The following is a 288,358-nucleotide window of genomic DNA, read 5'->3' as shown; positions in this document are numbered from 1 at the left end:
TTTACAGGGTCTTTGCATATCAGATACCAGAAGACCTTTTCTTACAGGATTTGCCTTCTTTTCAGGATTTGCCTTTTTTGCTTTACAGGAATTATATATCAGCAAACAGAGAACTATTCTTTTTCAGGACTTGCATCTAACAAATAGAGGATTACGTATTTTCATATCTAAGATACTGATATTGTTATATTGTGATACAGATTATATACCATAATCTGAATTGGTCATATAGCACATGTAGTGGGCAATTGTGAGTTTAATATAAGTTAGAACAAATAACGCAGTATATCTGATCCTATAAAGTGCACTGAATATAGACAGCTATTTGCATATACAGGGTGGGCCATTAATATGGATACACCTTAATAAAATGGGAATGGTGGGGGCGTGGCCTGGACGCGCATGGCGGAGGACGCTTGATCAGTGAGCTCCGTCTGTCTCCGGCTCTATAGCGGCACACACCGGCTAAATCCTGCTCCGGTTCATATCTCCTGCTTGGCTAACTGTTCCTGAGTGTGGTGAGCTATGGCCAGGGTGAAGAAAGGGAAGAAAAGTCCACTAAAACTCACCCAATTTTACCCGCAGCGGACTCCCAAAATGGCGCCAGCGGCCTGCCAGCTGCTGGAGCGCTCGGAGTTTGTGACCACACCCACTCTCCTGCTTCTAGAGTAACTGTCTCACCAGGAGGTCAGTCTTCCCTGAACTCGGCCAGCTCAATGCACGCGACCTCCTCTCTTCCACTCACTCCGGCTCCCCCAGCAACTGTTCCTGCCTCCCAGCACCCTGCAGTGCACTGCGGCTCCCCTCCTATGAGCGCTTCCCCTGCCCTGACGGAAGTGGCCCTGCTGGCTGTAGCGGCCGAACTCACCTCCACCATATGGAGTGAAATACGTTCAGCGGTGAACAGTATCCAACAGGAACTGCACACGCTCGGAGCCCGCACTTCACATCACATGTGGAAAACAAGATTGGAGAGCTCACCTCTGCGATACTGATATTGTTATATTGTGATACTGAATATAGACAGCTATTTGCATATCTATCTATCTATCTATATATATATATATATATATATATATATATATATATATATACTGTATATATATGGCAGTATTAGCATCATACAGACATAGGGCCCTGCTGTTTGTGTGCTTTTATTACAGTATTGTATTGATTGTCCATTTTTTAATAAATATTATTGTTCAACTATATAATTTCCAGACATTCATTATACATCTGTACTTGGGTCGGATGGTATATTGAGGACTGAGGAACTTTGTTGTTTTATTCTTTTTCTATCTCATATCTATCGATCTCATATCTATCTATCTCATATCTATCGATCTCATATCTATCTATCTCATATCTATCTATCTCATATCTATCTCATATCTATCTATCTATCTCATATCTATCTATCTCATATCTATCTCATATCTATCTATCTCATATCTATCTCATATCTATCTATCTATCTATCTATCTCATATCTATCTATCTCATATCTATCTATCTCATATCTATCGATCTCATATCTATCTATCTCCTATCTATCTATCTATCTATCTATCTATCTCATATCTATCTATCTCATATCTATCTCATATCTATCTATCTCATATCTATCTATATCATATCTATCTATCTCATATTTATCTATCTCATATCTATCTCATATCTATCTATCTCATATCTATCTATATCATATCTATCTATCTCATATCTATCTATCTCATATCTATCTCATATCTATCTATCTCATATCTATCTATATCATATCTATCTATCTCATATCTATCTATCTATCTCATATCTATCTCATATCTATCTATCTATCTCATATCTATCTATCTCCTATCTATCTATCTATCTATCTATCTCATATCTATCTATCTCATATCTTTCTATCTTCTATCTATCTATCTATCTCATATCTATCTATCTATCTATCTATCTATCTATCCATCTATCTCATATCTATCTATCTATCTCCTATCTATCTATCTATCTATCTCATATCTATCTATCTATCTATCCATCTATCTCCTATCTATCTATCTATCTCCTATCTATCTATCTATCTATCTATTTCATACCAATCTATAAAAATGTACACAGGTTATGTTATGTACACAGAGCTAAAACGTATAAAGCTTCTAAACTGGTGGGCATTGTGGAAGCTTTGGGTTAGGTGCTGTAGGTTGTTGTTGTCCTTGAAGGTAAATGGTGTCAGAGTTGCTTGGCAGCCACTGATCTTCTTCCCATTCAGCTGTCCGCTATCTAATATCTGATCACTCTGACATATGGTCAATTCTTTTCTTGTTCATTAAATTTTCTCCCTTTGTGTTAAATCCAATTTATCCTCTTCTCAGGTCTGTTCAGCAAACTTGGCTTCACTCTTTTAACACAGCACAGCTGCTGCAAACTGGGCATTTGTAACTCAGACTCAGGACTTATGGTTTATACAGGGAAAATGTGGTGGAAATAATACAGGATTACATCACCTATAAAAATTATATCCAATTGTTGAAGGTCACTTTCAATCACCTTCTGCTCAATTGAAAAAGCTCTTCAGTTATGGTGCTCTTACATGCAGCTCTACCCGCTTCCACAAGCACTTGCAGTCCTAATAAATGCAGGAGGGACCTGGACTTGCCCTTTAAACAGTGACAAGTCACAGTGAGCTACGGGCATTGCATCTGGTGCTTGCGATTCACCGATAATTGGGGGCTGCACCATGACTTGCCCCAGTTTAAAGTGGGCAGGTCCTTACTTTTATCAAGATTGCAAGTGCTAGTCACAGCCAGTAGTGATGTATGTCAGAGAGCCCTTAAAGGGGTATTCCGGTGAAAAACTTTTTTTTTTTTAATCAACTGGTGCCAGAAAGTTAAACAGATTTGTAAATTACCTCTATTAAAAAAATCTTAATCCTTCCTGTACTTATTAGCTGCTGAATACTGCAGCAGAAATTCTTTTCTTTTTGAAACACAGAGCTGCTGGCTGACATCATGAGCACAGTGCTCTCTGCTGACATCTCTGTCCATTTTAGGAACTGCTGGTCTGTCCCTTTTTAATGCGAATCGAGGTGGGCTTGTAACTATCATAAACATAACATGCTCATGGTGGCCACCACAATACTTTAGTGAAAATAAGTTAAATCTTTTATTCCAGTTTACTAGATTTTTACTATTTTATGTATCTGTCCTTCTTTGATAGATCTTAATGGATGGCCCAGTATCACACAATGCCACTCGCAACAGCTGGAGACATTCACGTGTCACTGGACTTATGGAAACTTTGAGAACTTATCTGGCTCGCTAAAACTGCAGTATATGATACCGTATGGCTCTTTTTTTTTTTTTTTTATATAATATACGTAACAGTGATTTTGAGATATTTTAATACTGTAAATTGTAAAGTGCAGGTTTATCTTTAGTGAACATACAGGTGTACTGTAAAAATGTTATTATCAGGGTAGGAAATGTACATGTAGTAAATGTACATAAAGATTATTACATTACAGTAATATTCGTACATTTACACACAATACCACATAACTTTGCTTTGTTCACCTTTCCTCCAATCCAGACTCATTTCTACCGTATATACTCGAGTATAAGCCAAGTTTTCAGCACGATTTTTCGTATACTCGAGTGAACTCTCCGCCTGTCAATCCCTTCTCAGTGGTCTTAAACCTGCGGACCTCCAGATGTTGCAAAACTACAACTCCCAGCATGCCCGGACAGCCGTCGGCTGTCCGGGCATGCTGGGAGTTGTAGTTTTGCAACATCTGGAGGTCCGCAGGTTGAAGACCACTGATGAAGGGATTGACAGGCGGTGATGATGACGGGGGGTGTTAAAGGGGTTATCCAGGAAAAAACTTTTTTTTATATATCAACTGGCTCCAGAAAGTTAAACAGATTTGTAAAATACTTCTATTAAAAAATCTTAATCCTTTCAGTACTTGTGAGCTTCTGAAGTTGAGTCGTTCTTTTCTGTCTAAGTGCTCTCTGATGACACGTGTCTTGGGAACCGCCCAGTTTAGAAGAAAATCCCCATGGCAATCCTCTTCTAAACTGGGCGGTTCCCAAGACACGTGTCATCAGAGAGCACTTAGACAGAAAAGAACAACTCAACTTCCGAAGCTCATAAGTAATGAAAGGATTAAGATTTTTTAATAGAAGTAATATACAAATCTGTTTAACTTTCTGGAGCCAGTTGATATATATAAAAAAGTTTTTTCCTGGATAACCCCTTTAATGACGGGGGTCTGGATGATGACGGGGGGGGGGGGATGATGACATGGGGGGATGATGTATTTCCCACCCTAGACTTATAGTCGAGTCAATAACTTTTCCTGGGTTTTTGGGGTGAAATTAGGGGCCTCGACTTATATTCAGGTCGGCCTATACTCGAGTATATACGGTAAGTTCTTGCAGCTGAAACATATACCAATAGCATGATGCTTTTACCACCATAGGAATGGTAATAGGCATGTGCCCAGTGGTGCCTGTTACCTTCACACATGACATTTGGCATTTAGGCCAAAGAGCTTTATCTTGGTTTTATCAGTATTTTGTTTCTCATCGTCTGAAAGCCTGCACCTTTTGGCAAACAGTAAAGAAGTTAGAATACTTTCTGTAAGCATTAAAATAACAGTATCCCTGGTAAAAACTTTTTTTGTTCATGCTTAGGCCTTATACATTTTATTTTTATTTCTTGCATTTAGTGGTATGAATTGGACTGATTGTCCTGACACTGTGTCTGATGGTGAAAATAGCTGCTACTTCAGTGAAGAGCACACTTCTATCTGGGTGGGGTATCTAGTCCGTCTTGTTATTGGAAACATCACCTTCGATGAATATTCCTTCACTGTCAGTGATATTGGTAAGTAGTAATCTGCAAATAGTGCAACTTTTTTGTATATATATATATATATATATATATATATATATAGATATATATATATTTTTTTTTTTTTACAGTTCCTCTCTATATACCTTTATAATTATGGATATTGATAAGACTATCTTAAAGGGGTACTCCATCACTAGATTTCTTTTGCCCTATCCCAAGGATAAGGGATAAGAAGTCGGATCGCGGCACTCCAGCATTCTGAACATTTATGTTCAGAACGTCGGCATGGGGCTTCCATGATCATGACATCACGGCACACCCCCTCCATTCATGTCTATGGGAGGGGGCGTGATGGCTGTGGAGCAGAAGTACACAGCCGTCACGCCCCCTCCCATAGATATGAATGGAGGGGGCATGACAGCTGTGGTCACTCATCATATGACAAGGAGTCGAATTTGCTCAGTGCAGTGGATTACTGGGGTGCCGTGATAGAGATCGTGTGGGGTCCCAGCAGCCAGATCCCCTGCGATCAGAAATCTTATCCTCTATCCTTTGGATAGGGAATAAGATATCTAGGAGTGTTGTACCCCTTTAAAATGTGCGTTGATGTCCTGTGTAAGACTGGGTTCACACACATAGTATTTTGGTTATTATCTTCAGCCAAAACCAGGAGTTGAAGATTTGCACCTTTGTCTGTGTTTTGGACCCACTCCCATGTTCGCTGAAAAGACAACCAAAAAACTATGTGTGAACCCAGAGTTTCCAAGTTTTATGCGAATAAAGCCTAATATTGTTTCAATAAATCAACTTTCTTATATACTTTTGTATCAACTTAAAACCTTTTCTTTCTGTCATTAATAGAACTATTCTTGTTTAAAGGGGTATTCCTGGAAAAAACTTTTTTTTTAAATATATATATATATATATATATATATATCAACTGGTTCCAGAAAGTTAAACAGATTTGTAAATTACTTCTATTAAAAAATCTTAATCCTTCCAGTACGTATGAGCTTCTGAAGTTAAGGTTGTTCTTTTCTGTCTAAGTCCTCTCTGATGACACATGTCTCGGGAACCACCCAGTTTAGAAGCAAATCCCCATAGCAAACCTCTTCAAAACTGGGCGTTTCCTGAGACACGTGTCATCAGAGAGCACTTAGACAGAAAAGAAGAAGCTTAACTTCAGAAGCTCATAAGTACTGAAAGGATTAAGATTTTTTAATAGAAGTAATTTACAAATCTGTTTAACTTTCTGGAGCCAGTTGATATATATAAAAAAAAAAGTTTTTTCCTGGATAACTACCCTAGTAGTCTGCCCCTGGATATTAAATGTCTGGGTGGTCTGCAATTAACTCTAAGGGTAAGGTCTCATGTGCCTTATTTTGATGCATTGACTTCAACGGGTAGGAAATAAATGCAGCACCAAATACACATCAAATTACGGTACGTGTGACCTTACCCTGAAAGGATATTCCTGAACGTCCTGACAGAGTGTGCAGTGGCACAGAGATTGGAATGGATGCTGCCCTTCTGATGGCTGTATACACAAATCACATGATCCCCTGCTTCCCGTCCTGATGATCGTGATTTGATTCTGCAGATTTTATGCTGTGAATGTGATGCTTTGTAAATCAATATAAATAAATAGCTAAACACATCATGAAATCAACAGCATATATAGTATGTGAACATACCCCAAACAAGAATAGTTATTATGTAAAGGACTTGGTGAAGTTCGAATCATGGTATTGTCCACTGCAGCAGAAGATGATGTGTTAAAGGGGTATTCCAGGCAAAAAAATTTTTAGATATATCAACTGGCTCCAGAAAGTTAAACAGATTTGTAAATTGATCCTTTCAGTACTTATTTATATCCAGTTGATATATATATAAAAAAATGTTTTTGCCTGGAATACCCCTTTAATCTTGTAGAAAATGTTGACTACCTGTGATGGTGTTAGTGAGGATGAGGGTTACATAAGACATCATCTGAGTACTGGAAAGATCATAGGAAAGAAAGTTGCAATGGGGGTCAGACCTTTTTGGAAGAGTATGTTTATCCTGTTAGAGGCGCCAACCTTTCCATTGTTATTATGCTGGTGAGGATAGAACTTTCTCTGACATGGACAGTAAGATAGAATTATGTAACTGCGTTGATAATTATAGATTGTCTACTTTTATGAATAAACTGTCTGATATCTGCTTGATATGGACGTTGACATCTACCTTTACGTAAACTGTACATGTGTGGGGCGTTTCCCCTTTTGACTTCTATTGTTTGTATGTTTTATGGTGAAAACCCAATAAACATTTACTTAAAAAAAAAAAAAAAAAATTATGTAACTATTTAGGAATTGTTTAGAATTATTAAATATAAGAATAATAAGAAACGGACATCAAAGCTTGATAGAATTAATGTTGTTTCCCGTTTCTTTTATTTTTCTTTTATTTATTTTTTTCTTCAGTGGACACCACTGCCATCCCCAGAAGCTCATCTGCTGTCCAAAACAGAGGGCCATTACTGAAGGACCTGAAAAAAACATGTAATACTTCTCAGATATTGTAAAATTTAAAATGTGATTAAAAAAAAAAAAAAAAGCATGTGCAAAATTATAAATGATTTAAAAGTAGGGCCTATCCCACACACTAAATCTTAGTGCTATATAGATGCAGAAACCTATTTAGCAAAAAAATAAATAAATATATATATATATATATATATATATATATATATATATATATAAATATAGAATTAATAGAAGTATGTGCATAATTATCGTTGAATAAAAAGTAGGGCCTGTCTATACCACCCACTGATGACCCAAATCTTCGAGGTATATAAGTGCAGGTACCTATGTCACTAACTGTAGTGAATTGGTCCTATGGATAACAAAAAATGTCACAAATCCTTCCTGTAGAAGCAAAAATCTTTGTTTACCCAGTCCAACAAATGTGTTTTACCCAGATGGTGCTGGACTCATTATGGGACAAATTGGGAGCTAGTACACACTACAGTTCAACCATAAAATAGGATGATGGCCCAGATATTTTACCGTATAGCGAGATTGGCCATTGTTAAAAAAAAAAAAAGCTAACCAGCCTCATGATAGAGCCACTTACTGCCGACAGCCCGCGCCTGAGATCTTAGTGTGCACTAGTCCCCAGTTGTTCCCCTGATGAGCCCTTTACAATCCAAGGACATGGTTTTGGCTTATTTTGGGGTACCCTGGGTACTCTTGCTATTTATGTTGTTGTTTGAGATTTTACTTTGCGCTGGGTGAATTTAGTTGTTTTTTTTTTTTGTTTGTTTTTTGTTGCTTCTATAGCGCAAGTTTTGTGATTGTTTTTTGTTATCTATAATTCTAGTTCACAACTGTCCTGTAGTAGTATTAGGCCAGGTTCACACTACGGAATTACTGACCTACACTTAAACACCTATTTGGCCACTAAGATTTAGGCCATCAGAGAGTGGTATAGGCAGGCCCCACTTTCCATTCAATTATAATTGTGCACATACATATTTTTGTGAAATCACATTGTTTTATCAAGTGAGATATTAAAATCTATATTTTAATACTGAACAGCTGTAATTCTTCTTATACATTTGGCACTCTGTGTGACTATGTAAGTACAACATTGGTGTCACCTTTATGAGCATGTTCTAAAGACTACAATTTGTTAACAAAAATTTTTTTTTATATAAAATAAAAAATTGTAATAAAAATGATCACTACAGGCACACAATTTTAATGTATAAATAATGCAGATAAAGTAAAAGAGTACCCACACAGTCATAATCCAGTCACCATGCCAGTGGCTATATTGTTCTACTAAATTAAGATTGCTCAAAATGGCCCAAATCTTAAAGGGGTATGCCAGGATTTTTTTTTATTTGACTATGCTACAGGGGCTGTAAAGTTAGTGTAGTTCGTAATAAAGTGTCTGTACCTGTGTGTGTCACTCCAATATTTATTTTTACCAGCATACAAAATGACTCAGATTTTTTCCAGCTTGCAATGTGGCCGAGACCTGACTCACTAGTCATCTGATGACAGGGAGCCTGTCTGCTTCAATGGGTGGAGGGATTAATCTGCAACAGCTGTAGGCACCATGATTGAAAACAACACTGATTTGAATGGATGCAGCTCATTTATGTTTCAATGGGTGGGGTGGCTGATGTGTGGGAGGTAGGATGATGGAATTATGGGATTTGTAGTCAAAAAATGAAAAGTCAAACAGGAAATACTAGTTCACAAAAAGCTAGCCACAGTGTTATGGTAATCTCACAACATAGCCATTTAGCCCAAAGACAAGCGCAGATCCTTCCTAAGCATGTCCATTACTGTCTGTAAGGTACGTACTAAAATCACCTCATGCTGGATAACCCCTTTAAAGGGGTACGAATGGGTTCCTCTGGGGATCTGTCTGAATGCCAGTAGGTGATCAGAAAAAATAAGTTTTTTCCATTGTATACTATTTGTCCTTATATCTTTATTACATAATTTTTCTAATAGATCCTTCTGGAAGGCCAAGTATCACACTTTGTCGCTCACCACAGCAAGAGACATTCGCATGTTACTGGACTCATGGAAATTTCCGCAACTTATCTGGATCACTAAAACTGCAGTATATGAAACCGTACGGCTCCTTTTAATCTTTTATTGTTGCTATTTATTTTTTTTAAATCACCTATTTACATATTCTCATAATTTTTTACTGTAAGTTCACTTTTAGTGAGTGTACACTGCCAGTATATGAGGCAAATGCATACATAGGCCGAAATATATCATTCTGTCAGAGACAAAGCAGAAGCAGAACCAACACAGGGAAAACATTAATGGAAAGAATTTGTATTTCGAACCCACTCCTGGTTTTGAGAAACAAAACATTTTTCATATTCACCTAAGTGCAACGCTGAGTGTCCGTACTGTGCAGGCTTACAACTTTAGTTTTATTTAACTCTGTCAGGAGCTTTTTTCTTTGCAGCCAATTCACAGACGCTTCACATCGGAGATCAAAGAGCTCACACAAATGTGAGAGCTGACGACGTTTCATGTCCCCTTTGTCAAGTCCATTAGTGTTAACCCTCCACCACAATAAATACATCTCAAATCTTACAATAACTTAGTTCTCAAAATAGAATGAGATTCATTTAAAATCAATTCATACAAAATGTATCATTAAGTAGTAACGGGAATAGCAAAATTACAAAAAGACATTAAAACTACAAACGTAATTAATACTATGTGGTATTAGTGCGTTTAATTTCTGAATCCAAAAAACCTGGCGCTGTAGGAGTTTCTTATGTATCTTTTCGCTATTAACCCCTTCTACTTCTTCCAGGACCATCCACCTCACCTCACTAACCTGATGTCCCTTATCACAAAACTCGTTTCACCAAACTTTTCCTCCTTCCCTTCTGTTCTCCCTTCTTGTTTCTTCTTTTTAGAAAATTACTCATTGTACCTTTATGTTCAGTAAGCCTAATTTTTATTGGACGTGATGTTTATCCAATGTACACTTGTCCACATGGACATTTAATAAGATAAACCACTTGTTTAGTATCACATGAATACCATCCCTTAACAGGATACATAGTACCTTTCATGACGTCAGCCTTAATAATTCCTGTACAGTGCTGACATGATAAACACGGGAAAGTACAATTCCATTTTGTTTTTAAGAATTTTGGTTTACTCATTTTATTTTTCTTAATCTCTGCACAAATTAAATGGTTAAATTAAATACACTTCCCTTTCTTATAAATAAATCTAGGACATTCTGAGAAAAGCTTCCCGTATCTTTCGTCAGCTTTGAGTTGTTCCCCAGTATTTATTAATGGTCTAAGTACATTTCCATTTAGTTTTTAAGAATTTTTGATTACTCATTTTATTTTTCTTACCATCTGCACGAAATAAATGGTAAGCAACAGACTGCCCTTTCTTATAAATAAATCTAGGATGTTCTGAGAAAAGCTTCCCGTATTGTTCGTCAGCTTTGAGCATTCCCCAGTATTTATTAATGGTCTTTTTAAAGGGGTACTCCACTGGCCAGCGTTCGGAATCCCCGCAGCGCAAAATCAGTGTTCAGGACATTTAGTTCCGAACGCTGGCCAGTGGAGTACCCCTTTTAATCAGCCTAGCATGACCATCATATGTCGGTAAAAAGGAAAAAACTTACCGTATTTCAAACCGTTTTTCCCCTTCTCTCTTCTTTTCTTCTTCCTAAGATCTTCTCTAGGTATTTTGTCAACCCCGCACCCCAATTTTTCTACTTCTGCATCTTTTTTATATCCTTTTTTCACAAATTTCTGAATCATTACTTTTTATTCTTGACCTATTCTTCTTCAGTGCTACAAATCCTTTTATTCCTTAATAACTGACCTTTCGGTATGCCACTAAATACCTAAGGGGATTGATTACTTACAGTATGGTGCAACATGATGTTACGAGCTGTTTTTTTTGTAAAGAGTGTAGTATCTAATATCCCGTGTACGTTCTTCTTGACAAGTACATCCAGGTAATGTACTTCTTGTATACTGCTTTCTGTAGTAAACTCGATTAGTGGATGACATTGGTTCAGGTGTTTGACGTATTCGTCCAAAAATTCTTGAAAACAAAATGGAAAGGCACTTTCCCGTGTTTATCATTTCAGCACTGTACAGGAATTATTAAAGGTGATGTCATTGTGCATCCTATGAAAGGTACTATGTATCCGGTTAAGGGATGGTATTCATGTGATACTAAACAAGTGATTTATCTTATTAAATGTCCATGGGGACAAGTGTATATTCCACGCCCCCTGAGGAAGCACATTGTGAGCGAAACGATCGTTGGGGCTTGGTGGGTATGGTCTGGCATCCATTTGTATATTAATATACTTTTTATGTGCTGTTTAGCAGTGTGGTGTTCTATTGTTTACTGGTAGTCCCTCTTGTTATTTGCTGTTCATCCACACTGCCATAGACATACATATTTCTCTTTGCTTTGTCAGACTCTATATCCACCTAGTTCTCTGCTATATTCTGTTGCCTGACTGTTTTTCTTTCTTACTATTGTTTAAGAAATATGTTTTTATGTTGCTCTCTTAAGTTTAATTCAATAAAATGTATATCTTTTGTACTTTACCATGGTCCTGTGCATTAATCTCCTTTGATTGGGTGGTGCAAGTGTACATTGGACAAACATCACGTCTGATAAAAATTAGGCTTACTGAACATAAAGGTACAATCAGGAATAGTCTAAAAAAGAAACAAGAAGGAAGAACAGAGGGGAAGTAGGGAAAGTTTGGTGAAACGAGTTTGGCTAAACATTTTTGTGAAGGGACATAAGGTTAGTGAGGTGAGGTGGATGGTCCTGGAAGAAGCAGAAGGGGTTAATAGTGAACAGAAATGAAACGCACTAAATCCGCAAAGTATTGATGAAGTTTGTAATTTTAATGTAATTTTGCTATTCCTACTACTTTATGATACGTTTTGTATGAATTGATTTTAAATGAATCTCATTCTATTTTGAGAACTAAGTTATCACGAGATTTGAGATGTATTTACTGTGGTGGAGGGTTGACAATAATGGACTTGACAAGGGGGGCAGTGGCCCTTGAAAGGTCGTCAGCACTATAATCTCTGATGTGAAGCGTCTGTGAATTGGCTGCAAAGAAAAAAGCTCCTGCTCTTGGGTGAATATGAAAAATGTTTTGTTGTATCTGGAAAATTATTTCTATATAAAGCATATGAATTATAGGGGTATTCCGGCTTTATACATCTTATGCCCCATAGAAAGGATAGGGGATAAGATGTATGATCACAGGGTCCCACCGCCACTCGGTCCCACCAACCATGATATCACGCCATGCCCCCTCCATTCATGTCTATGGGAGGGGGCGTGACGGCTGTCACTCCCACTCCCATAGACATGAATGGAGGGAACGTGGTGTGACATCACTAGGGGGCGTGGCCGTAACATCACATCCCCATCTCTGAGGCAGCGCCTGGCACAGAATGCCGGGGGCTGCACTGAGATCGCGGGGGTCCCCAGCAGCGGGACCCCTGCGATCATACATCTTATTCCCTATCCTTTGGCTAGGGGATAAGATGTATAAAGCCGGAATACCCCTTTAAGACAACGTTTTTGTGGATTCCGTGTTACTTTGAATTATGCAAAATCAGGGCCACATATCTACTAAACTGAATTTAAATTATTAAAGAGACCTATAAAGAAGTGATTTGTATCATTGGCAATAATATCCACTTTTTTCTTGTTTTTAGTGGTATGAATTGGACTGATTGTCCTGACACTGTATCTAATGGCGAAAATAGCTGCTACTTCAGTAAAGAGCACACTTCTATCTGGGTGGGGTATCTAGTCCGCCTTGTTAGTGGAAACATCACCTTTGATGAATATCCCTTCACCGTTGATGAAATTGGTACTTTATTTTTTTAACAATATATTTGTTTCGTTTTTCTTGATCTCTGCTTACTGTCCATACATGCAACTGTTTCATTTTTATGTTTTTACATATCAAGATGAAAATCTGATTGTGTTTATATGGGACAGATTCTGGGCTTGATTTGAGCCCCCCCCCCCCCCTAAATTATAGAATTAATTTATGGTTTTACCCCTAATAAAACTGAGCATTCTGGATCTTAGCCTGTGGGTTTTTTATTGCCTAGGTACGTTTTATGGATACGTTTGGGGAAATGGTCTAATAGGTCTCATTTCCAGGTATATCCACTTTAAAGCCCTTCATAAACAAATCTTGATGACATTGACAGATACCAGTTAAAGGGGTACTTCAGTGGACAATTTCTTTTTTTAATCAACTGGTTTTTACATAACTTCTGTTTAAAAATCTTAATCCTTCCAATACTTAACAGCTGCTGTATGCTCCAGAGGAAGTTGAGTAGTCCATTCCAGTCTGACCACAGTGCTCTCTGCTGATACCTCTGTCCGTGTCAGGAACTGCCCAGAGTTGAAGCAAATCCCCATAGCAAACCTTTCCTGCTCTGTTCAGTTCCTGACACAAACAGAGGTGGCAGCAGATGGCACTATGGTCAGACTGGAAAGAACTATACAACTTCCTCTGGAGCAAAAAACAGCTGATAAGTATTGGAAGGGTTAAGATTTTTCTATACAAGTAATTTATAAATCTGCTTAACTTTCTGGCACCAGTTGATTTGAAAAAATGTGTTTTCAACTGGAGTGTTTTTATTTTGTAAAAAATATTTGTCTGTTTTGTTAGGGTAAAACCACACTATCAAGATGTGTTGCAGTTGCATTGTGTTTTGTAGTGAAACAATGTCATTGCTGTACTAATTGTGCCTTTCTGAATCCATGCTGTTCATTCTGCGGCTGGTCACATGTTTTTTGTGCACATCTACATGCAGATCTGACCGCATTGTCATTGTTACTGTTGAACCGTGTGCAGTCGAGGGGCTATTAAAGCAGAAACTGAAACAGCAATATTAAACTAATGAACAAATTCCATATGTGTATATATATATATATATATATATATATATATATATATATATATACATGCTAAACGGGATGAGTATTTAACTCAGGGCGAGTTCACCACTCCTGGTGTGACGGAGCTTTCAAGGGCCACTAAGCACTCCTGCGGAGTGCTTAGTGGCCCTTGAAAGCTCCGTCACACCAGGAGTGGTGAACTCGCCCTGAGTTAAATACTCATCCCGTTTAGTTGGTCTAAGGCCCCTCATCTCAGCCAAGCCAGATCACCCTGCTCTGTACTGACGAGGGGCAAGAACCCTGAAACAGCTGTCTGCAGATGGGTCCCTCTTTCCTTCTGGAGAGAGAGTTCTGGCTTGGCATTAATCCCGATTAGCTTTTTATAATCTGTAACTGGAGCTAAGCTGATACCAGGGCACATTGCCTGAAAAGGTGATGTAATGAGCTGATTTGCATATCCATATATATATATATATATATATATATATATATATATATATTTATATTTATATATATATATATATATATATATATATATGTATTTATATATATATACATTCTAATCCCAACAAATGACAAGTATGAAGAACCTCAGGTTAACAGCAGCATTTCATAAGCGTTACTGCATATGGTCAAACGCAACACAACCCGATCTTGTGGTTTCACCCTTTTACTTAGGACTATTGCTGAAAGTTACGAGAATAAGATATTCCTGCATTTGTGGGGATCTGTCTACTGTGCTCTATACTTATCCAAGCTTTCATTGTGTATTTTCAGTGGTGCCAGACCCCCCAATTTCTCTAAACTGGACACTTCTCAATGTTAGCACAACCCGTTTACGTATGGACATTGAGTTAACGTGGAAGCCTCCATCTTCAGCTGATGTTAAAAGTGGATGGATGACATTGGAATATGAAATACAACTAAAAGTGGTCAATGAAACAGAGTGGAAGGTGGTAAGAATTGGTTCCTGACTGTGGTTTGAATGTCAATAACTATAAGACCTCATGTATATGAGTGCATCCCGGACCATACATCTTTCAAGGTGTAAGGAGCAGTAATAGGGGGCCCAAAGGAATCTATGGGCCACTGCTGTACCTTGTTATGTATCATGTTATGTTCCATTAGCAGTTAGCAGTGCATTTGTATTTCTGCCAGAAAAATGGAGTATGGCATGTTGCCATCAGACTTCAGTGAGTGACCATGTAAATACTTGGTAACCCACACCCACAGAGAGACAACAATGGGGCAGATTTACAAAAAAATTTTTTTCACACAGGTTTTTTTTTGCCTTTTTTTGGAGCTGTAAACCAGTTTTTCCCCCAGCTTTAAAAATATGACCAAAAAACTGATTGGAAACATGGCTTAATAGTTACATAGTGAAAACGTAGACTAGATTAAAAATATAGCAGGTTTATCATGGGTCTTGGTGTTCATACCCCTAAGGAGATACCAGTGGGGAAAAGCTTAGATATAATATAATGTAATATACCCCCCATGATGTTTATTCCATTGTTTGTGTGTTTTAGTATGAGATGGTGACAACCACGTACTCACCTATCTACGGGATGAAAATAGGCAAGGAGTATATGCTGAGGGTCCGATGCCGGCAAAAAGGGAATGAAAACTTTGGAGAGTTCAGTGAAGTATTAGTGGTTCCAACAGTAGTAAATGTAGGTAAGTATCAGCCAGTTCTTTATTATGTTAAAACTGCAAGAACCAAACAGTCACAGTAAATAATAACATCCATAGAGCTGACATACACTGCTCAAAAAAATAAAGGGAACACTTACAAAACACAATGTAACTCCAAGTCAATGACACTTCTGTGAAATCACACTGTCCACTCAGGAAGCAACACTGATTGACAATCAATTTCACATGCTGTTGTGCAAATGGAACAGACAACAGGTGGAAATTATAGCAAGACACCCCCCAATAAATGAGCGGTTCTTCAGGTGGTGACCACAGACCCCTTCTCAGTTCCTATGCTTCCTGGATGATGTTTTGGTTACTTTTGAATGCTTGCGGTACTTTCACTCTAGTGGTAGCATGAGATGGAGTCTACAACCCCCACAAGTGGCTCAGGTAGTGCAGCTCATCCAGGATGGCACATCAATGTGAGCTGTGGCAAGAAGGTTTGCTGTGTCTGTCAGCGTAGTGTCCAGAGCATGGAAGCGCTGCCAGGAGACAGGCCAGTACATCAGGAGACGTTGAGGAGGCCGTAGTAGGGCAACAACCCAGCAGCAGGACCGCTACCTCTGCCTTTGTGTGCAAGGAGGAGCAGGAGGAACACTGCCAGAGCCATGCAAAATGACCTCCAGCAGGCCACAAACGTGCATGTATCCATTCAAACGGTCAGAAACAGACTCCATGAGGGTGGTATGAGGGCTCGATGTCCACAGATGGGGGTTGTGCTTACAGCCAACACCGGGCATTTGCCAGAGAACACCAAGATTGGTAAATTCGCCACTGGTGCCCTTTGCTCTTCACAGATGAGAGCAGGTCGTGGAAAACGTTCTGCTGCCTACAACATCCTCCAGCATGACCGGTTTGGTGGTGGGTCAGTAATGGTGTGGGGTGGCATTTCTTTGGGGGGGCCTCACAGTCCTCCATGTGCTTGCCAGAGGAAACCTGACTGCCATTAGGTACTGAGATAAGATCCTCAGACCCCTTGTGAGACCATATGCTGGTGCAGGTGGCCCTGGGTTCCTCCTAATGCAAGACAATGCTAGACCTCATGTGGCTGGAGTGTGTCAGCAGTTCCTGCAAGAGGTAGGCATTGATGCTATGGATTGGCCCGCCCGTTCCCCAGACCTGAATCCGATTGAGCACATCTGGGACATCATGTCCCGCTCCATGCACCAATTTCACGTTGCACCACAGACTGTCCAGGAGTTGGCAGATGCTTTAGTTCAGGTCTTGGCGGACATCCCTCACGAGTCCATCCACCACCTCATCAGGAGCATGCCAAGGCATTGTAGGGAGGTCATACGGGCACGTGGAGGCCACACACACTACTGAGCCTCATTTTGACCTGTTTTAAGGACATTACATGAAAGTTGGATCAGCCTGTAGTGTGGTTTTCTACTTTGGTTTTGAGTGTGACTCCATATCCAGACCTCCATGGGTTTACAAATTTGATTTCCATTGATCATTTTTGTGTGATTTTGTTGTCAGCGCATTCAACTATGTAAAGGCAAAAGTATTTCATATGATTAGTTCATTCATTCAGATCTAGGAGGTGTTATCTTAGTGTTCCCTTTAGTTTTTTGAGCAGTGTATTTTGCAGTGCATTTCATATTCGGAAACAGATAGCATACAAAAATTGGACACTGCCTGTATTGCTTTAGCAAATTAGGAAAAACTTAAACATGTTATAAAGCAATGAAATAATTTCACATTGGAGTTATACTCCACTTGTTATACTCATACTTCATTTTGCGGATTGTGGTGTTGTGGTAGAGTGCTGCCTTGACCACTAAAACATTTAAAATGTGTAAGAAATTATCATTATTATAAATTTTACCAAATCTGCATTCCAGGTCTCTCTATTAGTAGTGCTTATTATTAAATGTTACTCTATGGCATCAGTACATAAAGCTAAGGAGGGCCCTGTTTTATCCTTTTCTATAAATGGTGGGTGTGCAACTTTCAGTAAGTGCATCAGAGATCACTCCGATGTAGGTCGACCGCAACAGCAATGCAGTCGTAGGGTAATGTTTAGTTGCCAGGACAGCAAGGAGCCTTTCTGAAGCCCTTTGTAAGATTTACTATTACCCCTATACTAAAAATTCAAATTTTCCAATAAAAAAAAAAAAATGGTTTTGCTGCATGTAGAAATGTCTAAACTTTTAAAACATAATGTTATATAATTGGATTTTTTTTGTCACCTCACATTTCACATGTGGAATGAAAAGTGATCAATATGTCCTATTTACCCTAAGGGTAGGTTCACACATACAGGATCCTGCACGGATTTGATGCGCAGGATTTGTAACTGCAGATTAGAAGCTGTGCTCAGTCATTTAGTTTACATTGAAATCTGCAGCAGAAAATCCTGCGCATCAAATCTGCGTACGTGTGAATGGACCCTAAAAGAGTATTAATAAAAACTTCAGCTTATGCATTAAAAACAAGCCCTCATACAGCTCCTTAAACAGATTGTAAAAAGTGGGGCCAGAGATCAGAATATAGCAATGCAAAACAATATTATTATTATTATTAGAGATGAGCGAACTTACAGTAAATTCGATTCGTCACGAACTTCTCGGCTCGGCTGTTGATGACTTTTCCTGCATAAATTAGTTCAGCTTTCCGGTGCTCCAGTGGGCTGAAAAAGGTGGATACAGTCCTAGGAGACTCTTTCCTAGGACTGTATCCACCTTTTCCAGCCCACCGGAGCACCGGAAAGCTGAACTAATTTATGCAGGAAAAGTCAGCAACCGCCGAGCCGAGAAGTTCGTGACGAATCGAATTTACTGTAAGTTCGCTCATCTCTAATTATTATTTATTTATTTTTATTTGATTTTTTTTAAAGAAGCAAAACATAACAAAACTAAATAAATTAGATATCACTGTAATTCAACTGACAAGCATAACAATAGTAATAACAATAAGAATTATAAATAATGAGCATAATGACAAAGATTAAAATGGGGCATTGATCTGGTGATGGTTAACACTACCACCACCCTTCTAGCCAGTTGGGTCAAGAGGGCTCATTTGCTCCTGTTTTTCCTGTCAATGACCCTTGGGTCATTTTCTTACAACCCAATTTGTAGGTCCTGTGGTAGAGAAATCCAGCACAGGTTCTCACCACTCATTGCATAAATTTTCTTTTTAGAAATTGCATTATTTTCTTTTTAGAACACAGAGCTCTCTGCTGACATCACAAGCACAGTGCTCTCTGCTGACATCTCTGTCCATTTTAAGAACTGTCCAGATTAGGAGAAAATCCCCATAGCAAATATATGCTTCTCTGGTCAGTTCCTAAAATGGACAGAGATGCCAGCAGAGAGCACTGTGCTCGTGATGTCAGCAGAGAGCTCTGTGTTCTAAAAAGAAAAGAATTTCCTCTGTACTATTCAGCAGCTAATAAAAGTCATTTAATAGAAGTAATTTACAAATCTTTTTAACTTTCTAGCACCAGTTCATTTAAAAAAAAAAAAAAAAAGAGTACCCCTTTAAAGATCCCTGATTAACTCAAAAACAGGAATATGACAAAATTGAATTTAGAAAAATGTATCAGGGCATTTCCTATCCATATATATTGCTTGGGAATCTTTCCATTAGTCAGAGGAGTTTCCACTTTTCGGAACCATTGATGTTTTGCCGAATTTTACTACCGTATATACTCGAGTATAAGCCGAGTTTTTCAGCACGATTTTTCGTGCTGAAAACACCCCCCTCGGCTTATACTCGAGTGAACTTCCCCACCCGCAGTGGTCTTCAACCTGCGGACCTCCAGAGGTTTCAAAACTACAACTCCCAGCAAGCCCGGACAGCCATCGGCTGTCCGGGCTTGCTGGGAGTTGTAGTTTTGAAACCTCCGGAGGTCCGCAGGTTGAAGACCACTGCGGCCTTCAACATCATCCAGCCCCCTCTCACCCCCTTTAGTTCTGAGTACTCACCTCCGCTCGGCGCTGGTCCGGTCCTGCAGGACTGTCCGGTGAGGAGGTGGTCCGGTGGGATAGTGTTCCGGGCTGCTATCTTCACCGGGGAGGCCTCTTCTAAGCGCTTCGGGCCCGGCCTCAGAATAGTCACGTTGCCGTGACAACGACGCAGAGGTGCGTTCATTGCCAACGTAATTCTGCGTCATTGTCAAGGCAACGCCTCTATTCCGGGCCGGAAGCGCGGAGAAGAGGCGCCCCCGGTGAAGATAGCAGCCCGGACCACCTCCTCACCGGACCACCTCCTCACCGGACAGCCCTGCAGGACCGGACCAGCGCCGAGCGGAGGTGAGTACTCAGAACTAAAGGGGGTGAGAGGGGGCTGGATGATGTTGAAGGCCGCAGTGGTCTTCAACCTGCGGACCTCCGGAGGTTTCAAAACTACAACTCCCAGCAAGCCCGGACAGCCGATGGCTGCCCGGGCTTGCTGGGAGTTGTAGTTTTGAAACCTCTGGAGGTCCGCAGGTTGAAGACCACTGAGGGCGAATGATGAGAAGAGGATGATGAAGGGGGGGGGTGTGGGGATGATGAAGGGGGGGGGTGTGGGATGATTACAAGGGGATGATGAAGGGGGGATGTGTGGGATGATAAGGGGATGATGAAGGGGGGATGTGTGGGATGATAAGGGGATGATGAAGGGGGGATGTGCGGGATGATAAGGGGATGATGAAGGGGGGATGTGTGGGATGATGACAAGGGGATGATGAAGGGGGGATGTGTGGGATGATAAGGGGATGATGAAGGGGGGATGTGTGGGATGATGACAAGGGGATGATGATGATGAGGATGTTAATGACGGGTCTGGATGATGACAGGGGGGGATGAGATATTTCCCATCCTAGGCTTATACTCGAGTCAATAACTTTTCCTGGGATTTTGGGTTGAAATTATATACGGTAATATCTATAATAAAGACATTAAAGTAATCTTTTTCTTCCAGAACCCGATGTTCCATGGCCCCTTTTTATTGTTATTGGGATATTTGCAGTCCTGATGATCCTCGCCTTTATATTGTTCTGTAAAAAGAAAAGGTAAGTTGTTGTTTTTTTGCTGGGAAGATTTAGTCACTGATTTATAGAATAATATCCATCAGTACGAGGAGCAGCCATCATGTAGAGGCAAGCACAGTGGGGCAGCTTAACTATTCCAAATGTACCACAATTCTGGCTCAATTTGTTTCAAAATATTGACGTACATTGTTTGGACCATGTTTAAATACTTTGTGCACCTTGTCCAACAAGATGATTTGAAATGCGGAAATTTTTGTGCAAAATGTTGGCACAAAGTAAGGGAACCATCTACGTTTGTTTGCCAATATTTTTCAACGGTGTTCAAAGATGTTTATGTCGGTGGTGCAAGGACTGCAGTATTGTCTAGGTCACTGGATCTGGACAATGCTACATTGTGTACAAGGACCAGAGCTGCTAAAAGACCACTCCGCTGCCCCAGCGTTCGGAACATTTTCGCTTGGAGTGGGCAGCGGGGTTGTGACATTACGGGCAAGCCCCTTGTGACATCACGCCATGCCCCCTCAATGCAAGTCTATGGGAGGGAGTGTGACATCACAACCCCGCCGCCCGCACCCCACGTTCCAAACAAACGCTGGCTGCTGCACAGAGATTGTAGGGGGATCCCAGCAGCGGGACCCCCGCAATCAGACATCTTATCCCTATCCTTTGGAGCGCTCCATGGTGTAATATCGTCAAATCGAAGTAAGACACTAGATGATAGTAGCGCTTACCAGAACAAGTTGTGCATGGGCCAGCACAACTTGGGTGAAGGTATGTAACAATGGTCCACTGCTGCCGTGCCACCGGTGTAGCAATTGCAAGACAAAAACCTCCAAGGAAAGTGGACTTCAGGCACTGAAGGACCAGACAATGTGGAGACAGTAAAACATTTATTCCCAGTATGCACACTGGGAATAAATGGGAATACTGGGAATAAATGTTTTACTGTCTCCACGTTGTCTGTTCCTTCAGCGCCTGATGTCCACTTTCCTTGGAGGTTTTTGTCTTGCCTTTAAGTTGATTGGCAGGGATGCCATGTATTGCCCTCTCTGCCAATCTGATTTTAAATAGTCAGATAACCCCTTAAAGGACAAGTCTCACAGTAAAAAATTGTTCATCTTTTAGTGCAGAAGGTAAAGTTATATAGGTTTGTAAATCACTTCCATTACCAATGCTGCTTAGAAACAAGCTTTATCTGCATTCTTCTGTCTGACAGGAAATTCAGCTGTTTCAGGTTTTCATGACTTTCGACCCCCTATTCAGGCTGTTATCAGCAGCATCCCGGGGCCGTGACGTGACAATTACCCAGAAAACCCCTGTGCTGCAGAGAGCTCCCTGTGCTCGGCCTTAGCCCCTCCCATCTGATGAATATTCACACTGTCCTCCCTCTGTTCTGCAGTGATTGGCTGAGCAGCACTGCCTATATGCCTGCTGATTCAGATCATAGCAGCCCCAGCAAACAGGCTGATTCTCTCCCCTCTCCTTGCTAATGTTTTTACACTGAGAACGGAGGAGAGGGGAGGGAGCTGTCACACTGAGCACTGGGGAGAGAGGAGTGCAGGGCAGAGATGATTGTGCCACTGTAAAGCTATTTCATTGAGAGGAGGAGGGGGAGGGAGTGATTTTACAGTGTAAAACTGCAGCTTCAACTCCAGGGTCCCTCTCTCTGAGCACTGAGATTACATTTTGTTTCCTCGTGGCCACCCTGCTGTATAGGGCAATGATTGGAGCTCAGTGTTATGTGGGAGTGAGCTAGCAGAGCTGTGGGAGTGACTAACATAAGTTAGGGGGTGGTAACAAGCTCTCTGCTCAGACAGCTGAGAGCAGGAAATGTGAGCAGTGCATGCAGGGAAATGTAGTCTTTGAGATCACAGGCATAGTCACCATAACCAGGAAGTAACTGGAATTTATGAGCTGAATAGCCAGTGAATGGGGGGCGGAAAAAAAATCACAAACATGTCAGAGAGGTGGTAGGTGAATATACTATGGAATGGCTAGGTATTTTTTTTTTCTTTGCTGCATGGGATATCTTCTTTAAATGTTATGGCTGATCAGTGTAAATGGCTTATAGGGCTTCACTATGATTCTACTTTAAATAATGTACTAGCAAATGTAATAATCACTTAAAATTCACATTTTTAGATAATCACTTTCCATAACTATGGATGAGTTAGAAAAATAATAGGCGATTCTGTGTGCAGGTTCCCTATCGTTGCCCTAGAGATCATTTAGCAGGATAATAAAGGCCGCTGTATATGGCAGTGGTGGACTCTCTCCAGAATACTGTCAAAAAATCCCAGACTGTTTATGCCTTTTTAAACCTTAAGTGGTCTCACTTTGTATTTAGATCAAAATGTAATTCAACAATAAGGTACAGTAGATGCTGCATACAAGTCCTGTAATCCTACATTAATGGGATCCTACGGATGCTGGGTTATCCTATTTTCTGGATTACTGGCTGGACTAAAGAAATCTCACAGCATAAATCTCTCATATGTTTAAGGCGACTTAGTTGTTCAATACAATTCATAGAATATGATTTCTTGTAAAGTACTAAATATAGACTCTGATTCTTTCTATACAATATAGGCTGAAACTGCTGATTCTCCCTCCAGTGCCTGTTCCAAAGATTAAAGGGATTGACCCTATTCTACTACAAGTAAGGCTGGCATTATTCCAATTTTTTTTTTAACTATAGATAGATAGAATTTTCTGTATATGATTTTCATTTACTATATATAAATAGAATTTTCTCTTTGTGATTTTCATTAACTTTTTGTGAATTATGACCTAAGAAAAACATTGGGGGTATAATTGTCCAAATTGTTTTTGGGGTTGGTAGCTTTACCATTGGCTACATAACTTTACAAATGTATTAAAGCCTACCTCCATTGAACAAAGTCACTTTAATGTAGGTCACTTAATCCCAATGGCGACCATGGCATCTAGGCAGTTATTTGGCAGGGACCATGCATTTTAAAATCTGTGCCCAAATGCACCTGCTCCCCTCTGTGTCTCCACAGTACCCCTCTACAACACAAGACAGTGCCATAGGATTACATTGCATTGGGTCTCGTATTAGAGACAGGTGCTGTGGAGACAGAAAGGGATGCTTTGTTTCCTATTGCATAGTTATCTACAGCAGGGAGTGGGGGCACTTAGTGACTTTATTTTAAAATGCCCGACTCCTGACATATAACTGCCTAAATGTCATGGTCGCTATTAACTGTGGCACCTAAGGGGTTATATGTCCTACATTGAAGTGACTTTGGTCATTGGAGGTACGCTTCATTACATTTGTTAAGTTCTGTAGCCAATGGTAAAGCTGCACACCCCAAATCAGTCAAGTATATTGCATAGTTATTCCAACACTCCATCGACCCTTCCATCGGCCCATTATCCTTATCTCCATTGCTTCTGTCTTAAGGCTATCTATTCTGGCTATGGCTAGGCTCTGTATTCTGGCTATGGCTAGGCTCTGTATTCTGGCTATGGCTAAGCTCTGTATTCTGGCTATGGCTAGGCTCTGTATTCTGGCTATGGCTAGGCTATGTATTCTGGTGTGACCATGTCCTCTGGAAACATGCTCCCTGATTGTGAAGATATGACCTTTATTTCTCCTTGTATGTTATTGATCCACTTGTTGGGGTGTCAACAAGATCTGGGCACATTAATCAAGTGATGTATCCAGTTTTCACTGGAGTATTGGAGTAGTGTAATAAAAAAGAACTGGAGTAAATGGGAGAGTATAGCATGTAAAATTAGAGACTAGCCTTTGTACAAAATAGTTCAAAAATATATGCTTAAAGGGGTACTCCACTGCTCAGTGCTCAGAACAAAATGTTCAGAACGCTTAGAACCGGCGTTGGGGCTCGTTACATCACGGCCCCGCGTTTATGGGAGGGGGCGTGATGTCTGCCACACCCCTCCCATAGACTTGCATTGAGGGAGTGAGGCGTGACGTCACGGCCCCACCCCCTCGTGACGTCACGAGCCCCCGCCACATTTTGTTCCGAACACTGAGCAGAGGAGTACTCCTTTAAGAGTCCCCGTTTGTCCACAAACCCTCTAGCACTTAAAGGACACTGTTGGAAAAATTCTGTAAGAGTAGAGTCTATACCAGCGGGCCATTAAGTTTGGAATCCTTTATAGAAGAAGGTATATTACTGCTTGTTTTGAAACACACGTATAGCTTTCATAAAGAAGGTCAGCAGCAGTGAGGTGCGTATTATTATGTTCCACAGTAGGATGGGAAACAGAATTGTATAAGACACACTGCAGTCAGTAAGAAAATACAAGTTAGATTGCTTTAAAGGACAACTGCAGCTTAATATACACTTATCCCCTATGTACAAGATAGGGGATAAGTGTTTGATCGCGGGGGGTCCGACCGCTGGGACCCCGCACGATCTCCTGTTCGGGGCCGCGGCTGTGCCGCGGCTCTCCCGTGCAGGGGGCGTGCCTGCCGCAGCATGACGTTGCGGCCGGCACGCCTCCTCTATGCATCTCTATGGGAGAGGCGGGGAGGCAGCATTCGTGCCTCCCCGGCTCCCCCATAGAACTGTATGGGGACGGGGAGGAGACGGGGCATCACCGTCGACCTCTAGGTCGACCCTACGCGTCTTAGCGCTCACTATGAGCGCTAATGGCGGCGCCCCGTTAGGGAGATCTCGGGGGGTCCCAGTGGTCGGACCCCCGTGATCAAACACTTATGCCCTCTTGTAGATAGGGGATAAGTGTATATTGCACTGCAGTTGTCCTTTAACAGTTTTACACAGATTTTGTGGTGTCTTATACTACTGTATTTGCCATGGGTCTCAACACTTGTCTTCTCAATGAGTTCTTCTTCTCTTTTCCTTGTGGTTGTGATGAATCCGCTCCCTCCAGGCTCTGCACACAACCTGTAACATTGCTGTAATACTGTGCTGCTGCTGCTTTCCTTCTTTATATTGCTTTTAATTGGATTTTTAAATTCAGAGGATGTTCATTGTGCACTAAAGATGTTTTATAAGAATTTATTCATATTACCAAGTGCCTTAGCATTTGGGTCCCAGATGTCTATACAAAATTTACAAGCAAATTTCTGCTCTATTATTTTGTATAGATTAATAAATAAAAAAAAATGATTCAGTACAAGAATATTTTTAATGTAATCTCAGCAGTAGATAGGGTACAATGGTTATTCTCTTTTGTTTGAGCAAATGCAGGTGGATATGTCAGTTAAATAAAATAATGTATAAATGAAAAGAATACTACAAATAGCAGCAGCCCTTACAAAATATTACTTGTAGGGCTGAGCATAGATGTGCACGCATAGACATAAAAGGGGGCTTTGAGCTCTTGCCCTTTTTCTACACCTGCCTTATTGACAAGCATGTTATTACATTTTGCCATGATTTTTGGCATATTATGATTTTTTTGCCCAAATATGGCAGATTGCAATAATATGAATGTTGTCCTATAGCTATTTGTGCTGTACAAAGTCCAAACAGCAGCACAAACACTGTTACAGGACCTTTAAGGACCTTTTAGAACCTGCAGTGACATTACCAGGTCTTGAAAGGTATAATTTCACAGAGGAGGAGGAGGAAATAGGGAAAGTATGGTGGGGGTAAGGTATAAAAACCAATGTACGGTATGTGGGGGTGGGGAGGTCATAGGGAGCAGTATATACACACAGTGATGTTACAGTACAGGGATAATACACACAGTGATGTCATAGTACAGGGATAATACACACAGTAATGTCACAGTACAGGGATAATACACACAGTGATGTTACAGTACAGGGATACTACACACAGTAATGTCACAGAATATGGATAATATACACAGTGATGTTACAGTACAGGGATAATACACACAATGATGTCATAGTACAGGGATAATACACACAGTGATGTCACAGTACAGGGATAATACACAGTGATGTTACAGTACAGGGATACTACACACAGTAATGTCACAGAATATGGATAATATACACAGTGATGTTACAGTACAGGGATAATACACACAATGATGTCATAATACAGGGATAATACACACAGTGATGTCACAGTACAAGGATAATACACACAGTGATGTCATAGTACAGGGATAATACACACAGTGATGTCACAGTACAGGTATAATATACACAGTAATGTCACAGAATATGGATAATATATACAGTGATGTTACAGTACATGGATAATAAACACAGTGATGTTACAGTACAGGGATAATACACACAGTGATGTCCCAGTACAGGGATAATACACACAGTGATGTTACAGTACAGTGATAATACACACAGTAATATTACAGTACAGGGATAATACACACAGTGATATCACAGTACAGGGATAATACACACAGTGATTTCACAGTACAGGGATAATACACACAGTGATGTCACAGTACAGGGATAGTATACACAGTGATGTCACAGTACAGGCATAATACACACAGTGATGTCACAGTACAGGGATAATACACACAGTGATATCACAGTACAGGGATAGTATACACAGTGATGTTACAGTACAGAGATAATAAACACAGTGATGCCACAGTACAGGGATAATACACAGTGATGTTACAGTACAGGGATAATACACACAGTGATGCCACAGTACAGGGATAATACACACAGTGATGTTACAGTACAGGGATAATACACACAGTGATGTTACAGTACAGGGATAATACACACAGTGATGTCCCAGTACAGGGATAATACACACAGTAATGTCACAGAATATGGATAATACACACAGTCATCTCACAGTACAGGGATAATACACACAGTAATGTCACAGAATATGGATAATACACACAGTGATGTCACAGTACAGGGATAATACACACAGTGATGTCACAGTACAGGGATAATACACACAGTGAAGTTCCCTTTTTTGTACTTGAGCCTTCCCAATGGTTGTGCATGTCCCTGAGGTTGAGTTTAAACTACTTTTGTTGCATTTTACTCTAGTTATACACTGCACCAGCAAGATCTGTGGATGTATACTTAAGAGGGAATCCTGGAATATATATGTTGGATGTTTGATTCTATGTTATAAAATGGATATCAAATGGTATATGGTTCTTAATTGGGTCAAGCTTAACGGAATAGCACAGCGGTCTGTGCCAGAGGCGTAACTTGAGAGGGTGCAGAAGTAACAGTCTAACTTGGGCACAGAGGCCTGAGGGGCTCAAAAAATCCACATTAAAAAACTATTTTTTTAAATAAATGACACATGGTTGGGGGGCCTGGAATTTTTTTTGGAATAGGGCCCAGGAGCTGCCTGAAGCTAGACCACTGGTTTGCGCAATTTCACTTAGCAAAGGGATTACCCTGTGTAATAGGGCCAGCGATCACCTGATGAATAAGCAATCACTTGTTTCTGAGGTGATTGGGTAGTTTTGACCAATCAAAAAAATTAATGGTCGGTGGCTGCACATTTCCAGTGTAATAGATGGCTGACAGGGAAAGGACAGCACAAATGATCCAGCAATCCAACGATCCAGCCCTCCCTGTCCTATGCTCAAGCCATGTAAAGGCTCTGTAAGCAAGCACTGATCTACATTTTTAAAGCCAGTGAATGGATGGTTATTGAACACAACACCATAAACCACCATAGACAGTAATAGCCTACATTTCCCATTCACTAATTGTGTATTGAAAGTGATTTCCAATATCTTTATTAATAAATTACTTCACAAATATTAAGATCCCTGTAGTGATTCAGCTATAACAGTGATATGTCCATACTAGGTCTAACTTGCTTAGGAAAATTGGTCCTATACCTTATCAGCTATATAGTGTGTATGCAGTGTGTGCAATAAACCACAGGTTTAATCTGCTAGCTGTATATAAAACAGTTATATCAGGCTCCCCCCCCCCCACACACACCATGTTTCACCACACTTAGTGTTAGTCTATTCCCCATCTGAGCACTATTAATAGTTTTTTTTAGAACTGCAGTAATGATCTCTATGCCTATAGAGTTTACATATACTGTGTACTGAAAGATCCCAAGGTGTGAAGCCAAAAATGTCTTGTTTTATATGGCATCCATTCAGCTATTATGGTTTTAATTAGCATCAATTGTCAATAAGTATTAGTCATAATCTTCAGAATGTCATACTCCCATCTGTTGTCACGTCCTATGAATAGTAATTATATGTTTCTGTCTTTTGAACAGAAAGGAAAGTTGGATGAAGTCAGCTCAATACTTGCCAGCCATGACAGTTACAAGCAACAGCTGTGCAGTGAGGACCCTTGGGTTGAATTCATTGAGCTTGACCTTGATGACCAGGAAGAGAAGAATGAGGGCACTGACACTGACCGGCTATTGGGAGAAGAATACCCCAAGGCCAGTAGTTGTCTGGCTGTCAAGGATGATGACTCTGGCCGGGCCAGCTGTTGCGAACCAGATATTCCTGAAACAGATTTTGGTAACAGCGACATGAGTGATGAAACCTCAGATACTGGACAATGTCAGAATACAAAAAATAACCAAGCAGATCTCTTGTGCCTTAGTGAAAAATCAAATAGTGGAGGCGTGCCTACAAAAACCCAAATGCCAAATACAGAAATGATGAGCACAAAGCCGGAGAATTGTAAAGTTTGCCCATTACTTGGTAATGAGTCGAGTGTGCCTGCCACGACCCATCTAAAGAGCATCGGTTCAAAGCCAAGCATGGATTTCTATGCCCTTGTAAGTGATATTACACCAGCCGGAAGACTTCTTCTTTCACCAGGGCAAAGAGTAAAGATGGAGAACGAAGAATGCAATGAACCAGCCATCCAACAGTCACCAAACCTCAATGTGGACAATTCTTATGTATGTGATACCGCAGTGATGCCATTCTGTGCTGTGAATTTCCCAGTGGAGGCCTCACAAAGTGTTCAACAGAATCCTACCCTGGACAGCTACTTCACCCCCGAAAGCCTTACAGCTGCCACCATGAGCTCTCATGCCATGGAAAAAGCTTTGAGTTATGAGACGCCTGTGGCTGACTATACCTCTGTTCACATAATAAACTCACCACAAAACCTTGTGCTTAACACTACTGCTCCGCCAGGCAAGGAGTTTCCACAACCATGTGGCTATATGTCCACAGATCAAGTGAACAAAGTAATGCCATAATACCTTTTTATTTTAGAATTTTAGCGCATGGGCTTGTACGGTTGAACCAAAAAAAAGAAAAAAAAACATTGTCTACAAGCTTTTATTGTGTTTATCTTGTAAAGCTTAAGCTAATATATTCAATGTAAGAATGCCAAAATGTTTATCAAATTATTTCATTTATGTAATGAATTGTAGCAATCATAGGGTAGTCTGTCTAGAGCTACTTCTCATCTGTCACCCTGGGACACTATCCACACATCCATCAATCCAAACTGAATGTGTTATCTTTATTCGGTGTCGTATGTCTGCTTGTCTATACTCATTATATCACACGTTACGTTTTACAGTTAACGAAAGATTCGACTTTAGAGCACACCTACTAATTTTTAGAAGGCTTCTTGGTGGATTGATATCCATTAGGAACTGGTGTAGTTATTCCGACTGTCAATATAGTTGAGAACAGGCCTAAAGGTTTCATCTGTAGGATAGTTTGTCCAAAGGTTTGAGTAGGGGAGAGGTTGGAGCATAAAACTCTCGTAACTTCCACCAATCCAAGGTTGTCCTTGGTAGAGATGCTATCCAATGACATTTTTGCAGAATCAGATGATAACTCAATACATGTTAATTGTCTATATAGTGGTTCAGAATGTCTTCATCTTTGGTCCAACTCCACCATAAAATTGTAATGTAGATATATTGGCAATGCAAACCCCCTTTCATGTGGATCATTTTGAACATCCAATGGGATAATGAATCTGGTTGATGGCCATATACAATGCAGACCCAACAATTAACCAGTTGTTCTTGTCTAAACTTTGACAGTCATGATGATAATATTTAACAACATTTTTAAATGCAATTGCTTATTGAGGAAAACCACGTGCTATGCGAATGGGTTAATAATAGGGCTATATGAGAGCAGGTCTGGTTAGTATTGAAACACAGAAAAATAGTTTTGAGCTGATATTTTGTAATAGTAAGATTTGACACATGAATTAAATACTGCTGCATGCTCTGTACACTCGACTATTCTGCCAGCATTACCGCTACTACTTTATACAATGTGACTCAGTGAATGCAGATCCCAAATGTTTTTTACAGAGTATATTTTTACATCCAAAACCTGAAACGTGAAATCAATATGTGGTGTATATATACAGAGCCTATGGATTATTTAGAAATTCATTGTATACAGTATTTTCCTAAAATATAGGATTTAATGCACAAAGACACAGACACTCAATATACCTCTAAATATGTGCGTAGAGATTTTGTGGCCCATTCTCTTGGGGCAACTTTTTTTTTTTTTTTTGGCCTGCCAGAAAAAAGGGATGGTGTCATCAGAAAATTACCTATTGTTGTTTAAATCAGGTTTTTATGTTAACCATATTTTTTAAGAATATATGCTGATGCTTTTATTAATCTTCCAAGGGGAGTTCAATGAACATAAATTATGAAAGGGTTTACACTGGGGAGTCCTTAAAGTTCTGCTTATATTGTACTCATTATCATGAGCTAGTAGATAAAAGGGGAACTCCTGTGGAAACAAGTGGGAAACAAATGTTTTCAAATCAACTGGTGCCAGAAAGTTAAACAGAATTCTAGAATCTTCTATTTTAAAATCAGCTGCTGTATACTACAGAGGAAATTGTGCAGTTCTTTTCATTCTGACAACAGTGCTCTCTGCTGACACCTCTGTCCATGTCAGGAACTGTCCCGCTTAGAAGCATATCCCCATAGAAAACCTCTCCTGCTCTGGACTGTTCCTGACATGGACAGAGATGTCAGCAGAGAGCACTGTGGTGAGACTGGAAGGAACTTCACAAATTTCTCTGTAGTATATCTGTAGCATACAGCAGCTGATAAGTACTGGAGGGGTTAAGATTTTTAAATAGAAGTAATTTAAAAATCTGTTTAACTTTCTGGCACCAGTTCATTTGAAAAAAAAAAATGTTTCCACCAGATTACTACTTTTAAATCAGGATGATCAGTGGCCCTTTAAAATAGCCAGGAAACCTGTCACCATGAAAGTGCTATCTAATCTATCTTCATTATGTTATAGAGCAGGAACAGCTGAGCAGATTAATGTATATCTTTGTGGGAAAAGACTCATTATAACTTATGTTGATTGAAATCCCTGCTCTTCCTATTCTCAGGAGTCCAGTGGGCAATTTCTCTCAACTATTGGACTACCCCCTGGACTCCTATGCCTGGAAATGTCAGATTTTAATCAATACCCACAAAGATAGATAGATAGAGATATAGATATATATGTATATGTGTGTATATATATATATATATATATATATGTATATATATATATATATATATATATATATATCACTCTGCTCAGCTTCTCCTGCTCTATAACATGATATTGATTGATTATATAGCATTTTCACTTTGAAGAAGTTTTAACACCATGTCATTTCTAGGTCCAATATACTTTACCGCTGAATTTTGTATTACCGTATATACTCAAGTATAAGCCGACCCGAGTATAAGCCGAGACCCCTAATTTCAACCCAAAATCCCAGGAAAAGTTATTGACTCGAGTATAAGCCTAGGGTGGGAAATACCTCATCCCCCCCTGTCATCATCCAGACCCGTCATTAACATCCTCATCATCATCCCCTTGTCATCATCCCACACATCCCCCCTTCATCATCCCCTTGTCATCATCCCACACATCCCCCCTTCATCATCCCCTTATCATCCCGCACATCCCCCCTTCATCATCCCCTTATCATCCCACACATCCCCCCTTCATCATCCCCTTATAATCATCCCCACCCCCCTTCATCATCCCCACACCCCCCCTTCATCATCCTCTTCTCATCATTCGCCCTCAGTGGTCTTCAACCTGCGGACCTCCAGAGGTTTCAAAACTACAACTCCCAGCAAGCCCGGGCAGCCACTGCGGCCTTCAACATCATCCAGCCCCCTCTCGCCCCCCTTTAGTTCTGTACAGTACTCACCTCCGCTCGGCGCTGGTCCGGTCCTGCAGGGCTGTCCGGTGAGGAGGTGGTCCGGTGAGGAGGTGGTCCGGGCTGCTATCTTCACCGGGGGGCGCCTCTTCTCCGCGCTTCCGGCCCGGAATAGAGGCGTTGCCTTGACAATGACGCAGAAGTACGTTGGCAATGAACGCACCTCTGCGTCGTTGTCACGGCAACGTGACTATTCTGAGGCCGGGCCCGAAGCGCTTAGAAGAGGCCTCCCCGGTGAAGATAGCAGCCCGGAATGACTATCCCACCGGACCACCTCCTCTCCGGACAGTCCTGCAGGACCGGACCAGCGCCGAGCGGAGGTGAGTACTCAGAACTAAAGGGGGTGAGAGGGGGCTGGATGATGTTGAAGGCCGCAGTGGTCTTCAACCTGCGGACCTCCGGAGGTTTCAAAACTACAACTCCCAGCAAGCCCGGACAGCCGATGGCTGCCCGGGCTTGCTGGGAGTTGTAGTTTTGAAACCTCTGGAGGTCCGCAGGTTGAAGACCACTGCGGGTGGGGGAGTTCACTCGAGTATAAGCCGAGGGGGGTGTTTTCAGCACAAAAAATCGTGCTGAAAAACTCGGCTTATACTCGAGTATATACGGTATATCTTAATAGTGGTCAAAACACAGTTTCTCTAATAAAAAACTCCAGAATCTTTATAGACTTAAAGGGTTTATCCAATTTAAATAATAAGCTAAATCCAGCCTGCTAAACGTAAAATGAATAACATTTATTATACTTATCTTGTTGAATCTAAGTGTCAGTTTGCTGGTGTGCCCTGGTGCCTCTGTTTGCTTTGGCAGATGATGTTCTCTCCTGAAGACATTCCAAACACATTACGGTCAATCACTGAGACTGTAGGTGGTTTGGAACATCATCAATAGAGTCTGGATTGTGTGACATCAGCCGAAGTAAACAGAGGCACCAGGGTGGAGCGGAGCATCGCCGATGGACTCGGCAAGGTAGATATAATAGCAGGCTGTAGTTTGTTTTTTAAAATCTGAGAACCCCTTTAAAAGATAAAATTCTAGGTGCCTGCATCAACAACTAGGGAAAGCTTAGGAGCCTACTGCAAGGTGTTTTATACAGTATGTAGTATAGCTTCTCTAAGTGGAGGCTGCAGGTAGCCAGAAAATAATTTAACGCAAAAAATGTAAGGCCTAAATAAAAAGCTCCAACTGCTATACTGTAAGGATATATTAAGAATTTCCAAAGAATAGTTTTTTAGATCTATAATATATATATATATATATATATATATATATATATATATATATATAATTATATATAAAAAAAATATTTATATTTAAGGGTGGACATTTTCTTTGGATTTATGAAACTGGAAAAAATTTCCTGTATTTTTCATTACCCCATTTAAACTTTCTTGACATCTTGTGTTGTCAGTACCATTTTTCTGTAATGTGCAGAAAACTGGATATGTGTTGGATCCACCTCATGACAGACCCCAACAGGGCCCAACATACCCTATTGGCTTACAGTAGGGTCCTCTGTTGGATGTTGTCATGTCTGTTGAGTTACCAGAAAACAAAATAGTTCTGAATGCAGCTCTATTTTTTCTATCAAATATGATGGAATCTGAAAAGGAGGGTTCAAACTGGGGTCTCCAATGCAGATGGGGACAGATCCACAGCTATTCATTATATAATTGGGCATATAAAACACTTTTTATAAGCAGTTAAATGGTTGGCAAGAATTTTATATAGTAGAACAGTGTTTTCCATCCTGGGAGTTGCAGTGTTGGAGGCACCCTGGTTAGAAAACTCTGTAGTAAGAGTCCTGTGGTGCCACATAAGAAGAAAAAAAAAAAACAATTCTGAGATATAAAGTATGTTTTATGTCAGATTTCAAATATTTGTGTCCACATGATCACATGACCTATACAAGGAATTATATTACCATAACTTATAGGTTAAGCTTAAATGGGCACTGTCATTTAGTGTTGATAAAAACATTATAAAAGTTGTTGCATATGACAGTGGCCATTTAAGGCTGGGTTCATACAGTGTTTTTGTGTATTATTTTCCGCTGGAATTAGTTTTTATTTTATAGCTTATTTGTGCCCTTACAGCTGATGTTCCATTGACAACAATGGAGCACAATATTATAAGAGAAATTGGATGATAAATACTGATGATAAATAAATCATGGAAGATGCTCTTTTATAGCTTAAAAGAAAAAAAAAAAAAAACAGCCAATTTTACTGTGTGCGTGTGAACAGGACCTAAGTGTAAGTTCTCTTGCATCCAATATGGATCTCATACAATATATCAAAACATGGCCATTAGTGAAAGAGGAACAGGTAAAGTAGGGATTACAGGATATATCTATTACTGTTCATTTGTTTTAAGTTTTATTATAATTTTTTTCTATAAACTTGGCCAAATAGTTTTGCAGTATCAGTGACTCACACTACAGTGAATATGCAGGTTATGTCTACTTTGTAATTTACACAAATACACAGGGAATTTGGTTACATGTTTAATGTTGTAAAGTGATATAGATTGATGGAAAATAGAATCATGAAAGTGTTTCTTTTTTTCCTCTCCTTTCAGATTTGGAAGGGTTAAAGAGATGTGACATATAAGTAGTATAGAATGGTTTCGTTAATGTACAATGTTAAATTAGGTTACTAGACAGCACAAACTAGATTAAGTGTTAAAGTGTGTTGTAGTGGTTAACAGGAAAGGCAATGCAATGAAAAGACAGCATATCTAATGTGGATAAGTAAAATATACCCGATGCTATGATTGTACTACAATTCCCATCGGTATCCAGCTGTTTGGGTTGAAAGCATGGCTGACTCAGTGATCGTCTGGAGCTACCCATTATATCACTGCTTCAGGATCCCAAAGATCATGGCTGCCACATGTCTGCTGTCCAGGAAAATAAGGATTGGGCAAGTAAAGCTATCGCATCTCAACTCCTATTATTTTCCTAAAAAGTGGGGTTTGACAGCCTGTCTATTGACATAAATCATGTCTACCTAAGGTCAAAGCACATGTTATTGGGGGCATTGGGCCTAATTTTTTGTTAAACTAACAATGTTGAAGCCAATAGCTGTCTAATATCTATGGTCAGACTCAGCCGTAATCTGATGTCAATGCCAATGCCTCAAAATTAGCCAGTCCTTCAGAGTTCTAGCTATGAAGTGCCTCAGAGATATCTGATAGGACACAAGTAAACTCTTTAAATGGGTTATCCAGGAATAGAAAAACAGAGCTAATTTCTTTCAAAAACAGCTCCACCTCTGTACCCAGGTTGTGTGTGCTATTACAACATGGCTCCATTCACTGCAATGGAATTGAGATACAGAACCACACCCAACCTGGAGGCAGACAGGGAGAGTTTTTCGAATGAAATTAGCTCAGTTTTTTGATTCCGGGATTAACCCCTTTATATAGGTTGTTTTGCATAGCTCATATGCTTTTTGGGGCATATAGACTTGTTGACACATGGTCCCCCATGCAAGACCCCATTGCGGTGCCCACTGCAGGGAAAATGCAAGGTTGGCCACAAATTTCCCAGGTGAGGTTTCAGAAATCTTTACACCCATGCTGAACTTGACAGATACACTTTAATTTGCTTTAACGTGCATTATTGAGAATAATAGAGGTTAAACAGTAGGCCGGGACTGAGCATAGTAGTATTCAGCCCTACACTTTCTGATAACAGAGTTGAGCCTTCTGTCTTGGTCCATGTATGTTCAGTCCCGGCACACACTACCCTGTATGCTACAAGAAAGAGCAATGTACTGAACAGAAACTGCTCTTCACTAGGGTAGTAGGGTTAGGACGGACTGTGCCGTTCTTTTTCTGTAGGGCATAATGCACTTTATAGTACTGCAAAAATAATGATAATCAGAGCCTGATGGCAGAAACCCTATAAACTGTCAGCAGGTGCCCTTTAACTGACAGTGGGATAAGATGGGAATTGTATTTTGTAAAGAATGTCTGGTAATGTTTTGTGAACATTGAGAATGATGCTTCGATTGTACTGGATGGACTGGCGTTGTGTACCACCTTAAAATGGTACAGTAGCGTGCACTATGTCTGATTATAAGGACTAAGAACTCAATACAATTCAGCCAGCATTACAAATTAATTCTAAAATACTACATATGGTAAATGTTTTTTTTTTTTTTTTTTTGCCTTTAAGGTAGTAATGGTAAATAGCTACTAACTTGCTGCTAAATTTGTCTTACAACTATAATATTTAGTTTTATGTTGAATATTATTCATGCTGGACTCTAATGGATCTGTTTAATTGAAATCTCTCGGTGGCTGTCTCTTTGCTTAAAATGAGTTGCAACTTTTCTTTGATTGATAAAAAAAAAAAATAATTATACTGAGATTATTGACTACAGTGCCAATAAAATCTACTGCATTGTGTGGGAAGGGGGAATTTGAACCTGATGATGTAGGAGGAGATTTATCAAAATCTGTGTAGAGGAAGAGTGGTGCAGTTTCCCATAGCAACCAATCAAATTGCTTCTTTCGTATTTCACATGCCTTTTTAAAAATGAAAGCAGCAATCCGATTGGTTGTTATGAGAAACTGCACCACTCTTCCTCTACACAGTTTTGGATTTATCCCCCTGCACCCCCATAGTGTGAGAAACATTAAAGGATGTGATGTTCAGGATCAATCTTAACGAGTACTTAAAAGGGTTATCGGATTAAAAACAATTTTAAGAACACTTTTAGGTACATGGGTAATGAATGAGGCCCCCCAGCATATCCATGTTTTACATATATAGCCCTTTGAGTACTGCAGTCTTAGATACTTATCCCTTATCTGTATGGGGACCCGGCATTGCTGCAAAACACCCATCCCTACACTGTTCACATGTAGATAATGGACTGTGTTACTGGTCTACAATTGTGCTTTATTTTATATTTCTTACTTTATGTTAATAGGGTTTTCTGGCGCTAAGATATATACTGTATAAATATTCTGGAGAAACCTTAAACTCCCATCTGATTGGATCGGCAGGGCATATACTCGACTGCCACTCTATTGTCTGTGGAAGTGCTGAAGCTGCAGATTAAACAGTAAAGGATAGGCCATCTTTATTTTAACCCCCTACACCCCCATATAGAATACAGTAACTATGTAATTACATAGAAATACCATGAGAAACCGTTTTAAATCTTAATAACTCTGGCCAAAAATGCATATATATCAGATTATCACTGGAGATTTCTAAGGAAAGTCGTCAACGTTAACAAAAAGTAAGCACAGATTAGCCCCAGGAGTATTTCAATTGAACAGATCCTCATAGAAAATATATTTTTTATTATGAGAAAGTCTATTGTGCTATGTAAGGCTTTCTAGCCAAAAATAGTTAAATACCTCAATTAATTTCCGAATGTCAGTTTGGTACTTTTCTGGTTACACAAGCCATTATAAGTCATTACAAGATGTATTTCAATTTATATTTGATGTTTCTCATTGTTATATCTGTGTTCTCTTTTTTTTTTCTTTCAGACCTAAATAAATTTATTTTCTTGGAGGTTTATCTCAAGTGTTGTTTCTAATAAAACAATAGATGTTAAAATGCACAGACTTTGGTTTTTAATAATGGATGTATCATTTCACCTAGGTATGTAGGGAGCATTCTATCAAATTGATAAGAAAACACATAGTTACATATAAAGTAGCTAAATGTAACCTGTTTATCTGGAGTGTTGATCCAGAAAAAAGCAATGCTATAACCTAATGTAGAAGCCAGGGAACCTTACTTACTAATGTCATGCTGTGTAGAGGGAAAATAGAAAATTGCATTTTGGCGACCTGGAATGTGATGTAACCCTAGTTGATGAATTTAGCTAAATTTAAAATGTGCTCAGAATGTCCACAGGATACGTGCCACTGGTAACTTACCATGCTGGCCAGTGCGCGTCCTCCTCTTCAATGCTCAGCTCTTCCGCTCCTATGGGCGCATGCACGGGACGTCAGTGACGTTCCTGCATGCGCTACCTCCCAGCGGCCCCTGCATTTTTAAAGTAAACATGGGGCCGCAGAGAGTTAACCGAGGCATCCTTGTGTCCCGAAAGGATCTTTCGGGACATAGGGATGTCCTTAACTCCTTAAGAACCAAGGTCATTTTGGCCTTAACGACAGAGCCATTTTTTGCAAATGTGACCTGTGTCACTTTATGCATTAATAACTTAGGGATGCTCTTACATATCATACTGATTCTGAGATTGTTTTTTTTTTGTGACATACTCTACTTTATGTTGGTGGGAGATTTTTGTCAATACTTGACAAAAAATGTTTGCATTTTTCTAACTTTGAAACTCCCTGCTTGTAAGGAAAATATACATCCCAAATAAATTATATAATGATTCACATATGCAATATGTCTACTTTATGTTGGCATCATAAAGTTGACATGTTTTTACTTCTTGAAACATTAGAGGGTTCCGAAGTTTAGCAGCAATTTTCAAGATTTTCAAGAAAATTTCAAAATCTGAAATTTTCAGGGACCAGCTCAGTTTTGAAGTGAATTTGAGGACCCTTAAATTATAAATCCCCATCAATTAACTCATTATGAAAACTTTACACCACAAAGTAATCAAAATGACATTCAGTAAATTTTTTAACCCTTAAGGTGTTTCACAGGAATATCTGCAAAGTGGAGGTGAAAACTCAAAATCTCCATTTTTAACACTAACATGTTATTGTAGCCCCATTTTTTTTTTCATTTTTACAAGGCGTAACAAAAGAAAAAGCCCAACAAACGTTGTAACCCTATTTCTTGTAAGTATTGAAATACCTCATATGAGGGTGTAAAATGTTCTGCTGGTGAACTACAGGTCTCAGAAGGGAAGGAGCAAAATCTGGCTTTTAGAGAGAGAATTTTGCTGAAATGGTTTTTGGGGGGCATGTCAAATTTAGGAAGCCCCCATGGTGCCAGAACAGTGGAAACCCCCAACATGGACCTCCATTTTGAAAACTACACCCCTCAAGGAATGCAACAAGTGGTCCAGTGGGTCTTAACTCCCCACAGGTGTTTCACAACATTTCCTTAAAGTTTGAGGCTTAAATGAAAAATATGGTTTTTTTTTACACTCAATTGCTGGTGTTACCCCAAATTTTGCATTTTTACAAGGGGTAATAGGAGAAAAATCACTCCACAATTTGTAGCCCCATTTCTCTAGAGTAAGGAAATACCCCATATGAGGATATAAAATTCTCTGCTGGCAAATTACAGGTCTCAGAAGGGAAGGAGCAAAATTTGGCACTTAAAGAGAGAATTTTGCTGGAACGTAACAAGGGGTACAGTGGACCTTCACTCCCCCACAGGTGTTTCACAACATTTCGTTAAAATTTGAGGTTTAAATGAAACTTTTTTTTTTTTTTTTTTTACACTAAATTGCTGGTGTTACACCAAATTTTGCATATTTGCAAGGGTAATAGGAAAAAAATCACTCCAAAATTTTTTGCCTCATTTCTCTCGAGTAAGGAAATACTCCTTATGAGGATGTAAATGGTCTGCTGGCAAACTACAGGTCTCAGAAGGGAAGGAGCAAAATTTGGCTTTTGGAGACCGCATTTTGCTGAAATGGTTTTTGGGGGGCATGTCGCATTTAGGAAGCCCCCATAGTGCCAGAACAGTGGGACCCACCAACATGGCACTCCATTTTGGAACCTACACCCCTCAAGGAATATAACAAGTGGTACAGTGGGCCTTAACTCCCCACAAGTGCTTCACAACATTTCGTTAAAGTTTGAGGTTGAAATAAAAAATGTGTTTTTTTACACTAAATTGCTGGTGTTACCCCAAATTTAGCATTTTTACAAGGGGTAATAGTAGAAAAATCACTCCAAAATGTATAGCCCCATTTCTCTTGTGTAAGGAAATACCCCATATAAGGATGTAAAATTCTCTGCTGGCGAACTACAGGTCTCAGAAGGGAAGGGGCAAATTTTGGAGAGAGAATTTTGCTGAAATGGTTTTTGGAGGACATGTCGCATTTAGGAACCTCCATGATACCAGAACAGTAGGAACCCCCAACATGGCACTCCATTTTGGAAACTACACCCCACATAGACTCCATTCAGGGGTGTAGCAAGATTTTTGACCCTTTAGGTGTTTGAAGAAAGTTTGTAGAACTAAGCAGTGAAAATGAAATTTCAAATTTTGATGCATATTTTGCACTTTTAGCACCATTTTTTTTTCACTTTTACAAAAAATATGAATCTACACCTGCCAAAGTATTCATCTAGGGGTATAATGAGAATTATTTTTAGTGTTGTTAGTGATTTAGCAAGATGGTGAAAATAAAAAATTACACCTGCCAAAATATTCATCTAGGGGTATAATAAGAATTTTTAGGCCTTGAGCTGTGTATGGGGCCCCAAAATTTCTGATGGCAGTCGTGATGGTACTAGGACCTTTGTCATTACTGGTACTAGAACCTAGCGCAGTACTATGCCTAGGACGGTGGCGAGGAGGTTCCTCATCAGAATCAGTAGAGGACGAGGAAGAAGAGGGTAAATATAGAAACTCTTCACCGCTGTCTGAACTTGAGGAAGATGCCAAGAAGGCATAAGCCTCCTCAGTGCTGTACGTGCGACACCTTGACATTTTCAGAAGACACTTTTAGTTTAGCTAAAACAGTGATGAAGTGTCTCTGATGTACCAACACTAGTACTATATATATTTTTTTTGTATTTTTTTTTAATACGGAACAAAACAACAAGATGTAATTGCAGTACAAACAACAAAACAGTGGTGAACTGTCACCGCTGTCCGGAACAGATCCCTAGAACTAAGCTGGGGGTGAGACCAGTATGGAAAAAAAAATTGCAAACTGTCATTCGCTACAGCACTAGGGATGGATGGAGGACAGCAGGGGTAAGGGGCACCACAGCTCTTTTTTTTTTATAACTTTTTCTTTAGCTTTTATAAAAGCTTATATAAACTGTATCTTCTTTATTCTGCTACACTAACTCCAGCTAAACAGGCTACAGCAGCTGGTGAATGAATGGAACGAATGAATGGGAAGAAGTGCTTCACTGCAGCCTCACTACTGATGGAGGGACTACAGAACTAGGGATGGAGGGATGGATGGAGGGATGAATGGATGGATGGAGGGATGGATTGGGGACAGCAGCAGAGGTTAGGGGCCCCACAACTCTTTTTTAGAACTTTTTCTTTAGCTTTTTTAAAAGCTAACAGTCACAATACAGCTCTTCACTGTAGCCTGTCAGATCCACAGGCTACAGCACTAGGGACGGGTGGATGGAGCAGCAGCAGGGGTAAGGGGCACAGCTCTTTTTCTTTAACGTTTTCTGAAGCTTTTTAAAAAAAGCTTTTAATACTGTATCTTCTTTCTTCTATTACACTAACTTCGGCATTACTGTAACAAAGAAGCTGAGACACTGTGATTGGTCCTCAGGGACCAATCACAGAGCTCTCTGACCAGGACCAATCACAGATAGTCCTGGGATGTCAGGCAGAACTTGTCTCCCGCCGGTGACAGCGGGAGTTCTGCCTTTTAACCGTGGTGGTCGGAGCACCGAAGCTGACATGCCACTGGTAACTTACCATGCTGGCCAGCGCGCGTCCTCCTCCTCGAAGCTCCGCTCCTCCACTCCTATGGGTGCATGTACGGGACGTCAGTGATGTTCCTGCGTGCACTACCTCCTGACGGCCCCTGTGTTTTTAAAGTAAACACGGTGCCGCAGAGAGTTAATCAGGGCATAGGGATGTCCTTAATACTGATGGGGAAATTAATCTGGGGGGGGGGGGAGTTTCTCAAAAAGAGGGAAACAGTAGATCTTAAGATGCATCTGTGGTTATAGCTGTCTCCTGAAAAGGGTTTCCTCATCTGTGGATGGATATGCCATCCCTTTATGATCGGTGTCTGACTTCTGGAACCACCCCAAATTGAGAAGGGGACTTAACACTGGTGTAGCATTCTAGCAATACGCCATCACTTTATGGAATGGGAAAACTGCATTAAGTCAGCTGTCTTTTGTAGACTTTAGCTCTCTGATGCCTTTTTTAACTATACACAGACAAAAAGATTTCCTGAAACTCCATGTTCTTGATTTAGTTTCTCAGATAGCACGTATGTCAGCTTCCAGGTAATAAAACTAGACCAGACAGGAAGTCCAATGGATGGAAATGTGCTCAAGGCATATGCCATGCCAAGTTGAACAGAACTGCACTAGTTTTAGACATTATTTCATGTAAATAATTTAAAGATCTTAGAAGATCTGCCCCAAGGTGTACATCTAAGACATCACTCATGCTGCTTTTATTGGAAAGGAGCACTGAGCACTCAATCTAGGATTTTCTGTCTCAGATTAGCCATTAAGGATCTCCTTAAGTTATTTGATAATATGAATGTCTCTTATGGGGTTTCCAGGGTCTTCCTATCATTCAAATTTTACAACAACTCCAAGTCTGCTACCTCGTCCAAGTGATGGCATCTATAGTCACTTGCATGAGACACAGGACCATCATGGTTTAATGAATAGTCAGCAGGAAGTGCAGGGAATAGGACCTTCTACTCTGCTTTTCTAGTGGGTCCCTTCTGTATACCAGCCTTTGTACCAGCATTTCTACAACTCTTGATAATATACCTTGATAATACTATGCCATCAGAAATGTTGGGGCCCCTTACACAGCTCAAAGTGTGGCAACACCTGAACCTTGTGGCCTGCACCAGAGCCCTTCCGCTATCTTTCCAAACGTCTATGAATAAATATTTTAAAACACAGGAAAAATAAGAGCCTTTTAAGTTAATAAGGAAGGAGGAAATATCACCCTACATATAACCATCATACTGTTACTGACCAAATCCTGTAAACTGAGACTAATACAACCAATAATACCAGTATACAAGGAGAAATATTATCACCATACATATTACCATCATACTGTTACCGACCAAATCCTGTATACTGAGACCAATATTACCAATAACAACGGTATACAAGGAGGAATATTATCACTCTTGATATTGCCATCATACTGAGCAAAGACGTAATACTGAGACCATTATTATCAATAATACCAGTATACAAGTAAGAATAATACTGCCACACCATGACCACTACCATTACCACCACATAGTGACTGTATAAAAACTGGTGAACACGGACCAATATCCCTCAATATCAACCCCATATAGTGGTGAACCCAGCTCTACACAGGCATTGCAGACCGTATTAGTGATTACAGTGCAGTTACATTTTCTGACTCACGGGGGCAGCTTCTTGAGGTTGTTCTCTTTCCTTTTCTTCTCTGTCTTGCTCAGACCATCATGAAGTCTTTTTCCAACCATGACTTGTCTCCACAGAATCTGACAAATGACAAACATATTAGGCTCTGCACTTTTTCAGCACAGTGCCCACTTGTTCCCTACCCTCAGTGCCCCAAATAATGCATAGGGAGTAGGTAAGTGTGTTGAGGGGATTGGGTGGTGGTGGGTAGGTAATATTCCCTCCCCTATAAGGTAATGACCCCAGGAGGTAGGTAGGGAATCCCCCAGTAGGCTGGTAATGCCCGCAGTAGGTAGGTTGTAGGAGATACCCACAGTAAGTAGTAGGCAATGCCCCCAGGTAGGTTGTAGGTAATGCCACCAGGTAGGTTATAGGTAATGCCCCCAAGTAGGTAGGTAGTAGTCAATGCCCTGAGGTAAGCCATAGGTAATGCCCCCAGTAAGTAGGTAGTAGTTAATTCCCTCAGTAGGTAGGAAGGTTGTAAGTAGTGCCCCCAGTAGGTAGCTAGTAGGTAATGCCCCCAGTAGGTAGTACCCCAGGTAGGTAATACCCCCAGTAGGTAGTGTCACCTGTAGGTAGTGGCCCCAGGTAGGTAGTGCCCCCATGTAGGTAGTACCCCCAGATAGGAAGTGCCCCCAATAGGTAGTGGCCTCAGTTAAATAGTGGTCCCAGGTAGGTCATGCCCCCAGGTAGGTTTCACCCCCAGATTGGTAGTGGTGCCAGAGAGGTCCTTTAAAAACAGACAAAAAGAATTCCACTCACTTTTCCACTGATCCTGCACTGAGACTGGGCTCCCTGGATCCTTCAGAGCAGCACAGGACTTCTCTGGCAGGCTGCTTAATGAAATATAATATAATTACATGGTCTGCTGCGGAAGTCTGCGCTCCTAACATACATTACGCGCGCTGTTTGCCTAATGTATGTATAGGAACAGGAGACTGTTGTACAAACATGTTCAAGATTGAAGACACCCGGTGGCAGATACAGAAAAGCAGCCCTCCCAAAAAACAGAGTATCCCCCATGCTTCACAGTAGGTACAGTGTTCTTTTCTTTGTATGCTTCATTTTTGCATCTGTGAACATAGAGCTTATGAGTCTTGCCCAAAAAAACTTCAGTTTTGTCTCATCTGCCCAAAGGACATTCTCACAGAAGCTTTGTGGCTTGTCCTTTGGACAGATGGAACAAAACTTCACAGACACAAAAATGACATGACAGACACGAAAATTAAGCATGTGAAGAAGAGATCACTGTACCTAGTGTGAAGCACAGTTACATAGTTACATAGTTAGTATGGTTGAAAAAAGACATACGTCCATCAAGTCCAACCAGGGGATTGAAGGGAAGGATGTAAGGGGATAAGGGAAAGGGATGTAGTTTTATAATTCTGCATAAGCATTAATGTTATTTTGTTCCAGGAATGTATCTAACCCTGCTTTAAAGCTGTTAATTGTTCCTGCTGTGACCAGTTCCTGAGGTAGACCGTTCCATAAATTCACAGTCCTCACGGTAAAGAAGGCGTGCCGCCCCTTTAGACTAAACCTTTTCTTCTCCAGACGGAGGGAGTGCCCCCTCGTCCTTTGGGGGGTTTTAACCTGGTACAGTTTTTCTCCATATTTTTTGTATGGGCCATTTATATACTTATATACGTTTATCATATCCCCCCTTAAACGTCTCTACTCAAGACTAAACAATTGTAACTCCTTTAATCGCTCCTCATAGCTAAGATGTTCCATGCCCCATATTAGTTTAGTCGCGCGTCTCTGCACCCTTTCCAACTCCGCAGTGTCCCTTTTATGAACAGGCGACCAAAACTGAACAGCATATTCCAGGTGAGGCCGTACCAATGCTTTATAAAGGGGGAGTATTATGTCCCTGCCCCTCGAGTCCATGCCTCTTTTTATACATGACAATATCCTGCCGGCTTTGGAAGCAGCAGCCTGACATTGCATGCTATTTTGTAGCCTGTGATCTACAAGTACACCCAGATCCTTCTCTACCAGTGACTCTGCCAGTTTAATCCCCCCTAAGACATACAACGCATGCAGGTTATTAGTACCCAGATGCATAACTTTACATTTATCCACATTGAACCTCATTTGCCAAGTGGATGCCCAGACACTTAGTCTATCCAAGTCATCTTGTAACTTATGCACATCATCTATAGACTGTACCGTGCTACAAAGCTTGGTGTCATCTGCAAAGATAGAAACAGAGCTGTTAATACCATCCTCTATATCATTGATAAATAAATTAAACAGCAGCGGGCCCAGTACTGAACCTTGGGGTACACCACTAATAACCGGGGACCAATCAGAGTACGAATCATTTACCACCACTCTCTGGGTACGATCCATGAGCCAGTGTTCAATCCAGTTACAAACTAAAGTTTCCAAGCCCAAGGACCTTAACTTACCTGTCAGATGTCTGTGAGGGACAGTATCAAATGCTTTGGCAAAATCCAGAAACACTATATCCACAGCCATTCCTCTGTCAAGGCTTCTACTCACCTCTTCATAAAAGCAAATTAGATTGGTTTGACAACTTCTATCCTTAGTAAACCCATGCTGGTTATCACTTATAATACTATTATCCCCTATGTATTCCTGTATGTAATCCCTTATAAGTCCTTCAAACAATTTACCCACAATGCACGTTAGACTTACCGGTCTATAATTGCCTGGCGAAGACCTAGAGCCCTTCTTGAAGATTGGTACCACATTAGCCTTGCGCCAGTCCCTTGGCACAATACCAGACACCAGAGAATCTCTAAATATCATGAACAAGGGTACAGATATTACTGAACTTACCTCTCTAAGAACTCTTGGGTGTAGTCCATCTGGCCCTGGAGATTTGCTTACATTTACTTTACTTAACTTACCTTGTACCATCTCTACATTAAGCCAGTTCAATACATTATATGATGTGTTACCAGCACTGACCTGACCAATGCCAGCTCCTTCTTCCATAGTATATACAGAACTAAAGAACCCATTCAGTAGCTCCGCCTTCTCTTGATCGCCCGTGACAACCTCCCCATTATCATTATTAAGGGGTCCTACATGCTCTGTCCTTGGTTTTTTTGTATTTATATATCTAAAAAAATATTTAGGATTAGTTTTGCTTTCTTCGGCCACCTGTCTCTCATTTAGAATTTTTGCTGTTTTTATTACATTTTTACAGATTTTATTAAGCTCCTTGTACTGTTTAAATGTTATAGCTGACCCATCAGATTTGTATTTTTTGAAGGCTATTTTTTTGTTGTTTATTGCTCTTTTAACTTCATTTGTCAGCCATGTAGGATTTAGTTTTAATCGTTTATATTTGTTCCCCTTTGGTATATATTTAGCTGTATAGTTATTTAGAGTTGATTTAAAGATGTCCCATTTACCTTCTGCATCAGCATTTGAAAACACCTCCCCCCAGTCTATGTCCTGTAGTGCAGCCCTCAACCCAGGGAAGTTTGCCTTTTTAAAGTTATATGTTTTTGCTTTCCCCGTCTGTCTTTGTTTTCTACATTTTAAGTCAAAAGTAACTATATTGTGGTCGCTATTACCAAGGTTTTCCCTCACAGTTACATTACCAACCAGCTCTGCGTTGTTGGAAATGATCAGATCCAACAAGGCATCACTTCTTGTTGGGTCCTCCACAAACTGGCCCATAAAATTATCCTGCAATAAATTTAGGAATTTTCTCCCCTTTGTAGTTTTAGCCAACCCCCGGCCCCAATCTATATCTGGATAGTTAAAATCTCCCATTATTACCACTGTACCTGCCCGGGCGGCCCTCTCTATTTGTTTATAAAGCCGACCTTCTATCTCTTCAGTGATATTAGGGGGTCTGTAGATTACACCAAATATTATTTTTTCAGTATTTCCCTCCTTTTGTAATTCTACCCACAGTGATTCCACCTCCTTAGAATCATCACACACTATGGCATCGTTCACATTGACTTTCATACCACTTCTTACATACAGACAGACTCCACCACCTTTTCTGTTCATTCTATCCTTGCGAAACAATGTAAACCCCTGCAGATTAACAGCCCAGTCATGCGAGGAGTCCAGCCATGTCTCAGTGACCCCAACTATATCAATATGTTCCTCCAGTATCAAGGCCTCAAGCTCCCCCATTTTATTTGCTAGGCTTCTGGCATTTGTGAACATACACTTTACATTTCCATTAAGTTTTACACATATAGTCTCACTAATGGGATTTTCAGAGTTATTGGGGTTAATGTCATTTTTTTAGTTATAAGGGCTAATTGTACTATTTAAGTTATTGGGGCTAATGGGATTTTTTGAGTTATTGGGTCTAACGTTATTATTTAAGTTATTGGGGCTAATGGGATTTTTTGCGTTATTGCGTCTAACGTTGTTATTTAAGTTATTGGGGCTAACGGTATTTTTTGAGTTAATGGGGCTTATTGTAGTTATTGAGTTATTGGGGCTAATGGAATTTTTTGAATTATTGGGATTACAATTTTTCGGGCTACATTTATTTTTACAGCTGGTTTGTAACGCATGAATCTCCTTATCCACTGTTCTTAACCTCCCCCCACAGGACTCCTCTCCACCCGCCATTATGTCCTGACCCCTCTCTAACCTATCCATCCCACTGTCTGCTTTCTTTGCTTTATTATCCTCCCCCCACTCACCTAGTTTAAATACTCAGCCACCCCTTCCAGAATTCTCTCCCCCAGCACAGCAGACCCCCTTCCATTCAGGTGCAAATTATCCGTAGAATAGAGTTTGTACCCCAATGAAAAGTCAGCCCAGTGCTCTAAAAACCCAAACCCTACCCCCTCACACCACGACTTAAGCCATGCATTTAACTCCCTAAGCTCCCGCTGTCTTTCCTGCGATGCGCATGGCACAGGAAGTATTCCAGAGAACACAACCTTAGAGGTCCTTCCCTTCAGCTTGGCACCTAGTTCCTTGTAATTATTCTTCAAGGACCTCCACCTACCATGTATTCTGTCGTTGGTTCCCACATGGACCACGACAGCTGGGTCATCCCCAGCCCCCCCTAGTAATTTGTCCACCCTTTCCACCACATGCCGAACCCTGGCACCAGGGAGACAGCAAACCATTCGGTTGAGGTGGTCTTGGCGACAAATTATTCTATCCGTCTTCCTGATTATAGAGTCCCCTACCACAACTAACTGTCTTGGCCTACCTGCGTTACCATCCCCCACACTACTAGTTGAGCTGTTCCCCCGGTTGTTAGGGAGACCAGTATCCACTAGGGTTGCCATCTCTGATACTGAGGCAGTCGCATCATCGCCCAACTTGGCAATTTTACTTGGGAGATCAGAAGCAGAAGTGACCTTCCTTTTCCTTGCCCCCTTTCCAGTCCCTCTAACTACATTAACCCAGCTCCCTACTTGGGCCTCCTGGCTAGTTTCTCCAACCTCCATTTCCACCCCACTAACTGCTTGCTCTGTAAGATTGTCAATCGCCCTCAATGTTGCATTTTGCTCCTCTAGATCTCTAATACGAGCTTCCAGGTGGGCAACATGCTCACATTTGTCACAGCGGTATTCACCCTGAAGCTGCTGCTCCAGAGATGTATACATGTGGCACAATGTGCACTGAAGAAAACCTCCAATCCTGCTGTCCATATCCTTGGTGACAAACAGCTGTTATTAACTATTAAGAAAAACTACTTTTATCAAGGGAGTGTAATACTTACAGTTACAGTGGGTCCTGCTTACAACTCCTGCTTTCTAAACTTCTGCTTATAAAACTTCTCAAATGCAACACTTAATAATACAACACTTTAGAATACAGACCCAGCTTCAGCTAGACTCAGTCAGAGCCTCTGGCACAGGGTGTCTTAAAGAGTACCTGTCACCAAATAAAACTTTTAATATAGTGTTCCTTGTGTAATCAGCAGACACTTTCCTATTTGTACAGGGTACAAAGAAATCTCAATACTATCAAGGCATTCTGGAGCAAAATCAGGAAGCTTGGCCTCAATCACAGGTCATGGGTCCTCCAACAGGATAATGACCCAAAACACACAGATAAAAAAAAACAAGAATGGCTAAGAGCAAAACATTGGACTATTGTGAAGAAGCTTCTATGAATCCTACAGAACATCTGTGGAAGGAGAGAAAACCTGCAGCCTGGAGAAGACACTTTCACACGTGAGACAGCTGGAGCAGGATCTTATGAGGAGTGAAGCAAGATACCTGCAGTTATGAGAAGACACCTTCACACCTGAGACAGCTGGAGCAGTATCTTATGAGGAGTGAACTAAGATACCTGCAGTCAGGAGAAGACACCTATACACCTGAGACAGCTGGAGCAGGATCTTATGAGGAGTGAACTAAGATACCTGCAGTCAGGAGAACACACCTATACACCTGAGACACCTGGAGCAGGATCTTATGAGGAGTGAACTAAGATACCTGTAGTCAGGAGAAGACACCTATACACCTGAGACACCTGGAGCAGGATCTTATGAGGAGTGAACTAAGATACCTGCAGTCAGGAGAAGACACCTTCACACCTGAGACAGCTGGAGCAAGATCTTATGAGGAGTGAACTAAGATATCTGCAGTCAGGAGAACACACCTATACACCTGAGACACCTGGAGCAGGATCTTATGAGGAGTGAACTAAGATACCTGCAGTCAGGAGAAGACACCTTCACACCTGAGACAGCTGGAGCAGGATCTTATGAGGAGTGAACTAAGATACCTGCAGTCTGGAGAAGACACCTTCACATCTGAGACACCTGGAGCAGTATCTTATGAGGAGTGAACTAAGATACCTGCAGTCAGGAGAAGACACCTTCACATCTGAGACACCTGGAGCTGGATCTTATGAGGAGTGAACTAAGATACCTGCAGTCAGGAGAAGACACCTATACACCTGAGACAGCTGGAGAAGGATCTTATGAGGAGTGAACTAAGATTCCTGCAGTCTGGAGAAGACACCTTCACACCTGAGACAGCTGGAGCAGGATCTTATGAGGAGTGAACTAAGATACATGCAGTCTGGAGAAGACACCTATACACCTGAGACAGCTGGAGCAGTATCTTATGAGGAGTGAACTAAGATACATGCAGTCTGGAGAAGACACCTATACACCTGAGACAGCTGGAGCAGTATCTTATGAGGAGTGAACTAAGATACCTGCAGTCAGGAGAAGACACCTTCACACCTGAGACAGCTGGAGCAGGATCTTATGAGGAGTGAACTAAGATACCTGTAGTCTGGAGAAGACACCTATACACCTGAGACAGCTGGAGCAGGATCTTATGAGGAGTGAACTAAGATACCTGCAGTCTGGAGAAGAAACCTTCACACCTGAGACATCTGGAGCAGGATCTGATAAGGAGTGGACTAAGATATCTGCAGTCAGGAGAAGACACCTTCACACCTGAGACAGCTGGAGCAGGATCTTATGAGGAGTGAACTAAGATATCTGCAGTCAGGAGAAGACACAGTCACACCTGAGACACCTGGAGCAGTATCTTATGAGGAGTGAACTAAGATACCTGCAGTCAGGAGAAGACACCTTCACACCTGAGACAGCTGGAGCAGGATCTGATAAGGAGTGAACTAAGATACCTGCAGTCAGGAGAAGACACCTTCACACCTGAGACACCTGGAGCAGTATCTTATGAGGAGTGAACTAAGATACCTGCAGTCAGGAGAAGACACCTTCACACCTGAGACAGCTGGAGCAGTATCTTATAAGGAGTGAACTAAGATACCTGCAGTCTGGAGAACACACCTATACACCTGAGACACCTGGAGCAGGATCTTATAAGGAGTGAACTAAGATATCTGCAGTCAGGAGAAGACACCTTCACACCTGAGACAGCTGGAGCAGTATCTTATAAGGAGTGAACTAAGATACCTGCAGTCAGGAGAAGACACCTTCACACCTGAGACAGCTGGAGCAGTATCTTATAAGGAGTGAACTAAGATACCTGCAGTCAGGAGAAGAAACCTATACACCTGAAACAGCTGGAGCAGGATCTTATGAGGAGTGAACTAAGATACCTGTAGTCAGGAGAAGACACCTTCACACCTGAGACAGCTGGAGCAGTATCTTATAAGGAGTGAACTAAGATACCTGCAGTCAGGAGAAGAAACCTATACACCTGAAACAGCTGGAGCAGTATCTTATAAGGAGTGAACTAAGATACCTGCAGTCAGGAGAAGAAACCTATACACCTGAAACAGCTGGAGCAGTATCTTATAAGGAGTGAACTAAGATACATGGATACAAGTGCAGAAGTCTCTGGACTGCAGTAACTGCCTCAAAAGGTTGTGCAACAAAATATTAGGTTCAGGGGACCATCTTTTTGTCTTGGCCAGTTTCATTATGTTTTTTAAAATTATTCTGTTAAACCACAATTCAAAAGCGATGACAACAATGACAATTTTGTCCACGTCTGTACATATAAAATTCCCATTTTGCATACCTGAAAATGCTTGTTAATATGTAAGTCAAGTCTACCATACCATATAAATAATTTTGGCTTAAGAAAAACAGGCTACTGTGTATTTTACACAAGACTCTCAGTTTTGCTTCAACCATGTGTAACCTCTCCACAGTCCTCCTTTATTTATTTCTCTCATTAGCAGATCTGAAGACGTCTCACTCGTTAAAGACACATTATGACATTTGGCAGTGTTGCCGTAACTAATGATTTTCTGACGCTTAACAAAACACATCAAGGTATAGCACAGCGGACTGGCTCTCTGCCATGGCTCACTAGAAGAAAATTACTAGGATAGCGCACACATATGAGACATTCAATCTAATTTTCCTGATGCTGTTTATAAGATTTAGGAGGCAGAAAGCATGCCCGGGAGCAACTCATTTAGATGTTTACCTCACAGGCCTGGCTATGTTATAAGAAAAATGTGTCTAAGCCGTTGCCTCTGACATTATCACAAATATCGCTCTCTAGTTAGAATTGTAATGCAATCATACGAAATGGTAATAAGGTTACCAACATCCCATAGAGGTAATGACTTGTATTACCTATTCACTGATGATCCCAGGTTTTTGTTGTTTTCTTTCTTAATAAGAACATTGGGTCCTTTAGAATTATAACCTGTTTTGCGGTCAACATGTCCTCTCTGTATTAGGCCAACAAGTGTTTTTATGTCACAAAATTGTCTTTAGTAAAGGGTACAAGTGTCTTGTATTAAACGTCTAGAATCGATAAATGATAGATTTAAGGTGAATAAAGGCAAAAATGGTATAACATTATAAACAACCATAACATTAAAATTAGATAAGTAATAATAGTGGTTGTCTTGTGACGGCACCTGTCAAAGGGTGGGATATGTAAGACAGGAAGTGGACATTCGGTTCTTGAAGGTGATTGGTTTAATGTAGGAATATTGCCATATGTAAGGATTTAAGAAACTATGACAAAGATCAAATTGTAATAGCTAGAAAACTGGGTCAGAACATACCGTATTTTTCGCCGTATAAGACGCACTTTTTCTTCCCCAAAACTGTGGGGGAAAAGTTGGTGCGTTTTATATGGCGAATACACCCCTATCGCAGCGGTCCCTGTGGCCATCAACGGCCGCGACCCGCAGCTAATACAGGACATCCCCGATTGCGGTGATGCCCTGCATTAACCCTTCAGATGCGGCGATCAAAGCTGACCGCCGGGTCTGAAGTGAAAGTGACACTTACCCGGCTCCTCGGTGTCTGCTCCGTGCCAGGATGGCCGGTGCTCTCCTTCGTCATCATCACGTTGTCACGCACGCTGCCCCGTCATCCAATAGGAGCAGCGTGCGTAGCGACGTGATGGCGACGACGGAGAGCGAGGATACCAGGCAGCAGAGACGTTCCGGAGCGATGGGGACAACATAGGGACGGGGTGACAACAATGGAGGGCGACATCCAGGGCAGCAGTGACGAGCGGTGGCGGGTCCGGTGCGGCGGGGACACGCCAGTGGTCTTCAACCTGCAGACCTCCAGATGTTGCAAAACTACAACTCCTGGCATGCCCAGACAGCAAACGGCTGTCCGGGCATGCTGGAAGTTGCAGTTTTGCAACATCTGGAGGTCCGCTGGTTGAAGATCACTGTGACCTATACTTTACATTGTATTCTAGATTTTCCTCATTTAAAATTGGGTGTGTCTTATATGCCGGAGCGTCCTATAGGGCGAAAAATACAGTATATCAACAGTAGACCTACAAAAGCACAAATTGCTAAAAATAAAGTAACTCATGGCTATGATAGAAAGGTGTTAGAACACACAGGGCATCATATCTTGTAGTGTATATGGCTGTGTAGCTGCAGACTGGTCCATGACCCTTGTCAACTAATACAAGTTCCTCAGACCTGAACATCAGAACTAAACCATGGAGCAATGGAAGAAGGTGAGCTAATCGGATTAATCTATTTTTCTGTCCCATACAAGAACAGAAATCCGATGGCACTCGCAACATGGATGCAAAGTACATATTTATTGACTTACATAGGTCGGCTGGATAAACATGTACAGGGAGGGAGCAGACAAATCAGAACTTAAATATTATGGAAGCCTGTTCACACAGCATCACATTCCATAAAGTACGAGTGCAGATACAAACAATATTAAAGGAAATGGAAAAAAATTGTGATCCATTATTCATTAAACACACTCAAGTCACTGCATTCATTTATTCCTAGGGGACCAAGAGCATGAGTTCTAATAATTTAAGAAGGTTTCTTGTTTTAATAAAGCCGCATTCACCTCACCGTCATCCGGCCATATGTGAATATGGACTATCCCCATAAATTGCATGTGTGATGTATCACCTGAATGGATCTCCCACATATGTTGAATCAAACGGGGGGATCCTTTACACGTAGTCACAGATCTTACATGTTCAGCAAAACGTATGTATAAAGGTCTGATCATATGTACCAGTTCTTATGTATTGCGTTTTTCACAATTTTTTCCATGGGGCTAAAAGTGAAAGAAAATACAAAACGTCTGTCCTTATCTTTTTAGATGTTCCTTGCCCTCTATTTTTTCTTTTTCTTAGTAAGTTATCTCGGTTCAGCGAGTGAGCCTTTTGATAGGATTCTTGAATCAATTTCTCAGGATACTGCAGTTCACGCAGTCTGTCCATTAAATGGGAAGCCTGTAAGTCAAAAGATGTGAAATTACAGTTTACCCTGCGCAACCTCACAAACTGTCCATAAGGGAATGATTTCTAAATGTATTGTGAATGGTAACTCTGATAACTTTGCAGGGAATTCAACGCTGTGGGCACCTGAACCTGAACTTGCATCCAGCTTAACGTCCTAAAAATGTTATGTCTTTCCCCCAAACACACTTGTAAATCTCATATTGTGACCATTATCATTAAGGAATGTGACAAAATTATTGAAGGCCTCTTCTGACCCATCCCAAATTATGATAACATTATCGATCTTAATATGGCCAAAGGGGTTACTAGTGGAAAAAAATGTTTGTTCTTTAAGATCAGCTAAATACAAATTTGCAAACGTAGGTGCGACGGGGGGTGTCCATCGCCGTCCGCGTCCATTGAACAAACCATTTTTTATTAAACTGGTATGCATTTCACTGTAGTACCACCTTTAACAAATCACTTGTAAAACTCTGGAGACCGGGGCCCACATTAGTAGCATATTTTAACTGGTTCCGGATCGCCCGCACACCAGCATCCTGATGGATGCGGGTGTACAGTCTCTCCACGTCCACACTGGCCAGAGAAAAGGTAGGATGCCAAACAAAATCATGCAGGGCTCTCAGGAGATCACTCGTGTCTTGGATATATGAAGGGACATTTTTCAAAAACGGCCACAATAATCAGTCCAGATACTTGGAAGCCGTTTCGGTGACGGACCTCCTGCCCGCCACAATCGGGCGGCCAGGGGTCGGTCAACTGATCTGGGTATTTTTGGAAGCCAGTACCAGTAAGGTTTGGTCGGGTAGGTGAGTAGTTTTTCAGCAAATTGTTTAGATAAGTGTTCCAATTCCACACCCTGTCTTAGCACTGTTCTTAACTTGTTACTAAATTCAGCACTGAGGTCAGACCTGAGAGGCTGATATGTAAGAGGGTCATTGAGTTAGTTGGTGATAGGCTTCTTCTAGGTAATATTCAAGGGGCAATAATACAATATTGCCCCCCTTGTCAGCTGTTTTACCACTATGTCACCCCGGGAGCATAACCATTTCAGAGCTTTATTTTTCTCTTCAGTTAGGTTTAGCCGATCTGTAGGATAGATAAGGGCCCTAACATCATGGATCACTGCTTCCAGAAATGCATCCAATGGGCTGTTGGCCGGTAAGGGGTGGGGGGTCGTAAAATTGGACCATTTTCCACCACTAAAAAAGGTCTGTATATCATCATCATCAACATTATCAAAGGGTCCCCCTGATAACTCACATAAAGTAAAAAGGATCGTTTGGTCCTGATCGGTAAAGTTTTCACTTAAACTAAAACCTAGAGAGCTGGCAGATACAGGTTTTTCACCATTCAAACATATCATTTCACTCATATGTCCCTTGGCTGCATAAAAACGGTACAAATTAATCTGTCTAACTGCTTTTTTGTAGATCTATCTGAAAGCTGACAGGATCAAACTTACTCACCAAACAATATTTTAAGCCTTTTGCTAATAGAGAGAGACATTCAGGACTTAGTGGTATATCAGTGAGATTTAGAACATTAGTACTTACGTTTGTGGTGTTTTCAAGGGCAGAGAGACCTACTCTCTCCAGGTAACCTGCTACCGTTTCACACCTCCTTTTTTGTTTCCTTTGTGGAAGGGGGGCAATATTGTATTATTGCTAGTGCTGGGCGGTATGACCAAAAATGCATATCATGATATTCTTGCAAGTTATAGCGGTTCCACGGTATTTAACGGTATCCCCCCCCCCCGAGGAACTAATCATATATGGCCCCCAGGCGCTGCTATATTTCTCTAACTCCCCCCCATCCCCCCCCCCCCCAAGGCCACGGCGCCTTAAATGAATGACTTGCGGGCTGCTGGAAACAATTAAAGGAAAACTGTCAGATATTTTCTCACGCACTATCCACAGGTACTGATGGATAATGCGGGAGACGCTGATTAAAAGCCCCACCTTACCCGGATCTGCCCGGCCGTTCGCCCGCAACTGTAGTTTTATTCCATGTGTATATCTTGTTGTGACTGGCACGGGCGGGGCTTCTGCAGGTTAACTGGAACTGACATCAGCGCCGCTTATGCATATTCATCCCCCCTCCCTCCAGTTCTCCCTCTCTTTGCCGCTCCTAACTGGAGGGAGGGGGATGAATATGCATAAGTGGCTCAGAAGTCAGTGCCAGTTAACCTACAGAAGCACCGCAAGTTACAGCAAGAAATACACATAGAATAAACCTACAATTGCGGGTGAACGGCCGGGCGGATCCGGGCAAGGTAGGGCTCGTTTTAATCAGCGTCTCCCGCACTATCCTTGTGGAAAAAAATATCTGACAGTCATTAATTTAAAGCGCGGCTCGCAAGTTTTCCTTTAAGTTGCGAGCCGGAAGCTGTCACCTCCCCCTGCAAGTGCTAGAAGCCAGGCTTTTAGCGCTTGCAGAGAGAGATGACAGCTTGCCCCGGCTCACATCTCATTCATTTAAAGCGACATGGCCGGCAAGTCATTGATTTAAAGCGCCGCGCCCCGCATTTAATTAATTTAAAGCACCGACGGCCGCAAACTCAATCATTTAAAGCGCCACCGCAACTCATCTGCAGCTGATAATTCATTCATTCGAGGGGGGAGGGGCCCAACCAGTATTGCGGTATGGGAAAAATTAATATCGTGCAGGGAAAATATTTCGGTATTCGGTATGAACCGGTATACTTCCCAGTCCTAATTATTGCCCCTTGAATATTACCTAGAAGAAGCCTATTGTCAACTCAATGACCCTCTTACATATCAGCCTCTCAGGTTTGACCCCACTGCTGAATTTAGTAACACGTTAAGAACAGTGCTAAGACGGGGTATGGGGTGTGAGAACCAATGTTATATTGTACAGGATCTGTAGGTGTTGGTCTACCCACACATGGCCCATATATTACATTCTTAAGGTTGTTATTGTGGTTATACGGGTATAGGTGGATGGCAATTCTTTTGGTAGTTAGTAGTGCCTTGTGGGATATCATATTAGAAGATGGTGTCTATACCATCATACATAGGATATAGCTTATTGATATGGTTACATTGGATTATTATTCATATAATCATCTATAGAACAGCCGGAGGTTGATATATGCATCACATTTGAGAAGTAGTGAAATCTGTCAGCTCCAGATGATGGTTATAATTGTTACGTTATGCGCTCCGGCCGCACACGCTGGCCGTGAGCGCATGGTCCCTTTACATGCTGCTGCCGGGGGGGCTGGGACTCGCATCGCGGGACACGCCCACATGCGAGCCCCAGTCCGTCACTCATTTAGTGGTTCTCCTGCCCCTGCCTCTGCCTCTCTGCTTTAATATGTAAAGGGCCAATGCGCTCACCTGTGGCTCATTGATAAATTCCCCCACCCTCCTCACTTCCCTGCCAGATCTTTGTTGCCTTGTGCCTGAGAGAAAGCATTCCTGAGTATTGTCTTGCCGTGTATCTGATCCTTTGCTCTGTGACCTGACCTTGCTCCTCTGCCCCCTGCCTACTGACCTCCTGCCACGTCCTGACTATGCTACTGTGCCGCCTGCCTTGACCTTCTGCTATACTGACTATGAGCTGGCTTATCCCTCCTGTGCCTTGCATCTCAGCCGACTGGGTAGTCGAGCCGTGCCAGGAGTAGTGATCTGGGTGCCGCCTGCCGCAGCAAGTCCATCCCGCTTTGCGGTGGGCTCTGGTGAAAACCAGCGGCACCTTAGACTCCGCTCCCTGGTAAGGTCAGAGTCTTCTGCCACACAGGTCCAGCAGATCCACCCAGCGGATCCACATCCACCTGAGTTCCTGTCTTCTGAAATGTGAGTGTTATAGTAAGATCAGGCCATGGATCCCGCTGAGGTACCCCTGCCTGAAGTCGCGGATCTTCCCTCCATTGTGGTATGTCAGTCTCAGCAACTGGCCAGACAGGTGCACCAACTTACCCAACTCTCTGCTATGATACAACAGCTTTTGGCCTTGAAACAGCAGCAGCACCCGCAACCTGTCCCACTCCCTCCTCCAGTGTCTTCTGGCTCCCAGCTCCGTCTACCATTACCCTCTAAATATGAAGGGGATTCCAAGTTATGCAGAGGTTTCATTACACAGTGCTCCATGCATTTGTCTGAACTGTTTCCGACCGAACATGCTAAGGTGGCCTTTGTTATTAGTCTACTGTCCGGAAAAACCCTGGCCTTGGCTACACCCCTTTGGGACCATGGTGATCTGGTAGCTTCAAACTTCAAACTTTTCTGGCAGAATTTCACTGTGTCTTTGAGGAACCCTCACATGCCTCTTCTGCTGAGACAGCTTTGCTGAACTTATGTCAAGGGAATTCTTCAGTTGGTGTCTACGCAGTTCAATTCCGCAATCTTGCCTCAGAACTAGCATGGAATGATGAGGCTTTGTGTGCCACATTCAAAAAAGAACTGTCTAGCAGGATTAAAGATGCCCTGGCTGCATGTGATCCTCCTTCTTCTCTGACTGAACGTATCCACCTGGCCACACGTATTGATGTGCGTTTTGCTGAGAGGCAGGAAGAACTGCGCTTAGAGAGGGAATCTGCTCGAACACGGAGATATCCTCGGCTTGCACCAGTGTTTCAACGTCCACCTTTACAGTTTCCTGCGCCTCTTGCTGAAGAGGCTATACAAGTGGATTGTTCCTGTCTTACGCAACAGGAAAGATCACGACGACGCAGTGAGAATTTGCGTTTGTATTGTGCTAGCCCAGAGCACTTTCTCAAAGATTGTTCTGTTCGTCCACAGTATCCGGGAAAACGCTTGCACTTAGGGCACGTAGGAGAGGCGTCCCTATGCGTGAATACCACCTCTCCTCGCTTGACCATTTCTGTACAAGTCTTTGCTTCTGCCAAGACTTCCGTTAGCGCTACAGCATTTTTGGATTCTAGATCTGCAGGTGACTTTATTGATGCTTCTTTCGTCCACAAATATCATCTTCCTGTTACTCGGCTTGCCAAGCCTTTGTTCAACTCCTCTGTTAATGGACAAAATTTCTACTGTAAGGTGCTATTCCATACTGAGTCTCTCATCATGCAAGTGGGTGTCTTGCATAAAGAAAAGATTGAATTCTATGTACTGTCTCACTCTTCTGAGCTTCTTCTTGGCCTTCCTTGGCTCCGACGTCACTCTCCGCAACTAGATTGGAGAACTGGAGAAATTATTCGCTGGGGACATTTCTGTCAAAATCTTTGTCTCAGTCCAGTCCAGCCTAAAATTTTTCTCCTTTTCCTGGTCTGCACCACCTTACCAAGATTTCTCTGACGTTTTCTGAAAGAAACAGGCTGAGTCTCTGCCTTCACATCGTCCTTACAATTGCCCTATTGATCTTCTGCTTGGTACCACTCCTCCTCATGGAAGGATATGCCCTCTTTCGGTTCCTGAGACCAAAGCTATGGCTGAGTATATCCAGGAGAATCTCCAAAAAGGATTTATCCGTAAGTCCTCTTCTCCTGCTGGAGCTGGTTTCTTCTTTGTAGGGAAGAATGATAGCTCATTCCATCCATGCATTGACTACAGGGGACTTAACAAAATTACGGTCAAGAACTGTTACCCACTACCTCTTATCGCAGAACTTTTTGACCATCTACGTGGTGCCAAGGTCTTCTCCGAGTTGGACTTAGGTGGAGCGTATAACCTCATTCGTATCCGCAGGGAGATGAATGGAAAATGGCCTTCAATACTCGGAAAGTGACGGAAATTTTGAGTATCTGGTAATGCCTTTTGGTCTCTGTAATGCTCCAGCCGTTTTTCAAGAGTTTGTCAATGATATCTTCTGTGATCTTCTCTACACCTGTGTTGTCGTATACCTAGATGACATCCTGATCTTCTCTTCCAACTTAGAGGAGCATCATACGCATGTTCGTCTGCTTCTTCAGAGACTACGGAAGAATCATCTCTACACCAAACTGGAGAAATGTCTGTTCGAGAAGTCTAGTCTTCCGTTTCTTGGCTACATGGTCTCTCATCAGGGCCTGTAGATGGATCCAGATAAATTGTCAGCAGTGTTGGATTGGCCTCGTCCTTCGGGCCTATGTGCTATTCAACGCTTTCTGGGATTTGCTAGCTATTATCGTCAATTGATCCCACATTTTTCGTCCTTGGTTGCTCCAATTGTGACTCTCACTAAGAAGGCTTATAATCCTAAGTCTTGGCCTCAGGAGGCTGAATCCGGAGAGGTCCTTTGCTTTGGAGGTTGATGCCTCATCTATTGGAGCGGGTGCCATTCTTACTCAGAAAAACGCCAAGGGCAAGACTGTAACTTGTGGGTTCTTCTCCAAGACATTCTCTCCTGCTAAGAGGAATTACTCCATTGGAGATCGTGAACTCCTTGCTATCAAGCTAACTTTGGAGGAATGGCAACATTTATTGGAAGGTTCTTCTCATCCGGTCATCTTCTATACCTTCAGTCTGCTCAGCGCTTGAACCCTCGCCAGGCAAGATGGTCAATGTTCTTTTTTGGTTCAACTTCTTTATCCTCTTCCGTCCAGCAGACAAGAACATCAGAGCAGATGCTCTCTCCAGGCCCTCTGACGTCATTGGTTTGGACTCCGCGCCTAGTCAAATTATTCCTCCTGACCGTTTTATTCCTACCGCTCCTGCCGAAATTCAGCAAGTTCCTCCGGGAGAATCCTTTGTGCCTGCCAGATTGAGACGCAAGGTACAGAAATGGGGTCATTCTTCCTTGACAGCAGGACATCCTGGAATATGCAAGACTACTTTTAATCTCTAGGCATTACTGTGGCCCCATCTTGAACGTGATGTTTCTCATTTTGTTTGTTCCTGTGAAACTTGTGCCCATGACAAAACCCCTCGACAGAGACCTGCAGGACTCTTACAGCCTTTACCCAATCCGGAGACTCCCTGGTCCCATATTGCCATGGATTTCATCACCGATTTGCCACCATCTCATAATAACACTGTTATTTGGGTCGTTGTAGATCGGTTTTCCAAGATGGCTCATTTCATTCCTCTACCAGGTCTTCATTCTGCTCCACAGCTGGCAAAGTACTTCTTGCTGCAAGTCTTTCGTTTACATGGTCTTCCTCAGCATATCGTTTCGGATCATGGTGTGCAGTTTGTCTCCAAGTTCTGGCGAGCCCATTGTAACCGACTGGACCTCAAGCTGGACCTCTCCTCGGCCTACCACCCTCAGTCCAACGGTCAGGTGGAAAGGGTTAATCAAATCCTTGAGACCTATCTTCGGCATTTTGTTTCAGCTCGCCAAGACGATTGGATCGACCTTCTCCCCTGGGCTGAATTCTCTTATAATCATAAGGATTCCATGAGGTCGTCTCCCTTTTTTGTTGTCTACGGACTCCATCTCCTTTCTCCTCTTCCTCTCCCAGTTTTCTCCGGAGTGTCTGCTATTGATGAGCTGGTCTGTGACTTCTCCACCATTTGGCAACAGACCCGACAGTCTTTATCCCAGGCTTCTTCCCGTATGAAGGCACAAGATGATAAAAGTAGAAGACTTCCTCCATCCTTCTCGCCTGGTAACATGGTGTGGCTTTCATCCAAGTACATCTGCTTCAAGATCCCCTGTTACAAGCTTGGTCCTCGCTACCTTGGTCCCTTCCAGATTCTACAAAAAATCAACCCTGTCTCCTACAAACTCTGTCTACCTGCTACGTTTCATATTCCCAATTCCTTCCACGTCTCTCTCCTCAAGCCTCTTGTCATAAACAGGTTTTCGAAGAATCTTGTCCCCACACCTGTCTCTGGGACTTCTAACATCTTCAAGGTTAAAGAGATTCTTGCTACAAAAACCATGAGAGGTAAAACATTTTTGGGTCGACTGGGAGGGTTACGGTCCTGAGGAGAGATCTTGGGAGCCTGAGGAGAATATCCTGGATTGTGACCTTCTTAGGAGTTTTCTGACTCAGTTTTCTGAACAGAGAAAAATACGGCACTGTTATAATTCTGAAAAATAGAACAAAAAGGTTATTTTAAGACCAATCTAAAAAAATGTGGTATGTGCTTACATATAGAGGACGGCAAACAAAACATATTATGTGCAGCAACAGGGGAAATAATTCAAATAAAATCTCATCTAAACTGTGCCAGTAATTATGTGGTTTATGCGTTGGAGTGTCCGTGTGGAACCCAGTATGTGGGCTGCACGTCCCAAACACTTTGCCTTGTGCCATAATGTAGATCCCAGGTTACTAAGGGTTACTCCTGTAGAAAGGATAGCAGAAGGTTTGCGAAGATTTTCTACTCTTTGTAGAAGAGAAAGTTTGCATATTATGAGGCAAATGTAGAAACAAAGCCAGCTCACCCCTGGTCCGGATATCGAGCACGGAGAAAGTGCGGACTTGCACTCGTAGGCAATAAGAAATATGGAAAGAACTCCAGCTCAGGTGCAGATCAAATCAATATAGCTTCATTTCCCATCACGCCAGAAGCAATAGGTAACAAGTCGGAAGGGACGCGTTTCGGCCAGGTGCTGGCCTTAGTCATACGTATGACTAAGGCCAGCACCTGGCCAAAACGCGTCACTTCCGACCTGTTACCTGTTGCTTCTTGCGTGATGTGAAATAAAGCTATATTGATTTGATCTGCACCTGAGCTGGAGTTCTTTCCATATTTCATATTGCATATTATATCTCATATTGTATATTGGCCATTTCTGTACTACGTTTCTAAAGAAGAAAAATAGAACAAAAAGGTTATTTTAAGTGCAATCTAAAAAGATGTGGTACGTGCTTACATATAGCGGCAAACAAAACATATTATGTGCGGCAACAGGGGAAATAATTCCTATATAATCTCATCTAAAATGTGCCAGTAGTTATGTGGTTTATGCGTTTGAGTGTCCATGTGGAACCCAGTATGTGGGCTGCACGTCCCAAACACTTTGCCTTGTGCCATAAAGTAGATCCCAGGTTACTAAGGGTTACTCCTGTAGAAAGGATAGCAGAAGGTTTGCGAAGATTTTGTACTCTTTGTAGAAGAGAAAGTTTTTATATTTTTAAATTGAATACACTGGCCCGAATGGTTTTAACCCCTTAATGACCAAGGCAATTTTCACCTTAAGGACCAGGCCAATTTTATTTTTGCGTTTTCGTTTTTTCCTCCTCGCCTTCTAAAATCCATAACTCTTTTATATTTCCATCTACAGACCCATGTAAGGGCTTGTTTTTTGTGTGACCGATTGTACTTTGTAATGAAACCTCTCATTTTACCATAAAATGTACGGCGAACCCCAAAAATTTTTATTTAGGTAGGAAATTTAAATGAAAACCCAAATTTTGCACATTTTGGAGGGGTACGTTTTCACACTGTACAATTTACGGTGAAAATTATATGTGTTCTTTATTCTGTGGGTCAATACGATTAAAATGATATCCATGGCTAGATACTTTTATATTTTTGTACCACTGAAAAAAAAATCTAAAACTTTTTGTACAAAATCAGTCATCTAAAATTGCCCTATTTTGACCACCTATAACTTTTTCATTTTTCCCTATATAGGGCAGTATGAGGGCTCATTTTTTACGCAGTCATCTGTTTTTTTTTTGGATACCACATTTGCATATGTAAAACTTTTAGAACATTTTTTATTAACTTTTTTTTAATAAAATGTGACCAAAAAACAGCATTTTTAGACTTTTTTTTTATTTTTTACGTTTACGCCATTCCCCGTACGGGATCATTAACATTATATTTTGATAGTTCGGACATTTACGCATGTGGAGATACCAAATATGTTTATTTTAAAAAAAATTAAGCTTTTTTGGGGGTAAAATGGGAAAAACTGACAATTTTCATTTTTATTGGGGGAGGGGATTTTTCTTTTTTTTTTTTACTTTTTTTTTTACATTTTGCAACTTTTTTTTTTACACTTTTTATGTTCCCATAGGGGACTATCTATAGCAATCCTTTGATTGCTAATACTGTGCAGTGCTATGCATAGGACACAGCACTGCTCAGTATTATCGGTGATCTTCTGCTCTGGTCTGCTCGATCTCAAACCAGAGCAGAAGACCCCGGGAGACGGCCGGAGCCAGGTGAGGGGACCTCCGGCCGCCATGCTGGACGATCGGATCGCCGCGGCAGCAATGCGGGCGATCCGATCATCCAATCAAAGTACCGCAATGCCGCAGATGCCGTGATCTATATTGAAAACGGCATCTGAGGGGTTAATGGCTGACATCTGCGTGATCGCGCAACTGAAACGTGAGTGTTACAATAATTTGATGGTGGGCACCATTAGAATTTTTCTATATGGGAGCTTATATCTTATTAGTTTTTGATATATGGATTATGGCCCTTCAGTATATAATCTCACGGGATTTCAGACTTGCACAAAGGGGGGGGTTTCTTTTCACACATAGGATACAGGTTGGTTACATGGTGATATTGTACTATAACCTGGACTATATTCGCACTATGGAGGATTTTTGCCTGTTTTTTATAGTGATGTGTATATCAAGGGTGTGTACCATCAAGTTTTCCAGCATGGGAACACATAATTGATTAGCTTTATACACACTTTTTGGGGAATCGTGTGGTATATAATTGCACTTACTATGTACGGGTGATATTATTGGGTATTTGAATTAGGAATAGACACGGTAATACATGGTATGATGGATATTATGGTCAGTGTGCACAAACAGTGATTTTACTTTATACATTTTGGTATGGTTCTAGGACTATCATGCACATATGGTGTGTTCTGTCATGGAAGTATGAATAATTGCTATCTATTGATATGGCCCTATCTGATACTTAGAGCATGTGGTCAAAGAACTTTTTGTAATAAGTGGGTGATGCAACTTTAATGGGAGATTTAGGTTTTAACATTTGGCTCCATAATAGCTATATTATATCCCATACTGCATATTACATCCCATACTGTTTATTGGCCATTACTGCACTATGTTCCATATATGAGTTATTATGTATATACTGAACTCCTCACAGTGTGATAGCATTACTTGTGAGGCTAGTTATGCTGATGTGTATTGCGATAAGGCACAATTTTTTATGGAATATGGTATAATTTGGGTTTTAACATTTGCCTCCATAATTACTATATTATATCCCATATTGCATATTATGAGGCAAATGTAGAAACGAAGCCAGCTCACCCCTGGTCCGGATATCGAGCACGGAGAAAGTGCGGACTTGCACTCGTAGGCAATAAGAAATATGGAAAGAACTCCAGCTCAGGTGCAGATCAAATCAATATAGCTTCATTTCCCATTACGCCAGAAGCAATAGGTAACAAGTCGGAAGGGACGCGTTTCGGCCAGGTGCTGGCCTTAGTCATACGTATGACTAAGGCCAGCACCTGGCCAAAACGCGTCACTTCCGACCTGTTACCTGTTGCTTCTTGCGTGATGTGAAATAAAGCTATATTGATTTGATCTGCACCTGAGCTGGAGTTCTTTCCATATTTCATATTGCATATTATATCTCATATTGCATATTGGCCATTTCTGTACTACGTTTCAAAAGAAGAAAAATAGAACAAAAAGGTTATTTTAAGTGCAATCTAAAAAGATGTGGTACGTGCTTACATATAGAGGACAGCAAACAAAACATATTATGTGCGGCAACAGGGGAAATAATTCCTATATAATCTCATCTAAAATGTGCCAGTAGTTATGTGGTTTATGCGTTTGAGTGTCCATGTGGAACCCAGTATGTGGGCTGCACGTCCCAAACACTTTGCCTTGTCCCAAACACTTTGCCTTGTGCCATAAAGTAGATCCCAGGTTACTAAGGGTTACTCCTGTAGAAAGGATAGCAGAAGGTTTGCAAAGATTTTATACTCTTTGTAGAAGAGAAAGTTTTTATATTTTTAAATTGAATACACTGGCCCGAATGGTTTTAACCCCTTAATGACCAAGCCCATTTTCACCTTAAGGACCAGGCCAATTTTATTTTTGCGTTTTTGTTTTTTCCTCCTCGCCTTCTAAAATCCATAACTCTTTTATATTTCCATCTACAGACCCATGTAAGGGCTTGTTTTTTGTGTGACCGATTGTACTTTGTAATGAAACCTCTCATTTTACCATAAAGTGTACGGCGAACCCCAAAAAAAATTATTTAGGGAGGAAATTTAAATGAAAACCCAAATTTTGCACATTTTGGAGGGGTACGTTTTCACACTGTACAATTTACGGTAAAAATTATATGTGTTCTTTATTCTGTGGGTCAATACGATTAAAATGATACCCATGGCTAGACACTTTTATATTTTTGTACCACTGAAAAAAATAATCTAAAACTTTTTGTACAAAATCAGTCATCTAAAATTGCCCTATTTTGACCACCTATAACTTTTTCATTTTTCCATATATAGGGCGGTATGAGGGCTAATTTTTTGTGCCGTCATCTGTACTTTTTTTAGATACCACATTTACATATGTAAAACTTTTAGATTATTTTTTATTAACTTTTTTTAAATAAAATGTGACCAAAAAACAAAATTTTTGGACTTTTTTTTTTTTTTTAACGTTTACGCCATTCACCGTAGGGGATCATTAACATTATATTTTGATAGTTCGGACATTTACTCATGCGGCAATACCAAATATGTTTATTAAAAAAAAAATTACGCTTTTTTGGGGGTAAAATGGGAAAAAATGACAATTTTCATTTTTATTGGGGATGGGAATTTTTAACTTTTTTTTTACTTTTTATTTTTACATTTTTCAACTTTTTTTTTTACACTTTTTATGTCCCCATAGGGGACTATCTATAGCAATCCTTTGATTGCTAATACTGTGCAGTGCTATGCATAGGACACAGCACTGCTCAGTATTATCGGTGATCTTCTGCTCTGGTATGCTCGATCTCAAACCAGAGCAGAAGACCCCGGGAGACGGCCGGAGCCAGGTGAGGGGACCTCCGGCCGCCATGCTGGATGATCAGATCGCCGCGGCAGCACTGCGGGAGATCCGATCATCCAATCAAAGTACCGCAATGCCGCAGATGCCATGATCTGTATTGAAAACGACATCTGAGGGGTTAATGGCTGACATCTGCGCGATCGCGGATGTCGGCCATTACGGGCGGGTCCCCGGTGCTGCTAGCAGCCGGAACCTGCTGTGTATGACGCGAGCACCCTTCAGATGCTCGCGGTCATACACAGGACGTAAATGTACGTCCTGGTGCGAAGTCCCGCAAAACCAGGACGTACATTTACGTGTGTGGTCGTTAAGGGGTTAATGAGAGCATTGAACATCCCTAAAATAATATAATATATCAATTTTTAATACTGGAATATATTCTAGGTTGTAGGTGTCATCCAATTGGAATGTGCTTCCGGGTTAAATGGGGTGTTAAAGAGGTATATAAGACGGTCACTGATTTAGAAGAGTGTATCCCTGAGAAAGGGGAATAATCCCCGCAACGCGTTGGATAATATTGTACTAGTACTTTTACTGTATGTTTTAAGTCAAATAAATTGTTACCTTGCTAGAAAAAGAATGCCTGGGTTTCGGCTGCTTCCAAAAGAATCCGGCACCTTCCGAAGTAAGACGGACAAGTGAGAGGTGTACGCCCAGCCCAGCAAACGGTGTCGAGGGTGGATGTTTGAAGGCGTGTAGGATTAAAGGGGGTTTAGGACGATAGGACGAAAAAAAACCCTCTCGGTGAAGTAAGTGTGAAGAAAAGACACTGTATGCACTTTATAGTCGATCCTGTCCGCTCTCCAATTTTTTTTATTTTTTGTTTTCTCAAGATTAAAAGATGAATTCTGAAATTTAAACTGAAGATTTTGGGTAGCTAGTGCTACCATAACAAAATTGTTATTCCCAGACCCAGGCCCAGCAGCATCAGTAAACCATATATTGCCTGAATGACACAGCCTGGATTTGGCTGAAGCATGAGGAGACCATATAGTGTCTGAATGGCACAGCCAGGAGTTGGCAGCAGCATGAGATGACACTAGGGCTTCACAATCCCTAAGATTAAAGATTAATTCTGAAATTTAAACTGAAGATTTTGGATAGTTAGTGCTACCATAATAAATGTTTTATTCCCAGGCCCAGCAGCATCGGTAAACCATATATTGGCTGAATGACACAGCCTGGAGTTGGCTGAAGCATGAGTAGACTTAGATAAATTTAAGATTTTTAAACTGAAATTGAGGATATTGAAATTGAACTTTTAACTCCCAAGTTTTAGTGTCCCAGGCCCCGGCGTGTGGGTACAAAGGACCAAATCTAACAAGGAGTCACATGTCACATGGCAGCACAATGACATAGCCTGGAGGTGGCATCAGTAGGAGGAGACCATATAGTGGCTGAATTACACAGCCTGGAGTTTGTGGCAGCATGTAGAGAGGTGGCCGATGCATGGGGAGACCATATAGTGTCTGAATGGCATAGTCTGGAGTTGGCAGAAGCATGAGGAGTCCATTGAAATTTAAGAATTTTAAATATAAATTTAAGATTTTTAAATTTAAATTGAGGATATTGAAATTTAACTTTTAACTCCCAAGTTTTAGTGTCCCAAGTAGAGATGAGCGAACTTACAGTAAATTTGATTAGTCACAAACTTCTCGGCTCGGCAGTTGATGACTTATCCTGCATAAATTAGTTCAGCTTTCAGGTGCTCCGGTGGGCTGGAAAAGGTGGATACAGTCCTAGGAGACTCTTTCCTAGGACTGTATCCACCTTTTCCAGCCCACCGGAGCACCTGAAAGCTGAACTAATTTATGTAGGATAAGTCATCAACTGCCGAGCCGAGAAGTTTGTGACGAATTGAATTTACTGTAAGTTCGCTAATCTCTAGTCCCAAGCCCCGGCGTGTGGGTACAAAGGACCAAATCTAACAAGGAGTCACATGTCACATGGCAGCACAATGACATAGCCTGGAGGTGGCATCAGTAGGAGGAGACCATATAGTGGCTGAATGGCACAGCCTTGAGTTGGCTGAAGCATGAGAAGAGACCATATAGGGGCTGAATGAGACAGCCTGGAGGTGGCATCAGTATGAGGAGACCATATAATGGCTGAATGACTGCCTGGAGTATGTGGCAGCATGGGGAGACAATAGGGCCTCACAATCTCTAAGAGTAAAAGATGAATTTTGACATTTCCATTGAAGATGTACGGTACCTAGTGCTACCATTAACATATATAGGTAATGTTCTAGGCCCAGCAGCATCACTAAACCATGTAGTTGCTGAATGACACAGACTGGAGCTGGCTGAAGCATCAGTAAACCATATATTGGATGAATGGCACAGCCTGGAGGTGGCTGAAGCATGAGAAGAGACCATATAGTGGCTGAATGAGACAGCCTGAAGGTGGCAGCATCAGTATCAGGAGTCCTGAAAGTCACCTGGTGACAAAGAGGTGCGGTGGGAGGCAATGCCAGTACCAAAAAGATCTGATGTGGAGGAATGTCTGTAACTGGGGAGCAGCGCCTTAAATATGTTTTGCAGTATCCATATTCGTGAAGTGTTGGTGTGGCACCATGGTCAATCTACTAGTGTTGAGCGGCATAGGCCATATCCGAATTCGCGAATATTCGCAAATATATGGACGAATATTCGTCATATATTTGCGAATATTCGCATATTCGTAATATTCTCGTTTTATTTTCGCATATGTGAAAATTAACATATACGAAAATTTCGAATATGCGAAAATTAGCATATGCAAATTTTCGCATACGCGAAAAAACGCACACCAGTCTCACACAATAGTATTAGAGCCTTCTTTACACCACACAAGCTGGAAGCAGAGAGGGGTGATCACTGTAATGTGTACTGTAAAAAAAAAAATAAAAAAAAATAAACGAATATTCGTTATTACGAATATATAGCGCTATATTCGCGAATATTCGCGAATTCGCGAATATGCGATATTCGCGAATAAAATTTGCATTGCGAATATTCGCGAGCAAAACTACAATCTACTCTCATGCATCAGGCATTGGTGGTTGGAAATCCCGTCTGATCCATGCCTGATTCATCTTCACAACGGTCAGTCTCTCAACATTTTTCATGGACAGATGAGTTCTCCTTGGGGTGACTATGACCCCCGCAGCACTAAACACCCGCTCTGATGACACACTACTGGCAAGGCAGGACAGCTTTTCCAGGGCAAACTCTGCTAGTTGCGGCCACAAATCAAGTTTGGCTGCCCAGAAGTCCAGTGGATCTTCAAGGTGTGTTGGCATGGGCATGTCAAGGTATGCCACCACCTGCTGGTTCAGGTCCTGCTCCAGGTGCACCTGCTACTGATGAGTTGCTTCACTATTCAGGTGAAGAAAGCTACTCATCAGTGACTGTAGACTCTGATGATGGAGCTGGTACTGCTCCTGCCACCCCACCCCAGCAGCCATGGCAGTGGAAGGTGAGCGCAGGGGGCGCCCCGATTCAGACCTGCGAGAGGATGGAAGATGGCGCTGATAGGCATCGGCCAACTGATTACATAGGATGCCTCGGTAGTATGTAATTTTGTCCTCCCTCTCAGTGGGTGTAAAAAAGGCCCCTATTTTGTGGCGGTACCGAGGGTCCAATAAGGTGGAGATCCACAAGTCATCCCACTGCCAAATGGTGACAATTCGGCTGTCACTACGCAAGCGAGTGAGCATGCATCGGGCCATTTGTGCAAGTGACTCGGAGGGACACCCTGCCTCCATCTCCACTGCATACTGCCAAGGTGTGTCTGGGTCCTCTGTCTCTCCTTTAACCCTCTAGCTCCTCTGGCTGATCCTTCTCCTCTTCTCCTGTCAGATTACCAGAAAAAATGCCCATTTGGCGAAACCTAAACTGTGCTCCACTGTGCCCCTCCCCCTCCTCTTCCAGTTCAACCCTTACAGGGCTCATGTGGCCGTGAGATGTAGGCGCTACGTCTCCAGTGCCCTGACCAGCCATCGTTTCCAACACGTGTTGTAAGAAATAAAGAAGTGGAATTACGTCATTCATCCCGTAATCCTGGCGACTTACTAATAATGTGGCTTCCTCAAAGGGCCTGAGAAAACGGCACGTATGAGCTGCCACTGGTTCCCAATGAAGTTACACAGGGAGTACCCCTATCCGCTTGGATCATCAAGAAATCTGTAATGGCTTTTCTATGTTCGTACAGTCGGTCCAACATATGGAGGGTGGAATTCCAACGTGTGGCAACGTCACAAATCAGACTATGTTGGGGGATACCGTTCTGACACTGCAGCTCAAGGAGGGTGTGCTTTGCGGTGTACCAGTGGCTGAAGTGCATGCAAAGTTTCCTTCCCATTGTTAGGATGTTTTGCAAATGGGAGAACACTTCAGGAACTGCTTCACAACCAGATTGAACACGTGTGCCATGCAGGACGCATGGCTTAGCCTACCCAGTTGAAGCGCATACAAATTGTTCTTACGGTTGTCAGTCACCATGGTCCCCATTTCCAGTTTTTGTGGAGTAAGCCATAATCTGATTTCTTTACGAATGGCTGAAGGGCCACTGAGACTTGTCTGGGCAGTGGAGGCTGAGGACACGGTGGTGGATGAGGAGGCAGAGGACCAATGGCCTGAGAGCGTGGAGGAGGAAGTGGCTTGACCCGTCCAAGTTGGGGTTGTGGCTGTGCAGAAACCACATTCACCCAGTAAGCCGTAAAGGACATGTATTGTCCCTGACTGCAGTTACAGCTCCAGACGTCGGCGCTGCCGTGCACTTTGGTACACACCGACAGGCTGAAGGACTGGTCCACCTTCTCTTCCACAAAATTGTGCTGACGCATCTTGCATGTGGCTATGTTAACCTCCTCCGGATGCTTGATGAAAAACTGCCACACCGCTGAGTAGCTGATTGTCCCACCAACAGTCTGCACTAATTGACTGCTACCGCCGCCGTCTCCAAGAGCCCCTGTTCCACTACCTCCCGGGAAGGTAGGCTGGTCTCCCCCGGGCACGTTCGGCTCCAGACTTTCTACCTCTGCCACCATGCTGACTGCCAACCATGCTACCACCTTGCTGGCTCAGCTGCTGCCTCACGGGCAACTGGCAACTCTCTTCTCCTGATGATGATGAAGCCCCTTCTGCACCCGGCTCCCAACTGTGGTCGGTTTCATCATCATCAACAAGTGTCTGCACGTCACTGATGTCTTCTACAGGTTCCTCAACAGTGTCTGCTTCAGGACCCTGAACGCTGGCAAAACCAGCTCCCACGTCACTCTCCTCATCACTACTTGCCCGCCTAGCAGGGGAAGCGGCAGATGTCTCCTCCACTTCTTGGCTGGGCAGTAGCTGCTGACTGTCCTCTATTAGATCATCCTCACTGAATAGTGGAGCTGAACCCATGGCATACAATACTTCTTTAGGGGGGGTCAGCATAGGACAGACTGCTCTTGGGCCATGCCAACTGGGTTGTGTCTGAGGAACCCACCGACTGTTGACTGGGGGTGTCAGATGTCACTTATGATGAAGTGAATGTCCGTGTTAACCAATCGACGACAGCAGATGGGTTACTGGTCGAAACACGACCACTAGCTGATAACGGGAACTCAGGCCTCTCGCTGCGACTCCTGCTGCCACTCGCCCCTAGTCTGCTGCGACCTCTGCCTGAAGGATTTAGGCCTCTGCCACTCCTCTGTGCACATCCTGGCACTTCTCTGCCTGACATACTTAGTGCGTATATGAGGGGAGTACAATATGCTTCACTACGCTTAAAACAGTATTTGTCTAGAACAGCAGCATGTGTGCACTTTTGGCTGGCCTTTCACAGTATCTAGGCCCTTGACAGATTAACAGGTACATAATAGTACACTATTTAGATGTACGTATGCGGTATGCACTTATGAGGGCAGAAAAATGCGCTACAGTACCCCTAAAAACTCTGTATTTTTGGAAAACACCAGCCGGTGATTACTTTTGTCTGTCCTTTCACAGTATGTAGGCCCTTGACAGATTAACAGGTACAAAATAGTACACTACTTAGATGTACGTATGCGGTATGCACTTATGAGGGCGGAAAAATGTGCTACAGTACGCCTGAAAACTATGTATATTTGTCAAACACTAGCCTGTGATTACTTTTGTCTGTCCTTTCACAGTATGTATGCCCTTGACAGATTAACAATTACAAAATAGTACACTACTTAGATGTACGTATGCGGTATGCACTTATGAGGGCAGAAAAATGCGCTACCCTTAAAAAAACATATTTTTGTAAAACACCAGCAGTACACAACAGTGCTGCAGCCAAAAAAATCTGTGTACGAAACACAAAATTGTACTCTGTCAAAGATTATTAGGATTGGACTGCTGTGTATTATACCGTCTACAGACTAGTATAACCAGCAGATGATTTTTTGTGGAACAAAGACACAGAATTGCACTCAAAAACTATTCCTGCCTCCTCTGCTAAGGTTTATAAAGTTGATGCAGCTTGTTGAAATGTATGAGGCAACACACAGCTATCTGCCCCTCTCTGTAATACTATGCTGAAGAAAGTGACTGGGAGGTTAATGACTGCAGCTGCAGTAAAAATAATTTTCAGTGAAAAAAACAATGGTCTCCATCCACGAGAACGCTGATGTGACTAGGAGGATGCTAAACGCTGGTGGACTGCGCTTTTCTCTGCTGTAACACACACACACACAGGCTCTGTGTCCTATGATCCTTCTGCAGTGTATTGTAATGAAGTGAGGAGCCGGAATTATGGCTGCCGATTATATAGGGCTGTGACATCACAGGGGTGACTGGCTGCTAATAGGCTGCATCCTGCATGTGATTCAGAGTCATCCCGCCTACTTCCCTTCCTGACTTGCCTTCCCAGCGTTCCTTGCCCCATGTACTGACATGTGGATCTGCCATTTTAGATGCCCTGGAGCCTGCATCGCATTAAATGGAGTTTAATGATGCGCAATAGAAGTGTGGCGATGTTCACATTCATTGCAAATCGAATATTTCCTGAAATTCGTAACGAATTTGGGTTCGTCAGCTTCGATTCGATCTTCTCTAGTGGTAAATATGGTCTGTACCGCCACTACTAGGTATAAGCACTGATAAATATTGAAAAGGCTGCGGAGCTTGCATGAGCACCATGGTGCCATCAGACCAGGGCCGACTGGCCTACCAGGATACCGGGATATTTCCCAGTAGGCCCTATGGGCCGGCAGTGTCTGGGGCACAAGAGTCCTGACAAGTCACTGTATCAGCCAGTCAGGCATGTTAGGACCTCTGTGCATCGCAGCAGCAGTATCACACACAGGTCCTGAGACTCCTGACAAGCTAATACAGTGACTGGAGGTCCTGAGGCTCCAGAGTCTGTGCTACACACTGTACAGACAGGACACTCACCTCGGCCTCTACTCTCTGCTCCGGGCCCCTCCTCCTGTCAGCACACAGCCACTGCAGCTGCTAGGGGGAAGTTCTGCTATAGTAAGTGAGAGGAGAGGGGGGTGGGAGTCCTGTTATGTGTGTGTGTGTGGGGGGGGGGGTCTGGTAAGTGGGAGACCTGTTATGTGGGGGGTTTGCTGGAGAGAGGGGGGACCTGTGATGGGTGTGTGTGTGCTGAAAAGGGGAGGCCTGTGATGTGGAAGCTGGGGAGGGGGACCTGTGATGTGGAGGCTTGGGAGGGGGAACCTGTTATGTGGAGGCCGGAGAGGGGGGACCTGTTATGTCGAGGCCAGAGAGGGGGACCTGTTATGTGGAGGCCAGAGAGGGGGACCTGTGATGTGGAAGCTGGGGAGGGGGACCTGTGATGTGGAGACTTGGAGGGGGACCTGTTATATGGAGGCCGGAGAGGGGGGACCTGTTACGTGGAGGCCGGAGAAGGGGAACTGTGATGTGGAGGCCGGAGAGGGGGGACCTGTGATGTGGAGGCCGGAGAGGGGGGACCTGTGATGTGGAGGCCGGAGAGGGGGGACCTGTTATGTGGAGGCCAGAGAGGGGGGACCTGTTATGTGGAGCCCGGAGAGGGGGGACCTGTTATGTGGAGGCCGGAGAGGGGGGACCTGTTATGTGGAGGCCGGAGAGGGGGGACCTGTTATGTGGAGGCCGGAGAGGGGGGACCTGTTATGTGGAGGCCGGAGAGGGGGGACCTGTTATGTGGAGGCCGGAGAGGGGGGACCTGTTATGTGGAGGCCGGAGAGGGGGGACCTGTGATGTGGAGGCCGGAGAGGGGGGACCTGTGATGTGGAGGCCGGAGAGGGGGGACCTGTTATGTGGAGGCCGGAGAGGGGGGACATGTTATATGGAGGCCGGAGAGGAGGGACCTGTTATGTGGAGGCCGGACAGGGGGACCTGTGATGTGGAGGCCGGAGAGGGGGGACCTGTTACTGTATGTGGAGGCTGGAGAGGGGGAACCTGTTATGTGGAGGCCGGAGAGGGGGACCTGTGATGTGGAGGCCGGAGAGGGGGGACCTGTTACGGTATGTGGAGGCTGGAGAGGGGGACCTGTGATGTGGAGGCTGGAGAGGGGGGACCTGTTATGTGGAGGCCGGAGAGGGGGGACCTGTTATGTGGAGGCCGGAGAGGGGGGACCTGTTATGTGGAGGCCGGAGAGGGGGGACCTGTTATGTGGAGGCCGGAGAGGGGGGACCTGTTATGTGGAGGCCGGAGAGGGGGGACCTGTTATGTGGAGGCCGGAGAGGGGGGACCTGTGATGTGGAGGCCGGAGAGGGGGGACCTGTTATGTGGAGGCCGGAGAGGGGGGACCTGTTATGTGGAGGCCGGAGAGGGGGGACATGTTATATGGAGGCCGGAGAGGAGGGACCTGTTATGTGGAGGCCGGACAGGGGGACCTGTGATGTGGAGGCCGGAGATGGGGGACCTGTTACTGTATGTGGAGGCTGGAGAGGGGGAACCTGTTATGTGGAGGCCGGAGAGGGGGACCTGTGATGTGGAGGCCGGAGAGGGGGGACCTGTTACGGTATGTGGAGGCTGGAGAGGGGGACCTGTGATGTGGAGGCTGGAGAGGGGGGACCTGTTATGTGGAGGCCGGAGAGGGGGGACCTGTTATGTGGAGGCCGGATAGGGGGGACCTGTTATGTGGAGGCCGGAGAGGGGGGACCTGTGATGTGGAGTCCGGGAAGGGGAGACCTATTATGTGGAGGCCGGAGAGGGGGGACATGTTATGTGGAGGCCGGACAGGGGACCTGTGATGTGGAGGCCGGAGAGGGGGGACCTGTGATGTGGAGCCCGAGAAGAGGAGACCTATTATGTGGAGGCCGGAGAGGGGGGACCTGTTATGTGGAGTCTGGAGAGTGGGGACCTGTGATGTGGAGGCCGGGAAGGGGAGACCTATTATGTGGAGGCCGGAGAGGGGGGACCTGTTATGTGGAGGCCGGACAGAGGACCTGTGATGTGGAGGCCGGAGAGGGGGGACCTGTTACTGTATGTGGAGGCTGGAGAGGGGGAACCTGTGATGTGGAGGCTGGAGAGGGGGGACCTGTGATGTGGAGGCCGGAGAGGGGGACCTGGTATGTGGAGGACGGAGAGGGGGGACCTGTTATGTGGAGGCTGGAGAGGGGGGATCTGATATGTGGAGGCCGGAGAGGGGGGATCTGTTACTGTATGTGGAGGCTGGAGAGGGGGGACCTGTTATGTGGAGGCCGAAGAGGGGGGACCTGTTATGTGGAGGTCGGAGGGGGGGGGGGACCTGTGATGTGGAGGCTGGAGAGGGGGGACCTGTGATGTGGAGGCCGGAGAGGGGGGACCTGTAATTTGGAGGCCGGAGAGGGGGGACCTGTTATGTGGGGGTTGCTGGAGAGGGGAACCTGTTATGTGAAATGGGGTGGGTTCTGGGGAGAGGGGACCTGCTGTTGCTACTTTGTGAGGGAGGGGTGCTCTTTTTTTATTTTATTTTTTGCAATTTAAGTTGTTTATTTTTAATTAACTATTAACTACAGTAAAGGGGAATCTATTATCAGTATTATCACTATGAGCTGAGTTCCGTGATTCTGGTGGCAGCACAAGAGCAAAGAAGAGAGGTTTTTTTTTTCTTACTGTCTTTCCCAAGTTATATGTTGTGGCTGCATCCTTTGACTTTAGCGCGCAGCCACAACACAGTTCTCTTATGGAGGCCTGGCAATCAAATGCCAGGCTTCCCTATACAGTCGGCGGCTGCCACAATGACGCAATGCTGTGGGGCTGGTATGCTAATTTTCCTGGGCTGGTTTTTAGCCCCAGTCCAGCTCCGCATCAGACAGCTCGTAGGCTGGGGTGTTGACAGTCAAACTCCTGCCGATCTAATATTGATGACATATCCTAAGGATATAGCCAGCAGTTCCCAGGGGAGAGAGGGTAGTGGGGATGGAGTGAGAAGGAGTGGGCTGTAAAGCAGGAAACTGTATCTCTGTGTGAATGGTCACATTTCACTTCAGGGACACACTTTTCTTCATTACACCGGCCCTTCATAACAGTGACTTGTAACATGAGCTCTACATAGTAAACATGGCAAAAAAGAAAAAGGATGGACTATAAGGGAGATTTATCAAACTTTGTACTGAGGAACAGTAGAGCAGTTTCCCTTGGCAACCAATCCGAATCCAGTTATCCTTTTTTAGGGTAGCGTCACTTGTAAGAGGCTACACAAGCGGAATTTTCACAATGGAAATGAGGATTTTCTGCAAGCAGAATTTATGCTGCAGGAAACCCTCTGCAGATGCGCTACATGTGGCCTTACCCTTATCCTCTTAAGGAAATCGGGCATACATCTATGCCCTAGTCCTGCTCCCATACATGAAGCGTGCTCAGGATCTGCTATCAGCAGCCAGGACCCACGACAAATGTCGGGCATTGCCGATCTGGCTGAAGCCCAGCATTAACCCTTTAGACACAGAAATGAAAGTTCAACAGATGCAGTAGGTTCAGCTCACCCTCTCGCCCTCACCTTGACACGGACAGGACCGGACCCCAGTCCCGAGAAATAGCAGACAGAGTAAGGAAGGTCCAGCGAGGTAGTTCAAGCAATGCACAATGGTTTATTCAGCAATTAGTCAACATAGACGACACGCATTTCGGCCACAGTCAAGTATGACTAAGGCCACATACAGTATGTGGCCAAAACGCCTCACCTGTCGTCTATGTTGACTAATTGCTGAATAAACCATTGTGCATTGCTTGAACTACCTCGCTGGACCATCCTTACTCTGTCAGAAATGAAAGTTGATTGCAACGTGTAAAGTGGGAAAAATCGGTTTGCAGTAGCTCAGATGAGCTGACCAAGACTGCCAGAGCAAAATCGCAGCGTTCTGATCAGCTGAGAGGATGGTGGGAGGGTGCTTTCCTGCCTCCTTGCCATCCAATCGACACTCAAATGCTCCAGGAAGCCTCAGCAGCCTGGAGCAATGTAGAGCCAAATACACTGATCAATGCTGTTCTATTGAACAGCATTGTTCAGTGTATGCAATCTGTAGATTGCATATAATAGTCCCCTATAGGGACCAAAAAAAAAAAGTACAAAATGTTAAAAAAAAGTTAATAAATGTGAATGAACCTCTTTCCTAATAAAAGTTTGAAATTTAAATAAAATGATGTATAAAAACTAAACATAAACATATGTGGTATCGCCACATGTGTAAATGTCTGAACTATTAAAATATAACGTAAAGTTAATCCTGTACACGTAAAAAAAAAAAAAAAGTCCAGAATTGCATATTTTTGGTCACTTCATCCACCAGAAATACATTTATAAAAATCAATCAAAAATTCCATCAAAACAAAAATGGTACCAATAAAAAATACAGATTACGGCGCAATGAATAAGCCCTCATACATCCCCATATACAGAAAAATAAAAGAGTTATAGGGGTCAGAAAAGAACAATTTTAAGCATACTAATTTTTGCTCAAAAAGTTATCATTTTTAACTCCTTAACCCCTTAAGGACCGGGTTTTTTTCCATTTTTGCATTTTCGTTTTTTGCTCCTTGCCTTTAAAAAATCATAACTCTTTCAATTTTGCACCTAAAAATCCATATTATGGCTTATTTTTTGCACCACCAATTCTTTGAACGCCGCGTCTAAAGGGGTAATAGCACGCAGCACAGCGATCTATGCCGATTAGACACGGGTCCCGCGTGGCCCTGCGTTATAGATCGGGAGTGGACACATGACGTTCCAGTACGTCATGTGTCCTTAACCCCTTAAGGACCAAGGGCGTACAGGTACGCCTTTGCTCCCTGGTACTTAAGGACCAAGGGCGTACCTGTACGCCCGTGGGAATTTCGGTCCCCGCCGTGCGCCGGGCGGGGATCGCGCCGGGGTGACTGCTGATATCTATCAGCAGGCACCCCGCGCAAATGCCCAGGGGGGTCCCCCCCATGTCGGCGATCGGCGCAAATCGCAAGTGAATTCACACTTGCGATTTGCGCCGATTCCGGGTCATACGGGTCTATGGTGACCCGGTGATCCGGAATAGAAGGGGGATCGCGGGTGTCCTAGACACCCACGATCCCCCTGTAGCGATAGAAGTGAGGTGGCAGGGTTGCCACCCCTCCTATCTCTGCTATTGGTGGTCTAGATGCGACCACCAATAGCAGATCGGGGGCGGAGGGGTTTACTTTCGGTTTCCCCGTCCTGCCCTCCCACAATAGGCGGGGCAGAACGGGGAAACCGTCAGGGACCGGCGCCGAAGATCCACTTACCCATCGGCGACGGCAGCGGGCGACGATCAGCGGCGGCAGCAGGCGACGATCGTCGTAAGAAGAGGACCGCGACGCAGCTCCCTGGATCCAACGGAAGCCGATGAGTTACTTAGCAACATCTGGAGGGCTACAGTCTGAGACCACTATAGTGGTCTCTAAACTGTAACCCTCCAGATGTTGCAAAACTACAACTCCCAGCGTGCCCAGAGAGCTGTTTAGGCTTGCTGGGAGTTGCAGTTTTGCAACAGCTGGAGGTCTACAGTTTGAGACCACTGCAAAGTGATCTCTATACTGTGCACCTCCAGATCTTGCAAAACTACAACTCCCAGCATGCCCAGACAGCAGTTTGCTGTCTGGGCATGCTGGGAGTTGTAGTTTTGCAACATCTGGAGGTCCACAGTTTGGAGACCACTGTGCAGTGGTCTCTAAACTATAGCTCTCCAGATGTTGCAAAACTGAAACTCCCAGCAAGCCTAAACAGCAAACAGCTGTCTCTGCATGCTGGGAGTTGTAGTTGCGATCCCTCCAGCTGTTGCATAACTACATCTCCCAGCATGCCTTTCGGCGATCAGTACATGCTGGGAGTTGAAGTTTTGCAACAGCTGGAGGCACACTGGTTGGAAAATACTGAGTTAGGTAACAGAACCTAACTGAAGGTTTTCCAACCAGTGTGCCTCCAGCTATTGCAAAAGTACAACTCCCAGAATGCACGGTCTGTCAGTACATGCTGGGAGTTGTAGTTTTGAAACAGCTGGAGGTTTGCCCCCCCATGTGAACGTACAGGGTACATTCACACTGGCGGGTTTACAGTAAGTTTTCTGCTTCAAGTTTGGGCTGTGGCAAATTTTTCACCGAAGCGCAAACTCCTAGCGGTAAATTCACTGTAAACCCGCCAATGTGAATGTATCCTAAAAACACTACACTACACTTACACATAATAAAGGGTAAAACACTACATAAACACCCCCTTACACTGTCCCCCTAATAAAAAATAAAAAACGTATTGTACGGCAGTGTTTCCAAAACAGAGCCTCCAGCTGTTGCAAAACAACAACTCCCAGCATTTCCGGACAGCCACTGACTGTCCAGGCATGCTGGGAGTTTAGCGACAGCTGGAGGCACCCTGTTTGGGAATCACTGGCGTAGAACACCACTATGTCCACCCCTGTGCAATCCCTAATTTAGTCCTCAAATGCGCATGGTGCTCTCTCACTTCGGAGCCCTGTCGTATTTCAAGGAAACAGTTTACAGCAAACAGCTGTCTCTGCATGCTGGGATTTGTAGTTGCGATCCCTCCAGCTGTTGCATAACTACATCTCCCAGCATGCCTTTCGGCGATCAGTACATGCTGGGAGTTGAAGTTTTGCAACAGCTGGAGGCACACTGGTTGGAAAATACTGAGTTAGGTAAAAGTCAAATATCACTCCTTCTCTTCTGAGCATTGTAGTTCGCCCGTAATGCACTTCATGACAACTTATGGGGTGCCTCCATACTCAGAAGAGATGGGGTTACAAATTTTGGGGGGTATTTTCTGCTATTAACCCTTGCAAAAATGTGAAATTTGGGGGGAAACACACATTTTAGTGAAAAAAAATTTTTTTTTTTACATATGCAAAAGTCGTGAAACACCTGTGGGGTATTAAGGCTCACTTTATTCTTTGTTACGTTCCCCAAGGGGTCTAGTTTCCAAAATGGTATGCCATGTGGGTTATTTTTGCTGTTCTGGCACCATAGGGGCTTCCTAAATGCAACATGCCCCCCAAAAACCATTTCTGAAAAACGTACTCTCCAAAATCCCCTTGTCGCTCCTTCGCTTCTGAGCCCTCTACTGCGCCCACCGAACACTTTACATAGACATATGAGGTATGTGCTTATTCGAGAGAAATTTGGCTACAAATATAAGTATACATTTTCTCCTTTTACCCCTTGTAAAAATTCAAAAATTGGGTTCACAAGAACATGCGAGTGTAAAAAATAAAGATTGTGAATTTTCTCCTTCACTTTGCTGCTATTCCTGTGAAACACCTAAAAGGTTAAAACACTTACTGATTGTCATTTTGAATACTTTGGGGGGTGTAGTTTTTATAATGGGGTCATTTGTGGGGTATTTCTAATATGAAGACCCTTCAAATCCACTTCAAACCTGAACTGGTCTCTGAAAAAAAGCGAGGTTCAAAATTTTGTGAAAAATTGGAAAAGTGCTGCTGAACTTTGAAGCCCTCTGGTGTCTTCCAAAAGTAAAAACACGTCAATTTTATGATGTAAACATAAAGTAGACATATAGGAAATATTTTGAATATCCATTTTCCTTACAAGCAGAAAGCTTCAAAGTTAGAAAAATGCACATTTTTCAAATTTTTCATCAAATTTTGGGATTTTTCACCAAGAAAGGATGCAAGTTACCACAAAATTTTACCACTATGTTAAAGTAGAATATGTCACGAAAAAACAATCTCGGAATCAGATTGATAACTAAAAGCCTTCCAGAGTTATTAATGTTTAAAGTGACAGTGGTCAGATGTTCAAAAAACGCTCTGGTCCTAAGGTGTAAAATGGCCTGGTCCTTAAGGGGTTAAGGGGTTAACGACGCAGGACGTATATTTACGCCCTCCACCGGCTCCCGCGTCATATCAGGTCAGTCCTGGCGGCTATCAACGGCCGGGACCCGCGGCTAATACTGGACATCACCGATCGCGGTGATGCCCTGTATTAACCCTTCAGACGCGGCGATCAAAGCTGACCGCCGCGTCTGAAGTGAAAGTGAAAGTATCCCGGCTGCTCAGTTGGGCTGTTCGGGACCGCCGTGGTGAAATCGCGGCGTCCCGAACAGCTTACAGGACACCGGGAGGGCCCTTGTCTGCCTCCTCGGTGTCCGATCAATGAATGACTGCTCCGTGCCTGAGATCCAGGCAGGAGCAGTCAAGCGCCGATAACACTGATCACAGGCGTGTTAATACACGCCAGTGATCAGCATTAGAGATCAGTGTGTGCAGTGTTATAGGCCCCTATGAGACCTATAACACTGCAAAAAAAAAAGTGAAAAAAAAAGTGTTAATAAAGGTCATTTAACCCCTTCCCTAATAAAAGTTTGAATCACCCCCCTTTTCCCATAAAAAAATAAAACAGTGTAAATGAAAAAAAACAAACATATGTGGTATTGCCGAGTGCGTAAATGTCCGAACTATAAAAATATATCATTAATTAAACCGCACGGTTAATGCCGTACGCGCAAAAAAATTCCAAAGTCCAAAAAAGCGTATTTTTGGTCACTTTTTATACCATTAAAAAATTAATAAAAAGTGATCAAAAAGTCCGATCAAAACAAAAATTGTACTGATAAAAACTTCAGATCACGGTGCAAAAAATGAGTCCTCATACCGCCCTGTACGTGGAAAAATAAAAAAGTTATAGGGGTCAGAACATGACATTTTTAAAGGTATACATTTTCCTGCAAGTAGTTATGATTTTTTCCAGAAGTGCGACAAAATCAAACCTATATAAGTAGGGGATCATTTTAACCGTATGGACCTACAGAATAATGATAAGGTGTCATTTTTACCGAAATATGCACTGCATAGAAACTGAAGCCCCCAAAAGTTACAAAATGGCGTTTTTTCTTCGATTTTGTTGCACAATGATTTTTTTTAACGTTTTGCCGTGAATTTTTGGGTAAAATGACTAATGTCACTGCAAAGTAGAATTGGTGACGCAAAAAATAAGCCATAATATGGATTTTTAGGTGGAAAATTGAAAGGGTTATGATTTTTGAAAGGTAAGGAGGAAAAAACGAAAGTGCAAAAACTGAAAAACCCTGAGTCCTTAAGGGGTTAAAAAGTAGTCAAATTAGACAAAACCTGTATAAATTAGGTATAATTTAAATCGTGTGGACCTGCAGAAGTTAGATAATGTAATTTTTTCCTAAAAGTGCACTGCAAATAAATGGAAGCCCACAAAATTAGCAAAATGGCGTTTTGTTTTTTTTGCCCCACAAATAATATTTTTCGTTTCACCGTAGATTTTGTGGTAAAATGATTGATGCCAATGCAAAGTAAAATTGGTGGTGCAAAAAACAAGCCCACATATGGTAGAAAATTGAAAGTGTTATGGCTTTTAGAAGGCAAGGACATAAAAATGAAAGTGTAAAAAAAAAAAAAAAAATTATACCCTTAACCCTTTAACGATGCAGGACGTAAATGTATATTTACGTCCTATACATAACCGCAGCGTGACGTCGTGACTGACACACCTCCTCCATGTAGTTCTCTGGGAGAGCTGGGGAGGCAGCGTTCATGCCTTCCACCTCTACATTAGAAAGAAATGTGGAGGGGGCGTGGAGGGGGTATACCGTCGACCATGTGGGACCCCCCACGATCAAACACTTATCCCCTATCCTGTGGATAGGGGATAAGTTGTTTTTTGCTGCAGATGTCCTTTAAGGGGTTAAAAAGGCCTCTGTAAAATCAAAGCTGCAATCTTATTGGTTGCTGTGGGCAAATGCATCTTTTTTTATATTTTGGGTGAGGTTTGATACATTTTCGTCTATATCTATACAAGAAGGGCTCATCTATATCAGTGGTCTCAAACTGTGGCCCTCCAGATGTTGCAAAACTTCAACTCCCAGCATGCCTGGACAGCCGTTGGCGGACATGCTGGTAGTTGAAGTTTTGCAACTGCCTGGGCAGGGCATGCTGGGAGTTGAGGTTTTGCAACATCTGGAGGGCCACATTTTAAGACCACTGATCTATATAACTATGGGATTGCACTGAGCAGCCACCAATCAGATCCATTGTGCTAACCTGTACTGTGGAAAGTGAAAGCTGTTCTCTGATTGGTTGCTATGGGCAACACTATTTTCATGAAGAAGGCCTAGTGTCCCTTATCAGCCTGAGGTCTGAGTGCAGTTCACACAATATAGGACCCTGTATATAGCCTGTATTATCTATGCTCAAGGGAAGGATACAGCTATGGCAGTAAGGGCTCATTCACATCAAGTATTTGTTGAGCCTTTATATTAGAATGCATAGAAAACTCATTGAAATATATTTCTCACTGTACTCATAGACTTCCATTGGTAATATATAATGCAGAGGTGTATACTTTTGACTACATTTTGCCATGTTTACCTCAGCATATGTTTCATAGCGTCCCATACAACACTTTTAAGAAGCTTAAAGGGGTACTCCGCCCCTAGACATCTTATCCCCTATCCAAAGGATAGGGGATAAGATGTCTGATTGCAGGGGTCCCCAGCTGCACCCGCGTTCGATTAGAGCGTCTAGTGCAGCGTCGGAGGCTTGTGACGCCAATCATCTGGCACGGCACGAAGTTCACTCCTTGCACCGGATATCTGGGGTGCCGCAGCCGAGATCGCGGGGGTCACCAGCAGCAGGGCCCCTGCGATCAGACATCTTATCCCCTATCCTTTGGATAGGATGTCTGGGGCGGAATACCCCTTTAAATCGGTATGTTTTCATACATTTAAAGCACGACTAATGGCTACGGCCACTGAAACACGTCTTTCTCTGGTCCGTGCAATCTGTGAAACGTGCCTGTTTTGATGTTATTGTGGTGGCTGGATTGTGTGGCAAGCCTTGTGGGGGTGTAGGGTAGTTAGGGTGTTGCTGTTCGGGATAATAAAGGGCGCTGTTAACCCTTGTCACTCGTGACGCCAGGGTGAGGGTTAAATACTGTAATCTTGATAGGCCTATTGCCACCCTTCCCAAGAGCAATAGGTGATGCAGTAATAAAGGATTGTCCACAACCACTGTTAACTGAAAACTTGCAGGAACTTTTACTGAAGAATTTCTGTACATGCAGCAATAGTAACAGTGCAGATAACAGAGTCTCTATAGATATAGCTGAGCAGCGATGACAGTTGGTTGGGATCAGAAAAGTTCAATTTAGCTTCTTAGGGATTTTGTATCATAGATCCGCTGGATTTAAGGGTGCGTTTAGGTCCAGTGATCTTGCGATGAGTAGCGGGGAATTGCTTAAGATATCCGCTATGTTAGAGCCCGAGGCCGCAAGGCTTCGGCCTAGTAACTCGTCTTGTAAGCTGCGGAGGTCCTACCTCTTCCAGAGTCAGCAACCCAAGAGAGGGATCAAGATGGTGCAGCTCCCTTATATGGGCAGGGGCTGGCCGTTTTAGATTGGTCCATAACAACTGTCACTCACCGATACATTGCATTGTGGGTGAACACGTCATGGGAACCTCTAAAGGTCCTGTAGCAAAACCACAGAGTTCTAATCTAATCACGTGACCCGCAGGTCCTGCTACGCTTGAACAGGTAAGCAATTAAATATATACATATTTCTATACTTATATTTATAAAAACTTCTATACAGTCATAGACTAACTGAGGGGTGACAAGGGGATAACTATAGGAGAGGGACCCCGACGTTCCTAGGGACTCTGACTATGGAGAGCTCTGCAAAGGTAGCGTATGAAATACGGTACCGGAACACCACATTATAATAAACAGCGTTCTTATCCGTGACGGCAGTGCTGCATTCGATCCTTGTTTAATCTACAGTTATATGTGTAGTCCACATGTTTTCCGTGCACGCATGACCCGGGTGGAGAGCTGGATTTCATTTACTGCTTATTCGCATACATTTAAAGTATCAGTTTTTTACATTTTCAGGCAAGATTAGAATTCTATTCTATTGAACTTTATAGGCAACGCAAAAATGTATTTGTATTTTTGGGGAAAAAACTGAGTGAACCGCATAGTTATACATTTAACATATAAATAAAAAAAACATCACTTAAAAATATGATGTTAACTCAGCCTAAGGGCCTGCAGCAGTCTCCCATTGATCTAATGGGTTTCTGCTGCGTAGTTCACACTAAGGAAATTCCATAGCGTAACTTCTGTCGCAGAATCGGATTCTGCAGGAAGACAGAACATTGAGCATCTGTCGGAGAAGTCGATGGCAACTTGCCATGGACATTAAGTGCTGATTCAAGAGGAATGTCCTTAGTGTGAATTTGGGCCTAACACACGAGGTTTTGCAAAACTTGTGGCTAATGCTCTTGCTCCAAAGGAAGACTGCAAAGAGACCCTTGCACAATCTAATACTTCACAGTTTATGCAGAAATAGCAGTGTTAGGCTATGTTCCGCAGCAGCAGAGTTCCATTGTATGGGATTCTGAAGCGCTGCGCACACGGCGGAATTTCTGCACCAGATGTTTTTGGCATGGAAATTCCAATTTCTGTGCCCGCAGAAAGAATTAACTTGTCCATTCCATCAGTGGAGTTTGCACAGAGTGCATATCCGTCTATGAGACGGCGCATTCCTGTGCGGTCTTAGCGTCGGCATGTTATGCCAGTGCCCGCAGTCTTCGGAATGTCCACATGGAGATTTTCCATGCGGACATTCTGATGTGTGAACATAGCCTTAGGCTAGTTTCACATATACCCAAAGTGAACCCAGCCTAAGCATGCATTCACACGTGCATATTTTTCCTGCAGATCTGCTGCAGATTAGCTGATGCAGATTTTGCTGCTAATTGAATACAATGGCCAACAAAATATGTTGGGGCAAATCGGCAGCAGAAAATATTCATGTGTGAACGCACCCCAAGGGTAGGGTCACACATAACGGATCCACATCGTATTTTACGCTGCGGATCCGCCTGTGACCCGACCAAAAGTGTGCCTCCAGCTGTTGCCACCCTCCGCACTGCCTAGCCCCGCCCCCTGGCCTGCTTGCAGCGGCCATCCGGCAAGGCTGCGAGTCGCTGAGTGCACTGCAGCCAACTCGCACGCCTCTATGTGGCTACTCGGAGTGGCAGATTGCCGCTGCAAGCAGGCCAGGGAGCGGACGGTGGCAACAGCTGGAGGTGCACTATGAATCAAGTCACCGGAGGATCCACAGTGTAAAATACGCTGAGGATCCGTTATGCGTGATCCTACTCTAAGGGTACGTTCACACATTATTTTTGCTGCAGATTTGCTGCTGCGGATTTTGCTGGGCATTGTATTTAATGGGCAACAAAATCTGCTAAAGCAAATCTACAACAGAAAATACACGTGTGAACTGCATCAGCTGTCATCAGTTGTTAAATAGCCGACGTCCATTATTACTGGATGTAACTCAGAAAGCTGTGTTCACCTGCCGGTGGCGGTCTCACATGTTCAACCATCTGGAGTTCAAACTGTCCCATTCAAATGAATTAGATCAGTTCTACCATCAGTTTCCCTCCAATGCACGCCAGAGGGAAACACTGCCGGACAACTGATATATGTGAAGGGGTCCTAACAGACAATACGACAGGTTATACTTGTTAGACTCATGATACTTAGGCTAAGTTTCTACTTGTTTTTTTAGGGGGGAAATGCCAAGAAAAACGCCAATTCTGCCGCATGGCGTTTTTCCATCCAAAAAACGCTGCGGCCAGATGTCAGCTGTAAATCAATGAGAAATCGATAAATTCTTATTCCACTTGGCGATTTTCACTTTGGTGGTTTTTTTTTATCCTTTTGGCGTTTTTTCACTCTTTTTGGCGGTTTTCCAAAATCGCAGCATGTTGAACCTCTGGCGATTTTTTTTAGCCAAAATCGTGGCGTTTTTCTCCCATAGAAATCTATGGGAGTGAATAAACGCCAAGAAAAACGATATGTGGGTTTTAACTCTGGCGTTTTTGCCGGCGTTTTTTATTCTTTTTTTGATGGAGATACCTTTTTTAATAAAATGTTGTAGGGTACCATTAAAAAAAAAAAAAGATACAGTAGTGAAGGAAAAAATTGTATCTAACGAAATTTATCTTTTTTTTATAACAAAACTTTTATTAATTTTTAAAACGGGGATCAATTTATGTGGGGAGGCAGGGACCTAAAAATGTAGCCGACAATAACAAAAATGTAGTGCGTGTATGTGTTTCACTTTTTTTCTTTATTTTTTACATTTTTAAGGTAGTACTACTACTCCCAGCATGGAACACACTGGTCCATGATGGGAGTAGTAGTACCTGTGCTATTTGACAGATCACCCATTGCGATCCTCCTGTATAATGTATAGATGGGGCCAGCCGCTCTTCTATGGTCCCCTGCACTGCCGTATATATATATATATATATATATATATATATATATATACACCTATTCATATTTCCCGCAGAGAGCTGTGATTGGCCAGATTCAGCCAAGCACAGCTCTCTGTCGGAAATATGAATAGGTGTATAAATACGTCAGTGCAGGGGACCATAGAAGAGCGGCCAGCCGCATCTATACATTATACAGAGGGATCAGAACGGAGTTACATCCACTGTGATCTTTCCTTAACTGCAGTTACTACTACTCCCAACATGGAGCACACTCTGCTCCATGCTGGGAGCTGTAGTACCTGCATTAATAGACAGATCGCAACAGGTGTCAGAAATTACACTCACTGCGATCTGTCTATTAGTGCAGGTACTACAGCTCCCAGCATGGAGCAGAGTGTGCTCCATGTTGGGAGTAGTAGTACCTGCAGGTAAGAACAGATCACAGTGGGTATCATTACTGACACCCGATGCGATCGTCCTATCTTTCGCAGAGATGGAGCAGCTTTCTCCTGCGCTCGCATCTCTGCACTATACTCCGGCCGGCCACTCACTCATTCATATTTCCCTCTGAGAGCTGTGATTAGCTGCCACCATCCGGCCAATCACTACTCTGGGCGGAAAATATGAATGAGTGATGTTCTATTCACATCACTGGCCGGAGTACAGAGCAGAGATGCGAGCGCTGTATAGAGCCGCTCCACATCTCTGCTATATTACAGCATGGACGATCGCATTGGGTGTCACGACTGACACACGGGGCTATATGTCTATTAACCTGTTGGGGACGAAGGGCGTATGCATATGCCCTTGCGTCCTGGTACTTAAGGACGAAGGGCGTATCAATACGCCCGTGGGAATTTTGGCCCCCGCCGCGCACTGGGCGAGGACCGGGCCGGGGTGACTGCTGATATCTATCAGCAGGCACCCCGTGCAAATGCCCAGGGGAGTCATTAGACCCCCCCATGTCGGCGATCGGCGCAAATCGCAAGTGAATTCACACTTGCGATTTGCGCCGATTCCGGGTCATTACGGGTCTATGGTGACCCGGTGACCCGGAATAGAAGGGGGATCGCGGGTGTCTAAGACACCCACGATCCCCCTAAAGCGATAGGAGTGAGGTGGCAGGGTTGCCACCCCTCCTATCTCTGCTATTGGTGGTCTAGACGCGACCACCAATAGCAGATCAGGGGCGGAGGGGTTTACTTTCGTTTTCCCCATCCTGCCCTCCCACAATAGGCGGGGCCGGACGGGGAAAACGAAGAGAAGTCCACTTACCCCTCCAGAGGCAACGGAGCGACGGGGATCGGCGGGCGGCGACGGAGATCTGCGGCGGCGACGGAGATCTGCGGCGGTGTGCGGCAGAAGAGGACGGCTCCCGGATGCGACGGAAGCCGGTGAGTAGTTGCCTAGCAACATCTAGAGGGCTACAGTCTGAGACCACTATAGTGGTCTCTAGACTGTAGCCCTCCAGATGTTGCAAAACCACAACTCCCAGCATGCCCAGACAGCTGTTTGCTGTGTGGGCATGCTGGAATTTGTAGTTTTGCAACAGCTGGAGGTCTGCAGTTTAGAGACCACTGCACAGTGATCTCTATACTGCCTTCTAGATCTTGCAAAACTACAACTCCTAGCATGCCCACACAGGCTGTTTGCTGTCTGGGCATGCTGGGAGTTGTAGTTTTGCAACATCTGGAGGTCAACAGTTTGGAGATCACTGTTCAGTGGTCTCTAAATTGTAGCACTCCAGATGTTGCAAAACTACAAATTCCAGCATGCCCACACAGAAAATAGCTGTCTCGGCATGCTGGGAGTTGTAGTTGCGTACCTCCAGCTGTTGCATAACTACATCTCCCAGCATGCCCTTCTGTGATCAGACATGCTGGGAATTGTAGTTTTGCAATAGCTGGAGGCACACTGGTTGGAAAATACTGAGTTAGGTAACAGAACCCAACTCAGTATCTTCCAACCAGTGTGCCTCCAGCTGTTTCAAAACTACAACTCCCAGCATGTACTGACAGACCGTGCATGCTGGGAGTTGTAGTTTTGCAACAGCTGGAGGCTCACTGGTTGGAAAATACTGAGTTAGGTAACAGAACCTAACTGAAGGTTTTCCAACCAGCGTGCCTCCAGCTGTTATCAAAACTACAACTCCCAGCATGTACTGACAGACCGTGCATGCTGGGAGTTGTAGTTTTGAAACAGCTGGAGGTTTGCCCCCCCCATGTGAACGTACAGGGTACATTCACACGGGCGGGTTTACAGCAAGTTTCCTGCTTCAAGTATGAGCTGCGGCAAATTTTTCGCCGCAGCGCAAATTCCTAGCGGGAAACTCACCGTAACCCGCCAGTGTGAATGTACCCTAAAAACACTACACTACACTAACACCTAATAAGGAATAAAACATTACATATACACCCCCTTACACTGTCCCCCCCAATAAAAATGAAAAACGTATTGTACAGCAGTGTTTCCAAAATGGAGCCTCCAGCTGTTGCAAAACAACAACTCCCAGCATTTCCGGACAGCCACTGACTGTCCAGGCATGCTGGGAGTTTAGCAACAGCTGGAGGCACCCTGTTTGGGAATCACTGGCGTAGAATACCCCTATGTCCACCCCTATGCAATCCCTAATTTAGTCCTCAAATGCACATGGTGCTCTCTCACTTTGGAGCCCTGTCGTATTTCAAAGAAACAGTTTAGGGCCACATATGGGGTATTTCCGTACTCGGGAGAAATTGCACTACAAATTTTGGGGGGCTTTTTCTCCTTTTACCCCTTATGAAAAGGAAAAGTTGGGGTCTACACCAGCGTGTTAGTGTAAAAAAAAAAATATTTTACACTAACATGCTGGTGTTGCCCTTTACTTTTTATTTTCACAAGAGGTAAAAGGAAAAAAAGACCCCCAAAATTTGTAACGCAATTTCTCCTGAGTACGGAGATACCCCATATGTGGGCGTAAAATGCTCTGCGGGCGCACAACAAGGTTCAGGAGTGAGAGCGCACCATGTACATTTGAGGCCAAAATTGGTGATTTGCACAGGGGTGGCTGATTTTACAGCTGTTCTGACATAAATGCAAAAAAATAAATACCCACATGTGACGCCATTTTGGAAACTACACCCCTCACGGAATGTAATAAGGGGTACAGTGAGCATTTACGCCCCACAGGGGTCTGACAGATTTTTGGAACAGTGGTCAGTGAAAATGAAAAATTTAATTTTTTTGTTTGCACATCCCACTGTTCCAAACATCTGTCAAACGCCAGTGGGGTGTAAATGCTCACTGTACCCCTTATTACATTCCGTGAGGGGTGTAGTTTCCAAAATGGGGTCACATGTGGGGGGGACCACTGTTCTGGCACCACGGGGGGCTTTGTAAATGCACATGGCCCCCGACTTCCATTCCAAACAAATTATCTCTCTAAAAGCTCAATGGCGCTCCTTCTCTTCTGAGCATTGAAGTTCGCTCGCAGTGCACTTGACGTCCAAACATGGGGTATTTCCATACTCAGAAGAAATGGGGTTACAAATTTTGGGGGGCATTTTCTCCTATTACCCTTTGTAAAAAAAGTAAAATTTGGGGAAAAACCAGCATTTTAGTGGAAAAATATTTTTTTTTCATTTACACATCCGACTTTAACAAAAAGTTGTCAAACACCTGTGGGGTGTTAAGGCTCACCGTACCCCTTGTTACGTTCCGTGAGGGGTGTCGTTTCCATAATAGTGTGCAATGTGGGGGTTTTTGCTGTCCTGGCACCATAGGGGCTTCCTAAATGGGACATGCCCCCCAAAAACCATTTCAGAAAAACTCACTCTCCTAAATCCCATTGTTGCTCCTTCGCTTCTGAGCCCTCTAGTGCACCCGCCGAACACTTGACATACACATATGAGGTATTTTCTTACTCGAGAGAAATTGGGTTACAAATTTTAAGAGGATTTTTTTCCTTTTACCCCTTGTAAAAATTCAAAAACTGGGTCTACAAGAACATGCCAGTGTAAAAAAATGAAGATTTAGAATTTTCTCCTTCACTTTGCTGCTATTCCTGTGAAACACCTAAAGGGTTAAAACACTTACTGAATGTCATTTTGAATACTTTGAGGGGTGCAGTTTTTATAATGGGGTCATTTATGGGGTATTTCTAACCAGAAGACCCTTCAAATCCACTTCAAACCTGAACTGGTCCCTGAAAAATTCCGATTTTGAAAATTTTGCGAAAAATTGGAAAATTTTTGCTGAACTTTGAAGCCCTCTGGTGTCTTCCAAAAGTAAAAACTCATCAATTTTATGATGCAAACATAAAGTAGACATATTGTATATGTGAATCAATATATAATTTATTTGGAATATCCATATTCCTTATAAGCAGAGAGCTTCAAAGTTAGAAAAATGCAAAATTTTCACATTTTTCATGAAATTTTTTAATTTTTCACCAAGAAAGGATGCAAGTATCGCCAAAAATTTACCACTAACATAAAGTAGAATATGTCACAAAAAAACAATCTCGGAATCAAATTTATAAGTAAAAGCATTCCAGAGTTATTAATGCTTAAAGTGACAGTGGTCAGATTTGCAAAAAATGCTCCCATCCTTAGGGTCATAATGGGCTCCGTCCCCAAGGGGTTAATACAGGTACTACTACTCCCATCATGAAACAGTCTGTTCCATGCTGGGAGTAGTAGTACTGACTAAAAAATGTAAAACATAGAGAAAAAAAGTGAAACACACACACTTTATTAAAAAATAATACAATTTTTGTTATAAAATATACAAATTTCATTAAATAAAAAAATTTCCATCACTACTGCATCCTTTTTTTTTTTTTTGTACCCAACAAATTTTGGGTACCATAAAAAACTGCTAAGGTGCAATTTCCACACAAATGAAAAAACGCCAGAAAAAATGCCAGACGCATAAAAATTGCACTGCCGTTTTTTCTTGCGTTTTTTTCAAACCAAAAAAACACAGGACAAAAAAACAAGTAGAAACTTAGCCTTAAAGATTCAAATATTTGGAGAAAGACACCTCAGCCATACAACAACGTACAGCAGCTGGGACACGGGTACCAAGATACAGCAACTGTACATGTGCAGCCTCCTGTACCCTGCTAGTGCTGCCTACAGGGTACCAGGCACTGAGGTTCTAAGGGTTGGTAGGTGAACCACAATGATCAGGCTTTTATAGTGTATAATGCAGACATTATATAAGGCCTTGTTCAACTTTTTTCATTGTTGAGCTCTGTATGAACACTACATAAAATCTGCACCCCTTTCCCTTTGCCGTAGTTCATAAAATGTGAATTTTGCATCCTTTATTGCAGAAAGAAGTGACTTGCAGCTTGACCTTGGTTATGCCTATTGACTAGGGCATTGATTCAAAATGGATCACTTTAGAAGGTTTACACCAGAATAGCAGTTATTTCCTTAAAGGGGTACTCCGGTGGAGAACACATTTTTTTTTAAATCAACTGGTGTCAAAAAGTTAAACAGATTTGTAAATTACTTCTATTTAAAAATCTTAATCCTTCCAGTACTTATCAGCTGCTGTATGCTCCACAGCAAGTTGTATAGTTATTTTCAGTCTGACCACAGTGCTCTCTGCTGCAACCTCCACCTGTCCGTGTCAGGAACTGTCCGGAGCAGGAGCAAATCCCCATAGCAAACCTCTCCTGCTCTGGACAGTTGTCAGCAGAGAGAACTGTGGTCAGGCAGAAAGAACTATACAACTTCCTCTGGAGCATACAGCAGCTGATAAGTACTAGAAGGATTAAGATTTTTATATAATAATTTACAAATCTGTAATTTACAAATCTGTAAATCTGAAGTAATTTACAAATCTGTTAAACTTTCAAACTTCTTCCACCGGAGTACCCCTTTTAAGGGTAACAGACAGCTGGTTTACCTGCACTAAATGCAATACATAGGATTATAGTGGATTATAGTGCAGGTGAACTGGATAAAAATTAGATATAACTTACTCAGATCGGTGCTTCCGTTCAGGAGTATAAGGCTAGGTTCAGACTATGGAATTTCGCTTGTTAAAATGTATACTATAGTGAATGGGTTTTGTGAGGCGGAATTTGTGAGCGGAAAATCCGCTTGGAAATTTTTGCCTGAAGAATGGCGTTGCTCTTTCTTCAGGCAGAAATACTTGCAGAACACATTGCAGTCTATTATATTTTCTGCCCAGAGATTCCGTCGTCTGAACCTAGCCTTAGGGTTTGTTGCTTAACCCCTTAAGGACCCAGCCCTTTTTCACCTTAAGGACTGATCCCTTTTTTCGCAATTCTGACCACCGTTGCTTTATGAATTAATAACGCGAAAATGCTTTTACCGAATATTCTGATTCTGAGATTGTTTTTTCGTGACATATTCTACTTTATTTTGGTGGTAAATTTTCGGCGTTAGTTGCATCCTTTTTTGGTGAAAAATCCTAAAATTTCATGAAAATTTTGAAAAATGTTTCTAACTTTGAAGCTCTCTACTTGTAAGGAAAATGGATATTCCCAATAAATTTTATTTTTATTCACAAATACAATATGTCTACTTTATGTTGGCATCATAAAATGGACATATTTTTGCTTTTTGAAAAAATTAGAGGGCTTCAAAGTAGAGCAGCAATTTTCAAAAATGTCATGAATATTGTAAATTCTGAAGAGACAGATGTTACAGAACTACAACTCCCAGCATGCCTGGGCAGTCTAGGCATGCTGAGAGTTGTAGTTTGGCAAAATCTGGAGGGCTACCGTTTGGGCACCACTGTAACAGTGACTGTGACCCTCCAGATTTTGCAAAACTACAACTCCTTTGGCTGTCCGGGCATGCTGGGAGTTGCAGTTTGGCCTTCCTAGTGCTTGCCACAGTAAAGATCACTTTACTTTCACTTTCATTACCCCCCCCCCCCCCCCACCCCCAACGTGGTTTCTCTACCTGTGCCTGTCTCCAGCGACGATTGGGGGTCCCCAGGCATCTTCTCCTCCAGGTACCGGCCTCCATCTTTTCCCCACGACATCCAGGGGTGGGCAGAATGGGGGGGGGGGTTGTCATGGCAAACCACTGTCCTGCGCTGCCATTGGTCAGAATCAGTTCTAACCAATGGCAGGGGATAGGAGGAGATCGCAGCACTGCAACCTCACTCCTAGCCCTCAGGATGATTGGGGCTGTCACTGATCATCCCTATTTTCTGGGTGATCAGGTCACCAGAGACCCGATCAGCCCGGAATAGCATGTCTGAATTGACATGTGATTTTCTGCGATTGCCAACATGGGGGTGGTCTCAGGACCCCCCTGGGCGATGTGCTGGGATGCCTGCTGAATGATTTCAGCAGGAATCCCGGTCTGGTCCCCAACCGGCTAGCGGCGGGGACCAGAATTCCCAAGGGCGTATGTATACGCCCCACGTCCTTAAGGACTCGGGATGCAGGGAGTATGCATACGCCCGGCATCCTAAAGATGTTAAATGTTAGTCCTTTGCACACTGGAGTAGAGAGCTGGTTTATAAAGATTTCCTGTCTCCTTCCTCTCTACTCCCATGTGCCAGCCCACCTCATAAATATTCAAAGGGGACCCTTTATCTGTGTGAGCGCACTATGGCCCTCATTTACTATTGCAAACTCGACATGTTTTGTTTTTGTATCCCCAGAATTTGCGGCAAAATTGAAAAAAAAAACGACTAACGCTCCATTTTACAAAAAAATAATAATAATGAAAAAAGGGGAATGGCCGTCGGAAAAAGGGTTGTGTTCCCGACATTTTCACAAAAACCCAACATATTTACTAAGGTTTCCACAAAAAATTTGAATTTCAGCTGAGGAAAAACCGACAGATCAGAGCATGTGATAAAAAAGAAAAATGTAGGGAAAGTGGAAAATGTAGGAGAACCTTAGTAAATAACCGTGGGAAAAATTGTAGGGAATTAAAACCCACAAAGAAACCTATACTTCACTCTTAGTAAATGTGGGCCTATTGTTACACACATGTCGTCCGTGAGCGCATTGTCCCTACTCCCGGTGGGGCCGGCATGCGCATCACAGGATGCGCCCGCATGCGAATCCGGCCCGTCACTCACCCTGTACTGCTGCCGCTTCCGCTCCTGTGTCTCGGCTCCGTCACGCGTCCCCGTCTCCTAGGGCGCGAGTGTGATGAGCTCTGAGATTTAAAGGGCCAGTACGCCCATAATTACTGTTTGCACCTGACACTACCTTATAAAGTCCCTGCACCTCCCACACTTCCCTGTCGGAGGTGCAGGGACTTTATAAGATAGTGCCATTTGCCTGAGAGAAAGTGTACCCATTGCCTGTTTGCCAATCCACTGTATCCAGACCTTCCTGCTAAGTTTTTTGACTACGAACCTTTGCCGCCTGCCTTGACCTTTTGCTATATTTGACTACGCTACAGCCTCATCCTTCTGTACCTCGCCTTGCCCAGTTACCTGTGTGGTCGAGCCATGTCGGGGATAGTGACCTGGGTGTCGCCTGCCGCAGCAAGCCCATCCTGCCTTGCAGCGGGCTCTGGTGAAAACCAGCGGCACCTTAGACTCTGCTCTCCAATACGGTCCGAGTCATCAGCCATACAGGTGGAGGATCCACTTCCAGCTCCGTGACAGCCTCCACCCAGGTGCGTAACACCTATGAGCAAGCAAAATGGAGCAGAGGGGTTGGAAGCAGAAAGCCTCTGTATGATGGCTCCCACCTCCATTGCATTGCTCAAAGGGCAACATTTAGCAGTGGACCCAAATACTTGTATTTCCTGAATGGTGGCAATGATCAGAGTAAGTTATATCTGTTTTTAATATTGTTAACCAGCACTATAACCCTGTGTTTTGAGTTTAGTGCGGATAAATTTGCTGCCAGTTTAAGTTTAAGGGCTCTTAAGAGCCGGTCTACATTATGGTGGGAATAGGTACCAGTATGTATGGCTTCTTTTCTTTAATTTGAATAATTTTTGTCCCATTTTCTGTGTTTTTTTTATTTTTTATTTATTTTTATCCTTTGTGCTTACTTGTTTCATCTGATGGGTTTGCAGCCATGCTAGTTTGCAATTTCATCACCGATATTATTTCCTAATGCTACCTACATTTCCCATGAATCCTCAGATTTTTCAGAGAGAGGGTGTGGAGTTTGATCACTGTACCTGAAATCAGGCTGGCTGCTTTGTGCTGGAGACTCATAAGCAGGTTGAGGTCAGTTCACATTATGAGCAGTTTTAAGCACTTTCTCATTCAAGGTGCGTTTTTTTGAAAAGTATTGTCATGAGGTGAAAGTGACTTGACCTTTAATCATAATTTAGATATTTTGTGAAGATCTGAAGGCTTTAGGCTCTGTTCGCATGTTGAACTTTTACTGAATTTTTCACACTTTTTACTGCACTGCAGCAGAAATTTGCTGAAATTTACATAAATTGTAAAAAGGAAATTTTGTTTTTACTAATTTGCACAATTGCTGTAAAATAGCACCTTCTTTTGCTGCGATTTTTGGAAAAATGACTGCAAAAACTGAAAACATGTAGCAAAAAACACAGCTTCAGGAGAGGTGTTTATGTATTACATATACTGATCCTATGGAGATAACTGCAGCAATAGTAAACAGATAGAGCTGGAAGGGGTTTGTGAGCTAGCAGGAGTGATCTAATAGGTGATGACGTCATCCTGTAGTTGACAGGAAGTAAGCTGACCCAGAACTTTCTTATGACAGATTAAACAATGCGATTTTCTGTAATTCAGACTGGTCATCACATGACCCGGTGACAATCACGTCGGCGCTTGCCCTGCCCCCAAACATCTCTGCAGATACAGGGCTGCCGTGTAGAAGTCTGCGTGTCTGCTCATAGGAGAATACGCAGCATGTTTCCCAATGTGCAGCAGATTTTGTGCTGAGTGAAACGATAATTTGTTTTCCCTTAGTCCTAACAGTGGCACAGATAGGGTATTCTGCCCTTGTGGACTGGCTAGGACCGGTGGAAATTTTATTGACAACCTCTTAATTAAATATGTAATTAGACCCTCCCACCCCCCATACTTATAGGGGAAGAATGCCCCCGCCCCTTGTGTATTAGCAAGAAGGAAAGAAAAAGGAATAAGGGAGGGATTGTTGTGCCACTGTTAGCACTAATGGAAAACAAATTATCGTTAGAAATTAACGATTCCCTTACGTCCTAACCAGAGTTCCAAAGGAATCGAGCTTCTCTCTGCAAAAGAAGTAGCTACTGCTCTAGTAGAGTGAGCTTTGACAAAGTCAGGGGGCTCCAGACCCTGAGAAACATGAGACTCCCGAATAGCTTCCTTTATCCAGCGACTAATAGTTAGTTTGGAAGCCTTGTGTCCTTTACGGACACTAGAAAAAAAGATAAGAAGGTTTTCATCCTTACGGAATTCCTTGGATCGATCCAGGTAAATCCTGAGACATCTCGGGAGGTCGAGGAGCTAACACAGGAAGAGAAATAACCTGGTTGATGTTAGTAAAAGTTGGCACTTTAGGAATAAAAGTAAGCAAAAACTTAAGAAGAACCCTGTCCGGGAGGAACTGAATGTTGGGCTCAAAGGCAGAAAAGGCTTGGAGTTCTCCGACTCATTTTGCAGAGGTGATGGCCAACAAAAAGGTAACTTTGAGTGTAGGAAACTTTAGATCCACCTCCTCTAAAGGCTCAAAGGGGGGAGGTGATAACCCCCTGAACGCGACTGATAAATCCCATGCAGGGATAGGTTGGATTGTTGTAGGCTTAATTCTAGAAGCTCCTTTCAGGAATCTTCTAATTAGTGGGTCTTGAGAAAGAGACCTATTGAGGGAGGCCAAAATAGCAGAAACTTGCACTTTAAGGGTGGAAGATGATAATCCTTTGTTCAATCTGTCTTGCAGGAATTGAAGAATGGTAGGAATGGAAGGATTATTGGAGGTTTTTTTTTTTGTTTTGTTTTTAATTTAAATTTAATACATACAAAATCCATTATTACTTACAGCATTATCAAAACCAAAGCCTTTTCCCTCCCTCCCCTTAAGACAGCCTGCTCGAAATCCATTAACTTCCTTCCTTTCCCTACTCCTCTCTTACTCTTTTCTCCTTTTCACTATCTCCTTTCTCCCAGGGTAGCCATTTATTCTCGATTTTTTTTATTTCTTTCACTGTCCTTAAACAGCAACAACTCATAAGTTCTAACCTTATTTATACCTCCTAACCATTCTTCCCTTGATGGAACCGCTGGGGCCAACCATTTCCTGAGAATCAAATTCTTTGCCACTCCTAATATTCCAAGTATAAGATCTGTATGCTTAGTTCCCACTATCTCTAGTCCATAAATTGCAACGTTAGGTTCAAAGAGCAATACCACACCTATTCTAACTTTAATAGTTTCAAACACCACACTCCAAAATTTTCATATCATGTGTAACCAATTACCTCCCTCAAACCCACACTTGGGGCATTGTGCATTCTCCCTAACATTAATTTTATAAAGAAATTGCGGTGAGTACTGTGCCCGATATACTATATTAATCGTTGTTCTTCTAATATTCTTTAACACCAATTTCCACTCTTCTTCTGAAATTCCACCTATATCAAGTGCCTGTCCTAACCGCTTTACTACGTCCTCCCAACCCTTCTGACCTAACATATAGTGTACTCATTATTTTCTTTCCCCCCCCCTGTGCATTTTTAATATATTCTGTAATGTGATAACACCCTACCTTTAATTTTTCTTTCATTTCTTCTTGTCCCAAGGCATCCTTTAACTGTACATAACCAAAATAATTACTATTTTTTAAATTAAAGCGTTCACTCAGACACTCCCAATCTATTATCTTCCCATTTGTGCAAACCTGCTCCTAATTCCTTTATCTTCCCAATTCAAATATTCTGCGATTTTCTTTATTTCTGGGAAGTTCTCATTTTCCCATATGGGGGTACACCACACACTACTTGTTATCCCTGTTGCTGACTTCATGCTATCCCATACTTGTACCAATAATTCTTTAGCTATGTTCTCCTCTTCTACGCCCTTCTTCAAACTCCCACTCTCCAACCACTCCCATATGGACCCGTATTTCTTACACCCCCTTTCCAAATAATCCAACAATGTTTGTTGCTCTTGAATAACCAATGTTAATTGGGATGCTATGAAATATTGATGAAAATTAGGGAGACCCAGCCCTCCTTCCTCTAAGGGATGGTACAGATATTGACTCTTGATCCTAACTCTTTTTCCACCCCATATAAGATTATTTAATATACTTTCCAATTTTTTAAACCAAGTATTTTTAATCCATATGGGAGAAGCTCTCAAATAATGCGTTATCATGGGGAGTAATACCATTCTCAGCAGTCCTATTCTATCTGCCATTCCTAATCTCATTTTCCTCCATGTATTTATCTTTCCCCTTACCTTCCCCATCAGAGGTACCAAATTTAATCTCTCAAAATCCGAGACAGCGCTAGAGATCTTAATACCCAAATATTCCAAACTATCAATAACTCTTAGTACGTTTACAAGGCCAATAGGGACCTCAATTTCTACATCCAAAGGCATAAGACCGGACTTCTGCCAATTAATTTTCATTCCTGAGAAACATCCAAATTTTTCCACCAACCTAATCCCTTCCTGTACTTTCTCTACCGGATTCCTAACAAACAAAAGCACATCATCGGCATATAATAGCATTCTTTCTCTATCCCCTTGTACCCCAAACCCCTGAAAGACCTCTGTGTTCCTAACCATAACTGCTAGTGGCTCTATAAAGAGTGCAAATAATAAAGGTGATAGCGGACATCCCTGTCTTGAACCTCTTTTTAAAAATATCGTATTAGAAAATTTCCCATTAATACAAATTTATGCTATAGGAGCTGAGTAAACCGTTTTTATAGCTTTTAAGAATAAAGTGCCCAAACTAAATCTTTCCACCACCCCAAAGAGGAAGCCCCACTCCACCCTGTCGAACGCTTTGTTAACGTCCAAAGACAGAATGGAGCGGGGGTCCCCTCCACGTGTTTGAATATTAAGGAATGTCCTGTGTATATTAGCAAACATATTCCTACCTACCATAAAACCCCTCTGTTTTTCCCCTACAATCTCACCCAAAACCTTTTTTAATCTTCCTGCCCATATCTTTGCAAAAATGTTGTAATCCGTATTCAATAGTGATATAGGTCGATAATTCTCAATCTTTTCCCTGTCCCCCCCCCCTTCTTGGGGATCAATATTATCACTGCTTCAGACATCGAAGGGGTCATAGCTCCTCTTTCCAAGGATTCATTAATAATCTCCAACAAGCAGGGTAACAGAGACCCATGAAATCTCTTGTAAAAATCAAATGAGAACCCATCAGACCCTGGGGCAGAATTCCCCGCGCATGTTCTCAATGCTTCTTGGACTTCCCCCAAGCTGATCCCCTCATTCATCTTCCTCTTCCCCTCCTCATTTAAACTTGGTAGAGCTAAATTTTGTAAGAATGTTTTAATCTCCGATTCTGATTTTCCCCCCTCAGATTCATATAATGTTTGATAGTACTCCATCGCTATATTCCTTATCTCCTCTTGATCTGTTACTATCATTCCCTGCTTATTTTCTAAATTAGTAATTTCCGTATTTTCCCTTTGATTTTTTATTATACCAGAGAGCCACTTATTGGATTTCCCCCCTTCCACATACCGTTTTTGTCCCCAGAAAAAAATCCTATGTTGTGCCTTCTCAAGCACTAGCTCTTTATATTCTTTTTGAGCTTGTTCCAGTTTTTCCCAATTCTCATTTCGGACGTCCTTTGCATAAACTTCCTCTAATTTTTTAATCTGATCTACCAAATTGTCTTCTTTCCTCCTTACTTTCCTCCTAAACTGGGTAATATTTCGGATCAAAATCCCCCTCAGATATGCTTTCATAGCATCCCAAACCATAAATATATCGGCAGAACCTTTATTAGTGGCCCAAAACCATTTAATCTCCTCCTCTATACCCTTTGTCACGTCTTCCACCTCAAACCAATGCGGATTAATATTTCTATTCTTGTTCTGGGGGGGAACCTGATCTTCACAACCAAAACTATAGACCACCATGGAGTGATCAGACAGGCCCTTGGGTTCATAAACAATTTTTTTAATACCCCTTGCTCCACTATCATTGGTCAGAATCATATCGATGCGTGATGCAGTTTTATGGCTCAGATTGAAACAGGAAAAATTTTCTCGCAAAGGATTCAGGTTTCTCCATACATCTCTCCATCCTACTTCTTCACAAAAGTCTGCCAGGATATTCCTCCCCTCCCTCATTACTCCTCCTCTCCGGTCCCTTTTGTTATCCATTACCGAGTTAAAGTCCCCCATAATGTATAAATCTTTGTAATTTTTATCACTTAAGAAGTTCACCAGATTAACCAATACCTCTGTTTTGAAAGGGGAAGGAATATAAACAAATGCAAGAATAACTTGTACCATATTCCACACTACGTGGAGAAAAACAAATCTCCCTCTATCATCACAGCAAGCACTTTTAACCTGCATATTCATTTTACCGTGAATCAACACCGAGACCCCTGATGAGTAGTTTGTTCCAAACGAGTGGAATTCCTGAGCCGACCATTTCTTTTTAATTAAATGGACAGATTCTTTTGTTAAATGTGTTTCTAACAAACATACCACTGCAGGTAGATAATTTTTAACCCTATCCATGATAGCTACTCTTTTCTTTCTCTCCTTAATACCTCTAATATTCCATACTAGCACTTTACCTCTTTGGCTACCCTGGGTCTCCAAACACTTTTACTCCATCATCTCCACTTCTAACCGATTTCCAGGCTGTCTTCCCACCCCTCTTCCACCCTATCCCCCACATCAATCCGCTTCTATCCACGGATCCCTTCACTATTCACTTAACTCCTCCACTTCTCCCTCACCCCTCCACCCCGCCTTTTTTTTTTTAAAATATAATTAACCCCTTAAGAATGCAAGATGTAAATGTACGTCCTGGTGCGGTGGTACTTAACGCACCAGGACGTACATTTACGTCCTGTGCATAACCGCGGGCATCGGAGCGATGCCCGTGTCATGCGCGGCTGATCCCGGCTGCTGATCGCAGCCAGGGACCCGCCGGCAATGGCCGACGCCCGCGATCTCGCGGGCGTCCGCCATTAACCCCTCAGGTGCCGGGATCAATACAGATCCCGGAATCTGCGGCAGTGCGTGATTTAAATGAATGATCGGATCCCCGCAGCGTCCATTCAGAACGCTGCACGGAGGTCCCCTCACCTTCCTCCTTCCAGCTCCCGGCGTCTCCTGCCCTGGTCTGAGATCGAGCAGACCAGAGCAGAAGATGACCGATAACACTGATCTGTTCTATGTCCTATACATAGAACAGATCAGTATTAGCAATCATGGTATTGCTATGAATAGTTCCCTATGGGGACTATTCAAGTGTAAAGAAAAATGTAAAAAAATGTAAAAGTCAAAGTAAAAAAAAAGTGAAAAATCCCCTCCCCCAATAAAAAAGTAAAACGTCCGTTTTTTCCTATTTTACCCCCAAAAAGCGTAAAAAAAATAATTCAATAGACATATTTGGTATCGCCGCGTGCATAAATGTCCGAACTATTAAAATAAAATGTTAATGATCCCATACGTTGAACGCCGTGAACGTAAAAAAAAAAAGTCCAAAATTGCTACTTTTTTAATACATTTTATTTTAAAAAAATTATAAAAAATGTATTAAAAGTTTTTTATATGCAAATGTGGTATCAAAAAAAAGTACAGATCATGGCGCAAAAAATTTGCCCTCATACCGCCACTTATACGGAAAAATAAAAAAGTTAGAGGTCATCAAAATAAACGGATTATAAACGTACTAATTTGGTTAAAAAGTTTGTGATTTTTTTTAAGCACAACAATAATAGAAAAGTATGTAATAATGGCTATCATTTTAATCGTATTGACCCTCAGAATAAAGAACACACGTCATTTTTACCGTAAATTGTACGGTGTGAAAACGAAACCTTCCAAAATTAGCAAAATTGTGTTTTTCTTTTTCATTTCCCCACAAAAATAGTGTTTTTTGGTTGCGACATACATTTTATGATATGATGAGTTATGTCATTACAAAGGACAACTGGTTGCGCAAAAAACAAGCCCTCATACTAGTCTGTGGATGAAAATATAAAAGAGTTATGATTTTTAGAAGGCGAGGAGGAAAAAATGAAAACGTAAAAATTAAATTGTCCTTAAAGCGGTACTCCGCCCCTAGAAATCTTATCCCCTATCCAAAGGACAGGGGATAAGATGTGAGATCGCCGCGGTCCCGCTGCTGGGGACCCCTGGGATCCCCGCTGCGGCACCGTGCTATCATTACTGCGCAGAGCAAGTTCGCTCTGCACGTAATGATGGGCAGTACAGGGGCCGGAGCATCGTTACGTCACGGCTCCGCCCCTCGTGACATCATGGCCCGCCCCTTTCAATACAAGTCTATGGGAGGGGGCGTGGCGGTCGTCACGCCCCCTCCCATAGACTTGCATTAAGGGGATGGGCCGTGATGTCACGAGGGGCGGAGCCATGACGTCACGCTGCTCCGTCCCCCGTATCGCCCGTCATTACGCCCAGAGCGAACTCGCTCTGTGCTGTAATGATAGCGCAGTGCCGCAGCGGGGATCCCGGGGGTCCCCAGCAGCGGGACCGCGGCGATCTGACATCTTATCCCCTATCCTTTGGATAGGGGATAAGATGTCTAGGGGCGGAGTACCCCTTTAAGGCCAAAAGGGGTTAATAATCTTTTCAAAACTTTACAACCCCTGACTTTCCATCTATCTTCCCGCCTCTACTGAGGAAAGGAAAATTAGTGTTTTTCCATCATGAACCACCCTCAAACGGGCTGGAAATAACAATGAAAAAGCAATATTCAGAGTATGCAATCTCTTCTTAATGTCTCTATACTCCATTCTTTTCCTTTGAGTCTCTTTTGAAAAGTCCGGATAAAAAAAGACACCCGCACTCCCAACCTTAATTTTTCCCCTCTCCCTTGATAATTTCAATAGGGTGTCTCTATCTTTAGCACACATAAATTTTAGCAGTAAGGTCCTTGGCAGAGCTCCGGACGGTGGTTTGGTATATGGTATCCTGTGAGCTCTTTCTATAACATAATAAGTTGAAAAGGTCCGTTCTCCAAAAATGTCAGCTAGCCATTTTGTGCAGAAGGCAATGGCTAGCCGGAAGGCCAATAACTCTTACATTAGCCCTCCTTGATCTGTCCTCTAAATCTTCTATCTTCCTTTTTAAAAAACTATTTTCCTTTGTGAGTTCTTCCTGAGCTTTCTCAATGCTTTGTAGTTTACCGTCCATCTGGGGCACCATGTTCTCTATTTTCCCCACTCTTTCTTTCACCTTTTTTATATCTTCACGGATAAAACTCATGTCTGAGCTGAGACTGCCCACTTGTACTGTTAAATCTTCTAGTGCTTTAATATTTTTTTCCACACCCCTTAATATAGAAGTTAGTATAGAATTATTAACATCTTCCCTCTCTCCCTCCTCTGTTACTCCTTCCTCCTGAAGGGCTGCGTATCTAGAGCCATACATGCTGTCCCCATGTCTCTGTGTTCTAGTTTTTATTGTTTCTTTAGGTGATTGCCTGCTTCTCCTGTAACATTCCCGCCTGATCTCCTAGGCTGGATCTTGGGAGCCATATTAATTTGTTTTGGCTTTTATATGTTATACCCAAGGAAAACACCTGCACAGAGAAGAAGCAACAAAAAGTCCATGGTATTTCCTTACCTTTCCCACCCTTGAGGCCTGAAAATTCTAAAAAGTAATAGACTTACAGTTCCGTTGTTCAATTCTGTAGGCTCTAAGCTGTAAATCTTAATGCATACGTCCTGCAAAAAATCATACACCATTCATTAACAGAGAGTCACCAGCTCATCTTTCTTCAGTGGGTTATTTTATAGATTCAGACGGAGCAGTTCTTTTCAATATTCACCTCCTCCTCTCTACCGATGCCTTCAATTAACACGTTTTTGTTTAACATTGTGGGTGGCTGAAAATTCTTCCCCCCTCCGTACCCTATAAATCCATATACAGACATCATTTAGCATTTTTTTTTTAATCCGACATCAGGTAATCAACTTATATAATTAGTCATGCAGTCTGCAGATTATATTCACATATACTCTTAGCAACATTATCCATATAGAGGTGGGGTAGCTGGAGGATTATAAGGGATATAGAGATATAGGGGAGGGGGGGTCACTTGTTAGTTCCAAATCGCGAGGAAGCAATCGCAAGCGGTGCAAAGCAGCTTGGGGGATCACGTGAGCGGGCTTACCGCGAGACGGAAGACGCAAGCCGCCGGGCGCAATTCCCGGCCGGGAAGCAGCTGCCGGGATCAGCGCCAGGCTGGTGGGAAGAGACCAAGCGGCGGTGAGCTTGAATCCACTCCTCTTTACTGAGGTCTTTTGCAATAAAGTTTTTCTTGAGTGAAGGCTGGCCATGGCAGTCTATGAGAGTCTTGTTGTGTATACTTCCCCTCTCTGGCTACAGATGCCAGGATAAGCATGTGAGGACTTAATGAGAAATCTGGATGAGCTACTGTATTGAGAGCGGTGGGGGGGGGGGGAAGAGGTGTATTGGAGTTATCACAGATTTGGAACTAACAAGGATTATTGGAGGTTAGTTGGCGCAAGTGACACCATGACGAGAAAATTTTCCAAATTCTTCCATAAGCTTTTGTAGTAGCTTCAGATCTGGAGTGCTCAAGACCGCCCCTGAAAGCCCTTCTAAGTGTGGAAAGGACTGATCAACCTCCAGGCTGTCAGGTTGAACATTTGTAGGTTCGAGCAGCTGTGAGTGTCCTCTGACACTATTGCTTGCTCTGAGGGAAGCCTCCAAAATTGACCTTGACTCATTTGAATGAGTTGAATGAACCAAGCTCTTTTGGGCCAGTAATGGAATGATCACAGAGGCTTGGCTCTGCCTGATTTCCATCAATACCCTCAGAATCAAGGAAAAGGGAGGGAAGATGTAGGCCAGCCTGAACCTCCACAGGATTGAGAGAGCGTATACCGCCACAGGATTGTCTTCCCTGTAAAGGAGGCAGAATTTCTCCCCCTTGGCGTGGAACCTCTTTGCCATGAGATTGATCTCTGGCATACCCCACCTGAGCATGATCTGATGAAAGATGTCTGGATGGAGAGACCACTCTCCAGTTGGAAGACCCCTGCTCAGGTGGTCTGCTATGACATTGTGAGTTCCCCGAATATAAACGGCCGACAAAAGGGGTGAGGTTCAACTCGAGGCACGAGGAGACTTTGTGACCTCGTGCCTCCTTGTTTGTTGATGTACATTACAGCTGTCATGCTGTCTGATTGAACTCTTACCGCCTTCCCTTGAATCTGAGGTGCAAAATGGAATAGGGCCAATCTGATGGTTCTCATTTCAAGGAGATTTGACGATAGCATCTTCTCCCGGGTAGACCAGGTCCCCTGGAATTTCATGTCCAATAAGTGAGCTCCCCAGCCAACAAGGGATGCCTCTGTGGTAAGTATGATCCACACGGGTGTGATCAAAGACTTGCCGTCCTGAAGGTGTACCCACTGTCTCAGGGAGGACCGGACTTGAAGGGACAGGGAGTGCACAGAATTTAGTCCCACTGGACTGTGATCCCCCTTGGCTAATACTTCCGACTGAAGCGGACGTAGGTGCCACATTGCCCAAGGCACCGCCTCTCCGGTTGCTGACATTAGACCCAATATTCTCATTAGATAGCGAATTGTTACCTTCTTGGGAACTAAGAGAGATTGGGCTGTATCCTGTACCCGTAGTTTTCTTTTGGGAGTCAGATGAATTGTTATCGCTACAGAGTGCAGAATGAACCCCAGGAATTTCACTGAAGTGGCTAGTTGGAGATTGGATTTGTTTCAATTGATTATCCAGCCTAGCTGGTGAAGGAAGGATACAGCAATCTGAATATGTTGGGATAGGATCGCTTGAGAGGAGGCTTTGAGGAGCCAATCGTCTAGGTAAGGGGCTACAGATATACCCTGAAGTCTCAAAGCTGCCACCACGGAAACTACTACCTAGGTAAATGTGTGTGGGGCCAAAGAAATTCCAAACGGGAGGACAACAAACTAATACTGCCTTAGAATTCCCTGAATTTGAACAGCGATCCTTAAGAATCTTCTGGACCCAGGGTGGATGGGGATATGAAGATAAGCATCCTTGAGGTCCAAAGTTGCCAGGAAAATCCCTGGCATTAAAAGATTGACGACAGACTGGATCGTTTCCATATGGAAACGCTTGCGTCTTTTGTTACCTTCCAACAAACTTTTGTTTGTTGGAAGGTAGGAGTCTGGTCCTCACAAAATTGTCTGGAGGAACACTGTCCAACTCCACTCTGTAACTCTCTGAAATTATGTGAAGGACCCAAAGGTCCTGAATGTGAGTCTGCCAGGCAGACAAAAAAAATGCTGAAGGTGACCTCCGACAGGAAGTGAAAGAGAGGGGTGTTGAGAAAGAATGGGAGCACTGGCAAAAGTCCAAGAGCGTAGGAGAGGCCTGTAGTTAGGGCGCTCAGGACTTTCCGCCCTTGGAACCCATGGAGCGCCTAGCGCCCATTTTTTTGGGGCCCCCAATCTTTTTGGGTTTTGGCTTGGGAACCAGATCTGTTCCCATAATGCCTGCCTCGACCGCGAAAGGGCTAGTGAGGAAGAGATTTCCCTTTCCTATCAGACAGCCCCTCCGTTATACGGTCGAGTTCAGTCCCAAATAAAATGCCAGGCTCTTACACCATCGCCCACAAAGTGTGCTTGGAGGAGGTATCAGACCTCCAGGGCTTCAGCAACAAAGGGGCGACGGCCCGCAGAAGAAAGAGCCATAGTTATAGAGGCTAACTTCAATTGTTGAGGGGTGGCATCACACAAAGAAATCAATCGCAAGACTAGTCGTCTTGCAAAAGGCCAGGATGTCATTCCTAGAAACCCCATGGTCTAGGTCGGCTGGGATCTGAGAGAACCTAGCTCTAAGAAATTTGGCAACCTCAGTGGAGGCTATAGCCGCAGAAGCAGAAGTCGAGGCAGACGAAAAAGCCTGCCTAAAGGCGCAGTCAGCCTTGCGGTACATGGGATCCTGAAGGCTGGAGCCATCATCGGAAGGAACCATGGTCCCCTTGGATGACTTGTGGCCAAATCCACCTTAGGAACAGGACCCCAAGAAGACACCTGGTCTTCCAGCATCGGAAATATGCTCTTAAATTGCTTGGTAAGAATGGGACATTTCACCAGCTTCTTGCACTCAGTCTTCAAAGACAAGAGGGAATCATCTGCTTTCAAGGCCCTAGGCCCCTTAGAGGCAGATGTAGAGGCTTCACCCCACCAGCATCATGGTCCCCCTACCTGATGGACCTACTCAGCCGCTGGGTTTTCTAAGGAAAAAGCAGATATTGAAATGTATCTTCTTCTTCTGAGGATGAAGATTGAGAATCCTAATGGGCTGCTTCTCCAGACACCACCATTGACCTGGGAGGTGAAGATGGTTTAGCACGCTTAGATGATACCAGCTGTTTCAACACTTCTATGGAGGCCCCCATCATATTCATAATAGAAGACACAAAGTCCTTCACCCACATGACCATATCCTGCATGGTCGGTTCTTGCTGGGCTTGACATCTAGCACGGCAGGACGGGCAACAGGAAAATTGGTAATTATCCTCTAATAGTGCCTGACAGTCATGGCACTGGAGATGTTTTCTCTTAGAGGTCGCTTTTTTAGCGGGCGTCTCCCGGGGGCTGTCAGCAGAAGACATGATCTGAAAAAGAGCATTTAGATTGGAAGGGAGAGAAAGAGAGAGGTTAAACTTATACCCGAAGAAAAAAATTCACTTTACCAAATGGAAAGCTACAAAAGCAACAAACGTCACATGAAGGAAGCACTATAGCAAAGGCTATGCAAACTGAAAGCAGTACTTGGACAAAAGTCAAAGCACCACCGCTCCAGGAGACCTTAAGCCTGCACTGGCTGGCTTAAGAAGTCTCCTGGGCGCCAAACACCTAAGCTCCGCCCCAAATGGGCAAAATCAGAAAATAAAATTTATTATTTCAAGTATTAGTAAAAAACAAATAGCCATTAATAGGAAAAAAGGGTGGATTGAAACTAACAACCCCTGTGAAAAGCGAGCAGAAACTACAGTAGTAACTCGCAAAAACCTCCAACCAAAGGACTGGAAGTGACAACAGCCATGAGGCCGCGCCACCCCGCCCCCTCCCGGAGCAAAGAGCGCACATGAGGAGGAAGCCAGGAGGAACAGCCCCACCGCCGGCAGAGAGCGCTCACAAAATGAAACCAGGTGGCAGCGTTGCCAGAGAAAGAAATGGAAAAGAACATCAAAAAGAAAAGTGGGGTCAGGAAGACCCCTGAGGTATGTCAGGGAGACCCAGGTAGAAAGGCACAAGGTCCAGGATACTGGACACCACCAGTCAGAACCTGTCCAAAGGATAGAAAAAACACAAGGGGCGGGGGCATTCTTTCCCTATATGTATGGGGGGGGGGAGGGTCTAATTACACATTTAATTAAGAGGTTGTCAACAAAATTTCCACCGGTCCTAGCCAGTCCACAGGGGCAGAATACCCCACTCTGTGCCACTGGTTAGGATATAAGGGAAACTGTATATATGCAACATGTGATGCTACCCTTACTTAAAGGGGTATTCCAGGAAAAAAAAAAATTTCTATATAAACTGGCTCTAGAAAGTTAAACAGATTTATAAATTACTTCTATTAAAAAAATCTTAATCCTTTCAATAATTATCAGCTGCTGAAGTTGAGTTGTTTTCTGTCAGGCAACAGTGCTCTCTGCTGACATCTCTGCTTGTCTCGGGAACTGCACAGAGTAGAAGAGGTTTGCTATGGGGATTTGCTTCTAAACTGGGCGGTTCCCGAGACACGTGTCATCAGAGAGCACTTAGACAGAAAAGAACAACTCAAATTCATCAGCTCATAAGTACTGAAAGGATTAAGATTTTTTAATAGAAGTGATTTACAAATCTGTTTAACTTTCTGGAGCCAGTTGATATATAATAAAAAGTTTTTTCCTGGATAACCCCTTTAAAGAGTACCTGTCATGATCTTGTAAAATTTAATAATCCTCACAGTTCACTGCCCCTATCATGATAAACAGCCTGTTACCTTTATTTTTATTATTTTCTAGTTTTCTACCATGATATCACTGTATTTTCTGCTCAGTCAGATTCACAGATTGGGAACGGGCGTAACCCAGCAAGCGTGCCATCATCTAAAGCCATACAGGGGAGAACTTCCTCCCTCACTCTGCTACACACAGCCTAGAACAGATCAGTGTGAGATGAGCTCTGAATGGCTAAGGCTTCAACCCCCCCTCAGCACTCCAGGTAGGACAAGTAGGGAGACACCTCATGGCAGCTTTTTTTAAACACAAATTAAACATAGAAAACTTTTTTTAAAACAAGGTACATTAGAAAGATTTTTTATTTACCATAAGGAGTGCAATAGTAAAAATTTGTTTTAATTAGAGTGCCCATTTAAACTTAAAGTCACCATTAAAAACATTATAGTCATCAGAAAGTACAGGCAGATAATAGTTCAGAAAGGACAGGCATATAATATATGCACAGTTGTCATAGATGCCCAGGTTTGCTCAAGATCTGACATACTTTTTTACAGCATCTTACATTATTCTTATAGGGAGAACAAGGTGGGGTTCATGGATTGTACAAGTCTCCCTAGCGTTAGAGGAGAGGGAAGGGAGACAGGGGGGGGGGGGGGGGCAGCGGTCGGCTGTTTGTATAGATGTTACATTGTGGCCCAGTGCTTATACATCTGCTGAGTGATTCCTGTAAGATTTCTTTACTAGCCCTGACTGTTAAAGTGTCTATGGTTGGGTAAACCTAGCAAAGTTAGAGCACAGTCAAGTTATTGTGGTGGCCCAGTACAGGAGTAGCACCCCTGTACCCTTGCTGCCTTGTCAGTGAGTGAGCTTTGGCCCCCCCTGTACTTGTGTCTTATGTATCATCTTATGTGCCTATGTTATTTAGTGTAATGTGCATATATTGTTGTATGCCTTTAAGTATTATTGTCATGTGATTGTAACCAGGGAAGGCACCAGTGACCATGTGACCTACAGGGTGACCGATGGGACCCCTCCAGAGTCTCCCCATATAAGCCCTGGGTGGAGCTAGTTCAGTCTCTTTTCCTGCTTAGCTGAGTGAGGTCAAGTCCTGAGAGAGTTTCTGGTGTCCTAAGAAGGCCTGGTAACCTACAAACGGGGTGAAGTCTGTCATAGTCAGTCCAAGTCAAGTCTGTCTCAAGTCAGCGTGGCCCTGCATCAAATTGTCCAAATCCACTGTCTTCAGGGTACCACATGTGAAAGTCAAAACCTGGTAATCTACAAACCGGGTGAAGTCTGTCATTGTCAGTCCAAGTGTTTTTTCTGGCATTTTTACTGGTGTGTGGAAACAGACAATTTTGTACCCTGTGGCAGTTTTTTCACTGTCTTCAGGGTACCACAGGTGAAAGTCAAAACCTGATAAGCTACAAATGGGGTGAAGTCTGTCATAGTCAGTCCAAGTCAAGTCTGTCTCAAGTCAGCGTGGCTCTGTATCAAATTGTCCAAATCCACTATACACTAAGTCCCAGCAAGCCCTGTGGTCTCTGAAGTCACTGGTCAGCTCCTTGGGCTTAGCCAAGCTGTATAGACTGATACACCTGTCTGACTCAGTAAAGCTACCTTTGTTCCGTAACTTGGCGCCGGAGTCATTATTGCCCCCATGCCTAGCCCAGGATCCAGGGGTATACCTTTGGGTGGTGTAGAGGTAAAACCCTGCCCTAGCATCACGAACACAAGGGGTTAATGCTATCTGCCCCTAGGGTAATTCCATCTGCCCTCAGCACAGCCTCACCACATTAAAAAAGTGATTTATTGTAATTATTGATTTATGTTTCCATAGGCAAAGACTTCATTGAATAGAACAATGTATGAAGATACAAACTCAAAGAGCCCCTGTTCTGTTAATCTTGACAAACTTCTTGAGGATTTTTCACAGATAGAGAAGGTAAATACTGAGATGAACCGTAACATGTTTTTTTTTTTTAGTTTTTTGTCTTTTTACTTTTTAAGGATATATATTTGTATACAGATTTTTTTTATTTTTATATATTTTTTTGTTTAGGGTACTCCAGATTTGCAATTCTGTATAACTTTCTTCCACTAGTTGATCAAGTTTTCATTAAATTCATTAAATTTGATAACCAACACTGCAGTTGGTATCCATCACCCAAAAATATATGAGGTATACTGATTTAACTTGATGCTGCTGTATAGAATTGCACAGTCTGCTGCCAGGTATTACAACATATATCAGCCCTATGGAGGCCAAAAGGACCCATCCTTTGGCCTCCGTTTGTTTAATAGGGCATATGGACAGGGCTAGATTAAGACTGTCTGGAAGACGGAGCACTTCATTATGATGGCATCATGCCCTCTAAAAATAATACTACCACACACTGTGTCTTCCTTAGTGTGCACAGAGCAGCAGCATCCCATTGAAAACAAGCAAAATTCTGCTGGCGGAAGTTCGTAGTGTGGACGAGCCCTAATTCCCCCAGACCCTTTTTCCCCCAGACCCCTAAGTCCTCCTCCAGACTCCTGCTCCCAGAGACCCCTAAGGATAGGTTTCCCCCTTTTTTTACCTGCGAAAAAACACAGAAAAACTGCTACTGCTTTTTCCTGTGTAATGGTAATTTTTTGGAATTTTTTTCTTGTGCTTTTGCCTTCTCTGGAAACTTAGCCTTAGTCCTCCCCTGGTCCTTAAAGGGGTACTCCACCCCTAGACATCTTATCCCCTATCCAAAGTATAGGGGATAAGATGTCTAGGGGTGGAGTACCCCTTTAAGTCCCCCCCTTCAACACTCCTGGTCCTTCTCCACTATTCCACTTTTCTGCACCCCCTACCCCCCCCCTCAGTCCCCTTCACACTCCTCTGCCCCCTTTACCAAACCCACACTTACCTTACCTCACCCCCCCCCCCCCCAAACAACCTCACTTCAGCCCCCCATGCCCTCCTGGTCCTTCTCCACTACACTTTTCTCCACCAACCCCACCCCCAGTTCCCCCGCATTAGGTTGTAGTTCCCCCACAGCAGGTTGCAGTTCCCCTGCATTAGTTTGTAGTCCCCCCACATTACGTTGGCAGTGTCCCCCACAGACATACAGCCTCCAGTCATATACAGTGTATGGCTGGAGAACTGTATGTCTGTGTACTGCCCCACTTCAGTGCTCCGACCACCGCTCCTCTGGTCCGGGGTCATGATCTATTGCTATGGCCTAGGGGCCATAGCAGCAGGTCCCGGGACCGGAGGAGCGGTGGTCAGAGCACTAAAGATGACGTGCAGGTAACTTACCATGCGTGCATCCTCGTTGCTCCGCTCCTATGGGCGCACGCACGGGACGTTAGTGATGTCCCTGCGTGCGCTACCTCCCTGCATTTTTAAAGTTATTGCGGGGCCACAGAAAGGTAACCGGGACATCCTTGTGTCCCGAAAAGATCTTTCAGGACACAGGGATGTCCTGCTGAATGTGAGGGGGAGAGGGGGAATTACAGTATTTATCTGCGTATAACACGCACTGGCATATAACACGTACCCTCATTTTCACAGGAAAATTTGAGGGGAAAAAAATAAATGTAAAATAAATGACTTGGAAGCTCTGAACTATATGCCTCATCATCCCACCAACTTTTATTCCCCTTGATCCCCAGTTTGCCCCCCCTCCTTCCTCCCCCTTTTATCAGCCGCTGTGCCATATTTAACCCCCCCCCCCCGGTCTCCTTTCCCGTGTTTTCCCCTGCTCATCATTCTCCCCCCCCCCCTCCTGGTCATCATTCCCCGCCTGCTCATCATTCCCCGCCTGCTCATCATTCTCCCCCCCCCCCCCCTGCTCATCATTCTCTCCCCCCGCTCATCATTCTCCCCCTGCTCATCATTCTCCCCCCTGCTCATCATTATCCCCCCCTGCTCATCATTATCCCCCCTGCTCATCATTACCCCCCTGCTCCTCATTACCCCCCTGCTCATCATTACCCCCCCTGTTCATCATTACTCCCCCTGCTCCCCCCCCCTGCTCATCATTCTCCCCCCTGCTCATCATTCTCCCTCCTGCTCATCATTCCCCCCTGCTCTTTATTACCCCCTCTGCTCATCATTAACCCCCCCCTGCTCATTATTACCCCCTGCTCATCATTACCCCCCCTGCTCATCATTACTCCCCCTGCTCCCCCTGCTCATCATTCTCCCTCCTGCTCATCATTCCCCCCTGCTGATTATTACCCCCCCTGCTCATCATTAACCCCCCTGCTCATCATTAACCCCCCTGCTCATCATTAACCCCCCTGCTCATTAATAAACCCCCTGCTCATCATCCCCCCTGCTCATCATCCCCCCTTGCTCATCATTTCCCCCCCTGCTCATCATTCCCCCCTGCCCATCATTACCCCCCCTGTTCATCATTCTCCCTGCTCATCATTCTCCCCCCCCCGCTCATCAATACCCCCTGCTCATCATTCTCCCCCCCCTGCTCCCCCCTGCTCATCATTCTCCCCCCTGCTCATCATCCCCCCCTGCTCCCCCCCTGCTCATCATTCTCCCCCCTGCTCATCATTCTCCCCCCTGCTTATCATTCTCCCCCCTGCTCATCATTCCCCCCCTGCTCCCCCCCTGCTCATCATTCTCCCCCCTGCTCATCATCCCCCCCCTGCTCCCCTCCTGCTCATCATTCTCCCCCCTGCTCATCATTCTCCATCCTGCTTATCATTCTCCCCCCTGCTCATCATTCCCCCCTTGCTCATCATTCCCCCCCTGCTCATTATTCCCCCCCTGCTCATCATTAACCCCCCCTGCTCATCATTAACCCTTCCCTGCTCATCATTAACCCCCCCTGCTCATCATTAACCCCCCCTGCTCATCATAAACCCCCCCTGCTCATCATTACCCCCCCTGCTCATCATTAACCCCCCTGCTCATCATTAACCCCCCTACTCATCATTAACCCCCCCTGCTCATCATTCTCCCCCCCCTGTTCCCCCCCTGCTCATCATTCTCCCCCCTGCTCATCATTCTCCCCCCTGCTCATCATTCTGCCCCCTTGCTCATCATTCCCCCCGTGCTCATTATTACCCCTCCCGCTCATCATTACCCCCCCCCCCGCTCATCATTACCCCCCCTGCTCATCATTACCCCCCCTGCTCATCATTAACCCCCCTGCTCATCATTAACCCTTCCCTGCTCATCATTAACCCCCCCCTGCTCATCATAAACCCCCCCTGCTCATCATTACCCCCCCTGCTCATCATTAACCCCCCTGCTCATCATTAACCCCCCTACTCATCATTAACCCCCCTGCTCATCATTCTCCCCCCCTGTTCCCCTCCTGCTCATCATTCTGCCCCCTGCTCATCATTCTGCCCCCTGCTCATCATTCTGCCCCCTTGCTCATCATTCCCCCCGTGCTCATTATTACCCCCCCCGCTCATCATTACCCCCCCCTGCTCATCATTACCCCCCTGCTCATCATTACCCCCATGCTCATCATTAACCCCCCTGCTCCTCATTAATCCCCCCTGCTCCTCATTACCCCCTTGCTCATCATTAACCCCCCCTGCTCATCATTAACCCTCCTGCTCATCATTAACCCCTCTGCTCATCATTCCCCCCCCCCACCTGCTCATCATTACCCAGCCCGACCCCCTCTCTCATCATTTCCCCCACTGCCAATCATTCCCCCCATCATTGCTCCTCCCTCTTCCTCCTTTTTTTATATTTCCTTACCTGGCCGCGCTCGGCAGGCTCAAGTGATGCGTTGGGTCTTGTGGGCTGTGAGAGTGACGTCTCCTGCGGCTCCTCTACACAGCGTCGGGGACGTCACCCGTCATTTCCTGCAGCGCTGGGGTGTAATGAAGAAATCTGTGCCCTGCAGGAAATGAGTGACGCCCCTGACCCTGTGCAGAGGAGCCGCAGGAGACGTCACTCGTCACAGCCCACATGACCCGACGCATCACCTGGGCCTGCAGAGCGCGGCCAGGTAAGGAAATATGAAATATAGAAAAAGCAGGAGGAATCCGGGGCGGGCCCACAGGAGCCGCCACTGGTCACTGTTTTAAAGTGGCCGCAGCCGGGCTATCGTGGGGCCCTGATCCGCTACTGAGCAGCCCGCAGGGATGTCCCGAATGTGACGGGGCCCCCTGCGGGCACGGGGCCCGGAGCAGGTGCTCCATGAGCGCCAATGATGATCCGGCCCTGCATATGGATACATTTTACATATGTGATGTGAGCTTTTTCAGAATATATACCAAGCATACCCACAGTGTAAGCGACATGAGTGATAACAGCTAATGCAGCTTATTTTCTAATGCATATGTTCATACAAAGAAATATAGAAGGTATCGTAAGATTTAGCCCATCTAGTCTGCCCAATACGATGCTCTTTTTTTATTCAGCATAAAATTGGGAGCATTTACAGTATTTGTATGCACCATTTTGTCCTATAACAGAATGCTTTCTCATTGTGCAGACATTTGCAGAGGTTAATGGAAATAATAACCTGCTTGAAATCCAGCTGGAGAAACGGAGCCGAATGTGGAAAATTAGTCAGACAAAACAACTGAGCCTGGCAGAAGGTTTGATGATGATGATGATACTATAACGCTGTAGTGTCCTGGAAACTGGTACTTCTCAGTACTTCAGCAGCTGTATCTCTCTGGTTTGTCTTTTTCATCCAGGAGTACCTGTCATACTTGACACACTAGAATGCACTTAGTGCAGAACTAGATGGCTAGCAATATAACTTCTTAGAGTCTTTTAACAAATATGCCAACTTGTATTAGTCCACTATGTTTAAATATAGAAGTACATGTTTTTTGATAAAAATACTTTTGTTTTTTAAAGGGATATTACCAAAGCTAGAATGTTATGGTCAGAAGCATAACTGTAGGTGGTGCGGAGAGTATGGTTGCGCCAGAATCCTAGAGGCTGGGGAGGGGGCCATACATTCTCTCATACTTATATGGGGAGGCCAGTACTATAACTAAAACATTATCGTTTGGACCCCTGTTACAGATTTTGCACTGGGGCCCAGAATCTTTAAAGGGGTACTCCGCTGCCCTGCTTCCGAAGCTCCGCTCCCCAGCATCCGGAAGTTTATTGTTCCGAACGCTATGTGCAGGTTTCCGTGTTCAGGGCCGCCCCCTTCCCATAGACTTTTGTTGAGGGGGCGGGCGTGACATCACAAGGGGGCGGGGGTGACATCACAAGGGGTGGCCCTGAACACGGAAGCCCGCACACAGCGTTCGGAACAATAAACTTCCGGACGCTGGGGAGCAGAGCTCCGGAAGCAGGGCAGCAGAGTACCCCTTTAAGGTAAGAATCCAGCCTGTTGGAGACCCATAGATGTATTTTGCTATTTGTACACAGGCTAATAGCATACTGCCATATGCCACTATATTAGTCTGGGTTCACATATGATGTTTTTGTCAGTACTTGAATTTTTTTGTGTGTGTCTGTGATCCATTCCTGGTTTGGGCTAAAAAATATACAAAAATATGATGTATTAACACAGCATTTAATTCAAAATAGAAATCTACCGTAAATAAAAAAATCTTCTAATGAGATTACAAAAAGATAAATGAAATAAAAGTAATGTAAAAAAAAAAATTTACAGTAAGTTAGCTTTCACTATTAGAAATACAACATTAAAGGGTGATTTGGTTTAAATAAAAACTAATTAGAGTCTGCTAGGGGTTGTACAAGAATGCCATGTTCACACAGTAAAATTTCCGTGCGGAATTCCGCTAAAGAATTTTGCCAGAAATTTACTGTCCATTGATTTCAATGGGATTCTGCAGTCCCATTTGAGCACACAGACATTTTGCTACAATTCCAGTGGAATTCTGCAATTCCGTTCAGCAAGCTTTGCTGAACGGCATTTGTGCGAAATTGTGGAAATTTCACCATGTGAACATAGCCGCATGCACTCCTTGCCAAGTCCCCCGGATTTAGGGCCAATTCACACTACATATTTTTCAAGCAGAACTTTCGCTCCTGACTTCCGCTGCTTTCAATGGGATTCTGCTGCACCATTTGTGGAATTTCCACAGCGGACCATCCACTGCAGAAATTGCAGACCCCAGACTCCGCCAAAAGAATGAGCATGTTCATTCTTTCGATGGAATGCCCTTTAGATATATTGCCATTTCCAAGCAGTCCTAGTACCAGCTTGTTCTGCCGGCATCCGCTACAGATGGATTTCGTAGTGTGAATGAACCCTTAGTGACTGTTTGCAGAGACATTTTGATACATATTTTCATTATAACATTAGCAGACTGCCGTGTAAGGCTGCACTCTTGGAAGCTGCTTACTTCAGGTTTAGTGTCTATTTAGGATGTGCATATAGTTAATAAAGACAAAGCTAATTGCCTGAAATGTATCTCTTTATTCTGTTAATGCGCAGAGTGCACCGCTTTACAAGAGGTCATCAAAGGTCTGCAGGAAACCATTGAATTACAATTCAGCATGAGAGGTAAACAACTTCACTGAGATTACTATTGTGTTCATCATCCAATTACAGTACTAGTACCATGGTAATGACATTAATACACTCATACAGTCATTTCTATCATGTTTTTAATATAAGGCTGGTATAAAACACAGTATTTTAGTCAGTATTTTGGTCTTTTTTTTTTTTTTTTTGCCAGAACGAGGAGCAGAACTAATACAGATCAAAACTATAGTAAGGCTAGGTTTCCACTTGTTTTTTATTTTTATTTTTTTTTACACCTAAAAAAAACGCCAGCAAAAACGCCATAAAAACTGCTACAGCTTTTTCCTGCGTTTTAGCAGTTTTTCTGGCGTTTTTACTGGTGTGCGGAAACAGCCAATTTTGTACCCTGTAAGGCAGTTTTTTCACTCTCTTCATTTACCACTCTGTGGGTCGGATGCTGAGTGCCTTGTTCACGGGAGTGATGTACAGCATCACTATTCACCTCTGCCAGCCGTATAGTATACAGGGGTGCATAGTGTACCCGTGTATACTATACAGGAGCTAGCAATCCTGTCACTATACTGACAGGACTCCCTGCTCCTATATCCTCTTTGAGCGGTATACAGTATATACAGCTATCTATAGATAGCTGTATATAGTGTAGACTGCCCAAAGGGTTAACCTACACTGTCCAGCAGTGTAAGTTAACTCTTTCCTTGCTGGGCTGGTGCATAGCGCTCAGCTCAACAAGGGGTTAAGTGAGCCAGCACTGTATATACTGTATACACATTGCAGGCTCACTGTAGGACATATATCTACTGCTCAGCATCGGCTGTTCTCCCAGCTCTGTAGCCAAGCTGAGTCCCGAAATTGACATCAGGACGAACGCATCGGGTGTCAGGAGGAGTGACATCTGCTGTGATCTGTCCCTTATTGCAGGTACTACTGCTCCCAACATGGAGCACATTCTGCTCCATGTTAGGAGCTGTAGTACCTGCATTAATAGACAGATCACAGCGAGTGTCACTCCTGACACCCGCTGTGATCCTCCTGTATAATGTATAGATACTGGTAGCCGCTCTTCTATGGTCCCCTGCACTGACGTATATACACCTATTCATATTTCCCAGAGAGAGTTGTGATTGGCTGAAACCATCTGGCCAATCACAGCTCTCTGAGGGAAATATGAATAGGTATATATATATATATATATATATATATATATATATATATATGTCAGTGCAGGGGACCATAGAAGAGCGGCCGCATCTATACATTATACAGAAGGATCGCAACAGACCCCGGGCAATCTGTCAATTAGTACAGGTACTGCTACTCCCATCATGGAACAGTGTGTTCCATGCTGGGAGTAGTAGTACTACCTAAAAAATATTTTTTTTAAAGTGAAAAAGATACACACACACTACATTTTTATTATTGTCGGCTACATTTTTAGTGCCTTGCCCGCCCACATAAATTGACCCCTGTTTAAAAATTAATACAAATTTTGTTATAAAAAAGATACATTTTGTTAAATACAATTTTTTCCATCACTACTGTATCTTTTTTATTATTTTTTTAAATGGTACCCTATGAAATTTTAATAAGTCAAAAAAAGAACAAAAACTGCTTGCAGAAACGCCAAAGTTAAAATACACATGGCGTTTTTCTTGGCGTTTCTTCTCTCCCATAGACTGGGAGGAAAAAACTCCAAAGTCTTAACAAGAGGTCATTTTTTTTTAAACTACCAAGGAGCCCAGTGAATATGGCATTTTGCAGTTAACTATTGACTTGCAGCTAACATCTGGCCGCAGCGTTTTTTCACAAAAGAAAACGCCATGCGGCAGAATGGGTTTTTTTTATTGGCGTTTTAGCCAACAACAAAAAACAAGTGGAAACCTAGCCTAAAAAAGATTTGTACCTTTTCATGTCTTTTGGACCCACTCCTGGTTTTGGCTAAAATAATGACCTAAATACTATGTGTGAACCCAGCCGAATGGGGCATCACTATAAGCTATAACATAAACTATCATACACCATTCAAGAACAAACTGAAGGTCCAGCGCAGCTTTTCACAGGTATGCGGCTTTATTGTGTCATACACATATCACACAGGACATACAGGAAGGTGACGCATTTCGGCCGGTGGCACCCGGCCTTAGTCATACAAAGGTAAGAGCACCATGTTTTCCCTTTTATAAGGAGGGGGGGTCACACCTGATGATAAAATTGCAAGGCTATCCTCCCTCCCACCAAGGGAAGTTTACAATAGTAATACAAATTGTGTACCATAGGGTAAAATATCCCAAAATTTTAAAATTTAATATTTTAATATTATAAACTGAAGAATAATGTTTGTGATGAAATAGATAAAAAATTTAAATAATACCATTGTAACAAAAAATCATAGTTTGTTTAAATCCATCCAATATCCATATAGAAAACAATAATGTATAATAGTAATAAATGTATGCGTTAGGTAAACTTATTTTTACATATTTTCTGGCATCATGTATAAATAAACATAGATTCAAAATTAAGCCAATATATTTGTCAAAGAAGAAAAACCGCATACGTATGAATATAAGTCTGAATATGTATCTATATAAATGTATGGCAAAAATTAAACTCATATATGGAGTAAAACAACAACATGGTATGTAGGAGGAAACTAGGGAATACGGGAAGGACAGACAAGAAAGGACTTTGACAAATATATTGGCTTAATTTTGAATCTATGTTTATTTATACATGATGCCAGAAAATATGTTAGAAAAAAGTTTACATAACGCTTACATTTATTACTATTATATATTATACATTATTGTTTTCTATATGGATATTGGATGGATTTAAACAAACTATGATTTTTTGTTACAAAGGTATTATTTTAATTTTAATCTATTTCATCACAAACATTATTCTTCAGTTTATAATATTAAATATTATCATCAGGTGTGGCCACACAGGTGCGTCCCCCTCCGCCGGGCTCTCCCCCCCTCCCCCCTCATTATAAAAGGGAAAACATGATGCTCTTACCTTTGTATGACTAAGGCCGGGTGCCACCGGCCGAAATGCGTCACCTTCCTGTATGTCCTGTGTGATATGTGTATGACACAATAAAGCCGCATACCTGGGAAAAGCTGCGCTGGACCTTCTGTTTGTTCTTGATTGCTACGAGGTGAATTCGCACCTGTCCGTGCTGCAGCGGGTCTATGCCGGGTGAGCTGATCCTACCTTCTCTTTGCTATTGATCATACACCATTGTTCCTTTTCAACTGAATATTATGCTTTGTTCATTTTAAGGTCAATCTCAGTAGATGCAAGTTTTTTTTCATGGGTTTTCATTTTTGTTAGCTAAGAATAGAATTAGATCCTGAAATGGTGGGAAATATACATGTATTTATGGCAGAAATGCTTTTGAAATACATGTGTATTTTAAAGTCATTATTTACAGTCATACATATAACATATACATAAAAAGAAAAAAATGACACATGTAAAATAAAGCAATATATACTGTAGACTGTGCAGCATTTTCTCATTTAATACAATGTAATTCAATGGCAAACATGGATTACAGATATAAAATGGGTACTTCAAAAGCATAACATGAGCATTTTATGCTTCAAAATACACATATAAATGTGTTAACATAGCCAAAGAGGTATTACCATCTTACATATTGACAGTGCACTCAGTACATGTCAGTACAGTATATGCTATCAAGGGCCCAGATTTATCAATTTTTTTTAAGAAAAATAAATGTGGTTGCTGAGGGGCAATGTGAGGTACTGAGTGCCACCACCAGAAAGAAATCCAGGGCCAGGGCTAAATATGCCACATTCAGCCATTCACTAGCTGAGAAGGACACTGCTGTGGCCTGCTCTGTCATGCTTTGACCCCTTACATAAGGAAGAGGATCTCACCGAAGACAGGTGCAGCAATACTGAAAGGCAGCAGGGGAGCGTAAGTAATGGGAGGTGACTTTGTTTTCTTTTTTTTTTTTTATGGCAGACAGCCTGAGCATCTATATATATATATATATATATATATATATATATATATATATATATATATATATAAAAAACTAAACTGAAACTTCTACTGGTGTAAGGCTGCATTCACATCACGATTCAAGCATACGACCTGTGCCGCACCCCATTCATTTCAATGAGCTGGACGGAGTCCGCTAGTGATCTCCGGTCGGCTCATTTTTGGACTGTGTCAGTTTTTGTTGCTGGATTAAAAACTGTGGTCTTCTGCAGTTTCAGTCTTGCAACAAAAACTTATACGGTCCAAAAATGTGATTATCAATGCTGCCCTTTATTTATTACATCCCAGTATTGCTTTTACTTTGCAACAATGCAGTTGTGTCATCTGGTAAACATTAGTCACTCTTAAAGGGGTTCTCCACCATAAGGTGATTTTAGTACGTACCTGCCAGACAGTAATGGACATGCTTAGGAAGGATCTGCGCTTGTCTTTGGGCTAAATGGCTATGTTGTGAGATTACCATAACACTGTGGCTAGCTTTTTTGTTAACTGGTATTTCCTTTTTGAGTTTTCTTTTTTGCCTACAAATCCCATAATTCCATTTCCCTCCCTCCCACACATCAGCCACCCCACCCATTGAAACATATATGAGCTGCATCCATTCAAAGGACCTGTGGTTTTCAATCAGGGTGCCTACAGCTGTTGCATTAGTTGCAGATTGATCTCTCTCCCACCAAGCAATCACTCCACCCATTGAAGCAGACAGGCTCCCTGTCATCAGCTGACTAGTCAGTCAGGTCTCGGCCATATGCTGTTAAAAATAAATATTGGGGTGAAAATCACATAAGAATTGTGAGAAAACCATCACACACAGGTACAGACACTATATTATGAACTACACTAACTCTACAGCCCCTGTAGCATAGTCAAATAAAAAAAAATCCTGGCATACCCCTTAAAACATGTTTTATAATGTATCTATATGTTACATGTAACAATCTTCTATGGTTATGTTCCAATTTAGATGAAAATTCCAACCTTAAGAAGAAAGTAAATACCTTGGAGGAAAAGTTACAAGATGTTACACAGGTGCCTCTTTAGTTATTTTGTAAAAAAAAAAAAAAAACACCATCATTTTTTGTTCTACAATGCAAATTTTTCAAAAAAGGTTTTTCTTTTGTGTATGTAGAATATAGGACTACTATACTATTTAAAAAATTTTACGTATACAAATATTGGCTACCAATCATGTCCTCGCACTACAACATGAACTGGAAGAGACCTGGTGAATGACAGTGTTCACCAACCAATGCATTGCCCAAAGCAGAAGTATCATGCAGCAACCCACAATTGCATGATAGGCATAATACAGATATAACTACTTCTGATAATGTTGGATGGCTCGTTCACTACTCCCAGTGGGTATGTCCAACAACTTTCCCAGAAGCCTCAATGAAAAGCCTACTTTCTAAAGATGGAATATACACATGACATCAGTCCAAAAATATGGGTATATAAGGAAAGACTGATTCTTAACACTATTATGTAATGGTGCTGTAGCTACCTACACAATAAGTGGTCAAGAATGCAGGGGAAATGTCACAGGAACCTGTATCTCTTTATTTTCAGGCAAGAATAGCACCATTAAAAAAAAAAAAAAAAAACAGACCCTATTGAAGAGATTCCAGACAACCTGCTTAAAGAATAATCAGAGTTAATAGAGGGGTTTCTGTATTCAGAATCTTTATCTCTTGCCCTGTCCTGCATTATAAAAACAACTCATTATTTTGAATAGACACTGTGTAATGCTTAATTCCGCTGTGGTGGCGCTGCAGGGAGACAGAACAGCCAGGTTTCCTTGCTGATTACACCTTCACTGACAAATTGGACTCCTAAGTTCAAACTATGGCAATCACCAGAAAAATAACAAACAATTTTAAATCTTTATTACAAACTGTCGTTAAAACCCTTTTACAAAAAATATATATCAAAAGTAATGATTGCAGATACATGTAAATTGGTTGGCATTCAAAAAAAGAGAACTCTAATCTAGACATCCTCTTAATTGTTAATCCAAAACTTTCCGACGCCTTTCCCTGTACAATTAGTATGCATTATAATACGGTTCATCAGAGGATTATTGTAGTGGTTTGAATGTGGAGAATTAGATGTGTATTTGCATGAGATTATTTCAAGGTACACAAAGATGTAATGTACATATGTCTGCAACATATAAGCAAGAAATGCTGACAAAATGCAAGACATAACAATACAATATGGTAATACAGAGTCTCATAGAGGAATCATGGTAGATCATATTTGCATATCTCTGGATGTGGCTTCATATTAATGTGATGTCCCAGTACAGGACATGGTCCTGTACTACCCTTAGGCCTTGTCAGGTTGAGTCTCTCAGTGACCTGGGTGCTTCCCTGCAAGGTCTCCCCTGTTGGTTTTATAAAGGTGTGTGTGTCACTTTAATACCTAGCCAGGATCCATATGTATAGGTCGTATAGAGGACCTGTGGGAGGTCTCAAGGACCTGTGTAAGTCAGTCACAAGTTATGTTATGCAGTCACAGGATTTGTTGTCACATGTTCTCCCAGAGTTCACCAGCTTAACCTACGACCCGCAGCTTGACCAATGGGCTTTAGTCCAGCCCCCCACTATATAAAGGGGCGTCCATTACAGTTCAGTCTTCTTCCATCTAAGACACATAAGAAAAAAAGAAAAGTAGCTCCCAGGCACTGCTGAGCAATAAGAATCCGCTTATGCATCCAGGTTAGTGGACTGCCGGTGGAACACTCCTCCAATCACTCCTGGCAGCAACATTGCCCTTTTCCATAACGCTATACATAAAGATATACAAGCGCTTATATATCCTTCTTCGGTTGATAATCTATCAAGCGGTGAAATAACAGCCATGAAATGACTCAGTTCACAAGAAGCCTTGCATATTTCCAAGGCAGATAAAGGGGGTGCAACAGTAATATGGAGTACTATAGCGTATAATAACGAATTACACTGACACCTTAATGATCGTTCTACATACTAAAAACTATTTCTAAGTCCCACTAGATGTATATTAGACCATCTTAGATCCTTGTTACGACGACATGCCATAAAGTCCACTATTAGTTTTAAAACAGCTGAAAAACCTGCCAAAATATGTCTTGCCCAAGGTCCATAAAAGTCTTAGAAACCTCACTGGTACACCCATTATAGGTGGCATCGGCTCTCCAACCGAAGCCTTATCCAGCTATCTAGAATGGCTCATTTCACCACTATTGAGGGGCATTCCTACCTTACTAAAGGACGCCAGTGAACTACTTACCGCTTTTGATGACTTTCTTTGGCAGGATTCATACCAACTAGTATCTCTCGACATAGAAAGCCTGTACACCTGCATCTCCCACGATGCGGGTGTACAGGCTATGGCTACCTTTCTTAATGGCACTAACAAGTCTCAATTTTTTTTTGATTTTGTCAGCAAGTCTCTACATTTTGTGTTGAGTAATAACACTTTTTTGCATGAGGAGCATTGATACAGGCAGGCCCATGGTATCATGCACTTATGCAAATGTATTTATATTGATATTTGAACAGGAATGTTGTTTCCTCAATTAACCCCTTCATCAGATACATCAAATATTATTTAAGATACATGGACGACGTATTAATGTTATGAGATAGCTCTTCTGATGATTATTCCAATTCTGTACTTTTTTTGAAGAACATCAATACAGTAAATATGCTTTTTATTAGCCACTTTGGTGGAAAATCACTTGATTTTCTTGATATTTGACTAGAAATAATATGCGATTCCTTGCATACTTCCAGTTTTCGCAAAGATATAGCTAAAAATGTATTGCTTCACTACCAGAGTTCACACCCCAGTTACATAAAACATAATATACCATATAGTCAATATTTACATTTAAAACAAGCTAACAGTGACCATGCAAAATTTCTTGAACAAGCACAAGCATTTACGTCTCGCTTTCTTGAGCGGGCTATCCTTCAACAGTCCTCAGTAAGGCTTTCAATAAAGCAGAGAAAAAATCACGTGAAGAATTACTAAAGCCTAGAAATAAAAACCAAAAGAACAACAATCGACACATGATAATTAGTTCATGATTGAACAAGATGTTGATCTGGGGACACAAGCAAAAGAGAAGCCGATCGTCACCTTCAGAAAATCTCGGACTATTGATGATTACTTAAAAAAGGGTAAACAGAAAATCAACAAAAAAAATTAAACTTGGTTGAAAAACTGTTTGCCAAAAGGAAATTTTCCTTGTAAAAATTGCAATTTTTGCCATCATTATATATCAAAGAGAAACTTTGTATTAGGTGGTATCAACATTTTTATCAACCAGTTCATTATCTGTCAATCTACTTTTATCGTCTATTGCATAATGTGCCCCTGCAAATGTTATTATGTCGGTAAGACTAAAAGAAAATTATTTATCCGCATGCGTGAACATCTTTATTCTTTAAAAACTATAATAAGGGTCTCCCCGTTTTGTCTCACATATGATTGAACATCATGGAGGCAGGACTGAAGGTCTGAAATTTGCGCTGCTAGAACGCATAGACAAAAAAAAAGAGGCACTTTACATAGTTACATAGTTAGTACGGTCGAAAAAAGACATATGTCCATCAAGTTCAACCAGGGAATTAAGGGGTAGGGGTGTGGCGCGATATTGGGGAAGGGATGGGATTTTATATTTCTTCATAAGCATTAATGTTATTTTGTTCCAGGAATGTATCTAATCCTGTTTTAAAGCTGTTAATTGTTCCTGCTGTGACCAGTTCCTGAGGTAGACCGTTCCATAAATTCACAGTCCTCACGGTAAAGAAGGCGTGTCGCCCCTTGAGACTAAACTTTTTCTTCTCCAGACGGAGGGAGTGCCCCCTCGTCCTTTGGGGGGGTTTAACCTGGAACAGTTTTTCTCCATATTTTTTGTATGGGCCATTAATATACTTATATACGTTTATCATATCCCCCCTTAAACGTCTCTTCTCAAGACTAAACAATTGTAACTCCTTTAATCGCTCCTCATAGCTAAGATGATCCATGCCCCATATTAGTTTAGTCGCGCGTCTCTGCACCCTTTCCAACTCCGCAGTGTCCCTTTTATGGACAGGTGCTCAAAACTGAACAGCATATTCCAGGTGAGGCCGTACCAATGCTTTATTAAGGGGGAGTATTATGTCCCTGTCCCTTGAGTCCATGCCTCTTTTGATACATGACAATATCCTGCCTGCTTTGGAAGCAGCAGCCTGACATTGCATGCTATTCTGTAGTCTGTGATCTACAAGTACACCCAGATCCTTCTCTACCAGTGACTCTGACAGTTTAATCCTCCCTAAGACATACGATGCATGCAGGTTATTAGTACCCAGATGCATAACTTTACATTTATCCACATTGAACCTCATTTGCCAAGTGGATGCCCAGACACTTAGTTTATCCAAGTCATCTTGTAACTTATGCACATCCTCTATAGACTGTACCGTGCTACAAAGCTTGGTGTCATCTGCAAAGATAGAAACAGAGCTGTTAATACCATCCTCTATATCATTGATAAATAAATTAAACAACAGCGGGCCCAGTACTGAACCTTGGGGTACACCACTAATAACCGGGGACCAATCAGAGTACGAATCATTGACCACCACTCTCTGGGTACGATCCATGAGCCAGTGTTCAATCCATTTACAAACTAAAATTTCCAAACCCAAAGACCTTAACTTACCTGTCAGACGTCTATGAGGGACAGTATCAAATGCTTTAGCAAAATCCAGAAACACTATATCCACAGCCATTCCTCTGTCAAGGCTTCTACTCACCTCTTCATAAAAGCAAATTAGATTGGTTTGACAACTTCTATCCTTAGTAAACCCATGCTGGCTATCACTTATAATACAATTATCCCCTATGTATTCCTGTATGTAATCCCTTATAAGTCCTTCAAACAATTTACCCACAATGCACGTTAAACTTACTGGTCTATAGTTTCCTGGGGAAGACCTAGAGCCCTTTTTGAAGATTGGCACCACATTCGCCTTGCGCCAGTCCCTTGGCACAATACCAGACACCAGAGAATCTCTAAATATCATGAACAGGGGTACAGATATTACTGAACTTACCTCTCTAAGAACTCTTGGGTGCAATCCATCTGGCCCTGGAGATTTGCTTACATTTATATTACTTAACTTACCTTGTACCATCTCTACATTAAGCCAGTTCAGTACATTACATGATGTGTTACCAGCACTGACCTGGCCAATGTCAGCTCCTTTTTCCATAGTGTATACAGAACTAAAGAACCCATTCAGTAGCTCCGCTTTCTCTTGATCGCCTGTGACAACCTCCCCATTATCATTATTAATGGGTCCTACATGCTCTGTCCTTGGGTTTTTTGCATTTATATATCTAAAAAAATATTTAGGATTAGTTTTGCTTTCTTTGGCCACCTGTCTCTCGTTTTGAATTTTTGCTGTTTTATTACATTTTTACAGATTTTATTAAGCTCTTTGTACTGTTTAAATGTTATCGCTGACCCATCAGATTTGTATTTTTTGAAGGCTATTTATTGCTCTTTTAACATCATTTGTCAGCCATGTAGGATTTAGTTTTAATCGTTTATATTTGTTCCCCTTTGGTATATATTTAGCTGTATAGTTATTTAGAGTTGATTTAAAGATGTCCCATTTACCTTCTGTATCAGTATTTGACAACACCTCCCCCCAGTCTATATCCTGTAGTGCAGCCCTCAGCCCAGGGAAGTTTGCCTTTTTAAAGTTATATGTTTTTGCCTTCCCCGCCTGTCTTTGTTTTCTACATTTTAAGTCAAAAGTAACTATATTGCGGTCGCTATTACCAAGGTTTTCCCGCACAGTTACATTACCAACCAGCTCTGCGTTGTTGGAAATGATCAGATCCAACAAGGCATCACTTCTTGTTGGGTCCTCCACAAACTGGCCCATAAAATTATCCTGCAATAAATTTAGGAATTGACGCCCCTTTGTAGTTTTAGCCAACCCCGGACCCCAATCTATATCTGGATAGTTAAAATCTCCCATTATTACCACTGTACCTGCCCGGGCGGCCCTCTCTATTTGTTTATGAAGCCGAACTTCTATCTCTTCAGTGATATTAGGGGGTCTGTAGATTACCCCAAATATTATTTTTTCAGTATTTCCCTCCTTTTGTAATTCTACCCACAGTGATTCCACCTCCTCAAAATCATCACACACTATGGCATCGTTCACATTGACTTTCATACCACTTCTTACATACAGACAGACTCCACCACCTTTTCTGTTCATTCTATCCTTGCGAAACAATATAAACCCCTGCAGATTGACAGCCCAGTCATGCGAGGAGTCCAGCCATGTCTCAGTGACCCCAACTATATCAATATGTTCCTCCAGTATCAAGGCCTCAAGCTCCCCCATTTTATTTGCTAGGCTTCTGGCATTTGTGAACATACACTTTACATTTCCATCCTTTATGTTATTGGGGTTAATGGGATTCAAGGATGTAAGTTTTATTTTCCTATGAAGCCTATTCCTATTAACTATTCTAACCCCTCCCTCCCCTCCGCTTTAGATAATTAAACTTGATGCTACTAGCCCTGTGGGGTTAAATGAAAGCAATGATTTTTCTGCAATTTTTGTGAGTCTGCTATTTGTGTTTCTCTTTTGCTTACATTGGTTTTAACCCTTATTTTTAATATATTTTTCACTATTTTTGCACATCATGTTATATTTAGGACACAAGTCACATGTTGTCTATTATGCCTAGAAAAGTGTTACTTCCTTTAGGAGGAGACGCACACACCTGGCCGGAAGAAGCGTCGGCTGACGCAAAACTAGTTGCCACTTCCCTCTGTGCCCCTAAATCTTGAGAGCGGCTGCTCTCACTCCCATTGCCATTCCTCTGTATGCTGCTTCAACTGTTTTTGGAATATAGAGCTACAATTTTGGGGCTACTATTGTGGTGAGTGCGATTAATTTCCATTTTCTCTTTCTGCAACTTTTTCCATCTAAACCTTTGCTGAGACAGAAACCACCAGAGATCTCAGTGCAAGTGATCAGCATCTGGAAGGCCACAAAAGCTACAGTCTCTCCAATAAGTCTCAAGTCTATGTCTGCTGTCACTGAAACTAGCCAAGTCCTGCACATAGTCAAGTCAAGTCTAATTTCAAGTCAAGTTAACGACAAATATATTGGTCTAACAAGCTGCGAGGTCCTCTGGGTCCTGGCCACCTATCTGGGAATTCTGGCCTTAGCTGTGAAGATAATTACACCTGTCTTCTACTCAGTAAAGCCTCTGTTTGACCATAGCTGGTTGTGGACTCTCATTTCACTTCCAGCAATTGGGCTAGCGGAGAATCCGGGTGTATGGTGTTCCAGAACCCAAAAACCACACTGGCGTCATGAACACTAGGGGTTAATACCATCCAGCCCCCAGGGTTAATACCATCTGATCCCACCACTCACACCGCTACGCCCGTGGTCCCGCCATTTCACTCGGTGGTCCACCACATTGATGTCATCATTCCTCATAATATCATGTAAACAGATGTGTGGTTTTTGTAAGGAAAGGGGCAAATATATAGGTAAAATCACAGTATAATGTTCACTATACAAATAATCTTCTTTGCGGACCAAACCATATTTACTTGCAGTCAATAAACCAAGGGTGATTCTGGATCTCCTGATGTAGATAATATCCCTTAGTCAAAAATAGCCCATTTAGGGAATAACCCACTTAGATAGGAGATCTCCGATGTTCCACTTATTGTTTATTCAAAATAAATAATCATCATCCAATAAGTTAATAGCATAGTAACAACAAATATCCTCTCCTCTTTGGAAGCCCACGTGAATTCTATAACGTAGATAGATCCACGGATTCCGCAAGCAGATAGCCTCTCATACACATTGGCCCTCATTTACTATTGCAAACCCGACATGTTTTGTTGGGTTGTGCGCCAGATTCTGTCGCATTGCGCCAGAAATTCTGTCTGCGCCAGATGTTGTACCAGAATTTGCACCAGAATTTGCGCCAGAATTGAAAAAACACAACTTACTCTCTATTTTTCTAAGAAAACCCTAAAAGGAGTCGTGGTCACCGAAAAGGGGCCTGTTCCCGACATTTTCACAAAAACCCAACATATTTACTAAGGTTTTCACAGAAAATGTGGTGGATTTGAGCTGAAGAAAACCCTACAGATCAGAGCATGTGTAAAAAAAAAAGCAAAGTGCAGGGAACGTGGAAAATGTAGGAAAACTTTAGTAAATACCGTGGAAAATAAATTGTAGGGAATTAAAACTCACAAAGAAACCTACACAACACTCTTAGTAAATAAGGGCCATTGTGTCAGATAAACTAATGCTAGCCGGATCTCCACTGCTAGATCCACAGCATTTACTACCAACTACACAACTCAACAATCCATCCTTGGTGATTACCGTTGATCGCTGGGAGTTTCAGCAGGGTAAAATGATACTACTTCTGTTAAGAGCTCCTTCTAACAAATAGGGAATGTCGTAAGCAGAGAATCCCTTTAAACCTATAGTTACTGGGGAATGTTTGGTTTTAGGAGCAATTCTCTGTGAGTATAATAATTATTAAACAAAACAACAGACATTATCTCAGTAAATAAAACTAAGACTTCTATCGCAATAACATTCCTGATGAATGATTACAAGACAAGTGGCTCAGTGGTTATAAGCAGCTCAGAACTAAACAGCATTGTTCTGTTTGAAGATAATCCAGATATTTATATGATGAGCACATTGAAAACAAGTAGATGCCGAGAGCTGAATTCAATTAAACCATTTGGACAAACCAGAAAATGACTCAATACCATAACCCCAAGAACAAATTTCATTTACTAACACCACCTAGGTTATCACTTTACTCCTTTAAGAGCAATTAATGGCAAAAACAAGTCAAATAGAATTGATGTTCTAAACAGCATAAACAACTGTGATCTTTAACTAGAAAAAAAAGATTTATCCTGTCCATAATTGTTCTATCGTATTCAGTCTTCTTATACAACCTCTCTGCTACAGAGAAAGTTGTATAGTTCTTTTCTGTCTGATCACATTACTCTCTGCTGACACCTCTGTCAGTGTCAGGAACTATCCATATATGGACATATATGGACAGTTCCTGACATGGACAGAGGTGGCAGCAGAGAGCACTGTGGTCAGACAGAAAAGAACTATACAACTTTCTCTGTAGCATACAGCAGCTGATAAGTACTGGAAGGGTTAAGGTTTTTTTAATAGAGGTAATTTACAAATCTGTTTAACTTTTTGCCACCAGTTGATTTTAAAATGTTTGTTTTCCACCGGAGTACCCCTTTAAGAATTACGGCTCTACTTAACCACATGGAGCAATATTACAAGACCTTGCTACAACTACCCTAGTCCAACCCTAGTCCAACACTGCCTGATGTCTGCTGGCTACTATAACTACCACCAGTCCACCACTGCCTGATGTCTGCTGGCTACTATAACTACCACCAGTCCACCACGGCCTGATGTCCACTTGCTGCTACAACCACCAGTACAGTACATTCCTATGTGACTCTAGCAGTAGTATTTACTCTTTGCTAATAGAAGAGAGAGAACAATGACCTATAATAAAACAAGAAGTAAGGGGACTTCTCTACAGGGTCATTTCCAGCAACATTTTATTAGTTTTGCATTAGATATGTAGTTTAGATTTTGTTTTGTGGTCCATGATCCCTTACAGGCTCCTTGTACTGAACATTTTGAATCTGATGCACTCTTTTTAGGAGTATAAGAAAAATATAGACTCACTCATGAATGAAATGAGAAAAAAGGAGGAAAATTCCATGGCTCAAGTGCAAAAGATCCAGCGTGAAATGGAGGAGAAATGTGGGTTTTTCTACAATGCTTTGCTTATACAATATAGTATAATATTATAATGATGTTTTTCATAAAATTTAAGGAAAATCTCTTATCAGCTGCTTGTCAAACTGTGAGGTGCCCCCTACTTAGTTAGGCACAGCTGTGGGGACAAATTTCACAAAAGGGACAACTCCCAATTGGGGACAGTTATTTATTTACCTGCAGAGTCCCATAAGACTGAATGTATTTGTACCCTTCCGAAGATGGGAACACTCCAAATAGCAGACGCGGACACACAAAATAGGGGATACAACACTCCCAATAGCAGACAAAAGACTCACAATAGGGGACAAAACACACCCAATAGGGGACAAACAGGCTTATGGGCCAGCCCTACCTTTTACACAGGGCCACCGTCAGGGGGTACAGCCAATACCCCAGTAAGGGGCCTGGGCTCCCAGGGTGCACCCCCCCCCCCCCCCCGCAGCAGCCCCAGTACAGAAGCAGAAGACCGCTGTTTGAACAGTGGTCTCCTGCGTCTGTACATCCACTGGCCACATAATTTAACCCCCCCCCAATCCCCCCGTGCCACTTTATTTTCCCTGTGCCAAATCATCCCCCCTTATTACCCCCTGTGTCACATGATTTCCCCTTGAACCCCCATGTGCCATTTTATTCCCCTGTTCTTACCCTCTGTTCTTTCCCCCCTTTATCCCACCTGTGCCATTTCATTTCCCCTTTATTCCCCCTGTGCCACTTTGTTCCCCCTGTACTCTGACAAATTATTGTCCCTTCCCCCCTTGTACCACATCATTTTTCCCCTTCCCTCTTCCCCCTGTTCTTCTTCTTACCTGACCAGCAGGCTCAGGTGCAGAGGCTCTCTGCGGGTATGATGTTCTCCTGACGTCCTCTGCACTGCACTTACTAAGAGCAACAGTGGCAGCTGTGGGCACTGACAAGTGATGTCAGTAGTGTGACTCGTCACTGCTGGCAGCCACTACTGCTCATAGGGGACATCAGGAAAACCTGCTGAGAGCCGCTGCACCTGAGCCTGCTAAGAAGAACAACAGGGGGAGGAGGGAAAGGGAAAAGTGATGTTGCCCAACGGGTGAGGGGGGGGGATGAAATACCACAGGGGGTGGTAAAGAGGGGGTGATTAATTTGCACAGATGGTAATAAAGGGAGAATGAAATTGCACGGGGGGATCAAGGGGACATGATGTGTCACAGGGAGTGAGGGGGATGATTTGGCACAAGGAACAGGGGGAATAAAGTGGCACAGGGGGTTTAAGGTATTGTATACAGTTATATTATTGTAAAGACACAATTGTCTGTGCATGGAGATAGTGTTACATCCTTACTTATAGGAGGAAGTTGTTGTCCCTGAGGGGAGATCCCATTAGTTTGGGATCCCCTCCATGGTTGAGGGATGGGTCTTAGAGTCCTTCTTGCCCTTCCTGAGTTTTAATTGGTTTTAATCAGTGTGCTTTTTTGTAATATTTGTAGTTATTTTTTGTACTAATACAGATATACCATATATTTAATACTTCTGGTATGTTTATGCTGTTTATGCCCTGTTATATCACATTGTGGCGAAGACCAGGAGCAGCGATAACAGAGACAGTGGGGGAGCGGGGAGGAAGTATAACTTTTTATTTTTTAAGCAGACAGCCTGGTTATGTTTAAAAAAAAAAAAAAAAAAAAAAAAAATATATATATATATTTTATGCCAGAGTACCCTTTATGTGTTTACATTTATCCAGTGTATTGGCTGATGATGGAGAGATGTTACTACGCCTTCCAGTATTAGGTTGTACTCCTATATACCATTAGCATATAAGAATATCTTTCATTGACAGCATGTGGGACAGTCTGTCTTAATATACTATAGATGACTGTAAAATTAAAGTTTAATTAAAAAAGAGTTAAAAAAGCAAATCTCCCTCTCCCCTGAGTTTTTCCTTCTGAATAATGACCAATGGAGATACTGTATGCCTAGATTTAGGCTTCTATCCAGGTTTACTTGACTAATTGATTCATTTTTCGGAGATTTCTGTACAGCATGTGCCCATGGTTTATTATGGTTTTTCTTTTTTTCCCCCCCAATATTGTATGATACCATTTAAGGGACAATATGTGTGATCAAAAAGGCAAAACTATGCAAAAGTTCAAAAGTAAATACACCCCTAAAAGGAAATGTCCAAATTAATGAAAGTTCAACAGGGCACCTCATGACAAAGAACTGTAAGAAGAGCCAAGACCCTAAAACTGAGCTGAAGTACAGTAGGCAAGACCTCGGTTTCACAGGACAGGTTTTATAGGTTCCACAGAAGTTTAGTGCACGTGGTCAAGACAGGAAAGGCTGCAAACAGTTTGCTGAAGACAATTAGACCAAAATAAAGTTATTTGATTCAGATGGTGTCAAGTGTGTGGCAGCATTCAAATGATCAGCACGAAGACAAGTGTGTCTTGCCTATAGTCAAGCATGATGGTGGGAGTGTTATGGTCTGGGCCTCTATAAGTGCTAACACCCACCAGCTCTGTGATGTCCTAATGGAGGAGTGGAAGAGAACTTCAACAGCAACCTTTGATGAAGTCCATGCTTAAGGCAGTGCTGGAAAATAATGTTGGCCACACAAAATATTGTCACTTTGGGCCCAATTTGGACATTTTCACTAAGGAGTGTACTGACTTTTGTTGCCAAGGTTTAGACATTAATGGCTGTGTGTTGATTTATTTTGAGTGGACACAACATTAAAGGGGTATTCCAGGAATCAAATAACAGGCATTTTTTCTTTCAAAGACAGCACCCTCCTTGTCTCCACTTTGGGTGTGGTATTACAACTTGGCTCCCTTCACTTCGATGGAACTGAGCTGCAGAACCACACCCAAACTGGAGACAAACAGGAAGAGGTCTTTGAAAGAAAAAAGGCATGTTTTTTTATTCCTGGAATACCCCTTTAGAGAGCACTGGGGTCAGACAGAAAAGAAATTAAAAACAAAAAGAACTTCCTCTGTGGAAGGATTAAAATTTAGAAGTAATTTACAAATCTGTTTAACTTTCTGGCACCAGTTGATTAAAAAAAAAAATAGTTTTCCACCGGAGTACCACTTTAAACACTGTTATACAGGATGTGACTCACTACTTTACATTGTAGCAGAGTTTCATTTCTTCAGTGTTGTCCCATGAAAACATATAATAAAATATTTACAAATATGTGAGGGGTGTACTCATGTGAGATACTGTACATTTACAGGGCAAAAGGGGCCTGGATGCATTTTGGAGAGCAATAACATTAAAGGTTATGGATAATAGATTTATAGGGACAGTACATTGATCCAGGGATTTATTCTGATTGCCATATTTGGAGTCGGGAAGGAATTTCTACCTCGAGTATGAGGTTTTTTTTTTGGCTTCCTCTTGATCAACTCAGTAGGGACTCATTAGAGATTTAGGTTGAACTCGATGGACTCAGGTCTTTTTTAAACCTTATGTAATATGTATGTTAGGCCCCTTTTACACTACAGTTATCATCCTGCTTTTTCACTGCCATTATTTTACAATAACGGATGAAAAAATCCCGGATGCAATAACTGGTAATAACGGATTATAACTGATGACCATCATTCGTTATTTTTAATGTTATTTTTCTTAAAAAACCCGATGTTCATCTGTTATCATCTGTTATTACCAGTTACATCAATTTTTTAAATCAGGTTTTTAACCCTTTTTTTGTAAAGCTGTACTTTAACTTAAATGTAAAATTTTTACGTCCAATTTTTCACCATTTTTTTTGCCGGACCAAAAATTATTATGTTGCTTTCTTATTATAAAGTGTGTAAGCCTGGTCATGTAACAGTCAAGAACTGCCATGCTGGCTTATCCTTATTTTAGTGCATTATTTTAGCTTGGCAATAGATGAGCATTTGTAAGTCTGATCTATGGCTAAGCCAGTGAAAGGTATTATCAATCTTACAGTAAGATGTTATACTTACAGTACTGACTAAAGAAGAAGAGAAACATAATCTTCTGTCAACAAAGGACAAGGAAATATCAGATCTATGGATACAGCTACGAACTCAAGAGAAAGAAAAGCAGAAAGAGATGATCAAACAGCAAATAGAGGTACTTACAAGCATTACTATGAGAAGGACTTGCACATATTAACAAGAATACATAAGTCTTCTAATCAAGAAGAAGATAGAAGTGAAGCACTTACCATCAGATCATCCGAGATGAGTAGCATCACATAGAAAGCAGGGGAAAAAAAGGCAGAAAGGTGAAGGGGGACTTTCCTGGGTGCTGGCCATTTCACTCAATCAAGAATTCATCTGGCCCATACTAACTTTATCCATACAGATCTGTGTTTGAGTAAGTGGACAACATCAAGTAAATGTAGTTAGAAATGTACATGTTTTAAAAACAAAAGCATAGCTTAACATGAAACACTTTAGAGGAACATGTTAATCCAATTTTGGTAATTTAGACCTAGCGGTCCCGTTGCACCTAGAAGCATAATCCAACTTGCTTCATTCAGTAATAGCTGTTGATGGCTCCTTTCAAGACCTAGAAATGGTATTTTGACTGAATCGTGTGGCTCCTACCATGGTAAGAACCGGGGTGGAAGCCATATTACTTATCACCCATATAAGCATCTAAGGCTATGTTTACACTTCAGAATGTCCACACGTAAAACCTCTGTGCGGACATTCGGGACACTGTGGGAGCCAGCGCAAGGAACTCCCAGGAATGCGCCCTCTAATAGACAGCTATGTATTCTGTGTGGACTCTGCACAAAGAATGAAAGTGTTCATTCTTTGTGTGGACACGGAAAATAGAATTTCTGTGCCAGAAACACCTGCGCAGAGCAGCAGAATCCCGTTGAATTCAACTGCTGCAGCAGAATTTCCATGCCAAATTCTAATGCAGAATTCAGAATGGAAATTTAGACTTGTGAACATGGCCTAACAGTGAGTGTTCTGCTGCTTTCTTCCTCTTCATGTAATGATTTCTTGCCTTAAGCAGTGATTAGCAAGTATCACCACCTGATGTGGAGGATTTTTTGCTGGCTGAACGGGTAGGAGGGGATAAGTTTGGTTGGCTGGATAACCTCCTTAAAACAGCAGTTCCAGGTATATCCTTTCTATTCCGGACTGTGAAGAATACATAACTATTTTACATTGTATGTTTGCCAACTGTTTTGTTTCCTTTGAATTATCCAGCACACAGAATTACAATCAGGACAGAGCTTATGTAAAGTTTGCATAAAATTTGTATTTCTGCCTGTGTTGACATGAAGCATGTTGAGGGATGCAAATGGCCCTTTATTTAAAGTGTACCTGTCGTTAACTAAAACATTTGATATAATGTAGATAATACTATTATATGTATACTTGTAATATACATTGTTTAAATGTTTTTTAAATATTTTTGGGTGCAAGAATGCTGCCCCTGCAGCTACTGCTTGTGAAGACCAAATACAGGAAGTGAGGGCAGGAAAAGCAGGGCTCTGTGGAGGCTCCTGGCTTGTCAATCATCCTGCTGTGTGAGCCAGGAGCATGTCATAGAGTCTCACTGCACAAAGCCCTGCTTGTCCTCAGTGTACAGAGCCCTGCTTGTCCTCAGTCTACAGAGCCCTGCTTGTCCTCAGTGCACAGAGCCCTGCTTGTCCTCAGTGTACAGAGCCCTGCTTGTTCTCAGTGTACAGAGCCCTGCTTGTCCTCGGTGTACAGAGCCCTGCTTGTCCTCGGTGTACAGAGCCCTGCTTGTCCTCAGTGTACAGAGTCCTGCTTGTCCTCAGTGTACAGAGTCCTGCTTGTCCTCAGTGTACAGAGTTCTGCCTGTCCTCAGTGTACAGAGCCCTGTGCTTGTCCTCAGTGTACAGAGCCCTGCTTGTCCTCAGTGCACAGATCCCTGCTTGTCCTCACTGCACAGAGCCCTGCTTGTCCTCAGTGTACAGAGCCCTGCTTGTCCTCAGTGCACAGAGCCATGCTTGTCCTCAGTGCACAGAGCCCTGCTTGTCTTCAGTGTAAAGAGCCCTGCTTGTTGTCAGTGTACAGAGTCCTGCTTGTCCTCAGTGCACAGAGCCCTGCTTGTCCTCAGTGTACAGAGCCCTGTGCTTGTCCTCAGTGTACAGAGCCCTGCTTGTCCTCAGTGCACAGATCCCTGCTTGTCCTCACTGCACAGAGCCCTGTGCTTGTCCTCAGAGTACAGAGCCCTGTGCTTGTCCTCAGTGTACAGAGCCCTGCTTTTCCTCAGTGCACAGAGCCCTGCTTGTCCTCAGTGCACAGAGCCCTGCTTGTCTTCAGTGCAAAGAGCCCTGCTTATCCTCAGTGTACAGAGCCCTGCTTGTCCTCAGTGTACAGAGCCCTTCTTGTCCTCAGTGTACAGAGCCCTTCTTGTCCATCCACATTTCTTGTACTTGGACTCCTCACAGAGACACACAGATAGTAGCTGTAGGGAAAAAAATATGCACGTTTTTTAACTAATGTATATTACAAATATACATATAATGGTATAATCTACATTTTATAAAAAGGTTTTTGTTAACGACTAAAATATTAGTAAGCTATGTATTTAGTACAGAAATGTTCCATCCAAAGTCTGTAACCGTTGTTATGGGTTATGTTTTACCCTAAGTAATGAAAATAAATGGACCAGTGTGAATTGATAATTATCAGTGTATCCTCTTTAACTGGAGACAACTACATTAGGCTTTATAAAATAAACTATTGTCACCTTTACGCTTTGTAATTAATGGTTATCATCAGTATACATAGAAAATAGGGAAAAGGTCTGTTGATTATTTTTTCTAGCTTTACATGACCCATTAGTAACCCCCCCCCCCCCCCCACCCAGAGATTGTTTGTAGTCTGTTACCATAGAGATGATAGGTCTGCATGGGAACTGTAGAAACAACATATTAGAATTTTGTAAACCTAGAGTATAATCTACAGTTTTCTGCTTTTTGTCTTTGCAGTTTAATGCCAAACTGGCACGAATCCAGAGCAAGAATTCTAAATCCTACCCAGATACCAATAGTTTATCTCACAACATCTATAGAACGGTATTTGCATGATCATTTCCTTATAATGAACAAGCTATAAAACATTGTAATAAAGGACAGAGCATTCTGGAATTTACAGGTAGTAGGTAACAAGTCCTACATTTATAAGATTAACATAGGAGAATCAGGGATACATCGCCCATTCTTCCTGGGAGAAAAAGTTTACTGTGGTTGTCCAGAACCGACAGGTTTTCTGTTTCTGGGTGAGCTTATTCAGTGTAGGTCTGTAACGGCAGATTATTATTCTCAAGACAAATTGCTCCTTGATAATCAATTTTTTTGTTAAAAGTCAAAATGGACAGAAGAGACTTATTGCTCTATACAAATATAGCAAAGAAGTAGTAGAGAAAGCTTGTAACAGCTTTACAGAATGCCATTGTCTTTCATTAGCCTTACTATTGGCATCTCATAGATGCCTAAATACAAAAGAAGACACAATTGCTTTAAAAAAAAATAGTTTTTTGTTTTTTTGGAGAAGAAAATGTTAAAATTGTTAAAAAATGCAGCATGCCTAGGTATGTTTTATAAAATTGTTGTATTACTGAAAAAAGTAGCAATCAAGGAGTCCTTTATGGGTCACATGACATACCTTCTTGCAGCTAAACTCATTTGTATCAGATTTTTTTCTAGAAACAGTTCCACTGCATAAAGTGAACAGGGCTGAGATTCAATAAAAGACTCTAGCTTGTGGATTGGAGCTGTTTGTGGGGAAAAAAGGCAGACCCTATTATCTAATCTCTTGAATATGACCATAAAAATAAAGAACAAAATAATTTCATAGTTGTGGATATGGTAATCATTATAGCTACAATATATGTGTTAGAAAGTTCTTTACAGGACCAAAAGTAAAATGTTTCTACTTGAGGAGAGTGCTGTAAAGACATGTTAAGACTTACAGAGGGGCAAAAAAGTATTTAGTCAGCCACCAATTGTGCAAGTTCTCCCACTTAAAAATACGAGAGAGGCCTGTAATTTTCATCATAGGTATACCTCAACTATGAGAGACATAATGAGAAAAAAAATCCATAAAATCACATTGTCTGATTTTTAAAGAATTTAGTTGCAAATTATGATGGAAAATAAATATTTGGTATAAACATGCAAGATTTCTGGCTCTCACAGACTTGTAAGGCTAGGTTCACACTGCGAAATCTCTGGGCAGAAAATCTCCGCTCGGAGATTCCAAGTGTGGCCAGGGCTGACTGAATCTGTCTCCAATGGACAGCAATGTGTTCAACGAGTATTTCCGCCTGAAGAATGAGCAACGCCATTCTTCAGGCGGAAATTTTCAAGCGGATTTTCCATTCACAAATTCCGAAGTGTGATCAGTATAAAAGACACCTGTCCACAACCTCAAACTGTCACACTCCAAACTCCACTATGGCCAAGACCAAAGATCTGTCGAAGGACACCAGAAAATTGTAGGCCTGCATCAGTCTGGGAAGACTGAATCTGCAATAGGCAAGCAGCCTGGTATGAAAAAATCTACTGTGGGAGCAATTATTAGAAAATGGAAGACACACAAGACAACTGATAATTTCCCTTGATCTGGGGCTCCACACAAGATCTTACCCCATGGTGTCAAAATTATCACAAGAACGGTGAGCAAAAATCTCAGAACCACACGGGGGGACCTAGGGAATGACCTGCAGAGAGCTGGGACCAAAGTAACAAAGGCTACCATCAGTAACACACTACGCCGCCAGGGACTCAAATCATGCAGTTCCAGACGTGTCCCCCTGCTTAAGCCAGTACATGTCCAGGCCCATCTGAAGTTTGCTAGAGAGCATTTGGATGATCCAGAAGAGGATTGGGAGAATGTCATATGGTCAGATGAAACCAAAGTAGAACTTTTTGGTAAAGAGTACTATACCTACTGTGAAGCATGGGGGTGGAAACATCATGCTTTGGGGGCTGTTTTTTCAGCAAAGGGACCAGGACAACTGATCCGTGCAAAGGAAAGAATGAATGGGGCCATGTTTTGTGAGATTTTGAATGAAAACTCCTACCATCAGCAAGGGCACTGAAGATGAAACATGACTGGGTCTTTTAGCATGACAACGATTCCAAATCCCACCTGGGCAACGAAGGAGTGGCTTTGTAAGAAGAACAGAAAAACCTTTGGAGGGAGTTGAAAGTCAGCAACAGCCCCAAAACATCACTGCTCTAGAAGAGATCTGCATGGAGGAATGGGCCAAAATGCCAGCAACAGTGTGTGAAAACCATGTGAAGACTTACAGAAAACGTTTGACCTCTGTCATTGCCATCAAAGGGTATATAACAAAGTGTTGATCTTTTATTAGTGACCAAATACTTATTTTCCACCATAATTTCTTTTCTTTTTTTTATAATTTTTATTTTTCATTATTTCATTTTACAGCTTACAAAAAATAGAGAAAAGCTCCTCCTATACAAATTACCTCATTGTTACGCCGAGCGCTCCGGGTCCCCGCTCCTCCCCGGAGCGCTCGCTACACTTCCCCCACTGCAGCGCTCCGGTCAGATCCACTGACCCGGGGCGCTGCGATTCCGCTTCCAGCCGGGATGCGATTCGCGATGCGGGTAGCGCCCGCTCGCGATGCGCACCCCGGCTCCCGTACCTGACTCGCTCTCCCTCGGTCCTGTCCCGGCGCGCGCGGCCCCGCTCCCTAGGGCGCGCGCGCGCCGGGTCTTTGCGATTTAAAGGGCCACTGCGCCGCTGATTGGCGCAGTAATTCCAATTAGTGTGTTCACCTGTGCACTTCCCTATATCACCTCACTTCCCCTGCACTCCCTTGCCGGATCTTGTTGCCATTGTGCCAGTGAAAGCGTTTCCTTGTGTGTTCCTAGCCTGTGTTCCAGACCTCCTGCCGTTGCCCCTGACTACGATCCTTGCTGCCTGCCCCGACCTTCTGCTACGTCCGACCTTGCTTCTGTCTACTCCCTTGTACCGCGCCTATCTTCAGCAGCCAGAGAGGTGAGCCGTTGCTAGTGGATACGACCTGGTCACTACCGCCGCAGCAAGACCATCCCGCTTTGCGGCGGGCTCTGGTGAAAACCAGTAGTGACTTAGAACCGATCCACTAGCACGGTCCACGCCAATCCCTCTCCGGCACAGAGGATCCACTACCTGCCAGCCGGCATCGTGACAGTAGATCCGGCCATGGATCCCGCTGAAGTTCCTCTGCCAGTTGTCGCTGACCTCACCACGGTGGTCGCCCAGCAGTCACAACAGATAGCGCAACAAGGCCAACAGCTGTCTCAACTGACCGTTATGCTACAGCAGTTACTACCACAGCTTCAGCAGTCATCTCCTCCGCCAGCTCCTGCACCTCCTCCGCAGCGAGTGGCCGCTCCTGGTCTACGCCTATCCTTGCCGGATAAATTTGATGGGGACTCTAAGTTTTGCCGTGGCTTTCTTTCCCAATGTTCCCTGCATCTGGAGATGATGTCGGACCAGTTTCCCACTGAAAGGTCTAAGGTGGCTTTCGTAGTCAGCCTTCTGTCTGGAAAAGCCCTGTCTTGGGCCACACCGCTCTGGGACCGCAATGACCCCGTCACTGCCTCTGTACACTCCTTCTTCTCGGAAATCCGAAGTGTCTTTGAGGAACCTGCCCGAGCCTCTTCTGCTGAGACTGCCCTGTTGAACCTGGTCCAGGGTAATTCTTCCGTTGGCGAGTATGCCGTACAATTCCGTACTCTTGCTTCAGAATTATCCTGGAATAATGAGGCCCTCTGCGCGACCTTTAAAAAAGGCCTATCCAGCAACATTAAAGATGTTCTGGCCGCACGAGAAATCCCTGCTAATCTACATGAACTCATTCACCTAGCCACTCGCATTGACATGCGTTTTTCCGAAAGGCGTCAGGAGCTCCGCCAAGATATGGACTCTGTTCGCACGAGGCGTTTCTTCTCCTCGGCTCCTCTCTCCTCTGGTCCCCTGCAATCCGTTTCTGTGCCTCCCGCCGTGGAGGCTATGCAGGTCGACCGGTCTCGCCTGACACCTCAAGAGAGGACACGACGCCGCATGGAGAACCTCTGCCTGTACTGTGCTAGTACCGAACACTTCCTGAGGGATTGTCCTATCCGTCCTCCCCGCCTGGAAAGACGTACGCTGACTCCGCACAAAGGTGAGACAGTCCTTGATGTCTACTCTGCTTCTCCACGTCTTACTGTGCCTGTGCGGATGTCTGCCTCTGCCTTCTCCTTCTCTACTATGGCCTTCTTGGACTCTGGATCTGCAGGAAATTTTATTTTGGCCTCTCTCGTCAACAGGTTCAACATCCCAGTGACCAGTCTCGCCAGACCCCTTTACATCAATTGTGTAAACAATGAAAGATTGGACTGTACCATACGTTTCCGCACGGAGCCCCTTCTAATGAGCATCGGATCTCATCACGAGAGGATTGAACTTTTGGTCCTCCCCAATTGCACTTCTGAAATTCTCCTTGGACTTCCCTGGCTTCAACTTCATTCCCCAACCCTGGATTGGTCCACTGGGGAGATCAAGAGTTGGGGGCCCTCTTGTTCCAAGGACTGTCTAAAACCGGTTCCCAGTAACCCTTGCCGTGACTCTGTGGTTCCTCCAGTAACCGGTCTCCCTAAGGCCTATATGGACTTTGCGGATGTTTTCTGCAAAAAACAAGCTGAGACTCTACCTCCTCACAGGCCTTATGATTGTCCTATCGACCTCCTCCCGGGCACTACTCCACCCCGGGGCAGAATTTATCCTCTCTCTGCCCCAGAGACTCTTGCCATGTCTGAATACGTCCAGGAAAATTTAAAAAAGGGCTTTAGCCGTAAATCCTCCTCTCCTGCCGGAGCCGGATTTTTCTTTGTGTCCAAAAAAGATGGCTCCCTACGTCCTTGCATTGACTACCGCGGTCTTAATAAAATCACGGTTAAGAACCGCTACCCCCTACCCCTCATCTCTGAACTCTTTGATCGCCTCCAAGGTGCCCACATCTTTACTAAACTGGACTTAAGAGGTGCTTATAACCTCATCCGCATCAGAGAGGGGGATGAGTGGAAAACGGCATTTAACACCAGAGATGGACACTTTGAGTATCTGGTCATGCCCTTTGGCCTGTGCAACGCCCCTGCTGTCTTCCAAGACTTTGTTAATGAAATTTTTCGTGATCTTTTATACTCCTGTGTTGTTGTATATCTGGACGATATCCTAATTTTTTCTGCCAATCTAGAAGAACACCGCCAGCATGTCCGTATGGTTCTTCAGAGACTTCGTGACAATCAACTCTATGCCAAAATTGAGAAATGTCTGTTTGAATGCCAATCTCTTCCTTTTCTAGGATACTTGGTCTCTGGCCAGGGACTACAAATGGATCCAGACAAACTCTCTGCCGTCTTAGATTGGCCACGCCCCTCCGGACTCCGTGCTATCCAACGCTTTTTGGGGTTCGCCAATTATTACAGGCAATTTATTCCACATTTTTCTACCGTTGTGGCTCCTATCGTGGCTTTAACCAAAAAAAATGCCGATCCCAAGTCTTGGCCTCCTCAAGCGGAAGACGCCTTTAAACGACTCAAGTCTGCCTTTTCTTCGGCTCCCGTGCTCTCCAGACCTGACCCTTCCAAACCCTTCCTATTGGAGGTTGATGCCTCCTCAGTGGGAGCTGGAGCTGTTCTTCTACAAAAAAATTCTTCCGGGCATGCTGTCACTTGTGGTTTTTTTTCTAGGACCTTCTCTCCGGCGGAGAGGAACTACTCCATCGGGGATCGAGAGCTTCTAGCCATCAAATTAGCACTTGAGGAATGGAGGCATCTGCTGGAGGGATCAAGATTTCCAGTTATTATTTACACCGATCACAAGAACCTCTCCTACCTCCAGTCTGCCCAACGGCTGAATCCTCGCCAGGCCCGGTGGTCTCTGTTCTTTGCCCGATTTAATTTTGAAATTCACTTTCGGCCTGCCGATAAGAACATTAGGGCCGATGCTCTCTCTCGTTCCTCGGATGCCTCGGAAGTTGAACTCTCTCCGCAACACATCATTCCTCCTGACTGCCTGATCTCCACTTCTCCAGCCTCCATCAGGCAAACTCCTCCAGGAAAGACCTTTGTTTCTCCACGCCAACGCCTCGGAATCCTCAAATGGGGTCACTCCTCCCATCTCGCAGGTCATGTGGGCATCAAGAAATCTGTGCAACTCATCTCCCGCTTCTATTGGTGGCCGACTCTGGAGACGGATGTTGTGGACTTTGTGCGAGCCTGCACTATCTGTGCCCGGGATAAGACTCCTCGCCAGAAGCCCGCTGGTTTTCTTCATCCCCTGCCTGTCCCCGAACAGCCTTGGTCTCTGATTGGTATGGATTTTATTACTGATTTACCCCCTTCCCGTGGCAACACTGTTATTTGGGTGGTCGTTGATCGATTCTCCAAAATGGCACATTTCATCCCTCTTCCTGGTCTTCCTTCAGCGCCTCAGTTGGCTAAACAATTTTTTGTACACATTTTTCGTCTTCACGGGTTGCCTACGCAGATCGTCTCGGATAGAGGCGTCCAATTCGTGTCTAAATTCTGGAGGGCTCTCTGTAAACAACTCAAGATTAAATTAAATTTTTCTTCTGCATATCATCCCCAATCCAATGGACAAGTAGAAAGAATTAACCAGGTCTTGGGTGATTATTTACGACATTTTGTTTCCTCCCGCCAGGATGACTGGGCAGATCTCCTTCCATGGGCCGAATTCTCGTATAACTTCAGAGTCTCTGAATCTTCCTCCAAATCCCCATTTTTCGTGGTGTACGGCCGTCACCCTCTTCCCCCCCTCCCTACCCCCTTGCCCTCTGGTCTGCCCGCGGTGGATGAAATTTCTCGTGACCTTTCCATCATATGGAGAGAGACCCAAAATTCTCTCTTACAGGCTTCATCACGCATGAAGAAGTTCGCGGATAAGAAAAGAAGAGCTCCTCCCATTTTTTCCCCTGGAGACAAGGTATGGCTCTCCGCTAAATATGTCCGCTTCCGTGTCCCTAGCTACAAGTTGGGACCACGCTATCTTGGTCCTTTCAAAATTTCGTGTCAGATTAATCATGTCTCTTACAAACTTCTTCTTCCTCCTTCTCTTCGTATCCCTAATGCCTTTCACGTTTCTCTTCTTAAACCACTCATCATCAACCGTTTCTCTCCCAAATCTGTTCCTCCCACTCCTGTTTCCGGCTCCTCGGACATCTTCTCCGTCAAAGAGATCCTAGCATCTAAAAAGGTCAGAGGGAAAACCTTTTTTTTAGTGGATTGGGAGGGTTGTGGTCCAGAAGAGAGATCCTGGGAACCTGAGGACAACATCCTAGACAAAAGTCTGCTCCTCAGGTTCTCAGGCTCTAAGAAGAGGGGGAGACCCAAGGGGGGGGGTACTGTTACGCCGAGCGCTCCGGGTCCCCGCTCCTCCCCGGAGCGCTCGCTACACTTCCCCCACTGCAGCGCTCCGGTCAGATCCACTGACCCGGGGCGCTGCGATTCCGCTTCCAGCCGGGATGCGATTCGCGATGCGGGTAGCGCCCGCTCGCGATGCGCACCCCGGCTCCCGTACCTGACTCGCTCTCCCTCGGTCCTGTCCCGGCGCGCGCGGCCCCGCTCCCTAGGGCGCGCGCGCGCCGGGTCTTTGCGATTTAAAGGGCCACTGCGCCGCTGATTGGCGCAGTGATTCCAATTAGTGTGTTCACCTGTGCACTTCCCTATATCACCTCACTTCCCCTGCACTCCCTTGCCGGATCTTGTTGCCATTGTGCCAGTGAAAGCGTTTCCTTGTGTGTTCCTAGCCTGTGTTCCAGACCTCCTGCCGTTGCCCCTGACTACGATCCTTGCTGCCTGCCCCGACCTTCTGCTACGTCCGACCTTGCTTCTGTCTACTCCCTTGTACCGCGCCTATCTTCAGCAGCCAGAGAGGTGAGCCGTTGCTAGTGGATACGACCTGGTCACTACCGCCGCAGCAAGACCATCCCGCTTTGCGGCGGGCTCTGGTGAAAACCAGTAGTGACTTAGAACCGATCCACTAGCACGGTCCACGCCAATCCCTCTCCGGCACAGAGGATCCACTACCTGCCAGCCGGCATCGTGACACTCATTATACATAAAATATTTCGACCTCCTATCTCGACCTCCTATCCCGTTGCAATTTATTGCTAATCCCGAAAATCTTCCATAGTTGTTTATTATCTCTATCACTCTTGACAAAGATTTTTTTGGGTCCTCAAGAAACAATTTCCACCATAATTTGTAAATAAATTCTTTAAAAATCAGACAATGTGATTTTATGGATATTTTTTTCTCATTCTGTCTCTCATAGTTGAGGTATACCTATGATGAAAATTACAGGCCTCTCTCGTCTTTTTAAGTGGGAGAACTTGCACAATTGGTGGCTGACTAAATACTTTTTCCCCCCACTGTATGGGCCATTTATGCTCCACTTGGAATTCTAGGAAGAAAGATGCAGCTCTCCGATGCTACAGTTTGGAGGTAGCCTTGACTCAGATAAGAACCCTTAAAGCATGACTTGGAATTCAATCCAAGCCAAACAACTGTCTTTCTGGAGAGCTGTTTTTCCTTTCTTAAATCAGAGAGTTGTTTGGTTTGGCTTAAAGGGGTACTGCGGAGGAAATAATGTTTTTAAATCAACTGGTGCCAGAAAGTTATGCAGATATGTAAATTATTTCTATTTAAAACTCTTAAGCCTTCCATTATTATCAGCTACTGTATACTTCAGAGGAAGTTGTGTATGTCTTTCCAGCCTGACCACAGTGCTCTCCGCTGCCAATTCTGTCCATGTCTGGAACTGTCCACTGTTGCACATGCTGTGTACAGTTCCTGACACATACAGAGATGGAAGCAGAGAGCATTGTAGTCAGATTGGAAAGAACTACACCACTTTCTCCAGGGCATACAGCAGCTGAAGGGAAAGCTACCTCCAAAAGGTGGCATCAGAGAGCTGCTTTGCAAATCCTTTTTCCCAGAAAGTAATTTGGTAACAGGACGGTTATATGCACATTGCATATTCTGAGCCTCCGTTTTAGGCTTTTTTCATTCTTTTTTGCTTTTGGGAAATTTTTTGGCCATATTTATAGATGTTGTAGTAAAAGTTATAGCCCAAAAATGACTGTTTTCATTATGGATGTTCTTTGGGACTTTTATGTCTCAAAATACATACCAACATATGTCTGTATTTTGACATGTAGACAAACCATTGCCCCGGTTTCCAGTTTAAAAATGTATGGCTATAAAATGAATATGTTTGTGCAAAGGGGCTGTTTTACCATCTAGGCTAGGTTCACACAGCCGTTGTGCTCTGACACGTTTAGAGTCCGGACCCTGAATGGGTTGGAGCACAACTGGTCCCCACAGATCCTAATGACTTTAATGGGATCCGTCGAGTGTTTCCACTATTTTAGGGGAGTTCAGCGGGAAAAAAAGATAGGGCATGCCGTATTTTTTCTCAGAACTCCACTTAGCAGAGCACAGCGGCAGTGTGAACATAGCCTTAAATAACTCAGTTGTAAAAATACAGCCATTTTGTGATTGTTTTTTGAGCTTTAAAATATGGCCTTTGAGCTGTTTTATGTCCCAAAAATAGCTTTGCCTGATTTTCATTAGGCATAATCATTCCAATAATGTGGCTTTCAAAGCGCTTTGTAGAGCTAAATTTAATTGGAGCCTGTTCCATACAATATGTGAGTATTATACTAGTAGAATTTTGCGTATGAATACTGCCATCATGTCAATAATCTACCCCACGTGTGTCACTGGTGTAGCCTGGATCTGTGTTTAGTCAGCGACAATAGAAAAGTTCATTGCCCGGTTTGCATTCCTTTGTTCTAGCTGTGCCGAGCTTGTGCTCGCTAAAAAAACAAACCTAATTAAAAAGTTCTGCACCAACAACTGGCTTCACTTAGTTGTGATGACAGCCATTTGTTCATTAAAATTACTGCGGGTTTATGTTGCGACGCCCCATATCAATTCCATTACATGCCCCCCATAATCCCATCTACTTGTGCTATAATGTTTCAAAAATAAATGGATTTAATATTCATTTTATTAAAATATTCATTGGAAAGTAATTTTTTTGCAGTCCTTTCCAATGGCCTTGATAACTGGCAGGTTATAAAATATTCAGCTGACATAACTCACGGCAATTGATGATTGGACATTAAGGAGACTGAGTGCTTGTCTCCGTTTCGTTGAAGTAATTGAATTAATTATTTGATATGTTTTGTTTGGAAGATATTTTGGCCACCAGGTGGCGATGTTTTCCTAGACTGGGAGAGTGTGTCACCCGTGTGTCTATCTTCTACACCGCAATTGGTGGAAAAGAGGAATAACAATATTTCAACACTTTGGGAGCAGGAAAACAACTGCTCATAGATAAATGCGTAATTAAAAGATAACTTTTTTTGCGCTTTATGATCATCTTTAGAATAAATAACGTAAACTTACATCTGACAGATTACCAGATTCATTCCCATCCTCATTGCCTTCACCAGTGTTTTCCAAACAGGGTGCCTTCAGCTCTTGCAAAACTACATCTCCAACCGTTGCCTGCCCAGGCATGCTGTGAGTTGTAGTTTTTCAACAGCTGGAGACACACTTTTTGGAAAACGCTGGCCTACACCTTTATACAAGCCTGATCTTGTTTGTTTACATTTGGTGTACTGGTGCCTTATATGAAAAGGAACCTGTCAGCACATAATCTGTGTCTTTATATTGGTTTCTTCCTTCTATTTGTAAAGACTACACATTGTTTGTTTTTGCAAACAATAAACTTTTATTCCAGTATGTTCTGTATTTAAATTAGGGATATCTAGTTATTGGGGTGGGCACCTAACCCTTTAGTTCAATAGGTGTGACATACAAGGACTATGGGGGCATTTATCATTGTCTTTAGACTCTTACAGATTAGCTTCCAACAAATGAACAGTTCAGGGACCGAACGAGAACAGTGAATAAGGCGGTACACAGCGCAAATGATGATACAATACATAACATTGAGAATTCTATTCCACAGACGACATAGAATGGAGCCGACCAGAGCAAAACTAAAATAAAATAAAATAAAATAGCACAAGCAGTAATAAAAACAATAATAATAATAAGGGTAATAAGAAACAATAAATAATAATAATAATAATCCGGCTGCCCCTACCAATACACAAAAGAAAACCCCTAGTACAGGGAGAGATGATGAGACATATCGGGGCAATGCGGGGAGGAGAGCCAAGGTTTCCAGACAACATCAAACCGCTCCACCGTGTCTTCTCTAATGGCGGACAGTTTTTCATATAACATTATGAGATTAACCCTTGTGATCACAGAGCCAAGTAGCAAGGTAGCTTGCTTCCACTGGGAAGCCACATGGATTCTCGCTGCCAGCAAGACATATTGAGCAAGCCGAAATACTTGAAATCTCATCCGCGCAGGTTTAGAGCCCAAAAGGCAGTTGGCAGGTGTTCTAGGGAAACGGGTCAATGAAACGGAATCCAGGAGATCCAACACCTGGGTCCAGAAGGCTGATACCACAGGGCAGGACCACCATACATGATACATAGTTCCCTGCATTCCGCATTGACGGAAGCACAGGGGAGACACTGAGGGGAAAATTTTGTGTAGCCTGGCAGGGACCAAATAGGTCCTATGCAAAACTTTAATAGCTGTTTCCGCCAGTGACACCTGCCAGCTGCCCTTGCTAACCATCTCGCAACTGTCTCTCCATTGGGCTAAAGACATAATAGAATGCATATCACCTTCCCAGTCAAGCATAAATTTCAGTTTCTCATCAGGGGGGGGAGCATTAATGTGGGAATAAACAACAGAAAGGAGGCCCGGGAGTCCAGGTAAGTATAAAGCCCGCGCCTCGAAAGGCGAAGGATTAATCTTGCAAGGCCTGGGGCATTGGGATCGAATAAAGGAGAATATCTGATGAGCCGAGCTAGGCAAATTATGAGACGGCTGGAATGATTCAATCGTGTGGATCCTACGCCCCAATAAAAAGTCTTGTAGTCTGGTGAATTTAGAATTTATCCAACAGGTAAAACCCACAAGTGACACACCAGGAGGAAACAGGGGATTAGCAAAAATAGGGAGCAGAGGAGAAACAGAAGACTGAAGAGAAAGCTTAAAGCCGACCTGACGCCAGAGAGAGAGCGAATACAACACCACAAGAGCTGAGGACGGTAACAACGAAGTTATGGGACAGGAGGACCACATAAGAGCAGGCAGTGAGTAAGGTGCCACCAAGGAAGACCAAGCGACACCCATTTCGGAGCCCCCATCCCCACATTAACTAGGGCCAATTGGGCCATTCTAGCAGCGTAGTAATACTTCAAGAGATTAGGCATGGACAAACCGCCCATACGTTTGTGCAAATGCATAGTGGATTTTGCAATGCGCGGCTTCCTGTAGGCCCAGACATATGCAAAAATGTCCTTCTGTAGGGAAATAATATCAGATTTTACTAGGGAAATGGGTAGGGAACGGAAGAGATAAAGAATACGGGGTAAAATAACCATTTTAATAACATCAATGCGGCCCTTTAGAGCTGATTTTTGTGTGTAGATTTGTCTCTATTTTGGCGGCAGCACTGCACCTCAGGCTAATTTTTGCGACTTTTTGGTTTACACCTTAAAAAAAAAAAAAAGTGTACAGACCAGCTGTTATGGTTAGTCTTGTGCAGTTGTAATGAATTTATCGAGTGTTACTTTTTAAAAAAAGTCGCAAAAAAGTTGCAAAAACTACACCAGCCCAGACTTAGCTTAGCTTTTTGGTGTATGTGATAAGTGAAATTTCAGAAAATGTGTACCTCCACAAAATGTATCAAATGCCCTGCGACCATTTAACTAATTTGTTGGAGTCACGAAAAAAAAGAAAAAAAGAACAAAAAAATTTACTACACCCCACATATCTTAGTAAATGCCCCCCTATATCATCCCCTTCCCTTAAAAAACTACGTGCAGGCCTAGAAGTGTCCTTCTCTTTAGGCATACGCTGTTACGCCGAGCGCTCCGGGTCCCCGCTCCTCCCCGGAGCGCTCGCTACACTCTCCTCACTGCAGCGCTCCGGTCAGATCCACTGACCCGGGGCGCTGCGATACCGCCTCCAGCCGGGATGCGATTCGCGATGCGGGTAGCGCCCGCTCGCGATGCGCACCCCGGCTCCCGTACCTGACTCGCTCTCCGTCAGTCCTGTCCCGGCGCGCGCGGCCCCGCTCCCTAGGGCGCGCGCGCGCCGGGTCTTTGCGATTTAAAGGGCCACTGCGCCGCTGATTGGCGCAGTGGTTCCAATTAGTGTTATCACCTGTGCACTTCCCTATATCACCTCACTTCCCCTGCACTTCCTTGCCGGATCTTGTTGCCATCGTGCCAGTGAAAGCGTTTCCTAGTGTGTTCCTAGCCTGTGTTCTAGACCTCCTGCTGCCTGCCCCGACCTTCTGCTACGTCCGACCTTGCTTCTGTCTACTCCCTTGTACCGCGCCTATCTTCAGCAGCCAGAGAGGTTGAGCCGTTGCTAGTGGATACGACCTGGTCACTACCGCCGCAGCAAGACCATCCCGCTTTGCGGCGGGCTCTGGTGAAAACCAGTAGTGACTTAGAACCGATCCACTAGCACGGTCCACGCCTATCCCTCTCTGGCACAGAGGATCCACTACCTGCCAGCCGGCATCGTGATAGTAGATCCGGCCATGGATCCCGCTGAAGTTCCTCTGCCAGTTGTCGCTGACCTCACCACGGTGGTCGCCCAGCAGTCACAACAGATAGCGCAACAAGGCCAACAGCTGTCTCAACTGACCGTTATGCTACAGCAGTTACTACCACAGCTTCAGCAATCATCTCCTCCGCCAGCTCCTGCACCTCCTCCGCAGCGAGTGGCCGCTTCTGGTCTACGACTATCCTTGCCGGATAAATTTGATGGGGACTCTAAGTTTTGCCGTGGCTTTCTTTCCCAATGTTCCCTGCACTTGGTGATGATGTCGGACCAGTTTCCCACTGAAAGGTCTAAGGTGGCTTTCGTAGTCAGCCTTCTGTCTGGAAAAGCCCTGTCTTGGGCCACACCGCTCTGGGACCGCAATGACCCCGTCACTGCCTCTGTACACTCCTTCTTCTCGGAAATTCGAAGTGTCTTTGAGGAACCTGCCCGAGCCTCTTCTGCTGAGACTGCCCTGTTGAACCTGGTCCAGGGTATTTCTTCCGTTGGCGAGTATGCCGTACAATTCCGTACTCTTGCTTCAGAATTATCCTGGAATAATGAGGCCCTCTGCGCGACCTTTAAAAAAGGCCTATCCAGCAACATTAAAGATGTTCTGGCCGCACGAGAAATCCCTGCTAATCTACATGAACTCATTCACCTTGCCACTCGCATTGACATGCGTTTTTCCGAAAGGCGTCAGGAGCTCCGCCAGGATATGGACTCTGTTCGCACGAGGCGTTTCTTCTCCCCGGCTCCTCTCTCCTCTGGTCCCCTGCAATCTGTTCCTGTGCCTCCCGCCGTGGAGGCTATGCAGGTCAACCGGTCTCGCCTGACACCTCAAGAGAGGACACGACGCCGCATGGAGAATCTCTGCCTGTACTGTGCTAGTACCGAACACTTCCTGAAGGATTGTCCTATCCGTCCTCCCCGCCTGGAAAGACGTACGCTGACTCCGCACAAAGGTGAGACAGTCCTTGATGTCTACTCTGCTTCTCCACGTCTTACGGTGCCTGTGCGGATGTCTGCCTCTGCCTTCTCCTTCTCTGCTGTGGCCTTCTTGGACTCCGGATCTGCAGGAAATTTTATTTTGGCCTCTCTCGTCAACAGGTTCAACATCCCGGTGACCAGTCTCGCCAGACCCCTCTACATCAATTGTGTAAACAATGAAAGATTGGACTGTACCATACGTTTCCGCACGGAGCCCCTTCTAATGTGCATCGGATCTCATCACGAGAGGATTGAACTTTTGGTCCTCCCCAATTGCACTTCTGAAATTCTCCTTGGACTTCCCTGGCTTCAACTTCATTCCCCAACCCTGGATTGGTCCACTGGGGAGATCAAGAGTTGGGGGCCCTCTTGTTCCAAGGACTGCCTAAAACCGGTTCCCAGTAACCCTTGCCGTGACTCTGTGGTTCCTCCTGTAACCGGTCTCCCTAAGGCCTATATGGACTTTGCGGATGTTTTTTGCAAAAAACAAGCTGAGACTCTACCTCCTCACAGGCCTTATGATTGTCCTATCGACCTCCTCCCGGGCACTACTCCACCCCGGGGCAGAATTTATCCTCTGTCCGCCCCAGAGACTCTTGCCATGTCTGAATACGTCCAGGAAAATTTAAAAAAGGGCTTTATCCGTAAATCCTCCTCTCCTGCCGGAGCCGGATTTTTCTTTGTGTCCAAAAAAGATGGCTCTCTACGTCCTTGCATTGACTACCGCGGTCTTAATAAAATCACGGTTAAGAACCGCTACCCCCTACCCCTCATCTCTGAACTCTTTGATCGCCTCCAAGGTGCCCACATCTTTACCAAACTGGACTTAAGAGGTGCTTATAATCTCATCCGCATCAGAGAGGGGGATGAATGGAAAACGGCATTTAACACCAGAGATGGACACTTTGAGTATCTGGTCATGCCCTTTGGCCTGTGCAACGCCCCTGCCGTCTTCCAAGACTTTGTTAATGAAATTTTTCGTGATCTCTTATACTCCTGTGTTGTTGTATATCTGGACGATATCCTGATTTTTTCTGCCAATCTAGAAGAACACCGCCAGCATGTCCGTATGGTTCTTCAGAGACTTCGTGACAATCAACTCTATGCCAAAATAGAGAAATGTCTGTTTGAATGCCAATCTCTTCCTTTCCTAGGATACTTGGTCTCTGGCCAGGGACTACAAATGGATCCAGACAAACTCTCTGCCGTCTTAGATTGGCCACGCCCCTCCGGACTCCGTGCTATCCAACGTTTTTTGGGGTTCGCCAATTATTACAGGCAATTTATTCCACATTTTTCTACCGTTGTGGCTCCTATTGTGGCTTTAACCAAAAAAAATGCCGATCCCAAGTCTTGGCCTCCTCAAGCGGAAGACGCCTTTAAACAGCTCAAGTCTGCCTTTTCTTCGGCTCCCGTGCTCTCCAGACCTGACCCATCTAAACCCTTCCTATTGGAGGTTGATGCCTCCTCTGTGGGAGCTGGAGCTGTCCTTCTACAAAAAAATTCTTCCGGGCATGCTGTTACTTGTGGTTTTTTTTCTAGGACCTTCTCTCCGGCGGAGAGGAACTACTCCATCGGGGATCGAGAGCTTCTAGCCATTAAATTAGCACTTGAGGAATGGAGGCATCTGCTGGAGGGATCAAGATTTCCAGTTATTATTTACACTGATCACAAGAACCTCTCCTACCTCCAGTCTGCCCAACGGCTGAATCCTCGCCAGGCCAGGTGGTCTCTGTTCTTTGCCCGATTTAATTTTGAAATTCACTTTCGGCCTGCCGATAAGAACATTAGGGCCGATGCTCTCTCTCGTTCCTCGGATGCTTCTGAAGTTGAACTCTCTCCGCAACACATCATTCCTCCTGACTGCCTGATTTCCACTTCTCCAGCCTCCATCAGGCAAACTCCTCCAGGAAAGACCTTTGTTTCTCCACGCCAACGCCTCGGAATCCTCAAATGGGGTCACTCCTCCCATCTCGCAGGTCATGCGGGCATCAAGAAATCTGTGCAACTCATCTCTCGCTTCTATTGGTGGCCGACTCTGGAGACGGATGTTGTGGACTTTGTGCGAGCCTGCACTATCTGTGCCCGGGATAAGACTCCTCGCCAGAAGCCCGCTGGTTTTCTTCATCCCCTGCCTGTCCCCGAACAGCCTTGGTCTCTGATTGGTATGGATTTTATTACTGATTTACCCCCTTCCCGTGGCAACACTGTTATTTGGGTGGTCGTTGATCGATTCTTCAAAATGGCACATTTCATCCCTCTTCCTGGTCTTCCTTCAGCGCCTCAGTTGGCTAAACAATTTTTTGTACACATTTTTCGTCTTCACGGGTTGCCTACGCAGATCGTCTCGGATAGAGGCGTCCAATTCGTGTCTAAATTCTGGAGGGCTCTCTGTAAACAACTCAAGATTAAATTAAATTTTTCTTCTGCATATCATCCTCAATCCAATGGACAAGTAGAAAGAATTAACCAGGTCTTGGGTGATTATTTACGACATTTTGTTTCCTCCCGCCAGGATGACTGGGCAGATCTCCTTCCATGGGCCGAATTCTCGTATAACTTCAGAGTCTCTGAATCTTCCTCCAAATCCCCATTTTTCGTGGTGTACGGCCGTCACCCTCTTCCCCCCCTCCCTACCCCCTTGCCCTCTGGTCTGCCCGCTGTGGATGAAATTTCTCGTGATCTTTCCATCATATGGAGAGAGACCCAAAATTCTCTCTTACAGGCTTCATCTCGCATGAAGAAGTTCGCGGATAAGAAAAGAAGAGCTCCTCCCATTTTTTCCCCTGGAGACAAGGTATGGCTCTCCGCTAAATATGTCCGCTTCCGTGTCCCTAGCTATAAGTTGGGACCACGCTATCTTGGTCCTTTCAAAATTTTGTGCCAGATTAATCCTGTCTCTTACAAACTTCTTCTTCCTCCTTCTCTTCGTATTCCTAATGCCTTTCACGTTTCTCTTCTTAAACCACTTATCATTAACCGTTTCTCTCCCAAATCTGTTCCTCCCACTCCTGTTTCTGGCTCCTCGGACATCTTCTCCGTCAAAGAGATTCTGGCATCCAAAAAGGTCAGAGGGAAAACCTTTTTTTTAGTGGATTGGGAGGGTTGTGGTCCAGAAGAGAGATCCTGGGAACCTGAGGACAATATCCTAGACAAAAGTCTGCTCCTCAGGTTCTCAGGCTCTAAAAAGAGGGGGAGACCCAAGGGGGGGGGTACTGTTACGCCGAGCGCTCCGGGTCCCCGCTCCTCCCCGGAGCGCTCGCTACACTCTCCTCACTGCAGCGCTCCGGTCAGATCCACTGACCCGGGGCGCTGCGATACCGCCTCCAGCCGGGATGCGATTCGCGATGCGGGTAGCGCCCGCTCGCGATGCGCACCCCGGCTCCCATACCTGACTCGCTCTCCGTCAGTCCTGTCCCGGCGCGCGCGGCCCCGCTCCCTAGGGCGCGCGCGCGCCGGGTCTTTGCGATTTAAAGGGCCACTGCGCCGCTGATTGGCGCAGTGGTTCCAATTAGTGTTATCACCTGTGCACTTCCCTATATCACCTCACTTCCCCTGCACTTCCTTGCCGGATCTTGTTGCCATCGTGCCAGTGAAAGCGTTTCCTAGTGTGTTCCTAGCCTGTGTTCCAGACCTCCTGCTGCCTGCCCCGACCTTCTGCTACGTCCGACCTTGCTTCTGTCTACTCCCTTGTACCGCGCCTATCTTCAGCAGCCAGAGAGGTTGAGCCGTTGCTAGTGGATACGACCTGGTCACTACCGCCGCAGCAAGACCATCCCGCTTTGCGGCGGGCTCTGGTGAAAACCAGTAGTGACTTAGAACCGATCCACTAGCACGGTCCACGCCTATCCCTCTCTGGCACAGAGGATCCACTACCTGCCAGCCGGCATCGTGACATACGCATTGGCTTTGTTAGAGTTTATTCACACAGCGGAATGTCCATGCAAAATTCTGCAAGTACATTCTGCTGCAGCATTGATTTAAATGGGATTCTGCTGCTCATATGGTGGAATTTCTGCGGCAGACGTTTCTGCCATGAAAATCCCAGTTCCGGCGTCTGCAAAAAGAATAGACTTGTCTTGTGCGGAAATGCATTGTGTTCTATGAGAAGGCGCGTTTCCAAGCGGTGCAAGCGCCCGCCGGATTATTTAAATTTGCGGAATGTCAGCACGTGTCTTCCGTGCGGATATTCCACACATTTTATGCCACGTTAACATGTCTGGTTTTACTGACCTCTTTTCTGTGACTGAAGTTCAGTAGTTTTTCTGGTTGTTTTGGATTGTCCTCCACACTCAACATCTGTGCTGCAGGAGTTGCGTTTTTTTTTTCTCTTTAAATTGTTTTGCCTCTTTTACACACCCTTGTAATGAATATTCATTGAATTGTTGTTGTTACGTGATTGGTTGGGAGTTCCGTTCTCTCCCTTCCTTTTTCGCACAGTAAAAGATGACAGTGGGAGGATGGATGTCTCCTCCCGCTGTCAGTCATCCCTGCGCACGCGTCTCACAGTGTACTGAATACCCTGTGTCAGTGCATTGGCTGACATGTAACCCCTTCCCCACCATGGGGACCGTGTGCCTGCGGTGGTAATCAGGGAAATCGGCTATCATGATTCTCCCCGTGGGTGCAAGTCCCCATGGCAGTGGAATTAGTAACATGCCAGCTGCATCACTATCATGATTCCCACCACAGTCCCCACATCAGGAAATAAATGAATGCCGCAGCACTGCACATTCTCCCCACGTTGGGGAATGAATGATGTGTGAGCCGTAGGCGCAAGTCTGCCTGACAGTGGGAGGAGACATCCATCCTCCCGCTGTCTGTGTAAACACAGAGAGATGGCAAGGACAAACCTGATAGGTCACAACCAAGCATTGTAACAGACTGACTGGCCAACATCCTGGTCACGTGTCACGTGTCACGGACCCAGAAGATTGGGCTGACAATTGCCCACATTTATCATTGTAGTGTAAGTGAAGCATTTTTTTACACCTTTTTTTTGTGTGCTGATAATGTGTAGGAACAACAAATTTATTAAATGGTTAAAGAGCATTTGATACATTTTGTGCAGGTCACATTTTCTGAAATTTCTGTCTTCACATGTCTGGGCTGGTGTAGTTTTAAAGACTTTTCAGTGGCTTTGCGCCTATTTTTGCTCCTTTTTACAAAATGTGCAATGATAAATCCCTTCCATATCATGTCTATTGCCAAAATCAGTGGATTGCAACTCAAAATCAGCAGAAATGTGTAAACAAAAAGGGGCAAAAAAAGGCACAAAAACACTGCTTGTTCCTTTTTTGCCCCTTTTTTGGTCACAAAAACAGTCTAAAGACAATGATAAATATGGGCCAATGTGCGTACAATGTGCTTACCTCACAACCAATGATACGCACACATCCAGACCAGATAGAAAAAAAAAACAGGCAAAGTATACTAATGAGCAGGGCGGGGAAAGGGCGTGCTAAAGGGGGGGGGGGGGGGGGGAAAGCCAGCCACAAACAGGTACCTGTCATGATCTTTTATAATCCTCCCAGTTCACTGCACCACTTTTTTTTATTATTTGTTAGTTTTCTACCTTGATATTGCTTTGTATTTTCTGTTCAGTCTGTCAGATTCACAGACTGTGAAGGGGCGTTCCGCAGCAGGTGTGACATAATCTGAAGCCATACAGGGAAGAACTTCTTCCCTCACTCTGCTACACACAGCCCAGAGCAGTTCAGTGTGTGCAGCATTGGGTGTGTCCCTTTTTGAGCTCATCCAGACTTCCAGAGGCAAAGCAGAGCAGGTGTACCATCAGCCTTTCCCAGGTGTGTGGCAGGCTCCTGGGGAGGGCCTCCCTGCATGTAGCCCTGGAGCCTCCGGCTCCCGTTCTTCCAGGCTGGTGGGGGGTGGAGAGCACACAGCTACAGCCATTATTCCAGCCGGAGGGAGAAGATCAAGCAGAGTCTGCAACAATGCAGGCTCTGCTTCCCAGGCGACGGGTGCAAGCCAGAGATCCAGCGGTGGAAGGAAAGCGAGGAGAAAGAGTCTGGAGATGTGGACTGAGAGAAAGCCCAAGGAGTCCAGCGTGACATTCTGCTCCCACATGACCGTGCGGTTTGAGAAGTACGAACGATGCTGAAAGGAACTGAGGGTAGCAAGAGAAGACCTGCGCAGGACTCAGAGTCTGGCAAACTCTGGGTCCAAGAGGAATAAGCCAGAGCTGAAAAAAAAAATCACAGCCCTGGAGGCTGAGATAGTAAAGCTGGAGGAGAGGAGAGCAGACGTCCTGGAGGGGAGCGGTCTCTTTCGGGAAAAGCTGGTGAATGAAGACCGGTTTGCCGCCATGAAATTCCCAGGTAAGGTGATGGCGGAGGTGGATGATGGGGAGAGATCCAGGTAGAGGTAAGGGGTGAGGTCGACCTGTCCTTCTGGATAGAGAGGCATGGTTTGGGGGCTTTCTGAGAGCGGAATGGGAAGGTGGTCTGGTCTCCCCCGACACCCGGGCAGGACAATAACCGTAGGAATGTTGTCCGTCTGATTTGGAGGGGGGAGGATGCATGCCCACCTCGCGCTAAAGTGGTTGAGCTCCACAATCAGATGGAATTCAGGGCAAGTGACATCTTTTCCCTGATTCACCCTTACGGTTTGTCTGAGTTTGACGTCAGTTTCATTCGGCCAGAGGGTCTTGAACTCTTCTGGTCAAACTACGAAGTGGCGAAGAACGAGCCCGGCTGGCGATACAATTGTTTAGTCTTGAGAAGAGACGTTTAAGGGGGGATATGATAAACTTATATAAGTATATTAATGGCCCATACAAAAAATATGGAGAAAAACAGTTCCAGGTTAAACCCCCCCCCCAAAGGACGAGGGGGTACTCCCTACGTCTGGAGAAGAAAAAGTTTAGTCTCAAGGGGCGACACGCCTTCTTTACCGTGAGGACTGTGAATTTATGGAACGGTCTACCTCAGGAACTGGTCACAGCAGGAACAATTAACAGCTTTAAAACAGGATTAGATACATTCCTGGAACAAAATAACATTAATGCTTATGAAGAAATATAAAATCCCATCCCTTCCCCAATATCGCGCCACACCCCTACCCCTTAATTCCCTGGTTGAACTTGATGGACATATGTCTTTTTTCGACCGTACTAACTATGTAACTATGTAAGTATGTAAAGGCGATTTTCCATCAGAACTCGGTCAAGAAAGTGACCGTTTTGACCCGTAATGAGTCGCTTTCTTGTTATGACATCATGACGGTATGGAGATGTGACGGATATGCCCAAGAAAAACTTTGATGAGCACTGGATCTGGTCTGGGGCCTGGCCGTTTTCCGTCAAACTCAAGCTTTCTGGGAGTACGGTTGCCCACATTCCGTCAGCTGCCTTCCTTGGACGTGATAGGATCCAGGTCTTCTACCAGGGGCAGCCTAAGATCTGTCACAGGTGTGGCAGCCCCACCCATTTTAGCGCAGCCTGTACTATGCAGGTCTGCGCTTTTAGTGGTGGGGTGGGCCACAGAGGCCGCTCCAGCTGGGGAGAGCTGTGAAATTGCCTCGGCTGGGGAGGGTACGGGCAGGGATGGGGGCGCAACAGGGTTAGTGAGGAGGAAAAGGGCCCTGCCAAACTAAGGCGGGAGGAAAATCGTAGAAGGAGTAGGGAGCTGGAGAGTGCCCAGGAGGCGGGGGTGGCTTCTGCCCCTGCTCCTGAAGCTGGCCCTGTAGCACGGTACAGTCTATAGAGGAGGTGTATACGTTACAAGATGACTTGGATAGACTAAGTGTCTGGGCATCCACTTGGCAAAGGAGGTTCAATGTGGATAAATGTAAAGTTATGCATCTGGGTACTAATAACCTGCATGCGTCGTATGTCTTAGAGGGGATTAAACTGGCAGAGTCACTGGTAGAGAAGGATCTGGGTGTACTTGTAGATCACAGACTACAGAATAGCATGCAATGTCAGGCTGCTGCTTCCAAAGCCAGCAGGATATTGTCATGTATCAAAAGAGGCATGGACTCAAGGGACAGGGACATAATACTCCCCCTTTATAAAGCATTGGTACGACCTCACCTGGAATATGCTGTTCAGTTTTGGTCACCTGTCCATAAAAGGGACACTGTGGAGATGGAAAGGGTGCAGAGACGTGCGACTAAACTTACTAAACTTATATGGGGCATGGAACATCTTAGCTATGAGGAGCGATTAAAGGAGTTACAATTGTTTAGTCCTGAGAAGAGACGTTTAAGGGGGATATGATAAACGTATATAAGTATATTAATTGCCCATACAAAAAATCTGGAGAAAAACTGTTCCAGGTTAAACCCCCCCAAAGGACGAGGGGGCACTCCCTCCGTCTGGAGAAGAAAAGGTTTAGTCTCAAGGGGCGACACACCTTCTTTACTATGAGAACTGTGAACTTATGGAACAGTCTACCTCAGGAACTGGTCACAGCAGGAAAAATTAACAGCTTTAAAACAGAATTAGATACATTCCTGGAAAAAAATAACATTAATGCTTATGAAGAAATATAAAATCCCATCCCTTTCCCAATATCGCGCCACACCCCTACCCTTCAATTCCCTGGTTGAACTTGATGGACATATGTCTTTTTTTGACCGTACTAACTATGTAACTATGTAACCGCTGAAGCCCTGGAGGAGAACGTGCTGGATGAGGAGATCAGGAGGCTTCACAGAGGGGAAGGCAGTATGGCTGACCCTTCCAATTCCTCCCACTGTGAAAGTGGGGAGAGGCCCAAAAAGAAAGACAAGGGCAAAAGAAAAGGGAGAAAGAAGAGGTCAGAGCCCTCTGTTCCTTGTACTATGGACCAGGTCCAAAACGGAAGCCTGACTGCCCCCCTCTGATGGACCTGTCAAACCGGTACCTTGTCCTCGATACCATCTTCTCCCCCTCCTTGGAGGGGGAAGGTGAGGGCGAGGTGCCTAGGGAGAAAGAGCCTCTGGGGGGAACTTGGCCCTGTCCTGTTGAGGCACCTTCCTCGACGAAAACGGGGATAACATGGATCTATCTGAATCGAAAAAAAAGATCCAAGAGTGGTCCAGCCCTCTCCTCTTCTTCGGAGAATGAGGGGGCAAAAAAGTAGGGAAAACAAAAGTAAAGGGTGTGGCCATCTAATTTAATCACCCTGTATGGCAGCACACACCCCATTGACGCTGGCATCTATTAATTGTGCTAGCATAATGTCTGATACGGCTATTTGCAGCCTTTGATTTTCTCGGCCGCGTTGAAGCCGACATTTTCTTTTTACAGGAGACCAGGTTGTCAGATCTAGCCTCTCTGGTGAAAGCCAGAAGAACAGTGGAGGCCCGGTCCCTCCCACTGGTCTCCTGCGGTTGAGCCGTATAGTGGGGTGGTGGTCCTTTTACCGCTCCTGTTGAATGCCGACGGGTTATTGAATTAGAAATGGGGAGGTGCCTGATCATAGATGTCTTCATGAAGGGACAAGAGCTCCAGCTCATTAACATCTCCCCACAAACCAGGTGGGGCCGTAAAGATCTCTTTATGAAGATTAAGCCCTTTCTTTTTACGAGTCGGCAAGTGATTTTTCAATAATTTCAATAATGTCACGAGGTCCCAGGATAGGAGAGGTTCCATTAATCTGCTGACTTATGACTGTGTGGCCCTTAATAATATAGTTAGGGAAGCTCATCTAGAGGATACCCACATCCGGAGCCCCTCAGGCCATGCGGGCTTCACCTTTCATCGAGTGAGCTGCAGGTCTAGGTTAGGCAGGTTTAAAGGAGGAAGCCGTCTCTTCCGCCGTGTCCGTGGTTGAGGTGGAGTTCTCCGATCACTGTATGATTTTGTTTTCCTTGAATGTTTCAGAGACCCCCCCCCCCCAGAATGGGTAAAGGTTATTGGAAGCTGAATTCGTCCCTCCTGGAAGGAAGCAGAGGTAAGACAGTCCTTTGAGGATTTTTTTCAGAGTCAGGTACCTTTACTGGACCTTTACTGTAGTAGTAAGTCAGAGTGGTGGGAGATTTTCAAGAAGCGGGTTGCAGGGTTCTTCTGCCAGCTCTTGAGCCTCAGGTTCCTGAACAGGTATCGCCTGTATCAGGGTCTGAGGAGGAAACTCGACTTCTCGTCTCAACTAGAGGTAGCCGAGAGGATATATCCAGAGTGAAGTCCTTGCTGATGAGGTGTCAATACGATAGGCACGCATCTTTGGTTTTTGAGAGGGATTACGGGAGGTACCGCTCGCCCGACCCTTACAGAAACTGCAAGATGTCAGTGAGTAGTAAAGTCATTTCAGGACTGATTGATAGTACGGGATCTCTGAATCGGTCCAGATCAGGGATCTTGGAGGTCATCAGATCCTTCTACTCGCACCTCTTGGGAAGGAAGGATCTGGATTGGGATGTGATGTCGGGTTTCCTGGCTGAAGCTATTCCTGAGCCAGGGATAGACCCCTCTCTTGGCGTTTTGGCAGAAGAGATCAGGGAAGAGGAAGTGAGACTGGCGATCGGGGGGCTTGCCCCTAAGAAGTTGCCAGGTCCGGATGGCTTAACATCCGAGTGGTACAGGACCTTTAAGGAGTCTTTAGCTCCCCTCTTGACTGAGATATTCAATGAGTGTCTCTCCTTGGGCACTCTGCCGAAGTCAATTAGGAGGTCAGCCCTGATTCTTCTCTCAAAGGGTCCCAGCAGTATTGAGAATTGGAGGCCCATAGCTCTTCTCAATACGGACAGGAAGCTTCTGACTAAGATACTGTTTAATTGGTTGGTGAAGTTTGCGCCCCGGCTCCTTTTGGAGGCCCAGCACTGCACTCTTCCAGGCCGAAGCACCTTAAGTGCTGTCCTTAGTGTCAGGGAGGCAGTGGAGCGGTGTAGTGCGGGTCTCTGGAAGGGGCACTTGCTTCTTGGATCAGGCCAAAGCATTTGATCGGGTGAACCACGAGTACCTCTGGTCCGTCCTCCTGAGATATGGCTTACCGAGTACTTTTGTTAATTGGCTTAAGATCTTGTATGCAGGGGCAGAGAGTTTCCCTCTGGTGAATGGTTGGTCTGGCCGCTCTTTTTCCAGAGTCCGTCTGGGTTGTCCTTTGAGCCCGCTCTTAAATGTGTTCGCAATCGATCCCTTCCTTAGGAGGGTGAGTCGCGGACCATTGGCGGGAGTCGGGATGAGTCTGGTGGAGCCGGGTATCGCCCAGAGAGTGGTGGCGTAAGCTGACGATGTCACTATTTTCGTCTCGAGAGAGAGGAGGTCAATGTGGTGATGTCAGAGGTGGACAGCTACTTGGAGGCATGTGGGTCTAAGATCAACCAGGATAAGTGTGAGAGTCTCTGGCTGGGAGGGGGAGATCCCACGTTTGATCTCCCTGACACCCTTCCAGGGCCCCAAGAATCAGCAAAAGTCTTAGGCATCACATTCGGCCAGGATGATTATCCCACCAAAAACTGGGATGGTAAGCTCCAGGATGCCACTCAGAGAGTGAACAAGTGGAAGGATTGGTCTTTGACCCTCAGGGAAAGGGTACACCTGATCAAATCGTACCTGCTCCCCTTGTTTATCTATCTGGGAAGTGTATGTATCTTGCCAGAGGCTTACTATACTAGGATCTATAGCCTGTTTTTCCAACTGTTATGGGGGAACAGGATGAACCTAGTCAAGAGGGAGGTTACGTACAGCACGAGGAGACCAGGGGGTTTATCAATGGTAAACCCGGTGGTGTTCTTTACCAACACCTTCTTAAAAGCAAACATCGCAAACCTCAGGGAAGAGAGGGCTCCTCCGTGGGTAATCTCCTGCAGGGAATAGTTTCGGCCTTTCTTCCAGAAATAGGAGAGAGGAGGGCGAGTGAAGGACCTCCGTACGCCCCATAGATATCTTCCGGCTTATGCTACCCCGACTCTGAAGGCGATATGTTGGTGATGTCTGGGAGTGTGGGAGATCAGGACCCAGTCAAGGCAGTTCCTTGACAAATGGGTTCTGTTGACCCACTTTCAGAAGCCTCTGGCGCTCAGGGACTGCCCAGGTCAGGATCTGAGGGTGTGGTTGTATCTTTTAAACATGAAAAGGATCCCCAGAAGTTTTGGGACTTGGCCTGGTGCTGCTTTCAGGGGAAGCTATATGTAAGGGACAACCTGAAGAACAGGAACTTTGATGACCGGGGATGTCCCTGAGAAGAGTGATGGAAACGCTGGAAAGCATGGACCACTTCCTGCTTCATTGTCCCTTTAATATAGGGGTCTACAACCGGGTGGGTGCTTCCATCGGTTGGAGTCAACTTGCCGGCCTTACCTATCCGGAGTGGGCTTATGGGGCATTTAGGAACCTGGGTGGCCGAGACCGGGGCACTTTATTCTTAGTTAGTTTAGTGGTTAGGCACTACATGTGGAACGCACAGTGTTTAGTGTCGACGCAACAAAAAATCCTCTCCGAGGTGGAGGTCTGTAGGAATATCACGGGTGACCTCAGGAAGATCAGGTCTTTGGAGTATGGCAGTCTTGGTACCAGTAGGGCTTCTCTCCTGTGGAGAGGTTTTTCTTTTGATGTGCCCTAGGTACTAGACCTTTTGGGTAGAGTACCTTTATTTTGTAGGGGCAGTGTTATAGGGATAGAGAGAGGGTGAGAGCAGGGTTAGTTTTAATGAAGGGATAGAATTAGGGAGAATTGTAGGGGGAGTTAGGGAAAGAGTTTAAAATTATTTTGAATGTATCAAGTCTCCAATCTTTCTTCCTGGCGGTGGGCTAATGCATGTGCATGCTAGCTTTTTGTTTTGTTTTAATATGATATGGTATGAAGGGCTTACAGGCAACCAAACTTGGGCCTAAAGTGGGTTGAGGTTCAGTGTGTGTGTAAGTTTGTGTATAAGTTGGTTGGGAGCGCAGCGCATATTATATGTATATATTATATTGATGTTTGTATCTATACTGTGTTTATATGTGTTTTGTTTTATATAGCTTTACAATAGATATGGCAGTCGGTCTGAGTGTAGTGTTGATATGTGGTGTCATATATGGTTTATTTATGTTTTTGTTTTGTTCTTTTGCAGAGGAGTATCTCTTAGGTTTCTTTGATATTTTTGTTAGTTCCGGATGAGGATTCACTTTATTTTATTTCGTTTTGTAAGTGAAAGTGTGTGTGATAGGATTATTTTTGTATTTAAATAAAAAAATTAATAAATAAATTTGCAGTGGTGTGCTTGTTATTTTTCTTACTGTCTGGTTTGAGTTATAGCCGGGTAGGGCAAAATGGTATGTTTTTTTTTTTTCTCTTCCAAGTTGTGCTATTTTTGGTTTGTTTTCAGTATGTGTGCGACTGTGTTGATTTAATAGTTTGGTTAGGTGTAGTAGATATATTTTAGTATTTTAGTAACTTAGTAAAGCTGGGCAGGCCGGTTAGGCAGGGTTTTGTTTTTGTTCAAGAGTATTTCATATTTATGTTATAGCTGGTTAAGGTTGTTTTGTTTTGTGTTTTGTATTGGATATGTTTTGTATTTTTCTAATAAAAAAGAGTTTGTGTGTGAGCTATGATTGGATAAGGCTGCACACACTTCCCTCAGCACTCCAGACTGCATTTTCTGATTCTGGACTTCTGCCAGGCCAGCAGGAGACCAAAGTCTGTGCAAGAGTTGGAGGGAAATGTGCTCTGGACAAGTAGGGAGACACCTAGTCTCATAGAAAACTTAATATATATATTTTTTAAACCAAGTACATTAGAAAGATTTTTATTTATCATAAGGAGTGCAATATCAAAAATGTATTTTAATGACTGTGCCCATTTAAAATGGAACAGCAGCAGACAGACTACAAAAGCATCTCATTGTGGGTAGTAAAGTGGGGATCTAGTGCAAACCTTTTTTTTTATAACATATACTCCAAAAAGTGTACACACATGAAAAATGTAATAGCTGTACATAAAATACTAGCAATCATACAGGTATATCTGAGTATACACACCATAAGGTATTAATAGCAATTGCACAAACAGCCCAATAGAAAGATGACCACAAGAAGGAAATTATAGAAGATTGTATGGAATGCTGAAATGCAGGCAGAATGTGAGGACTAAAAAATGTGTAAGTGCTGCAGTGATGGTTGACCTTCTGGAAGTTTCCCCCATCTGCATACAGTTACCATTAAGTTCTTGGTCATCTTTGTTACCAAGACCCTTCTTCCCCAGTAACTTAGTTTGGAGAGGTAGCCAGTTAAAAGAAGACTCCTGGTTGTTTCAAACTCCTTTCCTTTAAAATTAAGGAGGCCACTGTACTCCTGGGAGCTTTCATTGCAGCATTTTTTGTATCCTTCTCGAGATCTGTAATTTTTTTTTTACAGAACAAGAGAAACAACAAACAACCAATAGGGTGGCTTATACATCAGGGAGACGAGTTGAGCATAGGTTCCGATTACAAAAGAACAATGCTGCAGTGGTACACCTATAGTGCAAGACAATATACAGCCATCCAAAAGATAATAAAAGTGGACCATAGGGGAAGGCCACTAAGTGTGACAATAAATCAATAAAACAGGTTAAAGAACAGCAAAACTAGGCATAATCTATCTATCTAGCTAGAAGAAATGGAGCGGAAGACAAAAAAAAGGAGAGAAAAAGAGACAATAGGAAGGACATATCAGGGAGATCTGTGTCTTTCAGCAATCTTGTCTCTGAGCTCTACAAGCAGTTCTTTCCCTCCTCATAGCCTGGTTTTTGCTCTGATATTGTCAGCTGTGAGATCTTATTTAGACAGGGCTGTTTCTTTTCAAATCAAGTCTCGTCCAATTGCCTGAATTTACCACAGGTGACTCCAGTCAAGGTGGAGAAACATCTCAGAGGTGATCAAGAGAAATGGGGGCGGAGCCAGAGCTACATTTCTAGTGTTATACTAAAGGGTCTGAATACCTATGTCCATGTAAAATTTTTGTTTTTCCTCTTAAATACATTTTCGAAAAGTTCTGTTTTTGTTATTAAGGGGTACTGAGAGCAGAATGATAGGGGAAAACTTTTTTTTTTTTTTTTTTTACCACAAAACCTCAACATAAAAAGTTAAAGGGTCTGAAAACTTTCTGAATGCATTCTAAGTTTATTAGTGAATTTCTGTTTTTTTTTTATGAGAAATTAACTTTTACGTTTTGGAGACACACTATCATTTAGTAAAAACGTGGCATGTGTCAGATGTCGGCTGTCCTGAAACCAATGTTTGGTTTAGTCTTTAACTTGTTTAATGCCTTGCAAGATAAAGTCAGCATTATGTGCTCTTCTAGCTTTAGCCTGGTTAATGATTGCCAGATACTCATGGACACATCTATAAAAGGTCTTGTTTTGCTGCCAGCTTTGCGTCTGCAAAAATGTATGATTTCATCATTCACCATAGTCCCAGCTGACGTACATGAATTGTTTTCAAGTCCTATATATATGTTTGAGCTATACCTCCCAAAAATACTAATTCAGGTATGAGATTTAGGACAAAATTTACCTCTAGATACAGTACTCATATGTTTATAGTCAGTCTTGGGAGACAGGGCATCTGCTCAAAAAGGAGCATGCCAATAAATACAGTATGCTAAGCAATTCTGTAAATCGTGTGTACTGTACATGTTAATAAAACCACCACAGTGCTGTGAGAATAGGAGGATGGACTCGGGCTAGGCTGAAGAGGGTGCTAGTTGTTGTATGAAGGTCAGCGCAAAGTGATACATGCTTGTAGGTAGAGATGAGCGAACTTACAGTAAATTTGATTCGTCACGAACTTCTCGGTTCGGCAGTTGATGACTTTTCCTGCATAAATTAGTTCAGCTTTTCCAGCCCACGGAAAAGGTGGATACAGTCCTAGGAGACTCTTTCCTAGGAATGTATCCACCTTTTCCAGCCCACCGGAGCACCTGAAGGCTGAACTAATTTACGCAGGATAAGTCATCAACTGCCGAGCCGAGAAGTACGTGATGAATCGAATTTACTGTAAGTTGGCTCATCTCTACTTGTAGGTATGGCCTATGTGATTGGCAGAGTCTATGGCCCCCGACAGTTTTTTCCTACAGGTTCATGATCGCCAAATGATGATGTTGTAGGGTGGTGCACAGAGAAGTAATAAATCCAGTTTAAAAGTCTTAAACATTTTGCATTTTTCAGCAGTTTTAAGACTTTCTTTTAGACTTTGTTTTTCTTTTTTTGACAATTCCTGAGACTTTTTTGTGCTTAAGCTCACAAATGGCTAATAGCAAAGGAGATGTTTTTAGAGATGTTTAGGTCTCAAAAAACAGGTGTATTATGACACATAAATGGCCATAAACAAGTCCCTTCTACTTAATTTTACATCCACAACAATTATGAAAATAAAAAGAAACTGAATATGAAGTATGAGATGTTTTACCGCTGAAAACTGAGACGTAAAATGGCAGCTTTCAGGCCGATTTACGTCTCAAAAAAATGTGCCACAAAACTGAGTGGGAACATAGCTTAATAGTCCTTTCCTTTTGCCTGTTCGTCCAGTTGCTGAGACTCTCTTGGCTGGTGGCTGGGTGGATACACTACCACTTTCTTTGGTTTCTATCTTGCCTTTTACTGTCTCGGACTACTCTAAAGGAAGTTTACCCCTTTATTCCTGCACCCCCTTTCCTAATAAGGGTCTCACATCTGTTTCTCTTCTTACAGAAGTTACAGCATTTGCAAGAAGAAAAGAACAAGGAGATTGAAATTCTCCGCAACACAATTAAAGATTTAGAAAGAAGGCTCAGCAGCGGATCAGACTCCCGCCTGAAAAGGAAACGCTTCTGAAGAATGTCAAGCAGATGGATATTATTGCCTTGGTGTCAAAACACATTTACAGGATTTTCAATTTGTTCCACAGCTTAAATGGTTTAAAGAGGATTTACTTCCAAATGTTAACAATCAAAACTTAGTGATAACCAATGTTAAGGAAATGTTTATTTGTTTTTGTTCTCATAGAGAAATTAGAAATGCATTTATGGCTTAATGCCAGGGGGATGCCTTCTCCTCAAGACAGCCAGAACTTCAAAGCAAAGAGTTTGTGTAAGCAGGTGTATGAAAATAAAAATTTACTTTATGTACACAAAATTAGAGGACCGATTATGATAAAGTCTCTAATAATATAAAAAATTAAGTCATTCAAGCTCTTCCCTAAGGCTATGTTCACATGCCAGAATTTCTGCATTGAACGCTGCATGGAATTCCACATAAAAATTCTGCATAAATTTATAGCAAATACATTTCAATGAGATTCCGCAGTCCCATTTACACAGCATCATTTCTGCTGCAGGAATTTCATTAAAGTGAATGTGCAATTCATTACTGCAGAATTTTCATGCAGAATTCCGTGCAGAAATTCTGCTGTGTGAACATAGCCTTACATGTTCTGAAAACAAACATTATTTTTGGGATTACACTCATGGCATAGTGAATGTACGGTTCCTTATCACAGGGCTGTATAGGCTACAAGTGCTGCCATAAAGGCGTCATATGTAAGGAGATATATACTTTTCCCAGAAAAAGTATGTTTTATGCCTGTCTCATTAACAGTTCTCAGTATACAAAAAAAAATATATAAAATAAAAATAAGCTCTACAGAGAGACTAGTTAGTTGGTTAGCTGATTGGAAAAAAAAGTACCTGATAACTTCCATATTTTATCAATATCTGTTTTATTGTATCTTTTCTGTTACTTCTGTATTTGTACTATACGTATAAACACAAAACGAGGACACCAAAACACATTTAATATTTAATTTTTTTATTTTTTTTGAGAAATCCAACATATTCTTGAAACATACAACAGTCCTGCTTCATAGTAATGCTATAAACATTTGGTCAGGTTTACTAGGAGTTCATTTCCCTATAAACCCTCATTGATTTATAACATTTGCTATCAAAGCCAATTACATAACAAATACTTCTAAAATCTCAAAACATAAGCTTTAGTCTATGAGATAGTATGACACTCACATAAACAACAATAGTATACTACTGCTATTGCACAAGTTCATAGATCGAGAATAGAAAGTGTAGCTTTATGGGTAATGTTTAGCGAGTTACAAAGCTGAAAATAAAAACAAGAGTGTTCTCTGGAGTCTAAAGTTTGTTGTTGAAAAAAAAAAATAGAACTCAAAAAGTTCGACTTCTTCCCTAGCTCTACATCCTGTCATGGTTGCGGGCATCAGACGGAAGCCCCTATTTTGTAGTTTATGCTTCAGCCTTCATGGGTGCAACCACAAATTAAGGAGGTGAACAAGAGAGGCTAAATACTTGAGCTGCATTTAAAAGATCTAGGATGTTACAAAAGGAGAGATGTTACGTCCTCATGGGTGACCTGCTTTATACTCAAAAGTCAAGCAATAAACTGCACTGCAGTCTATTGTCCAACTCTGGAGCAGAGATCAGGTCAATAATTGTGATCTTAGGAGACAGAAACCCTACACTAATGGCCAATGACATGCATCCCCACTAGACCAGGTCTGGGCAATTTATAAATCACCAATGCATATAGTACTTTAAGATCTAGCAAAGTTAGCTAAATCTAAAGTTCCTAAAGATTTAGATCTAAAGATTGCTCCTTTCTAGAATCCCATATTTCTGTGGATATTGATGTCAGGGTCTTACAACTGGAGATGCACAGCAAGGGCAATGACTTTTTTACTTTGACATTTTACACGTGAACCTTGCACAGTTCCTGTCATTTTCAGTTTCCTCCTGCCTCCTTTGATCATTGTCAGGCAACTTTGTGCTCTGTAGCTATGGGGATCTTGGTGTCAGGTTGGCCTGCACTTGCTTTTTGTCATGCAGCTGGTGGCAGACGTCACTGACAGGATTCTGATAGATTGCCTACCAGCAGCTCCTGTCACCTGCAGGAAGCTGGGAGACCCTCCTTACACTGTCAAGTGACTCCATTTTGTGCTGCCTCAAAAGACACATGTCTGCAGTGTCAGCATCAGCTGTTTGAGACCTTTCCTGACTCCTCCTCCCAATCTCAGAGGTATTGCTTTCGTCAGCTTTTGACCTTCTTTCAGAGCTTATTTTCCAGAACTTGACCCTCTGTGTCTCTGTTAGGGACAATTGCCCTCTCAGGTACACTCTCCACCTTCTCCTCTGGCTCACTATGTAGGGGAGTCTGACACCCCTCAGCCTTGTGGTGGTGGTGGTGATGGTGGTGATGTTTGTGACCATGGGCATTCGGCCTGCTAGAATCTTCTACAGCTGTCTCTTTCTCCTGGTGATGGTTTTGCCTCCCATGATTATGGGGATGTTTTTCTGGTTCTTCTTCTGTCTTTGCCTGCATTGGTGCCTCTTCTTCTTTCTTGCAAACATCATCCGAAGTCTAAAATAACATATTATATGAATAATTTGATTAACAAAAGATGGAAAGAAAAGGAGACTTGGACAATTTCCACTATCTCTTTCAAAATCTATTATTTACACTCCACTTTTTTGTGATCTAATAACAATGCCCTGTACCCTTCTCCTCAACTGATAATGGCTGCCTGCATTGGTGAATACACTGTCTACACATGTAATATCTCTGGTCACCAGTAGTTATCAATTTAAGTATTCTGTATACCAACTCCTGGGCACCTTACAGATTGTAATGTTAGGCTATTCAGTTTCCGCTGTGGAATAGTAGAGAATCTTTTTTAAGACGTTATGGACAAGCCTGAAAGCATCTTACATCATGAGGCCTATGGCAGTATAATATACAACAGCTCTGCCATAAGCCCCATGTAAGACGCCCTCAGGCTTCATGCATCCCTTAATAGCTCTGGGAAGTTCTCCACCCAAATGACTACTTGTGGCTCATTGGAACACGGCACACACATGGCTGGTTTTCACAAAGAAATTCAGGCGGACATCTTAAAAGAAGCAAATTTACTTTTTATGCCATGATAGTAATGGGGGGCATTTACTAAGCCGCACCAGAGGCGTATATCAAAAGTCACAGATACTGTGCAAAAATACTGTGTTTAAAAAATTTGCAACTTTTGGGGATATACGCCAAGGGAAGCAGATAGAGAGCATGGTTTTATATGAAGAGGACTATTTTAAGGGGCGATTTGTGACTCCAAAATGCACAGAAGTCTATGCCAACTCCATGCTGGTGTATTTTTCTGCACTGGACACAACAGCAGCTGGATTTACTAGGAGGCATGTGACTCTTATCCAGCCAACAAAGAAATGGATGTAGCTTATTTATGTGCCGTTTATGAAAAAGTAAATGTCCCTGATTGAGTGCATGTCTCTATCCCCATCCATGCTCCCTTCCCAGTGGGCATAAATATATGCTTTCATATAGAGCTTGTGTACATTTTCTTTCACGAGCACAGCCATATTTTCTCAGCTTTGAACATGCAGCAAAAAGGGTTAACTTAAAAATGTGCCTATGATCAAAGAAGTTACCTTGTGTTTACATTCTCCACAAAGACTGTCACAGTACACCTGCTTTATTGCATTTTCCACATAACTAAATTGCAGGAAAGCAAAAGGAAGCCCAATGTGTTTCACCAGTCGCCCACACCTGAAGAAAAAAGTAATATGTATGAACTTAAGAACTACACATGGTGGTCAGATGTACTGTAATATTTAATTCAACATGAAAAACAATGCCCCTGCCTATCTAGTCTCAGAGAAGTACATTTTTGCCTCTGCCTAGTCAGCTGTTCTGCCAAGTCACTGAATCACAACAATAACAGTACTGGCCCTAATGTGCATAGCAAGGTTAAGGTATCAAATCAATGACAACAAATGACCTAAATGTACCCACACAGATAAAATATAATTTTCATTACATGTTATTATAAACAACCCAAGGTTGTAAACAGGAAAAACTCTTTCTGTTCGCAACCTTGTGTGGTTTAAAACAACAAGGGATAAAAGTAACATTTTAGCTGTGTGGGTACATAGAAATATGAGGTTTATGGCAAGAGATAATCTTGCAGTCCACACTAGTGTTCAAAATGGTTTTTAGAGCAAGAGCGGCACAAGACCCCGGCGGTGCCACGCGGCAAGACAGTTCATGATCATCGAAGCACTCATCAAATGGGTACAACTGGATATAACTGTATTTCATCGTAACTCACATCCTATAACAGGATCAATGGGCGTAGAGACACACAGGCAGGAACGTCTCACCGGGCGGGGCGGGGGGCGGGCCACCCGGTGAGACGTTCCTGCCTGTGTGTCTCTGCCCCTATTGATCCTGTTAACTGATGTGAGTTAAGATGGAATAAAGTTATATCCAGTTGTACCCATTTGGTGAGTGCTCCGATGATCATGAACAGTCTTGCCGTGTGGCACCGCCAGGGTCTTGTGCCGCTCTTGCTCTTAAAATCATTAATATTAGGTTTACTTTGACATTAATAGGTCATTTGTTGTTACTGACAGAATTGCAGCAGGTATGATGGGGCTGCGTGGTTCTTTTACTATGTTAGCTTGTAGACAACTAAATGAGAGTCCTGAATAGTTGGCACCATTTCAAGACTAGCTGAAAAGCGGACAACAAATAAGAAAGCTTTAGAGAATATTTAGGTCCCTTCATGAGGCATAAAGAGACCTAAGTAGTCTTAGCCTTCTATTTGTCATTGGCTTTTTAGTTATCTATTATAAGGTATCAACTATTCCGGACTCTTAAAATATTTTTTTCTTTACAATATGCCAATCCAATTATAGATGGTATGGTTACTTTTCAAGCCTATACACTCTGAAGTGTCAGGGAAGCTTTCAGCTGTAACGGTAACTCAGGAAGGACCAATTTAAGATCTCAGATAGGTATTTATAAGAGAACAATTCATTATTGAAGATGTCAGGGCAGCATTCAGCTATTACATCTCTCATCTCCTGCCGCATTGTTCACATAATCGGCAGTGAAGAGAGGACGGCAATTCTTTGAAAGGCACAATGTTCTTTATCTTGTCACATTACCCATAATCCCTACCTTACAGAAGCGCTGTGTATAATATGAATGTATCAATGATTTTATTACCTTAACCTGCTGCAATAAAAGGCAGAACACCTGAATTGTAATAAATGGTAAACGTGCAAGGTATTGATTAAAGAAACACAGTACAATCGGTCTGGATTGAAGTTCTTCCAAATGGTATTGACTATATAATGGCCCAGATTTATCAAACTGTGTGAGAGAGAAAATGGAGTGATTTTCCCACAGCAACCAATCACAGCTCAGCTTTCACTTTACCAGAGCTTGTTGGCTGAGCTGTGATTATTTGCTGTGGGAAAATCCCTCTATTTTTTCTCTCACACAGTTTAATAAATCTGAGCCAATGTGAACAGGTACGGTCATTGACATCAAGATGGACCTAATGGGGGCACTTGTCACAGGCGGGAGCGCACTCCTGTCCCCGCGGTTTGCATCTCGCAATGCGCCCGCATGCGACCGCCAGGTCATCACTTACCTCCTTGATTCTCTGCCCTCTCCGTGTCCCCGCCTCCTAGGGTGCACGTGCGCCGGCTCTTTAAGTTTTAAAGGGCCAGTGCAACATTGATTTGTGCTTGTTTGCACTGACTCTATATAACCCCGCACTTCCTCTGATCCTTACCAGATCTTTGTGCTCACTAGCCTAAGAGAAAATGTTTCCGATTGTGTACGATGAGTCGTATCTGGGGTAGTGACGTGGGTGCCGCCTGCCGCAAGTCCATCCCACATTGCAGCGGGCTCTGGTGAAAACCAGCGGCACCTTAGACTCCGCTCCCTGGTATGGCCTGCGTCATCATCCACACAGATTTAGCAGATCCACTTCACCACTGCCGTTACAGCCCCAATCTGGGGCTATGAAACAATATACACCCAATGCGAATGCCATGGGGCAATATCTCATTTTCACAACAGTGCTACTGGAAAATGAGCAACTGGTTGTCCTGAACAACACTTTGTTGCTTTTTCAATGCCCATTTATATTTTCTCAGTTAATGCTCTGTTCAAATCTGTATTCTATTATTATTATTATTAATAATCTAATTATAATACATCTGTGCTGGATCTGTCGCAAGAAGAACACCAGCAAAGCCTAATGGACATTGGCCACTGAATGGACTCTGCTGAGGTGTCCATTGTTTTGACAGCAAATCTATTTTTCCTGTCAACTATTATGAAATATGACAGAGCCTCCAATACAGACGTAACCAGAGCCTAAGGGTATGTTTATATAAATCAGATCTGCCTTAGGTCAAACTACTTAGGATTTTCCTGTAAATGAGGACATGGCACATTGGACATTAGAGCCATTGGATTACAATCTGTGCCTTTTCTATGCAGAATATTTACCAATAACAAACTTGCTTTAGGTTTTAAAATCCTTGTTTTTACTTTTTCTGAAGCATGTGACTGGGGTATAAAACTCTGCATTCACTTCCATTACTGGCAGAAGGTCAGCAATAGCTGTCAGAATTTAGAGTTTCAACACAATTTAGGGTAAAGTTGACCAAATCTGACGCCTTCAGCAGGTTCAGCCGACTGTCTAAGGCAGTGTTTTCTAAACAGGGTGCCCCAAGATGTTGCAAAACTACAACTCGCATGTTAGGAGTTATAGTTTTCCAACAGCTGGAGGCACCATGGTTGCGAAACTATGGTCTAATGTGTATGGCATCTCCTGACTCTCTACTTACAGATGATGTTGGTGTAGAGAAGAGTTGGGGCATGTTAGATTTTCACCACCTGACCCTATTGTTCAGGGTGGGATAAGCCGGCGCCAGAGCATTTTGGCTAAGGCTTACCTCTTCCCACTGCATAAGGGAAACATGAACATTCATCTGACTGGTATTGAAAGCATATGCCCACCTATGTGACCAAAATCCATGCTTAACATGGAATAAAATGAGTGAAGTGTAACACTTACAGTAAAGGGGTTTTCCGCTTACAGCTCAAACTCATGTACAGTGAATGATGTAATGTTCTAAAATACTGAGACCATCGAATCTCTAACCTTGCATGCTGAAATTCTGCCCTGGCCATGTGATCAGACAGATGCATGGCGTGTTTCTCTTGTAGTACACTTCATAGAGCTGAGTCTAATGCCTCTGTGATCATCACATGACCAGGATAGATTGTTAGTAGTTGTTTTAGGACAAACTGCCCTGTCAGGAGAAGAGAGCACAAGAAAGTATGATGGGCCAACATATGAAGACAAGGGGAGAAAGAGTAGGGGAGACGTTGTATAGTCATGACAGACCTGTCATAAATGAAAAAGTCATCTTTGCTTCCTTTCAGCAGGCCCCAGATGTCCGCCTGGCTCTCTTCTTGTTGATACACAGGAATATGATGAGAGACTCGGTGCTTCAGTTCATGGTATTTGGCTCGTGAATCTTCCCCATGGTGATTGACCACAATGAAGGACACGTTCATGTAGTTTTCATTTTCTAGTTTCACCCGCAGTTCATCCAAGCTGAAATAGTGAAAAAACATCTCAGGTAAGACTATGAAGACAACATGCATTATGAATGGTGTCTACTGGATATTTTATGCATATTTGAAAGGTCTTTGGGGGGAATTTACCATTGGTTTTATTCTGTTTTTGTGGTTTTGATTTGTTGCACGATTTGTCTCAGTTGCTGTTTAAAGACTTTTCATTGTGACTTTTGCTTTAGATATAGTCTTGCCATAGTCTTATTAACTCTTTGCAGTGGTCATAAGTTTATCATGTGCGATTTATCACACAATTAGTTGCAAAGCCCTCAAATTATCGACAACTTACCCAAGCCCAGACCTGGTTTACAAAACTGGCTGTGGACGACATTTATAAATAAAAAAGTAGCATTTTTTGGCACAAACGGGTTAACCAGTTGCAGATGAGGAACCATGCAAAGGTGTGTACTGAAGTGTAATAAAAAATAGGACAGAAGACTGGATTTATACCTGCAATGGTGGCTCTACTACAGGTTCTGTGCAAAATACCGGTCAAATAAGTGCAGCATGCTATGCTATAAAGTCAGTGGGGTCCATTGGGCGCTGTTGGTTTCTGCTGTGTAACGGATCTACCGATGTTGAGCTTTCCATTATTCTGCTTTAACAACACAGCAGAAGAATGAAAGGAAAGACACTGATGTGAACCCACGGTAAGAACTGTATACAATAAAATGCAACTTTCTAAAAAAAAAAAAGAAAAACTTTTTGTTCGATTAAGATCAGTTTATGGGTTTGTTATGATGCATCTGTTTTAAAACTATAGGAAATTTCCTGTGACCTATACAGAACAAATGTCCTTGATTATATACTGAACATATAGTACCTATACTGAAACATTGTAACATACTAGATTCAAAGTAAGAATAGATAGAAATATATGAGATACATAGCAAACAATGTTTTTATTGGTGAGAATATGGATATTTCTTTATGAGAACAGGCACGATCCTACCTGGTAGCCTGCAGGAGGCACAAGTATCAGCTTGCTGAGAGAAGTGCCACAACTGTGACCGATCCATCTGAATCCAGCATGGGATTCTGGGTTCCAATCTTCCAGTCTGGTGGTTTTTTGCACAGTGTACGGTGACCCTGGCTCTCCGCCCCTCCCCAAGGGAGAAGACAGAGAGCCAGGGCAAGAGCAAAGCCCCTCCACATGGTTGGGCTTTACCTGCAAAATAACAAAAATAAGGTTACATTTGTTTGGCAGCATGGTTTTATTACTTCTCTTTCCAAAAAAAAACACCATCTATTCAGTGCCAATAATGAGTAGGGACAAAGCCTATTAGAATGGTAACACCCAGTTGTCAATTTATTCAGCCATTTCCAGGGTGAATAACTGTGGGACAACACATTGTAGAGTCTGAAAACAATATATTCTAGCATTGCTATTTTCCGAACAGCCTGACAGGAGAAGTCTCAAGAGCATATATTTACTACCAATATTTGGATTTTTGGAGAGTACATTCTTTATTGCAGAACATTGGATGATATTTACTTTTATTCAAAACAGGTAAATCTGGGATTACTGCTGCGCTTTATTGTACTATGCCAAGTCTCAGGTAACATAACTCCCTGTTCTTTCCACATGAGCGGTATTTACTTGATGACAATCCCAGAAATGAAATCCAGAACATGAGATATACCGTACATAATATAGTGCATGACTTATTCTTTTGTTCTTGTGTGGTCACCTAATCCATCATATAAGATTCCATTCAACACGTTCAGAGATACGCAACCCTAAACTGACTTGGTTTGGCCCAGTCTAATCTTCTAGAAAATTACAATTGCCACTGGTTAAACTGGTACAGGTAGCAAAAACTGCTAAATATAATAAAAATACAAAATATAGTTTTAAGCATAGAAATAAATCAAATTCTTGGAACTAGCATTGAGTAGACAGGAACCATTAGAAACCAAGCCTAAGATGCTCTGGGACACTATACATGTACAGCAGATGTACACCAGGGTGAGTATAGAGCGGATCATTAGCTGAACACTCTAAATATGGGGGGGGCGGACTCTTGTTGGCATTGAGTTACCTCCAAACCCAGTCACTTCTAAATGCTGCAGTCAGTAGTGGCGACAGCATGTAAGTGGTTACAAAACCCCACAACCCAATCAAAGAGTGCTGATCTTTTGTCATGGCAGCTGGGGGTCTTCCCAAGGCCTTGATATACCTACATTTCTATTAGGGTAGGGTCATATGTGTCGTATTTTGCTACATATTTGCTGCTGCATATTTTCCTACCAATTGAAGTCAATGGGTAGCAAAATACATAGCTGATTTTTCCACCCATTAACTTCAATGGGTAGAAAAATACGTAGCAGCAAATACACAGAAAAATACAGCACGTGTGACCCTACCCTAATAGACATAGACAAGCTGTAATAGGAAATGATTTCAAGCAGAATACACAGCAAAATAGTATACATACATAAGGATTGCATTATACTGTACAAATGATCAAGTAATTGTATAGTAAAAAGAAAACTAAATATAATTTTAAAAAGCAAGCAATAAAAAGAAAAAAAGAAATATTTATTTATTTTAAATATAAAAAAATGTCCATAATAAAAATACACCGAATCTCAATATGTGGAATTTGGCAAAAAGGCCTGATGCCAATTGCAGTAAAACCTCTTTGAGAAGACCAGCCAAAATTGCATTAAAAAGTGGTCTTCTAATAACTCCATTCCAGCATTCTTTGCTATCTGGGACCCTTGGGATAGTTTCCTTGACAGGCAGCCCCCGTGACACTTGACTTAATTTCCTTTTTTTTGTTCCCCTCCTTCCTTTTCTTCCCGGTTCTTTCTTCTTCTCTTTCTCCTATTTTTTTTCTATGTGTTGGACTGCTTTCCTCCTGTTCTCCATTCCCTCCCCCATAGCAGCAATATATGCAGCAAAATAAGGTACTACTCTAAATATTCACCTCCAGGAGCAAATATTTACCTGCTGGCAAGAGCTTACAATCTATAGGTTATCACACTGCGTGTACAACGCAGCACCAAAGAGTTAAATAACAAGTTTGGCTCTGCTAACTCTCTATTTTCTTTCTTTCTTTTTTTTAACCCCTAAGACTTATTAAATTCCTAAAAGCTGAAGCAGAAGTAGCAGAGATGTCGGAGGGATAGTAAAGTAGTTACAGACAGTAAACAGTATTCAAATGCAATATCTTACTCTGCCTCTGGTCCCCTGCAGACTGCACAGCCTTGCAGGACTCTCTACAACCCAGCCCTATATATACAGAGCTTGTTTATAAGCGTGCACACAGTCCACAATGGCTTAAAGGGTGTTTCCGGAAAAAAGCGTAATGACTTCAGAAGTGCAGGAGAAGGGGGAAGAAAAAAGTAGCATTCAGGCACATACACCCCAGTGAGACCTATCCCGAATAACAACTAAAAATGTTTCCCTGAATTGAAGAAAATGTTAATACTTGTAAAGTTTCCCCCCTCTACTGTAAGAAAATGGTTTGCTCCATTCTGGGTAGGGAGCGCTGTGACCTTACATTCTTGTGTCCCAGATTTTGAGGAAGAAGAGAATTGCAGAGTTAGCAGTTACTTTTTCTTATCTTGCAAAAAACATTTTCTTCAGCTGTCGCTTGGCTATATCGGTTCTTGGAAAAGCTGGGTTCTTACCATATGGCCAGCGTTACAGCTCTGGCTACAGCTTTTCTATAGTTCTGAATGGCTGACCTGTCTAGTTTTGCAGAAAAGGGGATGATGGAATAGATGTAGACATATACTGTAGGGTATAAAATAATTGCAAATCCGACTGAACCAGTAGATCATTGTTTCCCAACCGGTGTGCCCCCGGCTGTTGCAAACTGAAGCTCACAGCATGCTTGGAAAGCCATTGGCTGTCCGGGCATGCTGGGAGTTGTTGTAGTTTTGCAACAGCTGGAGGCACACGGGTTGGGAAACACTGGCATATGGTGTGGTAGCTCAGTAAGGGATGGTGTTGCCCCGTACCTTTTCTGCCCTGTCAGGCAGTGTCCCAGGGCCCCCTGTAGTTGTTTCCCCATTTGTATATATGTTGTATATTAAAAGATGTGATATTCCTTTGATAAAATGTACCATGTGATTGTTACCCAGGAGGTACCAGTCACCAGCTGACCCCAAATGTGACCTATGGGCTCCCTGCTGGTCTCCCCTATATAAGCCCTGGGTGGCGCTAGCTTCTCTCTCTTGCTTCTTGCTGAGGTCCAGTAAAGTCGCACCTAGAGTGTGTGTCTAGAGTAGTGGAAGTCAAGTGCAAGTAAGATAAAGTCACCGTCCTGTCAGTCAAAAGTCAGTCAAGTCATCTGTCTACCCAGCATGGCCTGCACTAAATTTTCCCATCCAACTAAAAGTCCCAGCAAGTCTGCAATTAAGAGGGGGAGTTTGTGGTAGCTCAGTACGGGATGGTGTTGGCCGGTACCTTTCCTGCCCTGTCAGGCAGTGTCCCTCAGTGTCTCATGGCCCCCTGTAGTTGTTTGCCCATTTGTATATATGTTGTATGTTAAAAGATGTGTTATGCCTTTAATAAAATGTACCATGTGTGTCACGATGCCGGCTGGCAGGTAGTGGATCCTCTGTGCCAGAGAGGGATTGGCGTGGACCATGCTAGTGGATCGGTTCTAAGTCACTACTGGTTTTCACCAGAGCCCGCCGCAAAGCGGGATGGTCTTGGTGCGGCGGTAGTGACCAGGTCGTATCCACTAGCAACGGCTCAACCTCTCTGGCTGCTGAAGATAGGCGCGGTACAAGGGAGTAGACAGAAGCAAGGTCGGACGTAGCAGAAGGTCGGGGCAGGCAGCAAGGATCGTAGTCAGGGGCAACGGCAGGAGGTCTGGAACACAGGCTAGGAACACACAAGGAAACGCTTTCACTGGCACGATGGCAACAAGATCCGGCAAGGAAGTGCAGGGGAAGTGAGGTGATATAGGGAAGTGCACAGGTGATCACACTAATTGGAACCACTGCGCCAATCAGCGGCGCAGTGGCCCTTTAAATCGCAAAGACCCGGCGCGCGCGTGCCCTAGGGAGCGGGGCCGCGCGCGCCGGGACAGGACCGACGGAGAGCGAGTCAGGTACGGGAGCCGGGGTGCGCATCGCGAGCGGGCGCTACCCGCATCGCGAATCGCATCCCGGCTGGAGGCGGTATCGCAGCGCCCCGGGTCAGTGGATCTGACCGGAGCGCTGCAGTGAGGAGAGTGTAGCGAGCGCTCCGGGGAGGAGCGGGGACCCGGAGCGCTCGGCGTAACAGTACCCCCCCCCCCTTGGGTCTCCCCCTCTTCTTAGAGCCTGAGAACCTGAGGAGCAGACTTTTGTCTAGGATATTGTCCTCAGGTTACCAGGATCTCTCTTCTGGACCACAACCCTCCCAATCCACTAAAAAAAAGGTTTTCCCTCTGACCTTTTTGGATGCCAGAATCTCTTTGACGGAGAAGATGTCCGAGGAGCCGGAAACAGGAGTGGGAGGAACAGATTTGGGAGAGAAACGGTTGATGATAAGTGGTTTAAGAAGAGAAACGTGAAAGGCATTAGGAATACGAAGAGAAGGAGGAAGAAGAAGTTTGTAAGAGACAGGATTAATCTGGCACAAAATTTTGAAAGGACCAAGATAGCGTGGTCCCAACTTGTAGCTAGGGACACGGAAGCGGACATATTTAGCGGAGAGCCATACCTTGTCTCCAGGGGGAAAAATGGGAGGAGCTCTTCTTTTCTTATCCGCGAACTTCTTCATGCGTGATGAAGCCTGTAAGAGAGAATTTTGGGTCTCTCTCCATATGATGGAAAGATCACGAGAAATTTCATCCACAGCGGGCAGACCAGAGGGCAAGGGGGTAGGGAGGGGGGGAAGAGGGTGACGGCCGTACACCACGAAAAATGGGGATTTGGAGGAAGATTCAGAGACTCTGAAGTTATACGAGAATTCGGCCCATGGTAGAAGATCTGCCCAGTCATCCTGGCGGGAGGAAACAAAATGTCGTAAATAATCACCCAAGACCTGGTTAATTCTTTCTACTTGTCCATTGGATTGAGGATGATATGCAGAAGAAAAATTTAATTTAATCTTGAGTTGTTTACAGAGAGCCCTCCAGAATTTAGACACGAATTGGACGCCTCTATCCGAGACGATCTGCGTAGGCAACCCGTGAAGACGAAAAATGTGTACAAAAAATTGTTTAGCCAACTGAGGCGCTGAAGGAAGACCAGGAAGAGGGATGAAATGTGCCATTTTGGAGAATCGATCAACGACCACCCAAATAACAGTGTTGCCACGGGAAGGGGGTAAGTCAGTAATAAAATCCATACCAATCAGAGACCAAGGCTGTTCGGGGACAGGCAGAGGATGAAGAAAACCAGCGGGCTTCTGGCGAGGAGTCTTATCCCGGGCACAGATAGTGCAGGCTCGCACAAAGTCCACAACATCCGTCTCCAGAGTCGGCCACCAATAGAAGCGAGAGATGAGTTGCACAGATTTCTTGATGCCCGCATGACCTGCGAGATGAGAGGAGTAACCCCATTTGAGGATTCCGAGGCGTTGGCGTGGAGAAACAAAGGTCTTTCCTGGAGGAGTTTGCCTGATGGAGGCTGGAGAAGTGGAAATCAGGCAGTCAGGAGGAATGATGTGTTGCGGAGAGAGTTCAACTTCAGAAGCATCCGAGGAACGAGAGAGAGCATCGGCCCTAATGTTCTTATCGGCAGGCCGAAAGTGAATTTCAAAATTAAATCGGGCAAAGAACAGAGACCACCTGGCCTGGCGAGGATTCAGCCGTTGGGCAGACTGGAGGTAGGAGAGGTTCTTGTGATCGGTGTAAATAATAACTGGAAATCTTGATCCCTCCAGCAGATGCCTCCATTCCTCAAGTGCTAATTTAATGGCTAGAAGCTCTCGATCCCCGATGGAGTAGTTCCTCTCCGCCGGAGAGAAGGTCCTAGAAAAAAAACCACAAGTAACAGCATGCCCGGAAGAATTTTTTTGTAGAAGGACAGCTCCAGCTCCCACTGAGGAGGCATCAACCTCCAATAGGAAGGGTTTAGATGGGTCAGGTCTGGAGAGCACGGGAGCCGAAGAAAAGGCAGACTTGAGCCGTTTAAAGGCGTCTTCCGCTTGAGGAGGCCAAGACTTGGGATCGGCATTTTTTTTGGTTAAAGCCACGATAGGAGCCACAACGGTAGAAAAATGTGGAATAAATTGCCTGTAATAATTGGCGAACCCCAAAAAACGTTGGATAGCACGGAGTCCGGAGGGGCGTGGCCAATCTAAGACGGCAGAGAGTTTGTCTGGATCCATTTGTAGTCCCTGGCCAGAGACCAAGTATCCTAGGAAAGGAAGAGATTGGCATTCAAACAGACATTTCTCTATTTTGGCATAGAGTTGATTGTCACGAAGTCTCTGAAGAACCATACGGACATGCTGGCGGTGTTCTTCTAGATTGGCAGAAAAAATCAGGATATCGTCCAGATATACAACAACACAGGAGTATAAAAGATCACGAAAAATTTCATTAACAAAGTCTTGGAAGACGGCAGGGGCGTTGCACAGGCCAAAGGGCATGACCAGATACTCAAAGTGTCCATCTCTGGTGTTAAATGCCGTTTTCCATTCATCCCCCTCTCTGATGCGGATGAGATTATAAGCACCTCTTAAGTCCAGTTTGGTAAAGATGTGGGCACCTTGGAGGCGATTAAAGAGTTCAGAGATGAGGGGTAGGGGGTAGCGGTTCTTAACCGTGATTTTATTAAGACCGCGGTAGTCAATGCAAGGACGTAGAGAGCCATCTTTTTTGGACACAAAGAAAAATCCGGCTCCGGCAGGAGAGGAGGATTTACGGATAAAGCCTTTTTTTAAATTTTCCTGGACGTATTCAGACATGGCAAGAGTCTCTGGGGCGGACAGAGGATAAATTCTGCCCCGGGGTGGAGTAGTGCCCGGGAGGAGGTCGATAGGACAATCATAAGGCCTGTGAGGAGGTAGAGTCTCAGCTTGTTTTTTGCAAAAAACATCCGCAAAGTCCATATAGGCCTTAGGGAGACCGGTTACAGGAGGAACCACAGAGTCACGGCAAGGGTTACTGGGAACCGGTTTTAGGCAGTCCTTGGAACAAGAGGGCCCCCAACTCTTGATCTCCCCAGTGGACCAATCCAGGGTTGGGGAATGAAGTTGAAGCCAGGGAAGTCCAAGGAGAATTTCAGAAGTGCAATTGGGGAGGACCAAAAGTTCAATCTTCTCGTGATGAGATCCGATGCACATTAGAAGGGGCTCCGTGCGGAAACGTATGGTACAGTCCAATCTTTCATTGTTTACACAATTGATGTAGAGGGGTCTGGCGAGACTGGTCACCGGGATGTTGAACCTGTTGACGAGAGAGGCCAAAATAAAATTTCCTGCAGATCCGGAGTCCAAGAAGGCCATAGTAGAGAAGGAGAAGGCAGAGGCAGATATCCGCACAGGCACAGTAAGACGTGGAGAAGCAGAGTAGACATCAAGGACTGTCTCACCTTTGTGCGGAGTCAGCGTACGTCTTTCCAGGCGGGGAGGACGGATAGGACAATCCTTCAGGAAGTGTTCGGTACTAGCACAGTACAGGCAGAGATTCTCCATGCGGCGTCGTGTCCTCTCTTGAGGTGTCAGGCGAGACCGGTCGACCTGCATAGCCTCCACGGCGGGAGGCACAGGAACAGATTGCAGGGGACCAGAGGAGAGAGGAGCCGGGGAGAAGAAACGCCTCGTGCGAACAGAGTCCAAATCCTGGCGGAGCTCCTGACGCCTTTCGGAAAAACGCATGTCAATGCGAGTGGCTAGGTGAATGAGTTCATGTAGATTAGCAGGGATTTCTCGTGCGGCCAGAACATCTTTAATGTTGCTGGATAGGCCTTTTTTAAAGGTCGCGCAGAGGGCCTCATTATTCCAGGATAATTCTGAAGCAAGAGTACGGAATTGTACGGCATACTCGCCAACGGAAGAATTACCCTGGACCAGGTTCAACAGGGCAGTCTCAGCAGAAGAGGCTCGGGCAGATTCCTCAAAGACACTTCGAATTTCCGAGAAGAAGGAGTGTACAGAGGCAGTGACGGGGTCATTGCGGTCCCAGAGCGGTGTGGCCCAAGACAGGGCTTTTCCAGACAGAAGGCTGACTACGAAAGCCACCTTAGACCTTTCAGTGGGAAACTGGTCCGACATCATCTCCAAGTGCAGGGAACATTGGGAAAGAAAGCCACGGCAAAACTTAGAGTCCCCATCAAATTTATCCGGCAAGGATAGTCGTAGACCAGAAGCGGCCACTCGCTGCGGAGGAGGTGCAGGAGCTGGCGGAGGAGATGATTGCTGAAGCTGTGGTAGTAACTGCTGTAGCATAACGGTCAGTTGAGACAGCTGTTGGCCTTGTTGCGCTATCTGTTGTGACTGCTGGGCGACCACCGTGGTGAGGTCAGCGACAACTGGCAGAGGAACTTCAGCGGGATCCATGGCCGGATCTACTGTCACGATGCCGGCTGGCAGGTAGTGGATCCTCTGTGCCAGAGAGGGATTGGCGTGGACCGTGCTAGTGGATCGGTTCTAAGTCACTACTGGTTTTCACCAGAGCCCGCCGCAAAGCGGGATGGTCTTGCTGCGGCGGTAGTGACCAGGTCGTATCCACTAGCAACGGCTCAACCTCTCTGGCTGCTGAAGATAGGCGCGGTACAAGGGAGTAGACAGAAGCAAGGTCGGACGTAGCAGAAGGTCGGGGCAGGCAGCAAGGATCGTAGTCAGGGGCAACGGCAGGAGGTCTGGAACACAGGCTAGGAACACACAAGGAAACGCTTTCACTGGCACGATGGCAACAAGATCCGGCAAGGAAGTGCAGGGGAAGTGAGGTGATATAGGGAAGTGCACAGGTGATCACACTAATTGGAACCACTGCGCCAATCAGCGGCGCAGTGGCCCTTTAAATCGCAAAGACCCGGCGCGCGCGCGCCCTAGGGAGCGGGGCCGCGCGCGCCGGGACAGGACCGACGGAGAGCGAGTCAGGTACGGGAGCCGGGGTGCGCATCGTGAGCGGGCGCTACCCGCATCGCGAATCGCATCCCGGCTGGAGGCGGTATCGCAGCGCCCCGGGTCAGTGGATCTGACCGGAGCGCTGCAGTGAGGAGAGTGTAGCGAGCGCTCTGGGGAGGAGCGGGGACCCTGAGCGCTCGGCGTAACAATGTGATTGTTACCCAGGAGGTACCAGTGACCAGCTGACCCCAAAGGTGACCTATGGGCTCCCTGCTAGTCTCCCCCATATAAATCCTGGGTGGAGCTAGCTTCTCTCTCTTGCTTCATGGTCCAGGAAAGTCGTGCCTAGTGTGTGTGTCCATAGTATTGGAGGCCACAAGTCAAGTGCAAGTAAGATAAAGTCACCGTTCTGTCAGTCAAAAGTCAGTCAAGTTAAGTTATCTGTCTACCCAGCGTGGCCTGCACTAAATTCTCCCATCCAACTACAAGTCCCAGCAAGTCTGTGAGGCCTCTGTGTCACTGGTCACCTCCTTGGGCACTGGCTGTACTGCATTAACTGCTCCAACTGTCTACCCTCAGTAAAGCTACCGTTGTCCGTAACTTGGCGTTGGTGTCTTCATTACCTCCGTGCCTATCCCAGGATCCAGCGGTATACCTTTGGGTGGTTAAGGATAAACCACGCCCTGGCATCACGAATACAAGGGGGTTAATACCATCTGCCCCTAGGGTAACAACATCTGCCCTGCACCTCACACCCAGCCATACCACATGGTATCTGTCAAGCTCAGTAAACAACTTATTGCTTTTACCTGTAACAAGAAATGTTATAAAAATTGCAAGACCGCCTTTAAGTCCACATTTTAATGCAATTTTTGCATATATGCAATCAGGCCACATTTTGTAAGGCATAAATACAATGTAAATTAGTAAACACATTGGCCCTGATTTGCTAACGTGAACCCGAGTGTTTTGGTTGGGTTTTGAGCCTAATATTCTGTTGCACGATGTATGCGACAATGTATGCGACCCAAAAAACCCGTCTTTTTGAAAACTCTCCGAGTGTTTAGTAAAACACACCAAATGGGCATGTTTTCAACGAAATGGGGCATGTTCCCGAGTAAATTAGAAATAACTCACGGAAAAAGTGTGAGATTTTGAAAATGAAAACCCGACTGCCGCCAGCAGTCGGAAAATTCATAGAAATGGAGGGTTTTTAATGATGTTCACAACAACAGCCATTAGAGATGTTATTTAGGCTAGATTAACAAGCTGGTGGTTGATTTTGTGCCCTTTAGTCAGCCTTTCTTTACATGTAATATTTTTGTAAACTTTAAAATTAATTTTGACAAGTGATGGATATTTTGATTGTTATTGCTTTGAACATAGTCATTTTCTACAAACGTCCTCTCTTCTAAATAGGGTCTCCAAGTCTGCATTTATATTTAAAAAAAAAAATTTTAACCCGGGTTTTACTCGCCTAGTTTGTGCGACCCAACAATATTCCGTGCGACAGAAAATACCCAACACTTGCGACACAATAATAAATAAGGTGATAAAAATAATGGAGGAAAAGCAAAAACAGTCCAAAAAAAACTCTCAGGTCTTAGTAAAGAGGCCCATTGTCATGGTGCAAGATTCCACATATGAGATTATGTGTCACCGGAGTACAATGGACTCACAGACATGTCAGATTATAGTATAGGCAAATGGGGCCGCTATCTCAGCACTTCGACTTCCCCCTCCCTTTCAAGCTTGGCTTGTTGTAAACATCCTCCTTGGTAGGAATGTACATGGTGACGCCTGCAGTGGTATTATTTAATACATAAATTTAGGTGCACTACTGTGGTAGATGTAGACAGTGACATATGGCTAACCCTCAAACTGATTTTAAAATTGAGACATTAGCCAGTATATTAGCCAGACATTAGCCAGTATATCCTTATATGAAGAACATACCTGAGTCCGCACACCAACCCCAAGGTTTCTCAAGTGGCACGGGACCTAACACTAAACCTACTTGTGCCATATGGTCAATACCAGGGGCCAGAGGGCAATTACAGCGGCATTAGGTCTGACTCACAGCCTGCTCCCAATTACCTCCAGTGTGACTGGGCACACATACAATGGGGGGAGGGAGGAAGGCTATAAGCCCCACCCAAGTTGGCTGATGTGTTGCCGGCCTCTCATGTGAACCTTAAAGGGGTACTCCGGTGGAAAACATTTTTTTTAAATCAACTGGCACCAAAAAGTTAAACAGATTTGTAAATGACTTCTATTAAAAATTCTTTACCCTCCCAGTACTTTTTTTTTATGAGGTGAGGGGTTGAATTAAGGGTATTGGTGCCCTATGGGCACATTTGTGTTATGCCTACAAGGATTGTGGCCCCTCATGGACTCTGTACCACCCCCTTCCCCCATGGACCATACAGAAAATGATTTCCTGTGACTCTCCAGCGGTTGCAAACTGCAACTCCCATTATGTGCAGGCAAAAGGTCATGATGGGAGCTGTAGTTCTTCAACTACTGGTGGGTCACAGGTGGGGGAACATGACTGTTTACGTTACAGTCTCTGTTCCAGTGAGGCTTGGCCAGAGCAAATGATGCAGGCAGCGCTCATCGCAAGCCCGCATCCCAGAAGAAGCGCTGGGCAGGGAAAAGTGTATTCCTACGATCCAGGCCACACTCGGCTATTCATCTTAATTGCTGTCTTAAAGGCACTGATACAAATGAATAAGGGGAGATATTGCTGGCAGTCTGCCAATTGAGGCTGCGGCGGTGTGGGAATGTGTGGGATTTGCGGCATAGTGCCTGACCAACCATTCCTGCCAGCTGCAGCCTCACTACCGCCCCCGCCAGCATGTTTTGGATTGGGTCTAGCGGTTCCCGTGCGATCCAAATCCCAAAGCAGGGCTCTAGTACAGTGGTCAGTCACGTTAGAATATTATTTGGTTCCAGTACGACAAGTTACAATGGTCTAGAAAAGACAACCGTAAGTTGAAAATATTGTAACCTAAGGCCATTGTAAGTTGAGAGACCACTGTATATGGAGGAGATACTATAATTAGCCCCTTTATCTACCCAGTACAGCTGGAGATTTGAGTTTTTCTGTATGAGTGAAGCAGAGAGGATGATTTGCTAGCTGCTCTCCTTTTTGGGATTAGGCCAAGTCAGGCCATTGTAACACAGGAACTCTTAAGGCCATTGACTCTTATGTAATAGTAATCCTTGGACCCTAGTCTGGCACCTGACAGAACCCCTGTGAGCCAATGTGACCCCAGGACAGAAACATTCAGCATCTAATGACACAATGTCAGCAGCAGAACCTATCTACGCAATGGGTAACCCTTTCTATATCACCAGAATTGAAAGCTTAACAAAGACTGTATTGCTTTAGAAGTTTTGCAAGTCTCCCCGTAAAGACTCATTGCACCTCCTCTTCATCTTCCAGTGTCTGGTTTGCCTACACCATCAAGAGCACCCTAAACTCTACCAAGCAGGCCACAATACCATACCAGGGTGTTTCCTGGGCGAACCTGTATCGCCATCTCTAACTGGCACTTTCCTGGAGAGATGGATAGAAAGAGTCTTGGAGGCCCTTGAGCAGGTGACAGCAATGTGACATGGTTGAGGTGCACTACAAGGCCCAGCCATCCTGTGAGTCTCTTCCCGAGCTGTACCCTCTGCTGACCCTGAACTGTGGCCGGTCTCTACACTTGCTCATGACTGGAGGTCATAGCAGTCTGATCCACTAGTCCAATTATTGGGTATAACTTATTGCTTTATCTTGTTTTCTCACAATTCTTCTGTGATTTTCACCCCACTATTTATTTTTATCAGCATACAAAATTACTATTGTCTTGGATTTTTCCCAGGTTGCAATGCGGCTAAGACCTGACTCACTAGTCAGCTGATGATAGGGAGCCTGTCTGCTTCAATGGGTAGAGGGATCAATCTGCAACTAATACAACAGCTGTAGGCACCCTGATTGAAAACCACAGGTCTTTTGTTTCAATGGGTCGGGTAGCTGATGTGTGGGAGGGAAGAAAATGCAATTGTGGGCTTTGTAGTCAAAAAAAGAAAAGTCAAACAGGAAACACAAGTTCACAAAAAGCTAGCCAGTGTTATGGTAATCTCACAACATAGCCATTTAGCCCCAAGACAAGCACAGATCCTTCCTAAGCATGTCCATTACTGTCTTCCAGGTACGTACTAAAATCACCTTATTGGGGATAACCCCTTTAACCCCTTGTATTCATGATGCCAGGGAGTGGTTTATCCTCAATACCACCCTAAGGTATACCGCTGGATCCTGGGCTAGGCACAGGGGCAATAATGACTCCAACGCCAAGTTACGGACAACGGTAGCTTTACTGAGTGACAGATGGAACTGTCTATACAGCTTAGCCAGGCCCACGGAGGTGACCAGTGACTTCAGATACCTCAGGGCTTGCTGGGACTTGTAGTGGACTGGGACAATATTAATGCAGGCCACACTGACTGAAGACAGATGACTTTGACTTGACTGACTGGGACTGACCAAACCCTGACTGTATCTTGCTTGTAGACTTGTGGCTGCTTGATTGACTTGAGGCTTCCTATGGACTCCAGACACACTCTTGGACTTGACCTTGTTGCAACTCAGCATAAGCAGGAAGAGAGAGAGAGCAGAGGCTCCACCCAGGGCTTATATGGGGGTGACTCTGAGGGGTCCCATAGGGCACCCTAAGGTCACATGGTCACTGATACCTCACTGGGTTACACTCACATGACAACTGGTAATCATATGTTAACAATTCCTAAAGCTACAACACTTTTTCTAAACATCATGCAATATAATACAGGCAATAGACAAATATACAAGGGGACATGTGTAGAGGGGACCCAGGAGTCACTGTAGGGAGGCTGCCAGACGGGTACAACTCCCGTACTGGGCCACCACATACCTGTCTGTGCTACCATAACATAGGAAAATGTTTTTATCCTCTAGTGCCAAGTGTCAAAAGAGGCATTCCCAAGGCCCTGAAGTGCTGAGGGCTGGAATGCCTTTTCACTTCCCACCAATCCATCCCTGCTTGATTGACAGTCAGCTAGAAGCCGAGGCCTGTTTCCAAATCTCCCACCTAGGAACAATTTGTATGCAGAGTGGAGAAATGAGATGTTCCCTGACTGTTAATCAGGCCGGAATGGGTGGGAGCAAGGAGGCATTCCAGCCTTCACTACCTGACCCTTGACACCAGAAAATACATTATGAAAGCAGGGACTGATACAGAGAGGTACAATGTGTCTCCTTGGCCTAACAAATATATAACAGTGTCAGCAGTTTAGAGCATGAACTGCAGCTGACTGATTCCCTTTTTAATGTTGCCTCATAAAAATTACCCTCCATGCCCTTTCAAATATGTCAGTGCCCGCATAACAATTTAAAATATTTCCCAAACAGCAATGAAATTCAGCAATTAAATAATACTGCCATACAATGCTTAAATAGTACAGGTAAATAGTAAAGGCCCTAGTGGTCTAGGGCAGTGAAGGGATTAATGGATCTTCTGAGGGTGTGCATGCTGCAGCCCTTTAGGTTATCTAGGAGCCACACAACAAATAGGTCAAGAAACCATTGGACACAGCAGGGTGTAGTGACCCGTGAAGGCAGGTGGGGTAGCATTTTTACTAAGTTTGCATTGGATGAATGACAAGCTTGCCCAACATCTCATACTACAGCTTTCTCTCTGTGGTTGTGATGCACATATCCTGAGTAACAAAAAAGAATTAAATGTTTTTGGAAACCAGGGAAGTTTGCCAGCAACCCATGAATTCTATCCTCACGCTGGATTGGAATTTACAAAAGGCTCTATATCCCATGAATGTCCTGTTATAATGTCATATCAAGTGTTCACATAATAACAGTCTGATGTTCAGTGCGTGACATAATGAAGCAATCAGTAAATTATATTCTCCATTTACCAGAAATTAGACTTTAGCAAGGGAAATCAATTTTGTATGCCAATTTCAACATGTGATAATGTGAGTTACAGAGTAAAAAGGGATGAAAAAGACAAGTCCATCAAGTCCAACCTAAAACCCTACTGTGTTGATTCAAATGAAGGCAAAAGAAAACCCATGAGGCTGATGCCTGTTGCCCCATAATAGATGAAAAATTCCTTCCCGACTCCAATATGGTAAATTGCTGGATCCCCATAAATCTAGTATCCATAATCTGTAATATTATATTTTTCCAGAAATACATCCAGGCCCCCCTTGAACTTGTTTACTGAGTCAGACATCACATCACGTGGACGTCCATAGTCACACTGCTCTTACAGTAAGAAATGTCTATGTGTGATGATGGTGAAACCTTCTTTCTTCTAGACATAAAGGATGCCAGGGGGGGTCATAGATACTGGACTAGGAATTAAAAGATCCCCGGAAGTATTACTTTACTGAAAGAGTAGTATATACATGGAATGGTCATCCAGTAAAAGGTAGCTGCAAATACAGTGAAGGAGTGTAAGCATAGACATAAGGCTATCCTTCATATAAGATAAGGCCAGCCCAGGAGATATTCATAGTATTCAGGATACTGGACAGACTAGATGAGACAAATTGTTCTTATCTGCCAACACATTCTATGTTTCTATTTAAAGGAGAACTCCAGAATGCATTCTATGTTTCTACTTAAAGGAGAACTCCTGGGGGGGGACATGTACTTACCTTCTGCTGCTTCCAGATGCCTCTGTTGTCCTGCTGCAGTCCCTGGTGCCAGGGCTTAACATGGCAGATTGCAGCCCAGCAATCACTGACCGAGGTGGGACATTGCTGGCAGGGAACCCAAAAGAGAAACGCACTGGGGACCGTAGATGGACAACAGAGGCACTAGGAGAGAAGCGGGAGGTAAGTAATTGTTTTTTTTTTTTTATGCCTGACAGAATGTTAAATCTGCTTTAAAACCTCCCTATCCTAGAGTTCTCCTTTAAATACTGACCCCTGCGGTACTCCACTTGTAACTGTCATCCAATCAAAGTAAGTTCCTCTGACTGGGTGACATGCTGGATCCATTATCAATTTAAAATCCTGTGAAAAAGGGGAGGGGTGCACAGCTACAGAGGGTGCCACTCCCCCTAACATAAAGAAACATAGCCAGCAGAACTACCTAATACACGGGTGCACGCTGCTGTGGCAAATACAAAATGAGTATACAAAAAGCAGGTTGCAGCAGCACTCTTGGTCAAGAAATGGAGGCTCATAGCGCACTAAATTGATAGTGGATCCATCATGTCACCCAGTCAGAGGCTATATGCCCAGCAGAGGTAAGTGAAATGAGTGTTAGGGTCCCATCCGAAATGAGGCCACCTCCGCGTGGTAGATGGGGGACACATTTTGATCAAAAAGTGCGCTATGAGCCTCTATTTTTTGACCAAGAGTGCTTCTGCAACCTTCTTTTTTGTACACTCTATACCTTTTCACTACTTTCTTGTTTCAGAAGTCTAAATGCTTTCTTTCTATCATTTACCACATTTTTGGCTAACCACCTTAGTCCTCTCCTATTTCTAACACGTTTATTCCCGCAGGATATGTGTTGTTCACAAGTTCTATTTGGTATGCTCTTAAAGCGTGTCTACTTACTATTAGGGCAAAGTCCCAATCTATGTCACGGAGGTCCTTTCTCAGTTGGTAAAAGTTGGCCTTCCTGGCTATGTTTTTGTAGCCCCAATAATAGACATCTTATTATAGGATAAATGAAAATGTATTATGTTGTGATTACTATTACCAAGATGATCCTCTACCTCTACTTTGGGTACCCTGCCTGGTATATTAATTGAGTATTAGCTGTTAAGGGTCTATCTCTGGTGAGCTCAGGCTGTCCATATATTATGTAGATTGCCATTTATCAGGATGGCTGCCATGTAATACTTTATTTCTGCAATTCTCAGGCTATGATATATTTCCTGGCAATATCATTTTGATGTGAGTCTGATGATGTAATGTAGAGATCAGCTGATCATTCTCTATGTGTGGTGCTTCACCTAGACATATGTCCACTACTCCATTAGCCAAAATACGTCTATTTGGCTATTAGACCCTAACAAAGAATAGACCTGGACCCATATTTATAAGCCGGTTGTGTCCATGTGGGGAGCGCTGACAGCTGCCTCATATCTACACAGCATTTCTCAGTTTGCTAAAGAAATGTGATCTTTGATATTTATTAAGGATCCTTCTGCTAATGGTCATAGTCCAGCTGACATGCAACTCAACAAAAAGAAATGGGAAGAACAGCTTTTTCTGGTTATCATAACAAGTAAAGACTGGATGTCAGGATAGGCAGCAAATAGACTATGACATATCTAGGTCACAGCGACCAGAAATCCAGGTAAATATTTACTCCCTGACTCCAGCCCTAACATCCTAATGCGGAATCATATGAGTCTAGTAATTATTATGGCGAAGGTGACCCGAGGTCTTTCTCATGCTAGATAAAGATGTACAGGGTTGAAGCCTTGCATCTGGTGGAATAAAAAACACTGGGGGAATAAATAAAAAAGTAAAAAAAATGTATTGTAAAAACTAAAGGATTTCTTCTTCTCACAATTCACTGAGAATTAAAACTCTGTTTTGCACACTTGGGTCACTTTTTAAATCCTTTCGAATAAATTTGAATGCTTCTGAAATGTGGCACAGGTGTGCCACTTTTCACATGGCTTGAGCCAAAATCTGTGCAAAAAATACGGAACTGTGCGACATAATATGCAATTTCATGATCTTAGAATCAGTGAAATGTGCGACAAAATATGTGTTTGTTTATGTCCTAGAAAAAGTTTCCTTGTCTGAAGCCACGCCCCTTATCTATAAAAACTTTAAAATGATATGTGGAAAGTATCCCTCCCGCAAGGTTTATGTTACATTTGTCATTATTGCATTCAACTACTGCACACGTAATCCCCAATGAATTTTCATAGTGACAATGGGGCCTTAGAGTCCACTGCAGGAAGAAAAGAAAGGAGGGGTTGTCACCTGCCTGTCTTTGGTTAGCCATGTCTTATCATTTCAGTTGTAAAGCTGTTAAATAGATAGTACATGGGACATTGAAAGTAGCAGATTTATTTCTCTATTTTCATTATTTCATGGTACATTCTAATCTCACCGCTCTCACCGTCCAGCTGCTCATTCTCTACCGTCAGTGATTATTATATAAAGTGTTCCCTACAGCTAGATTTGGAACTGAAAGACAATTACTGATAGCAGGACATTGCGATCTTGTTGTGTTTGATAGAGAAGAATGTGGAAGTGAGCAGTATTGTTCTGGTTTCCTGTTTATATCCATTATAAACCTTCTGTATCTGAAAAACAAACTCCTGAGACATGTGGGGTAAACAAGCATGGTTCCATGCCGTCTTGTGATTGTAGGACTGGAATGTTAGTATGTGATATTTTCATAAAATATTTGCTTGGATATTAGTAAAAAGCAACAAGTAGTTATCCTATAGCCGCCTTGTACTAGCAGTGACTTATTTTTTCACAATGCAAATTGTCAATCTGCTGAAAATGATGTAATTTCCTCTAGAAACTGTTATGGCTGCCGGTGCCCCATTGGTTGTCAACCTATCATTTTATTTACCCATAAGACTTAACATTACTGACAAAGATAAATACAGTAAACGTGTTTTCCACCATAGACAATTAAGCATTTTTTGGGAATCTGGCCTATGGGAATAACAACAGTTTCAAGAAGATGGAAAAGCCTTGTCCCTATTCCTATGCACCAATGTTCTCGAGATCAAAGGTGATTACAGAAGTTGAACTAGATTTCTATCGCCAATTTTGACATCCATGGGAGATTTACCTGTCTTTGCTGCACCTAGCAACCAAGAAAGGTAAGCTCCACTATGGTTGCTATGAGCAACAAAACAGTTTTTCTTTAAGATAGTTTAAATGGAATCTGTCAGCAGGTTACGACATCCTAACCTGCTGAGAGACACTAATAGTGGCCGTAACCATAAGCATTATACTACCTTTCACTATGGCGTTCCGGTGCGCTGTTTAATTGTAATATCAGTTTAAAAGATATGCAAATTAGGCCTTTTGGTGCACTGGGGGCGTTCATTTACCACTTGGTGCACCAATAAAGCTGAAATGTAGAAATAGCGAAACAGTCCTCAAGGTATATCATTCTAAAAATACACAGGATATGACCAGTTGACAATAAATATATTTAATTACTAAAAATATAAATAAAAATAAAATGGTGTTCTGACAGGGCCCTTGCCGGAAGCACACATTAGACCATATATATAAAATGCACAATAAAATGTACAAGTATAAAATACATAATATGAAATACTAGCTGCACCACTCACCACCCATAGATCAGCGATGTAATCTCCGCATATGAAGGTCACGCGATGTCCTCCGAGTGGAGCGCAGACTGGTAAGGGGCAGCGGCCGGCCTGAATAGATAGATGGATGTCTGCGTATCACGGAGGGAAGCTGGAGTACCTTTAATGATGGTGTTCCCACGGAGTGGCACAGAGTGGTGTCCGGCCAATTCTTGGAAGGTGGTGGGGTGAGCGTTGGGAAGCAGCGTCCTCGTGCAGCTAGAAGAGGATAACCGCGCACTGCACAGTGGTCCACAATTGCTGGGGTTGCAGCTGTTGCAAGTGCACAAATGGAAGATAGAGTCTATTTGCAAGGTGGTATGTGGTCTTGTGGATGCCAAACGCGTTTCGGAGATTCCTCTTCTTTGTGCACTTGCAACAGGTGCAACCCCGACAATTGTGGACCACTGTGCTCCACTCAGAGGACATTGCGCGACCTTCATATGCAGAGATTACATCGCTGAACTACGGGTGGTGAGTGGTGCAGAGCACCGGGGAACTTTCATTTACTTTTACATAATCTAATACACTGCGGACCTCACAGTGGATCCCAAATTTAACAGACTGCTAATAAGAAACATTTATTATATCTACTGTATCTACTATCTGCTATCTGCTACTATTGAGAGACATTTATTATATCTACTGTATCTAACTACTATCTGCTACTATTGAGAGACATTTATTACATCTACCAAGAGACATTTACTATATTATGATACTATTTGCTACAAATCTACCTATAGGTGGCTATTAATATTCAGCATACCTGGTCATAGCTAGTATTTCATTTTATATATTTTATACTTGTACATTTTTGTGCATTATATATATATATATATATATATATATATATATATATATATATATATATATATATATATGGTCTAATATGTGTTACCAGTAAGGACCCTGTCAAAACACCATTTTATTTCTATTTCTATTGTTAGTAATTAAATATCTCTATTGTCAACTGGTCATATCCTGTTTTGCTATTTCTACATTTTTGGCATGACGGGTACGTGCAACGCAGGCTACCTCAGTATAATTTTTGGCTGTGTGAGCCTCTTACAATTTTTTTTCCATATTCGCACCAATAAAGCTGCCCGCAACTCCCCTCATGTATACTGAGTCCCCCTTCTGCAGTGGCCTTGAGTTACGTCACAGAAAAGAGGTGGTTTAGTATTCATGATGAGGATTTTTTTCAGGCTGGGTTCATACGACGTAAAATACAATTTGCGTAGATATTCTGATATTTTTTTTGCAGGCGCACTTTACCCATTACTGCTGTATGTTCGCATTAAATCGGTGAATTTAAAAATAATATGCGCTAAATTTTAAGCAATGTGAACCCAGCCTTAGATGAGCGGACAGCTGTATCGGTGCACAGAATGGCCTAATTTGCATATCAATAAAACTAGCATTACAGATAAATGGAACACCAGTGTGCCATATTAAGGGAGTACTCTGGCGGAAAACTATATATATATTTTTTTTTTAAATAAACTGGTTCCAGAAAGTTAAACAGGTTTGTAAATTACTTCTATTAAAAAAATCGTTATCTTCCCAGTACTTTATCACCCACTCTATGCTCCAGAGGAAGTTGAGTTGTTCTTTTCTGTCTGACCACAGTGCTCTCTGCTGACACCTCTGTCCATGTCAGGAACTGTCCAGAGCAGGATAGGTTTGCTATATGGATTTGCTCCTACTCTGGACAGTTCCTGACACAGAGAGAGGTGTCAGCAAAGAGCACTGTGGTCAGACTGGAAAGAACAACTCAACTTCCTCAACTGTATACAGCCGCTGATAAGTACTGGAAGGGTTAAGATTTTTTAATAGAAGTTATTTACAAATCTGTTTAACTTTCTGGAGCCAGTTGATATGAAAAAAAAAATGTTTTTCACCAGAGTACCCCTTTAACCCCTTAAGGACCCAGCCATTTTACACCTTAGGACCCGGCCATTTTTTGCACATCTGACCACTGTCATTTTAAACATTAATAACTCTGGAATGCTTTTACTTATCTTTCTGATTCCGAGATTGTTTTTTCGTGACATATTCTACTTTAACTTAGTGGTAAAATTTTGTCGATACTTGCATCCTTTCTTGGTTAAAAAATACCAAAATTTGATGAAAAATTTGAAAATTTTGTATTTTTCTAACTTTGAAGCTCTCTGCTTGTAAGGAAAATGGATATTCCAAATAATTTTTTTTTATTCACATAAACAATATGTCCACTTTATGTTTGCATCATAAAATTGACGTGTTTTTACTTTTGGAAGACATCAGAGGGCTTCAAAGTTCAGCAGCAATTTTCCAATTTTTCACAAAATTTCCAAACTCACAATTTTTCAGGGACCAGTTCAGGTTTGAAGTGGATATGAAGGGTCTTCATCTTAGAAATATCCCACAAATGACCCCATTATAAAAACTGCACCCCCCAAAGTATTAAAAATGAAATTAAGTAAGTGTATTAACCCTTTAGGTGTTTCACAGGAATAGCAGCAAAGTGAAGGAGAAAATTCACAATCTTCATTTTTTACACTTGCATGTTCTTGTAGACCCAATTTTTGAATTTTTACAAGGGGTAAAAGGAGAAAATGTATACTTATATTTGTAGCCCAATTTCTCTCGAGTAAGCACATACCTCATCTGTCTATGTAAATTGTTCGGCGGGCGCAGTAGAGGGCTCAGAAGCGAAGGAGCGACAAGGGGATTTTGGAGAGTACGTTTTTCTGAAATGGTTTTTTGGGGGGCATGTTGCATTTAGGAAGCCCCTATGGTGCCAGAACAGCAAAAAAAACACATGGCATACCATTTTGGAAACTAGACCCCTTGAGGAACGTAACAAGGAATAAAGTGAGCCTTAATACCCCACAGGTGTTTCACGACTTTTGCATATGTAAAAAAAAAAAAATTTCACTAAAATGTGTGTTTCCCCCCAAATTTCACATTTTTGTAAGGGTTAATAGCAACAACCTAAAAGAAGTCCTATATACTGTGGTCTAAATAAAATTGGGGAAAACCCAAAACAACCACTAAAAAACCTATAAATACGCCACTACAGCGTATAGGGTAAACCCACCAAGAAGAAAAAATGTATATAATAAAATGAATAAGAAATATATTAATCTGATAAATCAATAACCATCAAGTTTAATAAATATAGTTTTATTTTACAAAAAATACATATATCATACACAAGCAAAAAAGATTGATAATAATATATAGCAATATAACATACATAAAAATTGTAATCATTAGCGAAATTTGATAATGTGTATAATTATTGAAAAAAATATTTTATATATATATATGTAAATAAATGAACTTTAAAAATGCAAAAGATAGCAGGGACGGGAAAAGGATGTAAAAAAGAAGAAAGGCGTAAATGTCGGGGTCAACTGATCACCAATGGATCATAAAAGCACCTGTTGCTATAAAATACGTGCAATGTGACACTCTGTTTAAAGCATAAAAAGTGTGTTTAACCTTAAAATGTGTTTAACCTTAAAATGGCGCCATTTTTTCAGAGCCTCTGTTCCCCCTACTATATATATATATATATTTTTTATGTAGACGCGCATGCGCAGGAACGGTGTCGGGTGCCATTTTGGTGTAGCCCGTGCGTTCTTTTATATTAGACACTAGAGATCTTTGGCGTTGTAGGTCATTTCCGGTAGTTAGCTGAGGCGCTTCCTGATACCACAGGTGTGTTAATAGTTTCTTTATTGAATACCCTATATATCCTTGCTCCTATTTAGTATATGCATACGCCTTGACAAAGCCGGTCACGGTGAAACGCGTTGGAGGTGATTGCAGGGACGTGGAACCTATCTTCTTTTTACATGTGGGGTCAAGTATTTACATTCTGACACCTTCACTTTTAGCACCTTATTTTTTGTTTTCTTGCACTGCTTTTTTACATTTATTGTATACACTTATATTTTCGTGTTGCACATTGCACTTTATGCATATTTATTTTTAAGGTTAAACACACTTTTTATGCTTTAAACAGAGTGTCACATTGCACGTATTTTATAGCAACAGGTGCTTTTATGATCCATTGGTGATCAGTTGACCCCGACATTTACGCCTTTCTTCTTTTTTACATCCTTTTCCCGTCCCTGCTATCTTTTGCATTTTTTAAGTTCATTTATTTACATATATATATATATATAAAATATTTTTTAAATAATTATACACATTATCAAATTGCGCTAATGATTACTATTTTTATGTATGTTATATAGCTATATATTATTATCAATCTTTTTTGCTTGTGTATGATATATGTATTTTTTGTAAAATAAAACTATATTTATTAAACTTGATGGTTATTGATTTATCAGATTAATATATTTCTTATTCATTTTATTATATACATTTTTTATTCTTGGTGGGTTTACCCTATACGCTGTAGTGGCGTATTTATAGGTTTTTAAGGGTTAATAGCAGAAAATACCCCCCAAAATTTGTAACCCCATCTCTTCTGAGTATGGAGGTACCCCATAAGTTGACCTGAAGAGCACTACGGGCGAACTACAATGCTCAGAAGAGAAGGAGTCATATTTGGCTTTTTGAGAGCAAATTTTGCTCGGGGGCATGTCACATTTAAGAAGCCCCTTTGGTGCCAGAACAGCAAAAAATACCCACATAGCATACCATTTTGGAAACTAGACCCCTTGAGGAACGCAACAAGGAATAAAGTGAGCCTTAATATCCCACAGGTGTTTCACGACTTTTGCATATGTAAAAAAAAAATGTCACTAAAATGTGTGTTTCCCCCCAAATTTCACATTTTTGCAAAGGTTAATAGCAGAAAATACCCCCCAAAATTTGTAACCCCATCTCTTCTGAGTATGGAGGTACCCCATAAGTTGACCTGAAGAGCACTACGGGCGAACTACAATGATCAGAAGAGAAGGAGTCATATTTGGCTTTTTGAGAGCAAATTTTGCTCGGGGGCATGTCGCATTTAGGAAGCCCCTATGGTGCCAGGACAGCAAAATAACCCCAACATGGCATACCATTTTGGAAACTAGACCCCTTGAGGAAAGTAACAAGGGGTACAGTGAGCATTTACCCCCCACTGGTGTCTGTCAGATCTTTGGAACAGTGGGCTGTACGAAATTTTTAATTTGCACAGCCCACTGTTCCAAAGATCTGTCAGACACCAGTGGGGGGTAAATTCTCACTGCACCCCTCATTATATTCCGTGAGGGGTGTAGTTTCCGAAATGGGGTCACATGTGTTTTTTTTTTTTTGCGTTTGTCAAAACTGCTGTAACAATCAGCCACCCCTGTGCAAATCACCTCAAATGTACATGGCGCACTCTCCCTTCTGGGCCTTGTTGTGCGCCCACATATGGGGTATCTCCGTAGTCGGGAGAAATTGCATTGCAAATTTTGGGGGGCTTTTTTCCCTTTTACCTCTTGTCAAAATGAAAAGTATAGGGCAACACCAGCATGTTAGCGTAAAAAATTTATTTTTTTACACTAACATGCTGGTGTAGACCCCAACTTCACCTTTTCATAAGGGGTTAAAGGAGAAAAAGCCCCCCAAAATTTGTTAGGCAATTTCTCCCGAGTACGGCGATACCCCATATGTGGCCCTAAACTGTTGCCTTGAACTACAACAGGGCTCCAAAGTGAGAGCGCCATGCGCATTTGAGGCCTGAATTAGGGATTTGCATAGGGGTGGACATAGGGGTATTCTACGCCAGTGATTCCCAAACAGGGTGCCTCCAGCTGTTGCAAAACTCCCAGCATGCTTGGACAGTCAACGGCTGTCCGGCAATACTGGGAGTTGTTGTTTTGCAACAGCTGGAGGCTCCAGACATTTTCATTTTTATTGGGGAGGGGAGGGGGGCTGTGTAGGGGTATGTGTATATGTAGAGTTTTTTACTTTTTATTTTATTTTGTGTTAGTGTAGTGTAGTGTTTTTAGGGTACAGTCACATGGGCGGGGGATTACAGCGAGTTTCCCGTTGCGAGTTTGAGCTGCCGCGCAAAATTTGCTGCATCGCAAACTTGCAGCCTGATACTCACTGTGAGCCCCCTGCCCATGTGAATGTACCCTGTACATTCACGGGGGGGGGGGGGGAACCTCCAGCTGTTGCAAAACTACAACTCCCAGCATGCACAGTCTATCAGTGCATGCTGGTAGTTATAGTTTTGCAACAGCTGGAGGCTCACGGGTTGGGAAACACTGAGTTAGGAAACAGACAATGTTTCCCAACCAGTGTGCCTCCAGTTGTTGCAAAACCACTACTCCCAAACATTCTCAGGCATGCTTGGAGTTGTAGTTTTGCAACATCTGGAGGACTACAGTTTGCAGACCACTAATACAGTGGTTCCCAATCTGTGCCCTTCCAGATGTTGCAAAACTACAACTCCCAGTATGCCAAAACTGTCCAGGCATGCTGGGAGTTGTAGTTCTGCAACATCTGAAGGGCCAGATGTTACAGAACTACAACTCCCAGCATGCCTGGACAGTAAGGGCATGCTGAGGATGTGTAGTTTTGCAACATCTGGAAGGGCACAGTGGTCTCCAAACTGTGGACCTCCAGATGTTGCAAAATTGCAACTCCCAGCATGCCGGGACGCCAAGGGCTGTCTGGGCATGCTGGGAGTTGTAGTATACAGGGTCCCATTACAGCAATGCATGTCGCTTTACGGCGACGTCCATTGCTGTAAAGGGCCCGACCGCGGCTGAAGAGGAACTCACCTGTCGCCGCCGCTGTCATCTTCATCGCCGGGATCTGGGTCTTCAGGGACGAGGTAAGTACCGGGGCCGGGCCCCAGCACTCCCCCGTCCCCCGCCGCGTCCTCCGGTCTTCCTCCCGTCCTCTCCGGACTTCCAGGGGCCGGGCAGGGCGGGAGGAAGTAACCGCCCCCCCCCCCCCTGCGATTGGTCGGTTAGCTAACCAAAGAATCGCAGGGGATAGGAGGAGGTGGTAGGCTTGCCACCTCGCTCCTATACTCCAGCATGGTCCTGGCTGTCTGTGACAACCGGGATCATGCAAAATTACCGGGCGGTCGAGTCCCAGAGACCCGATCAGCCCGGTATCGCCGCAGATCGCAGGGGCGATTTCCCTTGCGATTTGCGACAATCGCCGACATGGGGGACCTACATGGCCCCCCTCGGCGTTTGCCCTGGATGCCTGCTGAAGCATTTCAGCAGGCATCCGGTTCCGATCTCTTCCCGGCACATGGCAGGGACCGGAAAACGCCAGGACGTACGGGGACGTCCTTGGTCCTTAAAGCCCAGGGTGTAAGGACGTCCCCGTACGTCCTTGGTCCTTAAGGGGTTAAAGGTACTATAATGCTCATGGTAACAGCACCTATTAGCGTCTATCAGCAGCTCAGGATTCCCTTTGATAAATCTCCACCTTTGTATCTGCCCTTCAACCTATAACCCTACTGTGCTAATCCAGAGAATTGCAAAAAAAAAAAAAAAAAACTCATGAGGCTGATGCCTATTGCTCCATAAATGAGGAAGAATTCCTTCTCGTCTACGATATGTCAATCAAAATAAATCCCTGGATCAACATTATATCCCCAAAATAATGTATAGTGTTAAATTCTGGAATATAAAAATCTGCACTGCAATTGGTTTCAATGGATAACAAGGCCCCTAGAACCCTTTAGATAAACATGCGGAAAGGGAAAGAGGAGTAGTTGGCCACTGACCACCAATCAGCTTGCAGTTTTCTTTTTCCAAATGTGGTGGGCCTTGGGGGGTTGTATGGTGGTTGGGGTGTTGTTTCGGTAGATGAGGGGTTAAGGTTAACCCTATAGTTTGTGACGCCAGGCTGAGGGCTAGTATGCTGAGGTAATTCTCCGGCCTATCGCCGCCCTTCCCAGTAACTATAGGTGCATGCATAAAATGACTGAAGGTCCACAAGGTACTTGAACTGGGATAACTTTACTGAAAGGCTTACGGTACATCCAATGCACAATAACAGTCGCATGCAAACAGTCTCTATATAGTTCAGTGACTGACAGTTGTCGCGGACCTTGAATCGTAATACAAGTCTCTGAATTTAGGGTAATTTGCGAAGCTCCGTCCGGATTTAGGGGATAGATAAGGTCTTGCAGAGTGCTTAGGGATTGATACACTCACAATTCTGAATAGATCAGCCGTTGCCGCAAGGCTCGGGCCTAACTCACTGCGGAAGATAGAATTTACCTGTTCACATGACCCGCAGGTCCTGCTACGCTCCAGACAGGTAATTAACTAGTTATATACATTAGTACTATTATATTTACACAAATCCTGAACAAACTATTAGCTTAATGACTATCTAGATGAGAGGTGGTAAGGGGAAGACTGGATGAAAAGGACCCGACGTCAGGGGAAGACTAGATGAAGAAGGACACGACGTCCTAGGGACTCTGGCTATGGGGACCTATACACACAGGTACCGGATAGGATGCGGTATTGGGACACCACACAAAGGTTCTCTAAAAAATGTAAGGCAAAATTAGATTGGTTTTCATGGACAACTACTTCACTTTATTTGCACCAGTTTTCGTGAATATCCTCCATTGAATCTTCAGGCACTAAAGATTATTTGATATAGGTTGAGGCACTAGCTGCGGGAAGATCACCCAAATGTTGCCCTAAAATCATTTGGGTCCCTTTGTATCTCATAAAAGAAAATCTCATCCGTATGGATGTTACCTCAAAAAACATTTCCAGAGAGATGAGGGAGATCTGCATATTTAGCAATACATTTAAACTAAGAGGGTGAATTGATATTACAATCCACGGCTTGTCATTTTCTGTTGCATGTCTCCAACACAGACCCTGCCCCCTTTATGTGTACGGCTGGAATCCATGTAACAGCATGGATCTGTAGCAAAACCTGAAATGGAACAATCTGCTTATAAATCTGTATATTCTTATATACAAAGTATTTTACTCTGCCATTGACAGTTTCCTTCCTGGTTTCATTTTATCACGATTGATTCCTCTCTATATAATTTCATAGTACAGAGAAAATGAGAAGTTAGAAATTCATAGTTATTACCGTAAAATTCAGAAAATCTTTTCATCTTATTTTTGAAAAAGAAGATTGATTTCCAATTTTAGAGAAAGTGAGAATTCAGACTGAAAACAATCAAGAAAAAACTGTCAGTGCCAAGGATCAGGTCAGTGTTATTTTCTGTAATTGCTCCTGACAAATCCGAGCACCTGTTATTATCTGTTCCAGGAAGGTTGCTTTCACACTATAAGATTCATCCGTTTTAAAGATGCGTTTGAGGGCCTCAGTATCAGAGATGGCAACCCTAGTGGATACTGGTCTCCCTAACAGCCGGGGGAACAGCTCAACTAGTAGTGTGGGGGATGGTAACGCAGGTAGGCCAAGACAGTTAGTTGTGGTAGGGGATTCTATAATCAGGAAGACGGATAGAATAATTTGTCGCCAAGACCACCTCAACCGAATGGTTTGCTGTCTCCCTGGTGCCAGGGTTCAGCATGTGGTGGAAAGGGTGGACAAATTACTAGGGGGGTTGGGGATGACCCAGCTGTCGTGGTCCATGTGGGAACCAACGACAGAATACATGGTAGGTGGAGGTCCTTGAAGAATAATTACAAGGAACTAGGTGCCAAGCTGAAGGGAAGGACCTCTAAGGTTGTGTTCTCTGGAATACTTCCTGTGCCGTGCGCATCGCAGGAAAGACAGCGGGAGCTTAGGGAGTTAAATGCATGGCTTAAGTCGTGGTGTAAGGGGGAAGGGTTTGGGTTTTTAGAGCACTGGGCTGACTTTTCATTGGGGTACAAACTCTATTCTACGGATAATTTGCACCTGAATGGAAGGGGGTCTGCTGTGCTGGGGGAGAGAATCCTGGAAGGGGTGGCTGAGTATTTAAACTAGGTGAGTGGGGGGAGGATAATAAAGCAAAGAAAGCAGACAGTGGGATGGATAGGTTAGAGAGTAGCCAGGACATAATGGTGGGTGGAGAGGAGTCCTGTAGGGGGAGGTTAAGAGCAGTGGATAAGGAGATTCATGCGTTACATACCAGCCGTAAAAATAAATGTAGCCCGAAAAATTGTAATCACAATAATTCAAAAAATTCCATTAGCCCCAATAACTCAATGACTACAATAAGCCCCATTAACTCAAAAAATACTGTTAGCCCCAATAACTTAAACAACAACGTTAGACCCAATAACGCAAAAAATCCCATTAGCCCCAATAACTTAAATAATAACGTTAGACCCAATAACTCAAAAAATCCCATTAGCCCCAATAACTTAAATAGTACAATTAGCCCTTGTAACTCAAATAATAACATTAACCCCAATAACTCTGAAAATCCCATTAGTGAGACTATATGTGTAAAACTTAATGGAAATGTAAAGTGTATGTTCACAAATGCCAGAAGCCTAGCAAATAAAATGGGGGAGCTTGAGGCCTTGATACTGGAGGAACATATTGATATAGTTGGGGTCACTGAGACATGGCTGGACTCCTCGCATGACTGGGCGATTAATCTGCAGGGGTTTACATTGTTTCGCAAGGATAGAATGAACAGAAAAGGTGGTGGAGTCTGTCTGTATGTAAGAAGTGGTATGAAAGTCAGTGTGAACGATGCCATAGTGTGTGATGATTTTGAGGAGGTGGAATCACTGTGGGTAGAATTACAAAAGGAGGGAAATACTGAAAAAATAGTATTTGGTGTAATCTACAGACCCCCTAATATCACTGAAGAGATAGAAGGTCGGCTGTATAAACAAATAGAGAGGGCCGCCCGGGCAGGTACAGTGGTAATAATGGGAGATTTTAACTATCCAGATATAGATTGGGGCCGGGGGCTGGCTAAAACTACAAAGGGGAGAAAATTCCTAAATTTATTGCAGGATAATTTTATGGGCCAGTTTGTGGAGGACCCAACAAGAAGTGATGCCTTGTTGGATCTGATCATTTCCAACAACGCAGAGCTGATTGGTAATGTAACTGTGCGGGAAAACCTTGGTAATAGCGACCACAATATAGTTACTTTTTACTTAAAATGTAGAAAACAAAGACAGATGGGGAAAGCAAAAACATATAACTTTAAAAAGGCAAAATTCCCTGGGCTGAGAGCTGCACTACAGGACATAGACTGGGGGGAGGTGTTGTCAAATACTGATACAGAAGGTAAATGGGACATCTTTAAATCAACTCTAAATAACTATACAGCTAAATATATACCAAAGGGGAACAAATATAAACAATTAAAACTAAATCCTACATGGCTGACAAATGAGGTTAAAAGAGCAATAAACAACAAAAAAATAGCCTTCAAAAAATTCAAATCTGATGGGTCAGCGATAACATTTAAACAGTACAAGGAGCTTAATAAAATCTGTAAAAATGTAATAAAAACAGCAAAAATTCTAAATGAGAGACAGGTGGCCAAAGAAAGTAAAACTAATCCTAAATATTTTTTTAGATATATAAATACAAAAAAAACAAGGACAGAGCATGTAGGACCCCTTAATAATGATAATGGGGAGGTTGTCACGGGCAATCAAGAGAAGGCGGAGCTACTGAATAAGTTCTTTAGTTCTGTATACACTATGGAAAAAGGAGCTAACATTGGCCAGGTCAGTGCTGGTAACACATCATGTAATGTACTGAACTGGCTTAATGTAGAGATGGTACAAGGTAAGTTAAGTAAAGTAAATGTAAGCAAATCTCCAGGGCCGGATGGACTACACCCAAGAGTTCTTAGAGAGGTAAGTTCAGTAATATCTGTACCCTTGTTCATGATATTTAGAGATTCTCTGGTGTCTGGTATTGTGCCAAGGGACTGGCAAATGTGGTACCAATCTTTAAGAAGGGCTCTAGGTCTTCGCCAGGCAATTATAGACCGGTAAGTCTAACGTGCATTGTGGGTAAATTGTTTGAAGGACTTATAAGGGATTACATACAGGAATACATAGGGGATAATAGTATTATAAGTGATAGCCAGCATGGGTTTACTAAGGATAGAAGTTGTCAAACCAATCTAATTTGCTTTTATGAAGAGGTGAGTAGAAGCCTTGACAGAGGAATGGCTGTGGATATAGTGTTTCTGGATTTTGTCAAAGCTTTTGATACTGTCCCTCACAGACGTCTGACAGGTAAGTAAAGGTCCTTGGGCTTGGAATATTTAATTTGTAACTGGATTGAACACTGGCTCATGGATCGTACCCAGAGAGTGGTGGTCAATGATTCCTACTCTGATTGGTCCCCGGTTATTAGTGGTGTACCCCAAGGTTCAGTACTGGGCCCGCTGCTGTTTAATTTATTTATCAATGATATAGAGGATGGTATTAACAGCTCTGTTTCTATCTTTGCAGATGACACCAAGCTTTGTAGCACGGTACCGTCTATAGAGGATGTGCATAAGTTACAAGATGACTTGGATAGACTAAGTGTCTGGGCATCCACTTGGCAAATGAGGTTCAATGTGGATAAATGTAAAGTTATCCATCTGGGTACTAATAACCTGCATGCGTCGTATGTCTTAGGGGGGATTAAACCAGCAGAGTCACTGGTAGAGAAGGATCTGGGTGTACTTGTAGATCACAGACTACAGAATAGCATGCAATGTCAGGCTGCTGCTTCCAAAGCCGGCAGGATATTGTCATGTATCAAAAGAGGCATGGACTCGAGGGACAGGGACATAATACTCCCCCTTTATAAAGCATTGGTACGGCCTCACCTGGAATATGCTGTTCAGTTTTGGTCGCCTGTTCATAAAAGGGACACTGCGGAGTTGGAAAGGGTGCAGAGACGCACGACTAAACTAATATGGGGCATGGAACATCTTAGCTATGAGGAGCGATTAAAGGAGTTACAATTGTTTAGTCTTGAGAAGAGACGTTTAAGGGGGGATATGATAAATGTATATAAGTATATAAATGGCCCATACAAAAAATATGGAGAAAAACTGTTCCAGGTTAAACCCCCCCAAAGGACATTATAAAACTACATCCCTTTCCCTTATCCCCTTACACCCTTCCCTTCAATTCCCTGGTTGGACTTGATGGACGTATGTCTTTTTTAAACCATACTAACTATGATGTTCCGTTATGAAAACCCTGAGAATCGGCCATTAAACATCCGTTAGAAAATCCCATACGACCGTTAGAAAATCCCATTATAGTCTACGGGATTTTTACATTATCCGCTTTAATCCGTTATAGTCCGTTATTTATAACAGACATTATTTTGTGTTGGAAGATAGTAACGGAATAAATAGTGTATGCACTATTTCTTCCGTTCATTCCCCCGTCACAAAATAATGTCCATTATTAATACGAGAAAACCACAGATCTTTTGAATGGATACAGCTCATTTATGTTTCAATGGGTGGGGTGGCGGATGTGTGGGAGGGAGGAAAATGGAATTGTGGGATTTGTAGTCAAAAAAAGAAAACTCAAACAGGAAATACCAGTTCACAAAAAGCTAGCCACTGTGCTATGGTAATCTCACAACATAGCCATTTAGCCCATGACAAGCGCAGATTCTTACTAAGCATGTCCATTACTGCTTGCCAGGTACGTACTAAAATCCCCTTATGGTGGATAACCCCTTTAATGAAGGGTTAGCAGGCAATATCTCACTGCCTTGTTAGTATCTTCACAGTTTTCCCATCCCACAAAGGATTAGGTAGGAAGGAATAACACGGAACACTAGTGACTAGAGAAACATAAAAGGAGAGTCAATAAGAAAAGTCTGATGAAACCATCAAAGTATCTCAGAGGGCACAAAACCAGGCTCTGTGTGATTCCCTCAGCTTTTATCCAAGTCAATTTGTTCTATGAATTTTCTCATGGTATGAAGTAAGTCATAGAGATGAGATGTCAGAGAAACACAGGTTCGTCAGATACGGAGCAAGAACAACAAAAATATGTCCTGGTAATACAAGTCATATCCTTATTTAACCCTAAAATACTTTTTTTTTACTTGCTGGTCTACTAGAATTTTTGACTGTTTTTTCATTCTTTGTTTATAGTAATATTTTCTATATTGTCTAGTAACTAGAATACAATTGGTTAAAAGGTTAAAACTGAGGCTAAGTGTCCACTTGTTTTTTTTTTTTTTTTATGGCAGTTTTTGGAATACTGCCACTGCAGTTTTTGAGACAAATCAGAAGTGGATACATAAGGGAGGAGAAGTGTAAGTCCTTCCTTTATATGTCCTATTCCTTTTGGATACATTTCTGGCTTTGGCTCAAAAACTGCAGTGGCAGATATCCAAAAACTGCCAGAAAAAAAAACAAGTGGAAACTTAGCCTGACTGTGTCAGACACACTGCGTATTTCCAGCACCTGTCCACTACTGAAAGTGCCTCAAACCTGAGCATCAGTACTGGACCATAAAGTAAGTACTATATTAATATATTTTTATGCTGCATCTAACTCGTCTTTCTGTCTTTTCTGGTATTCTGCATCATGTTTTTATGATTCCTATATACATCATTGTTTTTCGGTCCATATATGTTTTATAGCAGCATTATTTAGACATGTTGTAAACTGTACGCTGTTACTGCATTGTGTGGCACATAGCAGTGAAATTTAAGACAACTGTAAGTGTTATTTGGGCACCATACTGCATGACACTATATGATATGGCTTATTTGGACACTGTTTGGCAGTACACCATTGTGCAGTACACAGGGCACCACCCACAAAACATTGGCCTAGAGGTACAGTATGAGCCCATAGAAGATTTATAATGCCTATAAGCAGACAGATCAATATTAAGACCATGTAAATGAGGCCCTACCGTTGATATCAATAGACACTATAACTGTTTGTGTTTTGAAGACCAGTATTGATTTTGCTATTATTTCCGTTTCCCCCACTTATCCATTGGTATTGCTGTTATCTACACCAGATTACTAGGCCTATAACATGTAAACATATAACAAGGGTCTGTCCAGCCATATAACATGAAAATAGAGACATTTATTGAAGAAAATACAAGATACAAGAAACATTGTACAAAGGACAGTGACCCCTCAGCCCCTTTTAGAGTAATCACCTTGGGACCTCACACACTTCTTCCAGAATCTCTTACACCAATAAAGCTGTCATCCACCAGTTGCCCATAGCTGAGGCTGTTTTCTTCATATTGCATCCTTCAACTGACAAAGATCATTAAGGTAGTTCTCCTTATTGACTGTTTGGGTTGAAGGATCATACTCATTGTATACAACACCTTCCAAATAAAAAGACTCTGCTAGCATGGTTTTCATCTAGCTGCAACTTTGTCACACCTTCTACAGGCATGGAAAACCATGACTAGTATGACTGAGCTTTATTTCTGGATCATAGGCATAGACTTACTCCTTGGCTGCCAGGTTACATCGATGCCACACACACTTTTCTTATTATTTTAGGTGGGCACTGTCATTGAAACTAATTTTTGCTATTGCATTCCTTATGGTAGATAAAAAGAATCTTTTTAATGTACTTTGCTTTTTTTTTTTTTTTTTATTGTTTTCTATATTTTATTTTTGCTAATAAAAGCAGCCACTAGGTGTCTCACTACTTGTCCAGAGCACATTTTTCCTTATCTCTTGCACAGACTTTGGACTCCTGCTGGCCTGCTGGCAAAAGGCCCAAATCAGGAAATGCAGTCTGGAGTGCTGGGGGGTTTGCAGCCTTAGCAAATCATAGCTAATCTCACACTGAACTGCTGTGGGCTTTGTGAAGCAGAGTGAGGGAGGAAGTTCTCCCAGATTATGTCAAAGCCTGCTGGTGAACGCCATTTACCAGTCTGTGAACTGAGCAGAACATACAGAGCAATATCAAGGTAGAACAATGAAAACATAATTAAAACAAAGGCAGGGGGTGGTTTATCAAGTTGGGGGCAGTGAACTGGGAGCATTATAAAATTTAACAAGATCATGACAGGTACTCTTTGACAATATAAATGTAAAACTCACAACTGTCCTAACCTTAAGGATAACACCAGTACACTGTTAGTGCTGGTGCATGATGAAATAATTGGTTATAAGACCATGCTTCAAATACATCATAAATTAAATGTAATTAAAATAATTACAACAGTAAAGATAATTTTTCCAATTTTAGGTAAAGGAAGTTGATGATACAAAATATATATGTTGGTGGTACAGTGTACCTCTCACCTAGCTGGCTCCCATCAGGCGCATGCAGGCCATGATGTTAATCTGAAACTGGGTCTTTGTCTGGCAAGAAGGAGAAGTCGGTGCTGTGTAAGCCCTTAAGGCAAAGGACAGGAGCCGCCGTGCTACACTAGATGATGAAAAGTGTCTGTAACCTGAATACAGCAATGGATGGTCCATGCACATTAACAAGCATGTCCCAGCGCGTACTGTTAGCAGGCTCAAATCCACAGTGGACCTCAGTATCAATGGGTACTGATGGCACAGTCCCAATGGAGATTCTCAGTGGACTTATATGTTGCTGCTGTACTGGCAGGTCCAGTGCCATGGGAGAGTTGGCGTCATCTGTACTGTTGTAATTATTTACATTTCATAAAATTTATTATGTATTTGAAGCATGGTCTTGTAACCAATAATTTCATCATGCACCAGCACAAACAGTTTACTGGTGTTATCCTTGAGGTTGTGAGATTTTAATATATTTTTGTTCTACACCTTGAGGTATAGGTGTTTGTCCATTATAGCCTCGGATATTTAGTAGTGAGCTGCACACAACCTTTGTTTTCTGTTTAACAATGCCTGGATACATAACAGACAGACCTTGTGTATTGAGCTAAGCTATCATTAGGGGTCAATAACAGCATTTGTCTCAGTTATTATTATTATTATTATTTTTTATTTTTTTTTTGCTGTACACAGATTCTTGTATCCGCACAATGACAATTGTGTCATATCACAGAGGCTATTATTGTGTGATCTGCAGTATCCAATGATCCTGATAAGCAGCTCATATGATGACTCTGTTGGTCAAAACAAGTCAGAAAAACAGAACATAAATTGCTGAGTGGGCACTGTGAAATCTTCACTCGCAGGTTCCAACCTTAATAAATGCTGAGACTTCAGAACATGGAAAGACACAACTTTTCACCTCTGCACCAGTGCTGCTCATGTGCTCCAGAAAGTATAGCTGCTGCACTTTTACACGAGTCATAAATAGGATGGGTGTTGTAAACTAATATATACAACTATGAACTATATGAACTTTGAATACAATTTAAAAAAATATTCTATTTATGGGAAATGTTCATTGAAGCTCCCTACCTAAAACGTTACATGAAATAATTGATCCAAATGCAATGGTCTGTAATGGGTTTAGATTAAAGAATCTCATCAAACACTTCTCCCATAATTTTATACCAAACAATAGTAAAAGCTTATTCACAAGAACTAGAATAAAGATCAAACAATTCAGACTAGACTGGAAACTAAGGTATCCAACGGCACTACCCTAGGGCACTACACTGCAACTTCATAATATACTGTGTGTTCATTTCTTTAAGATTACTCAAGATGAATGGGAACAATCATATTTACCTCCAGAGGCTAAAAGCCTGTCTCCTGATCAAGCCTAACATAAAATGGTCTTTTAGGAAAATGATAGACAGGTAGCAGAGACATGTCAAAAGTTTTTGGTTGTAGTATCAGTGCGGAGACCCCCACCGATCATTAGGAGGAGCAGGGAAGGGCTTGCGGTAGCTCTTTACTCCCCAGCTTGCAGCTATCTCTATCCGGCCTTACTAGATGGACCCATGATGGGTCTTTACCAGGGAGAGGCTACACATGGTCAGGTTTCCAGCCTTTAGATGTAAACCAGAATTTTCTCTCACTGACAACAAACAGAGGTGTTTAAACTGTTGTAGAATAAAAAAATAAAGTATATTACAAAGATGTACAACTGAATCTTTTCAGCTTTTTCACATTTTGTTATGTTGCAGACTTAAAGCGGTACTCCACTGCTAGACATCCTATACCGTATCCAAAGGCTATGGGATAAGATGTCTGATCATGGGGGTCCCGCTGCTTAATCCTTTTAGTACTTATTAGCGGCTGTATACTACAGAGGAAAGGCTTTTCTTTTTGGATTTCTCTTCTGTCACAACCATAGTGCTCTCTGCTGACCTCTGCTGTCCATTTATATATATATATATATATATATATATATATATATAAACATATATATATATATATATATATATACTTTATTTGAGATGTCCATTTTCCTTATAAGCAGAGAGTTTCAAAGTTAAAAAAACATCAAAATTTTCAAATTTTTCATAAAAAGTATCGACAAAATTTTACCACTAACATAAAGTAGAATGGGGTTAAGATAAAATAAGAAACAAACTCAAGCTTTCCCCATCATTCTACACTCAATACCTCTTATCATGACAATGTAAGAAAAGAATGTTAGACATGTTTGCTACTTTATTGAAAAGAAAAAACTAAAATGTTTCATTGCCGTAAGGATTCAGACCCTTCACTTCGAGCTTAGTTGAAGCTCCTTTGCCAGTAATTACAGCCTCCAGTCTTGTGGGATGATGTCACAAGGTTTACACTCCTGGGTTTAGAGACTTTTTGAAATTCTTCTCTGCAGATCCTCTCAAGCTCTGTCAGGTTGGATGGGACCATTGGGGGAAGTGATTTTCAGGTCTCTCCAGAGATGTTTAATTGGGTTTAACCCCTTAAGGACTAAGCCCCTTTTCACCTTAAGGCTAAGTTTCTACTTGTTTTTTTGTCCTGCGTTTTTTTTGTTTGGAAAAAAACGCAAGAAAAAACGCCTTAAAAAAACGGCAGTGCAATTTCCTGCATCTGGCGTTTTTTCATTTGTGTGGAAATTGCATTTTTGGCACCTTGGCAGTTTTTTTTTGGGCAACCAAAATTTATTGGGTTCCAAAAAAATACATAAATAAAAAAAGGATGCAGTAGTGATGGCAAAAAGTGTATTTAACGAAATTTAGATTTTTTTTTATAACTTATAAGTTTTAATAAATTTTTAATAAAGTGTGTGTTTCACTTTTTTTCTCTTTTTTGTAAAATTTTTTAGGTAGTACTATTACTCCCAGCATGGAACAGACTGTTCAAAGAGATGCGGCTCTATACAGTGCTCGCATCTCTGCACTATACTCCAGCCATTGATGTGAATAGAACATCGCTCATTCATATTTTCCACCCAGAGTGGGGATTGGCCGGATGGTTGCAGCCAATCACCGCTCTGAGGGAAATATGAATGAGTGAGTGGCCAGCCGGAGTATAGTGCAGAGATGCGAGCGCTGTATAGAGCCTCTCCACATCTCTACTATTGAGCGCAGCGGGTGTCAGTAGTGATACCCACTGTGATCTGTTCTTACCTGCAGGTACTACTACTCCCAACATGGAGCATACAATTTTTTTCATCACTACTGTATTTTTTTTATTACTTTTTTTTTTAAATGGTACCCTACGAAATTTTATTAAAAAAGGTATCTCCATCACTTTTTTGGATCACTAAAGTCCAAAAGAGAATAAAAAAAACACCTGAAAAAACGCCAAAGTTAAAACCTACACTGCATTTTTTTTACTCCCATAAACTTCTATGGGAGAAAAACGCCACAATTTCAGGGGGGAAAAAACGCCAGTGGGTCAACATACTGCGATTTTGCAAAACCGCCAAGAGGATTAATAAAAAAGGCCGAACTGAAAAACGCCAAGTGGAAAAAGAATTTAGCGATTTCTCATTTATTTGCAGCTAACATCTGGCCGCAGCTTTTTGTGGCTGAAAAAACGCCATGCAGCAGAATTGGCGTTTTTCTTGGCGTTCCCCCCCCCCCCCCCCAAAAAAAAAAACTTTCAATTCAATTCAGACCACTGTCACTTAATGCATTAATAACTCTGGGATGCTTTAACCGATTATTCTGATTCCGAGATCGTTTTTTAGTGACATATTCTACTTTAACATAGTGGTAAATTTCCATCGTTAATTGCATCCTTTCTTGGTGAATAATCCCCAAATTTCATGAAAATTGGGAAAATTTTGCATTTTCTTAACTTTGAAACTGTCTGCTTGTAAGGAAAACGGATATTCCAAATAAATTATATATTGATTCACATATAAAATATGTCTACTTTATATTTGAATCATAAAGTTGACATGTTTTCACTTTTGGAAGACATCAGAAGTTCAGCAGCAATTTTCCCATTTTTCACAACATTTTCTAAATCGGAATTTTTCTGTGACCAGTTCAGTTTTGAAGTGGATTTGAGGGGTATTCATATTAGAAATACCCCATAATTGACCCCATTATAAAAACTGCACCCCCCAAAGTATTCAAAATGACATTCAGAAAGTGTGTTAACCCTTTATGTGTTTCACAGGAATAGCAGCAAGGTGAAGGAGAAAATTCAAAATCTTCATTTTTACACTCGCATGTTCTTGTAGACCCAGTTTTTGAAATTTTACAAGGGGTAAAAGGAGAAAAAGCCCCCCAAAATTTGTAACCCAAATTCTCTCGAGTAAGGAAATACCTCACATGTGAATATCAAGTGCTCTGTAGGTGCACTAGAGGGCTTAGAAGGGAAGGAGCAACAATGGGATTTTGGAGATTGAGTTTCTCTGAAATGGTTTTTGGGGGGTATGTCACATTTAGGAAGCCCCTATGGTGCCAGAACAGCAAAAAATAAAATAAAAACAACATGGCATACTATTTTGGAAACTACACCCCTCAAGGAAGGGTAAATACATTTTCCCATATTTTTCACTAAAATGCTGGTTTTCCCCAAATGTTTTATTTTTACAAGGGGTTATAGGAGAAAATGCCCCCAAAATTTGTAACCCCATCTGGATGGAAATACCCCATTTGGACGTCAAGTGCACTGCGGGCGCACTACAATGCTCAGAAGAGAAGGAGTCCCATTTTGCTTTTGGAAAGCAAATTTTGCTGAAATGGTTTTTAGGGGCATGTCGCATTTAGGAAGCCCCTATGGTGCCAGAACAGCAAAAAAAAAACTCATGGCATACTATTATGGAAACTACACCCCTCAAGGAACGTAACAAGGGGTACAGTGAGCCTTAACACCCCACAGGTGCTTGACAAATTTCTGTTAAAGTTGGACATGAAAATGAAAAAAAATTTCACTAAAATGCTGGTGTTACCCAAAATTTTTCATTTTCACAAGGGGTAATTGGAAAAAAAAGCCTCCCAAAATGTGTAGCCCCATTTCTTTTGAGTAAGAACATACCCCATATGTGGATGTAAAGTGCTCTGTGGGCAAACTACAATGCTCAGAAGAGAAGGAGCGCCATTGAGCTTTTGGTGAGAGAATTTGGTTGGAATAGAAGGGGAGTTGAAGTTCACCCGCATAGCACTTCACATCCATATATGGGTTATGTTCTTACTCAGAAGAAAAGGGGCTACACATTTTGGGGGGCTTTTTTCCTATTCTCCTTTGTGAAAATTTAAAATGTAAGGTAACACCAGCATCCGTGAGGGGTGCAGTTTCCAAAATGGGGTCACATGTGGGTATTTAATGTTTTGTGTTTATGTCAGAACCGCTGTAAAATCAGCCACCCCTGTGCAAATCACCAATTTAGACCCCAAATGTACATGACACGCTCTCACTCCTGAGCCTTGTTGTGCGCCCGCAGAACACTTCACGCTTCACATATGGGGTAGTTCTGTACTCAGGAGAAATTGCGTTACAAATTTTGGGGGTCTTTTTTTCCTTTTACCGCCTGTGAAAATTAAAAGTATGGTTCAACAATAGCATGTTAGTGTAAAAAGTATTATTTTTTACACTAATATGCTGGTGTAGACCCCAACTTTACCCTTTTCATAAGGGGTCAAAGGAGAAAAAGCCCCCCAAAATTTGTAACACAATTTCTCCCGAGTACGGAGATACCCCATATGTGTCCCTAAACTGTTTCCGTGAAATACGACAGGGCTCCAAAGCGAGAGAGCGCCATGCACATTTGAGGCCTAGATTGGGGATTTGAATCCACCACAAAAATACCCTACAGCAGTGTTTCCCATATGGGGTGTCTCCAGCTGTTGCAAAACTCCCAGCATGCCTGGACAGTCAGTGGCTGTCCGGCTATACTGGGAATTGTTGTTTTTCAACAGCTGGAGGCTCCGTTTTGGAAACAGTGCCGTACAAGACATTTTTTCTTTATTATGAGGGGGGGGGGGGGATGGGACTGTATAGGGGTGTGTGTATATTTAGTGTTTTACTTTTTATTTTGTGTAGGTGTAGTGTTTTTAGGGTACATTCACATGGGTGGGTTTACACTGAGTTTCTCCTGGGGAGTTTAAACTGCGGTGGGAAATTTGCCGCATCTCAAACTTGCAGCAGAAAACTAGCTGTACACCCGCCCGTGTGAATGTACCCGGGGTGGGGGGGGGGGGAACCTTCAGCTGTTACAAAACTACAACTCCTAGCATGCACTGACAGACCCTACATGTTGGGAGTTGTAGTTATGCAACAGCTGGAGGCACATAGGTTGCGAAACACTGAGAGTTTGTTACTTAACTCAGTGTTTTGCAACCAGTGTGCCTCCAGCTGTTGCAAAACTAGAACTCCCAGCATGCACAGTCTCTCAGTGCATGCTGGGAGTTTTATTTTTGCAACAGCTGGAGGCTGTAGGTAACAAACTCGGTTTCGCAACCAATGTGACTCCAGCTGTTGCAAAACAGCAACATTCAGCATGCATTGACAGGCGAAGGGCATACTGAGAGTTGTAGTTTTGCAACAGCTGGAGGCTAACTGCTACAACTCCCAGCATGCCCTTTGGTAGTCTGTGCATGTTGGGAGTTGTAGTTATGCAACAGCTGGATGCACACTTTTTCATAGAAAAAATGTGCCTCCAGCTGTTGCATAACTACAACCTCCAGCATGCTCAGACTACCAGAGGTCATGCTGGGAGTTGTAGTTGGAACTCCAGCTGTTGCAAAACTACAACTCCCAGCATGCCCTTTGGCTTTGCATGCTGAAAGTTGTTGCTAAGCAACAGCAGGAGGGGAACAGGTCTCACGTCCTGCAGTATCCTGCCACCGGGACCACTGCCAATGCTGCCACCGCTCCTGAGGGGACCCCTGCCGGACCAGGGCAAGGTAGGAGACCCCCGTCGGACCCATTCATCGCCATGATCGCTGTCCCAATCACCGCCAAGCAGGGCCGTGATTGGTCGGTCGTTCCGACTGATCAATCACGTGATCATGAGGTGGTACCCATGCCACCTCACTCCTGCTGGGTAAGGGTGAATGGGGTTGTCTCGGACAGCCCCATTCACCCTTTTTTTCCGGGTCACCAGAGACCCGATTGACCCAGAATCGCTGCAAATCGCTGGTCTGAATTGACCGGCGATTTGCAATGATCGCAGATATGGGGGGACCTCAGGACCCCCATGGGCGATATGCCGGGATGCCTGCTGAACGATATCAGCAGGCATCCCGGCGAGTGGCAGGGGCCGGAAGAACGCAGGGCGTACCCATATGCCCTGAGTCCTTAAGGACTTGGAAACGGGGGCGTATGGATACGCCCTGCGTACTTAAGGGGTTAAGTCAGGGCTCTGGCTGGGCCACTCAAGGACATTTACAGCATTGTCCCTAAGCTACTGTTGTGTTGTCTTGGCTGTGTGCTTAGGGTCATTGGGGGTATTTATGAAGCACCTTACCCTTGTTTTTTGGGGTTAATTTGGTGCAAAAATTTGTCACAGTGCGCTTTTTGGGCCTTTTGTTGTGCCTTTTCATTTATGCACATTCCTTTCTTTGGCCGCAGTATGTGGGGGAGATTTATCAAAGTTGTCTATGCAATATAGACCAAACTACAGAGGGTTAGGCCGGTCTATTGTGCGCCAAATTTATCAAAAGTCGCACGGCTCTTGATGAATTCTGTGCACAGACTGCATGATCTATGCTTTAGACTGTATTTAAACCTGCTCCAACATGGTCTGACATTTCGGCATACTTTCAGCCATTGCAACTTGTCGCTGAAAAGTTGCTTTTGATAAATTCAGCACCAATGCATTTTTCTGTCTAAAATAGACTAGAATGCATCATGTTCTAAAAATCCTCTAAAGCAAAAGTTGCAGAAAAGTCACACATATTTAGACTGCTACTTTCTGTGCGACAAATTTAGACAGGAAAAAACTGTCTAAATCCTTTGATAAATCTCCCTCTGTGTGTTTTCAGTTGGGTTTTTGCAGTGGTCATGAATTTATGAAAATGCTACTTTTTAAAAAGGTGCAAAATTTGGCGCAAACCCTTTAAAAAGGCGCAAATCACCTCCATAAAAAAAGTGGCATAGAAAAACACACATTACAAAAATGAGTTGAAATTACCCATTATTATAAGCAACCACCTTGTTATTGAAATATATATATTTCCTATTAAAAAAAAAAATGTATCACTTTTTTTATTGTTTTTTCTAATTTTGAACCATTTTTAAATATGGTTATGATGGACATGTTTAAAAGTCTGGATATTTGGTACAATTAAGTTTAACACACAAAGAATCCCCTCTGAAAGAGCTTCCTGGAACTATCACCTGTAAGGTGGGTAAATTCACACATATGTCATTTTTGAAATTGCACCAAATTTATAGCCCAACTTGCACCTTTTTGTAAATTTGGTGCAGGAAGTTAAAAAGCCACCCATGAAAAAAAGGAGTAAAAAAACACATACCACAGCCATTATTCATAAATACCCCCCCCCCCCCCCCCCATTGTCTTGTTAGAGGGTGAACCTTCCTTCCAGTCTGAGGTCCAGAGGAGTCTCTGTTAGGTTTTCATTAAGAATATCTATGTACTGTGCTCCATATCGCTTTTCCTCAACCGTTACCAGTCTCCCTGTCTCAGTCGCTTAAACACCCCCCCCCCGCAGCATGATTCTGCCCCCCACCATGCTTCATATTGGGTCACTGATCAGCAGGGCCTGTTTTCTCAAAATATGATGCTTACAATAGACTCCAAAAAGTTTGATCTCGGATCTCACAGTCTGAGAGGCCTTTACAGACTTTTTTTTTTTGCAAACTCCAGGCAGACTTTCGTTTCTTTTACTGACAAAAGGTTTCTTTTTGGCCATACTGTTACAGTTCTGCAGTGATAGTTGAAATCCCCATTAAAAACCTATCCTGCTCTGGACAGTTCATAAAATGGACAGAGGTGTCAGTAGAGAGCACTGTGACCAGACAGAAATGAAATTCTAAAAGAAAACAACTTCCTGTGGATCATAACAGCAGCTGATAAGTACTGGAAGCATTCAGATTTTTTAATAGAAGTAATTTACAAATCAATTTAACTTTCTGGCACCAGTTGATTTAAAAATAAAAAAAAATTCCAGTGGAGTACCCCTTTAAGGTTTGTTTGTTTTTTAATGTCAGGGACAGGATCAGCATCTTAGCTGACACTCACCTTACCTAAAACTTAATTGCAACAGGATTGCAATGAAAGATGACACCAGAATACACTGTAAGACACCATTCACAATAGCTGATAGTGGAGCTCAGGCCCCCTCCATGTGGACTGACCTCTGCCATATTATGCCGGTGTGAGACTGGTCATAATCACTGTAAGGCTATATTCAGACAATGGAATGTCTGCACAGAAAATCACTGTGTGGACATTCCACTGACTGCAGAGCACCAGCAGGACAATCTAGGACCACTCAGAAATGCGCCATCACATAGGCGGCAATGCATTGCCATGTTGGCTCCGTAGATAGAATAGACATGTCTATTCTTCCTGCAGACACTGGTATTTGCAGTAGAATTCCATTGTTATCAATGGGACTCTGCTGCTGCGGAATGTCCCTTGTGTTTATTAAACCTAATAGATACATTTTATCAAGTCAGTATATTGTGCTGATCAGCCAAAATGATCATTCTTTTTATCATCAATCATGCTTCATGTACATGTCATCAGAACAAACATTTATCAGCTTGATAAGAGGTATCTCTGTTGTTTTAATTGTTGGAGGCTATAAACTTTTATTGACATAACTGATATGACCTTCCCATTTGTATGGATATAAATGGGGATTTTTTTATGATCCTGGATACACATAATAAACCCCTATACCAGTTACCACTAATATAATTATTAGTATAGATTCATTATATTTCATTATACAGGGAACCTGTCCACTAGTAGGGAGTATTTTCCAAGATATATGCATTACATTAGTGTTTTCCAAATAGTGTGGTGTATCTCCAGCTTTTGCAAAACTACAACTCCCAGCATGTCCGGATAGCTGGAGGCACACTGTTTGGAAAACAGTGCATAACATAATATACCCCCTTAATGGGGTTATCCACCATAAGGTGATTTTAGTACGTACCTGGCAGACAGTAATGGACATGCTTAGGAAGGATCTGCCCTTGTCTTGGGGCTAAATGGCTATGTCGTGAGATTACCCTAACACTGTGGCTAGCTTTTTTGTGAACTGGTATTTCCTGTTTGAGTTTTTTTTCTTTGCTTACAAATCCCAGAATTCAATTTTTCTCCCTCCAACACATCAGCCACCCCTCCTATTATAACATAAATGAGCTGCGTCCATTCAAAAGACCTGTGGTTTTCAATCAGGGTGCCTACAGCTGTTGCATTAGTTGCAGTTGATCTCTCTCTCCCACCAAGCGATCACTTCACCCATTGAGGCAGACAGGCTCCCTGTCATCAGCTGACTAGTGAGTCAGGTCTCAGCCGCATTGTAACCTGGGACAAATCTGAGACAACAGTAATTTTGTATGCTGCATTGGGGTTCAAATCACAGTAGAATTGTGAGAAAACAGTCACACACAGGTACAGACACTATATTATGAACTGCATGAACTTTACAGCCCCTGTAGTATAGTCAAATAAAAATAATTCCTGGAACAACCCTTTAGGATCTATTCACACGTACAGTATTCTGCGCAGATTTGATGTGCAGGATTTCAAACTGTGTTCAGTTTACATTGAAATCTGCAGCAGAAAATCCTGCGCATCAAATCTGCACGTCAAATCTGCACAGAATACTGTACGTGTGAATAGACCATTAAGGGGTATTCCAGGAATTTTTTTTTTTTCGACTATGCTACAGGGGCTGTAAAGTTAGTGTAGTTCATAATATAGTGTTTGTACCTGTGTGTGACGGTTTTCTCACAATTCTTCTGTGATTTTCACCCCAATATTTATTTTTAACAGCATACATAGTTACATAGTTACATAGTTACATAGTTAGTACGGTCGAAAAAAGACATATGTCCATCAAGTTCAACCAGGGAATTAAGGGGTAGGGGTGTGGCGCGATATTGGGGAAGGGATGAGATTTTATATTTCTTCATAAGCATTAATCTTATTTTGTTCCATGAATGTATCTAATCCTGTTTTAAAGCTGACTGCTGTCTCAGATTTTTCCCAGGTTGCAATGCGGCCGAGACCTGACTCACTAGTCAGCTGATTACAGGGAGCCTGTCTGCTTCAATGGGTGGAGCGATCGCTTCGTGGGAGAGAGAGATCAATCTGCAACTAATGCAACAGTTGTAGGCACCCTGATCCACAGGTCTATGAATGGATGCAGCTCATTTATTTTTCAATGGGTGGGGTGGCTGATGTGTGGGAGGGAGGGAAATGGAATTGTGGGATTTGTATAAAAAAAAAAAAAATCAAACAGGAAATACCAGTTCACAAAAAGCTAGCCACAGTGTTATGGTAATCTCACAACATAGCCATTTAGCCCCAAGACAAGCGCAGATCCTTCCTAAGCATGTCCATTACTGTCTGCCAGGTACGTACTAAAATCACCTCACGGTGGATAATCCCTTTAAGGACTCACTTTTGTTTTTTCCTACTTGCCTTCTAATAGCTATAATGCTTTCAATTTCCACCCTACATAATTTTATTAGGGAAGGGGCTTATTCACATTTATTTATAAAAAAAAATGTTTTCTTTTTTTTTAAACAATTTTTCAGCTTCTGGGTGTGCTTCACAGGAGAGGGCACAGGACCTACATGAGGATACTAGACATTAATACTATTCATTTTATGTGATTAACCATAAGGTACATGGTTAGCCTGGTTAAAAGTATACCACCACTGGTGGAGCAACTGTAGTTTATAAGAAGAGTTATGGTTTAGGGCTTTGCCATTATTGAAGGGACATTATTGTCAGCTGCAATTTGCGTTTCAAATTGTGGACTCTTTTAGATAGATGTTAGGACAAGGAGACACATAGTACCATTCATTTATCTCACTAAACAAGAAGATGAGGGAGGCACACCAGCATATGGAACCAAAAAAAACACCTTCACTATAGTTGGTATGTACTCAGCCCAATAATCCAGATGACTGCAGGGCGCAACATATCCAGTGTAAAGAAACTGAGCAAAACATAGCAAAGAAGCGATACCGTGCACTCACCGCGTAATTAGCGTCTTCAGTCCAAGAGGCTCAGGGTCCGGGCGACGTCCATGGGTTACACACCATTAATTTATCTGTTGGTGCTTAAATAACCTAGAAAAAAATGCTTCTATTCTTTGGTGGCAAGTGTCAGAGAGGCGTTCCAAAGCCCCAGAAGTGCTGAGGACTGGAACACCTCCTCGCTCCCTTCTCATCCCTGTCCCTGCTTGATTGACAGTCAGGGTTTGGCTTCCAGTTAACTGTCAATCCTGCAGGGACAGGAATGGGAGAGGGAGTGAGGGGGTGTTTCCCAGCCCCTGAAGTCCTATTTGACACTTGGCACCAGAGAATAAAAGCATTTTCTATGTAGTAGTGTTGCTCACGAATATTCGCAATTCGAATATTATTCGCGAATATCGCATATTCGCGAATTCGCGAATTTCGCGAATATAGCGCTATATATTCGTAATTACGAATATTCGTTTTTTTTTTTTTTTTTTTTTTTCACAGTACACATCACAGTGATCATCCCTCTCTGCTTCCAGCTTGTGTGGTGTAAAGAAGGCTCTAATACTACTGTGTGAGACTGGCGCGCGAAAATTCGCATATGCGAAAATTCACATATGCGAAAATTAGCACATGCGAATTTTCACATATGCGAATTTTCGCGTATGTTAATTTTGTATATGCTAATATGCACATATGATAGTTTTCGCATACGCGAATGTTCGCATATGCGAAAATAAAACTGGAATATAACGAATATGCGAATATTCGCGAATATATGACGAATATTCGTCCATATATTCGCGAATATTCGCGAATTCGAATATGGCCTATGCCGCTCAACACTAGTAATGGAAGCACAGACAGGTATATGAGAGGTACCATGTGTCTCCTTGTCCTAACAGCTATGTAACCGCAGCTTGGAATGTGAAATCCAGCCGAGAGATTCTCTTTAAGAACTCAGCTCAAAACATGTCATTGTTTCATATTGCTTTTTATCCTGATCGCCTGTTTCTGAAAGGTTTCTAATAGTGTTTATTTTATTACCTAAGCTAGTTGCTGTTGTTCTAAGTTTTTAAGTTTCAGCGAGGCTTACATAGTTACATAGTTACTACGGTCGAAAAAAGACATATGTCCATCAAGTTCAACCAGGGAATTAAGGGGTAGGGGTGTGGCGCGATATTGGGGAAGGGATGGGATTTTATATTTCTTCATAAGCATTAATGTTATTTTGTTCCAGGAATGTATCTAATCCTGTTTTAAAGCTGCTAATTTTTCCTGCTGTGACCAGTTCCTGAGGTAGACTGTTCCATAAGTTCACAGTTCTCATGGTAAAGAAGGCGTGTCGCCCCTTGAGACTAAACTTTTTCTTCTCCAGACGGAGGGAGTGCCCCCTCGTCCTTTGGGGGGTTTAACCTGGAACAGTTTTTCTCCATATTTTTTGTATGGGCCATTAATATACTTATATACATTTATTATATCCCCCCCTTAAACGTCTCTTCTCAAGACTAAACAATTGTAACTCCTTTAATCGCTCCTCATAGCTAAGATGTTCCATGCCCCATATTAGTTTAGTCGCTCGTCTCTGCACCCTTTCCAGCTCCACAGTGTCCCTTTTATGGGCAGGTGCCCAAAACTGAACAGCATATTCCAGGTGAGGCCGTACCAATGATTTATAAAGGGGGAGTATTATGTCCCTGTCCCTTGAGTCCATGCCTCTTTTGATACATGACAATATCCTGCCGGCTTTGGAAGCAGCAGCCTGACATTGCATGCTATTCTGTAGTCTGTGATCTACAGATCCTTCTCTACCAGTGACTCTGACAGTTTAATCCCCCCTAAGACATACAACGCATGCAGGTTATTAGTACCCAGATGCATAACTTTACATTTATCCACATTGAACCTCATTTGCCAAGTGGATGCCCAGACACTTAGTCTATCCAAGTCATCTTGTAAGCTATACACATCCTCTATAGACTGTACTGTGCTACAAAGCTTGGTGTCATCTGCAAAGATAGAAACAGAGCTGTTAATACCATCCTCTATATCATTGATAAATAAATTAAACAACAGCGGGCCCAGTACAGAACCTTGGGGTATACCACTAATTACCGGGGACCAATCAGAGTACGAATCATTGACCACCACTCTCTGGGTACGATCCATGAGCCAGTAGTTATAGTAGTAAGTTCTATATTAATGGCCTTTGTATGGAAATGATGGGATGATCGTGTAGTTTGGATACATTTGGTCTATGTCTATTTGTGGATGGTTTCGTTTTTCGTCTGTAACCCCACTGTTTTCTTCAACGCAGTGTAAGGCTACGTTCACACGGCATAAACGGAAATAGACTTGTCTATTCTTTCTGCGGATTTGGCACGGGAATGCTTTGCTGTCTATGAGATGGCACATTTCTGAGCGGTCCTAGCACCTGCCGGAACATTCAAATGTGCAAAATGTCTGCCTGTGTTTTGCGGGCAGACATTACGCACATTATCAGTCATGTGAACATAGAGGGTGAGTTGTTATCTGACACATTTCTTGTAGAAATGTATTCAAGGAAAAATTAGTTTCATTTATCTGAATGGGAATGTCTGCAACAAATCTGTCTTGTGTGAATTTACTCTAAAAGTTGAGAGCTCTGGCTCTAGCAGTAGCTTGGTCCACTGTCTTTTTGTACATTTCGGTCTCATGAAGTATATACAGTCACTAAGATCACCTCTTTTAAGGAAACTGCGCTGTTTGCCGTCTGGAAAGTTTGTGATACGGTGAACTCTTGATAGTAGGTTCAAGCGAACGTGTAACCTGATCTTTATGACGTCTGGAACTCCTAAATGATTGCCAAAATATAATTATCATTCATGTTTTACCTTTGTCCTCATGAAAGTTAATAATTCATTGATGTACTTGCAATGTCTAATCTAAGCTTGTGCCTCTAGTAGAGGGGAAACCTAAAGAGCAGAAAGATTCCGAAGCAAACCACTTATTCTATAGGAGCAAAATATCCAGCTACCGCCATCATCCATAACCCTTACCTTCAGTAATTGGGGACGGTTCACAAATGTTCATCTACTGGATTGTATTAATTCTGTAAGATTATGCATAACATCTGGCAGGCCATATATATATATATATATATATATATATATGTAATACTGAAACAGACAAACAACTCAACCAATGGCCTTTTGCATATGGCACAGAAAATGTAAAGTGGCACAAGTAATCCTATAAAAAATCCTTGGTTTTCTGTAGGGGCGAACATTTATGAAACTTGGTACATTCTACAGTCAATAAAGCATGCTGCAGTATTTTTCAGTCAGTGTCATGCCTCTATTATTGCATAAGAAGATACAGTAAGGTCCATGCACCTGCCGAGATGACCTATTATCACTTCTTAGAGCTGTGATACAGCTGTGTGCCTAAAGCCCAAAGTGTCATAGCCCCTGTCATATATCATTACATACAAACGATTGTAGCCATCAAGCAGTGACCATACTGTACGTACATACAGCAGTATCCTTGGCTTCTAAGGGGAATTTTCAGTGAAATTGCTCCTTTCCTTGCACCGTACGGAGTACAGTGTTCCCATGGTTACTCGATAAACTGGCATATCGTCTTTGTGAAGTCATATTCACACAAGAGCAAAGAAACACTGTATAAATACCAAGCTGTATACACAAACAGTAGATACATTCATCAGAATGTATTTCTTATTTGTGTAAGTTTTGGATCTTTCTTGTTATCGCAGTGTTGTCTATGTGAATTTACCAGGCTCATATGGTGTCTAGGAAAAGAATACAGGAACCAATAGAACATGCTGTGTAATCTAAAATATTAAAATCTGCAAAACTATTAAAAAAAAACTAAACAAAAAAAGAAAAACAATAAATCAAAAAAGGAAAAAATAACAAAGGCTCCATAAATACCAGTGAATAAAGGCCGTATAGGTGGAGCACATGTATTATTTAGGAATATCTGTAGTCTGATTTCCTGCTTATGTTTATAAGTGCGAGTCTCTGTGGCTCTAAACTTCACTGTATCATATAATACATGGAAATGGGCCGACTAAACTTTTGTAGCCAGTAGCGGCATTGATCTGGGGCCAAAGAATAATCTGCAAGGCTGCAAACAAATCCAGCTTTTGTTTGTCCAGAAAAAAACATTTAAAAAACTGCCCCTTTTTTTCCCTCCATGATACATTTTTTTAGCGTGTATATTAGTATAGGCGTTTTTTATTTGGTGTCTAATTTTTTTTATTACCAATTATGTGATCCATTCATCATGTAACTCTGTTTCTATAAGCTGAACAGATCATCAACTCTCACGTTCCCCTTTCCCATTCTTCCCTGCACTGATCATACAGATCATCACAGAGCAGGAGACAGAGAGGACTGTGCTGCTTTAAAGGTTTTATCCAGGAAAAAAAACTTATATATATATATATATATATATATATATATATATCAACTGGCTCCAGAAAGCTAAACAGATTTGTAAATTACTTCTATTAAAAAATCTTAAGTCTTCCAGTACTTATGAGCTGATGAAGTTAAGGTTGTTCTTTTCTATCTAAGTTCTCTCTGATGACACCTGTCTCGGGAAACGCCCAGTTTAGAAGCTAATCCCCATAGCAAACCTCTTCTAAACTGGGCGGTTCCCGAGACACGTGCCATCAGAGAGCACTTAGACAGAAAAGAACAACCTTAATTTCAGAAGCTCATAAGTACTGAAAGGAATAAGATTTTTTAATAGAAGTAATTTACAAATCTGATTAACTTTCTGGAGCCAGTTGATATATATATAAAAAAAAAGGTTTCTCCTGGAATACCCCTTTAATAGCAACCCCACAGTTATCTTGAATGTCAGACACAGTACTTTGTGTAAAAGAACACTACTGGCAAGGTCAATGGAATGTTTTGTTTAGTTTTTTTTAACTATTGTTATGTTGCTCATGAGGTCAAGTCTATGTCTGCCCTAAAATGGCTAATGTGTTAAAGCTATACAAATATATATTTTAGGTTTATTACTAGGCTCCTAATAGTCTGGTTGATCTCGTACAGTATTATAAAATATATTATAATGTCGCAAGTATATAAGTAATATAACCTTTATCCATGAGGAAAAGGCAATTCAAAGCTTATAAAGCCATCAACAACAACTAATAAAAGAAAATGAACACAAAGAGTGTAATGTAACACTATAGCAATTACTGGCAAAGTGTTGGTTGTTATTGAGAGTAAAGCTTTTAATGTAATGAATGTCAAGTGTTATTTTTGCACTTCTCTGCTGCTGTGCTATGCCACATTATTGGAGGAAACATAAAGCACAAGCTTCTTCATTAAAAACTTCATTAAGAAAAATAAAGACAGCTAAAACCGCTTTATTAGCTGCAGACGTCACATAACGTCCTTGAACAATGAGATGCTTACTTATGTATGACTATGTGGAGTATAGCCATCGCATTGCTGTATATTAATTGTAGTATTAGTTAATAAATGGCATGTCACAATGCTGCTGGACATGTCAATCCTTAAATAGTAGATGGGAAAAATATCCCAGCTCTCTAGAGAAACCCCCTCCAAACTCGTCAATATACAGCACACTATGTACTAGAGAAACCCCCTCCAAACTCACTAATATACAGCAAACTAGGTACTAGAGAAACCCCCTCCAAACTCACTAATATACAGCAAACTAGGTACTAGAGAAACCCCCTCCAAACTCGCTAATATACAGCACACTAGGTACTAGAGAAACCCCCTCCAAACTCGCTAATATACAGCACACTAGATACTAGAGAAACCCCCTCCAAACTCGCTAATATACAGCACACTAGGTACTAGAGAAACCCCCTCCAAACTCACTAATATACAGCAAACTAGGTACTAGAGAAACCCCCTCCAAACTCACTAATATACAGCAAACTAGGTACTAGAGAAACCCCCTCCAAACTCACTAATATACAGCAAACTAGGTACTAGAGAAACCCCCTCCAAACTCGCTAATATACAGCACACTAGGTACTAGAGAAACCCCCTCCAAACTCGCTAATATACAGCACACTAGATACTAGAGAAACTCCCTCCAAACTCGCCAATATACAGCACACTAGCTACTAGAGAAACCCCTTCCAAACTCGCTAATATACAGCACACTAGGTACTAGAGAAACCCCCTCCAAACTCACTAATATACAGCAAACTAGGTACTAGAGAAACCCCCTCCAAACTCACTAATATACAGCACACTAGGTACTAGAGAAACCCCCTCCAAACTCGCCAATATACAGCACACTAGCCACTAGAGAAACCCCCTCCAAACTCGCTAATATACAGCACACTAGGTACTAGAGAAACCCCCTCCAAACTCGCTAATATACAGCACACTAGGTACTAGAGAAACCCCCTCCAAACTCACTAATATACAGCACACTATGTACTAGAGAATCCCCCTCCAAACTCACTAATATACAGCACACTAGGTACTAGAGAATCCCCCTCCAAACTCACTAATATACAGCAAACTAGGTACTAGAGAAACCCCCTCCAAACTCGCTAATATACAGCACACTAGGTACTAGAGAAACCCCCTCCAAACTCGCTAATATACAGCACACTAGATACTAGAGAAACTCCCTCCAAACTCGCCAATATACAGCACACTAGATACTAGAGAAACCCCTTCCAAACTCGCCAATATACAGCACACTAGCTACTAGAGAAACCCCTTCCAAACTCGCTAATATACAGCACACTAGGTACTAGAGAAACCCCCTCCAAACTCGCTAATATACAGCACACTAGGTACTAGAGAAACCCCCTCCAAACTCGTTAATATACAGCACACTAGGTACTAGAGAAACCCCCTCCAAACTCACTAATATACAGCACACTATGTACTAGAGAATCCCCCTCCAAACTCGCTACTATACAGCAAACTAGGTACTAGAGAAACCCCCTCCAAACTCGCTAATATACAGCACACTATGTACTAGAGAATCCCCCTCCAAACTCGCTACTATACAGCAAACTAGGTACTAGAGAAACTCCCTCCAAACTCGCCAATATACAGCACACTAGCTACTAGAGAAACCCCTTCCAAACTCGCTAATATACAGCACACTAGGTACTAGAGAAACCCCCTCCAAACTCGCTAATATACAGCACACTAGGTACTAGAGAAACCCCCTCCAAACTCGTTAATATACAGCACACTAGGTACTAGAGAAACCCCCTCCAAACTCGCTAATATACAGCACACTAGGTACTAGAGAAACCCCCTCCAAACTCACTAATATACAGCACACTTTGTACTAGAGAATCCCCCTCCAAACTCGCTACTATACAGCAAACTAGGTACTAGAGAAACCCCCTCCAAACTCGCTAATATACAGCACACTATGTACTAGAGAATCCCCCTCCAAACTCGCTACTATACAGCAAACTAGGTACTAGAGAAACCCCCTCCAAACTCGCTAATATACAGCAAACTAGGTACTAGAGAAACCCCCTCCAAACTCGCTAATATACAGCACACTAGGTACTAGAGAAACCCCCTCTAAACTCGCTAATATACAGCACACTAGGTACTAGAGAATCCCCCTCCAAACTCACTAATATACAGCACACTAGGTATATATAGGTATGTTTGTACACTATAAAGTGAGCATTAGTACCCTAATTACATATCATTTATAACATTAACACCTTAAAGGTGAACTCCAGCCAAATGAAATTACCTTTATATAGTTGCACATAATAAAGTTATAGAACTTTGCAATGTGAAGTGTTATCTTTGCTGAGCACATACCCTGTTTCTCTCCAGGGAGGAAGTCCAGGAGATCTTATTACACTGATGACTAGCGTCTACCATAGATGACACTTCACACTCTCTTCTCCTCAGCTCAGAGAGCTGACAGTTTCAGTGTGCAGTGTTTGAGTGTCCCTGATTGGATGGAGGGCCACACCCCCCTCTCTCCTTGCAGCTCACAAAGGAAACAAGCCCAGTGTGTGGAGTTTTTTGATGAATAGGCAAGATTTTCTAAGGCTGTTTATAGGGGCTATAGGGGTCTAATTTTGAAACAAATTAGCTGAGATGCCTTGTGGAGCCATGGCGAGCTTATATATATAACTTAAAGGGGTACTCCGGCGCTGTAGTGTTTTTTGAGTATGTTGTGTATGTAGTTGTGCTTCATTTATGTGCTGTGTTTGTTGTGTGTGTGCCTTACAGTTTCTGTGCAATCTTACCTTTTATCCTCAGCGGAAGTATTGTAGTTTCGCTGTCTTTTTCTTGATCACGACCACTTTTTTTCCTCCGTTCGGCGCCCATCTTGCGTTCATGACCTCAAACTTGCCCTCCTCTGTGTCTCCTCCTTGCCGCCCGCCTTGTTTGAATATTCATTGCATTGTCATTAGTTCCTCCTTCTTGGGTTGTGCCCTTCTATGTTTGCCTGTTCCTCATTGGCTGTTTACTGGCCAATTATCTGGTTTGGTGGTGTCATGTGATTGGCGTGTCTTCTCCTCCTTCATGCTTCGCTGTTAGTGTGGGGTTTGGTTGCACTGCAGTGCTGCCGACGTAATGTTTTCTCTTTGTGCATGTGCTTAATGTGGGGCCTTCCAGAAGAAGGGGCGTGTCATAACGGAACTCCTGCAAAGGTGATTGGCCACTGCAGCTGGAACGCAAATGCAAGCAGGTTAGGCTGCACACAAGGTCCCACACACATGCAAACTGGGAAAATAAAAACACAAGGGCGGATTCGGGGTGGGGAAAACATGGTAAGCAGGAGGATGGGCGGCAACATAAGCATAGGGAAGGGAGGGAAATAAGGGGGAAGCACAGCCCAACTAAGCATAAGAACGCCACCTACAATAGCAGCAAAAACACGTGATGTGTCTGCAAATGATCCTGGAAAATGAAGTTTAGTCACACAAAAACACCGGAAGACGGGGAGAAATAACAACTCAGGTGGAACGCGAACAGAAACGCATTGGACCAGCAAACACAGCGCAACAGGTCAGACAACTGTTAGGTAAGTAAACCAGCCTGGAGAGGGCATAATGTGGAAAAAAAACCATTACAAAGCCTGGACACGCCCCCTGACGAAGCCCCTACGCGAAACGTGCGTTGGGGTGTCGGTGCTTGGTGTTCCTGGCTTGTGGGTTTATGACAGGTAGTTTTCTTAGGTTTTCCTCTCTTCCAATTTTGGTTTCTATTTTGTTTATACTACTGAATTGCTGTCTCCTATCTTATACTTATGTATGCTAGATGCTATACTTACATTGTACTACACTAGGAATCTGCAGTCTTTTCAGTTTTATATTGTACATGTTCCTTATTGAATACCTACATTACCCATACCAGATTCACTGGCACTATTTGTCTCCTGCCCATGGTCATCTTCTGCCTTTTTAATCATTTTAATTGTTTGTCTTATTCTGCCTAATAAAGATTGTTATACCTTTATGAAATATTGTCAGTATCGTGGGTCTCTTTGTTTTTTGGTTATAAATTGGTACCCCCGGGACCTACATACGGCGCTTAAATGTTTGCCGTGTATTTGTTTGGCTAACTAAATAACTACAACTCCCAACATGTCCTTCAGCTGTCTGAGTATGCTGGGAGTTGTAGTTTTGCAACAACTGGGGGCACACTGGTTGGGAAACACTGAGTTAAGTAACAAACTCAGTGTTTTGCAACCAGTGTGCCTCCAGTTGTTGCGTAACTAGAACCCTCAGCATGCATAGACAGCCAAAGGGCATGCTGGGAATGTTAGTAGTATGCCTCCAGCTGTTGCATAACTACAAGTCCCAGAATGCCCTTCAGCTGTCACTGCATGCTTAGAGATGTAGGTTTTGCAACAGCTGAAGGCACACTGGTTGCGAAACACAGAGTTTGTTACCTAACTCAGTGTTTTGCAATCAGTGTGCCTCCAGCTGTTGCAAATTACAACTCCCAACATGCACTCATAGACCATACATGCTGGGAGTTGTAGTTTTGCAACAGTTGAAGGCACACTGGTTGCAAAACACTGAGTTAAGTAACAAACTCTGTGTTTTGCAACTAGTGTGCCTCCAGCTGTTGCATAACTACAACCCCCAGCATGCACAGACAGCCAAAGGGCATGCTGGTAGTTGTAGTTTTGCAACAGCTGGAGGTTTGCACCCCCCCCCCCCCCCATGTGAATGTACAGGGTACATTCACACTGGTGGGGGTTTACAGCTAGTTTTTTGCTGCAAGTTTGAGATGCAGCAAATTCTCCGCTGCAGCTCAAACTCCCAGCGGGAAACTTGTAAAACCCCGCCCGTGTGAATGTACCCTAAAAACACTACACTACACTGCACTAACACAAAATAAAAAGTAAAACACTGCATACACATATGCCCCTAAACAGTCTCACCCCCCCCCCCCCCCAAATAAAAAAAAAGCTCATACAACACTAGGGAGCCTCCAGCTGTTGCAATACAACTCCCAGTATTGCCAGGCAGCCATTGACTTTCCAGGCATGCTGGGAGTCTTGCAACAGCTGGAGGCACCCTGTTTAGGAAACACTGCAGTAGGGTAATTTTGTTATCGGAGGGAAGTGTAATTCTTGTATCCGGGTCCGTCCCTATGCAAATTTAGGCCTCAAATGTGCATGGCGCTCTCTCACTTCAGAGCCCTGTCGTATTTCAAGGCAGTTTAGAGCCACATATGGGATATTTCTGTACTCGGGAGAAATTACCTAACAAATTTTGGGTGCCTTTTTCTCCTTTTACCCCTTATGAAAAGGTAAAGTTAGGGTCTACTCCAGCGTGTTATTGTAACATTTTTTTATTTTTTACACTAACATGCTGGTGTTGCCCCATACTTTTCATTTTCATAAGAGGTAAAAGGAAAATAAGACCCCCAAAATTTGTGTGCGGAAATACCCCATATGTGGACGTAAAATGCTCTGCGGGCACACAAGGCTCAGGAGTGAGAGCGCCATGTACATTTGAGGTGATTTGCACAGGGGTGGCTAATCGTTACAGCGGTTCTGACCCCAAAAAAATGAAAAAAAAAAACACACAATTTTGGAAACTTTACCCCTTATGGAACATAACAAGGGGTATAGTGAGCCTGAACACCCCACATGTGTTTTAAGAATTTTCGTTGAAGTTGGAAGACAAAATGAAAATTTTTTATTTTTTCACTAAAATGCTGGTGTTATCCCAAATTTTTCATTTTCACAAGGGGTGATAGGAGAAAAAGACCCCCAAAATTTGTAACCCCATTTCTCCTGAGTATATAAATACCCCATATGTGGATGTAAAGTGCTCTGCGGGTGAACTACAATGCTCAGAAGAGAAGGAACGCCATTGGGCTTTTGGAGAGAGAATGTGTCTGGAATTGAAGGCCATGTGCGTTTACAAAGCCCCCATGCTGCCAGAACAGTGGACCCCCCCCCCCACATGTGACCCCATTTTGTAATGTAATAAGGGGTTCAGTGAGAGTTTACACCCCACAGGTGTCTGACAGAGTTTTAGAACAGTCGTCCATAAAAATGAAAAATTAAATTTTTCATTTGCATAGCCCACTATCCCAAAGATCTGTCAAACATTAGTGGGGTGTAAATGCTCACTGCACCCCTTATTACATTCCGTGAGGGTTGTAGTTTCTAAAATGGGTTCACATGTGCAGGGGGTCCACTGTTCTGGCACCATGGGGGCTTTGTAAATGCACATGGCTCCCAACTTCTATTCCAAACAAATTCTCTCTCCAAAAGCCCAATGGCGCTCTTTCTCTTCCGAGCATTGTAGTTCGCCCGCAGAGCACTTTACATCCACTTATGGGGTATTTCCATACTCTGAAGAAATGGGGTTAAAACTTTGGGATGCTTTTCTCCTATTACCCCTTGTGAAAATGAAAAATTTGGGGTAACACCAGCATTTTTGTGAAAAAAATCAAATTCCAACTTTAGCAGAAATTTGCTTTTCAAAAGCCAAATGTGGCTTCTTCTCTTCTGGGCATTGTAGTGCGCTCACAAAGCACTTTAAGTCCACACATGGGGTATTTCCATAATCAGAAGAAATTGGGTTACAACTTTTGCGGGGCATTTTCTCCTATTACCTCTTGTAAAAATGGTTAATTTGGTGAAAAAAATGCATTTTAGTGAAAAAATATGTTTTCCATTTACACATCCGAATTTACCGAAAAGTCATCAAACACCTGTGAGGTGTTAAGGCTCACTGTACCCCTTTTTACGTGCCATGAGGGCTGTAGTTTCCAAAATAGTATGCCATGTGGGGGGGGGGGGGTTGCTGTTATGGCACCATAGGGGCCTAAATGCTCCATGTCCCCCAAAAACCATTTCAGCAAAATTCACTTTCCAAAATCCTATTGTCGCTCCTTCGCTTCTGAGCCCTCTAGTGCACCCACAGAGCACTTTACGTTCACATATGAGGTATTTCCTTTCTCGAGAGAAATTGGGTTACACATTTTGTGGGGCTTTTTCTCCTTTTAGGCCTTGTAAAAATTCTAAAATGGGGTCTATAAGAACATGTTATTGTAAAAAAATTGAGATTTTCTCCTTCATTTTGCTGCTATTCCTGTGAAACAACTAAAAGGTTAACAAACTTTTTGAATGTCATTTTAAATACTTTGAGGGGTGCCGTCTTTATAATGGGGTCCATTATGGGGTATTTCTAATATGAAGGCCCCTCAATTCCACTTCAAAATTTAACTGGTCCCTGAAAAATTCAGATTTTGAAAATCTTTAGAAAAATTGGAAAATTGCTGCTGAACTTTGAAGCCCTCTGATGTCTTCCAAAAGTAAAAACTTGTCAACTTTATGATGCCAACATAAAGTAGAAATATTGTATATGTGAATCAATATATAATTTACTTGGTATGTCTTTTCTCCTTACAAGCAGAGAGCTTCAAAGTAAAAACATGCAAATTTTTCAAATTTTTCATGAAATGTTGGAATTTTTCACCAAGAAATTATGCAAGTACCAACGAAAATATACCATTATGTTAAAGTAGAATATGTCACGAAAAACAATCTTGGAATCAAATTAATAGGTAAAAGCATCCCAGAGTTATTAATGCTTAAAGTGACAGTGGTCAAATGTGCAAAAAATGCTCTGGTCCTTAAGGTGAAAATTATGCAAGTACCAACGAAAATATACCATTATGTTAAAGTAGAATATGTCACGAAAAACAATCTTGGAATCAAATTAATAGGTAAAAGCATCCCAGAGTTATTAATGCTTAAAGTGACAGTGGTCAAATGTGCAAAAAATGCTCTGGTCCTTAAGGTGAAAATGGGCTTGGTCCTTAACCCCTTAAGGACCAAGGACGTACTTGTACGTCCTTGGTCCTGCTCTCCTGATATAACGCGGGGTTACACAGTAACCCCGCATCATATCACGGCGGGCCCGGCGTCATAGTGAAGCCGGGACCCGCCTCTAATAGCGCGCAGCGCCGATCGCGGCGCCGCGCGCTATTAACCCTTTAGCCGCGCGCTCAGAGCTGAGCCGCATGGCTAAAAGCGAAAGTAAAAGTTGCCGGCTAGCTCAGTCGGGCTGTTCGGGATAGCCGCGGCTAATCGCGGAATCCCGAACAGCTTACAGGACAGCTGGAGGATCCCTACCTGCCTCATCGCTGTCCGATCGCCGAATGACTGCTCAGTGCCTGAGATCCAGGCATGAGCAGTCATGCGGCAGAATCGTTGATCACTGGTTTTCTATGAGAAACCAGTGATCAATGATGAAGATCAGTGTGTGCAGTGTTATAGGTCCCTATGGGACCTATAACACTGCAAAAGAAAGTGAAAAAAAAAAGTGAATAAAGATCATTTAACCCCTTCCCTATTAAAAGTTTGAATCACCCCCCTTTTCCAATAAAAAAAAACTGTGTGAATAAAGATAAAAATAAACATATATGGTATCACCGCGTGCGGAAATGTCCGAATTATAAAAATATATCATTAATTAAAACGCTCGGTCAATGGCGTGCGCGCAAAAAAATTCCAAAGTCCAAAATAGTGCATTTTTGGTCATTTTTTATATCATTTAAAAATGAATAAGTCTTATCAATGCAAAAATGGTACCGTTAAAAACTTCAGATCACGGCGCAAAAAATTAGCCCTCATGTCGCCCCATACACGGAAAAATAAAAAAGTTATAGGGGTCAGAAGATGACAATTTTAAACATATAAATTTTCCTGCATGTAGTTATGATTTTTTCCAGAAGTCCGACAAAATCAAACCTATATAAGTAGGGTATCATTTTAATTGTATGGACCTACAGAATAAAGATAAGGTGTAATTATTACCGAAAAATATACTACGTAGAAACGGAAGCCCCCAAAAGTTACAAAACTGCGTTTTTTTTTTCAATTTTGTCGCACAATGATTTTTTTTCCGTTTCACCGTAGATTTTTGGGCAAAATGACTGATGTCATTACAAAATAGAATTGGTGGCGCAAAAAATAAGCCGTCATATGGATTTTTAGGTGCAAAATTGAAAGAGTTATGATTTTTTAAAGGCAAGGAACAAAAAACGAAAATGAAAAAACGGAAAAAAAAACGGTCCTTAAGGGGTTAAAGGGTTACGCCGACCCTAAGACATCTTATCCCCTATCCAAAGGATAGGGGATAAGATGTCTAACCGCGGGGGTCACGCCGCTGGGGACCCCCACAAAAGGTGGGTGCCGAATGCAAGATTGCGGGGGTCCCCAGCAGCGGGACCCCTGCAGTCAGACATCTTATTCCCTATCCTTTGGTTTTAGGGCCGGAGTACCCCTTTAAGGGGTTAAGGACCTGGCCAATTTTTGTTTTTGCACTTTTGTTTTTCCCTCCTCCCCTTCTAAAAATCTTACCGCTTTATATTTTTCACCTACAGACCCATATAAAGGCTTGTTTTTTGCGTCACCAATTGTACTTTGTAATGATATCTCTTATTTTATAACATAATCTGCGGCAAAACAAAAAATATATATATTTGTGGGGTGAAATTTAAAAAAAAGTTGTAAGTTTGGGTAGCTTCGGTTTCTACTCAGTGCCCTTTTCAGTAAAAATGACACCTTATCTTTATTCTGTAGGTCCATACGATTACAAGGATACTCAATTTATGTAGGTTTTATTTTATTATACTACTAAAAAAAAAAAAAAAATGACTACATGCACCAAAATCAGTATGTTTAAAATTGTCACCATAACTTTTTTATTTTTCCCCATACGAGGCTATATGAGGGCACATTTTTTTCATCATGGTTTGTAGTTTTTATCTATATAATTTTTGTTTTGATGAGACTTTTTGATCGCTTTTTATTAATTTTCTTATGGCATATGAAGTGACCAAAAATGCACAATTTTGGACTTTGGTATTTTTTTACATGTACGCCATAGATCATGCTGTTCAGCTAACCTTATGTTTTATTAGTTTCGACATTTACGCACGTGGCGATACCACATATGTTTATTTCTGATTACATTATTTTATTTAAAAAACTGAAAACTTTTCTTAGGGGTGGGGCTTATTCATATATATATTAACTTTATTTTTTTTTAGTCCCCATAGGGGACTGAGCTTTGGTTCAGCATTGATCAGTGTTATCAGTGCTTTGCTGCTCCAGCCTGCCATGGCTGGCTTGGGACATCAGAGCACTGATCAGATGGCGAGGAGGCAGGTAAGGACCCTCCCGCTGTTCTCTCAGATGATCAGGACATTGTAAATTCACCTTGATTGTCCTGATCAGCTCCGCTGAGCTGCCAGGATAATTTTTTTAACTTTAATAGCAGTCAGGACCCCCTGCTTATAAAACATGCTCAGCTCGTGAGCATGCTTCAAACAGCGGTCACAGGACCAGGGGTACAGGTACGCCCTGCGTCCTTAACTGCAAGGACGTAAGCTGGATACAAATAAGAAAAAAACTACCTTGGCAGCAGGCGCTCAGGATCCCAAAGGAAGTGGTCACACTCAGGTCATAAAGTGGCAAAGTGCAGCAACTTTATTTGATGTACAACAATAGAACAATGATGCGTTTCGGGGTGAAACTACCCCTTCATCAGATTGACTGTAGTACATGTACGATGTACTACAGTCAATCTGATGAAGGGGTAGTTTCACCCCGAAAGGCGTCATTGTTCTATTGCTGTACATCAAATAAAGTTGCTGCACTTTGCCACTTTATGACCTGAGTGTGACCACTTCATTTGGGATCCTGAGCGCCTGCTGACAAGGTGTTTTTTTTCTTATTTGTATCCAGTTTATCTACAGGACACCATCCGGCTGCACCTGGGACCTTTGGGCTGCTCAGATCCACACCATCTTTAATACCCCCATACAGGGTGATATGCATATTTCCTATATGCTCAAGGTGAGTGGCTATTTATAGAGCCTGCAACCCCTTCCCGCAAGGGAAAATCCCCCCTCCCTCTATCTAGGGTAACGCACAAGGTGCCGCTTTCCGGTCTCTCTCCCCCCCCCCCCCCCCTTTCTACAAGGACGTAAGGGCGTACGCATATGCCCTGTGACCTTAACTGGTTAAGACGTCTTTTGGAACTGGGACAAACACGTTAGCAGCATATTCTGTAAGGTATCAGTTTTCAACTTATTTTTTAAGCCCCTGGAGGCCAAATCTACAAATTAAATTATTTTTCACTGTCTTCACTGTACTTGGTCTGTAGAATATTCAGGTAAAAACAAGGTTTCCCAGCACCGCTCTGTCTTAGCCAGCATTAGCTTTTTCAGCAATCTGTGCTATAGTTCTTCTGTGGAATCAGACCAGACAGGCTATCCTACACTCGCCATGCACAGGTGCTTATGTTATCAATATCATTGAGTGTACTCATATATACTGTTTAAAAAAATATCTGGTCTGCTTCCCCCGTCACAAAGCCCATCTTTCTGCCCGCCCCTCTGTGTGCTGATTGGTCCCCTTACACTGGACTTCCTATGATTGACAGGGAAACAGCTTTTTGAAATTATTGAGCACCTTTTGCTTGAGTATTGGTACTTAAATTTCTAGTATCGGTAACAATACTGGTACCAGTGCATCAGTAGTACTAACCATTACATGCCAGTTACTAGTTACATAGTAGTAAAACCTAGTTTTTGAGATTCTCTGATTCAGTGGTTATTACTTTTTGCTAATTGTTAAATACACTCAGATCCTCATGTTTGCTAAGATTTATGTATCAATTAGAAGAACTAACTTTTCCTGTGCTGCCTAAAAATACATTTCACCTATTGACAGGTCACATAGTCACAATACAATCCCTTTGTCTGTCAATCATTCTACTATCATGGCCAATCAGTGAACATTCAGGGTTGTGGTTTGACAGAGAAAAAAACATCCAGAAAAAGTGATACTGTGGAAGTAAACAACTGCTCAATAAAAGGGGTCATATGTTTTATGGCTGCAAATCCTGGCTAGGTTGGGTCATTGGACCTGTGTAATAAGCTCCTGTAAAGCCAGCCTTAGGGAAGAAGACAAAATAGTGTGCAAAAATTGGATCACTGAATAGTGGAAAAACATTGCCTAGTCAGATGGAACCAGATAGATGCTGATGGAAGGGGCAGGATTTGGTACAAGCAGCAGGAATCAATGAATCCCTCCTTTTAAGTGTCAATAGTTCAGGCTGGTGTATAATGTGGTAGACAAGGTTTTCTTGGCACACCCTGGGTCCTATGGATGGACATTTGGACAGTACAGCTTATCTAAGTATTTACATTCAAAAACATGTCATGTATTTGGCTTATTAATAATAAATATGCTAGTTATAGCATAAGAATTGCTATTTGCAAGATTCTTGAACGTTTCTGTGACTAAGAATTCAGGATTTTTTTTACTTTATTCTTGCATCATTTTCCATTGGATTGAGGAGAGACCTGAGCATGGAGGCTGCACCATTACATTGTGAAATGGCACTATAAACTGTCTTTCCTACACAACACCAACAGGTAAGCAGCAACTCACAAGGGATCTGTTGTGTTCTGCTTCCTTATCTTTAAACCTCTTTAATCCCTTTATAGCAGCTGTTTACCATTTGGCAAAAGGCCATTTTCAGCGGCTCAATGCACCATACCACAATGGTTCTGTATTCGTGAAGTGGTTTCAGGAACATAACAGGGAGTTTTTTCTCCTTGGACTTTTTTTTCGTGGAAATATTTTCTGGTTTGTCACATTGCCTTCATGGTGAGCGTCATGCTGCAGATGTGATGGTGGTCAGTGACATTTAAACCTCAATAGTAGTAGCCTGAAGTACCATATTGTAACTTGTCTGTGTCCACTGTGGGAGTGGCCTTAGATACAGTGGCTGTAGGTGTGACATCTGATACTGTACTGTGGGAGTGGCCTTAGATACAGTGGCTGTAGGTGTGACATCTGATACTGTACTGTGGGAGTGGCCTTAGATACAGTGGCTGTAGGTGTGACATCTGATACTGTACTGTGGGAGTGGTCTTAGATACAGTGGCCATAGGTGTGACATCTGATACTGTACTGTGGGATTGACCTTAGATACAGTGGCTGTAGGTGTGACATCTGATACTGTACTGTGGGAGTGGCCTTAGATACAGTGGCTGTAGGTGTGACATCTGATACTGTACTGTGGGAGTGGCCTTAGATACAGTGGCCATAGGTGTGACATCTGATACTGTACTGTGGAAGTGGCCTTAGATACAGTGGCTATAGGTGTGACATCTGATACTGTACTGTGGGAGTGGCCTTAGATACAGTGGCCATAGGTGTGACATCTGATACTGTACTGTGGGATTGACCTTAGATACAGTGGCTGTAGGTGTGACATCTGATACTGTACTGTAGGAGTGGCCTTAGATACAGTGGCCATAGGTGTGACATCTGATACTGTACTGTGGGAGTGGCCTTAGATACAGTGGCTGTAGGTGTGACATCTGATACTGTACTGTGGAAGTGGCCTTAGATACAGTGGCTATAGGTGTGACATCTGATACTGTACTGTGGGAGTGGCCTTAGATACAGTGGCTATAGGTGTGACATCTGATACTGTACTGTGGGAGTGGCCTTAGATACAGTGGCTGTAGGTGTGACATCTGATACTGTACTGTGGGAGTGGCCTTAGATACAGTGGCTGTAGATGTGACATCTGATACTGTACTGTGGGAGTGGCCTTAGATACAGTGGCCATAGGTGTGACATCTGATACTGTACTGTGGGAGTGGCCTTAGATACAGTGGCTATAGGTGTGACATCTGATACTGTACTGTGGGAGTGGCCTTAGATACAGTGGCTGTAGGTGAGACATCTGATACTGTACTGTGGAAGTGGCCTTAGATACAGTGGCTATAGGTGTGACATCTGATACTGTACTGTGAGAGTGGCCTTAGATACAGTGGCTGTAGGTGTGACATCTGATACTGTACTGTGGGAGTGGCCTTAGATACAGTGGCTGTAGGTGTGACATCTGATACTGTACTGTGGGAGTGGCCTTAGATACAGTGGCCATAGGTGTGACATCTGATACTGTACTGTGGGATTGACCTTAGATACAGTGGCTGTAGGTGTGACATCTGATACTGTACTGTGGGAGTGGCCTTAGATACAGTGACCATAGGTGTGACATCTGATACTGTACTGTGGAAGTGGCCTTAGATACAGTGGCTATAGGTGTGACATCTGATACTGTACTGTGGAAGTGGCCTTAGATACAGTGGCTATAGGTGTGACATCTGATACTGTACTGTGGGAGTGGCCTTAGATACAGTGGCTGTAGGTGTGACATCTGATACTGTACTGTGGGAGTGGCCTTAGATACAGTGGCTGTAGGTGTGACATCTGATACTGTACTGTGGAAGTGGCCTTAGATACAGTGGCTATAGGTGTGACATCTGATACTGTACTGTGGGAGTGGCCTTAGATACAGTGGCTGTAGGTGTGACATCTGATACTGTACTGTGGGAGTGGCCTTAGATACAGTGGCTATAGGTGTGACATCTGATACTGTACTGTGGAAGTGGCCTTAGATACAGTGGCTATAGGTGTGACATCTGATACTGTACTGTGGGAGTGGCCTTAGATACAGTGGCTGTAGGTGGGACATCTGATACTGTACTGTGGGAGTGGCCTTAGATACAGTGGCTCTGTAGGTGTGACATCTGATACTGTACTGAGGGAGTGGCCTTAGATACAGTGGCTGTAGGTGAGACATCTGATACTGTACTGTGGAAGTGGCTTTAGATACAGTGGCTATAGGTGTGACATCTGATACTGTACTGTGGGAGTGGCCTTAGATACAGTGGATATAGGTGTGACATCTGATACTGTACTGTGGGAGTGGCCTTAGATACAGTGGGTATAGGTGTGACATCTGATACTGTACTGTGGGAGTGGCCTTAGATACAGTGGCTGTAGGTGTGACATCTGATACTGTACTGTGGGAGTGGCCTTAGATACAGTGGCTCTGTAGGTGTGACATCTGATACTGTACTGTGGGAGTGGCCTTAGATACAGTGGATATAGGTGTGACATCTGATACTGTACTGTGGGAGTGGCCTTAGATACAGTGGGTATAGGTGTGACATCTGATACTGTACTGTGGGAGTGGCCTTAGATACAGTGGCTATAGGTGTGACATCTGATACTGTACTATGGGAGTGGCTTTAGATACAGTGGCTGTAGGTGAGACATCTGATACTGTGGGAGTGGCCTTAGATACAGTGGCTGTAGGTGTGACATCTGATACTGTACTGTGGGAGTGGCCTTAGATACAGTGGCTCTGTAGGTGTGACATCTGATACTGTACTGAGGGAGTGGCCTTAGATACAGTGGCTGTAGGTGTGACATCTGATACTGTACTGTGGGAGTGGCCTTAGATACAGTGGCTGTAGGTGAGACATCTGATACTGTACTGTGGAAGTGGCCTTAGATACAGTGGCTATAGGTGTGACATCTGATACTGTACTGTGGGAGTGGCCTTAGATACAGTGGGTATAGGTGTGACATCTGATACTGTACTGTGGGAGTGGCCTTAGATACAGTGGGTATAGGTGTGACATCTGATACTGTACTGTGGGAGTGGCCTTAGATACAGTGGCTATAGGTGTGACATCTGATACTGTACTGTGGGAGTGGCTTTAGATACAGTGGCTGTAGGTGAGACATCTGATACTGTACTGTGGAAGTGGCCTTAGATACAGTGGCTATAGGTGTGACATCTGATACTGTACTGTGGGAGTGGCCTTAGATACAGTGGCTATAGGTGTGACATCTGATACTGTACTGTGGGAGTGGCCTTAGATACAGTGGGTATAGGTGTGACATCTGATACTGTACTGTGGGAGTGGCCTTAGATACAGTGGGTATAGGTGTGACATCTGATACTGTACTGTGGGAGTGGCCTTAGATACAGTGGCTATAGGTGTGACATCTGATACTGTACTGTGGGAGTGGCTTTAGATACAGTGGCTGTAGGTGAGACATCTGATACTGTACTGTGGAAGTGGCCTTAGATACAGTGGCTATAGGTGTGACATCTGATACTGTACTGTGGGAGTGGCCTTAGATACAGTGGCTATAGGTGTGACATCTGATACTGTACTGTGGGAGTGGCCTTAGATACAGTGGCTGTAGGTGTGACATCTGATACTGTACTGTGGGAGTGGCCTTAGATACAGTGGCTCTGTAGGTGTGACATCTGATACTGTACTGAGGGAGTGGCCTTAGATACAGTGGCTGTAGGTGTGACATCTGATACTGTACTGTGGGAGTGGCCTTAGATACAGTGGCTGTAGGTGAGACATCTGATACTGTACTGTGGAAGTGGCCTTAGATACAGTGGCTATAGGTGTGACATCTGATACTGTACTGTGGGAGTGGCCTTAGATACAGTGGGTATAGGTGTGACATCTGATACTGTACTGTGGGAGTGGCCTTAGATACAGTGGGTATAGGTGTGACATCTGATACTGTACTGTGGGAGTGGCCTTAGATACAGTGGCTATAGGTGTGACATCTGATACTGTACTGTGGGAGTGGCTTTAGATACAGTGGCTGTAGGTGAGACATCTGATACTGTGGGAGTGGCCTTAGATACAGTGGCTGTAGGTGTGACATCTGATACTGTACTGTGGGAGTGGCCTTAGATACAGTGGCTCTGTAGGTGTGACATCTGATACTGTACTGAGGGAGTGGCCTTAGATACAGTGGCTGTAGGTGTGACATCTGATACTGTACTGTGGGAGTGGCCTTAGATACAGTGGCTGTAGGTGAGACATCTGATACTGTACTGTGGAAGTGGCCTTAGATACAGTGGCTATAGGTGTGACATCTGATACTGTACTGTGGGAGTGGCCTTAGATACAGTGGGTATAGGTGTGACATCTGATACTGTACTGTGGGAGTGGCCTTAGATACAGTGGGTATAGGTGTGACATCTGATACTGTACTGTGGGAGTGGCCTTAGATACAGTGGCTATAGGTGTGACATCTGATACTGTACTGTGGGAGTGGCTTTAGATACAGTGGCTGTAGGTGAGACATCTGATACTGTACTGTGGAAGTGGCCTTAGATACAGTGGCTATAGGTGTGACATCTGATACTGTACTGTGGGAGTGGCCTTAGATACAGTGGCTATAGGTGTGACATCTGATACTGTACTGTGGGAGTGGCCTTAGATACAGTGGCTGTAGGTGTGACATCTGATACTGTACTGTGGGAGTGGCCTTAGATACAGTGGCTCTGTAGGTGTGACATCTGATACTGTACTGAGGGAGTGGCCTTAGATACAGTGGCTGTAGGTGTGACATCTGATACTGTACTGTGGGAGTGGCCTTAGATACAGTGGCTGTAGGTGAGACATCTGATACTGTACTGTGGAAGTGGCCTTAGATACAGTGGCTATAGGTGTGACATCTGATACTGTACTGTGGGAGTGGCCTTAGATACAGTGGGTATAGGTGTGACATCTGATACTGTACTGTGGGAGTGGCCTTAGATACAGTGGCTATAGGTGTGACATCTGATTCTGTACTGTGGGAGTGGCTTTAGATACAGTGGCTGTAGGTGAGACATCTGATACTGTACTGTGGAAGTGGCCTTAGATACAGTGGCTGTAGGTGTGACATCTGATACTGTACTGAGGGAGTGGCCTTAGATACAGTGGCTGTAGGTGTGACATCTGATACTGTACTGTGGGAGTGGCCTTAGATACAGTGGCTGTAGGTGTGACATCTGATACTGTACTGTGGGAGTGGCCTTAGATACAGTGGGTATAGGTGTGACATCTGATACTGTACTGTGGGAGTGGCCTTAGATACAGTGGGTATAGGTGTGACATCTGATACTGTACTGTGGGAGTGGCCTTAGATACAGTGGCTATAGGTGTGACATCTGATACTGTACTGTGGGAGTGGCCTTAGATACAGTGGCTGTAGGTGTGACATCTGATACTGTACTGTGGGAGTGGCCTTAGATACAGTGGCTCTGTAGGTGTGACATCTGATACTGTACTGAGGGAGTGGCCTTAGATACAGTGGCTGTAGGTGTGACATCTGATACTGTACTGTGGGAGTGGCCTTAGATACAGTGGCTGTAGGTGAGACATCTGATACTGTACTGTGGAAGTGGCCTTAGATACAGTGGCTATAGGTGTGACATCTGATACTGTACTGTGGGAGTGGCCTTAGATACAGTGGGTATAGGTGTGACATCTGATACTGTACTGTGGGAGTGGCCTTAGATACAGTGGCTATAGGTGTGACATCTGATACTGTACTGTGGGAGTGGCTTTAGATACAGTGGCTGTAGGTGAGACATCTGATACTGTACTGTGGAAGTGGCCTTAGATACAGTGGCTGTAGGTGTGACATCTGATACTGTACTGTGGGAGTGGCCTTAGATACAGTGGGTATAGGTGTGACATCTGATACTGTACTGTGGGAGTGGCCTTAGATACAGTGGGTATAGGTGTGACATCTGATACTGTACTGTGGGAGTGGCCTTAGATACAGTGGGTATAGGTGTGACATCTGATACTGTACTGTGGGAGTGGCCTTAGATACAGTGGGCATAGGTGTGACATCTGATACTGTACTGTGGGAGTGGCCTTAGATACAGTGGCTATAGGTGTGACACATGATACTGTACTAGTGGCCTTAGATACAGTGGCTCTGTAGGTGTGACATCTAATACTGTACTGAGGGAGTAACTATTGAAAACCTCCCTTTGTTGTCTGCATAAATAAACTGTTCACATACTAGCAAAAGAGGGGTGCTGCTGTGTGTGCCCAACATATACCAATGCAAACACCAAAAAAAGCACACCATATAGCGTACACCCGACTAGTTCAGCAAATCTTTATTAGTTACAAAAAACATAGCCAAAGATACCAATCAAATAGATCCCATAAAAACATTTAAATGGCACAAAACATGCCCACCCACAACAGGGGGAGCCCAACGGACCCCACCCAGGACACCCGTTTAAATAAGTGTACAATCCTGCCTTTCTACTTAGGTAACAAAAAAATACTATATTAAAGTTACAAGTAATAGTAAACTAACCACAGCCCTACTGTCAATGTACAATACGTAGATATACAACCTGACCAGATAGAGGATAAAAACAATCCTGGACACAGGGCTGGGAAAATGCAAGAAAAAGGCAGTAATAATGGGTTTCACCAACGATTTCTCCTGAACCCCACGCGTATCGTCACCTTGAGGAAGTCGCCTCAAGGTGACGATATGTCACCTCAGGAGGACACCCTTTGGTGAAACCCATTATTACTGCCTTTTTCTGCATTTTCCCAGCCCTGTGTCCAGTTGTTGAACTAGTCGGGTGTGCGCTATATGGTGTGCTTTTTTTTTTTTTATTTGCATAAATAAACTGGACACTGACCTCGACCAGGTATTCTTTCTATGCTGGAGGAGGAGTCAGTTGCAGGATCACTAACGGTCTGTGTTTTTCCAACTATTGAAAATACGCTATTCCGGGCAGGCACTACTGAAGCTGAATATTATTTCCTACAACACTTTACATTCCCCAGATCTTAGAGTGATAGAACGGACTGTTCAGAGCATGTCATTACCCTAATATAATGTACGGCAACTATGAGGAGCTATCCTGTCTGCATGAGCCAATGTTACTGCAGAACAACTTTAGCGACTACAGAAATCTATGCCACAAAAGTATGCTCCAATTCTGAAGGCCATGAGGTCCAACATGCTATTAGAAAGGTGTCTATAAAAAAAAGTGGCCATTCGGTGTTTGTCACCATTTCTTAACAGGTGGGAGTAAGATTGATGGCATCTGCCTGACCATCTGAATGAAATAGTCCCTTTGAACAGACACAGTGCTGCGGTTTTTCAAGCACAAGGTTCAGTACTGAAATTAAGCCTGAATCACATGCTCTTCAAAGAAAACTGGGTCTTGTGATTTTTTTTATGGTTTACCAGTCCCTAATTTCCCATTCTACATGCATCACGAGACCAATTTTGTCTAGTATCAATTCTGTAGGAGAGAAGACGCAGCAGATTGCTTCACTGTCCTTCGCAACCTGGTTATCTTAGAGATTCCAAGGAAGTTTTTCAATGTTTAGGGGACATCCCCTGGGGGAAAATGGCACTTGGGTCTCTTTATACATCCATACCCCACCACAAAGCATTGGATCACTGTGCAAATTTAGTTCAAATAGTGAAAATACACAACAGAACATAATAAATGTAGAACATCATCTCATGTCCCACAGTAACTTTTTTCCTTTAGTGGCACTTTTTATTTGCAAAAACAAGCAGATTTTATAGGAGCCAAATATTCTCCAACTTTGGCTAATTTAGGGCTCATTCACACAATGTTTTGGGGATATGGCAGCCAGATCTGGTGGGAGAATATAAAAAACAGTCTGCTGCAGTATCCCTGCTGCACCCCATTTGAATGAGCCAGACGGAGTCAGATAGTGACTTTGGTCGGCTCATATTTGGACCTTATCTGGACTGAAAAACTGTTGTCTGATACAGTTTTTAGTCATACGGTTTAAAAATGAGCCGACCAGACTCACTATCTGACTCTGTCTAGCTTATTCAAATGAATGGAATGAGGTGCAGGTCTGGTGCAAATACAGCAGCAGTTTTTTTAATTCTCCTGCCAGATCTGGCTGTTATATCCCTAAAAAGTGGTAAAAATGCACCCTTAGTTATGGCTCTCTGGGAAGACATGTACATCTTCAATGTGTAGAACCCGTTTATAGGAGATATTCTCTAGTCTGGCAGATATATAAACCATCTGATCATGATGGATAAAGAGGTGGTGTAGCTTACTAAAGCATAAGAACGTTCCCAAAGTTAACTGGTGTAATCTAAACCCTAAATAGACCTAAAATGGAATAAAAATGTAGTAAACCAGTCTTCCTTTGAAAACTAGTTTACTACATTTGTTATCTGATCATGATGTTCCTTCTATGCTAATATACAGATGTGTCAGCACTTCCGTAAATGATGGTGGTGGATCAAGACCAGAACATAGTGTAGAAACAAACCCGGCTCTCGCCAGATATGCTGAAGTGTCAGAAGAAGTTTATTCCATATAGTAAAAAGAATAACAGGATACATTCTGCCGCTGAAACGCGTTCTGTTACTATTTTCATTGTATGGAATAAACTTCTGCTGATACTTCAGCATATCAAGTGAGTGCTGGGATTTCTTCTACACTATGCTTCTTCTTTGCATCATTTTTGCGTATGTATTTAATTGTGCTATCATACATATCTGTGATTATAGATATATTTATCAATACTGTATATTTATCAATATATGTACACTACTTCTGTGCTTAATGTAATTTGTGCTACATTTTCTTTTACATAGGTTTGTCTGTGCACGTTTCTTTGAAGGGTGAAGCTTTTGACATAATGTCAGTTTCCCAGATCTGTGCTGGAAAAAGAAAAGGCACTCTTGCTGAGGTTTTGTGCAGGATTCTGTGGCATATATATATATATATATATATATATATATATATATATATTCTGCTAAAGTATCCAGTACATTTCCTCCCTTCAGGCTCCACTTCTGCCAAAAAAAGGCATCAAAATGCTAAGTGCCTAGGATGTTCCATAAATATTTAGAGACCAACACACTATTCTGAATTCAGTGAATATACACTGGTAAAGCAACCAATATCACTTGCAGGACATCTTGTGGTTTTATTTGAGAACTGCATACAAGAAATACGTCTAAAAAAAAAAAAAAAGACATAGTAGCACAGATATCTTTTCAAAACTATAGACTTCTGATTCAGAAAAAAATCCACACATCACAATACATGGTGCCCGCTGAAACCAATAGCAATTGATGATGAGTGTTGTTTTGGTATTCCAAAGGGACAAAATCTCCAAATAGCAGCAAAGTACCTCAAAGGCCACATCCCCTTTAATACGGAAATCAGTCTGGATCCAAGCACAGAGACTCTGAGGTTGATTTTACATGTTGCAGTTTTACTGTGTTTTTGCTATTTTTCTGAAATTCCTTATACAAATACACAGATTATACAAATTGCGGTAGACACATTTTACCACACTTTGCATAATTGCCGTAAAATATCACCATATTTCCAGAAATGTAAGAATAATCATTAAAATTCTGTAAAAAATGATGGCACGGAAAAGACTCCCACAGCGTCTAAGCGCGTCCTGGGTTTTTGCCCTCTATGCCGCTTGTGGATGCAGAAGATGGTCTAAGATGCCAGGAGGTGCCAAGTGGCTTTCAAAGAGTTGCCCCAGTGTGGTTACCCAGGGAAGCCAGATGGAACCGATGCATTGCACTGAGTGGCCTTGCAGGTAACTGTAGCCGTGTCGTACACTGAAGAATCCAAATGGTACACAGGAATGAGACAGAGGTGTAGTCCAAATTCAGGCAGATGATCAGGGTAGACAGCACAGTTTCAGGTCAACAATACAGGTCCAAACTAATAGAACACCAAATAACGTGTCTAGGGTGTGCCTAACATATAACTTTTAATGATACAATTAAAATATACCAAACAAATTGTGTACCTGTGAACACAAATCACCATCGCCAATAAAATGGTAAGGGGTTATAATGTTGTGTGGTGGATGGCTCAGGTGGGATCTGCTTGGCCCTGCCAGCCCAACTATGCCTCCTCTACAACAATTACTCCCAACCAAAAAGACTACCAGTTTCTACCAGTACTTAGACTGGTGTCATCAGGGAGGTAACATCATTGGTCAAACAAAATATATATATATATATATATATATATATATATATATAAAAACATGGATAGTGGGTCACAACTTAATCCAGGTTCCGGGGTTGCTGCTTTGAAAAAAAGTCTGACCCAAAGTATACATACAAACATAGAGGGTTCATATAGTTCGCCTGTAAAATAAAATGCAGTTCTGTCCCTATAAATCAAGTGTTGCCCAGGATTTCCGATTAGGATCCACCTATAGAAAAAACACAAGTACACACAGCCCAGTCAGTATTCACCTGCAAAGGAAACGTAGGGGAGCTACAAGAGTTCCCTATGCCTACTCACTATTTCCTCGGTTTAGATGGGGTCATGTACAATTGCTGTGGCGCAGGGAGCTGGAGATTCCCCGCTCTGCTCGCTCATTCCAGCAAGGTCTGACATCACTTCCTGTCAGTTGGCGGATATATGTGCGCAGACAGTGCACGTCTGAATGACGCGCTTGTAGGGGCGTGCCTACATGCCGGCATTCAATTCCGCTGCGCGCACATCTGGTATCGGCCACTGACAATTATAGAGTGATGCACTTTTCAAATCGCTCTGAGTTGGGCAGATTTACTGTATGCTCCATTAAAAAATCAGATGTATACTCATGAATGTCTAGTTCAGGTTAGATTGTATTAAATTAGAACTTCAATATAGACAGGGATTGTTCACATTGAGTTCTTATGAGGCTTCTGAGAGAGCGATAGATAAATAGACCCAGAGACCGAGGATTAATCAGATGTGACTGTGACAAACTTTCTTGCTCACATGTGACCGGAGAGTTTGAGTACGGTATTAGTGTTAGAGTGGAGTCAGGTTAGGGGAGAGAGGGACCTAAAGCTGACTCTATTTGTCCCTAGTTATCGTCCCTAGTACCTACCTAGGCGGGGTGGCCGCACTAAAAAGGGCAGTCCCGCTCTGGAACCTCCTAGTAGTAAACTACAAAGGTCGGAACTAAAAGTGGTGACCACTAACTCATAATGGGCCAACTAAGGCCCTCCCTTACTGCCTGTCCAGTCACCAAGGATAATACCCCCTCTCATACTCTCTCCCCTATTTTAGAGGAAGCAACCAAAGTTTAGTTGTTCATTCAGCCCCTTTGGGGAGACCGTGTCCAGACAGTGTATCCACCAGCACTCCCTATGGAGTAAAAGTCTGTCCACGTTGCCTCCCCTTTATGAGAGTGACATTTTATCCACTCCCACAAATTGAACTGCTGATAAATTCCCATCATGCTGTTGTTTAATGTGGACCGCTAGTAGGGTTTCTCTCCTATTTCTAATATCCCCCACATGCTCTAACACTCTTCTTCTCAACTCTCTGATTGTCTTTCCCACATATAACAGGGGGCAGGAGCAAAAAGCAATGTATATCACAGATTTAGATGTACAGTTTAAAGTGTCTGATTAAAAAAGGCAGATGTTGATGTGGTACACAGCTAGTTTTCAGAATGTAATTGCAGGCTCGACAGTGACCACATTTACATCATCCCTGTGGGGTCCCTCTCTGTTCCAGCCATGTTGATGCTCTCGTAGTCTCCGGTCGGAGATGGCTTTGTACCAGTGAGTCCCCTATGCTATGACCCCGTCTATATGTAATCTGAGGGGATGGGCCCACTGTGTCCTGCAAATCCTGATCCATTTGTAGGATGTCCCAATGGTGAGAAATTATATTACGTACAGCATGGGGCATCCTATCAAAAGTTCCAATGATCTGTGTCACTCCTGGATTAGTCCTACCACTAATAGTTTTAGGTATAAGCAGATCCCTTCTTGATGTCCTCTGGGCATTTTGGTAAGCTTGTGATAGGGTAAACTCCGGGTAACCTCTGTCTCTGAATCTTGACCTCATCACATCAGCCTCCCTTTTGAAGTCCTCAGGCAACGAACAGTTTCTCCTGAGGCGGAGATACTGCCCCTTGGGAAATCCTACAAATGGATCCGGATTTGCAGGACACAGTGGGCCCATCCCCTCAGATTACATATAGACGGGGTCGTAGCATAGGGACTCACTGGTACAAAGCCATCTCCGACCGGAGACTACGAGAGCATCAACATGGCTGGAAAAGAGAGGGACCCCACAGGGATGCTATAAAAGTGGTCACTGTCGAGCCTGAGCCACTGTCGAATTGAGAAGAAGAGTGTTAGAGCATGTGGGGGATATTAGAAATAGGAGAGAAACCCCATTAGCGGTCCACATTAATCAACAGCATGATGGGAATTTATCAGCAGTTCAATTAGTGGGAGTGGATAAAATTTCACTCTCACAAAGGGGAGGCAATTTCACTCTCCCAAAGGGGCTGAATGAACAACTAAACTTTGGTTGCTTCCTCTAAAATAGGGGAGAGAGTATGAGAGGGGGTATTATCCTTGGTGACTGGACAGGCAGTAAGGGAGGGCCTTAGTTGGCCCATTAGGAGTTAGTGGTCACCACTTTTAGTTCCGACCTTTGTAGTTTACTACTAGGAGGTTCCAGAGCGGGACCACCCTTTTTAGGGCGGCCACCCCGCCTAGGTACTAGGGACGATAACTAGGGACAAATAGGGTCAGCTTTAGGTCCCCTAGGGCCCTGTAACACTCTCCCTGCCACTGTCCTAAGAGTAGTTCAAAGCCCCTCCACCTTTAAGATGCCCCCCTTCCCTCTCTCCCCTAACCTGACTCCACTCTAACACTAATACCGTACTCAAACTCTCCGGTCACATGTGAAAAACTCCAGCACTTCCAGAGTGGATAAAAAAATATAGAATTTATTCAATCTCCGTGGAGGTAAAAAACATGCATAGAAGGCAGGAAAATACGATAAAAACCGTCGCGTTTCGTTAGCCTTTGTCAAGGTATGAACTCTTTAGCCTTAAGACACAAATAAATAGTAAATCTTACAAAGATCTGCCCCCTTCATTAGGTAGACACCTGTGGAGCTGCAAGTGAAACAATTTAACCCCAAAGTTTCCAGTAAGAAAAAAACGGTCATATCTAGCTTGTTATATAGTATACATTTCTTAAAATCGACACAACATTGTATGTAAAATCAATTTGTGCTGCAAATGTATAACATGTATCCAACACCAAAAAATATAATATATATATATATATATATATATATATATATATATATATATATATATACACTTATTTTTACTAGATAGTATTCATGTAATTTGTAAGGGAAAAATCACGTACAATCAGCTTCTTATGAATAAAAGCATAGTGAGAAGCGGTGAAAGATCGTATTATGCTTGAAAAAAAAAATATCCATTTGCTTATTATGTGAGTACGTTCATGAATATGTGAGCACATATTCATGAACGTACTCACATAATAAGCAAATGGATTGGGCATATCTGACAAGTATATCAGGTGCGACATGATCACACTGTACGGTTTTTTCATACAAGTATAATACGATCGTTCACCGCTTCTCACCATGCAGACTCATTTGGTGCAGACTTGTATCATTCTCATTATCAAGTTATTTCACATTTAGACATGTTCACACTGTGCGGTTTTCTTCCCGCCCCCCCCCCCACCCCCTTTTTTTATTTAATTTTTTTACACAAGCATAATACGATCTTTCACCGCTTCTCACTATGCTTTTATTCATAAGCGGATTGTACGTGATTTTTCCCTTACAAATTACATGAATACTATCTAGTAAAAATAAGTGTATATATACATTATATATTTTTTGGTGTTGGATACATGTTATACATTTGCGGCACAAATTGATTTGATATACAATGTCATGTGTCGATTTTAAGAAATGTATACTATATAACAAGCTAGATATAATGACTGTTTTTTTCTTACTGGAAACTTTGGGGTTAAATTGTTTCACTTGCAGCTCCACAGGTGTCTACCTAATGAAGGGGGCAGATCTTTGTATGATTTACTATTTATTCGTGTCTTAAGGCTAAAGAGTTCATACCTTGACAAAGGCTAACGAAACGCGTCGGTTTTTATCGTATTTTCCTGCCTTCTGTGCATGTTTTTTACCTCCACAGAGATAGAATAAATTCTATACTTTTTTATTCACTCTGGTAGTGCTGGAGTTTTTCACTATGGATTTTTTTAAGTGATCTCTTCCTGATGGTGATTTGTGTTCACAGGTGCACAATTTGTCTGGTATATTTTCATTGTATCATTAACCCCCTAAGGACCAGGCCATTTTACACCTTAGGACCAGGCCATTTTTTGCACATCTGACCACTGTCACTTTAAACATTAATAACTCTGGAATGCTTTTACCTTTCATTCTGATTTCGGGACTGTTTTTTCGTGACATATTCTACTTTAACATAGTGGTAAATTTTTGTGGTAACTTGTATCCTTTCTTGGTGAAAAATCCCAAAATGTAATGAAACATTTGAAAATTTTGCATTTTTCTAACTTTGAAGCTCTCTGCTTGTAAGGAAAATGGATATTCAAAATAATATTTTTTTATTCACATATACAATATGTCCACTTCATGTTTGCATCATAAAATTTACATGTTTTTATTTTTGGAAGACACCAGAGGGCTTCGAAGTTCAGCAGCAATTTTCCAATTTTTCACAAAATTTCCAAAATCACAATTTTTCAGGGACCAGTTCAGGTTTGAAGTGGATTTGAAGGGTCTTCATTTTAGAAATACCCCACAAATGACCCCTATATAAAAACTGCCCCCCCCCCAAAGTATTCAAAATGACAGTCAGCGTTTTAACCCTTTAGGTGTTTCACAGGAATAGCAGCAAAGTGAAGGAGAAAATTCACAATCTTCATTTTTTACACTTGCATGTTCTTGTAGACCCAATTTTTGAATTTTTTCACGTTGTAAAAGGAGAAAATGTATACTTATATTTGTAGCCCAATTTCTCTCGAGTAAGCACATACCTCATATGTCTATGTTAAGTGTTCGGCGGGCGCAGTAGAGGGCTCAGAAGCAAAGGAGCGACAAGGGGATTTTGGAGAGTACGTTTTTCTGAAATGGTTTTTGGGGGGGCATGTCACATTTAGGAAGCCCCTATGGTGCCAGGACAGCAAAAAATATCCACATGGCATACCATTTTGGAAACTAGACCCCTTGAGGAACGTAACAAGGAATAAAGTGAGCCTTAATACCCCACAGGGGTTTCACGACTTTTGCATATGTAAAAAAAAAAATTCACTAAAATGTGTGTTTTCCCCCCAAATATCAAATTTTTGCAAGGGTTAATAGCAGAAAATACCCCCCAAAATTTGTAACCCCATCTCTTCTGAGTATGGAGGTACCCCATAAGTTGACCTGAAGTGCACTATGGGCGAACTACAATGCTCAGAAGAGAAGGAGTCATATTTGGCTTTTTGAGAGCAAATTTTGCTCGTGGGCATGTCGCATTTAGGAAGCCCCTATGGTGCCAGGACAGCAAAAAAAACAAACCACATGGCATACCATTTTGGAAACTAGACCCCTTGAGGAACGTAACAAGGGGTACAGTGAGCATTTACCCCCCACTGGTGTCTGTCAGATCTTTGGAACAGTGGGCTGTACAAAATTTTTAATTTGCACAGCCCACTGTTCCAAAGATCTGTCAGACATCAGTGGGGGGTAAATTCTCACTGCACCCCTCATTACATTCCATGAGGGGTGTAGTTTCCGAAATGGGGTCACATGTGTTTTTTTTTTTTTTTTTGCTTTTGTCAAAACCGCTGTAACAATCAGCCACCCCTGTGCAAATCACCTCAAATGTACATGGTGCACTCTCCCTTCTGGGCCTTGTTGTGCGCCCCCAGAGCACTTTGCGCCCACACATGGGGTATCTCCGTAGTCGGGAGAAATTGCTTTACAAATTTTGGGGGGCTTTTTTCCCTTTCACCTCTTGTCAAAATGAAAAGTATAGGGCAACACCAGCATGTTAGTGTAAAAAATTTATAACATCTAACATGCTGGTGTAGACCCCCAACTTCACCTTTTCATAAGGGGTGAAAGGAGAAAAAGCCCCCCCAAAATTTGTTAGGCAATTTCTCCCGATTACAGAAATACCCCATATGTGGCCCTAAACTGTTGCCTTGAAATACGACAGGGCTCCAAAGTGAGAGCGCCATGCGCATTTGAGGCCTGAATTAGGGATTTGCATAGGGGTGGACATTGGGAATCACTGGTGTAGAATACCCCTAACAGGGTGCCTCCAGCTGTTGCAAAACTCCCAGCATGCTTGGACAGTCAACGGCTGTCCGGCAATACTGGTAGTTCTTGATTTGCAACAGCTGGAGGCTCCATTTTGGAAACCGTGGCGTACCAGACGTTTTTCCTTTTTATAGGGGAGACGAGGGGGGCTGTGTAGGGGTATGTGTGTATGTAGTGTTTTTTACTTTTTATTTTATTTTGTGTTAGTGTAGTGAAGTGTAGTGTTTTTAGGGTACAGTCACACGGGCGGGGGATTACAGCGAGTTTCCCGCTGCGAGTTTGAGCTGCCGCGCAAACTTGCAGCCTGATACTCACTGTAAGCCCCCTGCCCATGTGAATGTACCCTGTACATTCACAGGGGGGGGACCTCCAGCTGTTGGAAAACTACAACTCCCAGCATGCTGTCTATCAGTGCATGCTGGTAGTTATAGTTTTGCAACAGCTGGTTGGGAAACACTGAGTTAGGAAACAGACAATGTTTCCCAACCAGTGTGCCTCCAGTTGTTGCAAAACCACAACTACCAAACATTCTCAGGCATGCTGGAAGTAGTAGTTCGGCAACATCTTTAGAGCCAGATGTTGCCGAACTACAACTCCCAGAATTCTTGGAGTTGTAGTTTTGCAACATCTGGAGTTCTACAGTTTGCAGACCCCTAATACAGTGGTTCCCAATCTGTACCCTTCCAGATGTTGCAAAACTACAACTCCCAGTATGCCAAAACTGTCCAGGCATGCTGGGAGTTGTAGTTCTGCAACATCTGAAGGGCCGGATGTTACAGAACTACAACTCCCAGCATGCCTGGACAGTAAGGGCATGCTGAGGATTAGAGATGAGCGAACTTACAGTAAATTCGATTCATCACGAACTTCTCGGCTCGGCAGCTGATGACTTATCCTGCATAAATTAGTTCAGCTTTCAGGTGCTCCCGTGGGCTGGAAAAGGTGGATACAGTCCTAGGAGACTCTTTCCTAGGAATGTATTCACCTTTTCCAGCCCACCGGAGCACCTGAAGGCTGAACTAATTTACGCAGGATAAGTCATCAACTGCCGAGCCGAGAAGTTCGTGACGAATCGAATTTACTGTAAGGATGTGTAGTTTTGCAACATCTGGAAGGGCACAGTGGTCTCCAAACTGTGGACCTCCAGATGTTGCAAAACTGCAACTCCCAGCATGCCCGGACGCCAAGGGCTGTCTGGGCATGCTGGGAGTTGTAGTGTAAGGGGACCAGATGGAGCAGTCCAGATCGCTTTACGGCGGTCTGGACTGCTGCAAAGGTCCCACAATGCCGCCGAAGATCAACTCACCTGTCACCACTGCGGCAAGGATCCGGGTCTTCAGGGACGAGGTAAATACCAGGGCCGGGCCCCAGCACTCCCCCGTCACCCGCCGCGTCCTCCGGTCTTCCTCCCGTCCTCTCCGGACTTCCAGGGAGTAACCCCCCCCCCCCCGAGATTGGTCGGTTAATTAACCAACGGATCGCAGGGAATAGGAGGAGGTGGTCGGCTTGCCACCTCGCTCCTATACTTCAGCATGGTCCTGGCTGTCTGTGACAACCGGGATCACGCAAAATTATCAGGCGGTCGGGTCCCAGAGACCCGATTAGCCCGGTATCGCCGCAGATCGCAGGGGCGATTTCCCTCGCAATTTGCAACGATCGCCGACATGGGGGGCCTAAATGGCCCCCCTCGGCATGTGCCCTGGATGCCTGCTGAAGCATTTCAGCAGGCATCCGCTTCCGATCTCTGCCCGCCACGCGGCAGGGATTGGAAACCGCCAGGACGTCACAGGACGTCCTGGGTCCTTAAGGGGTTAAAAGTTATATTTTAGGCACACCCTAGACACATTATTTGGTGTTCTATTAGTTTTGATTCTTTATGCTGGGTGATCCATAATACGGTGAAGCGTGGTCCTGACGCTGGACTTTATCTCTCCGGCCTTCCTGTTCTGTTTTCAACAATACACGTCCGCAACAGGAGAGACAGTGAAGTTCAGATGGGTCAGGAAAGGCAGGCATAGGTATTGAATAGCGGGATCAGAAAACACAGCACACTTTTGCGATGGATAAACCACTTTGATTCTCAGGCATCAGGGAGTGGAAGATGCTGAGTCAGGACAGTTTTTGGATGTGCACACACGCAACATAAAAAACATAACTACAGGACACAGTAGGAGCAGCCTTGGAAAAGAAAGCAGCATGGCAGTATTCAGGGATAGAGTGGTGCACTAACAGAGATGGTCAGTGCTTGGAGGGACATGCAACGATCATTGGCATCTGCCAGAATTACACCTGTATTGTACATCTGCCACTGTTCTTTAATAGATGGGATAGGATAACATCCCTATACCAGCCATTTAATTACATGTTGCAGGAAATGACAATTGAAGCATCTAGGAAATTTGACTCCTTTCCCCATTGGCACATTTGCACCCATTTGGCACTATAGGAATAACGGTAGGATTTGTTGATGGAAAAAAAGTCTTGAAATAAGGCAACACAAAAATAATTTTTTTTTCTTTACCTGTTTTTATTGTGCAGAAGTAGTACAGCACAATAAAAACTATATACATTTGATTTCAGTGCTTTCAAATAGGGGTAACCTATAGAAAAATAAAAAAGGGGACCACACCAAGAGACCCATATTCAACCAAATAGGGCAGGGTGCTGCCATGATGCTGTCCTTTGCATGCTTGTCTGTAGCCCAGTGGAATATGAAGCAGCAATTTTTCAGCAAAAGTTATTTAATAGCAGCTCCGTCCTCTTCTGCCTACACGGATCAGTGCAATACCTGGAAGGTACCTGTGAGCTGTAGGTAGAAAATGTGTTAGGGGCCAGGCACATGACAGATATTTTGCTGGCAATTGATTCTGAGTGGAATCTGCTGTCGGCAAAATTCCAATGATCTTAATGGTACTTTGAAGTGCCAAGGTTGATTTCCATTGTAAATTATGTGCAAAGTTAATCCCCATTCCAGATGAACCAAGATTTTAGTCAGCTGACTTTTTTTTTTTTTTTATATTTAGTTTTAGTTTAGAATTTCTCAGTTTGATAAGGAATTCAGGAGAATAAACATCACAAAATGTATTACTCAATTTCTCTAGATTATGGAGCTAACATGTTTGCTATTTTTAGTCCCCATATGGGACTATTACATGTAATCTTTAGATTGATACATTGTTCAATGCTGTTCCATAGCACAGCATTATTTAGTGTTCTCGGTGCTATTACTACAGGCTACCATGGCTTCCTGCAGTAAGAGAGCACCAAACAGTGTGGAGCCAGGTAAGGGCCCCTCTGCCGTCCTCTCAGCTGATCGGGACCCCGCAATTTCACCGCGGTGTCTCAATTAGCACCGCTGAGCTACCAGGATCAGATTATTTGCATTTTAGACGCCACAGTCTATTGTGCCGTTGTGCCGGCTTCTAAAGAGTTAATGCCAGACATCACCCTGATTGGCGATGTCTGGTATTTTTCTCCAGAGCATATATTTACTTGAGTAACCTGCCTTTGTAGGCAGACTATAGAAGATCCTCAAAGTGGCACGAAGCAGGTACGGGAGCTCTGCCCTCCATTTTCAATCATTAGACCTAGGTGATCGCACTGCGGTTGGTCTGATGAGTGTATCCAAGTACTGCAACTACTTAGATTCCATGATCAGTATTGATCACTGCGTCAAAAAGGGTAAATGGCAAGTATCAGCAGGAGTGCTGATATCCACCATTATCGACCACTGCTATCCTGCCGTCTATGAAGGTGGTCACCTATCTCTTGTATGTGATTATAGCATGCTGTGTATTGCTGCGATGTAGCAGTGATTTATCATGTTGTATATTGGTGGAGCATAGACGGTCATTCCTTTAGTTTGTTTGCTCTTTACTCATCTGTATTCCTTATATCCTGCTTACACATCGTGTAATGGACATCATTTTTCTATACTTATTTACATAACTTTTGGTCCCTTTTATATGGTTTATGTATTCTTTCACCTTTAGTTTGCATATTATTTTTGGTATCTAAAAAGTCCTTTTTCACATCATTTGTGACCATGAATTTGTATGTATATCCTTGAAATTTTTTCTAAGGTATGTACATCTTTACTTTTTTACTGCCGGCAGTATGGGGGACAATTGTTATATTCCGGAGTTCTCCTTTAAGTTCAATGTTTTGTCAATCAGATTTATATTTGATGGATCAGAACACAATAGTCTAAGTTAGTGAAGTGAAATGAGAAAAATATATAAATAAAACTACTGTTTAGAAAAATTGGCCTGTGCGTATGTATTCACCCACTTTGTTTTGAAGCCCATAAAAAAGCTCTGGTGCAACCAATTACCTTCAGAAGTCGCATAATTATTGAAATGATGTCCACCTGTGCGCAATCTAAGTGTCACATGATTGGTCATTACATATTAGGGCTGCACGATATATCGCACAAGCAATCGAATCGCGGTTTTTGCTTTTTTGTGATATAGCGATACGGCCCCCTCAGAAAACACGCGATTATCTGCGCGGGCTGGCTCCCGTGGCGGGGAGCGGCCAGAGCAGGTAAAAACGAATACTAAAAGTCCGTGTTTCCCAACCAGGGTGCCTCCAGTTGTTGCAAAACTACAACTCTTAGCATGCCCGGACCGGCAAAGGCTGTCCGGGCATGCTGGGAGTAGTAATTTCACAACAGCTGGAGGCACCCTGCTAGAAACACACTGAGCTAAGGGCACAGAGAGAAAAATAAAAAAAAACTTCTGCTCACCTAGTCCCGGTCCCTGCAGATTTGTCTCCGTGTGCTCCGGAGTTTCCTCTCTTAGTACAGTAGGACCTTTCCCTTTTCAGCCAATCACTGGCCGCAGTGGTGTCACGTGTCAAGCCAGTGATTGGCTGATGGGGAAAGGTCTTGTACTGCTGCAGCACAAGAATGTGACAGGAGGGGGTGGGAATGTGACAAGGGAATATGACAAAGGGGAGGAGAATGTGAAATAGGCTGTGGGCATAAAATGGGTAGGTAGATGTGAAATGGAGGCGATTGGACATGAAATGGGGGGATTTTACAATTTTATTTATTATATCGCATATCGAAATCGCAATATTTAGGCCCAAAATCGCAATCGCACATTTTCCCCATATCGTGCCGCCCTAGTCTATATGTATTAGACACATTTTATCTGTTATTACATTGATCGTTATGAAATACATGGTCTGTATAAAGAGAGGCAGTACCTGTGATGTGATGCCAATTCCGGGCCTGAGGAAATGCCCAGAGGGTGTGAAACGTTGCCGTCGCTCTGGACGGGGCTCCACAACACCTACTGCCCTACCGTTCCATCTGTCTATGTATAGCCACTGTCATCTCTGAATAAAGTGCACAGCATTGAATTTGTGGTGAGTGATTCACTTCGTTCCTTACTGCTATTTTGGATGATTGCCTTGCTGTATCTGCTAGCGTGAGCACCTACTGACAGCATTACAAACTATCAGTCGCCCTAGAGCAGTGCCAGGTGTGCTTCTTCACTGTGTAATTTACAAATCTGTTTAACTTTCTGGCACCAGTTCATTTAAAAAAAAAAAAAAAAAAAAAAAAAAAAAAAGTTTTCCAACGGAGTACCCCTTTAACCCCTCATTTTTTCCTCATCACCTTCTAAAAATCATAACGCTTTCAATTTTGCACATAAAATTCCATATGATGGCTTACTTTTTAACTTTTGGGGGCTTCCGTTTCTACACAGTGCATTTTTCGGTATAAATAACACCTTATTATTCTGTAAGTCATAACTACATGCAGTAAAATTTATATGTTAAAAATTCTCATCTTCTAACCCCTATAACTTTTTAATTTTTCCGCGTACGGGCCGGTATGAGGACTCATTTTTTGCGCCATGTTCTGAAGTTTTTATTATGGTACCATTTTTGTGTTGATCAGACTTTATGATCGTGTTTTATCATTTTTTCCTGAAATAAAAAAAAGTGACCAAAAATACGCTATTTTGGACTTTGGAATCTGTTTGCGCGTACGCCATTGACCGTGCGATTTTATTTTTATAATTCGGACATTTCCGCATGCGGACATACCACATATGTTAATTTTTATTTACAGTTTTTTTTTTATGGCACCATAGGGACCTATAACACGGCACACACTGATCTCTTATGCTGATCCCTGCAAAGCCATAGCTTTGCATGGATCAGCGAGACAGGGGCTCGATTGCTCAAGCCTGTAGCTCAGGCTTGGAGCAATGAAACCCTGATCGGACGCCGCGGAGACAGGTAAGGGGGCCTCCGCTTGCGTCCTAGTTGATCGGAACATCGCGATTTTATCACTATGTCCCGATCAGCCCGACTGAGCTGCCGGGAAGCGTTTACTTTCAGACGCAGCGGTCAACTTTGATAGCTGCGTCTAAAGGGTTAATAGCGAGCGGCACAACAATTTGTGCCACACTCTGTTAGCCCAGGGTCCCAGCTATGAATAGCAGTTGGGACCGACCCGGTGTGACGCCGTTTTAAACACTGGGACTGGGCTTAAGAGGTTAAAGGGGTGCTCCCGTGGTCAACGTGCTTTTCCGTTTTTTTACTTACCCTATTTGTTTTGTTTCATTTCTATTCTTGTTGTTTAAGCTACTCTATTTCCGTTCTTTGTTGTCTTTTTATCCCCCACTTTGTTTTCCTATCTTTGCTTCTATTTCCTGTTTCTTGCTGTGCTAAAAACTACAAATCCCAGCATGCCACATGCCTTGCTGGTTTGGGGCAGCTCCTTTTTTTATCTCTTCTTCTTTTCTTTTTTTTATTTGTTCCGCCCTTTACCCACCCTACTATTTTCCCGGGTCGGCCCCTTATACACAGCACACTAATATAATCAGCCTTGGTTGGGATACACTGGAATACACACACAAAAGGGACTACAACTCCCAGCATGTATCTTTCAGGAGTCTTCAGTCTGTGGTATAACACCAGCATGCTGTCTCTGTAGTCTCCTGGGGGTTTAATTCACCACACCTCTATAGGGCATACACCAGTGTTTCCCAACCAGGGTGCCTCCAGGTGTTTCAAAACTACTACTACCAGCATGCCCGGACAGCCAAAAGCTGTCCGGGCATGCTGGGAGTTGTAGTTTTGATACAGCTGAAGACACTCTGGTTGGGAAACAATGCACTTTGTTTGTAATACACTGAATAGGCTAGGCCAGTGTTTCCCAATTAGTGTGCCTCCAGCTGTTGCAAAACTACAACTCCCAGCATGCCCAAAGACTGTCAGGGAATGCTGGGAGTTGTAGTTTTACAACAGCTGGAGGCACACTGGTTTGGAAACACTTGTGTAACATGATGTGTATGCTGAATAGGCTAGGACAGTGTTTCCCAACCAGTGTGTCTCCAGCTGTTGCAAAACTACAACTCCCAGCATGCCCAAAGTCTGTCAAGGCATGTTGTTTTACAACAGCTGGAGGCACACTGGTTTGTAAACACTAGCATACACACATATGACAGGGACTACAACTCCCAGCATGTCATTCAGAAGTCCCCCCTCCCCCTTCACATATAGAGATCATCCCCAGTCTGAGATTTATTCCCCTGCAGTCTATACATCCCCAGCCCGTGCACCTTCTCATCCTCCCCTTCACATAACACTCTTATCTTCTCCGTCTTCTTTCAGTGCAGACCTGCGTCCTCAGAAGACAGAGCTGCTTCTTTCTCTCATGCAGACCTGCGACCACCTGGAGGGGGAGATGAGGGGGCGAGGCTGAAAGAACAGAGAAAAAAAAAAGCCCTGACATGTTGTCCACAAAAAGCCCTGACGCTGTGATCAAAATTAATCGTATTGCGGCAGCTCAACTTAGAGGACGGGGGGAGGGCCCTTACCTGCCCCCTCACCATCCGATCATTGCTAGGATGCTGCTCCAGCCCTGTGAATTAACCCCTTCCCTAATAAAAGTTTGAATCACCTCCCTTTACCCATAAAAAGGGTCACAAAAATAAACATGTGGTACCGCTACGTGCGTAAATGTCTGAACTATAAAAAAATATAACGTTAAGTAAACTGCACGGTAAATGGCATATACGTAAAAAAAAAAAAAAGTTGTGTATGTCACTTTGCATACCCTAAAAAATTTTTAGTAAAAAATTATCAAAGTCCCATCAAAACCTCAGATCATGGCGCAAAAATGAGCCCTCACACATCCCTGTATGCAGAAAAATAAAAGTTATAGGGGTCAGAAGATGACAATTTTATAAACATACTAATTTTGGTGAATGTAGCTATAATTTTTTTAAGTAGTAAAATAAAACAAAACCTATATAAATTGGGTATCCTTGTGACAGAATAAAGATAAGGTGTCATTTTTACCGAAAAGTTACCTGCATAGAATTGGAAGCCCCTACAAATTACAAAATGGCAGTTTTTTTCCCCTTCAATTTTGCCCCACAAATATTTTTTTCTGGTTTCGCCATAGATTGTAGTGAAATGATTGATGGTATTACAAAGAAGAATTAGTAGCGCAAAAAACAAGCCCTCACATGGGTCTTTAGGTGGAAAATTTTAAGTGCTATGATTTTTAGAAGGGGAGGAGGAAAAACAAAAGGGCAAAAATGAGAAAACCTGTGGTCGTGAAGGGAATACTGATCGATACTATGCCATAGCAAAGATCAGTGTAATCGGCGCTCTGCTGCTCTAGCCTACATAGCAGGCTAGGAGCAGCAGAAGACTGATCAGACAGTGAGGTGGCAGGTACGGGCCCTCCCGTCATCCACTCAGCTGGACAGAACCCACAGATGTCCCTATCAGCTCGTTAACCCAAATTTTAGGTTGATTCCGGGCACCGGCCAGATTGGCAGTGCCCGGCATTAGCCGTGGGTCCTGGCTGTCTGTAGCAACTGGGACCCATTGGGTTTAAACCATTCTCTGCTTGTGAGAACATTTTAAACCCTGTTAATGGGCATACAGGTACACCCTCGGTCCTTAACCTGTTGGGGACGAAGGGCGTATGCATACGCCTTTGCTCCCTGGTACTTAAGGACGAAGGGAGTATCCATACGCCCGTGGGAATTTCGGTCCCCACCGCGCGCCGGGCGGGGACCGGGCTGGGGTGACTGCTGAAATCTATCAGCAGGCACCCCGTGCAAATGCCCAGGGGGGTCATCAGACCCCCCATGTCGGCGATCGGCGCAAATCGCAAGTGAATTCACACTTGCGATTTGCGCCGATTACGGGTCATTACGGGTCTATGGTGACCCGGAATAGAAGGGGGATCGCGGGTGTCTAAGACACCCATGATCCCCCTAAAGCGATAGGAGTGATGTGGCACGGGTGCCACCCCTCCTATCCCTGCTATTGGTGGTCTAGACGTGACCACCAATAGCAGATCTGGGGTGGGGGGTTTACTTTCGTTTTCCCCGTCCTGCCACCCACAATAGGCGGGGCAGAATGGGGAAAACGAAGAGGAGCGGCGCCGGAGTCCACTTACCCCTCCGGAGGCAGCGACGGAGATCTGCGGCGGCGTGCGGCAGTAGAGGACGGCTCCTGGATGCGACGGAAGCCGGTGAGTAGTTGCCTAGCAACATCTAGAGGGCTACAGTCTGAGACCACTATAGTGGTCTCTAGACTGTAGCCCTCCAGATGTTGCAAAACTACAACTCCCAGCATGCCCAGACAGCTGTTTGCAGTGTGGGCATGCTGGAATTTGTAGTTTTGCAACAGCTGGAGGTCTGCAGTTTAGAGACCACTGCACAGTGATCTCTATACTGCCCTCTAGATCTTGCAAAACTACAACTCCTAGCATGCCCACACAGCTGTTTGCTGTCTGGGCATGCTGGGAGTTGTAGTTTTGCAACATCTGGAGGTCCACAGTTTGGAGATCACTGTTCAGTGGTCTCTAAATTGTAGCACTCCAGATGTTGCAAAACTACAAATTCCAGCATGCCCACACAGAAAACAGCTGTCTCGGCATGCTGGGAGTTGTAGTTGCGTACCTCCAGCTGTTGCATAACTACATCTCCCAGCATGCCCTTCTGTGATCAGTACAAGCTGGGAATTGTAGTTTTGCAACAGCTGGAGGCACACTGGTTGGAAAATACTGAGTTAGGTAACAGAACCTAACTGAAGGTTTTCCAACCAGTGTGCCTCCAGCTGTTGCAAAACTACAACTCCCAGCATGTACTGACAGACCGTGCATGCTGGGAGTTGTGATTTTGCAACAGCTGGAGGCTCACTGATTGGAAAATACTGAGTTAGGTAACAGAACCTCACTGAAGGTTTTCCAACCAGTGTGCCTCCAGCTGTTGCAAAACTACAACTCCCAGCATGCACGGTGTGTCAGTACATGCTGGGAGTTGTAGTTTTGAAACAGCTGGAGGTTTGCCCCCCCCCCCCCCCATGTGAACATACAGGTTAAATTCACACGGGCGGGTTTACAGCAAGTTTCCTGCTTCAAGTACGAGCTGCGGCAAATTTTTTGCCGCAGCGCAAATTCCTAGCGGGAAACTCACCGTAACCCGCCAGTGTGACTGTACCCTAAAAACACTACACTACACTACACTAACACCTAATAAAGAGTAAAACACTACATATACACCCCCTTACGCTGTCCTCCCCCCAAATAAAAATGAAAAACGTATTGTACGGCAGTGTTTCCAAAACGGAGCCTCCAGCTGTTGCAAAACAACAACTCCCAGCATTTCCGGACAGCCACTGACTGTCCAGGCATGCTGGGAGTTTAGCAACAGCTGGAGGCACCCTTTGTGGGAATCACTGGCATAGAATACCCCTATGTCCACCCCTATGCAATCCCTAATTTAGTCCTCAAATGCGCATGGCGCTCTCACTTCAGAGCCCTGTCGTATTTCAAGGAAACAGTTTAGGGACACATATGGGGTATCTCCGTACTTGGGAGAAATTACACTACAAATTTTGGGGGGCTTTTTCTCCTTTTACCCCTTATGAAAAGGAAAAGTTGGGATCTACACCAGCCTGTTAGTGTAAAAAAATTTTTTTTTACACTAACATGCTGGTGTTGCCCTTTACTTTTTATTTTCACAAGAGGTAAAAGGAAAAAAAGACCCCCAAAATTTGTAGCGCAATTTCTTTTGAGTACGGAAATACCCCATATGTGGGCGTAAAATGCTCTGCGGGCGCACAACAAGGCTCAGGAGTGAGAGTGCACCATGTACATTTGAGGACGAAATTGGTGATTTGCACAGGGGTGGCTGATTTTACAGCAGTTCTGACATAAACCCAAAAAAATAAATACCCACATGTGATCCCATTTTGCAAACTACGACCCTCGCGGAATGTAACAAGGGGTACAGTGAGCATTTACGCCCCACAGGTGTCTGACAGATTTTTGGAACAGTGGTCCGTGAAAATGAAAAATTTTATTTTTTGTTTGCACAGCCCACTGTTCCAAAGATCTGTCAAACGCCAGTAGGGTGTAAATGCTCACTGTACCCCTTATTACATTCCGTGAGGGGTGTAGTTTCCAAAATGGGGTCACATGTGGGGGGGGTACACTGTTCTGGAATCACGGGGGGCTTTGTAAATGCACATGGCCCCTGACTTCCATTCCAAACAAATTATCTCTCTAAAAGCTCAATGGCGCTCCTTCTCTTCTGAGCATTGAAGTTCGCTCGCAGTGCACTTGACGTCCAAACATGGGGTATTTCCATACTCAGAAGAAATGGGGTTACAAATTTTGGGGGGCATTTTCTCCTATTACCCTTTGTAAAAAAGTCAAATTTGGGGAAAAACTAGCATTTTAGTGGAAAAACTTTATTTTTTTCATTTACACATCCGACTTTAACAAAAAGTTGTCAAACACCTATGGGGTGTTAAGGCTCACCGTACCCCTTGTTACGTTCCGTGAGGGGTGTCGTTTCCATAATAGTGTGCGATGTGGGGGGTTTTGCTGTCCTGGCACCATAGGGGCTTCCTAAATGGGACATGCCCCCCCAAAAACCATTTCAGAAAAACTCACTCTCCTAAATCCCATTGTTACTCCTTCGCTTCTGAGCCCTCTACTGCGCCCGCCGAACACTTGACATACACATATGAGGTATTTTCTTACTCGAAAGAAATTGAGTTACAAATTTTGAGAGGATTTTTTTCCTTTTACCCATTGTAAAAATTCAAAAACTGGGTCTACAAGAACATGCCAGTGTAAAAAATGAAGATTTTGAATTTTCTCCTTCACTTTGCTGCTATTCCTGTGAAACACCTAAAGGGTTAACACACTTACTGAATGTCATTTTGAATACTTTGAGGGGTGCAGTTTTTATAATGGGGTCATTCATGGGGTATTTCTAACCAGAAGACCCTTCAAATCCACTTCAAACCTGAACTGGTCCCTGAAAAATTCAGATTTTGAAAATTTTGCGAAAAATTGAAAAATTGCTGCTGAACTTTGAAGCCCTCTGATGTCTTCCAAAAGTAAAAACTCGTCAACTTTATGATGCAAACATAAAGTAGACATAATTATGGACATTTATCAACGGGTTTAGTCAGGTTTTCTTTACTATAATTGTCGCAAAATTGTCGCAACTGCGACTACGCGATTTTTCGTGCGACATTTTGACTGGAAAGCGAGAAAAGCAAGTTTTCCAAAAATGAACTACGTAGTAATAATTTTAAAATGGACTACGGGTAGTCAGGTATTTATTAACTGCGACAGTCGCAACAGCGCAAAAAAAAGGTACAGGGGTATAAATTGACTAAATTTACTCCAGCTCAAAAATGGAGCAGAAAAAGCTACTACCAAAGTAAAAAAGGAAAAATTGCTTACGTGAAAGAAAATTATCATCAGGCTGAAAGCAGTTGATAAATAAGTCGCACATAAGCAAAAAAAAGGAAAAAATTACTAAAAAAAAAGAATACATAAGCAAACATTGATAAATGTCCTTCATTGTATCTGTGAATCAATATATAATTTATGTGGAATATACATATTCCTTATAAGCAGAGAGCTTCAAAGTTAGAAAAAGAAATGATGCAAGTATCGCTGAAAATTTACCACTAACATAAAGTAGAATATGTCACGAAAAAACAATCTCGGAATCAAATTTATAAGTAAAGGAATCCCAGAGTTATTAATGCTTAACCCCTTAAGGACCCAGCCATTTTACACCTTAGGACTCGGCCATTTTTTGCACATCTGACCACTGTCACTTTAAACATTAATAACTCTGGAATGCTTTTAGTTATCATTCTGATTCCGAGAATGTTTTTTCGTGACATATTCTTCTTTAACAGTGGTAAAATTTTTTGGTAACTTGCATCCTTTCTTGTTGAAAAATCCCAAAATTTGATGAAAAATTAGAAAATTTGGCATTTTTCGAACTTTGAAGCTCTCTGCTTGTAAGGAAAATGGATATTCCAAATAATTTTTTTTTATTCACATATACAATATGTCTACTTTATGTTTGCATCATAAAATTGACGAGTTTTTACTTTTGGAAGACACCAGAGGGCTTTAAAGTTCAGCAGCAATTTTCCAATTTTTCACAAAATATCCAAAATCATACTTTTTCAGGGACCAGTTCAGGTTTGAAGTGGATTTGAAGGGTCTTCATCTTACAAATACCCCACAAATGACCCCATTATAAAAACTGCACCCCCAAAATTATTCAAAATGACATTCAGTCAGCGTTTTAACCCTTTAGGTGTTTCACAGGAATAGCAGCAAAGCGAAGGAGAAATTCACAATCTTCATTTTTTACACCCGCATGTTCTTGTAGACCCAATTTTTGAATTTTTACAAGGGGTAAAAGGAGAAAATGTATACTTGTATTTGTAGCCCAATTTCTCTCGAGTAAGCACATACCTTATATGTCTATGTAAAGTGTTCGGCAGGCGCAGTAGAGGGCTCAGAAGGGAAGGAGCGACAGGGGGATTTTGGAGAGTACGTTTTTTCTGGAATGTTTTTTGGGGGGCATGTTGCATTTAGGAAGCCCCTATGGTGCCAGAACAGGAAAAAAACACATGCCATACCATTTTGGAAACTAGACCCCTTGAGGAACGTAACAAGGAATAAAGTGAGCCTTAATACCCCACAGGGGTTTCACGACTTTTGCATACGTAAAAAAAAAAAAATTCACTAAAATGTGTGTTTCCCCCCCCCCCCAAATTTCACATTTTTGCAAGGGTTAATAGCAGAAAATACCCCCCAAAATTTGTAACCCCATCTCTTCTGAGTATGGAGGTACCCCATAAGTTGGCCTGAAGTGCACTACGGGCGAACTACAATGCTCAGAAGAGAAGGAGTCATATTTGGCTTTTTGAGAGCAAATTTTGCTCGGGGGGCATGTCGCATTTAGGAAGCCCCTATGGTGCCAGGACAGCAAAATAACCCCCACATGGCATACCATTTTGGAAACTAGACCCCTTGAGGAACGTAAATAGGGGTACAGTGAGCATTTACCCCCCACTGGTGTCTGTCAGATCTTTGGAGCAGGTGGCTGTACAAAATTTTTTATTTGCACAGCCCACTGTTCCAAAGATCTGTCAGACACCAGTGGGGGGTAAATTCTCACTGCACCCCTCATTACATTCCGTGAGGGGTGTAGTTTCCGAAATGGGGTCACATGTGGGTTTTTTTTTTTTTGCGTTTGTCAAAACCGCTGTAACAATCAGCCACCCCTGTGCAAATCACCTCAAATGTACATGGTGCACTCTCCCTTCTGGGCCTTGTTGTGCGCCCCCAGAGCACTTTGCGCCCACATATTGGGTATCTCCATAGTCGGGAGAAATTGCATTACAAATTTTGGGGGGCTTTTTTCCCCTTTTACCTCTTGTCAAAATGAAAAGTATAGGGCAACACCAGCATGTTAGTGTAAACAATTTTTTTATTTTTTTTATTTTAATATTAAACAATTACAAAAATACATTATACAATTCAGATAAAACAACATCACCAATTGAGAGAGAAAACAAAAGCCATAGAAGCCAAGTAGCCATGTTTGTTTACATCTAGGAGTATACCTAATCAACACCCCCCCCCCCCCCCCCCACCCCATCCACTGGCACCGAGAAGAGCAAAGAGAGGGGGGAAAAAATAAATAAATAAATCTACCATAAATTCCAAATTTTTCTACATTCTCTTTGGCCCCCCCTACTCCTCATCCATCTGAACTCCTTATTTTTCATGGTTTTCAAACCTTCCTTCCATTCCTCTATTTACAGTTCTTTAGGGGATATCCAATTCCTTAATATGATCAGTCTGGCGAAGAACAAAATCCGATGTAATAGGCACTCAAATTTGCCCATCTTACCAATAGCTCCCAGCAGGATAAACTCTATAGTACGAGGTACCTTCACAGGGATTTTACTTTCTACCTCTTTTATTACAGATTCCCAGAAATCAGATATCTTCTCACACGACCAAAAGCTATGTAGATAATCCGCTTCTTCCAAACCACATTTAACACACTGTGAAATGATTCTCACCCCTATCCTATGTAAATGAAGCGCGGAATAGTGGGTCCTGTGTAATATCTTAAATTGTGTAATTTTATGTTTCATATTAAGAGAAACCTTACTTATATTTTGGGCCATCATGTCCCAGTCATCCTCAGACACAGTACCCACTATCCCAGATCATTTGTCTTTAATTCTATCGATCCCCCTTACTCCAATAATCTTATTTAATTTTTTATACAAAATTGATATTCCTTTTTTTTTTAAAGTGCTCTATTTGAATTAGTGCTTCTATCAAATTGTGTTTCTGTGCTACATATATCTCCTTATCTATCGTGTTATGGACTGCATGACTAACTTGCCAATAGTACAGCCAATCATTATCACTAATATCATACCCCCTTTTTATGTGTTCAAATGAAAAGAGTTGTCCTCTATCAAATAATTGTTCCAATCGTTTTATACCCTTACTATCCCAAAAGGTTGACTCACAGTTCACCAATTCTTTAAATTTATTGTTGCCCCATAGGGGTGTGAACTCAAAATGATTTCCTAAATGTAGTTCTCCCTTTAATCTTTCCCATAGTTTTCTATATTTATACAATAACATCATGTTATTTGAACCACTCTCCTCATAATCATCTAATTCCAACACCTCATATATGTTCACTTTCTCCTTATCTACTACAATCTTCTCCAGGTATCTACAATTCCTCCAATTCACAATTCGTACCAACTGCGCGGCCATATAATAAACAAAAAAGTTGGGCATATCCAATCCCCCCCTGTCACCAGGGGCCATAAAATATCTGTATTTCAGACGAACCCTTTTTCTTCCCCATAACAATCTACCCAGTATCACTTCTATCTTCCGGAACCAGCATTTGCCGATCCACATCCACCACCATTTTTATTATCGCCATCCTTTCTGACATAGAGAAAGGCATTTTAATCCATACTTCTACTCTCTTCGCTAAACTATTTAAGAGGGGCCGTATGTTGTTAATCACAAACCTATCATTCGTGGCTGCTATTTTTACTCCCAAATAGGGAAAACATTCTTTTTTTTTAACACGGATAATCTTCCCATCGTCTCCCCCAGGGGGAGCATAGTAGATTTACTCCAATTTATCTCCAACCCAGATAGAGGGGCAAATGCCTCAAACATCTTAATGATACGATGTATTTTTTCTTGTGGGTTAGTTACAAAAAGGAGGATATCATCTGCAAATAGCAAGATCTTACTCTTCTCTCCATTTACTCCAAATCCCTCATAAACATCATTATCTCTTATCCAGCCACTAAGGGTTCAATATAAATTAAAAATAAAGAGGGTGAGAGGGGGCAGCCCTGCCTTGTTCCTCTGCTTAGTTTAAATTGGTAGGAGGGAATTCCATCCATCACTACACTCGCCTCGGGGTTAGTGTATAATAGCTGAATATAACTCAAAAACCTCGGGCCCACGCCAACCCTCTTCAAAACTTCCCAGAGGTATCCCCACTCCACACTGTCAAAAGCTTTAGTAGCATCCAATGACAGAATGGAGCGGGGGCCCCGGGATCCACTGGTGGATATTATCATGAACCGTTCTTCCTGACCTAAACCCTCCCTGGTCATTGCCCACCACTGCATCCACTACTTTATCCAATCTCCTTGCCGATGCTTTCGCTATTATCTTTATATATGTATTAAGCAAGGAGATAGGACGATATGAATCCAAGGGGTCTTTATCTTTTTTCCTAATGAGTCTAATATTGGCCTCACACATAGATTTAGGGAGAGCCCCCCCCCCCTCCAGGATTCATTAATGATACCCAACAATCTTGGAAGCAGCAGGGTTGAATATATCCTATATATCTGGAATGGAATGCCGTTGGACCCGGGGGATGTATTCCCTTGGATTGATGCCAATGCCTCCTCCAGTTCCTGGAGGGAGATTGGGTCATCCAAGGAGTCCCTGACATCCTCTGTCAAACTTGGAATATGAATTTCCCTCAAGAATTCCGCTACCTCCACCCTATTAATATTGCTGCCTATATAAAGATTGGAGAAAAAGGAGTTAACCATTTGGGCTATTTCTTCTCTTTCTGTGGTTATGCTACCATCCTCCCTCCTCAGAGCCATAATACCACATTCCTCGCCTTGATTTTTAAGTAATCTTGACAATGTCTTATTTGGTTTCCCTTTCTCAAAAAAATTAAATTGCCCACTGAAGAAGTTTGTTTTGTGCCTTTTTAAGTAGATATTCTTTATATTCCTTTTGAGCTGCCTTCAGTTCTAACAGCTGTTCACCCCCACTATCCTCTTCTATCCCTGCTTCTAACATTGCCACTTTACTATTCAGTACTGATTCTTCCTGTGAGAATTCCTTTTTCTTTTTATTGATTCGCCCTATATATAGGCCCCTCAAAAATGCCTTCATAGTGTCCCATACCACCTGAGGATTTGCGGACGTATGATTAATCTCCCAGAATGCCTCTATTTCCTGTCTAAACCAATCCTGGTCTCCCACTAATTCTATCCAGTGTGGGTTGAGCCGAAAGCCCAACCTTTTCCCACCCATTGCCTTACCTCCGATTTCCACCACCACTGGGCAATGGTCTGATAGGGTTTTAGCTTTATACTGCACCCTGCTGGTCCAGGTCATCACATTCTTATCACACAGACATAAGTAAATTCAGGAAGCGGTGTTATATGGAGGTACTAAAACATGAATACTGTCTTACTCCTGGGTTTAGTTTCCACCACCCATCAACCCAATTCATCTCTCCACAGTATCTCGCCAGTGCTGTTTCATTCCCCCCTACATTCCTACCTAATTTGTATCTGTCCATACTAGGGTCCATTACATTGTTCAGGTCTCCAACTATCCATAATGCCGAATGTGTCTTAATTTCGCTATAACTCACGAGGTCCCTCAAAACATCCACTCTAAAAGGTGGAGGAATATAAACAAAAGCCAAGATAACGGCCCTATCTTCCCATATTCCATACAGAAATACGTATCGACCATACTTATCTACCTTTGCGTTTTTAGTCTCGAATGGTACCTTCCTGTGAACATATACTGATACTCCCATGGAGTAAGAAGAGAGTCTAGAATGGTATTCTTCTTTGGCCCACTTCCTTGGAAGTATCTGCTCATCTCTTGACCTATGGGTCTCAACTAGACATATGATCGCAGGAAGGCACCTCCGAGTATAATCGAAGATTGCACACTTTTTAATTCTATCCGACATACCTCGTACGTTCCAGGCTAACAATTTAAGCATAGACATATTTACCTAAGAGAAAAAAAAAAAAAAGAGATCCCCTCCTTCTATCATCCCGTGCCATCCCTCCCCCCTTCCCCCTACCCTTCCCATAATGCACCGTACTTCTATGCACTCCTATCCTAGTGACACCCCGGAGAACCCCAACCCCTCCCCCCCCGAGATGTAAATTTATTACTTAACTAATACTTCCAACCCCTAATGCCACCATAGTGCCTTATGTTACATGTCTTCTTTATCCATCCAATTTGAAACTTCTTGTGGGGTTCCAAATATTGTTACTTTTCCCTTATGCTCAACCCGGAGTCTCGTTGGGAACAACAGGGAAAAGGGCACGCCCGCGTTCTTCAGCCACCTTTTTATCTCCCGAAAGGATGCCCGTTTCCTCTGGGTCTCCCAGAAGTCCTGATATAAAAAAATATTCTGTCCGTTATACTGTAAGTCCCTCATCTCTCTTGCCCTCCTAAGTCCCTGTCCTGGGAGGCATATAACTTAATTAAGATTGTCCTAGGGGGACCCCCCGGAGGGGGAGTGCGCCTTGGTACCCGATGAGCTCGTTCAATCCCAAACATTGGGGTAAGATGCCCTTCCCCTATCCCCTCCCTCAGCCATCCACTAAGAAACTGTATGGTAGAGCCCCCCCCCCTCAGGAAACCCCACCATCCTTATATTACAACGTCTAGATCTATCCTCAAGGTCAGTAAGCTTATCTTTAACAGATGTCCTCTCCTTTTTCAAGTCATTAACCTCATCCTCCAAAACCTTAATCCTGTTTTCTGTTTTTGGGGCTTCTTCCTCCAGTCTGGAAATCCTATCTCTCATTTTAGTCATATCGTGTCTTATCAGAGATACCTCGGTAGATACCACACCCAGTTTTTTATTTATTTCCTCAAGTGCACAATTGGATTTTTTCACCCCTCCCAAGATCTCCTCCAACATCTGAGTTCCCATAGGGGGCACAGACTGCCCATCCTCAGTTTCTTCCACCTCCAAAACAGAGTACCTAGAGCCTGTTTTACTAGGGGAGAGATCCTTCTGGGTTCTGGTTTTTATACCCACAGCTGGAGACTTCCATATTTTATCCAGTTTACCCATAGCCCCTTTATCTTTTTGTGGCGAGCTGCCCCCTGATCTTCTGGGGTTCACCTTAGGGGCCATTTCTCCCCCTATTTCTCTTCACTTTATTTTTGTGGGGTATATGTATCGCTGCGAGGGTGTCACGAATTAACTTAGCAGCTTTATACACCGTAGGCCCCTCCCACTCAAGGATTTACATCCCGTTATTTACAGCATACAAAAATGATGATTCGCAGTCCCATATGGCTCTGGGGTACGCTTAAAACCAAGGATGTCACACTCTGATCCAGAAGTATCCACCACCAAATATAGCATACTATTATGCAACTAAGAAATCATTAGCGTATTCACGCTCCCCCTAATAGACAGTCAAATCACCCCCCAGAGTCACTGATCTTATTGGGTCCAGGGAGGGGTCCAATTTCATAAGAGAGGGATTCTGCTAAGACCAAGTTGTTCAATTTAGTCCATGAGTCCAGGTTTCTCCTGTACAAGAGAGAGAGGGGGGGGAGGGGGGGGGGGGGGTAAATCCTCTAGAAACATCGGTTTTTACAACATGGCAAGCCATAGGTACATCTACGTAGCCATAATTATACCATCCACACTCCTCAAGGTCCGCACAGCTTTCACTATGGGCAGAGAGTCTCCATGACTAAGAGTAGAGGATTCCTTAAGGGAGGAGGGGCACCAGTCCCACATTGCTCAGTTAGTTCAGTTCCCCGAGACGTTGATTGTCCATTAGGGCTCGGCCTATGCGGACAGGGCAGGGGCATCACCACCACTTTGATTAGGCACACTGTAGCTCACTCCTCATGTGCAGAAGCCAAATGGCCCCCGCAGGGGGATCAGCTGATAATGTACATGTCTACCTCATAAAAACATTTAATAAACTCTATGAATGTTCCACAGTTACCAACCATCACAGGGGGAAGAGGGGGGGAGGCACGGACACATGCATTGCCACAGCTGCCACTCACCAAATTGCTAGAAGGAGTAACCAGGCAGGGAGTCAGGCATCCAATATTGTCCATTCCACATGGGGCCGGTGCGGGGGCCTGCTGCTGTTCAGAATATTGCCGGGGGTTTAATCAATGGTTTCACCTAGTTAGGGGGAATCCGTGAGTAGATTTCATGGCAATTTATCCTCATGTGAGACACATCCATGCAGGGAGACTGCTGATTAAGAAAATCTGTCCCCCCAAAGGGTGGCGATAACTCACCGGCTTCTGCACTGTTAGATATTTATCACATGTAGCATCTAATCGTTTTACTCAGTTCCACTTTCCATCCACAAGAGAGGGTCTGGTCCAGCCTAACCAGATCCTAGCAAGAAGTAGCGGAGCTCCACACATGCCCCTCAACACCTCCACGTCGCTGTGACCCGCTGTGAGGCAGGTGCCGCCATATATGGGCCTCCGGAACAAGCCCGAAGCTCCTCTCAATAGCTGGCCGCAGAGACCACACCCCCCCCCTCTCTCACCTCCTCTCCGGCATCCCCTTCCACAGCGCCTCTCGGCCTGTCCGACGACGGGTCGCGCCATCGCCGTCTCAATCCTCCCTCCTCCCACGGCAGGATCCAGCGCCCCCAGCTCGTCACAAGGCGTCCGGGCAGGAGGGCCCCACTGTCGGCAGAAAGCCGTGAGTATCCCGGCATCGTGAGGTCGGCGTCCACCTCCGTCTCGAGGGCTCAGGGGGCGGGGCCAGAGCCCCAAAGTGTGCGGCCCTAGCTCATGCTGCCGTCACTTCCTGTCAAACAATTTATTTTTTTACACTAACATACTAGTGTAGACCCCAACTTCACCTTTTCATAAGGGGTGAAAGGAGAAAAAGCCCCCCCAAAATTTGTAAGGCAATTTCTCCCGAGTACGGCAATACCCCATATGTGACCCTAAACTGTTGCCTTGAAATACGACAGGGCTCCGAAATGAGAGCGCCATGTGCATTTGAGGCCTGAATTAGGGATTTGCATAGGGGTGGACATAGGGGTATTCTACGCCAGTGATTCCCAAACAGGGTGCCTCCAGCTGTTGCAAAACCCCCAGCATGCTTAGACAGTCAACGGCTGTCCGGCAATACTGGGAGTTGTTGTTTTGCAACTGCTGGAGGCTCCATTTTGAAAACAGTGGCGTAGCAGACATTTTTCATTTTTATTGGGGAGGGGGGCTGTGTAGGGGTATGTGTATATGTAGTGTTTTTTACTTTTTATTTTATTTTGTGTTAGTGTAGTGTTTTTAGGGTACAGTCACACAGGCGGGGGATTACAACGAGTTTCCCGCTACGAGTTTGAGCTGCCGCGCAAAATTTGCTGCATCGCAAACTTGCAGCCTGATACTCACTGTAAGCCCCTGCCCATGTGAATGTACCCTGTACATTTACAAGGGGGGGACCTCCAGCTGTTGCAAAACTACTACTCCCAGCATGCACAGTCTATCAGTGCATGCTGGTAGTTATAGTTTTGCAACAGCTGGAGGCACACGGGTTGGGAAACACTGAGTTAGGAAACAGACAATGTTTCCCAACCAGTGTGCCTCCAGTTGTTGCAAAACCACTACTCCCAAACACTCAGGCATGCTGGAAGTAGTAGTTCGGCAACATCTTTAGAGCCAGATGTTGCCGAACTACAACTCCCAGCATGCTTGGAGTTGTAGTTTGCAACATCTGGAGGACTACAGTTTGCAGACCACTAATACAGTGGTTCCCAATCTGTGCCCTTCCAGATGTTGCAAAACTACAACTCCCAGTATGCCAAAACTGTCCAGGCATGCTGGGAGTTGTAGTTCTGCAACATCTGACGGGCCAGATGTTACAGAACTACAACTCCCAGCATGCCTGGACAGTAAGGGCATGCTGAGGATGTGTAGTTTTGCAACATCTGGAAGGGCACTGTGGTCTCCAAACTGTGGACCTCCAGATGTTGCAAAACTGCAACTCCCAGCATGCCCAGATGCCAAGGGCTGTCTGGGCATGCTGGGAGTTGTAGTATACAGGGTTCCAATACAGCAATGCATGTCGCTT

The 288,358-nt window shown here is 43.1% G+C and overlaps 3 protein-coding genes and 1 long non-coding RNA gene across 13 annotated transcripts in view; 2 read left to right on the top strand and 2 right to left on the bottom strand.

Annotated features, from left to right (window-relative positions):
- The window catches only part of GHR (growth hormone receptor), a 397,172-nt gene extending 364,622 nt beyond the window's left edge, over positions 1 to 32,550 (top strand). For 4 of the 6 annotated variants that reach the window (XM_056540822.1, XM_056540815.1, XM_056540805.1 and 1 more), the window contains 10 exons: positions 3,217 to 3,340; positions 4,730 to 4,887; positions 7,323 to 7,400; positions 9,372 to 9,495; positions 13,124 to 13,281; positions 15,105 to 15,283; positions 15,857 to 16,004; positions 20,940 to 21,030; positions 23,599 to 23,668; positions 29,199 to 32,549. In XM_056540822.1, coding sequence (XP_056396797.1) covers positions 3,217 to 3,340; positions 4,730 to 4,887; positions 7,323 to 7,400; positions 9,372 to 9,495; positions 13,124 to 13,281; positions 15,105 to 15,283; positions 15,857 to 16,004; positions 20,940 to 21,030; positions 23,599 to 23,668; positions 29,199 to 30,146 — 2,078 coding nt within the window. In that variant the 3' untranslated portion in view covers positions 30,147 to 32,549. Of the gene's footprint in view, positions 1 to 3,216; positions 3,341 to 4,729; positions 4,888 to 7,322; positions 7,401 to 9,371; positions 9,496 to 13,123; positions 13,282 to 15,104; positions 15,284 to 15,856; positions 16,005 to 20,939; positions 21,031 to 23,598; positions 23,669 to 29,198 lie in introns of all 6 variants that reach the window. The other 2 variants (XM_056540836.1, XM_056540829.1) reach the window with 1 other exon arrangement.
- Positions 32,551 to 75,780: 43,230 nt separating this feature from the next.
- On the top strand, positions 75,781 to 176,338 carry CCDC152 (coiled-coil domain containing 152). Of its 5 annotated transcripts, none has more exons than XM_056540785.1 (9): positions 75,781 to 75,867; positions 115,050 to 115,154; positions 119,665 to 119,770; positions 121,600 to 121,668; positions 126,650 to 126,714; positions 136,451 to 136,553; positions 140,524 to 140,651; positions 143,506 to 143,592; positions 174,839 to 176,338. In XM_056540785.1, the coding sequence occupies exons 2-9, from the start codon at positions 115,074 to 115,076 to the stop codon at positions 174,959 to 174,961; spliced, it is 762 nt and encodes a 253-aa protein (XP_056396760.1). In that variant the 5' UTR covers positions 75,781 to 75,867; positions 115,050 to 115,073; the 3' UTR covers positions 174,962 to 176,338. The 5 variants fall into 5 exon arrangements, with proteins under 5 accessions (XP_056396760.1, XP_056396753.1, XP_056396743.1 ...); XM_056540778.1 differs by lacking the exon at positions 75,781 to 75,867 and adding an exon at positions 85,792 to 85,964; XM_056540768.1 differs by lacking the exon at positions 75,781 to 75,867 and adding an exon at positions 85,792 to 86,045.
- A 719-nt stretch (positions 176,339 to 177,057) lies between these two features.
- Positions 177,058 to 185,935, bottom strand: SELENOP (selenoprotein P). Its single transcript, XM_056540745.1, has 5 exons — positions 185,787 to 185,935; positions 183,558 to 183,773; positions 182,373 to 182,585; positions 178,588 to 178,705; positions 177,058 to 177,514 (listed from the first exon to the last, which is right to left on the bottom strand). Exons 2-5 carry the CDS (start codon positions 183,758 to 183,760, stop codon positions 177,203 to 177,205), a joined length of 846 nt encoding a protein of 281 aa, XP_056396720.1. The 5' UTR covers positions 183,761 to 183,773; positions 185,787 to 185,935; the 3' UTR covers positions 177,058 to 177,202.
- Positions 185,936 to 233,993: 48,058 nt separating this feature from the next.
- On the bottom strand, positions 233,994 to 287,721 carry LOC130291664 (uncharacterized). The gene is made up of 3 exons (XR_008847992.1): positions 286,321 to 287,721; positions 239,523 to 239,947; positions 233,994 to 234,104 (listed from the first exon to the last, which is right to left on the bottom strand). It is a non-coding gene; the product is annotated as an uncharacterized LOC130291664 (long non-coding RNA).
- Positions 287,722 to 288,358: the final 637 nt, after the last annotated feature.

This window comes from Hyla sarda, chromosome 1 (assembly GCF_029499605.1).
Source record: "Hyla sarda isolate aHylSar1 chromosome 1, aHylSar1.hap1, whole genome shotgun sequence".
Taxonomy (NCBI): Eukaryota; Metazoa; Chordata; class Amphibia; order Anura; family Hylidae; genus Hyla; species Hyla sarda.
Note: the sequence above shows the minus strand (reverse complement) of the source record. Positions and strands in the feature narration are given on the sequence as shown.

Bases quoted from the DNA above. Each gene is read 5' to 3' on its own strand.
- CCDC152 (XM_056540758.1), top strand. The intron at 121,669-126,649 runs GTAAACAACTTC...GTTCCAATTTAG, and splicing joins ATTACAATTCAGCATGAGAG to ATGAAAATTCCAACCTTAAG. The intron at 143,593-174,838 runs GTATTTGCATGA...CTCTTCTTACAG, and splicing joins CTCACAACATCTATAGAACG to AAGTTACAGCATTTGCAAGA.